This window comes from Uloborus diversus, chromosome 1, assembly GCF_026930045.1.
Source record: "Uloborus diversus isolate 005 chromosome 1, Udiv.v.3.1, whole genome shotgun sequence".
NCBI classification, from domain to species: domain Eukaryota; kingdom Metazoa; phylum Arthropoda; class Arachnida; order Araneae; family Uloboridae; genus Uloborus; species Uloborus diversus.
This window is the reverse complement of record NC_072731.1, coordinates 165,222,366-165,510,723: the sequence shown is the minus strand read 5'-3', so window position 1 is coordinate 165,510,723 and position 288,358 is coordinate 165,222,366. Positions and strand designations below refer to the sequence as shown.

General features: G+C 33.4%; 2 protein-coding genes across 2 annotated transcripts; both read right to left on the bottom strand.

The window, feature by feature from the left end:
* Positions 1-15,019: 15,019 nt before the first annotated feature.
* LOC129216864 (E3 ubiquitin-protein ligase makorin-1-like) lies at positions 15,020-15,577 on the bottom strand. Its single transcript, XM_054851082.1, has one exon. It carries the CDS (start codon positions 15,575-15,577, stop codon positions 15,020-15,022), a length of 558 nt encoding a protein of 185 aa, XP_054707057.1.
* A 73,701-nt stretch (positions 15,578-89,278) lies between these two features.
* On the bottom strand, positions 89,279-262,116 carry LOC129216854 (PDF receptor-like). The gene is made up of 11 exons (XM_054851071.1): positions 262,050-262,116; positions 261,047-261,160; positions 258,390-258,547; positions 256,609-256,712; positions 242,888-243,025; positions 225,852-226,030; positions 220,167-220,230; positions 219,004-219,073; positions 217,684-217,769; positions 209,564-209,768; positions 89,279-89,431 (listed from the first exon to the last, which is right to left on the bottom strand). Exons 1-11 carry the CDS (start codon positions 262,114-262,116, stop codon positions 89,279-89,281), a joined length of 1,338 nt encoding a protein of 445 aa, XP_054707046.1.
* Between the last annotated feature and the right edge of the window lie 26,242 nt (positions 262,117-288,358).

The following is a 288,358-nucleotide window of genomic DNA, read 5'->3' as shown; positions in this document are numbered from 1 at the left end:
TGAATAGTCCGATTCGAACAAACTATCTTTTGTTCGAAAGATCTCGGCGAGTACACCTCATTCCCATATTTCACTTTTTGATTTGAACTTTTTTTTTCAGTTTTGAGCAGTTCAAAAAAACTTAACATTAGCGCCTACGTGGAAATTCAAGGCAATTCCGAACTGTGAGGTTAATTTGCTTCAAACAAACTTTGTAGGAAAAAACTTTTGAAGAAAAACTTGTATTTAAAATATCTTTTTGATTTGAACCATTTTGCGTTTAATTTTGAACAGTTCATATCCCTTAACATTAGCGCCTATGGGGAAACTGAAAATCAATATAGATTCCGTACTTGAAGGCGGATTTACTTCAAACAAATTTTGTTGGAAACAGCTTTTGACGCCAAACTCCAGACTCCGACTCCGAGAATTGAGGGGCACCTGACTCCGACTCGAGTCCTGTGCCCGGTAATTAATCGGACTCCTACTCCCCGACTTCGACTCTGACTTCGTAGCTTTGGCAAAAATTTATACACGGAGGACTGATGACCGACTCCGATTTTTGGATATTCCACTTCGACTCCTTTATCCCAAAATGAGATTGACTCCGACTCTGACTCTGCAGCTATGGTTTATTTGTGAAATAATTATTGTTGATATGACTTGTTTTTATTTGCACGCTAAAATTTAATTTAGTCATTCAGTATTCGGCGAATAAACTCGAAGTCAGTTATGTTTCTACATAAAGATATGCGCAGACTATTTTTTTTGACATAGAAAAGTATTTTTTTAAGTTGACATTTTATTCTTTTTATTTATTTTGGTAATTGCATTATATTATTGGTATTTTAATAAGCCTATTAATTTTAATTATTATTTTTTCGTTTTGAAAGCTGTTAAAGAATTTTTTTTAACGGAAAAAACTGTATTAGCTGCTTTGTTTAAAAGGTGCTGCTTTATTTTTATTTATTTTTTTTTTTAAAGATGAGTGAGGAATATTTTATTCGTAGAAATCAGCTTAAAATATTTAAAAAATATTTTTGAAACAATTTGTGATTTTAGCTATTTTTGAGTTTATTGATCAGGTACTAGAAAGTAGTATGGGTATATGGAAAAGTAGGCTCGTTTAGTTCTAGACAGAACTTCTTGTTAATATGTAAGATTATCTTTCCGCATACCCTTGAAGAAAAGAAAGAGTTTTGAATTTAAAAAAATAATCAATTAAAATACGCACAATCAATTTTATTTAAAATAAATACAGTAAAACGTCCGTAAAATCGTTCTGAAAAAAGAAAGAATTAAAATACAATTAAATACCGTAACAAAAATGGCAACCCTTCCTAAAAATATCTCTTTCATTCTTTGGTTTTAGCAATTTTTTTAATCATTTTAATGGTGTATTACTCCTGTCCACGCGGCCAGTTCTGTAAAACGGTTTACACCTCAAGCGTAATGTTGTCGCAGTAAAAACAGCTGCATTTCTGAGGTTTGCTTTTTATTCTCATACCAAGTTAAATTACTATTTTATCTTTGGCAACGGAAGAAAGGGAGGGGGAAACTTGAATTCGTTTCTAAAAAAGGAAAGCTTTCGCAATCCAGGATTGTAGAGAGGTGGGTATTCCGCATTGCCAAAAATTATAACTTAGCATCAATTGCGGTCAACAAATTCAGACTTCATTTGTGCAAAAATAATTTTAAAAAAATGATGGAATATTGTTAAAGAATTTCAATAATGTTTACAATATGTAAAATACCTATTTATTTCAAAGGTAAGGAAATGAAAATGAAAAAATATATTTAATGTAAATTTATTTGATGATCTTTGACATAAAAATGTTTACGTTAGATATGACTTAAAGAACAGTCATTCATAATTACCGGATCTAATCGATTAAAATTAAATAGTAAAATAATAACGAACAAAGATCATCCAATGTGAGAGGCACTGCAACGTAAATGCATAAAAATTAATAAAGAGAATGTTTAAGTTAAAGAACAATCATTCATAATTACCGTATCTAATTGTTTAATGTTAATTTAAAAAATAACGCACAAATATCCAATCGAAAAAGAACTACCAAAAAAAAAATCTTTTTGAATTCATAAATTGAGATTTAGTTTGCAAAAAAAAAAAAAAAAAACACAAATAAATCAATAAATAAATAAATTAATTAAATTAAATTAAATTCAAAAAAATTGAAATAAAAAAATTAATCAATATAAACTGTATTTATTACGTGATGTGCAATCTACCAATCACAGCGTGAATTGATATAATGTCAAGGCCACGGTAAAGGGAGAACAACGAACAATCTTAATCGCGAAATTAAAAAAAAAACAAGAAGTTCCGTCTAGAACTATACGAGCCTACTTTCCCGTATACCCATACTACTTTCTAGTACCTGATCAACATTTTCCAAAATAGCTAAAATCGCAAATTGTTTCAAACATATTTTTTAAATATTTTAAGCTAATTTCTAGAAATAAAATATTCCTCACACATCTAAAAAAATTAGATGCGTAAAAAAAAAAAAAAAATAGCAACACCTTCTAAACAAAGCAGCTAATACACTTCTTTCCAATAAAAAAAAAAATTCTTTAACAGCTTTCAGAACGAAAAAAATTATGATTAAAATTAATAAGCTCATTAAAATAAATACATCATATCAAAAAAAAATCGTTTCTTTTTCCCCTGTTGCCGAAAATAATTTTTTAAATTAATACGAAATTTAATTTACCAAAATAAATAAAAACAAGAAAATGTCAACTTAAAAAAATACTTTTCATTGTCAAAAAAAAAAAAAAAAACAAAAACAAAAATCGTCTGCGCATATCTTTATGTAGAAATATAACTGATTTCGAGTTTATTCGCCGAAAACTGAATACCTAAATTAAAACTTTAGCATGAAAATAAAAACAAGTCTTATCAACAATAATTATTTCACAGTTAAAACCATAGCTGCGGGGTCGGAGTCAATCTCATTTTGGGATAAAGGAGTCGGAGACGAATATCCAAGAATCGGAGTCAGTCATTTGTACTCCGCGTATAAATTTTTGCCAAAGCTACGAAGTCGGGGAGTAGGAGTCCGATTAATTGTCGGGCACAGGAGTCGGATTCGGAGTCAGATGCCCCTAAATTCTCGGAGTCGGAGTCTGGAGTTTGGCGTCAGGAGCTATTTCCAACAAAATTTGTTTGAAATAAATCCCTTTTCAAGTACGGAATCTACATTGACCATAGGTGCTAATGTTAAGTTTTTTTGAACTGTTCAAAATTGAACAAAAAATAGTTCAAATCAAAAAGTGAAATATGGGAATGAGTGTCCTCGCCGAGATCTTTCGAACAAAAAAAAGTTTGTTCGAATCGGACTATTCATTCAAAAGTTATTAGGGGGGGGGGGGACAGACAGACAGACCGACAGACATTCTTCCCCATCTCAATACCCTACTTTCCAATTTTTAATTTTACGATATCATTTAATTATTTTATTTATTTCTGACTTTTTTTTTGTTTTTCGCGATGTTTTTAAGATGCATTAGGCCTTCTTTAATGCTTTTTTCTTCTTTTTCTGACTTTTACTGAGAAGTAGACTAACAAGAAGTTCCGTCTAGAACTATACGAGCCTACTTTCCCGTATACTCATACTATTTTCTAGTACCTGATCAACATTCTCAAAAATAGCTAAAATCGCAAATTGTTTCAAGCATATTTTTTTAATATTTTAAGCTAATTTCTTGGAATAAAATATTCCTTACACATCTAAAAAAAATTAGATGCGTAAAAAAAAAAATAGCAACACCTTTTAAACAAAGCAGCTAATACTTTTTTTTTCATTAAAAAAAAATTCTTTAACAACTTTCAGAACGAAAAAATAATAATTAAAATTAATAAACTCATTAAAATAAATACATCATATCAAAAAAAAAAAAAAAAAACTGTTTCTTTCTCCCCTGTTGCCAAAAATTTTTTTTTTTAATTAATACCAAACTAATTTACTAAAATAAATAAAAACAATAAAATGTCAACTTTAAAAAATACTTTTCTCTGTCAAAAAAAAAAAAAAAAAAAAGAATCGTCTGCGCATATCTTTATGTAGAAACATAACTGATTTCGAGTTTATTCGCCAAAAATTGAATACCTAAATTAAAACTTAAGCATGAAAATAAAAACAAGTCGTATCAACAATAATTATTTCAGTTAAAACCATAGCTGCGGTGTCGGAGTCAATCTCATTTTGGAATAAAGGAGTCGGAGACGAATATCCAAGAATCGGAGTCAGTCATTTGTACTCCGCTTATAAGTTTTTGCCAAAGCTACGAAGTCAGTGTCGAAGTCGGGGAGTCGGAGTCCAATTAATTTTTGGGCACAGGAGTCGGATTCGGAGTCAGGTGCCCCTAAATTCTCGGAGTCGGAGTCTGGAGTTTGGCGTCAGGAGCTATTTTCAACAAAATTTGTTTGAAATAAATCCGCCTTCAAGTACGGAATCTACATTGACTTTCAGTTTCCCCGTAGGCGCTAATGTTAAGTTTTTTTGAACTGTTCAAAATGGAACAAAAAATAGTTCAAATCAAAAAGTGAAATATGGGAATGAGGTGTCCTCGCCGAGATCTTTCGCGTAAAAAAAAAGTTTATTCGAATCGGACTATTCATTGGGGAGACAGACAGACCGACAGACATTTTTCCCCATCTCAATACCCTACTTTCCAATTTTTAATTTTTCGATATTTATTTTATTATTTTATTTATTTTTGAATTTTTTTTTTGTTTTCCGCGATATTTTTAAGATGCATTAAGCCTTCTTTCATTCTTTTTTCTTCTTTTTCTGACTTTTACTGGGAAAGTAGGCTAAAAAAGAAAGAAACCAAGATTGGATAAACCTAAAAGAATGAAGAGCTGTAAAGACTTCATTCTTGACATAGTAATTTATTTGATGCACTCCCTCTCGATCCCCCCCTCCCCCTTTTGGGGAACGGGGAAAGATTAAATGAAATTTTAATGCAGGAAAACTGAAAAATTGTCTCCAAAATGGTTATTGCTTCATTATTTCTTTGTTATTCATTATTCATATTCGAAATTCATATATTGGGGAAAATATTCTTTTGTGATTCCGATTTAAAATTTGTTTTACGGACGATAATGCGCACGAATAATGCAAAATATTGCTTGAGTTTACATGGTCCTAGAGGGGCATTTTGTTTCCAGTATTTAAAAGGTGTATTTGAAGCTTCTAATTGCAGCCTAGGCCAATCGAGAGAGAAACAGTGAAGCTCTGGTAACTCGACAGTCGGCACGCGGATAACTCAACGACCTCAGTAAGTCGACAATGATTTTTCAAGCGGTTAGCCCGAACCATTGAACTAATGCAGCGTTTCTTATTTCTTTTGATAAGTGGAACCCTTTTTATTGTCCACTTTTTTCGTGGAACCTCTGGTTTGTCTTCAATAGTGTAATTTGAATACAACATTCTGAAAAAAGTTTACTCGTAATAAAAACGGTAATTATTTTAAATGATAAGTTTTTAAAAACTAACTTCGAAAACCAACAAAAATATCTATAAACCTGTTTAAACAACTCAGTATCAAGCAAAATTTTAATGAGATGAGTGGTACTAATTTTAATATCTGCAGATGAACTTAATATTAGGCTTTACAGACGGAAGTTAAATTCTTATGGTTTAAGTATAGATTTAGGTAAATAGTTTAGGTTTTAGGACAGGTTTAGTAAGTCTGTTACTAATCTTCTTTTATTGTTGTTGACGCATTTAAGTTGAGCATACCGTTTTATACATACGTGCATCTAGTTACGGAAGATTAAGGCACTAATAGCGATTTCTGTGGAAATTGTGTGTGTGTGTGTTTGGGAGGTGGGGGTATTCATCTTTCAAACCACTGCAGGATTCAAATGACAGATGTGGGTATTGACGACCAAATGGGTTTTCAATCCACAATTAATTTGGATATTTTCTCTGTTAATGATTCGAAAAAGACTGATTCAAAGCTTCGCTCGCTCAAACCTTATTTTATTCGATTGTAAAAAACACTAGTTTAAAATAAAAACCATATACCTTTCGTGGAACCGCTGAAGGATCTCCGTGGAACCCCGGGGAAGGAGGGTGCGGAACACAATTTACGAAACACTGAACAAATGCACAAAGAGAAGAGGAAATGTCTGCTGAGTGCAACATCACGAGTCGATTTTCCCTAGCTGTATGACGGCGTGGTATAGTTACCAGGAAAACAGGGTGGATGTCCTTGAAGCAAAATTATCATTTGTACCATTTTTAATGGGCTTTTAGGTCTTATTTTGGAATAGATAGGATTAGCGAGACCGTGCCTCTTACTATTCGGTACTTTCTGGCAGATTCTACCTATTACGAATGATATAAATGATGTTTCGCTTCAAGATCATCCACCACCTATCCGTTGTCAAGTTTTAATCTGATTTGGTGAATCAGTTGTTCTCAAGGCATAAAAAGGGTTTACTAATCTAATATGGAACAACAACATGTTTTTTGAAAAATGGCTCTTTCTAGGCTCTCAATAAAGCTTTCTTCATAAGATTTTTAGGAATCTTTCCTTCTAAATCTGGAGTGCATAAATACTGAATGAGTGTGTCAAAAGAAAGGGGGGGGGGGCTCAATAACAGTTCAGAAACCTTGAAAGAAGAAACGAAAGAAAATATTTGCAAAAATTGTTCTATAAACTGAATGAATTCATGCAAAGCAAATTATTCTTTCCGTTGAGGAAATATTTATGACAGAGATATGATTTTTTATTCTGTTAGACTTGATAAATACAGTCAACTCTCGATGGCTCGAAGTGTCAAGGGACCGGCAAAAACTTTCGAGTAATCGGTAGTTCGATTTGTGGGAAGTTCCTTTCATAGCCATCTAACCAGGAAACCACAAAATCAAGGAAATTCGAAAAAAATCAAAATTGGTGGCATTTGGAAGAGCGTTGTAAAATATGTCTATGGCACAAATATTATGAGCCCTCGTGACCCCGTTATCAAAATGTGAGGTCCTAAAGTCTGCCGAAAATTTAAGTAAAGTCACCAAATTTAGCGAGTTTCGTTCATAAATGGAAGGTATGGCGCGAATTCAACACCTGCATCTGACAAGACATCTCATTACCATTTTTGGTCTTTACCAAAGTGCGTGAAAAACGTTTTAAGCAAATACTTTGCTCGGGGTAACTACCGGGAAAGAGGAGAAGGGGGGGGGGGTAGTGACACCATTAAAATTTTTAGGGGCTGCTTTTAGGGATATTTTTCCCTCGTCTGTGGGTTGCTTTTGTTTGTGGGGCCTTCCAGTTTTCCAGTTTCTAGGGGGGGGGGGGCATTATTTCTCTTGGAGGAAATTGGCACCCCACGATCAAACTCATCAAGTGGAAAGTTTATCCAGAGATAAGACAGCTTTAAAACAAGATTAAATTTAAGTTTTATCTTATTGATGATGAAAGCAGGCCCACAACTTAAGAGGGTCAGGAGGTGGCAGTTGACTCCCCTGATATTCAAAGAAAAAGTATTTACACGTATTAGCTAAAGTGTAGTATGGTTGGGGAGGAGGACGTGGGGGAACGCCGCCACCGTCATCCGAAATGTTTGGGTTTTTTATTGTAAAAACAATGCAAATATAATGTTAATTGATTTCAAACCGTCTTTCTCTCTCTCTTCCTTGGCGAGTCCCCTAGACTGTAAGATGTGTTCCACCAAACATTTTTGTGTATCTTTTCCATTTTTCTTTTTTTTTTGCTTTTTTGTCATCTTTTGTGCATCAGTTTTAGTGTACAAGCTTTCTTATTTGATTTCCTTTTAAAATTAAGCACGAAAAGAACGTTTCTCTCTATGGAATCCGAAAAGCGTTTCTTCAAATATCTCAAAAATTCATTTTTGAAGATACTGCACTTTAACTTCAAACGGCAGAATTGACCCTTTCCCCAGTAAAATTTGGAAGAGACGGGCCGGATAAAAATATATTTTTGCATTTTAATGCATTCTAAGTAAATTTTACATCAGTAATTATAGTGCTAATTACAACATTATTGATGTACTATATATTATGTATTTCTTATTATAAATCTTATAAGTATTAATCATAGGTATTTCTTTTAGTTTCTGTAAAAAGGTAATTTGTATACTTAAGGTTGTAACTGAAAAATGTTAATTAGCAGATGGGTGTTAAATATAAATAAGGTGTATAGTAAAATAAAAATTAAAGAAGCCTGTTGAAAGGGAAAACAATATATACTAGTAACTCTGACAAATATGATACTGAACAAAATAATGATTAAAAGATGGAAAATTGTGGCACTAGAAAAATTTCATCAATTTAAGTCTGGTACAGACACTGCAGCGGTCAAAATACTCCGAAAAGCAAAATTGAAAAGGTGTCTCAAATGGAACTGGTCGAGTTCGTAATAACCCAGACTTGTACCAGGCAAATTGTTTCATGTCCGAGTATTGTGGTGCACTAATCTGGAAAGGAATTAGCGATTGTAGTTTCATTGAAACAAAACCCGTAAAAGTTATTCCAGTATTTTAAAAAATGAATAAATAACGTGCAATATGTTGTGCATTTACGTTATGGCCACTTTTGCCTATAGTGAAAGGTTTTGTTCAGGCGACAGGAGGTGTTATAACGAACGTCGACTCTATTAATAGGTTTTAAGAATAGAAATATTCCCTCTATCCGTGATGTAATTTACAGTATCCATCATTTTGAAGTGCATAATATTGACACTTACTATCCGTTAGTTCCAATTTAGATTTTTTTTCCATTTTGAATGGAAAATTAAATACTTTTCCTTACACTGGTCAGACAATAAAACTTCATATATTGATTATGACTTTAAAAAAAATATATAAATAAAAGAACCAATATCGTAAACCATGACCATTTTATTTCAGCATCAATGACTATCCATTTTAATATCTATGTACAGTATGAGCTCAAATTAACCTGTTTTTTGTAACTTATTCATAGTCATTCTCCCAGATTATGAAGAACTACTTACAAGACATTTCCTTAATAATTTACTTAACGCACTTAAAATACAGTACTATTCCGAAATGTATTATTATCACGAATTAAACTCTAAAATTTACGTTCAATTTCGTTGTAAAGTCCTTATTCCTCTGAATAAAGTTATCTACTTTCCACTTCATAAGATTGATGGTGATTCTTTAATTTATCACGCACATGCAAAAGATGAATGGAAAACATCTTTCACAGACATTTCAGATGACCCAAAACTGAAATGAGATGCCTTGCAAGATGCAGACGATGAAATAGCGCGGTGTTTTAAATTTTTTGCCAAGTCTTTAAATTTTACGATTTTTCTTGAGGTTTTGGCAGACTTTAAAACCCCTATGCATCATAATTTTACATTTTTACGTAATGTAAATATGAAAACAAGAACTTGCCAAAATACTAATATCTTTACTTCTATTTGGTTCCACTGATGGAAGTTACCGTATCATTTCACATTGCAGAGTTTATTATTGTTTGTCGAAGAATATTCTGCGATAACCACAATGCATCACACATTTAAATTTCGAATAATTTTCAAAGGTTGAAACAACTCTGTTACAAATGCCACAATCCAATACTAAAATATCTCTACAGTACTTAAAAATTGAAAATTGCCATAACATGTAGCCATTCACGGATGAGATACCGCATGAAATATTTTTTAAAGCGTTGAGTGACTTTTCAGTCACTCTGTACAATTATTTTCACTTTGATGTGTAATATTTTGGTAAAATATAGTGTAACAATTGCCAAGAGGTGCACATGACTTTCATGGGAGAAATTACATTTTATTAATTTCGAATATTTAATTGTGTTTCGTGAATTCCTTTGTGGTTAACAACTTGCTAAATTATTTAGAACGACGTTGAAAACTGGTTCAAATCTATTTGATTCTATTTTATATAAAAGATCTCATTTATGAGAAAGGAAGAGCACAGATGTAAAAATTTTTGATCCCCGTCGTTTTGCAGCCTCTGTTTTCCCCGCGCAGGAAATTTCCTTTCTCCATTCTTCCCTAGTTCCCATTGTTTCGCCGACTTGAAAGCTCAAAATGTCTAAAAAGAGCGGTGAGGGCAGAGGTATTTCCTGTCGGCAAATTGGTTGAGACATAATTACGTTTCCAATGCGAAAGACCACACTCTAGCCGTCCTAACTCTAGCCCAGTTTTTGTAACTAATTTCAAAACCAGCTCGCGGCGGTGACACTGATGGGCAAAAACTCTTTAACTTGCAGGAATCCTAAACAAGTCGACCTTTGTGAAATTTTTTTCTTCCGAAATTATTTCGCTTTGACCATTTCTGGAAATTTTACTTTCAGACTTCTTAATCAATCAATCCATTCTTTTATGAAAAGAGCTCTTTAGATTTTAGAGCGGAGGTATTCAATTTATTTTTAAAAAGTGAATTTGTAAAATATAAATTAAGTTTAACACTGGGAGATTTTGTACCTGAATGTATTGCTTTGAAATAAAAATTGACCGAAAGTTATAAGTCTTTAAACGCTTTAGGCACTTTTAGAATCAGAAGATATCCGGAGGTGAATGGATTGAGTGAAATTTTTCCAAATTGAAGTCTTAAAATTAGTTTTAGTCAATCTTTGGCGGTGTTGGAGATGGTAAGGTGAACAGGTTTTTGAGTCTACAGACTGAATACATAGTCAATTTTAGGTTACATATTAGTTAGGTCAAAGACAATGCCCTTACAAATTAGTTTCAAAAAAACAATTTTAGACTTTCTTTGGTGATTTGTCACGTTGAGGAAACGAGAAATGTTTAAATAAAGTGATTTTTTGTAAAAGAATTTTCGCTTCTACACTAGCCGTTGTTTCTACATAAAAATATGGTAAAACCACAGCTAACCCAATTTTGAAAAAAAAAAAAAATGTGACTTATGCCTTTTTTGGAATAATCAATTCATGTAAGAATGAAAGAAGGGATAACGTGACACATTTTTCTTGGAGGGCGATGCAAAGATACTCCATCGACAGTCCTTGGCTGGCTAGCCCCCTGTACTGGTATCAAAGTGTTCTGATTTCATCTGTTATCTTTTTTTCATCCTCTTCATTTTTACTCTCTACTTCCCATGCGTGAAACGCGCTAAAGCACTTAGAAAAATTGAATTTCTGGTCAAATTGAGATACCACTGTCATTTCTAGCTACACATTTCGTCATTTAGGGTTACTCATTCCCAATATGTACCAGAGCAATTTGATAAGCCATTTAACTGCACTACGTTACAGCTTTGTAATAAAACATTGATATAAATTTTGTTTACTTTGCAACACAAACGTTTATTGTCACATAACATAAAAATATATCTGGAATAAAGTAATTTCTGAAGTATGTCTTTCAAATTCTTACGTTTTTGCATTTTTGTGAAATGTTAAAGGTTAATACTTAAGTTTTTATTTATTTATTTTTATTTGAGAAAAATTTTCAAACATTAAATAGTAAAACGGTTTTTTCCTGAGCATATTTATCATTATTTTGCAAACGTTTAAACCGTTTCATTAAAAGTCAAATAAATGGTTAATAATAACACTTCTTAACAGCTGGCAAGTGTCAATACATATTGAAGCACCGTGAATTCTTTCCAACAAACGGAATACAACTATACAAATAGAAAGAAAAAATCCATTGTAGTAAAGATTAAATTTGCAGCGAAGATTATCAATTTGTGTTTTAAAAGTTGAGTTTAGCAGATTTTTTTTTTGGTTCTAAACGTTATTATTATTTTAAACCTTAAACAGTATGTGTTTCTTCTTTTTTTTATATATCATTAATATTCAGAACAATTAAAAGCAAGAGCTGCCCTTAAGTAATGTCACACTTGTTTCTAACAAATTTGAACCCCCCCCCCCTCCCCACTCCCGCTTGTCACAAAGTACCGCACTTCACCTACTCCCCTTCCCTCCACTTGTCTCATGTCGCGCTGTTTTTCAGAAGTATATTATTGTTATAAAATGTCCGATAGCACACTTCTACCGAGAAGCTATCCCCTCCCCCATCGACAAAAATTGTCAATTTCACGAACCCCCTTCCCTCTTCAAAGCGTGATATCACTTGTGGACGACCACCAAGCAATGAGGAATGTTTTGGTATTGTCTTTCAATGCAAAAATTTTGAGCAAAGAATGGTCAAAATGTAATCAATAACATAACACAATAACAAAAACAAATGTGCAAAATATTGCAGATAAGTTTTTCGGAGTGACAAGGAGCCTTTTTCCAATATAAAAGATAATAAATAAAGATGAAAAGATGTCCAACAAACATTTTTGCCGGATAGCTTTACATTATAGTACATAGGCGATACATTGAGACGTTAGGGAAACTGGGTACTCTCCTTTGGAAATTTTTGGAAAGTATATGTTTGGGGAAAATACAGGAAGCGAGAGGGTTCGAGGGCGCACAACCTGAATTTTTTGGAATTGAGGGTCTAAAAACGCAATTCTAAGCTTTTTTTGGGCAGGAAAGGGGAAGGAGCACTAAATTCTGAAGCTCTAAAAGCGCAAATCCTAAAACGTTTTTAAACTATTTTTTCTTTCTATCTATCGAGACTATCTTTAGGAAGATCTGACTAGAGAGGGAAGAGGGTTACCACCTGGAAATTGCTTACAAGTGATGTACAAAAATCGCTATTTTAAGCAATGTTTGGCCAAGAAGATACGAAAAAATCACTCTCCCATTAATGCTTCTGAAACTGAAGTTCCAAAAGAATAAATTTTATTCATCTTGAACTCTTTGGTCTCTTGTTACAGGGGGGGGGGGTCAGTCAATTTGCTACCCTCAGAAGTTTCCACTCGGGACATGAGCCCCTAGATTTGTCCCTGCAATCAGAGAGCAAAAATTTGAGGGCATGACAAAAAAGAGGAAAAGCCTGTAAAAATGTTTTAATCTCAGAGGGGGAGGGGGGATTGAATTTTGAGGAGATTATTATTTTCAAAAGAACAAAACTAATTAGCAAGAAGGCTTTAAACCTCGTTAGTATTTTTTTCTTTAAGCGAGGATAATGAGCTGTCAAAGAGGATTTAGCTCTCTTAAGCCCTTCCCTTTTAACTTCGCCCGTGCCCTCCCCGTAAAATATTGTAGAAATTTTTAAAAATATATAAAATTTCAGAATTAAAATATTAATGTTTTTATAATTTCTTTTTTTTTTTTTTTTTTTGAATGGCAGGATTTTTTTTTCTTTTTGAAATATCTTTAGGCTTCAGTGTAAGGCAAGTGTTTCTAACTATATAATAATTTGGAAAGAGAAATGAATGCTCATTCATTATTTCAGAAAACCATGAAACTACGACCTTACCTAAAAAATCAAAATGTTTTTTTTACTCCACATAACATTGAGATAGAAGAGTATATATGCATATACAGGAAAAGTAACGAAATTATGAAAAATAATCAAATGACATTAATTTCGTTACTTTTCTTGTATATGCATGTATACTCTTCTATCTTAATATTATGTGGAGTAAAAAAAAAAATTCATTCTTTAGGTAATGTCGTAGTTTCATGGTTTTCTGAAATAATGAATGATCATTTATTTCTCTTAACAAATTATTATACAGATAGAAACACTTGCCTTACATTGAAGCCTAAAGATATTTAAAAAAAAAATCGTGCCATTCAAAAAAAAAAAAAAAGAAAGAAATTCACACAAAAATATAACTAATCCTATATCCTACAGCAAAAAAAAAAAAAAAAACACCTGGGTTTCACACAAAAAGATAATTTTTACTGCTGCAAAAAAAAGTTGAGATTCACAAAAAACCGAGAGTCATACGAAAACATAATTTTTCCTGCCACAGAAAAAAAATCTGAAATTCATAGAAAAATTAAATTTTGCCTCTTGCAAAAAAAAAAAAAAAACTAAAGATTTATACAAAAAAGGAAATGTTTAATGCTGCAAAAAAACTGATTTTTTTAAAGTATAATTTTTAATGCTGCAATAAAATTTAGATTCACACATAAATATAATTTTTTCTGTGTTAACTTATCTTTACTCTTGTATTGTAATGTCTGGAGTAAATGTACATTCTCATTCCTTAGGTAATGTCGTAGTTTCATGATTGGTTTGATGGTTTTCTGAAAAAAATGGTCATTCATTTCTCTTTTCTTTTTGCTAAAAATTATTAAATAATTATATAACATTTTGCCTTACTGCCAAAATCTTAAATTATTAGGTATTAGAAAAAAAGAACTGAAATTTATGCAGAAATATATTTTTTTCTGCTGCAAAAAAACTGAGATTGAAACAAAAATGTATGATTTTTCCTGCTACAATTAAAACTGAGATTCGTGCAAAAATATAATTTTTCCTGCTACAATAAAACTGAGAGTAATACAAAAAAGTAATTCTTCCTGCTGCAAAATATTTGGAATTGATTATTAAATTCTGTTTTGTACTTAAAAAAAAAACAATGCTATATTTACACTTAAAAATATATTTATTTTGTATTCAATATAATAATATTTTCGTCAAAGTATATATAAAACTACACAAAATAATTCCATGTAAATAGATAAACAGTATTATTTTTCCGTGAGAGACAACATTTTAACGATAGACAACCAATAATTCAGATTTTGAATTTCATTGTATTGCACAAAATACTTGGATCACATAGCGGTAGAAAATTCACCGTTCGATTATTATTTCGCCGAAAAATTACGTATTAATGTACGCACCTATAATAACTCTTAAATCAAATGCACCATATATGATTTTAAAAAGGAATTAAAAAATGACTACTAAAATAAAAATTAGTAAACATTACAGACCACAAAGCTAACATTTCAAAACTTTAAATCATAGATAAGCGAAATTCATACATACTTATTCAATAAAATATTTCCATGAACCCAATTTAGTTGATTAAATATACAGAAAAAAAGGAAACAATTTAGTGTTCAAAAAATAATAGCATAAAATAAGCTCAGTCACTGAGTGAAAATGTCGATATTTCGTAAAATCCAAACGATGCTTTAAGTTCTAACTCGAGACTGTAGACTGTTTAAAAATCTCCGTCTAAGCGTATAACAACACGGTTCCCGAACGGATCGTAGCGTACCAACCAAGTTGTGTTGGTGGATCCGAATAAGTTATTCCTATTTCTGCGATTAAATCTTACACTCGATGAATATCTTGCACCAGATGGCAGAACACTTGCTTCGTCATGGTCATAGAGACAGTTCTCACCTTCTGCACAGACACCGTAATGCTTGTAAACTTCGCAGTCGAGGCATTTCATCATGATTCTGTATTCCTCAATTAATTTCTCCTTTTCCAGCGGATCGGTGATGTGTCGAAGGCACGGAGCGACGACATCAGAATCCCTCCGGCACGTCGGGCAGCTCTTCTTGGGTCGACGAAGCTCGGGAGGCAGGTCGTCTTGGTTCACATTTCGCCAGGCTTCGATGCAGCTGAAGCAGAATGTGTGATTACAATTCTGCATAATTCCAAACTTTCTGTCCGTCTCTTTCTCTGAGACGTTTTCCAGACATATTCCGCATAAGGTATCATTTTCCTTCACTGCATCGCTTGCTTTACTTTTATTTGAAGAGTTTGCCATCTTTACTCCAACAACAGATGAAGCGCAGTAGAAACGTTAAAAATTTGCAAGGATCCAAACAACCGCAGAAAAAGCACTGAACAGTGTCAATCACTACAAAACTAGAAATAACGCTCGTAACTCTCCGAACCAGCTGTAGATTTAACGTACTTAGCACTTGCTCGCACTCCAACCAAATAAAATGTGCGCAAGTGGGGCAGACTCAATTCGGAATTCGAAGTACCGGGTTTCTACTACATTTAACATGTAGGGGCTTCTGGGGGAAGAGGTTTCCTTAAAAAGCCGGAGTTCAGAATGTTTTGACTGACGGGGCAGGCGTGCCGAAGAGCTTTATGATTGTTCTCTCTTTTGCTCTTATCAGTACAATTCAAGAACGTGGAGAGTGACCTCACAGATGGAATCATTCCAATCCAAGCCAAATACTACAAAATAGCTGATTATACTGCCTTTTGAGGGAACTTGTATTGATATTTTTTGTCTACTTTCCCGCCTTTTACTTCTTCGAACTGCGAGAAAAGCAAAGATGTACACTTGACCATTGGTAATGGAGACTCGGCTGTTAGATATTTCTTCCTCCTGAATCCCCTTCTCCTCTGTAGGTTTCTGAAGGATTACAATTAAATGGATATTGGGAAAATTCAAAAAATCAACATTGAAAATTAGATTTGAATTACCGTTGTCCATTGCATTTTTTTTTTTACGAATCAGCTTGTTTATTTATTATTTATTTTATTTTACTTATTTTTTGGTCTATGCAAATTTGCGCTTTTGTAGCGTTGCTGTATATTTCTTTTACTTCTTATCTCGCAAGCATTTATTTATTTCATAAGTATGATTTATTTTTGCGAATATATATTCAGTAGCGTCATTACCATTCTGGGGGGTCGATCTTCCCTGCGTGACACTCGAAGCTGATTTGAGAGTTTATCAAAAGTTTAATTACTTGGTTCTAGATTTTTCAAAAATGAATCTGAAATTATATTTAATCTTTCAGATTTCAAAGAAAACCGAGAACAGTATTGCGGGTAAGTGAGGAGGGGGGATAAAACAGATAAACCGTGAAAATGGTTGGTGCGGGGGACTTCCGGGTGCAATGTCATGCGGGAAGGGGCAGTTACATATGCTTCAGGGGCAAATTTTACGTAAAATGCATTATAATTCATACTTGTCTTTTAATTTAAACTTTCATTCCACCACAAAATTTAAAAGGATTTGCTCTTGGAAAATGAACGAACTTCATCTTTCTCTACATTGCATAAAATGAAGTATCCAAAAAACGTCTGTTTGTTTAAATGCACAAAACTTGCGAAATACCCAACCGATTTGAAAGTTGGTATTTTGGAGAGAAAATAACTTTCTTGCAAATTCAAATGCTTTCTTGCTAAGACGCGGTCTGTGCTGCTTGGGGGTGAGGGAGTAGATGACAGAACGAGTTAATTTAAGACATTAAAAAATATATATATATTTTTTAATTCTGAAAATTTATGTATTTTTAAAAATTTCTACAAAAAAAGGGCTCCCTCCATGTAATATTTTACGGGGAGGGCACGGGCGAAGTTAAAAGGGAGGGGCTTAAGAGAGCAAAGTCCACTTTGATAGCTCATTATCCTCGCTTAAAAAAAATACTAACGAGGTTTAAAGCCTTCTTGCTAATTATTTTTGTTCTTTTGAAAATAATAATCTCCTCAAATTTTAAGCCCCCTCCCCTTTGAGCGTTAAGAATTTTTCCAGGCTTTTCCTCTTTTCTGCCATGCCCTCTAATTTTTGCTCTCTGATTGCAGGGTCGAATCTTGGGGCCCATGTCCCGAGTGTAAACTTCTGAGGGTAGCAAACTGACCGACCCCCCCCCCCACACACACACAAAAGACCAAAGAGTTGAAGGTGACTAAACTTTATCCTTTTAGAACTTCAGTTTCAGAAGCATTAAGTAGAAAAGTCATTTTCTCGTCTCTTCTTGGTCAAACATTGCCTATAATAACGATTTTTGTACATCACTTGTAAGCAATTTCCAGGTGATAACCCTCTTCCCTCTCTAGTCAGATCTCCCTAAAGATAGTCTCGATAGATAGAAAGAAAAATAGTTTTAAAACTTTTTAGGATTTGTGCTTTTAGAGCTTCAGAGTTTAGCGCTCCTTCCCCTTTCCTGCTCAAAGATAGCTTAGAATTGCATTTTTAGACCCTCAATTCCAAAAAATTCAGGGGTGAGCCCTCGAACCCTCTCGCTTCCTGTATTTTCCCCAAACATAAACTTCCCAAAAATTTCCAAAGGAGAGTACCCAGTTTCCCTAACGTCTCAATATATCGCCTATATACTATAATGTAAAGCTATCCTGCAAAAATGTTTGTTAGACATCTTTTCTCTATATTTTATATCTTTTATGTTATAAAAAGGGCGCCTTGTAACTCCGAAAAACTTGTCTGCTATATTTTGCACATTTGTGCTTGTTACTGTGTTAATTTATTGATTACAATTTGAACTTTCATTGCTCAAAATTTTTACACTGAAAGACAATACCAAAACATTCCTCATTGCTTGGTGGTCGTCCACAAGTGATATCACGCTTTGAAGAGGGAAGGGGGTTCGTGAAATTGACATTTTTTTTCGATTGGGGAGGGAATAGCTACTCGTAGACGTGTGGTTTCGCACCTTTTATAATAAAGATGTGCTTCTGAAAAACATCGTGACATGAGACAAGTGGAGGGAAAGGGATTAGGTGAAGTGCGATACTTTGCGACAAGCGGGAGGGGGGAGGGAGTTTCGAATTTGTTAGAAACAAGTGTGACATTACTTAAGGGCAGCTCTTCCTTTTAATTGTTCCGAAAATTAATGAAATAAAAAAAAAGAAGAAACACATGAAGTTTAAGAGCCAGTTTTTATAAGAGTCAGGCAGGTCAGATACATGCAATTTTTGATTTCGCTAAAAATTTTGCAGTGACTTCTTTGAATGATTTCAGAAGACACTTATTTTTTCTTTTCTTCAAAAAAAAATTTTCGTTACTCACAAAAATTCTGAAAGTTGGTCCCAACTTAATGTTTTTCTCAAATCGACATTTTTTACTATTTAGTTATCTCTGCGCCTTGAGCATCAGCAGAAGAAATCTTTGTGATTACAACATTATATTTAGTGCCTCAAATAAAATATATCGTAAATTTTATGGCTGACCTTCAGTGGACCCTGTCAGGGATGACTAAAAAAGTGCCGAAAAAAGTGAAAATGTGTCATGTTTGAGGCAGCCTGGTTAAATGCACTGAGGTTCAGCCATAGTTTTTGCGAGCAATTTGTGTAGTGATGTATATACATTATTAAATTGTCTCATTAAATACATAATTAATGCTCACTGCTGCGAAAAAATAACAGTTTTGTCATCAAAATATGATAAAAAGTGTACTTTTAGAGGCCTGTATCTCAGTGCGAGGAGGGTCAGTATATAAACTTACTGTGTGTGTGTGTGTGCCTGCATTTCAAACTAGAGTAATTTTTTTTCACAATCAAGTGACAGAACTATGGGCAAATTCTTTTCAAGAACACAATACGTATTTCAACACAGTAAAATGAACTATTCAGTTTTCAATTCAATCGACATATCCGGGTTTTAACTTTCCTCCAGGGACTTCCAGATACTATTTAAAAAACTAATATGATCAAAAACTAACCATAAAAGAGTTATAGATTAGCAAATAGACTAATTATGCTTACTCGTATACTTTATAATATGATAACTGGGAGCAAAGTGAAATAATAATAATAATAAAAAAACGGTTATTATTGCGGTAAAAACATAAGTTATTGGTAACTCTTTTTTTGAAGGTATTTTAGGTATATTTTTAATTATTTTAACTAAGATAGCTTTTTTTCGTTTGTACTTTACATTATTGTTCGTTGACATTCGTTTAGGCTGCACATTATAGTGACAAAAATTATTTTCTCTGTACTGAACTACTATGGTAGCAAATAATTACTAAGTCAAGTTTTGTTATTTATGATAAAAGTACTATGATATTATAAAACAAGGGTATAGTTGCCTAACTGACTAGTGAAACAATAAAAAAAAATGCAAAACAAAGCATATGACTCGAGTACAACTAAGTGGGTGCGTCGTTAACTCTTATGCAATATCGTCATCTTGAAGTGCATTTTATGAGACTGCAGAACCATTGCCCATAGTTATGTCACTTGTTTGCGAAATCTACACTCTAGTTTGAAATGTTGGCAACAACTTCTGTACTAATCCTCAGCGCACTGAGATGCAAGTCCCTAAAAAGTACATTTTTTATCATATTTTGATGTTTTTCTTTCACTTTGCTGGTTATCATATTCTAAAGTATGCGAGTACGCATAATCAATCTATTTGCAAGCTTATGACTCTTTTATGGTAAATTTTTGATATACTAGTTTTTTAAATTGTATCTGGTAGTCCTTGGAGGAAAGTTTAAATCCGGATATTTTGAGTGAATTGAAAACTGAATTGTTCATTTTACAATTGTTCATATTTGAAATGCATATTGTGTTCTTGAAAAGAATTTGCCCATAGTTCTGTCACTTGTTTGTGAAAAATACACATACTCTAGTTTGAAATGCAGGCATCCAGTTCATCACTGACCCTCAGTGCACTGAGATAAAGGTTTATGAAAACTGCACTTTTTAGCATTTTTCGATACAAAAACTGCCATTTTTTGGCAGCTCATAGGGTGAGCCATGCAACTAATGAGCTATAATAATTCATATATATTCTTACACAAATTACGTGAAAAAACCATGGTTGAGCCTGAATGCAGGGAACCAGAGGGCCTCAAACATAGCACTTTTTCATTTTTTTCGACGAAGTTTGCCGACCCCTGAAAGGCTGTATTGAAGGTCAGTCACAAAATTTACGATATATTTCAATTTAGGTACTAAGTGTCATATTGTCAACACAAGAATTTTTTCGACTGATGCTTAATACACAGAAATAATCGCATTTTAAAAAAACGCTGATTTGGAAAAACCTCTGCGTCGGACTCCACTTTACGAATTTTTACAGGCCTCTAAAATTTTTTTGGAGTGAAAAGAAAAAAAGCGTGTCTTCTAAAATCTTTAAAAGGATTCACCATAAAAGTTTGAGAAAAATTAAAAATGCTGTATATCCGAACGCCCCATTTCTGCCCGGTTTTTATAAAAACTGGCTCTTTGGCGTCTCTAATTCATGGAAAAATTGTAGCCGTATTGCAGCAGCTTTTCGCGCGTTAGTTTCACTGCAGCACATATTGCAACTCTTCTTTCCCCCTGGAAAGTGTCAAGGATTATCTTCAACCACACCTGTCTTTTAGTTTGCACGAGTGACTTCTAATGCTCCCCATTCCTGGGCGTGTTCGACGGTCAGTTGTAGAAATGTGTAAAGAGAAGGGATGTGAAAAACATTGAAAACAGATACTAAACGCTTGGCATAATTATTCTAAACCAACATCGTGTTGCTATGCTTTTTCAACGCAGCTGTTAACGCTTGTGTGTGTGTATAATTTTTTTTTATCAACACTTAGACACACACTTACATACCACGATACACTCAATCATTTCGATTCATTACTTTAGACTCGTGTATATGTGCAAAGCGCGATTATTTTTTTTTTATTGGACATGGTTCACAGTTCTATTTCAGGACCTCCCTAGGTCCGACTAAGATTTTCGAAGACACTGGGCATGAAATATATTTTGTGCCGCCCCCCCCCCCTATTCCCGCTTATTCCATATAATGAAGCTATAAAATATTTAAATATTAACACAACCATGCTAAATTTGGTAATACATTATATCACAATGTATTATTATACATTTAAAAAGTAGAAGAGATATAGTATACGATAATTATATAAGATATGGTTAAACTTTGCCCGTGACAGCAAACCGTAAATATCAAAGTTATCTATGATATAAATTTTAATACTAAACATGGACTAAACTAAAGTGGTTTTAGGATTTGCAAAGAGATCAAGTTTTTAAGGGGAATTTTATTCAACAAATAAGAGAATTTTCCCTTGTCTTAACGTTTGCAAAAATACTAATGATATCATTATACTCTAGATTCTGAGTGAAATCAAATCTGAGTAAATTTTTAATTAGCATGATAACCCCGCATGCCTCTGAGGTAATCAGGCTCTGAGTATGTGGCATGTTTGTTTTTTGCTCCACAATATTAGTTACCTCTACAAGCGGTAGCCTTTTTCTTTCCTCTTCGTAAGCGCTCCACCTATGCCGATAAGTAGTTTATAATTTCAAATTTCTTTGAAATTTCCTCAGAAGAACCACTGAAATTGATTTCAATTCGAAAAATGGAAATTGGAAGGAAACCCCTTCATCTCTGTCCTTTCTAAATAGCTTAGTATGTTATGTTGCAACAAATAATTCCCTTAACTAATTCAGTTATGAAATTGCTAATGGCTTTTTTTAAACACTCGCCGAAATTTTGAGAAGTGAATATGAGCGGCACAGCGACATGTGAAGCAAAATTACCTTTTTTCTGGGTTTTTCTTAAAAATCTATCGATTAGTATTACTGTGTAGTTTGTATTCGTAGCCCGAGACATGAGGAACCCTTCGTATTAGGTACACCACCTTATTCCGCAATAAGGCTTAAAAAAAGGGCATAATCGGTGTCGCCTATGCGCCTGTTGATCTTTCCAGGACTAGTTCTTGGTGTGTGTGGGGGGGGGGGAGATGTCATTTAATCATATCCATAATATCTCGTAACAACGAATTTCAAGCGGCCACAAATCATGTTCGCTTTAACGGGAATTTTGCAGCAATTTAACAGCAATTACATTGTAACTAAAAAATCCTTTCGCTGAAACAAAAATTTCGTTGTAACGTAATCTCACTGTATACAGTGCTGTTGTCGAGAAAAAATATATTGAGGGATGCGCCATATAGAAAAGGTTAACATTACAATTTACTTTACAATCTAATCGATTTTTTTAGAGAAAGGGCATTTTTTTTTCAACATTGAGTTATCTGTGGTTTTACCATATTTCTATGCAGGGGCGGCAAATAGGGGGTGCGAGAGGGGGCGGTTGCACCCCCAAATTTTTCACTAAGAGTAATATAAAATGGTAAAATTCAATTTAGATAACTTAGAAAATCATTTGCCTGAATTTTCAGAACAGAAGAAACTGATGGAGGATAAGTGTTTGCCTTAACTAAAGAAGTAATCTCTTCATATGGGTTAAATATTTCAAAATTGAGTAATCTATGTTATGATGGTGCATCTTGTATGAGATACCCGTACAGTGTAGAGACTGTGCAATTTTTACGCGCAAATTCCATGTCATTTTACATAAATTTTTATGCTCATATTATAACTTAATGTTCAGCTAGTAAGTGTTCATTGACGCCATGTACTAGAAACACATTTTAGCAACTCGGTGTATCATATGCTTTCATGGAAACTTTTTGTAAAGATATGCTATTTTTGAAAAACATCTCACATCAAAAAATACTTTCACATCAACAAATGTATCTTGAGGCTCTTTACTTGACAATCTCTGAGTGACACAAGATGGTCTTCAAGAGTTATAAAAGCCCCCTGGAAGAATTACTGGAAAGCGACCTTTTCATTGATAAAAAATTTGATGTCATTTTAATATGTATGCCTTTGTCTGAATTTTTTGTTTACTATATTTATACTGCGGAGCGTTTTTTTGATAAATGCTACACTCTATCATAAAAATTTTAATTCACTAATCTAAATTCTTGGATTGACAATTAAAACTCTTAGTAATTTTCGCATTAATGCATACTTGAACCAGGTGTGGAACTTTGTGACAGAACTTTTCGTAACAGTTTTTAATGTATGCCAATGTGGAAGAGGTGACAAAACCCAGATGAAGTTTTAGTCAAAATATTAAATCAATATTTTGAATAAACTGATCAATTCAGTTTCTCAAGAAATTGAGACAGGATTTAATGAGATATATTTATTATTGGTCTTAACTTCAATATTATGTTGGTCGGTTATAGAAAGTGAAAAAGAAAATATTACACTTATAAGTAATAGCATGAGGGAAGAGGAATTGTTTTGTGAATTGTGACTATACTTTTTAATGACACAAAATAAATACTAACCTATTTAAAAAGCTTTCTTGGTTATTTTAAAGAGAGGAATGTAAAGGAAATGTGCTTTTTTGACATAACTTTCTTGCTTCCATTGTTTTTTGACTGTTTCAATCAGGTCAGTCATTTGAAAGATGACTTTCGTGATTAAATTGCAAAACCGACGTAAATAAAGCACAAATTTGCACGAAAATACAGCATATAGCTATTTCAAGGCTACAAAAATGGAGCCTCTTCATCGGTGTAAAAAACTACGCACACAACCACAAAGTTGTAGGAGAACTGAACGTCAACCAATTTTGACTTTCGTGTCTCAGGAGGTTAGATTATTGCCTTCGAAGCGCAATGAGGCAAAGCAAGACCTTCCTCTTTAGCTATACTGGCAATAAATTAAGTCATTGGATATTGATTAACTATAGTTACAAAATTTCTCGTTCTTCCCGACTCCAAAAATAGCAGATTAAGACTTTACTAAAAAATAAAAACTAGTACCGAGATATTTTGTGAGATAACTTATAACAAAATAAATTTAAAGCTTCGGTCGAAAAAATTTTAATTGTTCTTTACAAACCTAATTATTCTTAACATTAAAATCATCTAATTATTAGTTCTTGTTAACCAATATGTATTTTATACCGTACTGAGGAAATTCATGTTCAAGAAACTCGACCCCCCAAACGAAATGCTGAAATGCCGCCCCTGTTTCTATGTAAAGAAATCGACTAGTATAGCAGGGAAGTTAATCCTTGTACAATAAACCACTTGATTTAGGGGTCACATTTTTTGTTTAGTGCAGAAAGGGCATAAGTCCCGGACTTATGCTCTTTCTGCCCTAAACACGAATGAAGGAATAGTAAGACGCATTGTGACTGTATGGCAAGGCTATAGAAGAACTAGATTTTTTGGAGTAGCGAAATAAAAACAACTATTTTGACCTATCACTATTACGGTAATGGTAAGTTCGTCACTTAGGGTGGTTGGGGGGGGAGGGATTCGAAATCACAACCTGGGTAGAGATAAGGCAGAAAACTATCAGAATGAAACTCGCTAATTTCTTGGGGATTTTATTATTACTCTATGATCTATATCACCCCAAAAATCACGTGGTTTACAAATCCGTTCTGGGGAATTGTGAATGCTTCATACAATTTTTATTTTTGTAAGGAATTCGTTAAAAATTTGTGTGATACATCCTGATTGATGTAAAACTTTGAATATAAGTTCTAAAATAAGATATTTTTAAACACTTTTTTTAATTAATGATTTTCCTTGAAAACATCAAAAAACAGTCAAAATTACCCTAGTCAACCCTTACAATTTTCTATTGCTTTGTTTATTAAATTTGGGTCTCTGTGTCATATACATTCTGCATTTGTAAGTACAAACCAGTTAGAAATGACCTTAGACCATTGAGACAAGCTCTCCTGCTAAACACACGTGAGGTGGATGATCCCCCATTGAAAGGAGCTATTGCGTATTGTGGATGTCCTCGCTCTTTCATTTCTTTCTTTCAACATAGAATAAGTAGAAAGTGAATTCCTTATCGATTTCCCCACCGGGTGCAAAAAGGTGCTTTTCATGTTTTCCGAAAGATACTACATTCCACTCATCCGCAAGAAAGCTATAGAAAAAATGTTATCGCTTGTAAAACTGAATTATTTCTATACTAATCTCACAAGAGTAGAAAAAAATCCTTTCTTTTAAAATTTGTTGGTTTTTTATGAACTAAGTAATTTATAAATGAAGGATATATTTTCATATTCCTCATTTAAGATCATCGTAAAAATCCAAGGATACATTAATAATATATATTTACACCCTCAAAAAAGTCTGCTTATGAATATGCCTTTATGTTTCGACGACCTTCCAAACTAGAGACGGAATAATTCGAAAGTTTAGAGTGTCTTGTCCCACCATAATAGTTAAACATTTCGAGTTTTTATTTCTGGCTTCAATTTCATCCTCCCCCTCCTTATACACAACACCCACACCCACACACACACACACACACACACACACACATATATATATATATATATATATATATATATATATATATATATGTGTGTGTGTGTGTGTGTGTGTGTGAGTATATGATCCATTACGCACATAGGCGGCTGGTGCACCTAAAAAGGAGGGGGGCAAATGAAGTGTAGGAGTTAGGGGACGTGACCCCTGAAGCTTATATTATTGTAAAATTGGTCAATATTACTGGCTTTTAATATTACTAGTTTAATAACTTTTAAAAATGATATGGCATCCAAACCGGTACAAGTGGCCACCGTTGGCTTTTCTCTTCCATTATAAAGGTCCATTCTAATGGAATAAGACGAGAAAAGCTCATTTATTTGGAAGTTTTAGTTTTTGCTTTCGTGAAATAAATTAATGCACCCAAAAAAAAAAAAAAAAAACTTTTTTAAATCAATCATTCATTAAATACTCTTGATTGTTAACTCTGCAAACTTGCAAACTTTTACTTTTGGAAGTAAAACGGCAGTTGCCCCTCTTGCCCCCCCCCCCCCCCGTATGATCCGCCTATGGTTACGCATCGTCATAAGTAGCATAATAACTCCCCTTTATAGTGCACAGGCATTAAGATCTTTTTCTTTTTCATCAGACTTTTTTAGAGTTTTTAAAGTACGTTTTTTTAAACACAAGTGCCCCAAGATTTGCTCAAAATCTGTTTTCAAATATGTCACCAATCTATTCTCAAATGAGCTTTTAATCTTAGTTCAAATGAGTTTCCAACTTTTAACTAAGCAAATATCTAGAGCAGAACACATTTGGTGCATTTTCTTTATAACATAATAAAACTCGGATCATATTTTAATACACTTCCTGTACACCGGATCACATTCGAACCACATTTTAGTACACGTTCATGAAACTGAAACATATTTTTATTAACTGTATTGAATTACAGTAAGACTCCGATTTAACGATTTCCCCAATTTAACGATATACAGTGGCTAACAAAAGTGTTCCGTGGGCTCATCCGCGAATGGCATATGTTATGGCAATTTTCAATTTTTAAGTACTCTAGAGATATTTTAGTTTTGGATTGTGTTATTTGTAACAGAGTTGTTTCAACCTTTGAAAATTATTCGAAATTTAAATATGTGATGCATTGTGGTTAACGCAGAATATTCATCGACAAACAATAATAAACTCTGCAATGTGAGATGATACGGTAACTTCCACCAGTGGAACCAAATAGAAGTAAAGATATTAGTATTTTGGCAAGTTATCAACAATTTGTTTTCCTATTTACATTACAGAAGAATATAAAATTATGACGCATATGTAAATATGTTTCTAATAATAAATAGGTATTAAATCATTCAGTTCATTTTTCCTTTTAGGAAAAACAGTGTCGGTGAACCGGGAAAGTAATCCATTGGAATTTTTCAATGGGAGAGGGAAGGAAATTTTAGTGTAGGCGAAGAGGGGTAAATCAAAGTGTTAACTAGCGATGTATTCATCAGAATAAATTTTAATTAAAGGCGTTCATTCAAGACTTTTTTCAAACAAAGGTGTGACCAAGATCATTTTTTAGCATAATTTTAATCGTTATCATCTTATTGTTACCTGTTATTTCGTCCACTTAATTCATTAATATTTCATCTTGCTTTTAAAAAAACCATTTTTTTTTATTTCGTATTGTAGCATGATTTTGATATCTGTTAAAGGAATCCCCCCCCCCTCCCACGTCTCATAAAAAGTCGGTAAGCGAATTTTTAATGAGTTTTTTTTCTTTCTTTTTTGAAAAATTACAAATAAATGATGCATTTTTAAGTCTGAAATACGATGGATTAGTTTTCAGTTTTGTATTAGGTTGAGTAATGTTACATTTTTACTCGCAAAAAACACGAACTCATAATGGAAATTCCCGATTGAGTGTTATTTTTTAACCTAAACTAAGACATATTTAAAATAATTTTCTAACAAAAAAAACAAATTATTTCAAGTTTAGTGGAATCATTAACTCATTTAACATTTTACAGTCGACTCGCGATGTCTTATAACTCGAATCTTCCTTTATCTCGAAGTTTTCATTCGGTACCAAAATAATTTAGTGTTTCCAATACGAAGTTGTCAAGATTTTATGAGAGTTTCGTTTCCATTTTATGCATAAAAATGCAGCCAAAATAAGAAAAAATCGAATTTTATTTCTCATTTTAATACATTGCTTTGCATATCAGCCTGTATGAGAAGGATAACATATTCTTAATTGTGTTAATTAATGCTCATTCCATACAACTACACAATTACGTGATAAGTAGCCACTTGGTACTCTTTGCCACGGCTGTCGACCTAAAATTTCATTGCTGGCTAATCTTCGAGGCTTAATATTTTGGCAAAAATTGAGAAAAGTAGCCTTTATTTTCTCGATAGCTCAAATTATTTGCTTTTGGGAGGAAAAGATGTTTAAAAGCATTAGAAAATGAAATAAAGAGAATCAAATGGGGTCTGCGACATAAAAATTTAATGACATTTTGAGATGCGATACTGAAAATCCCTTCCCTTTTCGAACTATTATAGTTAAATTTAGTCTCTGTAAAGATATTCTTTCGTAGTACCAATTTATTAATTCCACCCAAGTTGTAAGTATTATGGTCTATCCGTTATGCACTATTCCTGAAAAAAGAAAATAAAAATTATTCTTACCAGGGAACCACAAGACTTCGGTATTCATGAAAAAAGTTCAAAATGGTCGCATTCGAAAAAGCATATTTAGAAACTTTTTTCACCCATGAACTGTGTTCTCTCGCCCCCTCGTTTTCGAGATAGGGGGTCTTAAAGTCTGCCGAAATCTCAAGAAAAATCGTCAGATTTAAAGACATGGCAAAAAATTTAAAACACCGCGCTATTTCATCGTCTGCATCTTGCAAGACATCTCATTTCCATTTTGGGTCATCTGAAATGCGAGTGAAAGATGTTTTCCATTCATCTTTTGCTTGTGCGTGTTAAATTAAAGAATCACTATCAATCTTAAGAAGTGGAAAGCAGGTAACTTTATTCAGAGTAACGTCACCTTTACAACGAAATTGAACGTAAATTTTAGAATTTAATTCGTGATAATAATACATTTCAGAATAGTACTGTATTTTACTTGCGTTAAGTGAATTATTAAGGAAATGTGTTGTAAATAGTACAGTGAAACCTCCCAATAGCGGACAGTCAAGGGACTAGAAGTTTTGTCCGTTATTGGGAGGTGTCCGCTATTAGGAGGAACTACTTAATTTACCTTTTTCAAAATGAGCTGTTGTTCCCTTTTTAGAACACAATCGAAACAATTGCGAAAGGTTTACTACATTTTACGTCAAGTGTAATTAATCTGTTTTTTCTTAATAAAGGTATACTGACAGCACACACTGGTCTTAAAAAGCATTTAATCAATTAAAGTAAACAGTTGAAACAGTTTGACATCTCTTTTTTGCATTACCAACGGCGGCGATTCCAGTGGAGCAGCCCCCTCCCCCCCCTACACACACACTTTGTATGGTTAATTTATTTATTTTATCTCGAGTATCACTATTGCATGATGCATGATTGACAGTTGGCAATATGACCTTGAATATGGGCAAATCTTTTTCATGTCTAAAAATTAAACACAACTCAACGAAACCACGGCGCCATAAAGCCGACTACTACCGGCGCCGGTCTGCTCAATTGCATCTCCTGAGAGCCCCAGTTAGAAAAAGCGCCCAATTTCCTCTTTTTTATCGTAACTTTTGAATAGTTATTGTGTACAAAATTCATTAAAATCTGAAGAAAAACGTACGTTAATTGTTAGACTGACATCAGTTTTCACTTATCTGCTTCAATACTGTCAAAACTAGCAGTTACAAAATTATGACTTTTATTTTCTTTTTCATTTTTTGCTGCCCACAAAAAGTACCATTCCTTTTAGTTCTTTTTTTTTCTGCCCCCAACTTTTAAGCCCCAATCGCTGCCTCTGCTCATTTAATTCCAATCCCCTTTTAATTCCAAGAAACAGTGATAAGGAAATGACGGGGGGGGAGGGGATATCAGTTGTGGAGGATGAAAAGCTTTGTAATGCAAGCAGTTACTAAGATATTCTGTGAAAAGAAAAAAAAAAAACCGGAAGTGCTACGATCGCAAGGGAAATTTTTTGTGAAATAACTGTCCGTTATTCGGAGCGTCCGTTATTCAGAGTGAATTACATGGAATAGCCTATATTGAGGGACTGGGACTTGCAAAAATGTCCGTTAATTAGAGGTGTCCGTTATTCGGGAGTGTCCGTTAAGGGAGGTTTCACTGTACTATTAAATCTGGGAGAATGACTATGAATAAGTACAAAAAACAGGTTAATTTGAACTCATACTGTATATAGATAATAAAATGGATAGTCATTGATGGGTCATTCCATGCGAAATGTGCAAATGAGCTGTGGCTGACATGTCACAGATTTCAATGAAAATTTTTATTTAGGTAAACCATGCATATCTATGAGGGAATGCAAAGTATGGAAGTTCAAAAACTGTTTGTTGCTTTGTTATTGAAATTAGAAGTTGATGCTTACGCTAAGCCTAAATTTTCAGAGTTTATTGCTGCCAGTTTGTGACTCAATAACTCCATAAGTTATAAACGTACACTTAAAAAATAAATATTTCCGCATTCTATAAACAAATCTCTATTGGGAAAGAGCAAAGTAAAATTTATTCGGATCTTTTTTTGAATCTGAAATTTTAACAAATATTGAAATTTTGCCAATTTACTTCAGATTTCAAAGCACTCTTCTAGCTCTTTTAATGAAAAAATAACAGTAAAAATGATTCAGATTGAAAAACTATCTATAACCAACTATCTGCTCTAGTTTAGTAATTGTTTATGAATTTCTTGATGACGAAATCGTACTATAAAAAATCGAAAATTTCCTAAAATTTCATTTTTTCCTCTATTTCAGATGTTTTTTGAAGATGAGGGAATGCTTTAAATTTACTCAAGTTTTTTTTACGTAACGTATTGAAGTGTCTTTTAGATGCTACTAAATTTTAATCATTGGTATCAGCGTATTTTTGTTGCTAGAGTAACTTGAACTAAGGGAAAATTTCATTAGTTAGTTCTTTTTATTTTAAGTTTAGCAAAACTAACCATTTCTTTCGTGTTTCATTTTCTCAAAAGCATGTTTATGAAATACTTGCTAAAATATACATTTTTTAAAAATCGAAATAAATGTTAGATATGCTTGCTTTTGCATCGTTTAGTCGTTTATCTAGTCTTGAATTCTCGTAATTTCACATAAGAGTCAATCCATACAGGTTCCATACAGTATAGACTACTCATTCATGTTCAAATATTTCTAAATTATAAAATTAAAATAATTATTTTGAAAAATACAATATGTTTTTTCAGTATAATGTATTATATAGGGCACAATATACGTAATTTAAGAAGGTGCAATGAAGTTTTCACACTTTTTATTTCTGTTTTAGTGTGTGAATTGACTAGCAAAATTGCTCAATTTCAAATACCTGTATCTTTTTTACAAACCAAATACAAAAAACAATATGTGTAACATGTATAGTACTTGAATGGAATATTCAATTGGCCAAGAAATTTATTTTTAATTCCATCCCCTTTTGGCTTACAGGGGTCTAAAAATGTCATTTTTGTCATTTTTCCGATTTTTGAGGAGCTGTAATCTATAAAGGGTACAAAAACACACAGCAACAGTTACAAATTCTTTTTAGCATGGTTCCAGTGAATAGTTTTTGCCGTATTTCATTTTGTGTTTCCGTCCCTACACGAGTTATCTCCCTTTGAAATGAGTAAAATTTTTACATTTGACACTGAACTTTAATCTGTTTCCGTTATTTTAATTATTAACTTGCAGCTACGTAACTCAGCATGTAAGACTATCAATTTATGCAATTTAACATCAAAGCGTTAAATTAACTGTCATAAAAGTAATTCAAACAGATTTTGGCCAAAATGCAAAGATCTAAAAGTCCCATTTTTGACTACGAAAATCACTTTTGATGACCTTTAAGAAATCAAAGGTCCAGTTAAGAGAAAAAATAAAAGTGGTTTTAAACATCTTTCATATCCAGTTTTTAGGGATATGGATTTCCAAAAAATTAAAAATGGTCGAGCGCACCCATCCGTCGAACCTGTATGGATTGACCCATAAAACACAAAGATAATGCTATTTTTCTGAATTTTATTTTACGTTTGGAAATCAAAAACCAATTTCGAGTTTCTTCAAGCAAATTGTAGAAACACAGCTCTATATTCTTGTAAAATTTTAAAGTTATCTGAATTTTCCCTCATTTGAAATTTTGTGTCTATGTGAAGGGAAAAATCAACGTTTTCCAAAATGTCACTAAGTTTAAAACTGATTTTGGAGACAAAGGAGTTAAAACACAACTTCAAAAATAAGGTATTTCTTTTATGATACTTAGCACGTTATTGGGTATTAAATTTCATCAAAGCTAATGCATTCCTTAAAGATTGAGATTAAGAAATAAAATGCTTAATTATGAGAAAATTGAAATATTTTCAGTTTTTGAAACTCGGTTAAAAGTTAACTATAATAACTTTGAAAATTTTACTGACATCAGATTAATTACCCTACTTTATAGATTGCAACAAGTATACAAGCCTTCAAAAATGCAACATTTAGCATTTATAAGAATGCTGTTCAATTCGACCAAGTTTCAATCGCATGTAACTATTCAAATAAAAAATTTTAAGCAAAAATATTTTAGGCATTTTTATATAGGCATAAAAGGAACCTGTATACCAAATTTCATAAAAATCTGTTACCATGCTGCCACCACCTTTTTGCGAATTTTGCTCATTTCGTATGGAATGACCCTGATGCTGAAATAAAATAGTCATGCTTTATGGTATGGCTATAACGTAAATGCACAACATATTGCACGTTATTTATTTGTTTTTTTAAAATACTGGAATAACTTTTACGCGTTTTGTTTTAATGAAACCACAATCGCTAATTCCTTTCCAGATCAGTGCACCACAATGCTCGGACATGAAACAATTTGCCTGGTACAAGTCTGGGTTATTACAAACTCGACCACCTCCGTTTGAAACGCCTTTGCAGCTTTCCTTTTCGGAGTAGTTTGACCGATGCAATATCTGTTCCAGACTTAAATTGATGAAATTTTTCTGGTGCCACAATTTTTTATCTTTTAATCACTATTTTGTTCAGTATCATATTTGTCAGAGTCAGAAATATATTTTTTTCCCTTTCAACAGGCTTCTTTAATTTTCATTTTACCATACAATTTATTTCTATTTAAGGGGTCTAAGGACCCTTAACCTTCAAAATTTTCAATTTTCTGGAAAAAACATATGTTATGCATAATTTAATTCTGAACAATTTGATTCCTTATTTATTACCATACGTAAAAAGCTTTTCAAGTTATCGTGAAAAAGCGTAAACTTTCCCCATAGAGATTTATGTTTACAGTAGTTGTTTAAGCCTCTTTTTCTCAAGTGCCGGTTTCTCGTTTTGCGCGGAGGGGAGCAAAGTATGGAAGTTCAAAAACTGTTTGTTGCTTTGTTTGTTGCTAAGTTTGCTTAGAAAGTTTCCTATGTATTTCCGCAAAACTTTTCATGCATGTTTGTCTGGTTTATTTTTTAAATCTGAACCTAAATTTTAACTAAAAATAAAAGTTAATATTAAAATGAAAAAAATATTTTCCCCCAAATTTTTTTAAAATTTTGATATTAATTTATAAAATTTTGAAAATAAATTAAATAATTTTTAAAAAATAAATAAATTTAGGTTCAGATCATAAAACTAAACCAGACAAGCATGCACAAAAAGTTTTACGGAAATATATAAGAAACTTTCTGAGATATATATCATGCGCTCAAAACGAGAAACCTGAGAAAACGCAACCTGAGAAAAAGAGGCTGAAACAGATGCTGTATGGGGAAAGTATACGCATTTTTTCGAAACTTGAAAAGTTTTTTGCGTATGGTAATAAATAAGGTATCAAATTGTTCAGAATTAAATTAGCCATAACATATATTTTTTCCAGAAAATCGAACATTTTGAAGGTTAAGGGTCCTTACACCCCTTAACATCCGTCTGCTAATTCAAATTTCTCAGAAGTTTTTTTTTTTTTATTTATATTATTTTAAGTATATAAATTAACTTTTTACAGAAACTAAAAGAAATACCCATATATAATAGTACTTATAAGAACTATAATAAGAAATATTTAACATATGGTAGATCAATAATGTTGTAATTAACACTTTAAGTACTGAAGTAAAATTTACTTAGAATGCATTTAAATGCAAAAATACACTTTTGTCCGACTCGTATCTTCAAAATTTTACTTCGGAAAGGGTCAATTCGGTCGTGGGAAGTTAAAGCGCAGTGTCTTCAGAAATGAATTTTAGAGATATTCGAAGAAACGCTTTTCGAATTCCAAAAAGAGAAACGTTCTTTTCGTGCTTAATTTTCAGAGGAAACTAAATAAGAAAGCTTGTACACTTAAAGCTGATGCACAAAAGATGACAAAAAAGCAAAAAAAAAAATGAAAAATGGAAAAGATACACAGTGCTATAGTTTGAAAAAGTGTTTGCTGGAACGCATTTTAGGTTTTAGGGGACTCGCCATTAAACAGAGAGAGAGAAAAGTGGTTTGGAATCAATTTACATTATATTTGCATTGTTTTTACAGTAAAAAAACCCAAACATTTCGGGTAACGGCGGCGGCGTTCCCCCGCGTCCTCCTCCCCAACCATACTACACTTTTGCAAGCACGTGTAAATACTTTTTCTTTGAATATCAGGAGGTTTTAGGGGACTCGCCATTAAAGAGAGAGAGAGAAAAGTGGTTTGAAATCAAATTACATTATATTTGCATTGTTTTTACAATAAAATGCCCCAAACATTTCGTGTGACGGCGACGGCGCACAGTGGTTCAAAAGACAAAAAAGCGGAAAAATTCAATAACTTTGAATATTCTCAAAAAATGCTTTAAAAAATTGTTAAAATTGTTGCTTGGTAATATTTATCTTCATGTTTGCTGATCGTATTCACTGATCGTAACCCCGATTTTACATCCCTTGAATCTACGTTTTCCCCACATTTTACGTTTTTTATCATCAGGTCTCAGTTTTTCCGTATACTAATAATATTAATTTAATCCGGATGGAAAGTTTGTAATTTATGATTTTCCCGCATTTTACGTTTTCCCTCGGCAGTTAAAAAAAGAGAAAAAATGTTTTAAAATTAAGAAAAGTGTTTCCCTCTGTGCATTTTTAAACATAATCCAATCTGTTGAAAGTTAATCCATGGAAACAGAAACGCTTCTGCTCCATCCGTAGCTGACCTTAAGGACTGAAGATGAAGAAGAAGAAGAGGAAACACAACTTGTCTCTTCTTTCAATACTGCATTTAAGAGCTTAATAATAGTGAAAGACTATTTTCTTTATCATAAAGACCAGGAAAAAACTTTGCAAAGTGTTCCAATCCTGGAAGATGCTGTATTTACTTTAGATTCAATGACTCATTATTACTGACTATTTTCAACCTAAACGCCCGGATTCGTTACTTAATGTGTTAGAATGATCTAAACTGGTGTGTACAAAAATGTTCTTTTCGTAAAGTATTGCATTTTTACATTTTATAAGCGTCATCGTAGCACCCGTTATTACTATTTTTGTTTCCTTATCTGATTTTTGCTTTTTATACATTTCTCGTATCTTACGTTTTCCCATATTTTATGTTTTTGGATTTGAATTGACGTTTTCTCACATTTTATGTATTTTATGTTTGATTCAGGCCGCTGAGAAACGTGAAATCGGGGTTTCTCTGTAGTTCAAATTCATTTCTGTTTTTAGTGAAAAATATAAATTTAATCAGTCGTATGCCACACGCAAGGTTTATTTATTGCAATTGATGCATTCGAACAATATTTTCTGGCATTGTTGACAAACTGGGAACAGCTTTATACTAGAATGATTTCTAAAAAGAAATCAGAAATTTCAAACGTTTAATGATTTTCTAATTTCTTTGTTTTATGAACAGAATGGGTATTTAACTTTTATATAGAATTTTGCATGAGTTTTAAAAATTCCTTTCTCATATATATCTTTTTTAAAGCCAAACGGGTCCGAAAATTGTTATTTTCAGGTTTACTACTGCATTGCATGTAGAATAATGCGCCAAATTAAGCCATAACAACGTAAATCTGTTTTAAAAAAATCCTCTGTATTTATTGATGAATGTTTCAAAAGCCCCAACTTTCGGAAACAGTAAACAAACGTTTTTAGGCTCTCCTGCTAAGTAGTAAAACTGTGACATACGTTAGTCTGGAGCATGTCAAATTTGATGACCAATTTCTTTGATAAAAAAGCAATTTACCCCCGTCATATCGTTACGAGTTATTTTCTAACTTACTAAATTGTATTCGTAAACAGCGAAGATCAAACAAAAACATCTGCCACGACTGCAGTCGCAGGTGGTCGCAGCTAAAATGTTGCTGTTTATTTACAGGAAGGATTAAACTATTGATATATGTAAACTTTAGCCCACCGGAAGCCGCCGATAAAAGTATATCCCACAATACTTTTCATTATATTTTTAAGAAAATAATGTTTTTTTATTTTAGGTAGTTTTCAATTTTGATGAATTTTTAATTTTTAACTACGATGTAATATGCATCCTATAAGTGTGAAAAACCAATCAGAAATTATTTTTATTAAATTTTAGTCCTCCATAGTGAACGAATGAATTAAAACTGAAGCATAAGTCGTATGTCCGAAAAAAGTAAAAACATAATTGTTCAACAATCTCGGCTTTTTTTGTAAAAACGAATTTTTTTTTTCAAAAAACTCTTATGGAGTAAGTTACTACAACTCAAGGGCTAAATAATTACGGCATGAAATATTTTTTATCTTAAAACTTAAAAATGGCTATTTTTTCCGCCCTTGAACCACTGTGCGGCGTTCCTCCGCGTCCTCCTTCCCAACCATACTGCACTTTTGCAAGTACGTATAAATACTTGTTCCTTGAATATCAGGTGGGTCAACTGCCACCTCCTGATCCCCTTTAGTTGTGGGTCTGCTTTCATCACCAATAATAAGATAAAACTTAAATTTAACCTTGTTTTAAAGCTGTCTTGTCTCTGAATAAACTTTCCACTTGATGAGTTTGATCGTGGGGTGCCTATTTCCTCCAAGAGAAATAATGCTCCCCCCCCCCAAATAACTAGAAGGCCCCACAAACAAAGGCAACCCAGGGAAAATATCCCTAAAAGCAACCCCTAAAGATTTCAATAGTGTCACCGCTGCCCCCCTCCTCTCTTTCCCGGTACTTATCCCCGAGTAAAGTAAATATTTTTCACGCACTTTCGTAAAGACCAAAAACGGCAATGAGATGTCTTGTCAGATGGAGATGTTGAATTCGCGACGTACCTGCCATTTCTGAACGAAACTGGCTAAATTTGGCGACTTTACTTAAAATTACGGCAGACTTTAGGACCTCACATTTCGATAACGGGGTCACGAGGGCTCATAATATTTCTGCCATAGACATATTTTACAACGCTCTTCCAAATGCCACCAATTTCTATTTTTTTTCGAATTTCCTTGATTGTGTGGTTTCCTGGTTAGATGGCTATGAAAGGAACTTCCCATAAATCGAACTACCGATTACTCGCAAGTTTTAGCCGGTCCCTTAACACTTCGAGCAATCGAGGGTTGACTGAATTAATCGAGTCTAATAGAATAACAAGAAGTTCTGTCTAGAACTAGACGAGCCTACTTTCCCGTATACCCATACTACTTTCTAGTACCTGATCAATGTTCTCAAAATAGCTAAAATCGCAAATTGTTTCAAACATATTTTTCCAATATTTTAAGCTACTTTCTAGGAATAAAATATTCCTCACTCATCTAAAAAAATTAGATGCGTAAAAAAAAGAAAAAAAAAACGAACAAATAAAATAGCAGCAACTTTTAAACAAAGCAGCTAATACACTTTTTTCCATTTAAAAAAAAATTCTTCAACAGCTTTCAAAACGAAAAAAAAATAATAAAAATTAATAAGCTCATTAAAATAAATACATCCTATCAAAAAAAAAAAAGAACAGTTTCTTTTTCCCCTGTTGCCAAAAATAATTTTTTAAATGAATTAATGCACTTATCAAGATAAATAAAAACAATAAAATGTCAACGTAAAAAAATACTTTTTATTGTCAAAAAAAAAAAAAAAAATCGTCTGCGCGTATCTTTATGTAGAAACATAAATGACTTCGAGTTTATTCACCGAAAACTGAATACCTAAATAAAAACTTTAGCGTTAAAATAAAAGCAAATCACATCAACAATAATTATTTCACAGTTAAAACCATAGCGTCGGAGTCGGAGTCAATCTAATTTTGGGATGAAGGAGTCGGAGTCTAATATCCAAGAATCGGAGTCAGTCATTTGTCCGTGTATAAATTTTTGCCAAAGCTAGGAAGTCATAGTCGAAGTCGGGGAGTCGGAGTCCGATTAATTGTCGGGCACAGGAGTCGGATTCGGATTCAGGTGCCCCTAACTTCTCGGACTCGGAGTCTGGAGTTCGGCGTCAAGAGCTATTTCCAACAAAATTTGTTTGAAGTAAATCCGCCTTCAAGTACGGAATCTACATTGACTTTCAGTTTCCCCGTAGGCGCTAATGTTAAGGGATTTGAACTGTTCAAAATTGAACAGAAAATTGTTCAAATCAAAAAGATATTTTATATACAAGTTTTTCATCAAAAGCTTTTTCCTACAAAGTTTGTTTGAAGCAAATTCGCCTCACAGTTCGGAATTGCCTTGAATTTCCCCGTAGGAGCTAATGTTAAGTTTTTTTGAACTGTTCAAAATTGAACAAAAAATAGTTCAAATCAAAAAGCGAAATATGGGAATGAGGTGTCCTTGCCGAGATCTTTCGAACAAAAAAAAGTTTGTTCGAATCGGACTATTCATTCAAAAGTTATTAGGGGGGGACAGACAGACAGACCGACAGACAGACAGACCGACAGACATTTTTCCCCATCTCAATACCCTACTTTCCAATTTTTAATTTTTCGATATTTATTTAATTATTTTATTTATTTTTGACTTTTTTTTGTTTTTCGGGACATTTTTAAGATGCATTAAGCCTTTTTTCATGCTTTTTTCTTCTTTTTCTGACTTTTACTGGGAAAGTAGGCTAAAAACTGATATCTCTGTTATAAATATTTCATCAACTGAAAGAATAATTTGCTTTGCATTAAATCATTCAGTTTATTGAACAATTTTTGCAAATTGCCTTTGTTTCTTCTTTCAAGGTTTCTGAACTGTTATTGAGCCCCCCCCCCCCTTTTTCGACACGCTCATTCAGTATTTACGCACTCCAGATTTAGAAGGAAAGATTCCTAAAAATCTTATGAAGAAAGCTTTATTACAGTGGCGTAGCTAGACCCGACTTTCGGGGGGGGGGGGTTACTTCTTATATATATATATATATATATATATATATATATATATATATATATATATATATATATATATATATATATATATATATAATATGTATATATATATATAATCGCTTGGAATTTTTTCCTTTTCTTCTTTTTTTTCTTTCTCTTCTCTCTTCTTTTTCTCTTTTTTTTGAGACTAACGTTTCAGGGGGGTTTTTGTCCCCAAAACCCCCCCCTTAGCTACGCCCCTGCTTTATTAAGAGCCTAAAAAGAACCATTTTTTAAAAAAACATGTGGTTGTTTCATATTAGATTAGTAAACCCCTTTTTATGCCTTGAGAACAACCGATTCACCAAATCAGATTAAAACTTGACAATGGATAGGTGGTGGATGACCTTGAAGCGAAACATCATTTATATCATTCGTAATAGGTAGAATCTGTCAGAAAGTATTGTGCGTTCATGAGGAGAAGAGACTTCGGAACGCCTTCCCGAAAGCAAAGCTAAGTTTAGCGCGGGGGTGATCGCTACTGCTTTCAATTGAGACAACCCTAAATTTGGCGGGCATTTAAATTTGTAAAAATGTCTTTGTGTTCTTTCCTTTCGTTTCTAGCTTCGCGTAATTGTCGTCTACGGGGAATCTATACTTTTTAAACTGAAAATTTCAGAACAAAAATATTGTATTTACAAAAAAAAGTAAGGTATTTTGTTTTCCGAATGAAACATTTCTATTAAGGATTGGCTTTCTGAATTTTGAACGATATCCTTTTAAACACTAACACGTCCTATATTCGAAATTGCAAGTGCGCTGATGAAAAAAAAAGGGGGGGGGTACAGGAAAACTTCATTGCCACACAGACTGTGGCATTGAAATGCTTAAGGGTTGCGATCGTTTTGAAGACTTAATATCTCTCTCCATCTCCCACTCCCTTTTCCTGAGGGGGGGGGGGGTGACTCAGTAGCTCTTACGGGTTGGGTCTTTTTGATGCATCTGTATGGATTGTACAAAATTTCAGATCATATAGAGCGGATATACAGTCAGTAGATCTACAGTAGCAGTTATTTTTGAAAAATCATGAAAACATTATTCGAACAAAAGTTGCCCCCCCCTCCCCCCCCCCCCCAAAAAAAACTTGGTTGAACCAAAGGCGGGGACTGGGCAATTGTTCCAGAAAGGATTTACATGTGAGAAATAAAAGTAAATGAGAAAATAATAAAAAATCAATCTGAAATATTTAAAGCAATTGACTATTAAAATCAAGGCTATTTCTATAAGTATTGCATGAATATTAATGTTTAGAAATATGTAATAATTTGCGATGCGTTATAAAAAGTGTCTTTGGTTTGAATACTGTTTTAAAATTATAGGTTCATCGGTTGGGTCCGGCTTAAGAGATGACGACTACCCCTTGGGCGAGTATTTTCAAGGTGGGGGGGGGGAGGTAACCAACTTCGTTTCTGGGGGGGGGAGGCATAAACGAAGTTAGTTATAACACTTCAGTACACAGTAGTCTAACGTAAACACGGATTGTCCATAAAGGACGTTACACTTCACCTTAGCCTCTCCCCTCGTCACATCTCACGCAATGTTCGATGAACATATTGCTATAACGAACGCTTTTATTTGGACCAAAATATGTGAAGTCATATTTCTTATAATCCCCTCCTTCCCCCTTGAGATTAACTGTCCGAAGTTCATGAACCCCGAACCCTCCCTCCCTACCCCTGTCAAGCGTGACATCATTTGTGAACGACTCCTTAGGTTTGCTCTAAGTCACCAAAATCGCAGTAACAATTGTTTTAAGGGAAAAGACCGGCTCCCCCCCTCCTTCCTGGATAGCTCTAGTCACAATTTGTTTATGATCATGTATGTTTTTAATAAAGAATCATACCGCACTCCGGCAAGGAAAGTGACACAATTCAAAATCTGGGAAAACCGTACCGGTTATTGATTTAAAATCTAAATTTAGTGCTTTTTCTCGACACAAAAACCGCAAAGTTAGCTCACCTAAATGGTGCGGGGGGGGGGGGGGGCGTAGAAACGATTTCATCAATAATAACACATCATTAAAATTTCATAATTTCGAAGAATATTTTTCGAGCTTAAAGTATGTATTATGTATCTATACTTCAAAAACTAATTAATAAACATCACATAATAAGTTGACTGCGAATATTGTAATGTTTGAGACTAAATCACTTAAAATTACTATTGCGTCAAACCTTAATTTTCTCCACTGCTGTTTTTTTTTTTTTTTTTCTTGTGGTTGAGTCAGTTTCCTTGCCAGTGTGGGATATGTTGAACAACTGAATAGGTTGACTATTGCAACGTTTCTTGATAAAAATAACGCATTTTACATTCAGAGCCAAGGACGGATCAAGAAACTATTCAAGGAGGGGGCGATTGATTTCACACCCTTACCCTTTTATAAATTCGCAAACCTCCTCCCCCCCCCTTTCCAAACACCATGAAAGATCGTCTCATTTCAGTTATTTTGGGAAGGGGAGGGACTTCCTTTTCTACAAAATTGCGGAGGAGTGTACCAAACCCCATCCCTTATCTTAACGCCATCAAAGGTGTCCCATTAAAGTTCCTCTTTTTTTTTGGGCGGGGGGACTTCAATTTTCCAAACTTTCCTGAGAAGAGCCCTTGAACCCTATAACCCTATTTAATATCATCTAAAATCTTCTAAAATTGAGTTTTTGGAACTTTGAAATACTTCCTATACAAAGTTCAGATCTCTATCAGTAATGTGTTAAGAATAAGATATGTGCTACACTTTCATTTTCCAGACAGCAAGAGCTTCGTCAAACTATTGAAGATAGGCTAAAACAATTTTCAACTTCAGTATCAAATACTTGCCGTGGAAGAGTTCTGCATCTCGACTCAAGGAAGGGGCGGTCGCCCCATCGCCCCTCCCTTGTGTCCGTCCTTGTTCGGATCTGTATTAGAATACGGACAACAAACTTTTGCCTATTTTATGATCCCCACACGTAACGCTGTTCCGTAAAAGTACTGGAAGAACTGAATAAAAAGCATGTATATTTTTTCGTATTTACAAAAATGAATAGGTTAAAACAGTAACATAAAACGTTGTTTCAGGCACTTATTCAATTATTCTGTAGATAACCATATTGGCATGTCAAAAGCTTTAATTTTTGTTTTGTTCCTTTTTTCATTTCTGAAGAATAAAAGCCATATTGGAAAAAAAAAATAGTACTAAAGTATTGAAATGTGTCACACAGAGTGCAACTTACCTACTGAGGCTTCCAAAATCGTTCGTAGGCTTTAAATGTGTATGGTTAAAAATGAAGTGCCTAGGAATCGAAATAGTATTTCAATACTTTTTCATACTGTCTCTACATGATTACATCAATTCAACATTTTTTTTTTTACAAAATATTGACTGTTTGAAATGGGCCAAAAATGAGGTGACAGAGAAATATTTTCAGAAAAATTCGGAATTAAAGTTATCGTCTGTCGTTTTCTTTCTTTCTTTCTTTCTTTTTTTTTTTTTTTTTTTTGTTATTTTTTCAATGCGGTGATAATTAAAAAATCTTTTGGCATTAATTTTTGCTTGTTCACTTTACAAATCTACTTATTATTTTAAAAATGACTCGTATTCGCAAAGTAACAACAAACACAATTCGGAAACGCATGAATTCTTCATTATATTCGAAGTAAAACAGTTCGAAATATTGCAAAAGTAGTTCATTTATCCCTAAGCACTGTGTAATATTTACTAAACGCTTTAAAGAAGAAAATTGGATCGAAAATAAGGTGAGAAATGGTTGACCAGCAAAGTTAACAATATGCGATTAGAGATTTATAATTAGAATACCTATGAAAAACCCACGTTTGAGAACTGTGAAAGTCAGCAGAATAGAAGGAAAAATTTTCCTTCCTATTTCACCTGCAACTGTTCACCGTGTTTTCAGAAAATGTTTACTTAGCGTGAAAAACAGAAAGTTCAGGATTTCCTTCGCAAAATCAATGATTAATTAACCCAAAACGTATAGAAATACACTGCAAATCTTAAAATACTTTTAAGTCGAACAATTGTCTTAGTAGCACACCTTTTTTTTCGGGAAAGAAGGTGGGAGGTAATTTCTTAGAAAATTATAGAACACTCGTCTTCTTACAGCGCGATAACGATGGCCAATTGCAACCTTTCTCAGTGTTGGTCTGAAGCCTCATCCCCAAAAGACGCATATAGAATCTTCCGATACCACGTGTTGGGAGCGTGGCCAAGTCTCAACTAGTGAAAAACGGACAATACCGAATAGTAAGAGGCACGGTCTCGCTAATCCTATCTATTTCAAAATAGAGTTGACCCTCTGTTTAACGACGCTCTATTTAACGACATTCTCTATTTAATGACGGCTTTTCCCTGTCCCAGATGGTTCACAATAGTGTTAAAAGTATTCTATTTAAGGAACCTTTCTATTTAAGGGCGATTTTTTCCGGTCCCTTGAAAGTCGCTAAACAGAGAGCCAAATGTAAAACCAAAACGCCTATTAAAAATGGTACAAATGATGATTTTGCTTCAAGGACATCCGGCATGTTTTCGTGGTAAGCCCGGCCTTTTCCACGCTGTTATACAGCGAGGGAAAATCGACTCGTGATTTTGCGCTCAGCAGACATTTCCTCTTCCCTTTGTGCATTTGTTGTGTTTCTTAAATTGTGTTCCGCGCTCCCCCAAGGCTCCACGGAGATCAGTCAGGGGTTCCAAGAAGGTTATCTGTTTTTTATTTTAAATTGGTGTTTTTTACAATCTATAAAGATAAGATTTGAGCGAGCGAAGCTTTGAATCAGTCTTTTTCGAATGATTAAAAGAGAAAATATAAAAATACATTGTGGATTGAAAACCCATTTGATCGTCAATACCCAAATCTGTTATTGGAATCCTGGAGTGGTTTGAAAGATGAATACCCCACCCCCTACACACATACACACAATTTCCACAGAAATCGCTATTAGTGCCTTTATCTTCTGTATGTAGATACACACCGTAAGAATTCAACTTCCGTCTGTAAAGCCTAATATTAATTTCATCTGCGGATATTTAAATTAAAACCACTCATCTCATTAAAAGTTTGCTTGATACCGAGTTGTTTAAATAGTATATAGATATTCTTGTTGGTTTTAGAAGGTAGTTTTTAAAGATTTATCATTTGAAATAATTATCGTTTTTATTACAAGTAAACCTTTTTCAGAATGTTGTATTCAAACTACACTATTAAAGACAAACCAGAAGTTCCACGATAAAAGTGGACAATAAAAAGGGTTCCTCTTATCAAAAGAAATAAGAAACGCTGCATTAGTTCAATGGTTCGGGCTAACCGCTTGAAAAATCATTGTCGACTTACTGAGGTCGTTGAGTTATCCGCCTGCCAACTATCGAGTTACCAGAGCTTCACTGTATCTCTCTCGATTGGCCTAGGCTGCAATTAGAAGCTTCAAATGCACCTTTCAAATACTGAAAACAAAATGCGCCTCTAGGACCATGTAAACTCAAGCAAATATTTTGCATTATTCGTGCGCATTATCGTCCGTAAAACAAATTGTAAATCGGAATCACAAAAGAATATTTTCCCCAATATATGAATTTCGAATATGAATAATGAATGACAAAGAAATAATGAAGCAATAACCATTTTGGCGACAATTTTTCCGCTTTCCTGTATTAAAATTTCATTTAATCTTTCCCCGCTCCCCAAAAGGGGGAGGGGGGATCGAGAGAGAGTGCTCCCATCAAATAAATTACTATGCCAAGAATGAAGTCCTTACAGCTCTTTATTCTTTTAGGTATATCCAATCTTGGTTTCTTCTTTTTAATTTTTAATTTCGCGATTAAGATTGCTCGTTGTTCTACCTTTACCGTGTCCTTGACATCATATAAATTCACGCTGTGATTGGTAGATTGCACAACACGTAATAAATACTGTTTATATTAATTAATTTTTATTTTACGTTTTTTAAATTTAATTTAATTTAATTAAATTAATTAAATAATTTATTTATTTATTTCTGATTTTATTTGCAAATTAAATCTAAATTTATGAATTCAAAAAGAAAGTTTTTTTTGTAATTCTTTTTCAATTGGCTATTTGTGCGTCATTATTTTATTATTAATATTAGTCAATTAGATAAGATAATTATGTATGATTATTCTTTAACTTAAAACGTTCTCTTTATTAATTTTTATGCATTTATTTTGCAGTGCCTGTCACATTGGATGATCTTTGTTCGTTATTATTTTAGTATTTAATTTTAACCGATTAGATCCGGTAAATAAGAATGACTATTCTTTAAGTCATATCTAACGTAAGCATTTTTTATGCCAAAGATCATCAAATAAATTCACATTAAATATCTTTTTTCCTTTTCATTTCCTCGCCTTTGAAATAAATAGGTTTTTTTCATATTATAAACATTATTGCAACTTTTTTAACAATATGTTTCCTTTGACATTACAATTGCGCACGTTTCTTACTGACAGATGATTTGTTTATTTTTTATTGCTTCATATATCATGGTAGTCATTTTAAAGTATTCCATCATTGTTTTTTTTAATTACACAAAGGTTTTGTTACACGAAACATTTATAGTGTTCCTAGGGTAATTTTTGACGCTGATTTCAAATATCCACTTAGAAGTTTTCCATCACCCACAGTTTTTGTGTAATCATAGGTTTTAAGTGATTTATTTTTCCCGTGTTCTCTTATGTTACGTAATAATAAAAACTCATAACTCAAAATAAAAATCTTGTCATAAAGACAAGAAATGTGGAGATAGATAGTCAGGTTTGCTGGTACTGCAGTGGTACCATAGTAGTCCGTCTTACTGGCATCCCATTTGCGTGATATAAACTACCTAAATAGAATAATATTCTTTCATTTTATATTTGAATGCAAACATAAAGAATTCATAGATTTTACTCTAAGGAAAATGCTTTAGTATACTGTAATAGTATTGACTCTGTAATGGATATGTTTGTATTTTAATATCAAACAGATGAGACTTGGTGGGATTTTTCAGTGGGAATAAAAGAAACATATCCTGCCATTTAAAAAAAAAGAAAGAAATTCACACAAAAATATAACCAATCCTAATGCAAAAAAAAAAACTGAGTTTTAAAGAAAAAGGTAATTTTTCCTGCTACAAAAAAAAAAAAAAAAAAAAAAAAAAAAAAAAAAAAAAAAAAAAAAAAAAAAAAAAAAAAAAAAAACTGAAATTCATACAAAAACAAAATTTTTCCTGCTACAAAAAAAAAAAAAAAAAAAAGATTCCTGCAAAAAAGGAAATTTTTAATGCTGCAAAAAAACTGATTTATTTTTTTAATTATAATTTTAACGCTGCAATAAAACTGAGATTCGCACAAAAATATAATTTTTTCTGTGTAAACTTATCTTTAGTCATTTATTGTAATGTCATCTGGATTAAATGTACATTCTCAATTGGGTAATGTCGTAGTTTAATGATTGGTTTGATTGTTTTCCGAAAAAAATGGTCATTCATTTCTCTTTCCTTTTTGCTCCAAATTACTATATAATTATATAACAGTCATTTTGCCTTAGTGCAAAAATCTCAAGTTATTAGATACAAAAAAAAAAGAAAGAAATTCATGCAGAAATATATTTTTTCTTGCTGCAAAAACACCGAGTTTGAAACAAAAATGAATGATTTTTTCGGCTGAAATTAAAACTGAAATTCATACCAAAATATAATTCTTCCTGCTGCAATAAAACTGAGAGTAATACACAAAGGTAATTCCTCCTGCTGCAAAATTTTTGATATTCATTATTAAATTCCGTTTTGTATTTCTAAAGAAAAAAAAACGATGCTATATTCACAATTTAAAAAATATATTTAATTTGTATTCAATATAATAATATTTTCGTCTATACATATCTAACAATATACAAAATAATTTCATGTCAATAGATAAACAGTATTATTTTTCCGTGTGCGACAACATTTTAACGATAGTCAACCAATAATTCAGATTTTGAATTTTATTGTATTGCACAAAATACTTGAATCACATAGCGGTAGAAAATTCATCATTCACCGCTCAAACATTATTTTGCCTAAAAATTACGTATTAATGTACGCACCTATAATAACTCTTAAATCAAATGCACCATATATGATTTTAAAAAGGAATTAAAAAATGACTACTAAAATAAAAATTAGTAAATATTACAGACCACAAAGCTGACCTTTCAAAACTTTTAAATCATAGATAAGCGAAATTCATACATACTTATTCAATAAAATATTTCCATGAACCCAATTTAATTCATTAAATATACAGAAAAAAAGAAACAATTTAGTGTTCAAAAAACAATAGCATAAAATAAGCTCAGTCACTGAGTGGAAATGTCGATACTTCGTAAAATCCAAACGATGCTTTAAGTTCTAACTCGAGACTGTAGACTGTTTAAAAGTCTCCGTCTAAACGTATAACAACACGGTTCCCGAACGGATCGTAGCGTACCAACCAAGTTGTGTTGGTGTGTCCGAATAAGTTATTCGTATTTCTGCGCGTCAATTAAACAACACAATTGTTTACTTTGAAATTTTCCCTATTCGTATGAGTAAATTTAATCACACGTTGTTGCTGCCTACAATAAAATATTTGACACACAAACCTACATCTGTAATATTCGTTTTTTTTTTTTTTTTACTTCGTCATAATTCGAATGTCTTATGTGCATATGCAATCAAACATTTTTACTCTTTTTGTCGTTAATGCATATAAATACATAAAAACGGCACATTTTAAAACAAATGCCTATTACTGCTTTTCCCACTTTATTTATTTATTTATTTATTTTGACTTAAATTTAAAAAAATTAACATCTTGTTCTTCACGAAAAAAAATCAGATGACCATTAGAAAACTTTCAAAGAAATAAATTACTGATCCTACTGGAAACTAATGAGAAAAGAACAAATCTTCATAAATCACATTAATTGATAAAGGCGATGCCTAATTAGAGAACATATTGAAGAACACATTGCGATTTATTGTACACTAGTGGTATCCGCACGGCTTTGCCCGTAATAGAAAAATTAAAAGGTCTTTTGGTTGGCCTCAGCGGCGTACGCAGACAAATCAGTTCGGGGGGGGGGGGGCTGAGCTCGAAAGTCTTTGAGCTGGGGGGGGGATACTTATGAACTGTAGCTAAGAAAAGTTCATGTATCGCTTTTCTGATATCAATACGAATGTAAGATTTCAATAATACATCATAAAAAAAAACCCTTGTTCTTTATTATAATTTTTATAATTAATTTTGAAAATTTCGGGGGGGGGGGGGAGCTGTAGCCCTATCAGCCCACCCCCTGGGTACGCCACTGAGCCTGTATATTTACAAATAATGTATGGCGAATTTTCTTGCCAATTGGCTTATACCCATGTTACGGTTCCACGTTATGATAATTTCGTATCTCGCCAATTGGCTTGTGCCCATGTTACGGTTCCACGTTATGATAATTTCGTAATTTACTCGTCCATCTTATAATAATTTTGTTCTTAAAATTGGAATAGAAAAAGAACCACATCGAGTTTTCGAAAAATCGCTTAGAGGTACACACGCCCATGCTACAAACTAACTTTGTGCCAAATTTCACGAAAATTGGCCAAATTATCCAGGCGCTATGCGCGTCACAGAGATCCAGACATCCTACAGACATCCAGACAGAGAGACTTTCAGCTTTATTATTAGTAAAGAAAAAGCAATGAATGTGTATATCATTTTATTTTTGAATAATAGATTTAATATATGTTTACTTCCTTATTGACAAAATCTGGAAATAGAAAGGGCGATCATTTTTTACGAACATTGTGACAAGTTTTCCCTATGTCGGTGAATAATTAAAAACAACGTGCGGGGGGGGGGGGGCTTCAAAATGCATATGACATAATTCTTGCTGATTCCTATGTAAAATAACCCCCTGAATCCAAATAGTTACATTATCAGCAAATGCAGTGAATATTGTTAGTTTTAAAAACACATATGGTTTCCAGATGCTCAAAAATTATTTAACTCTAGTTTGCACATCAAATCAATAATTTTAACTAAAAATTAAATTAATAACTTCAGTTAAAATCAATTTATAAATCTTCCTTTATATTAATTCGTTATGCTGTAAAAAGGTGTGGGTATTAAAACTGCTAAAACCAGTTTTCAAACTAGTTCTGTTTAAATTTTGTTATAACTAAAACAATATAAGTTTCAAGTAATTTTATCAACAAAAACCCCTTCTTTGTCAGGATTTATGTAATGTCTTTTTTCTTTTGAGTATACGAAAAACTAAGTTGATCAGCACTCAATGGTTAGTATAAATTGTCTAAATATTTTGCGTATTATCACCTTTTTTTTTGGTAGTGGACGACAGGTAATTTTCGTTCCGGCGCTGAAGCGATAGGAATAGAAAGGTTTTGAGCTCAAATTAGACAAAAAAAGAAAAGAATCCAGCTCTTTTTCTTGACACTGATAATGATGATTGGGGTGGTTTTTTGGTGAACCTGCGACCTCTAAAAATTCAAAGGTCAGAAAAGTCACCTATACTTTCACATTTTCAGTTGTAAACAGACTAACCTTATCTTCTAAAATGTTATTCAGAAATATTCTTAAGACTTTTGAAAAACTGTTTCTTTTGTAAATGGGGCATGGGGGGTCTTATCAATACCACCAAGGGAGAGGTAGCTTTGTTCAATAGTATTGCTTAGAGAATGAGCTGGGGAACGCTTCTAAAAGACAGATGCAAATGCATGAAGCTAATTGTAAAAACATTTCCAGGAAGCAACGTATAGTTTCAGAGTACAAAGGTTTTTGTAAGCAAGTTTTAAAAAAGTCGGGGTGTCATGTTTTCTTTTCTTTTAACTGTCTGAACTGTGACAAAAAGCTTTGATTCTGTGATATTTGCAAGTTCCTAAACTTTTCCAAAAATGTCAGATTAAATAAATGAAATCAAGAAAAGGAAAAAATGAGGAAAGCATAGCAATAAAAGTCAATTAATTGATTTTTACAGAAGCGATACACATTTTTTTTTTCGAATTTAAGCCGACATCCAATGTGCATGTATTGCATCGTAACGAGTTTAAAAGATATTCTACTTATGTTTAGGCTTGCTAGATTTCTATACTGTTCAACTGGGACACCGAAATCCCCCCCCCCCCTAGTGTTGCGAGTATTTAAAAGGATACCACACCTGGCTGGCTTTTAGGATATTTTACAGGGCAGTTCGTTCTCAATGCCATGAGCAAATGATCACTAATTATGAACATAAAACAATGGTAATAAGAAATGTCACAAGCAGAATAATTTTAAAAATTTTGCTCCTTGTATGTTAATATTTATAAGATATTATAGTGGGGAGAAACACTTTGGACGAAGAATAAAGAATTGAACAATATTCTTATTATATACTTTTCATTGGCAATAGCTTTTTTTTTTTGGAAAGTCTTTTTTTTTGTTTTAATCTTGTGGTAAAAATCCTCACAAGCTAATCCGATATTAATTTTTCAAGCCGATGTTACAAATGACAAAGTAATTATCCTAGATAACCATTTCCAGTTTCTTATTTTAAGACTTTTTTGGTCATCTGTAATCAAATTTATCTTTCTTCGGGAGACGGGGACGTCTGGCAAGCCTACTTATGTTTCATTTCATTTCGCCAACAAAACTTTTACTGATAAAGCGCCAGAAATGTCAACCCCGGTGAAATTGAGATCGTTCTACATTCGGGGGGAGGAAAGAGCGCATTTCATGCTTGGCGATAACTTTTCTCTTTTGCAACCCTGTTTTACGGTTGCTTAGCCGACCAATCAGCTTATTTCCTCTCCGGAGGATCCATCCCACCAATGACAAGACTTGGGAGGTGCGAGGCTCCGCCTCAGGTACTCCCCAGGAACGTGCATTTAGATTTTCGTCTCACTTCTAGAGATGGGCAAAACGGATCCGAAAGGGGATTCGGATCGATCCGGATCGATCACTTCTCGGATACGTATCCGAGAAACAGATCCGGATCCGGGTCCATAGCGCATGCGCAATACGCGCCGATCCGGATCAGAACACTTCTGGATCAGACACCTTGGTTGGATCAGACACATTTGTTGGATCAGACACCTGGATTAGACGCTTCCGAATCCATGGAGCATGCGCAGAGGGGTACCGATCCGGATACGTATCCAAGACGGATCCGATCCACAGAGCATGCGCAGAGGGGTACCGATCCGGATACGTATCCAGGACCCGGGTCCGATCCACAGAGCATGCGCAATGCACACCGATCCAGAACCAAACTTGGAGGGACTAGTTTCCCCGATTGTTTTGAAGTTTGAAAAGTGAAACTATGGAAGCTGGGGGAAAGGGGGAAAATGACACCGCGCGCATTCGAAATCAAAGAAGCAGAATCAGCGGTGCTGCAGGAGGGGCGAGGAAAGGGGAGAACTCGCAGATCGCAGATTGCGTAATTGTTGAATGGTGTTGTCTTGAGAAGTTTTTTCCTGCGTGACGCAATTCTTAGAGAGGGATCGCAGGAGAAAATTCGGAATCTTTTGAGATTTGCGGTTTGCTTCGCATTAGGGTATTCAAATTTTCGTGAGGCAAGCACAATTCATGTTTGGAATTTTGCAATTGGAGTATTTATCTTGGCTTGTTTTTATTCTATAAGAAGTAGGAACGTTTACTTTCCTTGCTCATATTAATTTTTAATTTTATTTAATTTTTCAACTAATAGTTACAACTAAGGCTGCCATAGCTTGGATTTTTAATAGAGATCTTTGGCTCTGCTTTCGCTTAAAAATCTTGGGCGTTGATCCCAGATTTTGAAATGTATCAAACCTATCAAACGTTATTTTTTTCCCGAAAGATAATTTTTTGGCTTAGCAATCTGGAATGGAATGGCGACCAAATAAATAAATCTTCTTAGCACTGAAAGTAATTTATGACTTACTGCACTATCTGTGTCAAGACACTGATAGAACTTTTTTTTTTCTTGTAGCACCATTTTTTTAAAGAAATTTTCCAATGAAATAGCATTTATGATATCAATTTTAGTTTCCATTATCATATTTTTCTCCTTTGGTTGAGTTCGTTGATCGACCGGTAGCTTACCGGTCGGGCTCGTCGAACGCAAACTTTGTCATTTTTAAGATCAATAATCGACCAACTAGCTACAACACTAGCAATTACCAAAAACGTGAATAAATTATAAGACTCATCCTAATAGTCTTTATTGCATGAAAATCTAGAGTTCTTATTACTCATTATGGATGAAAAAGCTATTTCTAAAGAAAGAAAAGTACTAGATGCCCAAGAGAAAAAATGTTTTTTTAGAAAGAGGCAAATACATTTTAGTTCACACAATAGAAAAACGTTAAGGCAAAATAAATAACCATTTTATTAAAACAAATATCTCATCTTTAAAAATTTTTTAATTGCATTTATACAAGTATTACAATCACAAGATTCAGTAACTTTGCATTTTAGTAAATTTGCAGTATTTTTCTGAATCCATAAGCTGTGCATCTTTTCAAAGAAAAAAGAAATAAGGTGTATTATGAAAGTTCAGCTTAGCTTTTTTTTTCATACAAGTCTACTGTAAAAAAAATAATAATAATAGTAGTCCTGAATAATTTCTTTTGTCAAAAAAGGAGCTGTACTTTCAAAACATGTTTTTTTTTTTTTTCAACCTTGTTTATAAAAAAAAAATAACAATAATTACTTCAGAAATTCACACCTTCTATCACAGTCCATTAAGAGTCATTCTATTTCAAGTGACCTAGTGTTCTCCACTCTACTCGATCATCTCCAATTTAATGAAATTCTATAGAGGTATAAGCCTTTGAATTTGAAACACACTTACGCAAATTTTCAGCTTCTGAAATCCAAATCCTGAAGATCTAGGATCTACCAAAAAGTGATATAAAATGGCGGATAAGCTTTTTGCGCCAAACGAATTTTCAGAAAATTTTATCGCACAGAAAACCGAAAGTTTTAAGAGCTCGAAGTACGTTTTGTTAATACATTCTAGCATTTTTGGACTTTGAGCTCATTAGATTTTGTTTAGCACGCATGTGAACTTTTTAAAAAAGTGCGGTGGTAGAATGTATTCTTCGATTTTAAGTTGTCATAAAATTGGAACAAAAACAATCATGTCGTAGATGGAATTCCACCTCGTGGGAATGTCTCGTTTCAAGTTCAATTGAGGTTGGTTTAGCGGTGATTGCATTTTGCTGAGTTTTGTGAGGGCTTAGCTACTTTAAATGAATGTTAAATTAATAAATTACCAATGTTTCAATACACGAAAACTGTAAATAATTTGCAATTTTTCAGTAATTTGCTATTTTTGTACATTAAAAGTTTTTTAATTTATTTATTTAATTTTCAAGTGCAAAGGTATTTTTTTGTTACGTATAGCTACCTTTGCTTGAAGTATGAAACAATGTCCTTCCCTGTACTCAGCTGGAATCCACTGGACAACGATGTAACATCCATTACGGCTAAATGTTGAGAATGTTTAAGGTTTAAAACAACTCACATGCCGCATTTCTAGTTCCACAACCGCTGCTGAAAATTTGCATATGTTAGTTCAAAGCTCTATAAAATTGCATCCAATTCGGAGATGGTCGAGTGGGGACGATTTGTAAAAATGGGTTAGTTGACGTGGAATGACGCGTACATAATTTTTATAGTCGTTTAGAGAAACCATGTAGGTAAACTAATTTTGCACCACATTATTCGTAATATATTCTACCTAAAATTTCAAAAAAAAAAAAAAAAAAAAAAAATGAAGTCCCAATACTGCACTCTTGACGTCTAGGATATACTGCAGTGTCAGAGACGTACAGGATCACGCCCCCCCCCCCCCCTTCCAACCAATAAAAGAAACTAATTTGATATCAACACCACACATTAACTTCAATTCTCCTCCCGTCCCCTCCACTCAACGGAGTCAGTAAATGTTTTGGTTGGTAAGTGGGTTTAATTTACAACAGTCTTAGTTGTTAGGATAAAATATCAAAAACAAATCTGAAACATCTAATAACAGAAGCTTACTGAATATATTCTTTCGCTCTTATAATAAATTTAAATGTGAAAATATTTGTTTAATGATTTTGAATGTGTGTGTGTATGTGACTAAACCAAAATGAATAGATCATTGCTTTGGAACAGGATATTTAATTTGATAGGGAAGCTAATATTTTAAATTATTTAAATTTTAATTTATTTTTAAATTTGTTTACGTACAGGTACTTAACACTGAAACTGAAACTCAATCACAAAGAGAAATTAGAATAGAAACAATATCAACACAACAAAGGTGTTATGCAATTCAGTAAATAATATAATTATTATTCAGTAAAACTTTAGATTCCTGAATAAAAAATACACTTCACCTATAAATAAAAGCAACACGGTAACATAAACTAGCATAGGAAGAATATAATTTTGAAGTAATTCAAAAAAAAATCGCCATCCCTTGCAAAGCAAAGCGCCGTCTTAAAACAAAAATGGAAATGTAGTGTTATAGAATTTACCGCCCCTAGCAAAGTGCCGCCCGGGACGAGTGCTCCCTTTGCCCCCCCCCCATGCTACGCCACTGTTGAGCACCATCCCGATTGGGGAGATTATGCCCCCCCCCCGCTTAAGTTTTCCCGTTTACAGGAAGGAGCCAAGCTGGCTGTTCGGCTGTAATTCATAAGTAAATATATGTGGGATCTCCCAGATCAGTTATTTCGAATTTTTCACGGGAGGGACAGGGGACAAAGAGAGCATTCGCCCAACTGTAAACACGCAAATTTTTCAGAAACGGGGTGTTATAGGGATAGGGGGAGGGGAATTGAAACCCTTTCCTGACCGGTTTGGGCTTTCCGTAAGGCATTTAAACAACAAATTTGCATTATGCTAAATTTAATTAATGAATAAACACCATTAAATTTTTAAATATGCATTAATATAACATAAATTTAAGTAAATTAATAGAACGATTGATAATTTATTTCTCTTTCGTGAAAAAATAGTGATGGCAAAGAAAAAAAGTCCAAAATTGTTAACACTCTAAACAATTATACTCCAGGAGTGGTTAGGCAGTCGCACACCCAGGAGTACGCAGCCCCCCCCCCCCTTCTCTACTGCCTACCTTCTCTCGCATTGACCCTGATATTCTAAAATGTACGCGCTGGTAATAACTTTGTGAGAAAAGGATAAAAACAAAAAGAGAGATACGTGCAAATCTTAAATTTTTAGAATTAAATTTCCTGTATCAGTGCAGATACTTCAAGTAAAAATAAAAATATAATTATTCCTGCCAAAAAATTTCCTTCTCTCCTTCCGCTCTTCTCTGGAGGCGGAGAGTTTTGAAGAAAAAATAATAAAAGCCATCCGTTTGCCACATAATAAAAGAGTTCTTAGTTCTGTGCTATGCACCGCAGGCAATACTCTTTTTGCCACACCAGAACGAGAGAAACGAATCTTCTGAAAGCAAACACTAGTAGCGGTTATCTCGCACTCCCCTCTTCCTCCCCTCCCTCCCATCGTGTTCCTTTCCCTCCATGCCCGCTCCAACCCGTTATCCATGTCCAATGTCCACTACTACAATGCAACGACTCCAGCAATTGGCTCTTCCGGATCTGTAGACACCTAGAACTTGTTAAATCTACTTTGATTGGCCCCTCCGGATCGATCCGGCGCGGATACGTATCCGGATCCGTTGCCAACAAAATTAAAGTTTCTACCAAGCGCGCAGCACTGTCATTGGTCCGTCCGGATCGGTTTTTCACTACTACGATACAACGATCCCAGCAATTGGCTCTTCCGGATCTGTAAGAACTACAAACTTATTACATCCTCTCTGATTGGTCCTTGCGGATCGATCCGGACCTGTTGCCATCCAAAAAATCTGTTTCGCCGATCTTCGATCCGGATCGATCCTCGGACCCGTTGCCACCCAAAAAATCTGCTCGGACCTGTGGATCGATCCGCGGACATGTCGTTGCCATCCAAAAAATCTGTCCGGATCTGCCGATCTTTTTCTCGGACCTGTGGATCGATCAATCTTTTCTCGGATACGTATCCGCGGATCCGTATCCGAGTCCGACGACACATCTCTACTCACTTCGAGTTTGTCCTTCCGCCCGACCACTTGTTTGTGGCGACCATAGAGTTCCTTCTCCCTTCCTCACCATCCGTTGTTTCTATTCCGAGAGAATCCTCTTTTTAATTTCGCGAAGCCGCTTGATCGTGCAACTTCGTATTTGGAATCAAATATTCCTCGATAGTTGTCGGTTTTGTAAGTGTAGTTCAGTGGCGCTTGGAATGTCTAATGGCAGGATTATTGGACAGATCCTCTTGTCTGACTGTTTACTCAAATGCTTTATATTTCGAATAGACTGCATTAACTACTATTCAGAAACTAATCATATGTTTAAAAAATAACTTTTTGTTTCATATTTTAAATTTTCGTCCAGGCAAGCGTTTTTAATCAGACAAAAAAAAAAAAAATAAGTAATACTATTACCCTTACCATAATAATAATTAATATTATTATTTTTGTTTTTATGAATTAGGTTAATAATGCCAAGGAGCGAAATTAGTTCACAAAGCTTTTCTGTTTTGCAACCTGATGAGTTGTCCTTTAATGATTTTTTTTTTTTTTTTTTTTTTTTTTTGTTTAAACGTATGTGTGATAGTGGAGGCGTAAAAAGTCTTACTATTAGGCATTTTTGGAATGGCGTTGTTTCCTCCAGCCAAAAAGACTACTTTTAGTCAGCGAAGTTGATAAAATGAGCAAAAAAAAAGAAAATAAATAAAATAAAATAAATAAATAAATAAATAACATTGACCCAGAAAATACTTTCATTTTCCCAACAGTTATTTTTTAATTAATTTTTTTTAATGTCCGAGTTTTCAAACAAGGCTTGGTTTTTATAACGTCACAAATGATGTACTTTAGCGCATTCCACTGTTTCCAGGTTATGATAATTCAGAAGCGAATTAAATATTGAGCTCTACGCTTGTTATCAACCATATCGTTGCCAGTACATGTGAGTAAAGAAGCGAATCAAACATTGCGCTCTGCGTTAATGGTAACAGTGAATGGCAGTTCATCATTTGTGATGTCATGCGCAGAAGCGTAAAAAATAAAATTGAGTCTTCGCATCGATTTAAATTTGTTTTCAAAAATTGCAAACTTTGTCAAATTATTTACAAAATGGTCAAATCCTGTGTTTTTAAGCATGTTTTTTCAGAAAAAAATACTTTTAAAATTTCGGAAACGACCCCATTAATCTAGTTGTTGTTGTCTTGTGGCAGCCAGGCTGGCAGTTTCGAGTGCTCTGCTTCACTTTTCCAACTGTACCGCAATTTGGTGTGAAGTCCGACTTCCACAGTACACACATGCCATAAAGACCTGTTTATAGGGTAGGCTAGAGCCCCTACATATACCAGGCCGAACTGTCTGCCATTTTGGATCAAAAGTCGGAGAAATATTACCAAACTAGATGTGTTTTTGCTTCCTTTCAGCTTCATTTTATGTTAGCGTAATACATTCATTTTTGTCCTGAATTGTTATTAGAACTACAGAGTGTTCTATTTTGAAAAAATAAACAAAACATCAAGAAATCGAAAACATTTCAATTGGTGAAATATTACATATATTATTATTATTCGGTTATTTGTATGTTTAATTAACTTGCTGATTAATTATGAAACTAGTATTACTTTACATTATTAATGATCTTAGTAGTATTAGTGTGTAACTATGTATTTTTATGTGCTGATACACATAACTTGAATTTCTAATTAACTACTTGAATTTCCAATAAAGTGAATTAGTCCTATTTTTGGCAGCATTGCGTTTTTGGATCTCAGCAATTAATTTATCAACTGATTAAAAATGTAACAGTTGTATAAAAAAAAAAGCATATTTCTTCAGACTAAATTACTTCCATAGCAATAAAAGTAGTACCGAGAATTTACATAACAATGTTTATTGCTTTCGCACTGCCGAGTTTTAGCTTCGGATTTCCAGCCAATCGTCAATAAAATTGATTTTTTATCTTGGGTTATTAATTTTGAAATTTAAAGAAACAAAATCCTTTCTATGAACTATTAGCACAGTACACTGTGGCACATTCACTTATTTTTATGATCTTAACATTCTTTCTTGCGTCTTTTAATAATTCACCCTGTGGCTCAAAAATAGACGGTCACTTTGATCCAAAATAGCTGATGCGTCGGCTCCCTAGTTATAGGGGCCTTAGGGTAGGCAACCATTCACACCACAACATCGGATTCACACAAAGAAAGGAAAAGGGCAAAAAAGAGAAAGTACATACATGCGCGAACCGGGATTCAAACCCAGAACCCCCAGAATTCAGTGGGGCCATGATCGGATACTCTCTATTCCCCCCCCTCCCAATGTGTCTGGTCTTATGTTGATAATTTGTATATTTTGTCCTTTTCTTTATCTTCTTTACTAATAATAAAGCAGAAAGTCTCTCTGTCCGGAGGATGTGTGGATGTCTGTGACGCGCATAGCGCCTAAACCGCTCGGCCGATTTTCATGAAATTTGGCACAAAGTTAGTATGTAGCATGGGGGTGTGCACCTCGAAGCGATTTTTCGAAAATTCGATGTGGTTCTTTTTTTATTCCAATTTTAAGGAAAAAAACTATCATAAATTACGAAATTATCCTAACGTGGAACCGTAACATGGGCACCAGCCAATTGGCGAGATACGAAATTATCATAACGTGGAACTGTAACGTCGGTAGAAGCCAATTGGCGAGAAAATTCACCATACATTATTTGTAAATATACAGGCGAACCAAAAGACCTTTAATTTTTCTATTACGGGCGAAGCCGTGCGGGTGCCACTAGTTATTATTACTAATAATAAAGCGGAAAGTCTCTCTGTCTGGATGTCTGTAGGATGTCTGTGACGCGCATAGCGCCTAGACCGTTCGGCCGATTTTCATGAAATCTGGCACAAAGTTAGTTTGTAGCATAGGGGTGTGCACCTCGAAGAGATTTTTCAAAAATTCGATGTGGTTCTTTTTTTATTTCAATTTTAAGAACACTTTCCGGAGTAAAATTATCATAAGATGGACAAAATTAACGAAATTATCATGACGTGGAATGGGAGAGCGAATGAACATAGCCAATTGGCGAGAAAATCGTCATCCATTACGAACCGAATGACCTTTTAATTTTCAACGACGAGCAAAGCTGTGCGAGTACCACTAGTTTAAAATAAAAACAGTCAAAAAATTTATTTTTAATTATTTGCTTACTTTCTTATCTTTCGTTCTCTGTTTCATATACGCTAGTCACGTGTCTTCCATATCAAATGTTTCAATTAAATTTTTCTTTGAAAAGCTTTTTGACCTAGCTAGAATAGAATTTCTTCAAATACAATCTAACAAATTTGACGCATATTATCTTGGTGTACAACAATTCGTTCATATGTGAAATACAAAGAAATTCTTAAAAAAAAAAAAATAAATAAATAAATAAATATATGTGTAAAACTTCTAAAGTTTCATTTTATGTTATGTCCTCTGTTAATAATTATGCTGTCTCCCTCTCAAATGAACCACTGAATGGTAATCATATTATCAAATAGGGTTGTTTGGTTGTTAGTTAAAACCACGGTTTTAACCAAGTAGTTTTTTAAAAAACATATGTGGTTTTTTTTTTGAAAATGTTTTTTTTTTTTTTTTTTGGAAAACTAAATCATTTCCCCCCCTAATGTTTCCATACATTTTACATATGTTTGGAAGATGAAAAACCTAATTAATGCGAAGTAACCAGCAAAGCTTAGAGGTAAATTAGAGATTAATAAACTTGAAAACTTTTTTTCTTAATGCAACGCAAGTTTGCTGAATAGGTTTTCTTTTCTTTCTTTTCCCCCTTAAATAAATGCAACTTTTCCTATTAGGTACATAAATATAACGTAGACCAACTATATTTTTCTAAAATTAGATGGAGAAAAAAAATCCAAGTAGTAGTTTGGTGCCCTTATTTGTTCATTTATCTTTCTTTAATTTCTCTCTTGCATTTCAAACTAGCCCTAAAAGCATATTTCAATCAAACATTTTTTTACCTAATTTACTTAATTACTTAAGATTCGTAGAGATACATCATGCATCATTTAAACAATCTGTGTAGTGTAAAAGAATCTAAACTCTGTAGAAAATTTAAGAGCCATTGTCTGTAAGGATCAGGCAGGTTGTGATTGTTGACTGACCATCTGTTTTTTGCACGGCCAAGAAAGTATCTGCGGGAAGAGGTCCCATTTAATCCAGCTAATCAGAGCGAACAATTTTAAGTGAAAATTAAATATAAAAATTTTCATTTAACACTGCAGAAACTTTTCGAGCTATCAAATGTGTATTTTTCATAAATTTTTCAACTGTAAATCTTCGATCACGCTTTGTCAACTTCGCCGGTTGACCTTTTCTTACCTTGTTTTCGGCCAGATTCTTTTCTTTAATGCATTTTATCAAGCACTTTACTACACTGTTAAAAAAAACCTGAAAGTTCAGGTAGTTTTCTGACTGATTTTAACAGAATATTTCCGTAATAGCTTCAAAACGTTTCCAAATTTTTGTAAGGAAAAAATTCCAAACAATTTTTTCCTTACAAAAACGGAAATATCACGAAAAAGAATAACGAAAACAGAATTTTTCCATTTTTAGGGTTGCCGCTGTGTTGTACTTTGTTAGTATTCTGATTAGCCTTCAAGTTATGATAAACGTCACTTTTTGATTATGCTTATTAAATCGCACTGTTACATGTTGTTAATTAAAAGCTTATTTAGAATAACATCTCACATGTCGCAGACAAAATAGAAAGCTTGCTATTTCCTGTCTGGAGAGTAATATATTCGTATGTCGAAATTGTTTTTACGCCTTTGGACTTCGTAGGTTTGGAAAAAATGTTCGCGCCATTTTCAGACAGGCCAGATGTGTTTTGATCCCCCTGGTGATTTGTTGTGGATTTTACTGAGTCAGTATTAGAATATTATTGCGGTGTATTATTTTGCTCAATACTTCGAACAATACTATTCGTTAGTCATATTATGTGTTCTAGCGGTGAGAAAAGTTTTGGGATCTCTTGTTATCCATTTAAAATAAAGGCTATTTATTGGATTACTTGTATCCAGATGCAATTTAGATACTTAAATTTAGCACCGCTGGTCACATGTAAGTATTGTTGAATATCTTTGTACATGTTAATATACAAATGTATTTTTCTGGTTAATATGCATTTGATAGGATTCCGATGGTAGCTGATTTAGAATTTATAGAACTATTATAAAGTTATTGTTTTTGCTCTAACGCATTGTATTCTTTTGAAAGTCATTAAAACATTAAGTGCCAACATTTCGTATCAACCGGAGATTATCGTGGTGTGCGAGCAAGACAGAAAAAATCACTCAGTTTTTTTTTTTTTTTTTGACTGATTGAAAGTAAACATTTTAAATCTCTAAATAAAACTATTTCTTGCTGTTATATTTTTTGCGAAAAGGCATAGTAGATTGTTAATCTTTGAAAATACGATTAAAATTTTGACAAGAATAAGTTTTCTTGACTACTTAGAAATATGGAAACATTCATTACTCCTTTCGGAATTTCATTTATAATAATAAATATAAATTACTTAATTTACTTTATTAGGATATCATCCAACCACTTATTTGAGATTATTGCAAGTTTCTTGTAAAAACATTTCGGGTAAAACGAACTGATTGATATGTTTAGCCTAAGTATAATGCTTATGCACTAAAAATCTATGTTGCTATTCCAATGAGTGAAAAATGCGGAAATCACCCCGGGGGGGGGGGGGGGTATACATCATCTGAGCCAAAAATTCTTCACGTGTATGTCAATGATTCTGCTTTTAAACACAGTAAATTGGTATACTCTCCAATCAGGTATATTATTCCATGATAAAGTCAGCTGGTTTTTAAAGGGGTATTTTATTTGACTCATTTTTCAAATAAAAATATTCTATGTTTTATATATGCTTTCCCATGCCACCCCAGACAATGTACGACGAAGAGAATATCGAACAGTATCAGCAGGGACAATTGGTGTTATATTCAAATCCATCAATTTTTCTGCTAGTACTATTTGATTTATTTGATTCATCTGAAGGTGTATGGTAGGAATATTTACGGCAACTTCGCTGCCGGTACTTTAAATAAATTAACTAATTTAGAGACATTTCAAACCAATTTACTGATACTGTGAGGAAAAAATTCAAATTTCGAATGGTGTTTGTGGTTTTTTACGAATACGAGCCATTTTGAAGTAATAAGCACAATATTAAGGAATAAACAAACAAAACGTTAAAGCTAAATGACTTTTAAGGGTCAACACAATGCAAAAATAATAAAAAAAACGACTTATGATAAGTTAGAATCATGAACTTATTCGAAAATATTTGAGTGTACGAAGACTTTTGTGGCGTATTATTTGTCTGTCTCTTCGTTTTTTGACCCATTTCAAAAAGAAAATTCGTCAATATTTTGAAAAAACTACAGGGTTTTATTTAGAACTAGCCGCCTTCGGCGACCAGCTGGTCCGCCTTTTTACGCCAGGGTTGCCGCCTTTGGCGGCTGCATAAGACAATTTAGCGACGGTATTAATAAATGTTTTTCTCTATATATCAATATTATCATCTGCCTTTTTACGCCAGTGTTGCCGCCTTCGGCGGCTGCTTAAATAAGTTTCGTGGCGGTATCAATCGATCTATATCTATATCATTATTAATTTAAATAAAATATTTTCTAGATCTATCTCCAGTTCCGTCGTTTGGAATATTTTTAAAGGAGGGGGAGGGGAGACACAAACTGCTTGCACTTCATGCAAATTTTGTCGAAAAATAACAAAAAACACTTCCACTTTTACTTGAAAGCATTGTTTTTTCAAAGTCATGGTGTGTGTGTGTGGGGGGGGGGGGGGGCATTGACACCCCGTTGAAGTTCCTTAAATAACGGGCATGTCTCTTTCTTGCTCTCCATCTACTATATCGACCTCTGCATTTGTCTATCTATCTATCTATCAAATCGCAGCGGCGCCCCCCCCCCCCCCCCCAACCCCCGTTGTTGTTCTTTAAATAACGGGGTCTGTCTATCTCTCACTGTACATCGACCTGTAGATTTATCTTTCTCTAGATCCATGGAAATTTACCTCTGATAGTAATTAACAATCTTTTTTTCAAAGAAAAAAGTATTAATTCGAGAACAAAATTAAAAAAAAAAAAAACATTTTTTGTACACTCAATATCTATCTATCTACCTATTCGATCCATCTCTAAATTTTCTCATCTATCTCTATTTATTTTGATATAACCTCCAATCTTGTTCCCTAACAAAAAGAAAATCACGCAAAAAAAGCGCGCTTACTTATTTATTAAAATGCACAAAAAATTGATGTCTTTGTGGTACCCGGAGTTTGCCTAAGTATAAAAATCATTGTTTTTATTGAAATTCGAAAAAAAAAAAAACTTTTATTCACATTATAGAACAAATTAATGTACCAAACCGCTAAAAGAAAAAGAGCTGAATTATATTACACAACAATGTATCAACTGAAACCAAATAAAAATAATTAATGAAACAAAAAATGCATTCAGTTTTTAATATTAATAATCAAAGATATTTATGATCAAAATCTTAGCTTTTGCAATGACGAAGTCACAGCATGGCCAACTTCAGAACATCGCTAATAAAAAAACACAAGAACTTAAAAGCACAGCTTGACATAATGCAAAGGAAATTCGTTCCTCCAATGACAATTTAGCGATTAAGATTCGATGCCTCACATCGAATCGAAATCCAAGTAGTGAAGTCAGAGGCATAAAAGATTGAAGAACGCTTTTTTTCGACCGATGCGTGGAGAGACTAAGGCTGCGTTCGGAAACGATCCACCGGTTACACCGCATGGTTAGTCCGGTGTGGTTATGACGTATTTGGAATTTCTCCAGGAATTCCGGTAGAACAGCTGTGTTTCCGAACGCTCGTGGTTAAACCGCGGTAATTCTAGTTCAGCAGCAAACGACACTCCAATCAACGCGTAACTTTCATAATAGGCAAGTCAAGTGCATTACGATCAGAACATGAAACACGACCGGATTGGCCAACACAGACTTTGTGACGTTTGTGATCTCGCTAACCGCTTCCAGACAGCGGTGCCACAGGTTGCTACCAAGTCGACCGCCAGAAAACAACCGCAGTGTTTCCGAACGCGGTTAAGTGACGTCACCGGTTCCACCGCAAGCGTTTCCGAACGCTTGCGGTTGCACCGAGGCGACCGATCCGCGTTTCCGAATGCACCCATAATGTGTTCAGCATTAAAAAATTGTTAGAAAAAAACTATTGCGTATTTTTAAGAACTTTTTTCTTCTGAAGAGGGCGAAATGTTTTTACTATTACCAACTTAAATTTTAGAAATGGGGCTTTGATACTTCTCGCAGGATGATATTAGAAAAAAGTAAAACCCGGGAAAAAATGCAAATTAAAGGTTTTTTCAAAAATTCGTTAAAAAAAAAAAAACAAAGATTGCTCTATCTTCAAATTTTTTTCATTCATCATATTTAAAATTAAATTTCCTACACTATAGTACAAAAAATATTTATGTAGTGCGATTGGTTCGGGGTCTGTGAGGTAAAACGTACTAAAAAGTGCAAAAAAAAAAAAAAAAAAAAAAAAAAAAAACCACATAAAACATTAAATAACTTTTTTTCTAATTAAAATATCAAAAACCGAAGCCCGAGGTGCACAACTTCAGCAAAAACTTAAAATTAAATTTCCGACACTATAGTACCAAAAATATTTGTCTGGCGCGATTGGTTCGGGGTCTGTGGGGTTAAAAGTACTAAAAAGTGCTAAAAATCACATAAAACATTAAATAACTTTTTTTCTAATTAAAATATCAAAAATCGAAGCCCGAGGTGCACAACTTCAGCAAAAACTACACCTGTATACCAAATTTCATCTTTCTAGGCCTTACCGTTTTCCCGGGATGCGCGCCACACACACACACACACACACACACACACACACATACACACACAAACATCTTATTTTATTATATGTATGGATAGATAGATGACATAGGAATGATGTGAAAAAATATTGGACTTCATATTCGAATTCAGTTTTGTGTTATTTCGATTTTACTAAAAAATTTCAAAGTGTACGAAGACTTTTGGGAGCCACTGTATCTTACTGTTGCTCTGAGGCGACGATATGGGGATTGTTTTTAGAAATTTTCAGCATTTAATTGCATTTCATATAAGTAGAGTCCATGTTCTATATGTAGCCCGTAGCTCGTGCAATGAAACGAAAAAAACAAATTTGGAGTACAGGGGTGCCCACAGGGGGGGGGGGGGATTATGGCGCAAGTTGCGCCATCAAAATGGGGGGGGGGATTTTTTGAATTTATTTATTTAAATTAATTTTTTATGTATTTATTTTTATTAATTCATTTATTTATTTATTTTAGTTTAAATTGTTTGTTTTATTTTATTCTGTTTATATTTTATTTCATTTATTTATTTAGTTTAGCGCAAAACTTTTCAAAAATAATAATAATAATAATAATAGTTATAAATAAATAAATAAATAAATATTTTTAAAAAGTAAATAAAATAAAAAAAGAGAGCTAAAAAATAAAATAAATAAAAAAGGGAAAGAGTTGAGAAAAATGGTGGGGGGGGGGGGGGGGGGATTTGCGTCATTGAACTTGGGGGGGGGGATGGGCACCCCTGTTGGAGTATTTCTAAAAAAGTGTTTTTTTGCAGCGATTGATACATCCGTTTGCCCTGGAATTTCCCAAATATCATGTGGATTTTGATTTCTATTCCTCAGGTTTCGAAACTCAACGCGTACATTCCTTATAAATATTCGTCAACAAGTCGATCTTTTCCCACTGTTAAAACGCGGTCGCGTTATCTCGAGGCAGATTCTGCTGGCATGTGCGACATCCACCCCTTTATCTCCTCATTTATTCTTCGTCAGCGTGTGGGGAAACGTTCTATTTTTGGAGGGGGCGAGTTTTTTCCATTCGCGGTTCACGACGCGAAGCAAATATCTTCCAGTGCACGTTGTTTTGTAAAGGAATGGCTGTTGAACCGGCAGTGTGAACCAACTCGATGCTGTGATAGTAAAGGAACTGAATAGGTAAGAATCAACATATCTTTCTGCATTCTTATTGCAAATTTAAAAGATAGTAAAAGAAATGTGAAGGGAATGTTCTGAATTTGATTATAGGCATGTTTTCCCGAGCCAAATGGCGTAACAGTTAACCCTAACGCGAATCGTAACGTCTGTATGTATTTAAACGATAGCAACGCTATTTTTTTAAAGTACTATACTTCTTTGAGAATACATTTTGTTTAGTTATTGCTAGTAAAATTTCAGGAATATATTGTATCATTATCTTTGCATCGTGTAAAAATAGTTTGTATGACTTTGCAAATGTTTTGCTTTACAGCGTGAAAAATATTTCTTTCCACGAAATTTCCTTACATTCTTGTACTTCGATTTATTTAACTTGAATCCAGTTTAAATTAGTTTGAGATTTTGTCGCCTTTAAAGGGTATTGCATATTTTTGAGAGGAAATTCTACACTTTACTGTCCCTTAAAATATATTGCATGCTTATACAAATAAATTTCTCTTTTTCCCTTTAAATTTAAAATAGTATTAAATTCTTTATGACATAACTTCTCTAATTGTAGTGGTTGTTTTTCTCAATTAGGATATGCCTAGCAAATGCAGTATTCCACTCTGTCGAGGAAATTATGACGCAAATACAAAAGTTACAGTCTTCAAATTTCCAGTTGATGAAACGCAAAAATCAATTTGGATTAATAAAATATCAAGGGAGAATTTTACGCCAACTAAAAACTCTCGAGTAAGTAAATTTTGTTGCATACTATGTGTAATATACGAGTGATTTTGAAAATAAGACTTTTTTAAAATAAAATCTTAAAATATTATTTTTAGCAAAAGTTAGGAAAAAAGGATTTGCTAATAAAGTGTATTAAAATTTTATTTGCTGTAAGCAGAGCTAAATATTAAATTTTCACCCAAAAAAAAAAAAAAAAGACATTAGTTTTTTTATCAGTCATTTATCATTGGCATGGACAGGAAAATCCATGCTAATTAAATTGGAACCTAAATGAAATTAAAGACCACAAAATATTTGCGCAGAAAATTTCTTTCAACGGTATTTGAACATACCAAAGTTACATGCAAATCAATAAAGTAAAAAATTTTTATTACAAAATTATAATGAAAATTGCTATTCATGTTTATTACATAGGAAAATTCCATGCTGGTGACGAATATGAGCTTAAATGAAATTATAAACCATACAAATAATGCAACACAAAATTCTTTCCTACGGCATTTAAAGATACCATAGTTATATGCAAATCAGTAGACTTAAAAATTTTAATTACAAATTTATCACTTTCCTTTGTGCTAAAAGTACTTTATATTTTTAAATTTTCTTTTTCACCTTTTTTTTATTCTTTCTCAAGGAAAAGTATAAAGCCTCTGTCATAAATATACTGGAATTCTTTTATTTTTTAGAGTTTTGCAGTATTATTTTATTTACTTATATAGGTATTTGGTTGATTTTTTAATTATAATCGACTTGACTAAGACATGTACTACTTCATGCATTACAAAAAATATTATTTCGGTGGTTTTCTCTAGCATTAACATCTGTCTTTTCATATTGCAGTTATTTCGCTTAAAACAAGCACCTTATGCAATTAAAGAACAAACTATTATTAAATCTCAAAAACATATTTTTTTTCCTGTAATATTTCAAAATAAGATGCAATTTTCAACAGTGATTTTTAAAATTGTGAAACCGATGTGTGACGTATGAGAACCAAAAGAGTGTAGTGAATTTTTTAGTAAATTCTAATTTAAATAAGAAATAAAAATTGTGTTAATATGAACTATTGACTTTGTCTGAAAAGATATACTAATGTTTTTGTTCTACTCATGCAGAATTCTATTGTGAGCTATGTAAATATTTTTAAAAACAATGTGTTAAATAATTCTTTTTTTTTTCACAAATGGTTATGTATTACTGATGTTTTGTACGAAATAAAAATGTAGTCTTGAATTTTTGTTTTTATTTTAACCTACAAAAAGTATCTATCATATTCACACGAAGAAAAATCAGAATGATTTTGCACTTTAAATCAAGAAGCTTTGAATCTTTCATTCCACTGTCTTCTAATTATTAAGAAAGATTCATGAAAACAAAAGTTTGATGTTGTATCATTTAAAATATTTTATAACATTATTTAAAGAGTTAAAGGGAAATACTTGTACAACTAATAAGCATCAAAATGTTTTAATTATTTTTACTTCTACCACAATAGTTTTTTTTTTTTTTTTTTTTGAAAACATTTAACATTGAAATATTTCCAAAATTAATTTGAGAATAGTTTTATGTAATTTAAGAAAGAAAACAAAACAGTGAAGTTATGTAGAAAAGTTACATCTAGCGCTCAATACTTCTCGCGAGTTTACTAACGTTCGCCCCTTGGTGATGACGTCACAGACCAGCCGTGCGGCCTTGACTCGAGACGGCAGTGATAGCACGCTGTCTGTTTGGGAGCGAGTGGCCACACATGTTGGATTGTGTTCGCCATTTTGAGAGAACTCATTGTATTTGGAAGCAATTATGATTGTTTGGATTTCAAAGGGAAATACACTATCAGGGGCGGATACAGAAAAATCTTTTGGAGGGGGCGCGGGAAATTGAATCGCCTCTCTCCCCCCCCCCCCCACCGCCTTCGATGTTTCACAACAAGGTTTTAATGACTTTATTTTAAATGTGCTTGTTTATTATTGTTTTTAGGATTCCTTCAGGTCAATGAATCTACTTCTGAGTATATGAATATTATGCACTAATATACTTTTAATGTGGACGGAAAACATCTTAAACGTTTCAAGCCATTTAAATACTAAACCCAATATAATGTCACCGAGATGCTTTACAATGAGTGACTTTACTTAGGAACATTGTCATGATGATTATAACACGAGGGCAAGGTTATTAAATAAACCCATACCTCACTTGAGGTTTTTTTTTTTTAAATTAATTTAAAAAGAAAATCATAACTTCATAACATATAAGTTTTACTGAAGAATCCAGAAACTATTTCTGTGTGAATTTCAAAACAATTGCTGATTTGTTTATAAAACCATGATACAGTTGAGATAACATATTGATACTGCATGCCTTTCCATTAAAAATCATGTTTTTTTTCTTCAAGAAACTACCATATGATTTCTTTCATTTTGCATTTTTATAAGCTGAAAAAGAAATATATTATTTCGCAAATAGGTACCTGGATCAAAATGATTCTTTTAGGTGCGCCTACACATTAAAAAAAAAAATGTTAATTATTGATTCCATCAAAGAAGAATTAGTGGACGAATCGCGATAATACGGTCCCTTGAATTCGCAGTGAGTTAAATGTATTCTGCAACTGTGGGCCTCTGACTCCAGGAATACTTCTTTAGCAAACAAAAATGCTTTTATTCAAAATATGGTGTATGTGTTTTGTGTTCTTTTTAATTAACTACGTAAAAAATGCAAAAGAAAAGTCAATTAAAAAGTAATAAAAAAAATAGTGAAATTAATTCATCCTTTTTTAATAAGTAATGTGTTTAGATCAAAGCATATGAATGCTTTGGTTTTTTCTCAAGTTTTCCATCCTAAAATTCAATTAAACATGATGGAAACATCACATGGAGTATATGCAAACATCTTTAATCAATTTTCAAAGCTTAGTTTCCTTACCAATTGAGTGCAAGGAAGATCTGTCGTGCTTCTCTTGTGCTTCGCTGAAAATGGGTAAGTGCAAACACGCTGCTGTTTGTTGCTATAATTTTCACATTACCTAAAATGCAATGTACTTTGAGCATTACTGATGAAAAAGAAAAGGAGTTAGGGTGAAAAGAAAGGTTAGAAAAAGTTTCTGGGTGAAGCTTGCAACAGCGTGGGGTACGCCGCAAATAAATTCAAAACACGACACTTAATTTGTGCTGTATGAAAAAAGGAGTTCATGAAATTCATGCAGAAAAGCTCTCATTTTAAAAATGAGCATAAAACTATTTTTGTCGGTTAATTCAGCGTTTATATAATAATTAGAGTTAATTATAGTCGTTTCTCAAATTTTTTAAAAATGAAAAATAACTACGCATTCTATTCTGCACTTTTAGCATAATTAATTACAAAAAAAAAAAAAAAAAAATCTTTAGCCTTTGAAGACTTTATCAAGAAGATATAAATTTAAAGAACTTCCTAATTTGACTGGAAGAAAAAATATCATTTAGTTTGTCTGAGACATTTTCTCAAAAGAGTATTTTTTGATAATTTTTAATTGACTTCTGATTTAGTGTTATCAATAACTGTACTGTTACATAGGAAAGAAACAGTTTAAATTATATTAATAAACCAACACACATTTGCAACACATAGAGATAAATGCAGAAGCAACTTAAATGCTTCGGAGCTTCGGTCTGGCCAAAGCTTCTTTCCATTTCTCGTTTTAATTACAAAGAGGAATACTTACTGGAGATTTAAAAAAATATATATTGGCAAAACGAAATACAATTACACGTGGAAAATTTGTAAACAAAAATAAAACAGCTGTTGCCAAATTCATTTCCTAACTTAACAAAGACAAAAGCTCTTCTTCTCCATACTAAACTTGTTCAAAGATGTGAGCAAGGCCTCCATGGCTACGGAGACCTTGACAGCTGTCAAGACCCTACGGAGCTACGGAAACCCTCGCCAACTCAACAAAGGTGGTTGTGGGTTCGTTTCCCACCTGTGCAGGGACCGATTAAAAACTGAGGCTCAAGGCCTCTTCTCTCTTCTATCACTCTAATAAGTCAATGCGAAATAATTTCAGAGTGTCGGTGGTCAGGGCACCGCCATCTTGACTTAAGAAGGCAGTGGTCAGGGTCCTTTTGGTACCCTTGCACATAGCTCTGCACAGGTGCACTGGGTGTTATTTTCTTTCCTTTGTGTTGTAAATTTTTCATTCGGAGTGTAAATTTTTCATTTCGTATTTTTTCGGAGGCAAAGCACTAATGGCTATCCAACGCCCCTATTTTTATCCGACTTTGGCTTCCAATAATTGTTAATAATAAGTGCAATATTTTTTTCTGTACAAGTTTTTAATTATTAAACAAGCTTAACTTTAAAAGTCTTAATTTATTTTGTTATTAAAAAATACGTTTCAGTATATTTTTCTTTTTGCTCAATTTGTAAATTAGCATGACCCTGCGGACACTAACAACGTTGCAAAGTAAGTTGCATTTGAGGAGGCTATAACCAAATGTATTGAATTTTGATCATTCTTTTATAATTTAGCCACCTCTGTAAGACATGGGACTACTTTCTAGTTGGTGACATTAACTCACATTTAAATTTCCTCGACTAAAATTTAAACCAAAGAGATATGCTAAATTCAGACAAAATTGAAATGAAAAGAAAAGTTTGTTTCAGTTGTGTATTATCACGTTGTTATTTGTCGGTACATTGAAAAGTTGGCTACTTAATGCAATGTTTTATTATAAATGAAGTTCGTATTCAAGATCTCACATAAGTTGTTGTTCCAAGGTACAGATTATATATACAAGGTGAATTTAGATTTTTCTGCACTCGTGTAGTGTATTTTATTAGTGAGGAGTAGAGAGATGCCATTTACACATAGTTATTTATTTACTACGGACAATACAATCACACTAACGTACACATAAATCTACATAAGAGCATTAGAGTTCTATTCTTTCGGCGCCTGGATCATCGAACTGTGAAATCGAAAAGCCGGTACCAACAGCCGTCTTGCTGCTAGCCGGTACTGCCTTCAGCTTGAAGCTAACAAGATGGTTCTATCACCTTTACAGCCTTACTGTCTTGATCAAAGCCGGTATCAACTTTCACCCCAATTGGTGAAGGCTGTCATTGCTCAATGCCACATAGTTTGTGAGCACTCACTGCATTTATAAAGTAAGTAATATATTTCATCGAAGAGGTTTATGATATGTAATCATATAAGCAGTTTATGAAACCATTAAAGAGGTAAGACTCTAAATGCTATTCTTTCTATCGATGTCAACTACACTTAATGTGGTTCAAATAATGATTTTTAGGCATGCATTCATGTTCCTAATTTAACACAGCATTTAGAAAAAGACAAAATACTGAGAAAACAAATTATGCATCAAATATGATAGTGCAGTGAAGGGCTACAAGACCAAACGGAGGCTTGTTAGCAATTAGTGCAGTATGATTTTCACAGTTCTCTTTACAGGGCTGCTTGTTGTCTACAAACGTTAAGAGCAAACGTAAACAAACAAATTCGTTAATAAATAAACTGATGCCATTTAAGTTTTTCTTGAGTTAAAAGATGGCGAAAGAAATAAAAACTTTTGCAACATTTTATTTTGTGTTCAAACTTAAACATATTCTTACTTAAATTTTAATTATTTTCCATGAAAATCTTTAAAATTTATAGATTTGCGGTGATGTATCCACACTCTCCCGAGTATTCGAAGAGCATTAGAGTTCTATTCTTTCGGCGCCTGGATCGAGGTTATAAACCATGGAGGAAAGAATAACAGGGATATTATCATGGGAATATTACAATCTCCCACGCTTAAATTACACAGTCTGCAAGATATGGTGGTGGTTGACGTATTCTTTCTGATCTTCGAATATGAAGATTTTGGAAAGTTCTGGCACGGTTTGAATCAGTAGAAACTGGATCAGGAGGTTTCGTCTCGATTCGAATTTCTGATGGCAAGGGGTCGAAATGATTTCCACTTGAGCTGGAACTCCTTGGATAAATTACTTCTTGAGTTGGAGCACTTTCGCACTTTCTCAAATGGTTGACGTGTCTATTTATAATCTGCACTTCATCGAGTTGTATCAGGTAGTGCAGTTTACCAGTCGTTGTTTAATGCTTCCAAATCTCCATAAGACCGCGACTGTCTTCCACGCTTAAGTTTCTGTGGTCTGGTATGGGAGGTGATAAGTACTTTGATTTGTTTTCCTTGTTTGGTGGACGTAATAGATCTAGTTTTATTCGAATTTGGGGTTCTAGATACAATTCTGATGGAGTCTTTCCAGATTGTAGAGGTGTTGCTCGATAGCGAAATAAAATTTCTCGTACCTTTTCCTGTATTGAAATATTTTCAATTGACATGGTTTTCAATTTTTGTTTAAGAGTTTTTACGTTTCTCTCCGAGAGGCCATTGGTTGCGGGATGACCTGGTGCTGTTGGTCTATGCTTAATTCCAAACTCCTTGCAAAATTCTGAAAATTCGCTACTTTTAAAAATACTTGCGTTATCGGAGACAAGTACTTGAGGTAGTTCATGAACACTAAAAATATCCTTTAACAAACGTATTGTAGAATCACTAGATGGAGTGCTTTTTTGAATCTTGATTTCAGACCATTTTGATTTTGCATCCATTACTATTAGAACATTATATCCTAAGAAAGGTCCAGCGTAGTCGATATGTATTCGTTCAAAATTAGACGAAGGCTCTTCCCAGTGACGATTCGATATTTTTCCAGGATTGTCCTTCACTTCTGCGCAACTTCTGCATTCTCGGACTAGATGCTCGATGTCTCCATCAATTTTCTTCCAATAGCAATATCTTCTTGCTAAATTTTTCATCTTGACAATACCCAAATGGTGATGGGATGGAGCTCTTTCAGGATATCTGCCCGAAGTTTCTCTGGAATGTAAACTCTGTCTTTTGAAAATTATGCCGTCTTGTAAAGAATATTCAGGATCATTACAGCTGCCTGATGAGAGTTCTTGTTTCAGTGCTGATAGTTCTGGGTCATTGTCTGTCTCTTTAGAAATTACCTCATATGTAATTGAAGAAGTAGAAATTTGATTCATAGTTTGCCAGTGAATAATATCGTCTTCTTGTAGAACGTTTGGATCTTTTAGCTTCAATGGTGCCCTTGAAAAGTAATCTACATTCTGGTTTTCTTCACTTCTTTTATGTTTGACTTTGTACTGGTACTCATTCAGGAATGCTGCATATCGAAGTAAGCGGAATGATGTCATTGAAGGGTATATGACTATCATGATGAAAAATTCTATATAAAGGACGGTTGTCAGTAATCAATGTAAATTCTCTTCCACAAATATAATTGTGAAATTTTTGAACTGCAAATTTAATAGCCAAAGCTTCTCTGTCCAATTGGCTGTAGTTCTGTTCTGCTGCTGTTAGAGATCTTGATGCAAATGACACTGGCTTCTCGGCCCCTTTTACCATGTGCGATAAAATTCTAGCTATGCCGGTTGGACTTGCATCGCATGCGACCGTGATAGGCAAATTTGGGTGATACGGCATTAAAACTCGGTCACTTCATTTTTCAATTTGATGAACGCGGCTTCACAATTAGCAGACCAGAGGAATTTTACATTTTTCTTTAGTAAATGTCTTAGCGGATAAGTAATAGATGAATAAATTTGGAATAGTAGGTAACCATACCTAAAAAGCGTTTTAATTCTTCCACATTTTTCAGTCGAGGTGTGTGAATTATTGCTTCAGTTTTCAGCGGACACTTTGAGATTTTGTTCTGCTCAATCACATATCCTAAATATGAAATCTTATTTTTGAAAAAATGACATTTTGAGCTATTTACATGCAAATTGTAGTTTTGTAAACGTTCTAAGCATGCAATCAACCGATCGCGACACTCGGAGAGAGTTTCTCCGTGGATTATTATGTCATCGAAATATGTTGCTATTACTTGAAGACCCATCAATATTTGATCCAAAATTCTATGGATTTCACTTGGAGCTGACTTGATACCGAAAGATAAACGATTGATTTGATAAGTTCCTTGAGTGTAGAAATTGTTTGAATTACTTTACTTTCATCGTCAACGACTACATGCAAATCAGCTTTGAAGAGATCGAGTGTACAAAAAATTTTAGAGTTTCTGAGACTACTTAATATTTCTTCTATTTTTGGTATTGGATAATGTGCATTTTTCAATTGAGGATTTACAGCCACTTTATAGTCCACACACAAGCGAACACCACCGTCGGACTTGGGTATAACAAGAAGTGGTGAACCCCAATCGCTACAATCCACTTTCGTTATTTTGTGATCGTGTTTTAGATTTTTAAGTTCCTCGTTAACTTTGTCGCGTAAGGCAAAACGGACATCGCAGGCTTTTAAAAATACAGGTTTTGAATTTTCTCGAAGTTTTAATGAGCAAGTATAGTCTGGAATTTTCCCAATTTTTTGTTCGAACACGGTAGGAAATTGATTTATGATGCTATTTACTACTTTTGAAACATCAATTATATTAACAGGAATTTCTTCAATTTTATTACTTTTATCAATATCGGATAAATTTATCTTCAAATGTCGAATCCATGTTCTTCCTAAGACTGGTGTAAACATATCTGGAACTATGTACAAAGTTTCTATACTAGTGATATTTTTATATTTCACACTAACTTTTACAAGACCCAATGATTCAAAAATACCATGAGTGTAAGATCGAAATTTCACCTCTGTAGGCTGCAATTCATTTGTTAAATTCAATAATTCGAAAGCTTGTTTAGTCAAAAATGTAAGTCCTGCACCTGAATCGACTTCAAATTTTTGTATTTTTCCTTCTATCTGTACGTTAACCCAAAAATTTTCTGAATCGCACGATATGTTAGATTTGAAAACATCAACAATTTGGGTATTACTCGAAAAGTTGCTTACTGTAGCTACATCTGTAACATATTCATCATTGTCTACACATTGAACTTCATTTGCTTTTTTATTTTTCAAAAGTGTTGATAAACAAACTCTTTGGACGTGCCCTCTTTTTTGACAAAGTTTCCAAAATAATTTTGAAACATCAGCACGACATTCACGGGAAAGGTGATTTGAACGTCCACATCGTAGGCATGTATTATGTATTCCAAGTTCACGGAAATTTAAATTTGAAGAAAACCTACGCCTAGAATTTGATCTATTTCGAGTTTCAGAGTAACTTCTCTGTTTACTATTTGAGCGATTCGATTTAAACTGATTTCGTGATCTCGAAATTTTGTGAACTTCTTCTGATTTTGCAGTTGAATTGTGTTTCGATAATTCCCGGTTGTCTATTTTCGAAGCTTCTAAAGCTAACGCTTGTTCCACAGCTACATCGAAAGTTAAATCTGGAACCATTAACAGTTTTTCTCGAATTATTTCATCTCTCAACTTTCTAATAAATTGTGCACGCAAAAACAAATTAGCAACTGAAATTTTAGTCAAAATTAAATTCACAAGTCCAAGTAAATTTGCGTAGTGCTGCTACATAATCAGAAACAGTTTCATTTTCGTTTTGAAAACGGCATAGAAATCTGTGCTGTTCGATAATAATGTTAGGTTTAGGACATAAATGTTTTTCAAGAACAATTATTATTTCATCATATGACAATTCGTTTGGAAGTTGAGGAGCGATTAACGAGCATAATAAATTATAGTGTTCAGATCCAATGCAATTGAGTACTATTTTGACACATTAACTGTTTATCTTCGAAAACGTTCTTGATTTGCAAATAATTTTCAAATCTGTGTTTATACTGTAAAAATGTCTCTGTGGATGCATTAAAACATTCGAAATTTGATAAAAATGTAATCGTACCTTTTCGTTGTGCTCAGGAACGTCTTTGTTTTCGTCTTTTTTCAAGATTTGAGTTCCACGATTCTATCATTACTAGCGGTTAGAACTTTTAATAATTCCGCAAATTGCTGAGCATCCATAATGTTTTAATCCTCGTCGCCAATTACTGTAGTGTATTTTATTAGTGAGGAGTAGAGAGATGCCATTTACACATAGTTATTTATTTACTACAGACAACACAATCACACTAACGTACACATAAAGCTACATCATCGAACTGTGAGATCGAAATCGAAACCAACACTAACTAGTTAGCCTCGAACTAAGAGCATTGGAGTTTTATTCTTTCGGCGCCTGGATCGAGGTTATAAACCATGGAGGAAAGAATAACAGGGATATTATCATGGGAATATTACAACTCGGAACAGCAATGAAAAATATACGAGTCTTAAATGATCAATTGTATGTTAAAAAAAAAACAACTCTTGCAGGTAAAATGAATTAAATTTATTATTAAAAAAATTAAGCAGGATACATATACATTTCTAGTGCACCAAGGAGCATGTATGTTTGCTTGAAGTCTTAAAAAAGCACAAACATGATTTGTGATTACACTTGAAGTGAAACATTATTTGGAGCTTATCTCAATGTTTAGATTTAAAAAGATGTAGTCATTTTTTAAAAATATCAAATATGACAACAGTGAGAAGGTAAAATATGAAATATTAACAGAAACTGAAAACAAACAAGAAGAATTTGCCTAAAAATTTTCAAAAATAAAATGAAAAAGAATTAAAGGTATTAATTGTAACAAAACAACCCCTACGTTTTTTTGCTCTGTCCAACACTCTTATTGTCCAGAACATAGGTGTTAAGATCGTGAGGAGCTCTTTTTCTTTTTGACAAATTTCCGAAGGTCGTATAATCATGGTCTCTAACCACTAATTGTTTTGCTCCAAAAGGAAGCCCTGCGCTTATTATTATTATTATTTTTTTTTTTTTTTGCCAGAAAGTCAAAACTTTCTTCGACCAACAGCAGTTGGTTGAAAGCTGATGGTAGTTTTTTGCGATCTTCGGGCAATCTTTAAGGCTGTGTTCATTTTGGCTCTTTTAATAGTACTGGTCTTCCCGACGGTATGTAAGCAGTTCAAAAACCCCGTGTCTGTTTTTACATTAACATTTTTTATAAATTTTCGAGCTGCTGGGATGAAGTTTTTTTGGGTCTTTTTTAATGCCTTCAAGGACTCTCGAAACAAATAAATTTAAACTTTCAACTTCTTCTGAGGAAAATGGTTCAACGTTTGATTGTACTATGCTAATAGAATTGTTGGGAGAGGAACCAATTTCCATCGGGAGATCAGTAGAATCTGTATCATCTGTAGCTTTTTTAAGCACAGCAGCACTAGTTTGGCACAATGGACTTTTCGGGGGAGCAGAATTTTTCATAAGTCCAAACCAATTTTCTGGGGTGGAAAACCCCCTCGGCTATATAAAACATGACTTCTTTCGCAGCTTTCGACACACAGTTGTAGGCAGTACAAATGTCAGTGTCCAAGTGCAGTAATACAGCTGACGAGTGTTTACACAGTTTTCCACTGCTTCCGGAAGAGCAAGAACACATCCCTTTTTCTATATCAGCACAATATGTTTCATTTTCCTTCTCTGTGACAATAAAGATTCCATACTCCTTCGAACGTGAATTTTTCTGTTTCTTTAACTTTATGAAGCAACATTTTTTAAGAGTACATTTGAAAACCTTCTGTTGCAGAAATCAATTAATCTTTTCTTGCAATACATTTCGTATTGTGTTATTATGTAATCAACAAGCTGTATTATATTAAATGCTATGACATGATTAAACAGACTTTCAGAAGACGAAAGACTACTTCCACGTAGTTGTTTGTGTTATTGCCTCTGGTTGGCAGGTTTTTTCCATAGAAATTTAACCACAACTTTTTCTGCTTCATTAGCTTAGTAATATACAAAATAAAGTTTGCCACATTGCAGTCTATTGCACGAGTAGGTTAAGGTTCTCCTTAGCAGTTTCTTCGTTATTGGAGTACATCAGTTTTTTGAAAGAGAAGTACAGTTCTTGTCTTTTTGTTTTATTTACATTATGATTTGCATCAACCAGCCATTTCCAGACAGCTTTTAGTACATGGAAGTGGCAGAGCAATGTAACTGAATTCGGAAAGATGTTTTTCAAACCTGAAAGTTCTTAGAGGTCATTGTTTGTCATAAAAATGTGAGGATATTCCTTTGAAAAAAATGCAATTTTAGGTAGGCTATCCTTGAAGCACTGCACAGCTTCAACGAAAACATTCTCCTTTTCAGTATCTGTTATTATGACCACCGATTGGTATTCCTCCAGCTGCACAAGGAGTAACAAAAAAGTAAATTCGATGTCGATCCTTGTCAACACCATCGGATGCATCTAACATGACCAATTCACTTGTTTGCAATAACTTTTCATGAGCTCTAAGCATTATCGGAGTACACAAGAAAATGAAATAATGCTCCCCATCAAGAGTGTGCTTAAACTTGGCAACGGCTCCGGTATTTTCCACATATTTGTTTAAGAATTCGTCTAAAGAGTCAAATATATTATTTCCTGTAGCATAATGTTCATATTCTTTCTTAAACTCACTCTCGTGTACACAGTATTATAAGATGGTGAATATTTGCTGTCTGCAACAATTTGATAATACTCTTCACTGTGTTCCAGCAGAAAATCTGTTTTGTGGCAATGGAGAGCAGATGAGGGGGATTGCCCTTGCCTAAATAGTTTTGAAAACTTCACTTGAATCTCAGGAGAAAGTTGGTTGGTTGGTTTGATTATTTTTTATGGCGCAAGAGCCCTTAAGGGCTGGCTATACTGCACCAAACGATTTTTTGGAATAAATTATATTGAGATAAATATAAAAGTAAGCGTGTTTTTAGGTGAAAGGTATAAACATGGGTAGTTTAAAATAAGTAATAAAAAACATGCAGATATTAAAAATATTTAAATAACGCATGAAATAATACGTTGACAAAAAACCTTGAATAACAAGAAAGAGACAAAATCACATTTTGACGGCACAAACATAAAATTAAAACGGAGAATCCAATCTCCTGGATGAAGGAGTATAAATTGCGATGGGGTGGGTCCCCAAGCAACGTCTTCAAAGAAGGGTTAAAATTATTAAAATATTTAAAACGTATTTGGTTAAAATTTAGGCAGTTACTTAAAATATGTAACACTGTCTGATTCACATTACTTGTAATGCAAGTTGGAGCTGGTTCGCGACATAAGAGGTATTTATGAGTGAACCTCGTATGACCAATGCGAAGTCGAGCTAATAATACTTGTTCTCTCCTGGTAAGTTGTAAAGATATGAAACCTTTAGCCGAGGGCTGGATGGAATGCAATTTATTTTGTGTTTCAAGATTCCACGTAGGCTGCCAATGCCTCTTAAGACATTCAGAAATGACGCTGTTAATGTCATCAAAAGGGACAATGTGATCAACCAGGATACTTGCGGCTCTGGCAGCTGAATCGGCTGCTTCATTGCCTGCAATTCCCACATGACCAGGGATCCAACAGAAGAGAACATGAATATGATTTTTTATAAGATTTTTGTATAAATGATATGACTGCAGGACTATAGGGTGGCTGTTATTATTGCAGTGAGTGATGGCTTCCACTGAACTCTTTGAGTCAGTGTATATCACCCATTTTTTGTAATTGGATTGAGCTATTGTTTGAAGAGATGTAGATATGGCTTTTATTTCTGAAGGAAATACAGAGCAAGATGGGTTTAATTTTTGTGCCGTAACGTGACCATCAACTATTGAAGAAAAGCTGACGTGATCGTTTGCTTTTGATCCGTCAGTAAAAATATCTTTATATTCCGAATATTTACATTTTGTATCCTAAAATATTTGCTGGTAAACTGTATTTGTGGTAGTCTCTTTAGGGAATTTAGCGGGGTCATTGATAGTAGATGTATTTACTTCACACCATGGTTCAATTAGTTCTATTGTATTGAGAGTATTGAAATTCGACAGCTGCAAATCTGAGAGCACATTGCGCATTCGGATCCCAAAAGTTGGGATTGCACAAGGACGATGAAGAAATAAGACAACATTGGATGAATTAAAAATATGAAGGTGTAAAGGGTGATCAGTATAAGTTCAAGGAAATTTGAGGCATCTATTGTTTAAAGATGGTTCATGAGCAAGAATATGGAGACTGTTGATAGGTGAGGTTCGGAAGGCGCCTGTGCAGATGCGCAGTGCCTGATTATGTACTGGATCGAGAGCTTTCAGATAGCTTTTCGCTGCAGACCCATAAATTTGGCATCCATAATCACGTTTTGAGCGCATCAGAGCCCTGTATATTCTTAATAGAGACTCTGTATCAGCACCCCCTAGAAGTGTTCGCTAAGACTTTAAGGATATTTAATTTCAGTGAACATTTTTTTTTTTAAACTCTTGTATATGCGGTATAAATTGAAGTTAATTATCGAGTGTGAGACCAAGCAATTTTCCTTGGTCTTTTACAGCTATTGGTTGACTGTGAAGGAGAAGACTTGGATCAGGGTGAAGCCCTCTTTTACGGCAGAAGTGGATACGGAAGGTTTTCTGAGCAGAGAAAGTGAAACCATTTTCCTCTGCCCATTGTGATACTTTATTTATAGCGATTTGAAGTTGTCTTTCAATGATACTCATGTTCGATGAAGAGAAAGAAATTTGAAAGTCATCAACAAACATGGTACCATTGACAGCGGGAGGCAGTTGTTCGATTAAGCTGTTATTTGCTATTACGAAAAGAGTTACGCTTAGAACACTTCCCTGGGGAACTCCTTCTTCTTGGATTAAGGTATCTGACAGAACGGACTTGACACGTACGAAAAAAGTTCGATCTCTAAGAAAATTAAAGAGAAAGATGGGTAGATTGTCTCGTAAACCATACTCGTGCAGGGTTTTGAGAATCCCATTTCTCCAGGTACGGTCGTATGCTTTTTCATTATCGAAAAATACGCTCACAAGATATTTTCGTTTGAGAAATGCTTCTCTTATTGATGTTTCGAGAAGCAGTAGGTTGTCTATGGTGCATCTGCCGCGCCTGAATCCGCTTTGATATGAAGATAGCAGATGGTGCGACTCCAAAATGTACATTAGCCTGGCGTTCACCATCCGCTCCATTACTTTACAAAGGCAGCTTGTGAGAGCTATAGGTCTATAGCTCTCAGGTTTATCAAATTGTTTGTTTGGTTTAAGAATAGGAATTACTATTGCTTGGCTCCAGGATTTGGGGAATTTGTGCTCAGAATAAATTCTATTAAATAGTCTCAGAATATTTTCTAATGAAGACCTTCTTAGGTTTTTTAACATGCTATTGTGTATTTCGTCAGGGCCAGGAGATGTGTTTTTTGATTTTTGTAAAGCAATATTTAGTTCTTGAAATGTAAATTTCGTGTTGTATTGATGAAAAATGTTGGAATTAAAATCTACAACTCTTTGTTCATTGCGTGATGTGATAGTTAAAAATTTTGAACAATAGTTATTTGCACTGGAGACTCCTGCCAAATGAGTCGCCAGGCAGTCAGCCACCTCTTTGTGATCCGATAAAAGTTGACCCTTTTTCTCCAGAATGGGAGCACACGACGTATTGTAGCTACGAGAAATTTTTTAAATTTTACCCCACATTGTCTTAGATGGGGTGGACGTCGTGATTGTGCTGACAAATGCCTGCCAATAGTCCCGCTGGCTTTTTCGACGAATCTTCCGAGCTTCAGCATGAGCTCGTTTAAGTGCAACAAGATTTTGTGTGTTTGGATAGCGACGAAATGTGTTCCATGCCTTTTTTTGTTTCTTATGAGCCCCCTGACAATCAAAGTTCCACCGAGGCTTAGGAAATTTGATCCTACCTTTAGTGGTCCTTGGAATTGCAACGTTCGCTGCCGTCAAGATAATGTCGGTTACTCGGCTTACCGCTACATCTATATCGATATTAGTCACGTCTTCCAATGTTATTTCTGCCAACTGGGTAAATGCTGCCCAATCAGCTCGATCAATGCGAAGTCGGGCTTGCTGATGCTGCTGATGGCCGCAGCGTACAGTAGAAGTTATTCTGATCGGAAAGTGGCCACTGTTGTAGAGACCAATCTCCACATGAAAATCCCAACGTGGCAGAAAAGAAGGTGAGCATATTACGAGATCGATGGCATGGAAAGACTGGGTAGGTAGATGAAAATAAGTGTTTTCACCGTTATTAAGAAAGCAAAGGTCATTGTCTTCAATAAAATTTTCTATTCTTAAATCTCTACTGTTGAAGTTTGGACTCCCCCAGAGAGGATTATGGCCACTGAAATCCCCCAAGATGACATATGGTGGAGGAAGTTCATCAACCAGTGTCTGCAACTCCACGCTTTTTAAGTCATAAGAAGGTAGGATATATACAGAAGAAACTGAACAGCGAGTGAAGGTGAACGCACGCAGCTACTGCTTGCAGGGATGTGTTGATATTGAGCTGGCTAGATGCATGATCATTAGAGATTAGCAATGCCACTCCTCCACAACGACGGTCTCCTGACAAGCAGTCCTTGTGGTATATGTCAAAACCTTTCAACCTCGGTCAATCAACTGGGGACAGAAATGTTTCTTGCAGACAGAATATGGCCGGTTGGTGATATTCGGCAAGATCTTTGATGTCTATGACATTATGAGAGTAACTCTGACAATTCCAAGAAAGAATGCTCAGGGCCATGAAGAGAAAAGGAAGGAGATACGGCCAGAAGAAGAGAAAGCAACTCAAGAGGGAGGATGGTTCGACCATCCTTCATCGTCGGATGGCGGAAGATCTTCAAAATCAACATCCTCGTCCTCCTCTTGGGGAGGAGGTTGTTGGAAATTTTCAATTTGGGACTTGGTTCATTTTACTTTCTTTGCTAGAAAGTAAAAAGTTCTCTTTTTTAAAATAATAAAATTTTGGAGGCCTCTGCTTTAGAGGCTACCTCAATTTTTGCACGCGTTTGAATGTTTTTCTTTTTTTCCAGTTTTCTTTTGTTCTTGATCATTTGGTTTGTTCGAAATTAATGTAGATGAGTAACTTGTACTTTGTACTCGGGATTTGTGTACTTTGTATTTTAATTTCGTTACTATTTTTTTGTGGAGGCTTAGGAGTATTGAGCTGTTTTTTTTTTTTTTGATTTAGGGGAGTTAGTTGATTTAGTGCTGCTTATTGTTATAATTTGAGCATCTGTTTGTGTGCTGGTGGAATTGTATACTTTTTTACTGCTGCAGCATATGAATGTCCAGCTGTAGTCGTACGGGACTTGACAATTCTTCATGCGTCTGGGTGTGATATAGTCTGAGTGGTTTTGATTACTTGAATTTCTTTTTCGGATAGCCATTTAGAGCATTTTCTAGAGTAAGACGAGTGGTCTCCTTTGCAGTTGACACATTTATATTCATTTTTGCATTCATTGCTGTTGTGGACGTGCTCATCGCACCTGGCACAATTTTCTGTACCACGGCATGACAGCTTGGAATGCCCAAAGCGCTGGCACTTAAAGCACCGTATCGGGTTAGGAATATATGATCTAACAGGACAGGAGAGATAACCAGCTTTGACACGTAAAGGGAGGACAGGCGTACTAAAAGTCAGAATGACATGTTTAGTATTCTGCATTTCGCCATTGCGTTTGCGAGTGATCCTCTTCACTCCACTTAAGTGTTGGTCCTTCATTTCTTCTAGAATTTCCTTCTCTGGTGTAAATAGAAGGTCTGGCTCCAAAATGATTCCCCGAGAAAAGTTTAATGTTGAATGTGGCAAGACTGTACAAAGATATGGACCTAATTGTTTGATAGCTAAAGTAAGTTGAACTTGTTTTGGATGTTTTATTTCAACTAATAGTTCGCCAGTGCGTAGTTTTTTTACTGATTGGAACTCGCCGATAAGATTTATTCAATGCTTTGTTAATTACGAATGGGGATACGCAGTAAATGTAAAGTTTTCGTTCCTTTTGATAATAAAAAATTTTACAGATATAAACGATTCATTCTGACGCTCCCCACGTGGGGGGAGAGGTATTTTTTATGTTATCACCCAAAAATTAATCTGAGAACTGAGAGGAAAAAATGGGGTCTAGCCCCTGTGTAGCCCCCCTGCACAGGGGTAAGGCTGCGTACGACAGGGTTCGCCTGCTATCCCTGAAGCCTCCCGTTTGAGGCACCGACTACCCCCGGTACCACGCAGCCATCGGCACGGTAGAGACACCTTGGCTTAGGGGATTTTGTCCGAATTTGGCAAGTGTGATGAGGGAAGGAAGGGAACAAAAAGTCCCTTCCCGCCGATATTCTGTTTGAGCAACTGGGGGTTCACTACTCCTCCCAAGAGCTCGCCCCGAAACTCACCACACCGCAAGCCCCCCCCCCCCACCACGACAAGGTAAACGGACACGGGGGGGGGGATTTTCAGACTCCTCCTCTTTTCTTTCTGTAACATAACGCTTTTTTGGTCAAATTTCAGATGCCGCAAACACATTTGAGAAACCGCGCTTCGGTAAGGTACTTTGAAGCCACGTGTTGAATAATGTCAAACACATGACACGTCCTTACCCTTCCTACCCCAAACTTCCTTTGACTAGTGTTCTTCTAAATTTTTGCGCATCCTTTGGCCAGGGTGTTGTCGCCAGCTGCAAAAAACCACCAAAGAGGTCTGTTGTTTCATTTTGTTTGGGCAACATCCGGGTCGCTATAAATTGAATCGAATTGGAGAAACAAACACTGCAAAACTCGAAACAGAAACCTGGAAGCGCCGAGAAACGAGATAAGAAAGAAAGGGGCAGAAATTTAGATCCCCATCTGACTTCTGTTCACTTATTAACACGAGAGTCGTAAAAAAGGGGGAGGGGGAGTTGTCCATCTAGTTGCAGTATCTCAAAGTTGCCCCTTAGTTTCCCCCTAAATAGCAACAAATACACTTAAAGGACTTTCAAGCTGGGGAGTCCGGCGACACGGCTATGTATGGTTGACATTGCAATAGGGAGGGTCGCTAGGGAGAAGGTGTCGCCTTTCTAGCATCCTCCACTGAACTTAGTGTGCGCAGAGAGCAGAGCAATGGTTTGTCATTGGAGTTTACTTTCCGACTTTCCGTTCACTATACACATCGCCTATTTTGTTTTTTTTTTTTAGTTCATTTTTTTTTCGATGTTCATTTTGTTTTATTTGATATGAATTAAACATGGTAAATTATGTATTATGCAAATGTTTCAAGTCTTCAAAGCAAAAATAATTTCACCAAAATAATGAATTTCATCTTGACAATTATCGAGATGGTTCGATTTTCAAATATTGAGGGGGTCCGGTCCTCAAATATTGGGGGGGGGGGGGGGTCCGGACCCCTTGGATCCCCCCGGCCGCGACGCCCATGTGTGGGACCGTGGTAATGATACCCACAGCTTAAAGTTATCACGTGATACTGATAACTCTTCAACGATAATTTCTAAAAGGTTAATTTTATCTGCTGCACATAAAACGCTTGATCCTTTAAGCATAGCCTGTCCGGTTACTTTACTGCCAAAACTTTTGCTGCAGAGATTATGGGAATGCAAATTAACCCGTAGGGACTCGCGGGGTTACTGCGTTACCCCACGCTTTTACAAACATTCGGTTCTACAGGAAACGGAACACGTGTGCATTCGTTTCTTATCAGTAGCTGAGTTTATTCCCCTTGCCTACATTCCTGTGTGGTTTCTAGGAATTTCGTTCATTTTTCTGTCCCCCAGAAGCTTTCTGTTGCTACTGGGGTAACGGAATCCCCCCCCCCCCCCGCGAGTTGTTTCGTTAGTCCTGGGAACCAGTTATTGAGTGGGGCTGTTCTTTTCAGTTCTCATTCGTGATTTTCCATTTGCGTTCCTGGTCAGTTGTGTGCTTGTTCCTGCGGAATTCTGTTGATTTTGGAAGTACTTAGTCGACATTGAAGCTTGAAACTGAAAAATGGCGACTCCATATGAAAAAGAAATGGAACGCTTACGGACACTTCTAGCTGAAGTTGAAACAGATGAAGAGTCGAATGATGACGGTGACAACGAGCCGGACATTTCAGAAGAAAACTTTTCGGACCATGAAATTTTCAGTGAGCATGATACGGAATCAGAGGAAGATGGAGATTCAGAAAATGAAGAATTGAGTAATTCGGAATGGTTTTTAGCAAAAGATGACGTAAAATGGAAGAAAACCAAATTTCGGCAGAATGTTCGAGTTAGAAGCCATAATATTGTGTCCCACTTACCTGGAACAAAAGGACCTACAAAGACTATTAGTACACCTATTGATAGTTGGGAGTTATTTATTGACAATATTATGATTCAGGTAATCGTCGAATGTACAAACATATACATTGAAAAATGCGCTCCAAACTTTTCACGTGAAAGAGATGCACGCAAAACTGATCCTTTAGAAATCCGTGCATTACTTGGGCTATTGTATATGTGTGGATTGCACAAATCTTCCAGACTGAATGTTAGAGACTTGTGGGCGACCGATGGAACAGGAATCTCTATTTTCCGCACAACAATGTCTTATAATCGCTTTTTATTTCTACTTCGCTGCATGAGATTCGACAATATAAATAACAGACAGCAGAGACAGTTATTCGACAAACTTGCTGCTATAAGGGACATTTTTCAATTTTTTGTGACGAACTGTCAGAAGCATTACACTATAGGCGAATACGTCACTATAGATGAAAAATTAGAACCTTTTCGTGGTCGTTGTGGATTTCGCCAATATATGCCAAAAAAACCAGCAAAATACGGCATAAAAATACATGCGTTAGCTGATGCACGAACATTTTATACCAGTGATATGGAAGTTTACGTTGGATCCCAACCAGATGGCCCCTATAAAGTTTCTAACTCACCAGGGGATATTGTAAAAAGATTAATGAGACCCTGGTACAAATCTGGCCGAAACCTCACTACCGATAACTGGTATACCAGTTATGATCTAGCGAAAGATCTACTTTGCGAAAAAATCACTTTGGTTGGGACACTTAGAAAAAATAAGAGACAGATTCCTCCAGAATTTAAAAGTTGCAAAGGAAGAGAGACTTATTCTTCAATGTTTGGTTTCCAAGAAGATGCGACATTAGTTTCATATGTTCCGAAGAAAGGTAAATGTGTAATTTTGTTATCAACTTTTCACAATGATGATAGAATAGATGATGAAACTGCGGAATGTAAAAAGCCAGAAATAATAACATTTTATAATTGTACAAAAGGAGCTGTCGATGTGGTTGATGAGCTGGCAGCAAATTATTCCACTGCTCGCAAGACAAACAGATGGCCACTGGTCATCTTTTACAGCTTACTAAACGTTTCTGTAATTAATGCCAGAATTGTCTTGCTTTCAAACAAAAATCCACCGATTCAGTACAAAAATAGAAGACGATTCATCAAGGACTTGGCCTTTTCTCTGATTAGTGACCACACTAAAAAAAGGTCCAATAATTTAAATTTAAATCATGAACTTCGGGCGGAAATTAAGGATCGTGTCTCGGATATTGAAGAACCCCCTAGAAAGAAGCCTAGAAGTGGGAGGTGTTTAATATGCCCTAGGAATAGGGATAAGAAAACATCCGGAACCTGCAACTTGTGCTCAAAATTTGTGTGCAAAAATCATTTAAATTCTGTTTGTGATAGTTGTTTCATCCAAAAAGAGGTGTAAAGAAAATAGGTATGTAAATTTAAAAAGAAAATAAATTATTGTTATTTTCTTTTGTGTGTGATAAAAGTTAAAAATAGAGGAAATAGTGTTGAACTCAATATATTATTTATTTAAATGTAAAATGTTACTTAAAATTCATATACTTTTAATTAGTTAAAGTTTTCTTCCTAAAAATATATGGTTCAGATGAAAAAACTACTTTTTGCTGCGTAGAAGAAGGATAAAAGAGGCTGGGGTAACTCCGTCACCCCCGCGAGTCGTAACGTCTGTTCGGGAGGCGCGAGTCCCACCGGGTTAACACGGGATCAAGAAGTAGATAAGAATACTAAAGAAGAATTCTTGAAATGGTTGAAAAATGTGGAGACTTTGAAAGAGAGAGAATTGAAGATAACTAGATGGTTGCAATGCGAATACATAATTGATAGTTTGCATTTGTTTTGTGACGTTAGTAAGTCTGCCTATTTAGCTGTTGTTTTTATAAAAATTTGTTTGAATGATTCAGTAGCTGCTCATTTGCTATGAGCTAAATCTCGGATTGCGCTTTGTGGAAAGAACGAGACGACTATAGCAATATTAGAGCTTCTTGGAGCCACAATTTTAGCACGTCTTTCTGTAGAAGTTCAACAAGAATTCAAAAATGAGAAAATTGTGTGTTGGACGGATTCTACTACAGTTCTTTCATGGTTGAGAAGAGAAGGGCCATGGGTGGTGTTTGTACAAAACCGAGTGCAGGAAATTAGATCCTTGACTCCTTTGAATGCATGGCGGTTCGTACCAGGATCACTAAATCCAGCAAATCTTCCGAGTAGAGGCTGCTATGCCCGTCAACTTCTTTCGTCAGAATGGTGGGAAGGTCCGCAATGGTTGTATTTCCCATCGGAATAATGGCCTAAAGACGAATTTTGTGCTGATGAAGAAGAGATTCTAAGTTAAAGAAAGAGAGGCGTTGTATCATGTATGGTCAACGTGCAATGTATAGATAACATTGTAAGTGACCGATTTTCAAGTTATACGAAGACAAACAATCAGAACAATTGGATGGATCTATAGATTTTATCACAATATTTTCAGTCAAAATGAGAGAAAAGAAGAGCTGACAACTGATGAATGCAACAGAGAAGAAATTGCACTTAATAGACAAATACAGTGGTGAACATAATTATAAACTCAAAATTTTTTTATTTTGATTTAATTATAGCTTAACTCAATTTAACTTTTTTTCACAAAGGTAAAGATGAATGGTTAAAAGAATAGTTCTAAAAGTAGTACAAATCATTAGTTAAATTAAAAAGTTAATGAAATTAGAGAATTTGAAAATTTAATATCATTACGTAATTTTATCATTACGTGAAACCTGAACAAAAGCAAAAACTCAAAAGTAAAAATTCCAGGATTAGAGCAAAAACTCAAAAGTAAAAATTCCAGGATTAGAACAAAATTTTCTTCGAAAACGTTGATTTAAAGCCATAGAATGAATAAATATTGCCATCAGTGATTGATAAATATTTTGTTTTTCAAAATTAATGAGAAACATTTAAATGCACTGCTGAACAAAATTATAAACTCAAGACCTTTTACATTTCTTCAATCATAATTTAAACCAGTTTAATTATATTTTTTATTTAATAAAACAAATAACGCAATTTAAATGCTCAACTTTAATATATGAATAAACTTTAAGGGCTCTTGTGTATAACGTTCTAAAAATACACCGCCAGCCCAGTCATTTCCAGCTGAGGACTGCAGTTTCGTGCTTATTAGCACTCATCAGCCCGGCATAGGAAAGTGACTGAGCTGGAGATGGAAAACCTCTTAAGGAAGCCTGGCGGTGTATTTCACGTATTTCTGCTTTAGCCCTGGCTAATGGGCGGTAATTTACTGAATATAACGTTCTAAGTTTTGGATTTTATCATCATTAACTTCTTTTCTGAAGAATAAAATAAAAACAATCTTGTCATCAGCTATTGCTTATTTTCTTTATAATTATGTCAAACGAAAAAATGCCACTGAAAAAATAAAAATAAATAAATAAAATAAAAAAAGAAAATTAATTTAATTCTGAAATTTTGAATTCAAATTATGTTTTTCGCAATCACGAACTGCGACAGGACCCTACTCATTGGAGTTATTGTTTCTAGAAACGGCTCCTGTCCCCCCCAAGCCTGCCCCTCCTCCTGGGCGGTTACGTGTGCATAGTTGTGTGTAGGCTTGTGTGTGTGCGTAGACCTGTGTGTATGCACGTAGGTATGTGTGAGTGTATGTGTGTGTGAGCGTGCGTGTGTGTAGGACATGGACGCCTCCGACCAGGAGAAGCGGATAGCTCAGAACCGGAGCACCCGCGCCGCCTGCAGAGGCCGGTGGCGGTGGTGCTAGTGTGCCTGGTTGGTTGGTTGATTTGATTTTTTTGGCGCAAGAGCCCTTGAGGGCTATACTGCGCCAAACGATATTTTATTATGTGCTATTTATTTTTTTATTAAAGAATATAGTAAATAGAAGAATATTTTGAAGGAGAAAGCATAAAACTTCAAGTGCCAATATTAAAAAAGTGCATCCGATAAAAACATTTAAACAATTTGAAAATAAAGACAAAATGGGCGAAAAAATATCTTGAAAAACAAAGGAAGGACGAAATCACATAATGACCAGACAAGCACTAAATTAAAAAGGAGAATCCAATCTCCTGGAGGAAGGAGTACAAATTGCGATGAGGTGGCTCCCCCAGCAACTCCTTCAAAGATGGGTTAAAATTATTAAAATATTTATAGCGACTTAGATTAAAATTTGGGCAGTTGCATAAAATGTGCAACACAGTCTGATTTACATCACATGTAATGCATGTTGGAACTGGTTCGTGACATAAGAGATATTTGTGGGTGAATCTGGTATGTCCAATGCGAAGTCGAGCTAATAAGACTTGTTCTCTCCTAGTGATATTTAATGATCCGAAACCTCTAGTGGAGGGCTGGATTGAATGTAATTTATTTTCGATTTCTGAATTCCACGTCCCCTGCCAATACGTGTTGAGGCTTACAACGATGGCGTTTTTGATATCATCGAAAGGGACACTATTATCGACCAGGATACTTGCAGCTCTGGCAGCTGAATCGGCTGCCTCATTGCCTGCAATACCCACATGACCAGGGATCCAGCAAAAGGTAATTTCAAAATTATTTTGCATAAGGTTTTTGTATAAAAGATATGACTGGATGACTATAGGATGGCTATTATTATTGCAGTGAGTGATGGCTTCCACTGAACTCTTGGAGTCAGTGAATATCACCCACTTTTTGTAGACGGATTGGGTTATTGATTGTAGCGATGAAAAAATAGCTTTTATTTCTGCAGTAAATACCGAGCAAGATGTGTTTAGTTTTTCTGCCGTAACTTGATCATTAATTATTGTTGAAAAGCCGACGTGATTGTTTGCTTTTGATCCGTCAGTAAAAATGTGTTTGTAACCAGAATACTTGCTTTTGATCTCATTAAAGACTTGTTGATAAACTGTATCTGCAGTAGTTTGTTTTGGGAATTCTGATAAATCATTAATGATAGAAGGTATGACTTCGCACCATAGTTCAATTAGGTTTATTGTGTTGAGGGTTTTAAAATCTGGTAGCTGCAGGTATGAGAGTACCCGACGCATTCGGATCCCAAATGTTGGGGTCATCGAAGGCCGGTTTAGAAATAAAGCAGCATTACATGGGTTAAAAATATGGAGATGTAGTGGGTGATTAGTGCAAGGTTTTATTTTGAAGTAAAAATTTAAAGAAAGTTTGAGGCGTCTATTGTTTAGAGATTGTTCGTGTGCAAGGATATGAAGACTGTTGATAGGCGAAGTTCGAAAGGCTCCTGTGCAGATGCGTAGTGCCTGATTATGTATTGGATCCAGACTTTTCAGATAGGTTTTAGCAGCGGAACCATAAATTTGACATCCATAATCAAGTTTTGAGCGTATCAGAGCCCTGTATATTCTTAGCAGAGACTCAGTATTAGCACCCCAAGAAGTGTTCGCTAAGACTTTAAGGATATTTAATTTTAATGAACATTTCTTTTTTAACTCTTGTATATGCGGTATAAATTTTAGTTTATTGTCAAGTGTGAGACCAAGGAATTTTCCTTGATCTTTTACAGCTATTGGTTGATTATTGAGGAGGAGATTTGGGTCAGGGTGAAGGCCTCTTTTACGGCAGAAGTGGATACAGAATGTTTTTTGAGCAGAGAAAGTGAAGCCATTTTCTTCCGCCCATTGGGTTACTTTATTGATTGCAATTTGAAGTTGTCTTTCAACGATACTCATGCTCGTTGATGAGAAAGAAATTTGAAAATCATCCACGAACATGGTACCATTTACAGCGGGAGGCAATTGGCCAATCAAGCTATTGATTGCTATAATGAATAGAGTTACGCTTAGTACACTTCCCTGGGGTACTCCTTCTTCTTGAATGAAGGTATCCGACAGAACAGACTTGACGCGTACACGAAAAGAACGATGTTTCAGAAAATTGGAGAGAAAGATGGGTAAATTACCTCGCAACCCATACTCGTGCAGGGTTTTGAGGATCCCATACCTCCAGGTACGGTCGTATGCTTTTTCAATATCGAAAAATACGCTCACAAGATGTTTTTGTTTAAGAAATGCTTCTCTTACTGATGTTTCGAGAAGAATTAGATTGTCTATTGTGCATCTGCCACGCCTAAATCCACTTTGAAATGAAGATATGAGATGGTGTGACTCCAGAATGTGCATCAGTCTGGCGTTTACCATCCGTTCCATGAGTTTACATAGGCAACTAGTGAGAGCTATAGGTCTATAGCTCTCAGGTTTATCAGATTGTTTATTTGGTTTAAGGATAGGGATAACTATTGCTTGACTCCAGGATTTTGGGAATCTATGTTCGGAATAAATTCTATTAAAAAGCTGCAGAATATTTTCTAATGAAGACCTGCTTATATTTTTTAACATGCTATTGTGTATTTCGTCAGAGCCAGGTGATATGTTTCTTGATTTTTGTAAAGCAATATTTAGTTCATGAAAGGTAAATTTTGTGTTGTATTGATGAATAATGTTTGAATTAAAATCAAGAACTCTTCGTTCTTTATGAGATTTAATAGCTAAAAACTTAGAACAGTAATTATTTGCGCTGGAGACTTCAGCCAAGTGAGTCGCCAGGCAGTCAGCTACCTCTTTGTGATCAGATAAAAGTTGACCATTTTTCTCCAGAATTGGAGCACAAGATATGCTATAGTTTCCAGCGATTTTTTTTATTTTACCCCATACAGTCTTGGACGGGGTGGACGTCGTGATTGTGCTGACATAGGCCTGCCACGAGTCCCGCTGGCTTTTCCGTCGAATCCTACGAGCTTCAGCACGAGCTCGTTTAAGTGTCACAAGTTTTTGTGTGGTCGGGTATCGACGAAATGTGTTCCATGCTTTTTTTTGGTTTCTTCTGAGCTTCTTGGCAAGCAGAGTTCCACCATGGCTTAGGATATTTGATCCTGCCTTTAGAGGTTCTTGGTACAGCAGCGTTCGCTGCGTTTAAGATGATGTCGGTTACTCACTTTACCGCTACATCAATATCATTGTCAGTCACGTCTTCCGATGTTATTTCTGCCAAATGGGTAAATGCTGCCCAATCAGCTCGATCAATGCGAAGACGGCCTTGCTGATGCTGCTGATAGCTGCAGCGTCCAGTATATGTTATTTTGATTGGAAAGTGGCCACTGGTGTAGAGACCACCCTGCACCTGGAAATCCCAAAGTGGCAGAAAGGAAGGTGAGGATATTGCAAGATCGATGGCATGGTAGGTTTGCGTAGGAAGGTGGAAATAGGTATTTTCACCGTCGTTAAGAACACATAGATCGTTGTCTTCAATAAAGTTTTCAATAATTAGACCTCTGCTGTTAGTCTGAGCTCCCCCAGAGAGGATTATGGCCATTAAAATCCCCCAAGATGACAAATGGAGGAGGAAGTTGATTAACCAATGTCTGCAACTCCACGCTTCTCAAGTCGTAAGAAGGTGGAATATATATAGAGCAAACTCTGAACAGCGAGTGAAGGTGAACGCGCGCAGCTACTGCTTGCAGGGATGTGTTGGTATTGAGCTGGCTAGATGCATAATCATTGTTGATTAGCAATGCCACTCCTCCACAACGACGGTCGCCTGACAAGCAGTCCTTGCGGTATATGTCAAAACCTTTCAACCTCGGTCTGTCAACAGGGGACAGAAATGTTTCTTGCAGACAGAATATGGCCGGTTGGTGATATTCGACAAGATCTTTGATGTCCGTGACATTATGCGAGTAACTCTGACAATTCCAAGAAAGAATGCTCAGGGCCATGAAGAGAAAAGAAAGGGGAAACGGCCAGAAGAAGAAAAAGTAACTCAAGAAGGAGGATGGTCCGTCCACCCTTCATCGTCGGATGGCGGAAGATCTTCAAAATCGACATCCTCGTCCTCCTCTTGGGGAGGAGGTTGTTGAAGTTTTTCGATTTGGGACTTAGTTAATTTTACTTTCTTACTAGAAAGTAAAAAGTCCTCTTTTTTAAAATTATAAAATTTTGGGGGCCTCTGTTTAGAGGCTACCCCAATTTTTGCGCGCGTTTGAATAAATTTCTTTTTTTCTACAGTTTTGTTTTGTTTTTGATCAGTTGGTTTGTTCGAAATTAATTTAGTTGAGTAACTTGTACTTGGGATTTGTGTACTTTGTACTTGAATTTCATTATTATTTTTTTGTGGAGGCTTAGGAGTATTGAGCTGTTTATTTTTTGATTTAGGAGAGTTATTTGATTTAGTGCTGGTTATTGTAATGATTTGAGGATCTGTTTGTGTACCGGTGGAATTGAATACTTTTCTTACTGCTGCAGCATATGAAAGTCCAGATAGAGGTGTACGAGACTGAACTATTTTTCGTGCGTCTGGGTATGATATATTCTGAGTAGTTTTGATAACCTGTATTTCTTTTTCGGAGAGCCATTTAGGGCATTTTCTAGAGTAGGACGGGTGATCTCCTTTGCAGTTGACACATTTGAATTCCTTTGAGCATTCATTGCTATCGTGGCCGGCCTCAGCACATCTGGCACAAGTTTCTGTGCCACGGCATGACAGCTTGGAATGCCCAAAGCGCTGGCACTTAAAGCACCGTAGCGGGTTAGGAATGTATGGTCTAACAGGGCATGAGAGATATCCAGCTTTGACACGTGAAGGGAGGATAGGCGTACTAAAGGTCAGAATGACATGTTTCGTATTCTGCATCACGCCATTGCGTTTAATAGTGATCCTTTTCACTTCACTTACGTGTTAGTCCTTCATTTCATCTAGGATTTCCTTCTCTGGTGTGAATAGAAGGTCTGGCTCTGAAATTACTCCCCGAGAAAAGTTTAATGTAGAGTGAGCTGTAACAGTGCAAAGATAAGGACCTAATTGTTTAATAGCTAGTATGAGTTGAACTTGTTTATTATCTTTTATTTCTACCAAAAGCTCGCCTGTTCGTGTTTTTTTTACTGATTTAAATTCGCCGATTAGATTTACAAGAGCTTTGTTGATTAGAAAAGGAGATACAGCAGTAAATGTAAGGTTTTCATTTCTTTTGATAACGAAAAATTTTGCGGAGTTATACGATTCATTCTGACGCTCCCCACAAGGGGGAGAGGTATTTTTTATGTTTTCATCCATGGATTAACCTGGGAACTGAGGGGAAAAACTGGGGTCTAGCCCCTGTTTAGTCCCCCTGCACAGGGGTAAGGCTTTTACACTAGGGTTCGCCTGCTATCCCTGACGTCAACCTTTTGAGGCACCGACTACCCCCGGTACCACGCAGCCACGGGCACGGACGGTAGAGACACCTTGGCTTAGGGGGTTCTGTCCGAATTTGGTAAGTGTGATGAGGGAAGGAAGGGGAAAAAAATGCCCTTCCCGCCGATATTCTGTTTGAGCAACTGGGGGTCACTACTCCTCCCAAGAGCTCGCCCCGAACTCACCACACCGCAAGCCCCCCCACCACGACAAGGTAAACGGACACGGGGGGGGGGTCTCATTTCTGTGCAGTGAGTAATGTATATTAATTAGTTTTTTTTAAAGCATAATTTTTACCTGTATTATTTTCTGTTTCAATAGCATCTAAAACAGAAAGTCCTGGCCCAAATGGAAAATTTAAAAAAAATGGAGGTTTAGTGATTACATTTTCATTATATTAGCAGTATAGGTTTTATCAAAATAAAAATAATAAGTGAACCTCATATAAAAATCAATAATGACATATTAGGCTCATGTTACTCATTTCAACATCACACATTATGAAATTACAACTCCTCTAGCTCTCTTTCTTACAAAATCATCAATGATATCATATTTCAAACTCCTTGCCCAATCAGATTCCATATCCAGAATGCTGAGATTGTTCATCATTTTCTTGGTTTATCATTGATCGATTAGCACTTTTTATTTTTTCATCAAACTGAAACTTCTCTTTCCTTGACTAACAGATACAGGGATGCAGCAGAACAACCTGATTCCTATTATTGTTCGGGAACAAACTTATCTAGTTTAGTCTTCCTTAGAACATTCAGAAGTTGTTAGGGTTGAAGAGATTTTTCTCCTAAGTTGTCTTATGGATTGATTTCAAGTGTTTCATTTTATTGAAAATTTCAATGTCTATGTCCATCTGGCACAAACTCAAACATTGCTTTTCAATTACATCTTCTTCCTCAATATACATCCGAAGACATTGAGAGCGGTTACTGATTTTTCTAGAAAATTCCAACCTTAGACTATGACCCCCTAAGACTGAGTCAAGAAACTTGTAGATAAGAATGATTCTGAAATTTTCCTCTTCATGTTATACTGGATGTTCCGGTACACATCTTGTTGATGAAGCATCTCTGGTTTCGTAATAGAAAAGTTTTCTTTTCTTCATTCCTTGAACAGTTTCAAATTCTACTGTTTCAGCCATGTTTGTTGCAACTAGCTTAGCCTCAGTGTAGAGATTAATCCATTTGTCTCGCAGAACTTTTAGTTCCTTTATTAGACCACTGATGTTCTTTGTCTCTATATCAAGTGTTGCTGATCAGGCTTGTAACACTTTATATTTGTTATCAATTGTAACAAGCATTTTAAGCCATATTGTTGACAGCATGATGCACTCAAAGGATCTTATTTATTTCATTAGCCCTTTCAAATTTGTTTTGCATTCTGCTGTTAAATTTAGCTCCTTACAGTCATTCATGGCATGAATACTGAGTGGCCAATCACAAAAAGTCAAGCACTATCTACTCCAGCCGACCATCTCGTTTGGGAAATAATATGCAGGGAACAGCCTATTCGTTTTTTCTAAGTATACCTATCTTTCAGGCAGGGTTGATAAAAATCAATTTTTTTTTAAATCAAAAAATCGGATTTTTTTTTATTTAAATAGATTTTTTTTAGTTTAAGATTAATGAAGTATATTTAATACTAACAATTTAAATTGTTCAAGTTACATGTCTAAATCAGATTCTTTTTTTATATATTAATTGAAAAATATATATAAAAAAGAATAGTTAATAAATTAGTAGAAAATAATCCCTTACAATGTACGGATTTTTCCTTGTTTTAATTATTTGTATTGTATAAAGAATGCTTCTTGTTAATTTAGATGTTTTACTCCTTCAACCACAGAATTGTTGGAGAGATGGAGACCAATGATAGCGAGATGGAAGTAGATCACAATAGTTTTTATTTTTCATGAAAATTTTACAACTATTTCTCTATTCAGGAGTTAAATTCAATGATTTGTAAATGAAAATAAGTTGGACTGCTTTTTCGTTTCCAAGCCTGTTGCGAAGTTTCAACTGTACTAACCCATATGTAGAGAAAATCCTCTCTATCGAAGCAGTTGATGCCCTCGCTGTTAACAGTTGGTTCAAGGCCTGGTTTAAGTAACCAATTTCTCCATTCTTCTTACAAAAGAAAGAATGGCTTTTCCACCAATCGAGTGGGGAAATCTTATTCAGAACATCTTTACTAAAAAGAAATTCGTAAAAAGGATCCGACTTTCCTAAAAATTTCATCAGAACAGATATATATGATTTCTGGAGAATATTTCGCATTTGCAAATCTAAAAGATTCTTTTCTTTCTGCATCTGTGCGGTACTTAGATGAAATAATCTTCAAGCGAGTGAAAAACAATTGTAAGCGTCAAGATGAGCTATCGTTAAATTTTTTCAGTACTACATCAATATCAAGATTTTTAGTGCGAGATTTCTCAAAAGCAAGAAGGGTTAAATCTGACATCCTTTGGTTGACACATTGACAAGCATTGCGGGCGATTAATTCTTGTGAATCATCATTCTCCACACTCACAAGTTGCCGTACTACAGCCGAAGGTTTTTGCAGTAGCCAGCAAACTATAAGTGTCCTCAAATGCTATTCTCTGCTGAAAGATTTCATTAAAAACGTTTACATCTTCCTTTGTCGCTTTTTGTTATTTTAAAAAATTATTTACAACGGAAATTTCTTCTTCGGAAGGTATTTCTATGCCTAATAGAGGTTTTATGTCCTTTAATGAAATAATATCTTTATCATCAATACTGTTGAGTGCTAGCAAGAAAGATCGTTGTTGTTGAGAAACATTCTTTTCATTTCATTTAAAATGAAATCAAGCACTTCAAAGAATAATATTTTAAATTTGTTTTCTGTAGCATCATCAGTTGATGATTCTCCTATTTTTTCATACACTACATAATCGTGAAGTGTTGGATTTATTTCGAGGTGCCTTTTGTTTTCATTTTCGCTGCTGACTGGGCTGAATTCTTCCTCAATCTTGCTCTTAATGTCTACATAAGTTTCGTCATTCCTGTAACTTTCTAAAGTGTTCATCAGAGAATTTGTTACAGTATAAGAGTCTTTTAAGCTTGCTTCATGTGACTGAAAAATCTTATCCGCTGGCTGAATAGTCTCCAACATTTTTTTTTCATAATTATCATACAAAATATAAGCTCTTCGGACCGGATCATAGTGATAAGTCCTAGAGCTTCAACGATATAATCGCAGTCAATATCCTTGCTTCTCGATACTTCCTCTAATGTCTGTATTATTAGTTTGTAATTAGATACCACCAATTTTATGGTATCTAGATGCCTACCCCATCTTTTCTCCAAAAGGCGGCATAACGATTGACCCTGATAAAACTTGGAGATACTTCCTCTTTTCAGAAATTTATGCTGCATAGAGCATGTGTCGAAATAATACGATATTTCTTGATATATCTTTAACTGCTTTCATTAGTACTAAGTGCAACCTATGATTAGAGCAATGAACATACGGAATTGTTCGGTTCAATTCCTTTTGAATCAATGTTTGCTCTCCATTTTTATCACCGCTCATCACTGCCGCTTCATCGTAACACTGGCTCAAAATATGAGAAGTATCCAATCCACAATTAGTAATAGTTTTCAGCATCAAGTTAACAAATGATTTTGCATCACAATTGGTACATATCTTAATTGTTAATATTGATTCTTCAATGTGACCGTCTTTAACATAGCGAACCCCTATGGCAACATTTTCTTTGTTATTTTTATCTTTAGTGCCATCCTCTAAAATACTAAACCATGGAACATCAGCATTTCGAACATCATTAGCGACACTTTCGGTCACAAGTTCAGCCATTATACGAGGGGGGACCCAAAAGTAAGCGGATTTTTGTTCTAAAATATTTATATATTAGTTTACTCACCAAATTTCTTTTGTTTCCTTTAAAGTATTTACCCTTAGATGCAATACACTTGTTAATTCCTTTTTCCACTGTTAGGAGCTTCCCTGAAACTCTCTAACTTTGACCATGTCCCCCCCCGTGTCCGTTTACCTTGTCGTGGTGGGGGGGCTTGCGGTGTGGTGAGTTCGGGGCGAGCTCTTGGGAGCAGTAGTGAACCCCCAGTTGCTCAAACAGAATATCGGCGGGAGGGGATTTTTTTCCCTTCCTTCCCTCATCACACTTACCAAATGCGGACGAAAACCCCTAAGCCAAGGTGTGTCAACCGTGCCTATGGCTGCGTGGTACCGGGGGTAGTCGGTGCCTCAAACGGGAGGCTTCAGGGATAGCAGGCGAACCCTGTCGTACGCAGCCTTACCTCTGTGTAGGGGGGCTACACAGGGGCTAGACCCCACTTTTCCCCCTAGTTCTCTGGTTTTTTATGGATATAAACACAAAGAACACTTCTCCCCCTTGTGGGGAGCGTCAGACTGAATCGCTTACATCTGCAAAATTCTTTATTATCAAAAGGAACGAAAATCTAACATTCACCGCTGTATCCCCATTCTTAATTAACAAGGCATTAATAAATCTTATCGGCGAGTTCCAATCAGTAAAAAAGCTACGCACTGGCGAACTATTAGTTGAAATCAAACATCCTAAACAAGTTCAACCTATTCTAGCTATCAAACAACTAGGCTCATATCTATGTACAGTTACAGCTCACTCAACTCTAAACTTTTCTCGGGGAGTTATTTCAGAGCCAGACCTTCTATTTACATCCGAGAAGGAAATTCTAGAAGAAATGAAAGACCAACACGTAAGTGGAGTGAAGAGGATCACTATTAAACGCAATGGCGAAATGCAGAATACTAAACATATCATTCTGACTTTTAGTACGCCTGTCCTCCCTTCACGTGTCAAAGCTGGTTATCTCTCCTGCCCTGTTAGACCATATATTCCTAACCCGCTACGGTGCTTTAAGTGCCAGCGCTTTGGGCATTCCAGACTGTCATGCCGTGGTGCAGAAACTTGTGCCAGGTGCGCTGAGTCCGGCCACGACAGCAATGAATGCAAAAAGGAATATAAATGTGTCAACTGCAAAGGAGATCACCCGTCCTACTCTAGAAAATGTCCAAACTGGCTCTCCGAAAAGGAAATACAAGTAATTAAAACCACTCAGAACATATCATATCCAGATGCCAGAAAAATTGTCCAGTCTCGTACGCCTTCAGCCGGACTTTCATATGCTGCAGCAGTAAGAAAAGTATTCAATTCTACCAGCACACAAACAGATCCTCAAATGATTAATACAATAACCAGCACTAAATCAACTAACTCTCCTAAATCCAAAAATAAACAACTCAATACCCCTAAGCCTCCACAAAAAAATAGTAATGAAACTAAAATATTAAGTACACAAATCCCGAGTACAAGTTATCCATCTACAATAATTTCAAAAAAACCAACTGATCAAAAACAAAACAAAACTGTGGAAAAAAGGAAAATTATTCAAACGCGCGCAAAAATTGGGGTAGCCTCTAAACAGAGGCCCCCAAAATTTTATAATTTTAAAAAAGAGGACTTTTTACTTTCTAGCAATTAAGTAAAATTAACCAAGTCCCAAATTGAAAAACTTACACAACCTCCTCCCCAAGAGGAGGACGAGGATGTCGAATTCGAAGATCTTCCGCCATCCGACGATGAAGGATGGACGGACCATCCTCCTTCATGAGCTGCTCCCTCTTCTTTCGGCCGTTTCTCCTTCCTCTTTTCTCAATGGCCCTGAGCATTCTTTCTTGGAATTGTCAGAGTTACTCGCATAATGTCACGGACATCAAAGATCTTGTCGAATATCACCAACCGGCCATATTCTGTCTGCAAGAAACATTTCTGTCCCCTGTTGATAGACCGAGGTTGAAAGGATTTGACATATACCGCAAGGACTGCTTGTCAGGCGACCGTCGTTGTGGAGGAGTGGCATTGCTAATCAACAATGATTATGCATCTAGCCAGCTCAATACCAACACATCCCTGCAAGCAGTAGCTGCGCGCGTTCACCTTCACTCGCTGTTCACAGTTTGCTCTATATATATTCCACCTTCTTACGACTTGAGAAGCGTGGAGTTGCAGACATTGGTTGATCAACTTCCTCCCCCATTTATCATCTTGGGGGATTTTAATGGCCATAATCCTCTCTGGGGAAGCCCAGCCTCCAACAGCAGAGGTTTAATTATTGAAAACTTGATAGAAGACAATGATCTATGTGTTCTTAACGACGGTGAAAATACCTATTTCCACCTTCCTACGCAAACCTACCATGCCATCGATCTTGCAATATCCTCACCTTCCTTTCTGCCACTTTGGGATTTCCAGGTGCAGGGTGGTCTCTACACCAGTGGCCACTTTCCAATCAAAATAACTTATACTGGACGCTGCAGCTACCAGCAGCACCAGCAAGCTCGACTTCGCATTGATCGAGCTGATTGGACAGCATTTACCCAGTTGGCAGAAATTAAATCAGAAGACGTGACTGATATTGATATCGATGTAGCGGTAAAGCGAGTAACCGACATTATCTTAAACGCAGCCAACGCTGCTATACCAAAAACCACTAAAGGCAGGATCAAGTTTCCTAAGCCTTGGTGGAACCTTGATTGTCAGGAGGCTCATAAGAAACAAAAAAAGGCATGGAACACATTTCGTCGTTATCCAACCACACAAAATCTCGTGGCACTTAAACGAGCTCGTGCTGAAGCTCGAAGGATTCGACGGAAGAGCCAGCGGGACTCGTGGCAGACCTATGTCAGCACAATTACGACGTCCACCCCATCAAAGACCGTATGGGGTAAAATAAAAAAAATCGTTGGCAACTACAATACATCTTGTGCACCCATTCTGGAGAATAATGGTCGTATTTTATCCGATTACAAAGAGGTGGCTGACTGCATGGGGACTTATTTGACACAAGTCTCCAGTGCAAATAACTATTGCTCAAAATTTTTAACCATCAAATCACGCAAAGAACAAAAAGTTCTAGATTTTAATTCAAACATTTTTAACCAATACAACACAAAATTCACCCTTCATGAACTAAATACTGCCTTACAAAAATCAAAAAACACATCACCAGGTCCAGATCAAATTCATAATAGCATGTTAAAAAATCTAAGCAGGTCTTCATTAGAAAATATTCTGCAGCTTTTTAACAGAATTTATTCTGAACATAGATTCCCAAAATCCTGGAGTCAAGCAATAGTTATCCCTATCCTTAAACCAAATAAACAATCTGATAAACCTGAGAGCTATAGACCTATAGCTCTCACTAGTTGCCTATGTAAAGTCATGGAACGGATGGTAAACGCCAGACTGATGCACATTCTGGAGTCACACCATCTCATATCCTCATATCAAAGTGGGTTTAGGCGTGGCAGATGCACAATAGACAATCTAATGCTTCTCGAAACATCAGTAAGAGAAGCATTTCTTAAACGAAAACATCTTGTGAGCGTATTTTTCGATATTGAAAAAGCATACGACCGTACCTGGAGGTATGGGATCCTCAAAACCCTTCATGAGTATGGGTTGCGAGGTAATTTACCCATCTTTCTGTCCAATTTTCTGAAACATCGTTCTTTTCGCGTACGCGTCAAGTCTGTTCTGTCGGATACCTTCATTCAAGAAGAAGGAGTACCCCAGGGAAGTGTACTAAGCGTAACTCTATTCATTATAGCAATCAATAGCTTAATTGACCAATTGCCTCCCGCCGTAAAAGGTACCATGTTCGTGGATGATTTTCAAATTTCTTTCTCATCAACGAACATGAGTATCATTGAAAGACAACTTCAAATTGCAATCAATAAAGTAACCCAATGGGCGGAAGAAAATGGCTTCACTTTCTCTGCTCAAAAAACATTCTGTATCCACTTCTGCCGTAAAAGAGGGCCTCACCCTGATCCAAATCTTCTCCTCAATAATCAACCAATAGCTGTAAAAGATCAAGGAAAATTCCTTGGTCTCACCCTTGATAATAAACTAAAATTTATACCATATATACAAGAGTTAAAAAAGAAATGTTCATTAAAAATAAATATCCTTAAAGTCTTAGCGAACACTTCTTGGGGTGCTGAAACAGAGTCTCTGTTAAGAATATACAGGGCTCTGATACGCTCAAAACTTGATTATGGATGTCAAATTTATGGCTCTGCTGCAAAAACCTATCTGAAAAGTCTGGATCCAATACATAATCAGGCACTGCGCATCAGCACAGGAGCATTTCGAACTTCGCCTATCAACAGTCTTTATATCCTTGCACACGAACAATCTCTAAACAATAGACGCCTCAAACTTTCTTTAAATTTTTACTTCAAAACAAAACCCTGCACCAATCACCCACTACATCTCCATATTTTTAATCCATCTAATGTTGTTTTATTTCCACACCGGCCTTCGATGACCCCAACATTTGGGATCCGAATGCGTCGGGTACTCTCAGACCTGCAACTATCAGATTTCAAAACCGTTAACACAATAAAACTAATTGAACCATGGTGCAAAGTCATACCTTCCATAATCAATGATTTCTCAAAATTCCCAAAACAAACTACCGCTAATACAGTTTATCAACAAGTCTTTCATGAAATCAAAAACAAGTATTCTGGATATAAACACATTTTCACTGACGGATCAAAAGCAACCGATCACGTCGGCTTTTCCACAATAATTAATGATCAAGTTACGGCAGAAAAATTAAACACATCTTGCTCGGTATTTACTGCAGAAATAAAAGCTATATTTTCATCTCTAGAATCAATAGCCCAATCTGTTCATAGAAAGTGGGTGATATTCACTGACTCAAAGAGTTCAGTGGAAGCCATCACTCATTGCGATAATAATAGCCATCCTATAGTCATCCAGTCATATCTTTTATACAAAAACCTTATACAAAATAATTTTCAAGTTACCTTTTGTTGGATCCCTGGTGATGTGGGCATTGCAGGCAATGAAGCAGCCGATTCAGCTGCCAGAGCTGCAAGTATCCTGGTTGATAATAGTGTCCCTTTCAATGATATTAAAAACGCCATCGTTGTAAGCCTCAACACGTATTGGCAGGGGACGTGGAATTCAGAAATCCATAATAAATTGCATTCGATCCAGCCCTCCACTAGAGGTTTTAAATCATTAAATATCACCAGGAGAGAACAAGTCTTATTAGCTCGACTTCGCATTGGACATACCAGATTCACCCACAAATATCTCTTATGTCATGAACCAGCTCCAACATGCATTACATGTGATGTAAATCAGACAGTGTTGCACATTTTATGCAACTGCCCAAATTTTAATCTAATTCGTTATAAATATTTTAATAATTTTAACCCATCTTTGAAGGAGTTGCTGGGAGAGCCACCCCATCGCAATTTGTACTCCTTCCTCCAGGAGATTGGATTCTCCTTTTTAATTTAGTGTCTGTCTGGTCATTATGTGATTTCGTCTTTCCTTTGTTTTTCACGATATTTTTTCGTCCATTTTGTCTTTATCTTCAAATTGTTTAAATATTTTTATCGGCTGCACTTTTTTAATATTGGCACTTGAAGTTATATGCTTTCTCCTTCAAAATATGCTTCTATTTACTATAATCTTTAATAAAAGATAGCATATAATAAAATATCGTTTGGCGCAGTATAGCCCTCAAGGGCTCTTGCGCCATAAAAATCAACTCAACCAACCAACCAACTTTGACCATGTCCAGTACCCGTTGCGAAGTAGTTTTTACAGCCTCTACATCATCAAAACGCTTTATTTTCAAGTTTTTTTTCATCCTCGAGAACAGAAAAAGATCACAGGGGGCTAGGTCTGACGAATACGGGGGTCGAAGTAACAATAGAGAATTTTATCGAAGACAATGATCTTTGCATTCTTAACAACAGCAAAAACACTTATTTTCATCTTCCTACCCAGACTTACCACGCCATCGATCTCGTTATATGTTCACCTTCTTTTCTGCCACTTTGGGATTTCCAGGTGGAGGGTGATCTCTACACCAGTGGCCATTTTCCGATCTAGATAACCTCTACTGCACGCTGCGGCCATCAGCAGCATCAGCAAGCCCGACTTCGCATTGATCGAGCTGATTGGGCAGCATTTACCCAGTTGGCAGAAACTAAATCTAAAGACGTGATTGATATTGATATCGATGTAGCCGTAAGCCGAGTAACCGACATAATATTGACGGCAGCGAACGTTGCAATTCCAAGAACCACTATAGGTAGGATCAAATTCCCTAAGCCTTGGTGGAACTTCGATTGTCAGGAGGCTCATAAGGCACAAAGAAAAGCATGGAGCACTTTTCGTCGGTATCCGACCACACAAAATCTTGTGGCACTTAAACGAGCTCGTGCTGAAGCTCGGAGGATTCGACGAAAAAGCCAGCGGGACTCGTGGCAGGCTTATGTCAGCACAATCACGACGTCCACCCCATCTAAGACAGTGTGGGGTAAATTCAAAAAAAAATTTCTGGCAACTACAACACGTGTTGTGCTCCCATTCTGGAGAAAAATGGTCAACTTTTGTCGGATCACAAAGAGGTGGCTAACTGCCTGGCGACTCATTTAGCAGAAGTCTCCAGTGCAAATAATTACTGCAAAAAATTTTTAACTATCAAATCACGCAAAGAACAAAGAGTTCTAGATTTTAATTCAAACATTTTTCATCAATACAACACAAAATTTACATTTCAAGAATTAGATATTGCTTTAAAAAATAAAAAAACACATCACCTGGCCCTGACGAAATACACAATAGCATGTTAAAAAATATAAGCAGGTCTTCATTAGAAAATATTCTGCAGCTTTTTAATAGAATTTATTCCGAACATAGATTCCCAAAATCCTGGAGTCAAGCAACAGTTATCCCTATCCTTACACCAAATAAACAATCTGATAAACCTGAGAGCTATAGACCTATAGCTCTCACTAGTTGCCTATGTAAACTCATGGAACGAATGGTAAACGCCAGACTGATGCACATTCTGGAGTCACACCATCTCATATCCTCATATCAAAGTGGATTTAGGCGTGGCAGATGCACAATAGACAATCTAATGCTTCTCGAAACATCAGTAAGAGAGGCATTTCTTAAACGAAAACATCTTGTGAGCGTATTTTTCGATATTGAAAAAGCATACGACCGTACGTGGAGGTATGGAATCCTCAAAACCCTGCACGAGTATGGGTTGCGAGGTAATTTACCCATCTTTCTGTCCAATTTTCTGAAACATCGTTCTTTTCATGTACGCGTCAAGTCTGTTCTGTCGGATACCTTCATTCAAGAAGAAGGAGTTCCCCCAGGGAACTGTACTAAGCGCAACTCTTTTTGTAATAGCAATTAACAACTTAATCGAACAACTGCCTCCCGCTGTCAAGGGTACAATGTTCGTTGATGACTTTCAAATTTCTTTCTCTTCATCGAGCATGAGTATCATTGAAAGACAACTTCAAATCGCTATAAATAAAGTATCACAATGGGCAGAGGAAAATGGCTTCACTTTCTCTGCTCAAAACACCTTCTGCATCCACTTCTGCCGTAAAAGAGGGCTTCAGCCTGATCCAAGTCTTCTCCTTAACAATCAACCAATAGCTGTAAAAGACCAAGGAAAATTCCTTGGTCTCACACTTGATAATAAACTTAAATTTATACCGCATATACAAGAGCTAAAAAAGAAATGTTTACTGAAATTAAATATTTTTCAAGTCTTAGCGAACACTTCTTGGGGTGCTGATACAGAGTCTCTGTTAAGAATATACAGGGCTCTTATACGCTCAAAACTTGATTATGGATGCCAAATTTATGGCTCCGCGGCAAAAACCTACCTGAAAAGTCTGGATCCAATACATAATCAGGCACTGCGCATCTGCACAGGAGCATTCCGAACATCACCTATCAACAGTCTCCATATTCTTGCTCATGAACATTCTTTAAACAATAGACGCCTCAAACTTTCCTTGAACTTCTACTTCAAAACAAAACCTTACACTGATCACCCTTTACACCTTCATATTTTTAATCCATCTAATGTTGTCTTATTTCTTCATCGTCCTTCTGCAACCCCAACGTTTGGGATCCGAATGTGCCAGGTGCTCTTAGATTTGCAGCTGTCAGATTTAAATACTCTTAATAAAATAGAACTAATTGAACCATGGTGCGAAGTAAATATATCAACCATCAATGACCTGGCTAAATTCCCTAAAGAGACTAACTCTAATGCTGCTTACCAGCAAATATTTTCTGATACAAAATGTAAATATTCTGATTACCATGTCATTTTCACTGACGGATCAAAAGGAAACGAACACGGTGGCTTTTCTACAATAGTGGATGGTCACGTTACGGCAGAAAAATTAAACCCATCTTGCTCTGTATTTACTTCAGAAATAAAAGCCATATCTACATCTCTCCAATCCAATTACAAAAAATGGGTGATATACACTGACTCAAAGAGTTCAGTGGAAGCCATCACTCACTGCAACAATAACAGCCACCCTATTGTCCTTCAGTCATATCATTTATACAAAAATCTTATAAAAAACCAATTTTATGTTCTCTTCTGTTGGGTCCCTGGTCATGTGGGAATTGCAGGCAATGAAGCAGCCGATTCAGCTGCCAGAGCCGCAAGTATCCTGGTTGATGACACTGTCCCTTTTGACGACATTAAAAACGTAATTTCTGAATGTCTTAACACGCATTGGCAGCGGTCCTGGAATCTTGAAACACAAATAAATTACATTCCATCCAGCCCTCGGCTAAAGGTTTCACATCTTTACAACTTACCAGGAGACAACAAGTATTACTAGCTCGACTTCGCATTGGTCACACAAGGTTCACTCACAAATACCTCTTATGTCGCGAACCAGCTCCAACGTGCATTACATGTAATGTGAATCAGACAGTGTTACATATTTTAAGTAACTGCCCTAATTTTAACCAAACACGTTTTAAATATTTTAATAATTTTAACCCCTCTTTGAAGGAGTTGCTGGGGGACCCACCCCATTGCAATTTGTACTCCTTCCTCCAGGAGATTGGATTCTCCCCTTTAATTTATTTTTATTTTGTGTTTTATCCAACATATTATTTCATACGTTATTTAAATGTTTTTAATGTCTACTTTTTTTTATTACTTATTTTAAACTACCTATGTTTATAGCTCTCACCTGAAAACACGCTTACTCCTATACTTATCTATATATTTTATCCCAAAAAAACGTTTGGCGCAGTATAGCCCTGAAGGGCTCTTGCGCCATAAAAAATAAACAAACCAACCAACGGGGGTCGAAGAACGACTGGCCACCCCTGAGAGGCCAATTAGCGGTTAATAGTAAAGGTTGTGTGTACGGGAGCGTTATCATTGTGAAGGAATCATCCTTCCAATCGCCCTAGCGAGCTCCAACTCACTCTTGTTTCTTCTAAATTTTCGTCAATCGTAAAACGACCACTCTGGTTGATTTTTTCAACGTTTTCATCATTTCGAGACGTTGAAGGGCGCTCAGAGCGAGCATGATATTCAACAGTCATGCAACCGTGTTTAAAGCGCCCAAACCACTCGAAAACCTATGTAGGGCTCATAGCATCGGTCTTGAAAGCTTGTTGACACATTTGGTAAGCTAATCCGTTGCCGACTTTTCAAGCAGGAGAAGCACATTTTCAAGTTTAGTTTGTTCTTTTAAATCTGCCATGTAATGAGTTCGCAGGCGGAAAGAAACAGCACCTGAGAAAAACAACCCTACGATAAGACGGTATCAATTATACTGACGCCACTTGCACAGCTGGTTTGTGAAGTTCTCTTCTTGAGCCATCTAGCTGGAGAACACTCCAGCTGCGTGCCAGCTTTTGTTTTCATAATTTCTGTGCAAAATTATGAAAACGAAACAATGCTTTCAAGCTTTTTTTGTGAGATTTCAAATGCCGGTATTAATACCGGTATTCCGGTATCACTTTTTAACAATACAGAATACCGGTATTGAGTTTTTGGTCCGGTATTGTAACTCCTACTTAGACCCAATAGTAGCTTGTGCTCAGTTTGGACGCTTACAAGTTTGCCGTAAGTAAAATAATTGAACTTTTCTAGTCCGAATATGATGGCCAATAGTTCTTTTTCGATTTGCCCGCCCCCCGTGTCCGTTTACCTTGTCGTGGTGTGGGGGGGGGGGGCTTGCGTTATGATGAGTTCGGGGCGAGCTCTTGGGAGGAGTAGTGAACCCCCAGTTGCTCAAACAGAATATCGGCGGGAAGGGAGTTTTGTTCCCTTCCTTCCCTCATCACACTTACCAAATTCGGACAAAACCCCCTAAGCTAAGGTGTGTCAACCGTGCCGATGGCTGCGTGGTACCAGGGGTAATCGGTAGCTCAAACGGGAGCCTTCAGGGATAGCAGGCGAACCCTGTCGTACGCAGCCTTACCTCTGTGTAGGGGGCTACACAGGAGCTAGACCCCACTTTTCCCCCCTAGTTCTCTAGTTAATTTATGGATGTAAACACAAAGAACACTTCTCCCCCTTGTGGGGAGCGTCAGACTGAATCGCTTACATCTGCAAAATTCTTTATTATCAAAAGGAACGAAAATCTAACATTCACCGCTGTATCCCCATTCTTAATTAACAAGGCATTAATAAATCTTATCGGCGAGTTCCAATCAGTAAAAAAGCTACGCACTGGCGAACTATTAGTTGAAATCAAACATCCTAAACAAGTTCAACCTATTCTAGCTATCAAACAACTAGGCTCATATCTATGTACAGTTACAGCTCACTCAACTCTAAACTTTTCTCGGGGAGTTATTTCAGAGCCAGACCTTCTATTTACATCCGAGAAGGAAATTCTAGAAGAAATGAAAGACCAACACGTAAGTGGAGTGAAGAGGATCACTATTAAACGCAATGGCGAAATGCAGAATACTAAACATATCATTCTGACTTTTAGTACGCCTGTCCTCCCTTCACGTGTCAAAGCTGGTTATCTCTCCTGCCCTGTTAGACCATATATTCCTAACCCGCTACGGTGCTTTAAGTGCCAGCGCTTTGGGCATTCCAGACTGTCATGCCGTGGTGCAGAAACTTGTGCCAGGTGCGCTGAGTCCGGCCACGACAGCAATGAATGCAAAAAGGAATATAAATGTGTCAACTGCAAAGGAGATCACCCGTCAGTAGGGAAATAATGAGAGTTCTGCAACAGGAGGCGGTGTTGCGGTGTTAACACCGCCTCCCCCTCCCACTCTTCCTCCCACCGCCTCCTCCACTTCCTCCCCACCCCCTCCCGACCTTGGGGTTGACCCTCCCCACGACCGGGGCCGCCGCGAGAACCCGTAGAAGGTGACGAGGGTTTTTCCCGCGTTTTAGATATTTTTCCCGCGTTTTCGGACTTAGAATATTTTGAACTTGTTGTCATGGTATCCACAAAGTTTTTACTTTTTGGATGGCAACACTTGTTTGAGTTTCGGTTTTGGAATGGCAACACTTGTTGTCATGACAACCAGAGTTTTTAGTTTTCGGTTGGCAACACTTGTTGCTATGTTTTAACTTATGCTATGTTTAACGTCGGTGGCGCCATCTATTGAGAGGTTGATTTTTCTTATTTCTGCGAATTTAATTATTTTTATTTTTACAGAGTGTCGCTGCTGGGAATCGAACACCAAAAGGTCTTAGTAGCTGTCAGATTTAGACACGCGCAAACTGACCAAGCTACTAAGACCTGAGTGTAAGCACGTTAATTATCATCTCAATATAATTTTCACATGTGCTAAATGCTCGTGGCGTCATCTATTGAGACTTTGAAGATTTTCCGTGATTTTTTGGACTTGGAAATTTTTTTTTTTTTTTAAATCTTCGTTTTTAGGGAATGGCAAAATGTCGCAACGCGTTTTCGCCTACCCGCGATTTCGCTCGTGAAAGGTTATGGAGCTATTTTTCGCAAAATTAATTTTTTTGTTTTAAGTTGATGGTCGAAGTTTTGTTTTTAGGGAATGGCAATATGTCACAGTTGTTTGTATAGCTACATGTGTTACTTTTTGACATATCATCCAAAAAGTTACTACTTTTAGGATGGCAATATATATTTTTTTTTTATTTACAAAGATACTGGACTTAGTCGAATTTTCCTTGAGTTGGAACTTTAATTAGTGAAGTTTCATAAAAATAAATTTTAGTTTTAAGTTGATGGTCCCACCAAAACCAACCCGGTGTATTAAATCAATACACCCCATCAACTTTTTTTTTTTTTTTTAATTAGTCTGCCGATGCATAACAATTCACCTAATTTAGAATACGAATAAGTTACCAAAGAATATGCCGAAACAAAATTTCCTGAAATAAAATTTTCCGAAATAAAATTTTCTGAAATAAACTTTTCTGAAATAAAATTTTCTGAAAGATTTTCACTTCTACAGTCCGTTTAAAATATACTCACAAACAGACGACTTCTTCTTCACGCTGTTGACTTCACACACACACACACACACACACACACACACACACTTATTCCTCTTCATGGTTTTTCTTACTTCTCTTCCCGTTGTCAACTTCTCATTCACATTATCTCTCTTAATAATTCTGAAATAAAATTTCTAACAACGTGCAATTGTAGTGCGCGTGAACATATGTGAGAATATCAAACACTCACATTCAATTCATCACACACATTAATTTATGTACAATACTATGTAAGGTTATCAAACATTCAATTTAAGACACTATAATATAAATACATTTGGGACTTTTGGCGGATCATAATTAAGAGTTTCAAGCAATTCACTCATTAAATAATCATTTCCTGACACCTGGAGATTTCATTCAGGGCGTCATAGACCGAGGGGTTTTTTGATGCCCAGGTATCAGTCCCCTTCCTCGGCTCGACCAGGAAATCATAAATCACAAAACATGCATTCATTCAATCACTCACGCATGCATTCATGCATTCACTCATTCATTCATTCACTCATACAAACATATTAAATACAATGATATATACAACATTATATTCAAAAATATATACACAAGCAAAAAGTGGCCAAAAATAAAAAGCTGCATCTGAAAAGTAAAGGAATTAAAACATAATGAAAAATCAGCTGCCAATGCTAAAAGGAAAAAAAATCATTAATCACAAGAATACACTAAGGTACCTTTTAAAAAATAAAAATAAAAAAAAAAATAAAATAAATTAAATCAAAAATAAAAAAAAATTAAATCAAAAATTTAAAAAAAAATAAATCAAAAATTTAAAAAAAAAATCAAAAAATAAAATAAATCAAAAATAAAATAAATCAAAATAAAAAGAAAAAAAAATAAAATTAACGTTTAAGTTGAAAAATCATTAAGTTAAATGGCCATAAGAGAAAAAAAAGAGCTCATCCTCTCTCTCATTCACTTAATATTCTTCAAATTTCTTCAATTTATATTGCATTTTCTTCAAATATTATGTACATCTATTGGTTTTCCTATTGTTTTTTAAATCTTCAAAATGCGTCATTTTCTTCTCCTAGTAGTTTGCATTTTTTTTTTTTTTTTTTCATTCTTCACAAAATTTCAGTATTCTTCAAATTATATACTTATGATGAATATTTACAGATAGATATATACAATGATACACTAACTCAGGGGTTTGGAATTGAACGATGGCCATATGCAAGTGAATTCACTCCGTCGGGTAGTAGATATCGCTTATCATCGTACGGGGAGAGAGCTGTCTTATTCACCCTCTGCGTGAATATTCGGTGATTCTCGCTCCCTATTCTCGACGCTTCCTCTCTTGTACTCGTCACGCTTTTCAGGCATTCTAAATAGTCGGCGTGTTTTATTCGATGCTTCACAACATGTCTTGCAACACCCTTTGCGGTCTTTTTTTCTTCTTCTGCTGACCTGATTGAATACATTTTTGCTCTAAGACCGACAAATTCTTCAATAATGGTCCCATTCATCTCGTCTTTAAAGCATCCTATTTTTTTTTATTTGCTTCGCTAAAAAGCGGGTGAGTCTTCGGGTAGTCTGAGGTGTCGTAGAGGTGTAGATGCTGACTCATTTCAGCGTATAGGTCCGGGCATTCAATCAAATACAAAAAAGAATCTGTATCCGTGTACAAAAGCTCAGCCCTCTCCCCATACACCTGTACAATATGCTGATAATGAAATTCAAACATTAATTTTTTACTTAACTCCAGAATTACAAAGCCGACATACAAAGGACGGTTGAGTAGAATATTCGTCTTCACCCTCTCTACCCCTACCATGTGAAAATTATATTGAGATGATAATTAACGTGCTTACACTCAGGTCTTAGTAGCTTGGTCAGTTTGCGCGTGTCTAAATCTGACAGCTACTAAGACCTTTTGGTGTTCGATTCCCAGCAGCGACACTCTGTAAAAATAAAAATAATTAAATTCGCAGAAATATTCAAAGTCCGGAAATATCTCAATAGATGGCGCCACCGACGTTAAACATAGCATAAGTTAAAACATAGCAACAAGTGTTGCCAACCGAAAACTAAAAACTCTGGTTGTCATGACAACAAGTGTTGCCATTCCAAAACCGAAACTCAAACAAGTGTTGCCATCCAAAAAGTAAAAACTTTGTGGATACCATGACAACAAGTTCAAAATATTCTAAGTCCGAAAACGCGGGAAAAATATCTAAAACGCGGGAAAAACCCTCGTCACCTTCTACGGGTTCTCGCGGCGGCCCCGGTCGTGGGGAGGGTCAACCCCAAGGTCGGGAGGGGGTGGGGAGGAAGTGGAGGAGGCGGTGGGAGGAAGAGTGGGAGGGGGAGGCGGTGTTAACACCGCAACACCGCCTCCTGTTGCAGAACTCTCATTATTTCCCTACTCTGGGGGTTCTGGGTTTGAATCCCGGTTCGCGCATGTATGTACTTTCTCTTTTTTGCCCTTTTCCTTTCTTTGTGTGAATCCGATGTTGTGGTGTGAATGGTTGCCTACCCTAAGGCCCCTATAACTAGGGAGCCGACGCATCAGCTATTTTGGATCAAAGTGACCGTCTATTTTTGAGCCACAGGGTGAATTATTAAAAGGCGCAAGAAAGAATGTTAAGATCATAAAAATAAGTGAATGTGCCACAGTGTACTGTGCTAATAGTTCATAGAAAGGATTTTGTTTCTTTAAATTTCAAAATTATAACCCAAGATAAAAAATCAATTTTATTGACGATTGGCTGGAAATCCGAAGCTAAAACTCGGCAGTGCGAAAGCAGTAAACATTGTTATGTAAATTCTCGGTACTACTTTTATTGCTATGGAAGTAATTTAGTCTGAAGAAATATGCTTTTTTTTTATACAACTGTTACATTTTTTAATCAGTTGATAAATTAATTGCTAAGATCCAAAAACGCAATGCTGCCAAAAATAGGACTAATTCACTTTATTGGAAATTCAAGTAGTTAATTAGAAATTCAAGTTATGTGTATCAGCACATAAAAATACATAGTTACACACTAATACTACTAAGATCATTAATAATGTAAAGTAATACTAGTTTCATAATTAATCAGCAAGTTAATTAAACATACAAATAACCGAATAATAATAATATATGTAATATTTCACCAATTGAAATGTTTTCGATTTCTTGATGTTTTGTTGGTTTGTTTATTTTTTCAAAATAGAACACTAGTTCTAATAACAATTCAGGGCAAAAATGAATGTATTACGCTAACATAAAATGAAGCTGAAAGGAAGCAAAAACACATCTAGTTTGGTAATATTTCTCCGACTTTTGATCCAAAATGGCAGACAGTTCGGCCTGGTGTATGTAGGGGCTCTAGCCTACCCTATAAACAGGTCTTTATGGCATGTGTGTACTGTGGAAGTCGGACTTCACACCAAATTACAGTACAGTTGGAAAAGTGAAGCAGAGCACTCGAAATTGCCAGCCTGGCTGCCACAAGACAACAACAACTAGATTAATGGGGTCGTTTCCGAAATTTTAAAAGTATTTTTTTTTCTGAAAAAACATGCTTAAAAACACAGGATTTGACCATTTTGTAAATAATTTGACAAAGTTTGCAATTTTTGAAAACAAATTTAAATCGATGCGTAGACTCAATTTTATTTTTTACGCTTCTGCGCATGACATCACAAATGATGAACTGCCATTCACTGTTACCATTAACGCAGAGCGCAATGTTTGATTCGCTTCTTTACTCACATGTAATGGCAACGATATGGTTGATAACAAGCGTAGAGCTCAATATTTAATTCGCTTCTGAATTATCATAACCTGGAAACAGTGGAATGCGCTAAAGTACATCATTTGTGACGTTATAAAAACCAAGCCTTGTTTGAAAACTCGGACATTAAAAAAAATTAATTAAAAAATAACTGTTGGGAAAATGAAAGTATTTTCTGGGTCAATGTTATTTATTTATTTTATTTTATTTATTTTCTTTTTTTGCTCATTTTATCAACTTCGCTGACTAAAAGTACTCTTTTTGGCTGGAGGAAACAACGCCATTCCAAAAATGCCTAATAGTAAGACATTTTTACGCCTCCACTATCACACATACGTTTAAACAAAAAAAAATCATTAAAAGACAACTCCTCAGGTTGCAAAACAGAAAAGCTTTGTGAACTAATTTCGCTCCTTGGCATTATTAACCTAATTCATAAAAACAAAAATTATATTATTAATTATTATTATGGTAAGGGTAATAGTATTACTTATTTTTTATATTTTTGTCTGATTAAAAACGCTTGCCTGGACGAAAATTTAAAATATGAAACAAAAAGTTATTCTATAGCTCTCACTAGTTGCCTATGTAAACTCATGGAACGGATGGTAAACGCCAGACTGATGCACATTCTGGAGTCACACCATCTCATATCCTCATATCAAAGTGGATTTAGGCGTGGCAGATGCACAATAGACAATCTAATTCTTCTCGAAACATCAGTAAGAGAAGCATTTCTTAAACGAAAACATCTTGTGAGCGTATTTTTCGATATTGAAAAAGCATACGACCGTACCTGGAGGTATGGGATCCTCAAAACCCTGCACGAGTATGGGTTGCGAGGTAATTCACCCATCTTTCTCTCCAATTTTCTGAAACATCGTTCTTTTCGTGTACGCGTCAAGTCTGTTCTGTCGGATACCTTCATTCAAGAAGAAGGAGTACCCCAGGGAAGTGTACTAAGCGTAACTCTATTCATTATAGCAATCAATAGCTTGATTGGCCAATTGCCTCCCGCTGTAAAAGGTACCATGTTCGTGGATGATTTTCAAATTTCTTTCTCATCAACGAGCATGAGTATCGTTGAAAGACAACTTCAAATTGCAATCAATAAAGTAACCCAATGGGCGGAAGAAAATGGCTTCACTTTCTCTGCTCAAAAAACATTCTGTATCCACTTCTGCCGAAAAAGAGGCCTTCACCCTGACCCTAATCTCCTCCTCAATAATCAACCAATAGCTGTAAAAGATCAAGGAAAATTCCTTGGTCTCACACTTGACAATAAACTAAAATTTATACCGCATATACAAGAGTTAAAAAAGAAATGTTCATTAAAATTAAATATCCTTAAAGTCTTAGCGAACACTTCTTGGGGTGCTAATACTGAGTCTCTGCTAAGAATATACAGGGCTTTGATACGCTCAAAACTTGATTACGGATGTCAAATTTATGGTTCCGCTGCTAAAACCTATCTGAAAAGTCTGGATCCAATACATAATCAGGCACTACGCATCTGCACAGGAGCCTTTCGAACTTCGCCTATCAACAGTCTTCATATCCTTGCACACGAACAATCTCTAAACAATAGACGCCTCAAACTTTCTTTAAATTTTTACTTCAAAATAAAACCTTGCACTAATCACCCACTATATCTCCATATTTTTAACCCATGTAATGCTGCTTTATTTCTAAACCGGCCTTCGATGACCCCAACATTTGGGATCCGAATGCGTCGGGTACTCTCAGACCTGCAGCTACCAGATTTTAAAACCGTCAACACAATAAACCTAATTGAACCATGGTGCGAAGTCATATCTTCTATAATTAATGATTTATCAGAATTCCCAAAACAAACTACTGCAGATACAGTTTATCAACAAGTCTTTAATGAGATCAAAAGCAAGTATTCTGGTTACAAACACATTTTTACTGACGGATCAAAAGCAAACAATCACGTCGGCTTTTCAACAATAATTAATGAACAAGTTACGGCAGAAAAACTAAACACATCTTGCTCGGTATTTACTGCAGAAATAAAAGCTATTTTTTCATCGCTACAATCAATAACCCAATCCGTCTACAAAAAGTGGGTGATATTCACTGACTCCAAGAGTTCAGTGGAAGCCATCACTCACTGCAATAATAATAGCAGCGTTGGCTGCGTTTAAGATGATGTCGGTTACTCGCTTTACCGCTACATCGATATCAATATCAGTCACGTCTTCTGATTTAATTTCTGCCAACTGGGTAAATGCTGCCCAATCAGCTCGATCAATGCGAAGTCGAGCTTGCTGATGCTGCTGATGGCCGCAGCGTCCAGTAGAGGTTATCCTGATCGGAAAGTGGCCACTGGAGTAGAGCCCACCCTCCACCTGAAAATCCCAACGTGGCAGAAAAGAAGGTGAGCATATTACGAGATCGATGGCATGGTAAGATTGGGTAGAAAGATGAAAATAAGTGTTTTCACCGTTATTAAGGATGCAAAGATCATTGTCTTCAATAAAATTTTCTATTGTTAAACCTCTACTGTTGAAGTCTGGACTCCCCCAGAGAGTATTATGGCCATTGAAATCCCCCAAGATGACAAATGGGGGAGGAAGTTGATCAACCAGTGTCTGCAACGCCACGCTTCTTAAGTCATAGGAAGGTGGGATATATACAGAACAAACTGTGAACAGCGAGTGATGGTGAACGCGCGCAGCTACTGCTTGCAGGGATGTGTTGATATTGAGCTGGCTAGATGCATAATCATTGTTGATTAGCAATGCTACTCCTCCACAACGACGGTCTCCTGACAAGCAGTCCTTGCGGTACATGTCAAAACCTTTCAACCTCGGTCTATCAGCAGGGGACAGAAATGTTTCTTGCAGACAAAATATGGCCGGTTGGTAATATTCGACAAGATCCTTGATGTCCATGACATTATGCGAGTAACTCTGACAAGTCCAAGAAAGAATGCTCAGGGCCATTGAGAAAAGAGGAAGGAGAAACGGCCGGAAGAAGAGGGAGCAGCTCATGAAGGAGGATGATCCGTCCATCCTTCATCGTCGGATGGCGGAAGGTCTTCGAATTCGACATCCTCGTCCTCCTCTTGCGGAGGAGGTTGTTGAAGTTTCTCAATTTGGGACTTGGTTAATTTTACTTCCTTGCTAGAAAGTAAAAAATCTTCTTTTTTAAAATTATAAAATTTTGGGGGCCTCTGTTTAGAGACTACCCCAATTTTTGCGCGCGTTTGAATAATTTTCTTTTTTTCCACAGTTTTGTTTTCTTTTTGATCAGTTGGTTTTTTTGAAATTATTGTAGATGGGTAACTTGTACTCGGGATTTGTGTACTTAATATTTTAGTTTCGTTACTATTTTTTTGTGGAGGCTTAGGGGTATTGAGTTGTTTATTTTTTGATTTAGGGGAGTTATATGATTTAGTGCTGGTAATTGTATTAATAATTTGAGGATCTGTTTGTGTGCTAGTAGAATTGAATACTTTTCTTACTGCTGCAGCATATGAAAGTCCGGCTGAAGGCGTACGAGACTGAACAATTTTTCTGGCATCTGGATATGATATGTTCTGAGTGGTTTTAATTACTTGTATTTCCTTTTCGGAGAGCCAGTTTGGACATTTTCTGGAGTAGGACGGGTAATCTCCTTTATAGTTGACACATTTATATTCCTTTTTGCATTCATTGCTGTCGTGGCCGGACTCAGCACACCTGGCACAAGTTTCTGCACCACAGCATGACAGTCTGGAATGCCCAAAGCGCTGGCACTTAAAGCACCGTAACGGGTTAGGAATATATGGTCTAACAGGGCAGGAGAGATAACCAGCTTTGACACGTGAAGGGAGGATAGGCGTACTAAAAGTCAGAATGATATGTTTAGTATTCTGCATTTCGCCATTGCGTTTAATAGTGATCCTCTTCACTCCACTTACGTGTTGGTCTTTCATTTCTTCTTGAATTTCCTTCTCTGATGTAAATAGAAGGTCTGGCTCTGAAATAACTCCCCGAGAAAAGTTTAGAGTTGAGTGAGCTGTAACTGTACATAGATATGAGCCTAGTTGTTTGATAGCTAAAATAGGTTGAACTTGTTTAGGATGTTTGATTTCAACTAATAGTTCGCCAGTGCGTTGCTTTTTTACTGATTGGAACTCGCTGGTAAGATTTATTAATGCCTTGTTAATTAAGAATGGGGATACAGCGGTGAATGTTAGATTTTCGTTCCTTTTGATAATAAAGAATTTTGCAGATGTAAGCGATTCAGTCTGACGCTCCCCACAAGGGGGAGAAGTGTTCTTTGTGTTTATATCCATAAAAAAACCAGAGAACTAGGGGGAAAAGTGGGGTCTAGCCCCTGTGTAGCCCTTCTACACAGAGGTAAGGCTGCGTACGACAGGGTTCGCCTGCTATCCCTGAAGCCTCCCGTTTGAGGCACCGACTACCCCCGGTACCACGCAGCCATAGGCACGGTTGACACACCTTGGCTTAGGGGTTTTCGTCCGCATTTGGTAAGTGTGATGAGGGAAGGAAGGGAAAAAAATCCACACCCGCCGATATTCTGTTTGAGCAACTGGGGGTTCACTACTCCTCCCAAGAGCTCGCCCCGAACTCACCACACCGCAAGCCCCCCCACCACGACAAGGTAAACGGACACGGGGGGGAGGGGCCATAAATTTGATCAAGTTTTGAGCGTATCAGAGTCCTGTATATTCTTTACAGAGACTCTGTATCAGCACCCCAAGAAGTGTTCGCTAAGACTTTACGGATATTTAATTTCAATGAACATTTCTTTTTTAACTCTTGTATATGCGGTATAAATTTAAGTTGATTATCAAGTGTGAGACGGAGGAATTTTCCTTGATCTTTTACAGCTATTGGTTGATTATTGGGGAGAAGATTTGGATCAGGATGAAGCCCTCTTTTATGGCAGAAGTGGATACAGAATGTTTTTTGAGCAGAGAAAGTGAACCCATTTTCTTCCGCCCATTGGGTTACTTTATTGATTGCAATTTGAAGTTGTCTTTCAACGATACTCATGCTCGTTGATGAGAAAGAAATTTGAAAATCATCCACGAACATGGTACCTTTTACAGCGGGAGGCAATTGGTCAATTAAGCTATTGATTGCTATAATGAATCGAGTTACGCTTAGTACACTTCCCTGGGGTACTCCTTCTTCCTGAATGAAGGTATCCGACAGAACAGACTTGACGCGTACACGAAAAGAACGATGTTTCAGAAAATTGGAGAGAAAGATGGGTAAATTACCTCGCAACCCATACTCGTGCAGGGTTTTGAGAATCCCATACCTCCAGGTACGGTCGTATGCGTTTTCAATATCGAAAAATACGCTCACAAGAAGTTTTCGTTTAAGAAATGCTTCTCTTACTGATGTTTCGAGAAGCATTAGATTGTCTATTGTGCATCTGCCACGCCTAAATCCACTTTGATAAGAAGATATGAGATGGTGTGACTCCAGAATGTGCATCAGTCTGGCGTTTACCATCCGTTCCATGACTTTATATAGGCAACTAGTGAGAGCTATAGGTCTATAGCTCTCAGGTTTATCAGATTGTTTATTTGGTTTAAGGATAGGGATAACTATTGCTTGACTCCAAGATTTTGGGAATCTATGTTCGGAATAAATTCTATTAAAAAGCTGCAGAATATTTTCTAATTAAGGCCTGCTTAGATTTTTTAACATGCTATTGTGTACTTCGTCGGAGCCAGGTGATGTGTTTTTTGATTTTTGTAAAGCAATATTTAGTTTATGAAAGGTAAATTTTGTGTTGTATTGATCAATAATGTTTGAATTAAAATCAAGAAATCTTTGTTCTTTATGTGATTTGATAGCTAAAAACTTAGAACAGTAGTTGCTTGCGCTGGAGACTTCAGCCAAGTGAGTCGCCAGGCAGTCAGCCACCTCTTTGTGATCAGATAAAAGTTGACCATTTTTCTCCAGAATGGGAGCACAAGATATGCTATAGTTTCCAGCGATTTTTTTTATTTTACCCCATACAGTCTTGGATGAGGTGGACGTCGTGATTGTGCTGACATAGGCCTGTCACGAGTCCCGCTGGCTTTTCCGTCGAATCCTGCGAGCTTCAGCACGAGCTCGTTTAAGTGTCACAAGATTTTGTGTGGTCGGGTATCGACGAAATGTGTTCCATGCTTTTTTTTTTGTTTCTTCTGAGCTTCTTGGCATGCAGAGTTCTACCACGGCTTAGGATATATGATCCTGCCTTTAGAGGTTCTTGGTATAGCAGCGTTCGCTGCGTTTAAGATAATGTCGGTTACTCGCTTTACCGCTACATGAATATCAATGTCAGTCACGTCTTCTGATGTTATTTCTGCCAAATGGGTAAATGCTGCCCAATCAGCTCGATCAATGAGAAGACGGCCTTGCTGATGCTGCTGATAGCTGCAGCGTCCAGTATGTGTTATTTTGATTGGAAAGTGGCCACTGGTGTAGAGACCACCATGCACCAAACAAACCATTCAGAAATGAAACTGAATTAATTCGAGGTTTTGGTAGTGCTAAAGAGCCATTTCTTGCTTGTGAAGAAGATTTGAAAGCAAATAGCAAATTAATGGAAAAGTTCAGAAAACGTGATCAAGAGTTTGAACGTGCTCTTTAAAATGCTCATGCTGAAGTTCTTTTTGAAGAAGACGAGCCTTTTGAACAAAATGATATTGGTGTTGACGTTGATGCAAACGGTCAAGATTTGATGAATGATAAACTATTCGACAATGCAATCAATGCGCTAAATTTTAAGCAACAAGAACTTTTTGAATTTATCACAAACAGTATTAACGCTCAACTGCAAGGCTCTGATGAAAGATTCAAAATATTTCTCACTGGCAATGCAGGATGAGGTAAAACATTTGCAATGAAAGCAGTTCAAAATCAAATTGTTCGATTGTATGGAAATAATCAGAATTGCGTAAAAATTTGTGCCCTCACTGGTGTTGCTGCTGTACTTATCAGTGGAGCAACACTTCATAATACATTTAAGCTGCCAGTTAAAAAAGATGGACGAGTAAGTGGCTGCTCACTTCTCACTGGATTTGTGCTGCAGCAAATGAAAAATGCCTGGAAAAATGCGAAAGTTCTCATTATTGATGAAATTTCGATGGTGTCTTATCAAATGCTGACAATGATAGAGTCAAGATGTCGCCAATTGAAAAATGAAGAAAACAAACTCTTTGGGAGACTTAATGTTTTATTGTGCGGCGATTTGCTTCAACTTCCACCGATTAAAGGAAATCAAGTCTTTGATCAACCGTGCAATATGCAAGCTCAATTACACATTTGGCGCCAATTCAAACTATGCGAACTAGATGAAAATATGCGACAAAAGGATGATCAGACCTTCATCAATATTCTCAACTCTCTTCGCATTGGAGAGCTGACTTTAAATGAAGTGACTGTGCCTCAACGGCCAATGATGAGCAACGTAAACATTAATGAAGATTTTGAACTTGGAAAGGCTATTCGTATCTATCCAACACGAGAACTTGTGCAAAAGCACAATGATTTGGTTCTTAATGAATTTAAAAAGAAAGGAAAAGAAATGTTCAAGATCACAGCACAAGATCAAATAATAAATAGTCCAAATTTGACTCGTGAGCAAATTCAGGAAAAAAATTTCAGTGACATCAATAAAACAGGTGGACTTCCTGCGAGTTTGACAGTTTTTATTGGGGCCAAAGTTATGCTCAAGTCGAATGTCGATGTTAAATCAAAACTCGTAAATGGTGCTATAGGCTACATAACTGAAATAATTTGGCCTTTGTTCAGACGTGGCCAACTCTATGCTGAAGACATTCCAAGAGTAAAAATTAACTAACTGTTTTCTCAATGACAAAAGAGTTTCAAGCAAAAGGAGGCGCAAAAGCTGAAAGATTTATGCTGCCTCTTGTTCTTTCATGGGCATGCACAGGCCATAAAATGCAAGGAAGTACTCTCAGCTCTGCCGTTGCTTACCTTTCAAATATGTGGAACTGCAAAGGTTTGGCTTACGTAATTTTAAGTCCTGTACAGTCATTGACAGGACTACGGCTAGAAGCTTTGAATCCGACTGAAATTGTTGGAAGTAAACCTTGCAACATTAAAGCAAAAGAAGAAATGGAACGAATGAAAATAGTTAACAATCAAAATAGATGTTAAGTTCAAAAATGAATCGATTACTGCAGAAAGGTCGCAAGTCCAACTGATGCAACTTTTCAGGAATCAATAAAAAGTGATTATTTCATTCAGAAATGAACTAAATTCTACGAAAATTTTTGTGACTAATTTATCAACAAGTAGGATCATTATCAGACCTTAAATTACGTTTCACTTCGCCACTGAATTTAATTTAATTTTTTTTTCAAATTTGGACTTGCGCCCTTTCTGCAATCAACATCCTGAAAAACTAGTTTAGAGTGATAGAAATGTAAATAAAATGAAACAGATTTGTTTCAATCTGATTGAATAGTAATATAAAAAATTGACAAAAATAATTAGTGAAGTCCGTATTCATAAATTTAATACCTTAAGAAAACACATCGTGTATTTTCCTCTTTCTTCTAGCGAAATAATAAGTCTGGTGTAAAAAAAAGAGAAAAAAGTTAACTTCAAATCGATTTTTAAAACGAAAAAACTTTGAAATAAAATATAAAAAAACTTTTAAATCTAAAGACTTCTTCATTAGCTTGATTCGCACTAAAAATTATGAAATAAAATAAGTATTTAATTTCTTCATTACAATGCTCAAAAATTACAGTTCATCTTAGTATACTTAAATTTACGTTAATGCTAAAGCAGCCAAGAAAATAAGTAATTGATTTCTTTGTTACAATTCTCAAAAATTTCAGTTCATCTTAATATACTTATATTTACGTTAATGCTAAAGCAGCTAGTCAAGTTTAAATTAAAAATTTGATGGAAGAAAATGGCGGTATATTGTTACGTTAATGCTAAAGCAGCTAGTCAAGTTTAAATTAAAAATTTGATGGAAGAAAATGGCGGTATATTGTTCAGTACGAGCAGCTTTTACTATACCGCCTTTTTCTTCTATCAAATTTTTAATTTAAACTTGACTAGCTGCTTTAGCATTAATGTAAATATAAATATATTAAGATGAACTGAAATTTTTGAGAATTATAACAAAGAAATCAATTACTTATTTTCTTGGCTGCTTTAGCATTAACGTAAATTTAAGTATACTAAGATGAACTGTAATTTTTGAGCATTATAATGAAGAAATTAAATACTTATTTTATTTCATACTTTTTAGTGCGAATCAAGCTAATGAAAAAGTCTTTAGATTTAAAAGTTTTTTTTATATTTTATTGTAATGTCAACAGCAAAATAATTATGTCAGAACAGTTTAGTTATTGTGATGGAATTGTGAATGGAATGAGTAAAAGCGGGAAGAGTACGTTACGCGAGGTGTTAAATGAGAATTGCTAAAATCGCCATTTCGGAAATTCATACTTGGTTTCTACTTGTGCTTTAGCTTGTTCTAGCTGCACTTTTTATTTTCTTTATTTTAGTGATCTGCAGATGAGGCTCATATTTCTTTTAAATGGGGCCTTCAAAACGTAAAAGTGAAGATAGTTCCCATCAAAACCCAAAAGATAAGTCCCTTAAAAAATGAATTTTTATGGGTAAGAAACCTGTCTATAAAAGAGAAACTAAAGTTATCCTTTGAGAATAGAGCCAAGGAGGCTAAAATTGTACTCTCTCATATAAATAGCCAAATTTGATAAGTGTAAACAAAAAAAAAAAAAAAAATCCACGAAGCTATTGAAAAACAAAAAAGAGGACACCGTACAGATAACGCGTAGCCAAAATGTTGTCATATGCACTAAAGGTATTGGTACGGCTAGCAACCTTAGCAATCTAAAGAAGTTTAATGAAGCAGAGGTTAGTTCACGCCTCATTGAAGAACCAATAACGACCAAATATGTAATAAAAGGTGTGAGCTTAGACACCTGTTCAGACTACCTAGCAAGAAAATTAAAAGAGGAACAAATAAACGTATTAAGTTAAATACGTTTTACCAAACGGGAGCCCACAGCACCGACCACGACAATCCTCCTAAAAGAATTGAGTAAAACGGTCACCGATTACATTTACGCAGGACGCATTTGGTATAGATTAGAAAACTACAAAGATAATTCATAAATTTGTTGTAGATTGTCTGCGATATGGACATATAAAGTAATACTGTTAAAGCGAAACAAGTTGCCCCAAATGTGGGGAATCACGAATATTGTAAAGCTACCCCTAAATGCCTCCATCGTGGAGAAAATCATGTCAGTTTGCCCCGTTATCAGGAATTAGCAAAAAAAAAACCTGTCACATATCGTACCTGAACTGTAACTGGCATCGCAATGAATGAGGAAATCCATTAAGTGTAACTGCAACGGTTATCATTCCGTTCCATTCCATAATGTAAATAATTGAGTGTATGCTGTCGGTGGCTGGTAAAGGGCAGTAACTGCAGATTTTCCATTTCTTGGCATTTTTGTCATCCATTGAACGTTAGCTTTATTGTACAAGCTCCCTATTGTTAGCAATGGATCTAAGATGCGTTTCTTCAACTGTCTCGAAAACTCATTTCTGCAGATACTGCCTCTTACTTGCCCACGGCAGCATGCGTGTATTGTGATGTTCTTACAGATGTTATTAAAGTGCATGTCCTGTTATATCTATGCCTACCCGCTCATTAAGATCACCCAGATAATAAATACAGGACAAATCCAGCTACCGAAAAAGGAAAACCTTGGGTTAAGGTGGCTGCCGGAGGACTGTCGGCCCCAAATGAAAATAAAACACAGATATTGCTTGCAGCGGAGATTTCGAGAATCCGAACACTCGAAACAAATATTACGCAGAAGAATTAAGAGATAAAAAAGTTAACGGTAACTCTATCCAAAGCGATTGAGGAACTACCTAAAACCTAAATAACCTAAAAGAACAATTCAAAAGTAACTGCTAACTAATGTTTTTAAACATTAATACTTGAGATAAGCCAAATCAAAACAAAGGTTGCTGTTATTGAAGAGAAGCCATACGGCTATCTCCTCAGCCCACTTCCTTTCGACATTAATCATAACTGCAATAATAGAGAGCCCGATCCCGATATTGTTATAACAGATGAATTCTAAGAGCCATTATTTTGAAATTCAGACAAAAAACGGAAATTTTGGCAGTGACCATTTTTGATTTTCCTAATTTTTTTATATCTCAAAGTAGGCCATAAGAAGTAAACATTCTGAAATTTTTAGCTTTCCAAAAAAATTTTTTCGCTCGTTAAAAATTCCCAAAGTTTGACGTTTTGCAGCGCTTTTTGGAAAAATTCTAAAAGTCGCATTTCAGTGCGCTTTAGCTCTTTACAGAAACACCACCCCACGGTTACGTTTATATTTATTGGTTGTACTGTATCTAGTGATGACGACTTCATAGTTATTTTGGTTGGGGGTTGTTGCTTTCTTCAGATAAGGGGTCGCAAAGTATGGATTTTATCCGTTTTCGCGCAAGTTGAACCTGCGTTATTTCCCCCAAAAAGCCACCCCCCGAAAAAAATGTAACATATACTGAAAGTTTATACTATGAAGAGAGTAAATGACACAAAATTTGTTTGAGGTTTAATTTTTTTTAGGAGAAAAATGCCCTGATATTTTTCAAATTATCAAAAATTGTGCTTTTTTGATCACAATTAACTCAAAACAGCATCACTAGGGAAAAAAACCTTTTATATATTATGGTACCTGGCTATGTGTAAAACATCATGAAAAAGAAAGCAGCATGGGATCTCTTCTTGTTTTCCAGAAAATAATTTTTTTGTAGCTCATTTTATGCGTTTTCTCGTACGTAAAACATGTGTCCAGTATGCAGATTAGATCTTCTAAAACTTTAAGGATGTAGTAAGAATGTATATATGTGTGTATAGAGAAAGAAAAAGACTAGTAATACTTTATTTTTCTGATTTTTACAAATTGATGGTATTTTAATTGCAGGTAATTCAGAAAACGATAAATCCATATCATATATATATATATATATATCGTATCAATCCCAAAATAATTCTTTCTTATTTATGTCCGTAGCAATGGAAGAAATATCATGAACAATATCTGTTTCACTTTCCTCTAAATGCCTTTTTTCTATGTCATCTTCAAATACCTCTAAAAGGCTGTCGGTTCTTGATAAATCAGTATTATCCGCTTTTTTTTTTCCTTTGTACATCGGTTAAAAGCAGCTTCAATTTGACTTTTTGTCAGATATTCGTTCGGTTGGAATATTTTTATGTCTTCAATCATCTCTATTCTCATTGCATGTTCTGCAACAAAAGAGAAAACAAAGAAGAAAACATTTTGGAAATCTCATGTGAGGTGTGGGCTCTCCCAACTCGTAAAAGTACACAATTTTCATTGAAACAAATAGAATTTCTTTATGAAAAGTTCCTTTAAGGTAAAAAACCGGCATAAAACAGACGCCCGACCAAGTAGAACGTGCAATGAGAACAGAGATGATTGAAGACGATAAAAATATCCCAACCGAACGAATATCTGACAAAAAGTCAAATTCAAACTGTTTTTAGCTGATATCCCAAGCAAGAAAAAGCGAATAATACTGATTTATCAAGAACTGACAGCCTTTTAGAGGTATTTGAAGATGACATAGAAAAAAGGCATTTAGAGGAAAGTGAAACAGATATTGTTCATGATATTTCTTCCATTGCTACGGACATAAATAAGAAAGAATTATTTTGGGATTGATACGATAAATCTATATATATATATATATATATATATATATATATATATATATATATATATATATATATTACTGACATAGAAAATAGACATTTAGAGGAAAGTGAAGCAGCTATTGTTCATGATATATATATATATATATATATATATATATATATATCATGATATATATATATATATACATGATATGGATTTATCGTTTTCTGAATTACCTGCAATTAAAATACCATCAATTTGTAAAAATCAGAAAAATAAAGTATTACTAGTCTTTTTCTTTCTCTATACACACATATATACATTCTTACTACATCCTTTAAGTTTTAGAGATCTAATCTGCATACTGGACACATGTTTTACGTACGAGAAAACGCATAAAATGAGCTACAAAAAAATTATTTTCTGGAAAACAAGAAGAGATCCCATGCTGCTTTCTTTTTCATGATGTTTTACACATAGCCAGGTACCATAATATATAAAAGGTTTTTTTTCCTAGTGATGCTGTTTTGAGTTAATTGCGATCAAAAAAGCACAATTTTTGAAAATTTGAAAAATATCAGGGCATTTTTCTCCTAAAAAAAATTAAACCTCAAACAAATTTTGTGCCATTTACTCTCTTCATAGTATAAACTTTCAGTATATGTTACATTTTTTTCGGGGGGTGGCTTTTTGGGGGAAATAACGCAGGTTCAACTTGCGCGAAAACGGATAAAATCCATACTTTGCGACCCCTTATCTGAAGAAAGCAACAACCCCCAACCAAAATAACTATGAAGTCATCATCACTAGATACAGTACAACCAATAAATACAAACATAACCGTGGGGTGGTGTTTCTGTAAAGAGCTAAAGCGCACTGAAACGCGACTTTTAGAATTTTTCTAAAAAGCGCTGCAAAACGTCAAACTTTGGGAATTTTTAACGAGCGAAAAAAATTTTTTGGAAGGCTAAAAATTTCAGAATGTTCACTTCTCATGACCTACTTTGACATATAAAAAAATTATAAAAATCAAAAATGGTCACTGCCACACCTTGTCTGAACTTCAAAATAATGGCTCCTAATTCCTGTTCTGATGTTTCGCCTGGTGTCGGTTATTGTCTTTTTTGGAACATTCGCGGTCTCCTTTGCCAATTTGGATTTGCTTAAATTTTTCATTGCTTGGTCTAACCCAATTATTATCTGTATCCAAGAAATCTGGCTACCAGTAGGTACCTTTTATTTCTAATTATGTATTTTATGGTGTGGAAAACAATTTCCCACACAAGGGAGGAGGTATGTGCACGTATGTACGAAAAGACATTTCCTCGCACCTGTGATATAATTCTTCATCTACACACTGTCAAAAATGAAACGCTCAATTTTGACGATTCGGCAATCCTCGAGCACTATTTCGTTATTTTCGACGATCCTTTCGTCACCGAATCACGTGATATTTGACGAAACCAGAAATCTCAAATTTTTCACGAAATTATTTCGTCCCGATTTCGTCACATTGCAGTGCATTCTGGGAGTTTTCGTTTCAATCTTGTACTTGCCCGTTAAATTATCTTATCTCAATTATTCTAAAGGATTCATAAAAAAGGTTAGTATTTATTGAAATTTGTATGTGCAATGTGCCTTCTTTTATGTATTGTTATATTTTTGAATAGTGTTGTGTTTATAGTTGCATTTAAAACACATTAAAATTGAAAACGAACGGTTCTATTAGGTTTAGAATTCTGTGTGTTAACTTTGAGTCACCTCCACGTTAGGCTTAGCTAGCGTTGTTTTTTTTTTATTTAAAAGAAAATGTTGGTTCGTTGACATTTGTTTCCAAAAGCGTACTGCCTTTATTTCGTTAAAAAAATTACAAACATGACTAAAGAGTTTGTACGAATTTAAACTTACAAAAAAAAAAAAAAAAAAAAAACCTCCATTGTAGCTTTAACTAACAGATAATAAATACAGCTCTTTTATAAAAGGCATAAAACTTGGAAGCTTTTAATTTCAACATGGAATATATTACATGGTTATGTGTTCTCATTCTTCTCCATGAATTTTACAAAAATAATTCTGTTAAACGAAGTGTATTTTTTAGTTTAATAGTTCAAATTTGTTTCATTCTGCATTTTTATTTTCTTAAACAAATACTGTATACCAATCCCCCAATATGCTTACCAGCTTACCCCACGTTGTTTATATAATCTCTTTCCCTGCGGCAGATGTTTCTAGCAATAAGTGCTTATGTTCTTATTTGTGCAGCCTTTTTTTTTTACTTGCATAAAACATGAAGTAAAGTAAATATCAATTTGATAAAATCATTTTAAGATAGAGAAAATATTAATTTCCATAAAGAACTCTATCTTTGTGTTTTATATTTCAGCAGAATATTTTCAATATTTTTTCATTTTTTTCGCAAATTAAAATAAATTATTGAAGTGAAGTTTTAATGTTTAACCTCGATTTAAAAAGAAAAAAAGAAAAGATAGTATAGCATGTTTGAAAATTGTAATAACAATAATAAGCATTTTTTGTTGTTTATTTTCCCACTTCATGCACTAAATTTATAAGTTTTTCTATGTCAATTTGTGTTACATGATTTGTCATAATCATGAATTTTTCCATCTTACTAATATTATATATGCGAAAGTTTGTCTGTATGGATGGATGTATGGATGTTTGTTATGGATGTTTGTTACTCTTTCACGCAAAAACTACTGAACGGATTTTGATGAAACTTTACAATAATATAGCTTATGCATCAGAATAACACATAGGGTAGTTTTCGTCCCGTTATGGGGGGCAAAACCCCCTTAGGGGGGCAATAAAACACAATTTTTGTATAAATTCTCTAATATTGGGATGAAAAAATACTTGCACATATTTACATTATATGTCCATCGAAAGCTCTGATTTTTCTGCTGAAGATGGCACCTGTTCGAAATTTCTAAGTAGAATAAAAAACGAGTTATGAGCTTTTTAGATCCATGTTCGAAGGCTTTCCTCAACTCAATACAGTATTTAGTGTATCATCTCAACTCCCTGTCGATAGCGACAATTGTTGTATTGTTGACTTTCTTTGCTTTTCGTGATTGTTCAAGGCTTTTCTCAAGTCAAATCTTGAAGTAAGATTTTTGCACAAGATTGGCAAATAATACATGATTTGGCTGATGATTTTCCATTTAAACGGAACTTTAAAGTAATTAATGGTTTTTATTATTATTTATGCTAATTGAACACTTACTCATTATCCAAACAACCAGCAGATCGCCAAAATTTTTGCAGAAAGATTTCCGTAGCTGATGCATTTGGCAGTTTTTTCAACGTTGCTGTTTTTGAAGCCGAAGACTACGTCATAATGTTTCTCAGCTTTCACCATGTAAAGAAAATATCGCCAATCAAAGAATTTTCAAAAGACTTTTTTTACTGTGTTAAATAATCCAGCAACTAAATTAGGCAAATCCATAAACAGCACAAAAACTTTCATTAATTTTCCTTTTTGCACAATTTCAAACAATCACCAAATTTTATTACTTATTTTGGTAACATTTCGGATGAAACTGTTTAGCGCCATTTTATGGTGACCAAAAATATCTCAGCATCTGGCGACGATATCTCTGTAACGAAAATTAATATCATATCGTTTTACAAAGTAAGGAAAGAATGGGGGAGCATCATCGAAGGTACCCCGAAACGACTTTCGCAAATTCGGTAAAATCGCACCAAGAGCCACAATGATTGAAATTTCCCGAAATAACTAAAGCAAGTATAAGGGGATTACGAGCGCAGCTACTTTTTTTTAATCACTTCGTACTTCATTAGCCATACAGAGAAGGTTTTCGACTCCATGTTAAAAAAAAAAGTATCAACAGATTAATCTTTTTAAACATGAGAAGATTAATTTCATGTTTTTTAAATTTGTATATGCTTAAATATAGTGCTTTCGTTTCTTAATCAATACTAATTTGTTTTTATACTGATTGCTATTTTAGTTTTATGGGTAAGGAAGAAACTCGATTTTTAATCACGTCAAAAAGATGTGTTTTAAATTCTTTCACTTAAAACAGAAAACAAAAGCAAGTAACGATTTTTTCTAATAATTATTACTGACCCAGGCAACGCCGGGTATTTTTGCTAGTTATACATAGTTTCTACAGCTAAAATAAATGCAGCATTAATTTTATTGCCATATTTGCCGCCTCAAGATATTGTCAACAAAAAGTGAGAAATCCCGGTCTACATTAAATCAGACTAAAAAGCATTTTATAGATGAACTTCCAATAAATCGAAATCTTTCAGTTGGAGTTGTGATTTTGCTGCAGATAAAATAAAATGTCTGAAAATTTACCCGAACTTCAATTGAAAAATTGAAAGGATAATGAAAATATATAAAAAATTAAAAGGATAATGAAAATATATGTTAGGCTTTATATATGTAACAAGCTTTGCTCACCACACTAGTCCCTATTTTCATTATATACCTTTGAAAAAAAATCCATTGATATAGCTTGACCACGAAGAGAAGGCGGATGACCTTGAAGCGAAACCTCATTTTGTATCATTTGTAATAGGTAGAATCAACCAGAAAACACCTAAAAGTGAGAGTCGTTTTCATTGATCCTATCTATCACAAAATAATTACAATCAAACGATAATAATGATGTGTTTGCTTCAAGGTCAACCGCCTTCTCTTCGCGGTGAAGCTTTATCAGTCAATTAGTTCTCAAGACACAAACAAACAAGAAAATGCACTTTGTTATTGGATTTCCCCTATCTTTGGCAGCTCTTCTCCCTTGGCGTTTTTTTTTTTATTTATTTACTGCGTGAAAATTGAATATTTTGAAAACAAAATATGCTTAGTTATAAGTTGATACTCCCTTCGTCTCCGTCCCAAACTAGTAAGTAGAGCTACGTTTGAATATTTTTGTACTAGTGATTGATTCTGATGATTTTATGATTTTGTTCGAATATTTTTTAAAGATTTCAAGGTACTATACTATCAATTAACAACTTTACTTGGCAAGCATTCTCTCTTAAAATCATTACCAGCTGAGTTAAAAAAATCCGAAGTACACACGCCCTTAAGCTACGCCCCATTTTGTAAGTACTCTACCACCAGTGTAGCAGAAAAATCAGTTTTTTTTTCTACTAAATCCCTATCCATCAGCTAGAAGGTAGCTTTATGTAATTACTAGTTAACTTATGAAATGGAGCGTGGCTTCGAGTGTTGGAGCCCTGGGTTTTTGACTCTAATTTGATAGTAGTTAAGGAGGTAAAGCTCGGTAAGTAAATGTTGTTTACTGATAACGTAGCACAATAAAATCTCTGAAAAAAATGCAAATAAAATCATAATCACCAGTTTCAGTACTACTTAATTCATAAGTACTTTATTGGAACTAATTTGGGTAGGGGGGGGGAGTACTTCAGAAAACATTCGTGAAGAAAACGGGACACGAAAATCGGAAAAGAAACGGTGTATTTTGGCAATGGGTTAAAAAAAAAATAAAAAAAAAAAAATAAATCACAGATCAACAATTTTCGCACTTTTGATTTTTTTATATCTCAAAAAAATTAAAAATTCACGACTTGATGAGCAAAAGAATTAACTCGTTTAATGGCTAAATAATGCTGATTCTCGATAAATTGAAGAAACTCTAATTCTAGAATATTATTAATTAAAATTAATTTCAGAAACTAACTGAGAGTCTAGCTGCCAAAATAAAAATTTTGTTCATCCGCTGTAAAAATAACTCATTCTTGCAATCTGCTTGAAAAAAAGCTGTCAGCATCGAAATAATCATATATTTTGAAAAATATGAAAATTAAATCAGATGCTTTTCAAAGTCACAAGCGAATCGTAGCTTTTTAACTTAAGAAAAAAAAAAAACTCAGATTTTGAAAGAAATCGTGAAAACATGTTTTATTTCAGAAATAAACTGCTGAATTTAATCGTAAAACTTTCCTCGAAATAGAAAAAAGATCCATGTGCATGAGGGCATACACCCATGGACTTAAACCTTTACTTATTATGTATATATTCTCTTTTTAAAACTTTTTTAGGATGGATCCAACATCACGGAGATAATCGGAACAAGGACAGACGAAGACTTTTTCATAATTATAACAATATTCTAAATGTTCGTATATTATACATTGATTTCATGTTACACATGTTTGGAAATAAAAATAAAAACTTAGGGGTAAAAAGCAAAGGTATATTTTATAATTATTTAACAAACATTACACTAAATTAATTTTACCAAAAGATTTATTTCACATCTGCATTTTTTTAAGATTTATATTTTCAAATACCTTTTGCAATTTTGGCAGAGAATTGTTTTCAAAGTATGAAGTATGAATTGCATGCAATAATAAAGCTCCTGTTTTAAACATAAATTTGGCCAAATAAACATTCTCCATACAAGCAAAATTAATAAAACAAATAATTAATTGCAAAAAGAAAAAGGTAAGCTTTTTCTTAAGATTATCTAATTTTAGAACAAATATGTACTAACTTAAAAGTTGTCCATTTTGTTGTACTTTTTCTTTGAAATTTGTGGTATAAGTTAGATAAAAATCTTTTTTTTTTTTTTCTGGAATTTTTTCATGCGATGCAATGAAGAAGAAACTTCTCAACAATTTTCTCCCGAGCATATATCGATCTAACTGTGCATAAAAGGGGCACATGATTTTTTTTTCCAGAACCCAATGTCTGCTGAGGAAGTAGCACTTTTATATTCCCAGTAGGGGGAGGGCGATGTAGGAATTTCCACATCGTGATGCATCGCCATCCTTACATCGCGATGTAGCGATGTAGTTCAAACAGTTTTTAATATTCTTTCCGCTCTAGGGGCACCCCCCTCCCCAATTAGGGGAATTTTCCTTACAAAAATCCAGGCTTTTGTCAGATCTTTTTCTAATTCGGCACATAAATTCTTTAATCACCTGGGGTAGTAGCCCATATGAATACTACCGCATGGGAAACTATCCTATGTGGATTTCCAGCATCAAAGCATATCTGGGCCGAATCTGGAAAAGATCCAACGAAAACTGGATTTTTATAAGGAAAACTCCTATAAGGTTTGCCACACATAGCGGGACGAAAACTACACTATGAGAATTCCGAAACATCAAAAGACAAATGTACCAAATTTGGAACAGATCAGACAAAAACTGGGTTCTTATAAGACCCCCCCCCACACACACACACGTGGTTTCAAACTCCATAGCGGGACGAAAACGGGAATTCCCGAGTTTCAAAGGACATCTGTGACAATTTTGGAAAAGACATAATAAAACTGGTTTTTTGTAAGAAAACCCCTCATTTGGTGGTTGTCCCCCATAGCGGGGCGAAAACTACCCTATGAGAATTCCTGAGCATCAATGAACGAAACTCTATGCCAAATTTTGGAAAGATCCGACAAAAAATGAATTTTTTTTCAAGGAAAACCCCCATCGGGGTTGCCCCCCCCATACATTGACGAAAGCTAACCTCCGTGAATTCCTGAGCATCAAACCTCTATGGCAAATTTAGAAAAGATCGGACAAAAACTTTTTTTTTATATAAGGAGAACCCCCAATGCGGGGCTGCTCCCCCCCTCATGGAGGGTTAAAAACTACCATTTGTGAATTCCCGAGCATCAGAGGACCTCTGTTCCAAATTTGGAAAAGATATGATAAAAATTGTTTTTTTATAAGAACCCCTCCCGTATGGGGGTTGCCCCCCATAGCGGAAAGAAAACCACCCTTTGAGAATTCCTGAGCATCAAATAACGAAACCCTGCCAAATTCGGAAAGATCCAACAAAAACTGGATTTTTTGTAGGAAAACTACCATAGGGGTTGCCCCCCCCCCCCATAGAAGGCCGAAAACTACCCTGCGTGAATCCCCGTGCATCAAATAGTCTATGTGTCAAATTTTGGAAAGATCCGACAAAAATTGGATTTTTTCAAGGACCCCCCCCCCTTCCTCCCCTTATAAAGTGATGAAAACTACCCTGCGTGATTCTTGAGCATCTAAGAACCTCTGCGGCAAATTTAAAAAAGATGGGACAAAAACTTTTTTTTTAATACGGAGAACCCCCAATGCAGGGTTGTCTGTCCCCCCCCCCGCCCCCCCACATAGAGGGACATAAACGACCTTGTGTGAATTCCTGAGCCTCCAATAACGTACCTCTGTTCCAAATTTGGAAAATATCCGACAAAAATTAGATTGTTTAAAGGAAAACCCCCATTATGGGGGGTTTAATTAGATACCATGGGGAGTTTAATCTGCATTGATTTGTTTTACCTTTTTTAAGAAGTTGTTTGTTTGCATTTTTACATAAGTAAAAATTTGCTTGACATATTTTATGTGCCTCTTTTTTTAACAATTGCTTGTCTTTTTTATGGGGGGGGGAGGGGGCTGCAGGCCCGTTGTTTCAATTTTTTCCCAAATATGACAAAGAGTCTGTACTCAATTAAAATTTTACAGAAAACGAACTAAAACAACGGCCAGTCATGTGTAAAAACATGAATGTTCAAAAATCAAGACAGGAGGGGGGGGGGCAATTGACCCCCTGACCCCGTAAATGACGGGCCTGTGAAAGTGACTATACGCAATAAAGTGGGAAACTACGGTGGTAAGATTTTGAAGTTAGGATTTGATCACACGCACACAAATCTTATAAAATACAGTCGAACCTCGTTATAACGAACTTAAAGGGACCATTAAAATCGATTATTATAAAACGTGGTTCGCTTTATCCAAAAAACAATAAACAATAAGACAAGGATTGCCAAAAAGTTCAATTCAGCAGTTATTTGTTTTAAGCGTGTTCGAATTAACGAGGTTCGAATGTATTCTCAAAAAAAAAAAAAACTAATGTGCTCAAAAAAAAAAAGGGAAATAAATTTTCTTAAAAATGTACGAAATTAACGTCCTCATATATGACGAAATTAATTTGACGAAACTAATGCTCTCAAAACTACGGAAATAATTGTTAATTTGACGAAATTAGAATGAAGAAATATTTCGTTACATTTGACGAAATTCGCATCCTCAAACCACTAACAAAAGCAGTTTCTTCAATTTGACGAAATGTTCGCTCGGAGCATATCCCTGGAAGTGGTTTCGTCAAAAACGAAGAAAATTTCGTCAAATTTGAAAGTCCATTTCTGAGAGTGTACATACGTACATACAGACGTCACGAGAAAACTCGTTGTAATTAACTCGCGGATCGTCAAAATGGATATTTCGGGTGTCTGTACGTTCCTAGGCACATATCCACGTGTGGTCAGGTTGAAAAAAAAACTCAACATTCATTTGGTGGTGAGCAAAATGGAAGATTTTTGGGTGAAAATTTTTTCGCGAATACAATACTTCCTTTTTTTTTTGTAAAAGGAAGTAAAAAAGTTACTTCAACAACCAACTTTTACTGAGAAAACTTTTTTTGATTTCGTCTTTGGAAAACAAGATTACTTATTCTGTAACGTAAAAATAAGTAACATAGAACTTTAAAATATGTATTACATTTGACAAATTATGAAAGATATTTTATGGAACAATTGGTTTTAGAAGAAGCGTCATGCTTAGCACATCTTATTTTACATTGGTATTTATGTGATAAAAAATACACATAATCGTTGATCATCAGCTTTTGGATAAAATCTTTAAGGGACACCGTCATTTTAAAAATTTCCGCGCATTACATTCTTATACAGTGCTATTTGTGCTAAAAATATTACCGATAAACTATTAGCAGCAGTGAAGCGCAACAAGTGATTATTTGCAGCTAAAGCCATAAATTTGTCTTTTGAGTCAGTCCTAAAATACATTTTAATCAATTCATGCTAAAGAAATACTTAAAACTATGTGTCTCACAAATATAAAAGCTCTTTTTACTTCCTTTTTCAAAAAAGGAAGTATTGTATTAGCGAAAAAAAATTTCACTCAAAAATCGGCCTTAATTTCCATTTTTCTCACCCCCGAATGAATGTTGAGTTTTCTTTTCGACCCGACCACACGTGGATATATGTCTAGAAACTTACAGACACCCGAAATATCCATTTTAACGACCCTCGAGTTAATTACAACTTATTTTCTCATGACGTCTGTATGTACGTACGTATGTGCGTATGTGTGTATGTGTGTATGTATCTCGCATAACTCAAAAACGGTATGCCCTAGAAAGTTGAAATTTGGTACGTAGACTCCTAGTGGGGCTTAGTTGTGCACCTTCAACTTTGGTTGCATTCGGATGTTCTTAAGGGGGTCTTTTGCCCCTTTTTGGGGGAAATCATTATTAATTTCGATGTAAACTCAAGTGGTGTTATAATTTGTCGGACACTTGGCAATATATCGCCAGTCATTAGGTCGCCAAGTTTTGTCGCCAACTTGGTGACAAATTTGGCGATTTTTTTAATTTTAAATTTGATTTTAATTTGGCAACTTTTGGTGATATTTAGAGAGTAAACAATTGAATCACATTAAAACTGCTAATAATGAGAAAATTACATTAAATTGGAGTAAAAGGAAGTCATGTGATGCACACATCAGCTCGTTTTTCATACTACACCGTTTTTTTAGCCTATTTTCCCGGTAAAAGTCAGAGAAAGAAGAAAAAAGAATAAAAGAAGGTTTAATAAACCTAAAAAATATCGCGAAAAACAAATAAAAAGTCAAAAATAAATAAAATAATTAAATAAACATCGAAAAATGAAAAATTGGAATGTAGGATATTGAGGTGGGGAAAATGTGTCTGTCGGTTCGTCTGTCTGTGTCGCCCTCCCCTCCAATAATTTTTGAGTGAATCGTCCGATTTAAACAGACGTTTTTTACTTCCTTTTACAAAAAAGGAAGTATTGTACTCGCGAAAAAATTTTCACTCAAAAATCAGCCTTAATTTCCATTTTTCTCACCCCCGAACGAATGTTGAGTTTGTTTTTTCGACCCGACCAGACGTGGATAAGTGCCTAAGAACCTACAGACACCCGAAATATTCATTTTGACGACCCCAGAATTAATTACAACGAATTTTCTCGTGACGTCTGTATGTATGTGCGTATGTGTGTATGTATGTCGCATAACTCAAGAACGTAATGTCCTAGAAAGTTGAAATTTGGTACGTAGACTCCAGGTGGGATCTAGTTGTGCACCTTCCCTTTTGGTTGCATTCGGATGTTCCTAAGGAGGTCTTTTGCCCCTTTGGGGGGGGGGAGGGGAATCATCGTTAATTTCGATGTAAACTCAAGTGGTATTATAATTTGTCGGACACTTGGCGATATATCGCCAGTCTTTTGGTCCCCAAGTTTTGTCTCCAACTTGGCGACAGATTTGGCGGTTTTTTTTTTTTTAATTTGGTTTCAATTTGGACACTGTTGGTGATATTTAGAGAGTAAACAATTGAATCACATTAAAACAGCGAATAATGAAGAAATGATTTGGAGTAAAAGGAAGAAATTGGAGTAAAAGGAAATCATGTGATGTACACATCAGCTCGTTTTATTCGAAGAAAGATTTCTCGTTAAATTTTGAACAGTTCAAAAAAACTTAATATTAACGCCTACGTGGAAATTCAAGTTAAATGTAAATTCCGAACTTAAATGCGAATTCGATATTGGTACACGGGAAAGTAGACTCGTTTAGTTCTGGACTGAACTTCTTGTTTTTGGTGAAATTGCCAATGTGCAAGTTTGGTGAGTGTCTTCTGCTAGCTTAAGAAAATTGCAAACGGAGAAGAGTCAAACTCATGGTATACTGGATAATTTGAAATATCATTTAAAATTAATTTTAAAATCGAGTGAAACAGACAGAATTTAACATTGAGAAGAATTAGAGTTTATTTGAACACAAAAAGTGTTAACTCGTAAGCATATATTTATTGCTAGTAATTTTAGAAGAGGAAGAGCATGTGAACATTACAGTTATATTTATAAGGGCAGTCAAACACTTTCAAAAGAAAAAAAAAGTTTCATTTGTGTTGAATTCTTTAGAATCCCCTCATAATAAAACAATTTACAATTCTCTAAGTTTGAAGCGAAAAGTTTAGCACTTGGAAATAGATCTATTTACATCATAATGACCTCATGTTTTGAGTTTTCCTGGTAGATGCTATAGGATTTTAACAAAGAGCACTTTATATGTTAATTCAATCTTTGCCGACCCTTACTTCTTTGTTGGGGGACATTCCTTGCTTTAAAAGCTAAATTTTTAGTTGAAAGGACACATCTGTACATGCTAAGTAAACTTATAATATTTCATCACGAACTTATAACTCGAAATTTTACCTGTATTAAAACAAATAAAATAAAGAAAAATAGGAATAATATTTCTTGTGATTTTGTTCAAAACTGTATTAAAGTGAAGGCATGGAGCGCAGAACTATCGATAAACATATTTAGTTTAAAGACTTAATTACATTTAATGTTACGTTTGCAACGGGACCTTAGTTTGTAATAAATACCTTCATAAAATAAATAACTGATAATATATTTTTTTTAGTATTAACGTCCTTATTACAGAAAGAATATTAATAAGGATGGTACTTCAAATAACTCCATGCAGACCAACAAAGCCAGCCTATGTAGCATAGCAAAAAGGGTTTTTGATCGTGATTTTATCGTCACCATAAGCGTTATCAACAAGTAGTTTCTTACCAGAAGGAAAAAGTGTAGCCACAGTTATTACAAAAGAGTCTCGTAAAAGTTGATTGATCTTATATTGCAGTAAATTTTGTTTCTTCATGGCTACATGTAGCTTACTGGTGTAATAAAAGATAGTTAATGGCTCTAGAAATCCTAATTTATGCAGTTGACGAATTCAAAAAGAAAAAAAATTCTCTGTGTACCTTCATATTTTCCTGTGATTTGATAAATCCAGAAAAGTAGACTGTAGCCCGATAAGAACAATGTTAGCATTATTAGGACTCCGGTGTTTTTTATTAAGAACTCGAACGACTGGGTGGAGGATATGATTTGTGCCACTTATGCTCACGAACTGTTCTCACAAGTGACCAAATTACTCAAAATAACCGCTTATTAGTGCCCCGAATGTGACGATTTAACTTTCTCTTTTGCATTGAAGTAGATATGGACTTTTTGATAATGTGTGAAGTTTATGAAATGAGGGAGTGAGAAGCAAAGGAATATGAGTGCCAAATTAAAAAAAATCGAAACAACCCGTATAAATTATAGGAGAACCGCTACTTCGCGCTGGTTCAAGGGATAGTAGGAGAATGTGGGACAAAGTGAAATGGTTAAGATGACTGAGTTTTTTTAAAATGAACAAATCTGAAATTTGTTTTGAAAGCTACAGTAGATAAAGAAAGAACATTGTATTTTATAATAAAACTTGCGTTGGAACAGTATTATTTTTGGCAGAAAATTTAAATCTTAAAAAAAAAAGGTGGAAAAATTTTACTTTTTTATGGGAACAAGGTGAAAAATGAAAAGTTTTTCTAATGAAATATTTCCTATTCGAATATAAAACATATTTTTGATCAAAAGAATCAGTAAATAAAAGGTTGAGTTAATAACTGAAAAGATGATGAAACAATAAACGAATAATTAAATGAATAAACCAATTAATTTTTGAAGAAAAATAAATGACCGGGTAAAAGAATGAATGAATAAGAAGATAAGTGAATGAATAAACAACTGAATTACTAAGTCAAGGAATGTAAATGAACTAGCTAATAAATGAAAACGTAAATGATTAATATAAATGATTGAGTGAGTAAATGAAATATACTATTTCACTTTGCCCCATCAACTTTCCCCCGTATGTACTTGACTAATTGTACAATTTCTTTAAAACTTTAATAAGCTTAATATTAACTAAATTACAAATTGCATTGAATGTTAGGAGGTTTTAATAAATATTTAAATTGTTAAGAACAAGAACTTAATCACTTAATAGTAAAAAAAAAAAATTCTTGACTTACAACAAACTATGGCAATATGAGTATCAATATTTTAAAACTGTCTGTATTTCCAAATGCTTTAATCTTTGGCGGTATTTTTTTCCTGACTGGAATAGACTACATATGGTACTACATAATAAGAATAATACCAGATTGATCGAGCTAAAACCAGATTAAATATTTCACCATTTCACTTTGTCCCGTGTTCTCTTACTAGTAAGCCTGATATATTCTGCTATACAGCATGGTTTAAAAAAAAATCAACGGAAGTCTACCTACGATCTGAACTTCAAATGTGTTTTTCTCGAATTGTTAAAACGTCCACTTACATCCCTTTGCTTCTTACTGCCACAAAAGCTACAGCATTGAAAAAGATGTTCCGTGTAACAACGAAACACGTGTCTGCAGTCATTCGCAATTTTTGTGCATCAAAACGTTGGGAATTCATTTATTTAATTTTCACGCACAAAGGTATTTATTCCTTACTTTAAGTAACCGTTTAAATTTTTTTCAGCTGACTTTTCATTAAAAGTTAATAATAATAATGAAAAAAACCCTTTAAAAGAAGGTTTAATTTATGTAAAACTATCACAATAAATTTATATGAAAGTAAATACTAAGGAAGAAAAAGCTGGGGATTGAGTTCTGGAAATGTGCAAATTTCGAAGCACTACCCCCTACGCAGAACCTCCAAGTAGCGCAGTGATCACGACTCATTTGATTAGTTTTAATTCCGAGAATAAAAGAGTTAAATACAGTAAGACTGCTTTTGAAGGATTTGAGTCTTTCATTTTCTCTTTTGTCAGTGTATCTTTGATACTGTACTATATGTATTGGGTGTTTCACGTTCAAAAATCTTACTTTGTGTATTTTCAAGGAAATCGGAAAATGAGTTAATATTATTCAGGTTTAACTTTATTGTTTTCGGTTCTTCTTAATGTGGTCGTGATGTTTTTAAAACAAAGTTAATCATTTTGTCACAGGAGAATTTTTTTTGACCCTTTAGTTTTCAAGAAACTAATTGGTCACATTAACTGAGTCAGAAAGGGTTTGTTAATAATCTTCAAAAATTAAAATTATCGCATTAACTGAGATAGTAAAGATGTATTTTGAATCTTTAAAACTCAATTTTGTCTCACCGAATTACAAAGAGCTTATTCTGAATCTTCCAGAATCAAATTTGCCCATTTGAGTTAGGAAGGAAATTCTGTGATAAACAGCGTATGAATTATCCAGAATAAAGAAATAAAATATAAAGCTCAATTTCGCTCGAAAGTTTAGTGCGTAGAACTTTGTGCGGATTTAAACACTTCAGAGAACGATTGATATGTGCACAGATATTACCAATGAAGATTTAAAAAATGAAATTGAAGAAAAATCTATTGGTTATGACTTTTTCAGCTTATTAATAGGGAGTGGTGCTGATAAAGATTCAATGAAATCACTGTATAGATTTTGAAGTATCGGAAACTAAAATAATGATGCCAATAAAGAAAGAGAGATAGAGAGTTCAAAAATGCTTCAGAAGTGCATTCATACATTTCTTTTTATTCCGGTATTCTTGTGGGAAAAATGATTTGAGACGAAGTAGACATGGGCGCCCATATGCAAAGTTGCCAGGGGGGAGGGGGCTCAAATATTTTCTCCGTGGAAACCGATTTCAGGACAGATTAGAGTCATTAAAATTTGACATTTTTAATAATTTATTCATTTCTGGATGGAGAAGAAATGTTTTTACATTTTTGCAAAGAAAAAAGTAATAAAAGCAAGGTAGTTCTAATTTCAAAGAGGGGGACTCGAGCCCCCCTCCCTTGCCCCCTATATGGGCACCCTTGGAAGTAGGATGATTGTACGACAAATAGAATAACATACCAAAGAAGCTTCCCGGTTTCTTTGGCGGCCATTAAGAACCTTGGCCTATTGAAATTGTGAAATTTTGGATTAAGGTATAGAAACTCATAACAATGTTAAGCATCAAATCTAACTTTGCCCAGAATGGCCGACCGAATTTTCTGAGGATCTACAGCAATTGAGAACAAATTCGAATTTAATCTACAAAACCTTAGCCAAATATTTCTCTGCAGGTGTGGAATTGAAACATTAGTCTAATTTGTACTCTAACAATCAAGTAATAATCTAGCAATTCACCGGAAGAACAGAATTTACTAGCTATGACTGATATATCCAATGCCAAAGGACCAGAACCAATTTTCCACAAGATTAGCGACCATCAGAACTTTTCCCAATTAGTTAGTGAATTTAGTAAGATCGAAGACTGTTATACAACCCGTTTACAATGCAATTTATTTTGCTACCAACAATACAAACTATTTCGGTCTTTTTCTTGAAACTGGCCTTATTTAATAATAAATTTTGAATGAAGAAAGCAATTAAAATAAAGTCGAAGAGAAAATTAGTTGAAATTTTCAGGGTACAAAAAAGGAAAGTATAAAATAATAACAAACAAAAATTCTTTTCTTTGATACACATATTTCCTTAATTAATGAGCATAACTTAAAGAAATAAAATGTATTAAAAAGAGCGATGCATAGCTCATAAAACTTTTCATTACAGTTCAATTAAAAATACCTAAAAATAAATTACCTGTGAAGATTGGGATTTTCTTTTCAAAGTATAAATTTTTTCACAAGTTAAATTTTCAAACTTCTTACTGAAAGCACGTTCGTTTACTATATCCAGTATAGCTGCTGAACGAAGAACAATTTATTTTCCCTCGCTACAACTACTTCAATTAAAAAAATATCCAGCAATTTTTGTCAGATACACGATTTTTTAGCATTTTAAATTTTATGCTTGAAATCAATTTATTTTTGCTTTCGGGAAAATTTGAAGTCCTTCAAACCACGATATAATACAATGATTTACTAACATGTATCGAATTTTGTTGAAAAACGTTTTTGACGAAGAAAATGGAAAACACGATGAAAAAAAGATAGCTTTTTCATTGTTATCTGAGGAGATTTTCTTAAACAATTCAAAACTTTTAACATTAATAATTGCGCAAAAAAAGTCACACCTTTTTATCTAAAAAAAGAAAAAAAAAAAAAAAAAACAAACGAACAATCTTAGCACCAAAAAAGTGAGTATACTGCACAGATTCTGAATATAGTTATAGCTTTTCGTTTCCAAAATAAAGGGAGACCATAATCATTAAAAATGGAAAAGCAATTTCTTACTGTCTGAATAGTGGAGGAAGTTATTGACACACTGACTGAATTAAAGTAAAGTGGGAAAAAACTGCGGACCAAAAATTTTTATATAAAGTACTGACATGTGAAATCTTTCATTTCGCCATAAATTTTAAGTTACTCTTATTAAACTGTATGTTTGACAATAATTAAAAAGAAAATGAAGTGAATTTTTCTCTTGAACGGTTTGATAGCCACTTTGGATGACAATATCTTTTCGAAAATAGATACATAAGCTCTGCAACTGTAACCTATTCAAAGCAAGTTTTTTTTTTACAATATAATCACGAAGTAAGAACCTTGAATTATTTTTGTTCAGTTTGTTGAGACAATCTAAAATCCAGAGAAATTTTTCCCCACCGCGCTTTTGCACGGGTCTACCCGCGTACTATAAAAAATACAATGAGCTCAAATTCATAAAAATAAATGAGTATATTAACAGCCAATTGTACTTAAAGCTCCAAAAGTTTCAGGGTTCCAGGTTGACAAATTTTTTTGCAAACTTTGGCTAAAGATGGTAATTTGTCACAAAAAGCTCCTCCGTCATTTTGGGTCATTTTTTTGGGAGATACTAGATCCTCAAGATATGGATCTCGGAAGCTGAAAATTTGCATAGGTTAGTTTCAAATGCATCTCTACACCTCTATGAAATTTCATCCAAAGCGGAGATGGTCGAGTGGGGACTACTAGGTCACTTGACATGGAATGACTCTATTATTTGCATATTGACTGTAGTAGAAACCAAAACGTTCATAGAAATATTTCTAGAATACTTATTCTAACCTCCCGACAACAGCTGCTTTTACACATTAGGGGAAACCCAGGCAACGCGAATTCCTTAAGCTTTCCTTGATTATTGTCGTTTAGTTATTACTTTGGAAATTGAAACAACTGTGTATAATCATTCTTCATTTAATAAGCTTACGTAATGCAGTAATAGTTGTCCTTAATATTAATTACACTATTAGATATAAGGCCAGTTTTCAACAATGGCATAAATATCCACTTTGCCCAACACCCCGGGTAAAGTGGATTGGTACCAGGGCAAAGCGAATACCAACATTATTTGCCATAAAACTAAACATTAAAAATAAAATAACCATCAAAAACTAAAGGAACATATCCGAAAAACATTTTTTTGTTACAATGCTAATTATTGTAGCTATTACAAACAAAGAAATTGAATTTAAAAATAAAATAAACGTCTAAAATTAAAGGAGCATATTAAAAAACATTTTTTTGCTACAATACTAATTATTGTATTTATTACAAACAAAGAAATAGAACTTAAAATGAAAACAAGCATCAAAAATTAAAGGCTCATATTAAAAAAAAATACAATACTAATTATTATAACAAACAGAGAAATTAAACTGAAAAAAGTCAATATCCAAAATTTAGGAGCATATTAAGAAAAAAAAAACATTTTTCTGCTACAATACTAATCATTGCAGTTATCACAATGAAAATCATTACTATTTTCGAATGCTGAAATCTTTTTATAACACCACTGAGTACAAATACACATTGTATCCGTTGGCCGATCTTCTTCTTCAATGAACATTTCCTCACAGAAAATGCACCTTACATCATCAAATTTCTTTACTCCCTTCTTCTTATCATTCTCTTATGCAGTTCTATGTTTTGTGCCAGAGGTCTTTTTGGTAGTGGTCTTTTTAAAAGTCTTTTGAGAAGCTTTAGTCGAAACATCATCTAGTTACTTCATGACAGTCTTTTTTGATTTTTCAAATTTTTGTTTCTGATTGTCCTTTACCGGAGTACTTGTCAGGAGTGTAGAACTCTGTAGCTTTAGCTTACGTGTTGTTATTGCTTTAGCAGGCTGAGAAATAGGCCGTAAAACTGAAGGACTGTAGTAGTTCTTAGCACATATAGGTTTGGGTGAAGCGGAGGGAATATCATTTCATTGGACATATTCTGTTGTTTCAGATCCCATGGGAGTGTAAAGACGGTCTGCAATGGTAGCATTGTCTTGAGATCTTAAAATTGAAGAACTTCCAGGTTCGGATGAAGTTACTTGTCATGACCGGGCATAGTGAATATGGTATCCACTTTGCCCAATCCGCTTTGCCCTTCAGGTACATTTTTCAGGTTACTAAAAACTACTAAAAATTCAGAGCATCTAAACTCGTCGTCTACGGATAGTTGAAAGCTTCATAATCGTACATCAAACCCTAGTCATTACTAAGAACATGTCACAAATAGTATTAAAGTTATAGATGAAACACTAAACTCTGTAAACTAATATTGTTTCCCCCAAAACATACTTTGTTCGGTCACTGGCGTCGCGTGACGCGAACTCGTCCCGACGTGTATGCCGCTCACGGAGCGGCAACAGGCGACCGTTGCTATGACTACACGGCTGCCGACCAACTAATTATTTCGGAGTTATAGGCAAAATTCGCTTTGCCCGGGGTATCCACTTTAGCCGGGTTTCCCCTACAGACTAAAGCAGGAATAACCTCCCATATTTGTAAATGACGCAGACTGGTAGCATTACCATTTCCACAATAGGAAATAATAACACCAGCAGCAATGCAGAATTTAAAAAAAAATGTGGTTCACGGCTAATTTCTTCAAAAACGTGGGCCTAAACTAGAAAATACGAGAATTTGAGAAGTGTCCCTAATAATTTGACCGCCCACTGCATATGCATGTGTGGTCGGGACGAAAAAACCCCCCTCAACATTCATTCGGGGGTGAGAAAAATGGAAATTAAGGCTGATTTTTGAGTGAAATGATTTTTACGAATACAATAGTACTTCCTTTACTATGTAAAAGGAAGTAAAAAGAGACCTACAAAGTCCAATGCTGAATTATGGTGACGATGTTCTAAAATTAGCTTTCTATTCCTTATTTTAGGAAAAAACTGCTAAAATGTATCCATCAAATTATAAAACAGAAGAAATCTAAAGTTACTATATGGGAACTATTTTGGAACGTCGGTTTGAAGTTATTTAAATCCTATTAATCATTTAAAGTAAGTAACATTTTACTCATTTATCAGGCATTTTATTTTCCATTTATTATGGATTTCTCAGTTCTATAGAAGTTTATTAAGTAATATTTAGTAAATAGAGAGAAAGTAAGACATTATAAGCCCTGGTTTAGGACGGTAACTTGCTGCTTAATACCCAAGCTTTGCCTTCAATTTACGAGTTGAACCGCACCATGTCTGCGGACTTTAGCTAGTTAAATTTACTTTAACTGCCAGAACTCTCAGCTTCAATGAGAGGACCCCTCTATTCCAGACTGATGAGTCCAAAATAAAGACAGAGTTTCAGTCTCTGTAGCTTCACGTTAAGCTGAACTATGTTATTTATCTACTATGGATACATTCTACATTAAAATTCCAATGTGTTTTTATGGACATTTGTTTCCCTAAACGTACTTTTTTACTCTGTTAGAACTGATAGCATAGCCAAATTATTCTTAGAATTATAAAGTTGAACTTACATTTATTATTCTAACGTAGTTACAGTAAAGCAAGCAATAAATATCCTTCGATAAAAATTAATTGCATATTATAACTTAAACGCTATGAACTTCAACGTTAAATATGTTACATATTTATGTTTCTTTCTTCTTGGTTATCATCTTTAACATTATAATTCTGTAAAAAGAGGTGAATTATTTAATTTAATAATTGTTTTTTTTATATTATTTTAAAACTGAATTTGCGTTTTTATTTCGTACAGATAAAATAATTCCCCCATCTAAATAATGATGATTTTCTTCCGGTATTTCTTTGTGTACTATTTCCTGCTATATAAAAATTTATATAAAGTTCGTGATGTGACAGAACAAAAATGGGGACTTTTTAAATGTATACAAACCATTTATTTTTGGTTTAAAATTTCGAAAGTGCAATAGTTTCTTTAAAGAACTTATTTTTCAACTCATTCCTCATGTAGCTCAAAGTTGCCTTAAGTGTCAGAGTTTGAGTCAGGTTAAAATTTCATTTTAAATTATTTTAATAATAATCATGTCTTAATTTTGGATAACTACACAACACTTTAGGAGCTTCTCTTTTGTTTTTGCCAATAGATTCAACAAAACCCTATTAAAACATGAGTAGGATAGTTAAAAGTAGAGAAATGTGAATAACTGTAATGAGTTTTATTAATGGAAAGATAAAACTTCCGTATCTTATATTTTAGGATTCTTCTTTTTTTAAGGTTCTGAACTGATAAAGATAAAAATATCATGCTACGTTTTATCTTTAATTATTATTGTCTTCATTTTTTCCATACATAGATTTGCGCATTTTCAAAAAAAAAAAAAAAAAAGGTTCATTTTTTGGTACAACCAAGATGGCGACGCGGTTACGGCGAAAGTTTCAAAAAATTATCTTCGTGTTTTATCGTGTTATTCTTACATCCATAATTTAACTACAAACGTTTTTTTAAGACTTAGAAGCAAAGTTACATTCAATAGCTTAATGAATTAAACCGATCCGTATTCACCAGAAAAAATTATATTGTATTTCAAATTTTGTCATTTAACTTTAGGATTAAGTTGAAAATATGTCAAAAGCAACTATGCTCTGGTCAAAAAAACACAATTAATACGGCAATCTTGGTCAGCTTATTATTTTTCAAAAAATATTCACCTATTGCCCTTTGATTGGAGAGCGATTCTCATTTCTTTTCAAGTGTATTTATTTTAAAAACCGCAATTCCAAATCTCAGTAAAGTATTTTTATGCCATTTGGAAAGATACCATACAAAGAGGAAAAAAAGTCAAAGGATATTTCAGTGTTTACAGAAGTGGAACAGAATACTACATTTCGTGATTCTCTCACAAACAAGTCATCGAACTCTATTCTGCAATGTTTTCTTGCGGTTGCTTAAAATAGTCATCAACATCTTGTAGTTGCTTAAAATAGCAGTCAACATTTAATGGTTGCTTAAAATAGTCATCAACAGTTTTCTAATAAGGGCCGTTCCACGGAAAGCAGACATTGTGTCCGGCACGTGACAGCTATGTATTTCATTTTAAAACGTGAAATAAATATTTCATTGCTTCGAAATAACACATGTTTGCGTAAACATTACAGTTTTTTAACATTACTTTAAAAATAAAATGTAGATTTGTCACGTTTGGGACAAAACGACTAATTTTCTGTGGAATGACCCACTATTTGTTTATTTTTGATTTAACTGAAAGGAAGGTATACATTTAAGAAAATATATGAATAGGTTCAGAGGATATTTTCAAGAATTTAGAAGTTTAAAACGGATATCCAAAAGTGTGTCCCACACGTGAGAGAACGTACACACGTAAAAATAGCAATAAAAATAGCTTCTGTACAATAAAAAAGAGGAACCTTTAGCAAATAACGCAAGTAAAATACTTATAATCTAAAAATAAATACCTTTGTGCTGAGGAGTAACAGGAAAAAAAAACATTTTGTAGCACAAAGATACAGATTACTGCAAACAGTGTTTCGGGGTTTAAAGGAACTCCTTTTTTAATGCAAAGATGGATATAAAGGTTTTACTACATCTCGTCACATCCAAAAGCTCACTATGTTGCATTGAAAAGGGTGCTCCTTGATACCCCAAAACACTAGGTCTGCAGTAATCTGTATATTTGTGCAACAAGACATTGTTCTTTTTCTTGCTACTTAAACTAGATTTGGGAAAACCTAACCTGGCAGCGCTTTGATTTGAATCTGCGCAGTCTTCACAGTTCTTTCAGGTTAAGTTTTTCCTAACCATGGGTTAGCTAATTTTTAACTTAAAATACTAAATAATTTTTATGGGGAAAAATAAAGAAACATTTAGTCTAATTTCTTCCACACGATACTGTGCTTTACGGGTGATTGAACTTCTCAAGCATTTTCTCCATGCAGCTAGCAGAACTTGCGTTCTGTAGTTTTTTTTTACATATGTGTTTATTTTTTAATGGTGCCAACTAAAGCAGTCTAATAAATTATTAAAAGTATCTTCTTGCTTACCAGGCTACCAACGATCCGGTTTTCCCCTGAGATCTTGGGATTTCAAACGATACTTCGGGCTTTTGAAATTATTGCGATTTTCTTGGGTTTCAGGGTTTATTTATCAAAAAGATATATTATTAAATATTTGAATAGCAAAAAATAATATTTTTACTCAAATACTCGTATTTTTTCGGCTAAGCGATCTAGAGTGAAGGTGTTGTGACTAAATAAAATCATTGCGTTTGAAGAAGTGGAAAACCTTTCCCAATCTAGTCTGGGAAAAAATTATCCCTTTCTGTTATCTGTTTTATGTATCAAGTCAAGGAATTAATAAATTTTTTGTTTTTCTTACAGTAGACAATTTTTATTTAATTCGTTTTTTGAAGTTGTAACAAAGGGAATTGGGGGATAATTTTTATTCAATTTGTTTTTAGAAATTGCTACAAAGGGAATTGGGGGATTATTTATTATTAAGTTTTTTACATTATAATTTTTAAAGTTAATAACCTAACAGCAGCAATAGTAGAAATTACAAGAAAAAAAAAAGACCCATGTCTTAAAGATACGCAATCGAACCCGACTAAGGGAACAAAGGGTAAGAAACAAGTTAGGTGTTGATTACTACTATAGTCTTATTAAGTAAGATTAATCTTTTATAATTTAAATTTTTTCTATTAGTTTCATATAATAGCAATAAATTAAATTTACTTTTCTTGTATATCAAACTAAAATGCTTACCGTAAATTACTCACGCTATTAGTTTGTTGTCCATCACAGGTTAAAACGGAAACTATTAAAATAAAATGAAAGGTCCCCAACTACAGTTCGTTTTATCAACGCACGACTACGGTATTTGAATTGAATTATAAAGTTATTAATGTGAAAGTGACAGAGGATTTTTCGATAGAACTAAAAAAATAGGAATATCTAACCTATCAAGTTACTGGTTTTACTCAATAGGACGATGATATCAAACGGCACCTATCTTGTTTCTTACCTTTTGCCGTGGTAGGGTTTCAGTTTTTTAACCTTTTATCTTTTTTGTCTGTTTGTGTTTCGTTGCCTTGAAAATAAAATGAAGCAGTTTGCGTAAGACAAACATTGCGTTCAATGATGAAAAAGAAACATTTTAAGAAATTTTTGCGAAACAGCTTTATTTATAGAAAAAGCATGTAAAAGCACGTTCTTTCCTAGAATAGAATATAGATACATCTATTTAGTTTCAGGTTGTTTCAGATGGAGAATATAGAGATATACCACAACATACTTGTTTTCGCACTTCGCGTACGCTTATGTATGGTTTGACTTTTCCAAACAGGGGAAATTAACAAAATTAAGTATAAATTTAAAAAGTATAAGTCAGCATCCAGCATTCATTTGAATTTTGACATCTGGAATTCAAATTATGTTTTTAGCAATCACGAATCGCGACAGGGCAATTCCAGCTGAGTTTTTTGCTTCTACAAATGGAATGGGTTGGAAATGGCAAAGAAATTTGCACCTGTCATATTATGACTGGTGATTTTCTAGAATAGGTAATACGAGGCGGATCCATAAAAAAGAAATTTTGATTAGGTTGCGGTACTAAATATAAAGATTTTATGGCCAATATAATCCAGTACACTTATGATAAAGATTATTTACAGTGCATAACGTTGTTTATTTTTTATTTCTCTTCAATAATTGATGATAGGGATTAGTAATATGGAAATTTTGTCCTTTGCTGAAACTTTGCTTTTTTAAGTTAATCTATGTTAAAGGTATTCTTGAGAAAACGTAATTTTACACCCCACCCTTTTTAAAAAAGCAAAGCATGCGTAAGTTAAGCCTTAAGTGAACTCAAACGATTTGCAACCATGGCAACAAAAATTGTCCTCTTAATAAATATTAAGACAACGAGGTAACTCATTCTCGTCGTCTTGGCAATCATATAAATCAGAATAACATCAACTTCGGTCAAGTGAGGATAATAAGCAATTCGTTATTGCTCAATAAAACAGATTTTAGATGCTTATGAATTTTGGCGGGGAAAACCAACTACGTGACTATACATTTCATTCAAAATTTTAAAACCTGAATAAATGTTCTATTCAGTCAACAGCAATATCATTAAATCAAACAATTCTCCGACTAATAAATATTTTAACATATCACGTTTGCGTCTTTTGGAAATGAAGCTTACATTTTCGTAAAGTTCATTAATACTTGATTCATGTCACTACCTGGCTGCCAGGCCCTTACTCCTTTATTTAAATTATGTAATTATAGCTTGAAACTATTATAGTTGCCTATTACAGATACAATTATAGTTATAATTGTATCTGTCTTTATCTATTCTCAGTCATCTTACAGTTGTTTTAAACGTGGGAATTTTTACACTTCGTCTGTGTTGCAGCTACTTTTCTAAAACTTCAGTTTATTGATTTTTTTTCCTGAATAATAGCTTAAATTTGAAATTTGAAAAATAGCTTAGTTAAGCTCACAGAATAATATTTTAACTTGAAGTAATCTATTTTAAATCATCTCCTTGCTTTCACATGAATTTTGTCAGAATGAAATTTTTGTATCATGAACTATTTTATTTAAAGGAATTACCCGTCTCAGCTGTGCCTATGGAAAATGTTAAAATAAATTACGCAAATGGGCCATTCCAGCGTTACGTGTGTGACTTTTTGACACCCTTTTGTTGCATATAACAATAAAAACCAATACGATATATTAAAAATATTTCTCAGCAGTTTCTACTGGATTAACAGATGATATGTAAGGCTTTAGGTGGCAGTTTTATTTTCGTAGGACAATTTAAATTTTTTTAAATAAAATTTTAAAGACAGCGTTACGTGTGTGACTCAGAAAATCTAAAAATTAGCTATAGCTCATAATATTTTGCAATTTCCTGTGACGTTTTAAATGGTAAATGAACAGTATTTTTTGTGCATGTGTTTAGGTATACAGAGTAAGTATTTCACAAATGTATTTTTACTAAAGCTCGTACAACAGCAGCAAAAAATATTTCAATAGCGTAACGTGTGTGACATTGGAGCGTTATGTGTGTGACCGCGTGCAACAATTTAAGGGAATTTCCAAATAAAAATCCACAGTTTATGTCGGATCTTTGCCAAATTGCGCACAGAGGTTCTTTGGTGCTCAGGAACTGATATGGGGATCCCCCTGGGGTTTGCCCCCCCCCACGGAGGTTTTCAACATTCAAGTTAAGTTTACGTCGGATCTTTGTCAAATTAGACAGAGGTCCGTCCTTTGATGCTCAAGAATACACATAAAGGTACCTTCGCCCCCTACGGGGGATCGACCCCTAAGAAGGGCTTTCCAGAAAACCCGTTAAACGGGATAGTGAGGCCTATCAATAACAATAATAACCTTTTTTTTTAATTTTGAAAAAAAAAAGACAAAGCCGTCTGAAGTAAAATTTTGAGGCATAAAATTGCTCTTTTCTACACATTTACGGCAAACCTAACGCTATTTTGTCTTTTATTTGCGCCACTTGACATATTATCATTTTCGAGGTAGACCGTGCAGCGCCGGGTAACGCAGCTAGTAAATACTTAAATTGAAAGGATAATTTCAAAAAATAAAGAATGAAGATGAAATTAATTTTTATTTGTATACGAATCATATAGTAAATGTCAAGCTTATAAACTATCACGAACTTTTAACCTATACGTGTGGTTTAAAAAATTTATAATGTTTTAGATCGTCTGTAGAATTAACTCACTTTTTCTCAAAAATCAAAAATTAATAAAAAATGTAATTGCAATTTAAGGTACATAGAACATTTTACTTTTGATCTTAAAGTATGCATATTTCGAACACTTAGTTTAAATTCCTCTTTGGGTATGAAAACAACAATTCTTAATTTATTTTGTTTTTTATTTATTTTTTGTATTTGATCAATATCATTATTTTTTAACACTCATTGAGTCTTGGATTCAGTGCCAGTGCACAATATTTTTAGTTGAATTATGCAAAGTATGTAAAAACCCAATTCGTAATGAAAACCATTCAGGAGCGTTACGTGTGTGACACATTTCAAAAAGCCTAGTTAGAAATTTTCTGTCGAGTGTTTGAGGATAAAAGTCTGGTTAAATATTACGCTGGAAGTTAATTTATGATATGAGATATATTTTTCTTCTAGTCCCCCAATCTAGTTAGAAATTTTCTGTCGAATGTTTGAGGATAAAAGTCTGGTTAAATATTATGCAGGAAGTTAATTTATGATATGAGATATATTTTTCTTCTATTCCCCCAATTTGATCTCGGAGAAAAACTTTTGTTCTTTTGCATTACACGCGTGATCAACAAAAAGTGACCTGCATATTTTGGGGTGTTAAAAACTTATCAAAAGTATTTATTAAAAAAAAACACTCATAATTATAGTAAAGCATCTGTGTTCATGATATTTGATAGTTTTTTCAAAAAAAAAAAAAAATGATTATTGAATTCAAAAATGGGATCTTACATTTATTTCACTAACAATACTTGTTTTTTTTACTTTGACTGAATGTTATCAACTGAGGCTAAAGTCTGATATAAAAATATTTCTGATATAAAAATATTTTAAGCACAAAATTGATGCTGGAATTGAAAAGAAGATATTTCTTTGTCAAAAAATATAAGATTTGTTTCGATATTATGTGAAATTTTTTTCTGGTGTATCAGGACCACTTTTCGTAGAATTGCCCAAATACATTGTTGCTGTATATCATCCAGCTTCGCAAGAGATTTGGTACTAATCAAAAAAGTAATGCCTAATGGACTGGGTTTAAAAAAAACTAAACATTCTAAAGATCTAGACTCGAGCTTTAGAATGGTTAACAATTAAAGCTGCCAAACAATTCGTTCACGTTTTAATTAAAAACGGCTGAATATCTATTTTTAATGGGGTGGACCTTGAAAAATCGAGCTGAAGAAACTGATAATTTTTCATTTTAATGAACTTGGATTATTCAAACAAATTTTATCGCATTCGAAAAAAAAAGTTATCTATTGATCTGCAAATGTTACTAAATGCTACTTTTTCTTTTGTGAAATAGTGGGGAGCTACTATGTAGAAACTTTGTCTTAAACTGGAAAAAAATCCCAATCAAGCATTGTTCGAATACATATAACTTTCCTACAGTTAATAGAAACATTGACCCAAAATCAGGCTCATTGGAAGCATTTTGATACTGTGATAGGAGAGTTCCCCACGTAGGGAAAAAGTAAAGAACGATTTCGGGTTCATTTTCGATCTACTCTTTACGCAGTTAGAAAAGAATTAATTCAACACCTCCTAAAGGTAGATCAACAGGTCGCCATGAAAATCATCTCTTTACGAATTCTCTGATTTTCCGCTTTTCTGCCTGCTTAATCGACCTGGTCGTTTGGTCGCACTTTCAGCAATAGATCCCCCAGACATCCGTAGGGTTATTTTCATACTCTGTTTGTTTTGATAAAATGTGTGCACAAGATTTTTGGTTAACGCGAAACTATCAATTGTTGACCAAAGGATTAAAATCGAGAGTAAATACTGCAATATGTGGGTTTAATGAAAAAATAATTAACTAAAACGCCTCTTACTAATTAATTCATGTAAATAAGTGAATAAAATCGTATTTTCATATATAAAAAGCTGTTTCTTTTCTCTGTATCTCAATTGCATTTCGATTGCGCGGAAAATATAGCTAACTACCTTTCCAAAACCCAACATTTCCACTGAATAGATGCTGTGGGACATAAGTGATAGCTTTTGCCTCTTTTCGCTTTTTAGTTATGCTTTTTTTCGCGAATATTTATTAAAAGGAGAGCCTGATAATCAATATACCGTTAGAAGAAAACGCATTTGGTTTCGTAAAACAATCAGTGGCAATTTCGTAACACGAAGTATAGCTAACAAATCAATAAACTCTCAAAGTAAAATGCGACGCATCTTATGAAAGAGAACCCTTATATCTTTCTTTGCGAAAAAGTACTTAGGATTTCAAAAGTAAACACGTTTTAATATGTACTAGGTTTGCACGGTCTACCTAGAAAATAAAAGTTGTGTTGAGTATGCAAGCGACGAGTGTTCAACAATCAGGCTTGAAAAAAAAAAAAATACATTAACATTTTGCGGCAGATTTCGGGAAAATAACCAAAAAGGAAACGTTTTAAATCCCCGGATTACAGGAAATGCCTCAAAACAAAAGCCAGATTTTATTTGTTAATATTCGATCCAAAAAAAAAAAAAAAAAAAAATGGCAACAGAAATTTCTTCTCAACGATTTTCTTCACGCTACAAACTTTAATAAAAACATTGTTCTTGAAAGTTGAGAGATGAAGCACTGCATATCAATTTGAATGGAAGAAAGCCTTCGAAAACTAGGGATTTTATGTCAATATCTAAGTGTCATAATTAACAGTTTTTAATTGATATCTCCGCTAATTATTATCGCAGATTTTGTTTAATAACCAAACATAAAGGCGGGAAAATTATGAATCTCTCGATACCTGGTTCGATGGTCAGTTCACTGGCATTTGGGAGAAGTAACTCGGACATAGATACATACATACGCCCAGTTTTTAATTATGTAAGATTGTTAGTAAATAAGTTCAATAGTTCTTAACGTAATGATATTTTTGGATGATATATTCAAAGGGCATGAATTAGTATTTGGTGAATAAAGTATTCTGCTTAGCTGTTAGGCAGGAAGAAAGAAAACAAAGAAAGAAAAAAGAAACGAATACACAAAAATTATTTTTAAATTCGTAAAGGTTTTGGTAAAAAATTATACTGCATCTATTTTTATTGTCCTAAAAATATATGCTCTGAACTTTAAAAATCAAATTAGAGTAAGTCGGGGTATCTTGCCCCTTCAGATAAGTTGCCCAGTAACTGTATTTTGCGGTTTCAGAGATAGGACGCGCCCTTGTCGAATTTTTTTAGAGTATTTGTGTATAAAGAAGCTTTATGCATACACTACAGCCGTTTTTAATGAATTTTTAGGGGTAATTACAGCGTTATAGCAAAGAGAAAAATAAAAACGACACTTTTTAACGCTTGATCTAAGTTAGTACTTTTAAGAACTTTTGTTAAAATAACTAGAGTTCCAATATTCTATTAAATTATCTGTTTATACAGTAAGAGAACATCTTAAAGAAGACCCTTGTCATTGATTGCAGCAAAATTGACTTGCTATTTAAACAAGAGGTGGTGGGGCGATTACCCTTGACGAAAAGGCAATTTTCCCCACCTGATTACAGACTGTTTGCCGCACTGATGAATCGACAGGGTAATGTGCCCCACATTGAATATTATTTACCTGCGTTGATATAAATCTGAGAATTACCATTTCTTTTATTTTTTTGTCAGATCACTATCGTGTCTGCATTAGGAAGTTTATATTTTTAAATGAAAAAAAAAAGAAATATTTGAAGATATTTAGTCACAACATTTAAAAAAAAAAAAAAAGCTTACAAAATGTTTGAAAACTGAGACAAATATTTTTCTGACTTGGAGAATTATTTTCTGGTGTTTACATTTTTTTTCTGTTCTATGAAACACAACATTAGGCCTATTTAATTGCTTAAAATGTTGCTTCAAATCATCGGTGTTCCCCAACCTGTGAGACGCAACCCCTGTCAGGATCGGATACAAGGGAAGAGTCATGGGGACATGATCCCCCCCCCCCCCTTAAACTGTCGACAATATTATCCTTCCACATTGTGTTCAAACACTTAATGAATAAAATGTAACGACTTCAGTAATAATTATTTTAGTGATTATTTAAAATACTACTTCTTTTCATTGTTGTAATATTAATTACTTTCGTTTTTTCTCCATCAACTAACTTATGTCTGACCGATTTAAAACTTTTTATTGACACCCTTCTATTCCATAAATTTTTTGCATCTAAAACCGTAGGCTAGTTTGCGGGGAACCAGTAGGTCGCAACATTATTCTTACTTTTCAGATGTATGAACAGTAATGCTTCAAAGTTTACAGTATAGACGGGACCGAGAGAGTAGCGTGTAATTTGAATTTAGGTAAGTTGGATACAGTACTTCCAATTCATTTATCACCGTTATATTGAACAAATGTTAGTAACGTAAATTTAAAAATTACGAATGATGGCAATATTTGGCATCATTGCGCGTAAATACACGTCACGAGATCAGATTAATCGTTGCATCATCTGTTCATTTATAATTGTCATAGTTATTTAGCAAGGAGCATAAAAATATAAGACACGCTTACAAAAATCTGGTAGCTACCGATGCTTGGGGTTCGAACGAATGATATATAAACGTTTGATATCTGGTTAATAAATACTACTGGTAGCTAATTGACAACATATTAAAATTGGTATTATTTGTGTATTCAAGCACAATGAAGTCGCTAAAGCATTCATAGAATGCATTCTATCTTTGCCATGTGATAAAAATTAAGAGCCCTCGTAACTCCGAGTTAATGTGATTCGGGATAGTATACGTCGGTGTATTTCTGTTCACTCAGTTTAAAAACTTTTACAGAAAAAATGGCATCATTTTCATTTTCCTTTGCGTCGATGCTAGTTTTATTTCTAAAAGTATATTGTTTAAATTTTTTTCTAAGAAGTTGTCATTTTTTTTATTTTATCAACAGCTAATTATATTATGTAATTTTTTGCAACTTAATGAAATTTGATTTTGTATAGCTCGCGTTTAACACAAATGCATAGTAAAATTTTAAAATCTAGAACTGAGTAAAATAATTTTAAAAATGTCGAAATATGTAAAAGAGTCACAGTAGTTTTTTTTTCTAATTTCTAAATTTATTATATGTTACAAACATTATAACGCATGAATAAAATTCATTAAGAATTTTGTTTTGGAGTAAATAAGCAATTACTACGTTGCTCGTATTACGATTCTTAGGTTCTTATTGATTTGCATTAATTAAGTTAACTGTTAATACTTTTTGCTTGTTATACGAAGTTTTGTAATGTTACCTCAAATTGGTCATTTAACCTGATGTAGTGGGGCGATTGTCTGACTGTCAAGGTAATATGCCCCAAAGTAGCAATTTTGTTTTTCTGCAATAAAAAATGTAATTCGTAGTTTTTGATCATAGTAAATTTTATACATTATCTGGACCTATTTAAAAAGATACCGGATGTATTATTTTTTATTTTTCGTCATTGTACTTTTTTTAAATAAAGTTTCTGCTTAGATGGGGCAAGATTGTCGGAATTACTCTATATTAAATTATTCAAATATCATTTTAATATTCAAATGGTGATAAACTTCATAATGATTAAACTAAATTTTTTTCTAATGTTAGTGAATAAACTAGTAAAATGATTGGAAAAGTTCAAAAAAAAAAAATATATATATATATATATATATGTATTAATAAGGTGGTAAGGATTAAAAAATATTTCCGGCGTTTCTGTCTATTGCATTGCCACATGTTACAAGAAAGATAACACTTTCGAAACAAATTTTAAAGTCAAAAAACGTTTTCTTTTTCCATTTTGTTGACACTAAGAAAAAAATGTCTCTCATTTAAAATTTATTTTATCCCTTCAATTATTTTTATTATATTTAGAAAAATGTGCAATCATTCTATTATAATTAACAATGCTACAATAATTAGCGAGGTATTCCAGAGCTTTATTTAATTGGCCTTGTTGATGAGCTTGAACCGTATAAATTTTTAAAATTAATAATTTGGAAATATTTGTTAGCAAATTTAATTAATTATAAACGCTTCAGAAATACATTATGTAATAAGCGTTCAGCCGTTGAAACTTCTGTAACTAATGAAACGTTGTTATCTTCTATTGAAAACACGCGTTTCTACACTTAGTTAAAAGCTTGGACATTTTAATTGGAAAATAAAACTACCCGTATTTATTATTTGTGAACAGGGCTGATAAATTGTTGAAGAATTTTGTGACTAATTGTTTAGCTTCAATGCTCAATCAGGAATGCATTAAGAAAATGTAGTCTTGGTATTGAGTTTGAAATGATAAATTATACTAATTATGTCAAAGTATGTGGAAATAGAATGTTCAGAAAGAAGTTCCTTAAATATTGATATAAGTCAATTGTAAGTCTTATCTACGTCCTTAAAGTGGACGTAGACAAGTTGATTACAGATGGAGATGTTAATCAACCACCAGATGGTAAAAGAATTATTTTTACCTTGAAATGCTTTAAATTGCAATGGATCTTCAACTGCACAAATGACGCGTATATCAATATTTAAAATCGTAGTCATTGAGATTAAGGTATTGGAGACAAGTTTGATGACTTATTGTGACTGGATTTGAATTAATCAATTAAAAACGTAGGGTATGTTTTAAGTTTCTCAAAAACAGAAAGACAAAGAAACTCGGTTAGGTTTTGACACATACATGCGTTAAAATAAATGAAAGACGTTTTTCAAATATTATTATTTTTTAAATCTCACGTGTCACTGAATTGCAGATTAAAAATAAATTTTTAATAAAATTTCGTAGTTATGCTCATGGGTATTTATTTTTTCCTTTAATAAGGGAAACAGAAAACTCATAAAATTAGAAAAAACAGATTGCTTGTAATTATGAAAATTCAAGCTGAAAATTTAAATATATATAGATATATATATACACTGCTTAAAAAAAATTGGGGGAGCAAACAAAATTCAAAGAGACCGCCGCGCGATAGTTGCATGGCCATAAAATGGAGAATTCATGTACAACAAAATGTAATACAGGAAGTAATGTAGAGAAAACAATTGCATGAGAACTTTAGTTCTGTGGAACACTAAAAAGAACATGGATGTGTAATTTAGTTAAAACTTTGTGCTCCCCCTTTTTTTTAACAGTGTATATTTCAATCATTCTGTGGTTTTTTAGCTGTTAAAAATAAGTGCACGTTGACTGCTATAATATTGGATAGTGGTTTGGAAAGGTGAGTCGCAAAAATATCCTTACTAAGAGGGAAAACCCTTGAAGCCTGTAAGAGAAGAAAAATCGCTGTTCATTTGAGCAGGGGTATCACAAACATATTAAAAAAAATAAGATAGTATTACTTGAAACTCATAAAATTCTCAATTTTACAGTGCTTTGAAATCAGAAGTTCTTGAACCGTATTACCAAATAAATGTTTTTATTATTCACTATAAAACTTTTCCTTCGCATGATCTTAATAACATTTTTAATAGTTCTAGAGCTATAAGTCTAAAAGTACATGAGTGCCAGACCAACGTCACAGTATAAAGGCCCAAATTCCTTTTGCGTAAGCACATCTCAGCAGGTAAGAAAGATTCGCTATTAGTTAAGCTGTGTCACGCTGGCTTTGGCAGGAAACAAGTAGCAAAAGTGCGTAAAATTGCTGCAAAAACTCAACATCATACATTCATTCCATGTCACGTGACCTAGTAGTCCCCATCCAACCATCTCCGATTCGGAGGACGTTTTAGAGAGGTGCAGACATGCCTTTGAAACTCTTTGCAAAGTTTTGGCTTCCAAGTAACAAATCATAAGGTCCTAGGATACCTCAAAAAGAAAAAAAAAGTGGGCTCGAAAATGGTCTCTAATGGCGGAGGGGAGGGGTTCCGTGCTAAGCATGACAATTCGTTTCACAAAGCTGAGACGCCATTTTGGAGTCCTTTTTTTTATTGACCCTAGATCCTCAAGATGTGGCTCTTGGAAGTTGAACATTTGTATAGGTTAATTTCAAAGGCATGTTTGCACGTCTATAAAATTTCGTTGAAATCGGTGATGGTCGGGTGGAGAAGACGAGGTCACTTGACGAACTTTTGCCACCTGTTTGCCCTAGTTTCCTGCCAAAGCTAGCGCGAATCAGCTTAAATAATAGCTGTGATGTGCTTACGCGGAAAAAATTACGGGTCTTTATAATATGACGTAGGTCTGTCACTCAGCTCCTTGCTCTATTACACTTTCTAACGGCTGTACTTATGAACTTTTTCATAACCCTTATTTTTAGACTTTGATGTCCATAAACGCAGGGGTAAGAAAATTAATAAAGAACCTAACTTTTTTATTCGAATATCTCATGATATTCCAGAGAATTAAAATATCTTTCTTCGTATCTTGAAAAATATTTTCTTAAAGACTTATCCTGGAAATCCCTTAAATTCTTCATAGTATACTCCTTAAGTGATAAGCAGAGTAAATGTCCCAAAAATAATCTTCAACTTTAAAAATTTTTCCTATTTTCACATTGAGCTTTTTTGAAAAGACATTTTTAAAAAGTAGAATTTTTAAAATTTGTAATCCAAAACATTTTAGGTTGACTTATCTTGCGATTAAATTAAAAAATCTTTACTACGATCATCTTATACTAATAATTTACTCACTAATCATATAAAACCTTCTTTCAGTTTTGATATTCTGCTTGGTCGAATTTTTTAAAATTATAATACGTTCTATAAAAATGTTTTGGGATAATGTTTAATGTTTCTGCAATAATGGTGATGTTCTTCAAATTGTTCATAAAGTGTACAATGTATCATTAAAAGATATCTTAAAATTGTTAAAAACAGTGTTTTACGCAAGCAATTTGATGGTTTAAAGTATTAAATTTTTTCCCATTTTTCATTTCAGTGAAAAAAAAAAAGCAGATTTTAGTTTCTTTATCTAAAAGACTTAGGGCACATACATTTTAAAAAGCACTTTTACGTTTAATATTTTAGAAGCTTCTGCGGAATAGAAATGGAGAGTTTATAACTTTTTAAAATTCTTTCTCCATAATATAATAGTAAAAATGTGCTTATGCTAGCAGATATTACCTCCCCTATTAAAGAACTTCAAGATTTATATATTATAGCACCTATTGGCAATGCAGTTAATAACTTTTCAATTATCTGTAAAAAAATATATTATCTTATTCCTAAATGACAAAATGGAAAATTCTTCTACTTACAAAACAACTTCTACTTCGGACAGTATCATTATTAAAAAGGTTTTTGCTCACAGGGGGGGGGGGAGGGGGGCAAGAAAATCAAAGTGAAAAATTAAGGAAATGATTTATAATGAATTAATAATTATAAAATAATTTATTTAAGTCTCATGTAATTTTAAAGTTCTATACAGTTTCAGAGTGTCTTACAGTTCGTCTGGAAAATTTCTGGTTGTGAGTTTTTAATAGCTATTAAATACTTGTGAGTTTTAAAAGGAAAAATATTGGGCACACGCAACAGACAATTGACGAATTTATAATTTAACTAATAATTTTATCGCTTTGCAAAGAGATGTGTAAGTTTTCTTGCTAATAGCTGTATTTTACACCTACAGTAATTACGCGTATAGTTATGCTCCCCGTGTTTTTCCTTTTAAGGTTTAAAAGTATTTTGATAACCATTCAAAAGTCATAATCTGAAATTTTAAAGATAATCTGTAAAAAATTCTAAAACAACATGAGGCTTTAAATTTGCATGAAGCTTGGAGAAATCATTTTATACTTTTCAGTTGATTTCAAAATTGTGGGTCTGAAATGTTTCAATCGAATTTATACTTCAACCAGACAATGACTGAGACTGTTAAATTGACGATGATGGAGTTCGGTACATTTGTTCAGTCGATAAAATTAGTTTGAACAGTAAACCGCACGATAAATAACATTGTAACCCTAACTATGCTAATCATGGCATTGTACAGACTATTTTTCTAGGGTTATCAAATAACAGGAAAAAATGGCAGTAGAAAGTGACTTTTTTTTTTGAATTCGTCAATCATATAAATTAGGCTTTCTAGAACAATATACAACTTTTTTTTACTCTAGTGAACTGCAAGCAGCGATGAAGAAGCAAAACTTTCTGTAAAGCAAGATGAGGTAATTTTGATAAGAATTTTGGAAAACCTGCTGCTACATGATTGTTTGTTGATAATAAATTGCTTGTTGATAGCTTTGTATCATCAGTTAGGCTTTCTGATGAAGAAACAAATCACGAACTATCAAATTTCAACTTTCTTACATAGAGAAATGAGAATTTGGCCTTATTGGTCCGGTGGTCGTACTTGACGCCACCACCTAAACGTATCTGTAACTAATTTGGAATATAAATAGTTTTACAATGTAAAAGTCATATGAGTTTATGGATATTTAAAATATACTTTGTTTTCAGCTTTTCATCTCTTAAGAGAAGAAATGACTTTTCACTGTTAAGAAATTGTTTTTGCATAACATGTTATAAACGGTTGAACATTGATCTCAAGTGATATGGTAAGCTAAAATGATAAGCGTACATTTATCTTTTAGTCAATCATAAAAATTTATTTACAATACTAATTGTTTCTATTTACCTTTAAATTTTGTGTTTTCAAAATAATTTCTTACACCAATTTTATCTCTGATTTCTAGATGTGAATTCTAAAAAAATAGCATCTGACTCTAGGTGTTTGACGAAAGCAAAAAATTCAAACAAGATCATTTTTTTCTGCTTTGAACTGTTTTCAGACAAAGGAATATATTAAAACAGATTCCGCGCCTGCGCAACCTCTGGAGGGGGTAATATTTTCGCGGTCCATTCACGAAACCATTATATTGATGGCAACCTTCCTTACTTACATTTCGAACACATATTTTCAAAGCAGTTTTTTTTTAAAGAATTGAGAATTTCGAAGAAAATTTTTCTTAACCGTCTAAAATTTGTTATACCGGTTTATTTTATTGCAGTGTAGAATTAGAAAGTGTTGAAAGAATAATGTAAATAGTTTGGAATTCAAACTTGTTAATCGGTTTAAATCATTTTATTTGAATGGGATCCTAACCGTTTTCAAACGTATTATTTATTTCCTCATAATTATCAAAAATAAAGTTGCTAAAATAAGAATAGGAAAATTAATTTCAAAGAACTACTAGAAAGAAAGCTACGTTTTTCAGTGTATAAAATAAACATAAAAATATGCAGGTTCGGGAGAATAAAGGATTCTGTTTAGAGTAAAAGAGTAGTATCGATATCTTTTTCAATCTCGGTAAAATGGAACCTTTTCATTCTTTCAAGTGCATTAAATTAACGAATTTCTCAGTAGAATATTGTTTTAAAGAAAAAAATAAGAGTCAACATTGCTAAAATAAATTCCTCGTTTCTTCTCTTAAAAAAAGATAAAAAAAATACGCCTCATTGTTTCAAGTTTTTTTGTCGAACGATACTTTTAAAATGATTATTATAAAATATTTCTTAACAATCCAATGCAAACAAAATCGGTATCAAAGTTATGAGATTATCTTTTACTTGCACAGTAATATAAATTTTCTAATACTAACTTCGTTTAGACCGCTTAAAGTTAGACTGCAACAAGCAACAATTTATAAACCAAGAAAGAACCAAATGTTATGCGGTTCTTTACTGGTTTATGGTTTTCTCATTAATTTTTCGGTTTACTGATTATTTTTACTTTTTAAACTCTTTGCTGCTCTGTCTCGTTGCCGATGTCAGACATATTTTCAGCCACAAGCTCAACTCTTCTGCATTGAAAAAGAGGATCCTTGTAATCTCAAAACACGTGTCTGCAGTTCCCTGCAAATTTGTGCAATTTAACGTTTTGATATTTTCTTTCACTTTTTACCAATGTAGTCAGCTTTGGGATGTATTAAATGTGTGTGTCCTGAAAAAGTGCAGTCAATATGCATAATTCTGAAGATTTTACAACAAGAGCTAGTAAAGGGTGTTTTTTTAGAGGTATAGATCTTTAGGTTCAAATAAAACACCGTTAAATGATATAAATCGTCATGAATTTGGCTTTATTCGAAAGATGTTACTTTGCCCTTTTTATTTCAATGTGATTTCTGGTATATAGCCACTTCGGCTGGCTTGGAGAGCGTCTAATCGAGAAGTCCAATTTTCTATCACTTTTTGCAGCAATGGGGGCCGTATGTGAGTGATATGTGGCGAATGTTCTTGTCCAAGGCGTCACTCGTCTGTGGCTTATCGGTGTAGACATGAGACTTCACACAGCCCCACAAAAAAAGTCCAGCGTAGTTACATCACATGATCTCGCAGGCCAATTAAAGGGTCCATTAAGCGAAATTATTCGTTCACCGAAAGTTTCTTTCAAGAAATCAATTGTGACACACGCTGTGTGGCGTGTTGCACCGTCCTGTTGTCTATTCATGATGAAATGGCAAACCAAACTAAACACAAAACAAGTGACAACTATAAAAATGGCCCACAGATCAAACAGTGTTCGCGACTTAAAGTTCTATACCTCTAAAAAAAAAAAAAAACACCCTACAAATAAGTGAAGCGCTCCCGTATGATGTTGTAGCATATGTTGTAGCTAACTTTAAGTACTAGCCTTAGGTATGGAGATGTTATGATCTGATTTTTGAGAAGTCTATACATTACCCCAGTCGACTCATATATTGGTCTTTAGATCACTTACATTGTGACAGGGTAAGTAGCTATAACACAATAAGAAGAGAAGACCACCAGTCTACGTTACTACGAATCTTTGTTGTTATGAACACGAAACTCCTTTGTACATTTAAAGCTACTTTCTTTTATACTTAATATTTAGCATTTATCAAACGAATGCTTAAATTATGAGATTATGTGCTTTAAATTAGTTTATTACACGGAGACATTAGCTTTAACGAGTGATACAAGCCACATTACTTAAAGTAATAGTTCCCGAATTTAATTCAACTTAAAATATCTTCTTAGCTTTTCCATGAAAAATTACAAGTAACTCTTCTTTCTTATCTAACATAACCCTAACGTTTTTAAAAAGAATTTGGATTAAACTTAACTGATACAACAATAATTACAAATTGAAGAACAGATAGTTGAAATAAAAGTCATGTTGGCAAGTTACACTCTCACGTCTTTACTTCCTTGTACGAAGTAAAGTACACCGAATTTCTCTCCGCTGTTAGTAGTTCGATGCTTTTTGTGGGAGAGTAGGTTCATCTAGTTTAAAAAGAAATTATTCTATTTTTTGGTTATTAAAATAACAAAAATATGTACAGCTGTCCACAAAAGCTTCATTTGCAATTCGTTTAGGTCATATTTTTTAATATTTAAAAGCAGCAACTGTTTTCACGGACTTTGCATAACAGTATGACGTAAAGAAAAACTAAAAATTTTCAATCAATTTCGGAAAGCAGACGAAATAATAGCAGTCAAGAAAAAATCAGGACTAACAAGTTCAGAAATTGTGTGTGTGTGTGTGTGTGTGTGTGTGTGTACTCAGGATACAACAACAATAATAATATCTATTGATTACTTTTTTCTAACTTCCAGGCTTCGTATTCTAAAAGTGCAAAAAATGATTTTCACATTTTTTTTACTAATGTTTAATCTCGTTTTAAACAGACTGAGTTCAAACTATTTCCTTTTATAGGAATATTTCAATAAGCGCACGTTCTTCTAGAATTTTATTATTGATTGAGATGATGGTTTGGCATTTTAAGTTTTTATTTTTCGTCCTACATTTATCGCTTTTCGCAGTGAGGTAATATTCGAAAGAAACTTTTGTATACATTATGTATATTTTTTAAATAAAGTTTTAGCGATCAGGTAGAGAGCTTTACAGTCAACTATACTCGTTTGAAGGATAAAAGTTTCAACTTACTCAGCAAAAGCAAATAAATCTTTTTTCCGTATTGCAAAATTTTAGAAACATAAAATCAGTAATTGTACACCAAATGCAAAAGGCAGTTTACGTTTGAAAAAAATTGATTTTTAAATATCTGTCTTTCCTATCTTTTTTTTGTCTTATTTTCAAACGAATGGAATAAATTTTCTGCTATTTTCAACAAACATTTTTCCGTTACTTATTTGTATCTTTTTGCATTTAAAGAAGATTTAAAGTTTTTTTTTTTTTTTCTGAAATGTTTTTTGGTTGCTTTATTTTTTTACTGTACCAAAAACAAATAAATAAATAAATGTTCACTTGAACACACAAAAGAAAAAAATATTCGAATTTATTGTGACAAGAAGGATGCTTTCATTGAGATACTGACAAAAAATATGTAACACTTCAACAATATTTTACTGACTTTTAAATAATAATGTAAACTTCTAACAGCGAAATTTATACCAACAACATTTGACATTCAAGTTTACGCTGCCTTTCACTTAACCTCCTATGTTTGCTATGATGAAATAGTGGTTTCTTGGTAACTAACTCCTTGTTAATTAATGTTCCTAGATTTTTCCAGATAACAAAAATTTGAATACACATTATTTTTTTTTTAAATTTTTATTTGGTAAGGAAATTATTGATATTAAAGCATTTTAATGTGCAAAGATGTTTTACAATAATTCTCGGTCTTTTTGGGAAATATTTTTTTTTATTCTCGTCCCCGAAAGCATGAAAATAGGATATTTATGTTGAAAGAATGGATATTATGATTGTATTGATTATCAGAATGGCATAAATAATTAATCATCAATTGATTAATCGCAGCAGGTATAGTTTATTAACCAAAAAGTACATTTTTTAAAAAAAAATCGTACAGACACAAAATTAAGTTGTATGTTACACGGGTTTAAACTACTGATTCTTTGGATTTTAAATTAACGTAACCAGCATATAAATATGAGACTTTCAGTTCCAGTTTTTACATAATATAAGTTTTCCTTATTAAACTGAAATGAAATTTTGAATTGAAATCAAATGTAGTATTTAAAAACAAAGCGGCTTTGTTTTCATCCATAAAACTCATGGATTAAAACAAAATTTCTCTATTTATTTCAAGGATTGAATTCTTCTTTGAAAACTTATAATTGTATTTAATTATTTACTTAAAATACAAATAATCGTCTTCAGCATTAAAATTTCACTACTTAAATTGGATTTAAATAAAACTTCGAATGAGCAACGCAATGAAATGCAAAGTAAGATTTTCTGCTTTTTAATAAAATAAAATAAATGTTGTCAAAGTAACATGTTCATTAAAAATAACACAGCAAAATACGGTGAGTTTTTCAAGTTTTATATTGAAATATTGTTAAAATGTAAGATATTGGATTGGTATAAATGTTTTTTAAATATCAACTCGTTCAATAACAGTGTCCGTGAATAATTAATTGTTTTCTTTTTTTATTGTCAATGAATAAAAGTAGAAATTTGTCAGATTAACTGACAAAATCATACATGAAATACACCGCCAGCTCAGTCAATTCCAGTCAAGGACTGCAGTTTCGTGCTTATTTGCACTCATCAGCCCAGCATAGGAGTGACTGAGCTGGAGGTGGAAAACCTCTTAAGGAAGCCTAGCGTGCCAAACAAACTGGTAGCTAATACGGAATTAGCACTGACCAGCCACTGGCCATTCTGCCTTAGCCCTGGCTATAGGACGGTAACTTACTGAATGTGACAAAATCATAGTAAGGATGAATAATAAAAAAAAATAGTTTAAGATTTTAAACAAAAGTTTTAAAATACAAATAAAGAGATGAATGCATTATTCGTGTTATTGATTTAGTACTGCACATTAATGCATGCTTACAATTCTGTTAAACACAAAAGTAATAGCTGCTTGTTTCAAAATGTTACTTTCGTTTCACTGGCATTTTCCCCGAATTCACTAAACAAGCATTCAGATTACAGATCTGAGATAAATAGAAACATCGACAATAAAGTGTTAAATATTAACTACTCTGAAATAATTTTATTTTAAAATTTTGGCCAAATCTATCGATATTGTTGAAGAAAATTAAATAGATAAATAAATAAGGAACTGGCCATGTAATAAATGCGTGTTTACACGGAAAAGTTACAGTAAATGCTTTATGAAACACCAAAAACGGCAAAAATATATCCTGTTAAAATAATCCTAGAAGAAAAAACGAACAAGAACTCACTGTAAAAAAGTAAAAACTCAGGGAATGCAATATTTTAGGTTACGATGCGTTCGGGGGAAAAAACGTGAGTTTGAATGCTACCAGTAGGGATGCAACTATGGGCCAGGGGAAAAAATTTCCCTTCCTCTTCTTTCCAACTGAGATTTTTTCAAACATTTCATTTGAAAGAGGAGTTGTATGGGTACCACTGCTGAAATTCTCAAACTTCTAAATACACGAAATGTTCATTGAAAACATCGAAAAGTGGCCCCTGTAGTATTATTTTCTGCAACGCCATATTTTTCATAAACGTTAAGTTTTCCCTTCTCATATATTTCTTATTCTAAAACTCTGTGTACTTGACGAAAGCAAAAAAAAAAAAAAAAAAAAAATCAGACGAGACCATCTCTCTCTCTCTCTCTCTCTCTTTTTTTTTTGAATTCAGTGGATTTTTTTTTATTGTAACTAATCACAATCTGTCTACTACTCTAAAAAACGCAGCTTCACGTTTACTGCTTCATTAACGTGGTTTAAGTTCAGGTTTCCCGTAATATCTCTCATAAATAGCTCTCCGTACAGTAGAATAATTTCATTTGGTATTTAGACTTATTTGAGTATGAAAAAAAACTCCATTATGCTGCAAAAAATAGAACAGTTCCATAAGAATTCTAAAATAGATGCTCATTTTACTTCATGTGCGGCTCCTTACCAAAACTAAGTTTAAATGTCTTTGAGGAAGACATCGATTTCGGTAGATACTGCTGTCTCATGTACTATGAATAATTTTTAGTGTTTCGATCCCCTCTTCCTAGACTAGACACTCTCTTTCTCTACGTTTGTCTTCTTTTTCATATATTTTTCAATCATAAAATAAACCACCGCCGAATATAAATATATTTGGTTCAAAACAAACACTACAACATAAATAAATTTTTCAATCTCAAAGCCAGAAGAGAGCTGTTCATAAAATCACTCAAAATATTCCAATGCTCCACTGCCGATTTTCTGCTCATAGTTTAGGATTGTCCTCTGCTAGAACTATTAATAATATTTTTCCTTTCGTTATCTTTGTTCTTGGAAGTATATTATTCTTTAGAAACCTCCCACTCTCTAGTAAATAACCATTCTAGGGTTTTAGTTTCTGTGTTAGCTAGAAAACATTTTTAAAATTGTGTTTTGTTCGTGTTTTTTATTCTCTCGCTTTGTTTCTTTTTTTGTTATTGTTGTCTCTATAATCTCATTGGTTAACTGTAATCCGACATTTTTGGCATAAATGGCGTATTCTTTTATTCTTGTAATGCTCGCTCTCTGCTTGGTTTCTTTCAGTTAAGCTACAGCATTGTTTTCTTTATCATGTTCATTTTATTTTCTACCAAACACTGACACTTTCACTTTGCCGTACCTCATCAAAATGTAAAAAAATTGTAAAATGTAAAAAACGTGAAAAATATTTTCTCTTAATAACATTTCAAAAAAGAAGGAAACAAATAGCATTATAGGGGAATTTGTAGTTAAAATATAAATAGCTGGCAAAGGGAAATGGTAGAATATTTACTCTGTTTTTAGCGCCACGAATTTTTAAAATATTTTAAGACGTAGTAACAAAAGTAGGCTATTTTAGTCAAGGGAAAATTACTTCTGAAGATCAAAGCATAAAATAATACCTGCGATTTTCAAAAATTGACACTCATATTTTAATATTTTATCACAGGTTAAAATATGATTTTTTTTTAATATAAAATGATAAAGTTTTTGTTTTGAGCCTTTCAAATATTAATTGAGATATTCGGTGCATTATTTATTTGTTTCATATTAATCTTTATTTGTTTAATGTTTTGTACAATTATTATTCACGTGCATGCGGTGCAAAGGATATGGAACAAAGCAAAATAGTTAATTTCCATTTACTTATTCAATCATTTATTAAATCATTTACGTATTCATTTATTTATTATTGCCTTTACATTACATTTATTATTCACTTATTTATACATTCATTCACTTATCCTCGTACTCAGTCGATATTTTACTCACTCATTTTTTTCTCACACAATAATTTGTTAATTTATTCGTTTACTGTTTCACTATCTTTCATATTTTCGTTCAACCTTTTATTTACTCATAGTTTGATTCAAAACATTTTGATACTCAAATAGAAAATATTTCATTAGAAAAATATTTTGTTTTTCTCTTTGTTTTTGTTTCTTTTGTTGTTTGTTTTGAAAAAAAAAGTTCAAAAATTATACTTTTTTTTTGAAATGGCAAAAAAAAAAAAAAAATTCAATGCGAGTTTCATTGTTAAAAAAAATGTTTTTTTTTTTAATGCTCTGTGGCTTTCCAAACGAATTTCTCATTTGTTAATTTCAAAAAATAGGTAAGTTATCTTATTTTTTCCCTTTGATCCGCATTCTCCCACAACTTTTTCCATAATGATGTTATGAAATGCTTTGTATGTCCACTTTACCTACAAACCCACGCATAACTTCGAATATAACAGCCAATCATGTATAACATGATTGGGGTAACTGAATGAAACCATAATTATTTTGGGAAACTTTTCTATTAATATATTGAAAAAACAAGATTGCGTATTGCTTTCGTTTCGCCCGGTACCATATATTTACTTAAAGTCTCCCCAATCTGTTGCCGTTGTGATTGGTGGATATAAGTCATGTGATCCATTGTTTGCTTCATGATAGGTAGATAGCAATGCATTATTTCAGTTCTTCTGCAATAATCGGAAATCATCGCCTTTATTATCGAACAAAAGAAAGTGAATTTGAAAATGTTAATTGAATATATTTACTCCTATATAACGAAAAATCAAAAGAACTATAAAAACTATCTACAAAAAGAGCTAAATGGGTAACAAAATGTGCAAGTTAAAATAAACAGAAATTTCGTGAATTCTGAAGTTCACTACCTGTATACATAAGCATGTTGACAATTGCTATTTTTATTAGATTCTTATTATTTTACTAGTGGCACCCGCACGTAATAGAAAAATTAAAAGGTCTTTTGATTCGCCTGTATATTTACAAATAATGTATGGCGAATTTTCTCGCCAATTGGCTTGTACCCACACGTTACAGTTCCACGTTATGATAATTTCGTATCTCGCTAATTGGCTTGTGCCCATGTTACGGTTCCACGTTATGATAATTTCGTAATTTATCATAGGTTTTTTCTTAAAATTGGAATAGAAAAAGAACCACATCGAATTTTCGAAAAATCGCTTCGAGTTGCACACTCCCATGCTACAAACTAACTTTGTGCCAAATTTTATGAAACGGTCTAGGCGCTATGCGCGTCACAGACATCCTCCGGACAGAGAGACTTTCAGCTTTATTATTAGTAACGATTAGAAATTATATTAAAAAAAAATGTTTCGATAATTGAGATTTTGCCATGGTTTGCAAGATTTAGGCGATAATTGGTCTATTTTTTTGTGAATCAGCAAACACGAAAAACGCTAGTTCCAAGTTTTACGTACATAAAAATTTGGTTTCAGTTGGAAAAAAAAACGTGCTTTCAAAGGTCTTTGCTGAACAGTTATTCGAAAAGTTCCGCTTAAAAATGAAGATCCGCCAAATAAATGTAAATTTGGCCATCAAAACCTTTAAATGCTCCGGGGAATTATAGTAATGAAATGTCTTTCTAAAATTTTCTTATAATTTCGTACCAAAGGCTACTCGATTTTTTTTCTTTTTTGCTATCTAAATGTAGAGATTGCAAAATATGCAACTTTTATTTTTGAATTAAAAAACAAAAAATTAATAAAAAAAGTCTTTGTTATAAAATTGATGAAAGTTATTAAAACTACCTAACTGATGCGATTAAAAAAAAAAAAAAACGCTAAGCCTTGTTAAATGAAAAATGCTGATTGTAAAATTTAACATTAATTTGGCACGTCCCAAAAGTTATAATGGTTCCCCTAAAAATTTCACTGATCTTTTATGATTTGCAAGTCAATAAAATTGGTCATTAAATTACATTAAAAGTTTAGTTATTATAACAATTAAATTAAATTACATAAAAACCGTTCCACAGTCTCTTAAATCACCGCAAGATATCGTATTTGAACTCTAGAATCGCGAATTGAACAAAAAGTTTGAATTTGTCAGAAAAAAGTTTATTTTTTATTATTTCTTTTCTGCTTTTTAAACCCAAAAAACTAAGAATGTTTTTTTAGAATCTTCAAATTTTCTCAGCATTATCTTTCTTTCTTTCCTTTTTTTTTTGAAAAAAAAAAATGTTAGTTTAATAGTGAAATACTGCCCATTAGACATAAAACAATATCATGAAATAAATTGGTCGTTTCATGTTCCTTTACGTAATAGGAAGAAATAACTTGTAAAGCAAGGTTGAATGAACCGTATGAGGTATTAGGGGATTAGATTTCCTCCCCCAATCACTAGGGCATTGAGACGATTTCGAGGAAAAACTATCAAAGCGATCTTTCTCATTCCCAATTTCTCTAGTAAAATTGCTCAATTGAGTTTTCAATAATCCTGAAACACGTTTGCACGAAAATCTTCGACCCTCTCTAGACTTTGCAAAATTGTTTACTTTAACTGCGAATGCGCACTCTAACAAATTAAACCTAATATGACATCAAATTAAATTTGAAATGAAAAATTATTCATGGGGGGGGGGCCTTTACTTTAAAAAACTGTTTACACAATTTTCATTGCTGATTTGATTTCGTTTTTTTTTCACATTGAACTTTCAAAATTGTATTATATGTTATGTGTTTATGATTTTAAAAGTCAAAGAAAATATCCCTTCGTCGGTTTTTAAAAATAAATATGATGTTTTATGTCGGTTTTTCAAGCTCTAAAGTCAAACTTTTAATGCGTTATTTTTCAAAATATTCAAGTTTAAGTTCAGTTCTTTCTTTTGACATTATTCTTTTAGCATTTGAAGTTTTCCAGTTCTTCTAATTTTGTAATTAGAGTAATATTTAGAGAGGATGCAGCAGATTTAAATAGTTTTAGATGGAAAACAAAATTAAAACAAAAATTCAATACGTTTTGTGCGTCATAATTTTTTTTTATTTTATTTTCAAAATACCACGATTTAAATACAGTTCGTTTAATATAGTGACACTTTTGTACACTCACAAAACTTCAAAAATATGTGATTAAAATTTGATAATGTGCAACGTTTTACAGTATATATCACAACGATCACATGCTCAAACCACATGCTTAGTAATTTTGTCACAAAGAAATCGACGTAAAGATATGCAATTAGTGACACTTAATTGACAAAGAAGACAAAACATTTCCTCAGTAGTATTTAACACTTTGTTACCAAGGAATTTTTTCACTTCAATTCTCGTCAAGTTTTCAGACACAAATGATGGTAATAACAGCTATGCTTTAATGACAACACATACTTTTATATTTACTATAGTTTAAAATATTAAGTGTCTTTAGAGTAATTTTTCAAAATATTTCGACGGGCGTAAGAAAAACGAGTTTCATATTACAAAAAATATAGTCACATGGACAAAACCAAACATATCCAACTATCGTAAACAACTTTGGTACACTGTGCCGTTTTCATAAATTAACGATTTATGAAATCTGCACATTGCCACATCACATTAAGTTGTAATTCAAAAAATTATACTTAACTAGGCTTCAAGAAATTGCTGCTGGCATGGGGACATTTACCATCTCGGACATTTACCATTTTTATGCATATTTTTATTAAGTGTACTGAATTCATGAAGCTCTAATCTTTCATCATAAAAAAGAGGATTTTTATTTATTTAGAAGACAGTTTTTGTAAAAATGTACTGTGTTAATAATCAAGACTAATGCTGTTTGAGGATAGAACAACATTTTTGAAAGTATTTTTTTTAGAAAAAAATAAATAGTAAAATCGCAAAAAAGAACCGACTTGTAAAGAAGATAGCTTGGATTATCCATAGGACTTTTTCCGTATTTTAAGAGCTTTCTCAATCTAAAAAAGGCACATGCTTAGAAATTATTCCGAAAAAATGTTGTCCGGGAATTGCCCCAAGTGACTAGACTGCATTGGCAATCTGTCTCTGTCTGTGATATTCACATCGAAAAATGATAACTGTAATTATTTAATGTATGTTGGCATGGTTGCATTTTATGAAAATTTTATGAACAACAGTTATTTAAAGTTAGTATCGATTGCGCATGCAGAATTTTCTGAAATTAGTAAGAACAATGAAATAGTTCAAATTAGGGTTAGTTGGGGTAAGTGGGTCACCCCCCCCCCAAACTGAAATATGCATATAGTTTTCTATACTTTTTTTTACACTGAACATGTAATAGTTCATCACAATGATTGGCTTCGCATACGTTTGGGTCTCGTGGAATTTTTTTCTAGGTCATAGAACTTAGTAAAAAAAAAAAAAAAAATCTGAATTTTTTGAAAGTTCAAGCAACATTTTTCAAAAAAGTGTTTCCCGGTTAGTTTTCGTTATTTTTTTACTATTATAAAGCCTTCATGTATAGTTTAGCTTAAAGTGCATACTTCAACAAAAAATTTTGAATAGAAGGAGAGGGATCCCAATTATCCCATAAATTTCCGCTATAAGGGGTAAGTGGGTCCCCCATAATAGTGAAGATTGGACAGAGACATGGGCTATCAAATTTGATATAGATTTATTACATATTGCTGAGTATAATTTGTTTAGATAAGATAAAGTAGACAAAAGAGGTGGTGGGGTTTTATTTTATGTTTGAGACAATTTCATTTGCAATGAATTGGTCAGAAATAGTAAATCTACTAATATTGATATGGTTTGGCTGGAGTTGATGAACAATAAAGGCAAAAAATTGCGCTTTGGAAAAATTTATAGGCCACCTAATTCAAGCCAGGGACAAGATGAACAGATGTTTCGTATTATTTGTGACATTTCCAGTAAGGAATACGTCATCATAATGGGGAATTTAAAATTTCCGGGCATTGATTGGAATAATTTTTATCCTAGTAATGGCAGAGAAGAGGAATTTTTAAAAGTAATTGGTGATTGTTTCTTAGCTCAAGTTGTAACTCAGGGGACTCAAGAGGAGGCGATTTTGGATCTAGTTTTCTGTGACATAGGAAGTTCTGTTTAGGGGTTGTGTGTAGGGGATCATATTGGAGATAGTGATCATAACAGCATTAGGTTCTGGATTGAATTTGAAGTGTACGAAGTTGAAAATTTTATGCTTGTGTCCAATTTTAGAAACACTGATTTTATTGCACTTAGGCAGAGCTTGAAAGAGGTTTTTTCCTCAGGATTGTAAAATAGCGACGTAGATCAGCAGTGGAAGGAGTTCAAGGAAAAACTGGCAAAAACGGTTGGGGATTATGTTCCATTTATGAGAAAAGGTGTTAGTTCTAAAATTAGCCCATGTGGTTCTCCAGGGAGATTAAAGAAGCTCTAAATTATAAGCAAGCGACTTTTAGTCAGTTTAAGGAAACTGGTCAGATTGCAGATACGCTCCAGTATTGTAAGGCAAGACGAAATTTTAAGTATTTGCTATGGACTCGGAAAAGGGAATCGGAGCTAAGGCTAGCAGATAACATTGTTGGGAATCCTAAAATATTTTTTGCTTACGCTAATTCTGGGAAAGTTCGAAATAGTCAAATTAGGCGAATGGTTGATGAGCATGGAATTTTAATCCAAAACGATAGGGATATTGCAAATGTTCTTAACTTTTTTTTCCAGTGTGTTTAACGACAACTGTATCTCAACAGTTGACATTAGCAAGACACAAGCTTTTATGCAGCTTGAGGATTTTGTGTTTTTCAGGGAGGAGGTTCTATTTCATTTGAAAAAAAATTAAAGCAACTAAAGTTCCGGGACCAGATAATATTTGTCCAAAAATTTTAGTTGAATGTGCAGAGGAATTAGTGGAGGTTATTTTTAATATTTTCAGTACTTCTTATAACTCAGTGGACAGTGAAAGAGGACTGGAAACTGGCAAGCACAACTCCGCTCTTCAAGAAAGGGTCGAAAGGTTATGCTGGGAATTATAGACCTGTAAGTTTGATTTCAGTGGTTTGTAAGATTTTCGAAACTTTGATCAAAATTAATATTATGAATTTCTTAGAGACTAATAGCCTATTGACTAGTTTGCAGTATGGGTTCAGGAAAGGTAAATCGTGTGCTACTAATTTATTGCATTTCTACGACAAGGTTACCTTGGCTTTAGATAACAAAAAGTGTGTGGATGTTTTTTATATTGATTTTCAAAAAGCTTTTGATAAAAAGCTGCATGTTGCTCTTCTCAGCAAATTAGCTGATATAGGAATAGGAGGAAAAACTTTACTTTGGGTTAGAAACTGGCTGCCTGGAAGGAAACAAAGAGTAGTTGTGAGGGTAAATCATTCTAAATTGAGTGATGTTTTAAGCGGGGCTCCACAGGGTTCAGTTTTAGGGCCTCTCTTGTTTATTATTTTTATGAATGACATCGGTGAGAATATTTCTGGAAGTATGAATTGTTTTGCTGATGATGTAAAAGTTATGGGGATTGTAGAAAGAGAAGAACAGATAAAACAGCTTCAAGACGATATAGATTATATTAATAAGTGGTTGGATAGGTGGGGTATGGCAGTTAATGTAAGGAAATGTCAAGTGCTACACTTAGGTCCTGGAAATAGGCGTGCGAGTTATCGTTTACAGAGTTCAATCATTAGTCAGGCAGAAAATGTTTTTGATCTGGGTATCTTAATAAATCAGGACTTCAAGTTTAGTCAACTCAACAGTGCAGCATTGCAAGTAGCAAAGCCAATAGAATGCTTGGGTTTATCAGTAGATCTGTTTCAAACAAATATAAGAAGGTTCTTCTGCCTTTATATCGGAGTTTAGTAAGATCCCATTTGGAGTATGCTGTGTAGTTTTGATCGCCTTATCTGAGGAAAGATATTTGTGTATTGAAAAGGGTTCAAAGAAGGGTAACTACTAGTAAGGGGACTTTCAGATTTAGATTATGATACCAGTCTTAATAGACTTAACATGTATAGTCTGGAGCAAAGAAGGATCAGAGGGACATGATTCAGTTCTGTAAATTTATCAAAATGAATGATGTTAATAGATTTAATTTTTGCACTGAAAGCAGGACGTGGGGCCATTGTTTTAAGTTATTAAAATCTCAGGCTTGCCAGGAAATAAGGAAACATTACTACTTTAGTAGGGTTGTGGGCACACGGAACAGCTTACCGGAAGAGGTGGTAATGAGCAAGCGGGTGGATAGCTTTAAGAGAGGGCCTTTGGTCTTCATTGAAAACTAATAAATTGACTAGGACCAGCATAGCTGGGCCAAGAGCGTGTTGCTGGTCGTCACATTTGTATTTGAATTTGATTTGAAAATCTAAAGCAACTCTGATGAAATATTTGTATGTGTGAAATACGAGACAACTATGATGACCTAAGAGGAATTGATAGTTCAGCAACAAAAACTGCCAAAGCTGGTGATTATGTAATTGTTAAACTTAAATCAAAGTAAACCCTAAAGTAATATGTAGGTCTAATGTTGGAAGTTTGATACAAATTAAAAAAAAAAAAAAGCTGTTGCAAGAAGGAATAGAAATGGTGAGTTTTTATTGACCTCGTGCAGAGGATGGTATAATTGTTATTGAGAATGAAGTGATAATGGGTCATCCTCTTAGTCTTTCACATAGACGCAGGGGTGCCCACAGGGGGGGGGGAGGATTAGGGAGCAAGTTACGCGATGAAAATTTTTTGAGGGATTTTTTTTTTTTTTTTTGTAAACGAAATTTTTGGAGGAAACAAAAATATTTAAATTTATTCAATAACAAATAGTAAGATGCAAGAATAATACATTTTGGATGCACTCCTTCCAAAATTTAGTAGCATTGAAAAAGAGATTTTTTAATGAAGACAGAATGGCGTCAAATAATTTGTTGCAAAAAATGGTCAACAGGTTTAATTTCATTTTAATTTGTCACGAACTTTTCCGGAACTTGAACAGATCTGTACAATGAATACGTGTGACAGCGATGAAAAAGAGGAGGCCAAAAATGGATAAAGTAAAATCTTTTATCTTTTTTTTTTTTGTAAGAATCTTGACCATTATGCTCCAGCCTTTCCTTTTTCATTAACCAGAAAAAAAATCAATAAGAAGTCACCTTAAAGTTTTAAAATAATACATTTTTTAACCATTGTCTGGCTAATATTAATACGTCTTCTTTACAAAAGAGTTTGAGCTTGTGTAGAATTTCACATATCATTTCACTCCCATGCTTTATTATTTTTAAAATAACAAGTTTTTTTTTCCAATTTACTATTCGATGATTTTTACCAAACTTTCAATAATGTTTGATTCCAATGATGGAAGTAGAGCAGATTGATCTAAGAATATCTTTTTTCCCAAACTATTTCTACTTTCTTCTATATCTAGCACATAAAAGTTTCTTGACAGTTCTCGAACTTGTGTGCTTAATAGATGAATCATTTTGACCATTTCCGGAAATATCAAGTTCTGTGTTTATGTGTGTGACCGATTTTTGGTGGTTACTTGAATGCATGTTTAGGACTTCAGTTTTGAAAAGTTTTCATCAGAACTTTTTCTTATCATCATTAAAGATCGTCATAAATTTTGCTTTTAAGGCTCGATTTCAAAACAATTTCTGCGGCAGAGCCGTGAATTTCTTTCTTCAATCCCATTATCGAAAATCATCTACAATGGAGTTTCTGGAAGCTCAGTTTCATAAAACTGCCTGTGGACGCCACCTGAGTCTATCATCTCCTTAATATTCCCGAAGATCGCCTAAAACTGCCTTTTTAAAAATACAATCTCGAAAAATTTCTGATGAAGGTCCCCAGCCGCCCCTCCTGCTCTTCGCAGTTCCCGCAAACATCCTAAAAATAGTCTTATAATTCGTTTCTAGGGCTTAAACTCTGAAACATGTCAGAAGAAAAGCTTCCGAGATCTCTTCTCCCCGCTCCTTCACAACATCATCGAAGGTCTGTTAAAATTGCGTTTTAATAGAATCAATTTCAATAAACTGCCAAGAGTGGCATTCAATTGCCATTTTAGCACATAAACGCTCAAAATATCACCCCCCCCTAACACGATTGAACATTGAAGACAATCTACAATTGCTTTTTTGAACTTCTGATTTCGAACAACTGCCACGGAAGAGCCATGGAACTTTAAATCTGCTTAACATTAAAAGAGATCGTCTAAAACTGCGTTTATAGAACTACAATTTCAAAATAGTTCTAAGGAAGGACCCATGAACTTTCTTCTCCCTATCCTTACGGAAGATTGTATAAACATAGCGATTTGAGTTTTGATTTTGAAAAATTGCAGCAAAGGGCCATCGAGACCGAGCATTGCAGATGACCGTCAGAAATTACGTGATCCAAGTTCCGTGGGAAAGTCTCCGAAAACTTACCCTCTTAACATCATCGAAGGTCGGCGAAACTTGTGTTTTAGGAGCTTAAGTTTTGAAACATTGACTGCCATCTAACGCTGCCAAAGATTGCCTACAATCACGTTTTTAATACTTTAATTTCAAAAAAGTTTCAAACATAGCCGAAGACAATCCGCAGTTGCGTATTTTAGAGGCCTCAATTTCGCAAAATTGCCGTGGGAGGCACAAAAAAGGATTGCACTAGCCCCTCTGCTTTACATTACCAAATATCTTCTAAAACAGCGTTGTTAGAACTACAATTTCAAAAAAGTTCCGCCCCCCCCCCCGCAAACATTGTCTAAAACTGCGTTTTTGATGTTTCAATTTTGAAAAGTTGCAGCAAGAAGGACACGAAAACTTTCCTCTCTCTAACATTACTAAAGATGGCCTAAACTGCATTTTTAGAACTACAATTTCGAAAAAAATTCAAGGCCACAGCCACTGAACTCTCTTTTCCTAACATAATCGAAGCAATCTGCAATTTCATTTCTAGAGCTTCAATTTCGAAAAATTTCCGCAAGAGAGCCACCAAGCTTCCTCTCTCTCTAAACATTATCGAAAATCGTTTGAAAGTACAATTTCGAAACTTTTCTGGGGACGACAACCCTGAGAAACTTTTCTTTCTGAGTTTATATAAAACTTATCGCCAGGGTTCTTATCGCTTAGATCTAGTAAGACTCCTCCAAAGCAAAAGCTGAATCCACTCTATCTCTCTATTTTAAAATATATTAGGAAAAAAGTCGGGATGAGCACTTGCTAAAACACATACCTTCCCTCTTAGTTTTTTGCTCTATGTCTTTCTCTACCTTGAGAAATTTAATATTATCATTATCTTAACTAAGTTTTTTACATAACTTAAAAATTTCGCCGAGACAGGCAGCAAATATAACGATTCTGATAGCCGCAACACTCAAAAAGGTTCCGAGCAAACGGCAAAACTTCGTGAGATCCTAAATTTATTGATTGCTTGTACTAGTATTTGCAGTCGTGAATGTGAGCAGTTCGTCTTCGCATTTTTTGTAACTTTGTTTTCCTCAAGCAACTCCAATTCTTGAATTTCTTTCAGATATTATTTTAATTAATTCAGAAAATTATGTGAATTTAACTGAAAATTTGAGACTCCAAAAAATGTTATGCTTAACCTAATTTAAAAATAAAAGAGTTAGGAAAATGGGGGGGGGGATTGCGCCATTGAGCTTGGGGGGATGAGCACCCCTGAATAGACGCAGGTATTAAGTATTTCCAATTTCTTTTTCGGCTTACAGCTTTGGCTAAATTATCAAAGTAGATCTTAATCAACTGCATTACGTTTATTCAACACACCTTTATGGGCATTCTTCAAAAAGTGTAACTTTTCTGTCACATGCTATTTACCGAAAAAACTTTAAGAAACAATTCATTTAACAATGCATTTTAATTTTATCAAAAATATATATATTTAAATCTGTCAACATTTTTTTAAGAATAATTTTATTTTAAATCTGTCAACATTTTTTTAAGAATAATTTTTTTAAGTATATTTTTGGTTCACAACATGTGAATTCTCACCTCGGTGGCATGTCACACACCTTGTGTGACTGTTTATGTTGCTTAATAACTTGTTTAATTAAAAGTATTAAATAACTTATTTTTTTATTATTCATTTCACAAGTGTCTCAAATACTAATTGTTTAAGTATATTTAATTTTTTAATATTGGGTTTTTGTTTGTTTTAGTAGGATAAGGAGTCATGCCACACCATATTCTCACCTCCGTTACCTAAACACAAAATGCCATCTCTCATTACACGTGGCAGTAATAACACGAAATTTTATTTTTCATGATACAAGGGAGCCCCCTTGTTCATTTTCAGCTATAAAAAAGATGCGAGATTTTTGTCGAGAAAGAAGAGGATGGATTTTGCTAAAGCAAAATCCAAGTGTGATTATTCTGACTTCTCACCTCCGTGAACTTGAATTTCAGGGATGTAAATTGATGTAAAAAAAAAGAAGTGAACATGTTTTCAAATGCTTAACATGTGCCGATTGTAGCAACGAAGAAACAAAATATTTCCCTGAAAAATATATCCATTAGGCCTATATTAATGGAAAATTCCTCACCTCCGTGACAGACCTTATAAATGTCATTATTTCTGAGGTAAAAATAACGGATGGAGGGGAAATACATCAATTTTAGGCACCAAAATTATAAATCGCCATATTCTCACATTTTCTAAATACTATTTTTAGCACACATTTGAGCTAAGAGGATAACTGCTAACTAAGTGGTACTTTAATTTGGAGAGCTTAATATTAGATTCCCACTAATAATGAATATAGCTCATTGTTTGCACAACTAACAAAATTACTACTTTGGTATTAAATTGACCTCGATGTTAAAACATTTAAAGTTTTTTCTTTTCTTTTTATTTCCGTGAACAAGGCATTGTTTTATATTTTTTATTTACGAGTAAAATAATTGGAATTTAGTTGGGTCATTGTTTATGGTTTTTTCTAGAATGTAACGCTTTCATTTAGGAATGAAAAAAAAAGAAAGCAAAAGGTTTCCAAACTGAAAAAATATTTGCGTTCAAAAGTTAGTTTTATGGAGAATGACCCTTATATGTAAAAATAAAATATATGCCTATAGGCTTTCAATAAATTTCACAAAGAAAACTGTTTTGTTTTTTGTTTTAAAATTTTCTGTGATACAGATTTAAAAGACAGTAAATCTCTCACAAATGGATACATTAAAAAAAAAAAAAAATCATACTAAAAATGAACATACTTTATCAAGCAAAACTCCTTTTCCCCTTTTTAAGTTACGCATGATTCAAATTGAAAAAAAGGAGGGGGGGGGGGAGGTAACTTACCCTTTATTATGGCGTAACGGGAACACCCATATGATTTTTTTTAAATATTATCATTAAGAGCATTTAAAGCACTATTTGAGAAAATAATGGTGTTTATTAATAATGTCGAAGAAAAAATAAGACAATAAGTTTCAATTTTTTTCTTCAAAACTTTTGTATAAGGTTTCAAAAAGGAACTGTTCTCAAAAGGGGTTCCATTTACCCCAATCAACGATTGGATGCGCACACTATTGGATGGATTAGACAACTAAAACGGTACTAAAATGTTAAAATTAATTTGACATAATTTATGCAATACAAAGTTATCCAAGGAACAGTGTTTAGCAACCGCTTTCTTTAAGTACTTCTATAGTGGGAAAAAGGTTTTGCATAACTATCAAAAATGCTTTACTAAAAAAAAAAATAAAAAAAAAAATACCATGCTTTTCTGCAAAAACGAAATTGTACTTTTTAGCATTTTACAGTACACAGTTTTTGTTGCAAAATATATCTTTTCATGTTTTGATTTCACGAAAGATACCTGACATAACACACGGATGAATAGTGAAACATACAAAAAAAAAAAAAAAAAAAAAAAGTATTTTCAGAAAACAGAAATATTTTCATTGAAGTAAAGAAAATAGCTTCTGTTACTGAAATCACGTAAATATCTGGTGAACTATAGAAATACTATTTTTGTTCATATAAAAATTCAAAAGTGGGATTTCTTTCCAAGATTTTACATTCACTTTTTACAATCGGTGTTTGCATTTTTCTAAATAGAATCATATTTTAAGGCTTTCCCGCATTAGATCTCAATATTTATGGCAGCAATGGATTAGTTTTGAATGCTAAAAGGTACATAGAATTTCCATCCTTCTTCCTTTAATTCCCAGTAGACACATGTCCTTACGGTTGGGTAGACAAAAGTCTTTGTAAAGCTCTGTGGTAGGGAACCAGATTTCGCTCCCTTAATAATCTACTCTATTTTTCAGGTTAACTATATTCAAATTTTGTTCTTTATTGGTGTTTTCAAAAGTTTTGTTATCTGAGAAAACTTCAAGATCTGAATACATATAGTTTAGCAAATTTAAATCTTTAACGGCTATAATGTACTTTGTGACGTAGGTGTTCAACATAAATATTTTCCTCTTTATAGGTATAAACATTATTATTTTGCTCCTTGGAAATAAAGTAAAGCTATAGGTATGCATTGGTAAAGGTTGCCATCAATAAACCACATAACACTTTTGACTTTTTTAGGAAGTAGTTCAGACTCAAACTTTATATAGACGATAGGACTAATTGCTCAGTATATTTCTCCTTTTACAAAAAATTTTGCTTTCATGTTAAATATATTCAATAAAGAATAAAAATTAAAAAGAATTATTTTAGCATGTGGTTCATTCATGGGAACCAGTTGCTATGGATGGACCATTGAGTTTCCATCGATGAACCACTTTCTCAAATAAGAAAATCAAACCATAAAATTTAAATAGTTATTACAGAAGATAAACAAACACTACAAATTATAGCAAATTATTCAAAAAGAGAAAAATGTTTCTTTTTTTTTTAATTTATTTTTTTATCACAGGAGAAACATTAAACCCGCTCAGGACTCATACAACACAGCTGTTTTCATCAAACCTCGTTCACCACTTGATATTTTCTAACACGTGACTTACTCTTATTAGCTAAATTTTCATGGTGCCTTTTTTAAACAAATGGGAGTCCTGTTTTATCGTAGTTCAAAACTTTTGATCCGCAAAGATTTTACTTGACGACAAGGATTTTGCTATAGCACGTTGCATGTCCTCAGTTATCCACTGGCTTTATTTCACTTATTTTGGTATTTTTCTCGAACAATAAACGTACTTTAAACGGTATTAAAATTTACTTCAACAAATACTGAATCGACTATACAATTTTTCAAGTTGAAAATATAATAACCGAGAAGAGTTTCTAAAACTTATTTTAAAAACATTTTTTCATCATTGTCACACTTATTTAAAAATATTGATCAATTATTAAAGATAATTGAGCTGAAACTTTAATATCATTTGTAAGATTCCAGAAATCACTTTGGTAGCTGGTTTATTCATAGAAACACCTAGCGATTCAATGATAGCAACTGCGTCACTTTGAATGTTATCATATTTGTCACCGCTGTGACGATTCATGAAAAAAATTTAAATATGGGAATTGCACTTGAAAATGCACTCTTTCAAGTCAATGTTCCCATTTAGTTGTGCAGTAATATTCAAAGCATGTAAAAACAAAATGTAAATGTCAATCATTAGTAAGTTAACAGTAGAAATCTTTTTTGGACGTTTAACAATATGATGTATTGATTCGAGCTCCTTGACGATTCTGCATTGGACACTTTTGAGCCAAAAGAAGACTCTAAAACCAATTTCGTGTCTGAGAAAACTCTGGTGGGGAAAATATCTTCGAAGTCCAGTCATGGAACCGGTTCATTGACGGCAGTTTTCTCCTATAAAAAGCAAAAACGTTTACCACCCATGTCAGAAATGGCTTTTGATTGCTCATTTAGCATTTTTTTGAAATTTCGTGTGATAATGTACAAGTGCTTAGTCAGTTGCATAAACCCTTACATTTTGAATCCTCGTTTGAAGCCCCAAAAAGAAAAAAAAATCTTTTATATTTATACAGAAATATGAATCTTTGTAGAAGAAACATGTTTTTTAAGGCTCATTCTTCTATCTGATCTCAGTATCAACTTAGGATGCTGCTTTGCGTAAATTCGTTTAAATACTCATATACAGCATTTAAGTTCTTTAACTTTATGGTTTTTAAATGTTAATAAATTACCAAAATAACCAAATATAATCTACCAAAATAAAACGTATTTTAAAAATAATGAGTAACAAAACATTTTGAATCATGCTTGCAATAAGAAAAATAGTCGCGTTGTGTAGTAAATAAAACTTATTCAATCAAGCAAGCCCCAAGTCTCTCTGATATATATATATATTTTTGACTAATTTAGAATTCTCAAATCATATTCTTAGAATTGAAAGCCCATATCCATTTAAGTGAATCGGTGTAAAATTTTGGGAATCAGAACCAGTATTATTACTTAGACCAGTGCCTTCCAACCGACGGCCCTCGGGCCACATCCGGCCCTTGAAGCTGACTCATGTGGTCTATCGATTTGTTCAACGTTACGGATCTGAAAACCGTGATTGGGGACAATGTTATAAATTTTGAGCCAAATAATCAGAAACTGATTTCTGATTATACGCATTAAATAAAATAAGCATCAAGTAATTAGTAACTACGATAATTGATTCGTAATTTTCTTTACTCTTCCCTACTTTCCCATGTTATTTTAAAAAAATTTAATTTTTTGAAATTTTATATGTATATCCAGGAGAATGATTTTAATATGTGGTGCAACCCTCGAGAAAAAAGGTTGGGCACCACTGATTTAGATGATTGTTATGAGAGAAAGTCCAAGTGCTTTCTCAGGAAATTAATTTAAATTTCCTTTACCCTTCGTAATAATTTGAATGTCAAAGTTTTCGTTTTAAAAAAGAAACATTCTTGCTACTTATTAATCCTGCTAAACTCTTTCGGTGGCTTAGTTTTCACCAATATTTCGCGAAATTGATTGCTTTATTTCTAAATAAAATTGTAAAACAATGGAAAATTTGATTAAAATATAATTATTCATTTCATATTTTGAAAGTTTAATAAAGTTTCTTTGTTTGAAAGAAACTATTTTACTATTCCCTGCCTATAGTAAATCACAGAACTTTGTAGATAAATATAGTTTGCTTGAATAAACACTTTTTTATTTCCTACAGCATTCGCCACTTTTGACAAACCTTTAAATGAAGTTTATTTTCAGTTGTACCTAAACTGTTTCGGTTGAAAAAACTTATTTTAAAGTAACCTCTATTAGAAATAAACAGAAAAATAACAGAAATAGAAAACACATATTGAAAACCTTTAATAACAATTTAGGCAAAACAGCACAATAATATAGAAAAATGAAATTTATGACTGTACGAAGAAAAATGCAATCAAAAAGCTAAAAACTTTAAAAGTCTTTTCGTAAATCTAGTTTTTTGGAAAGTATTCAAGGTGATTACTTGTGAAGCGCGAATTTTCTCTTGGGTGAGATGGAGGGGGGGGGGGATCATAATGGTCCTTCAATTTATATATGTACTACTATACTAGAATTGACACTATAACTATAAAAATGGTTTGAGGACTTTATTCCCTTACTATGTCCTTAAAATCGTTCTCTCGAACTACCATTGTCAATAGTAATTTTAATTTTCTTTAGATGCATATCTTCATACTTTTTCTAATGACGTTGGAACAACAATCTTACGAGGAAGGCTTTTTTTTAAGTGATCAAAAACTGAATAAGTTCAACTTGCCAAGGAAGGGAGAAATCGCAATAATGAAACTTCCGTCAAGGTCTCTCTAAATGACGCTAGCACGATCGCAAAGTTCCGTTTAAGAAAAAACACCATCAAAATAAAAGACTCGCTGATATATGAAATAAATGCAAATAGAGACCTTACCTAAACTATCATCCGCCTTAGAACTGGTCACTTTAGAGGCATGCTGATCCAAAGAGACGGTAATAGAACCTACCGTCCCTGCAGTAACTGTGATGATGTCCCACTTACACCAAATCATATTTTTGAGTGACCTGCCATTTTACGATCTCTGGCCCGGCTTGGGGAGTTCTCTCCAAAAGACATCAGTCTGTACTCCGGCAACATCAAGGAGCTGGCCGACCGTGTTTTGCAGACACACGGATTTATATAGTTCTTCCTATGTACTCGACACCACCACCATTACTGAATAAGTAGTCCTTACAGTGATCATTTTTTACTGGTACGCTGTCAAGATTGGCAATGGTTTTGTTTCCCAGTAAGACGTCACAAAAAATTGAGTAGAGTAGAGCAAAATCTCTCTTTAAAAACCCTCCTCAAATGCAGATTTCCAGCGGACACTTTTAGTAGTTGTCATGTACACTTTTTGAAGATAAATTTCACTGATAAGCATTATGTGTAGTCATTATTTTGGTAGAAAAATAAATTAAAACTCGAGACTTAAATAATTAAAATTCGGGAAGTCAAACTTTGAAGCTAAGTAGGCGATTAGTTGAGAAAATAAACTGATTTCAGAATTGTTTTGTAAGAGTAATTTTTTCTTACAATAATAAGCATTTTTAGGTTTTACTACAAAATGAATTAGTTTTTAAGATCCGTTTATTCTTTCCCTTCACCTTTCCTTTTAGTTTTTCCCCTTGTTATTGTCTGCGCTACACTATTCACAAATTATTGACGCTTCAAAAACAGTTAAAAATATTTTTGATTGGCTTTAAGAACATAACAGTGTGGTTAATCATATAAAACTATTGGCATTTAAGTTACTTTTAGAAAGGCAGCCAATGTCATTCTAAGAGTTATACAATGTAACAGAATGAATTGTAAGGTTTTTTGTGACATTGCTGGCAAATTTTCCTCTGGAAATACATTGGTTTATTAAATCTTCTAACAAAAACTACTTGTTTCAGAAAGACTGATCAGTAATTGAACCACAAACGAATCAAAATTAATCAAAAATGATTAAATTGGGATCATGATATAGGGGAAATCCGGGCAACGCGAATTCCTTAAGCTTTTCTTGATTATTGTCGTTTAGTTATTACTTTGGAAATTGAAACAACTGTGTATAATCATTCTTCATTTAATAAGTTTACCGAATGCAGTAATAGTTGTCCTTAATATTAATTACACTATTAGATATAAGGCCAGTTTTCAACAATGGCATAAATATCCACTTTGCCCAACACCCCGGGTAAAGTGGATTCAGTACCAGGGCAAAGCGAATACCAACATTATTTGCCATAAAACTAAACATTAAAAATAACATAACCATCAAAAACTAAAGGAACATATCCGAAAAACATTTTTTTGTTTTAATGCTAATTATTGTAGCTATTATAAACAAAGAAATTGAATTTAAAAATAAAATAAACGTCTAAAATTAAAGGAGCATATTAAAAAACATTTTTTGCTACAATACTAATTATTGTATTTATTACAAACAAAGAAATAGAACTTAAAAGGAAAACAAGCATCGAAAATTAAAGGCTCATATTAAAAAAAAAAATACAATACTAATTATTATAACAAACCGAGAAATTAAACTGAAAAAAGTCAATATCCAAAATTTAGGAGAATATTAAAAAAAAAAAAAAAGATTGATCTTGAGATCTTAAAATTGAAGAACTTCCAGGTTCGGATGAAGTTACTTGTCATGACCGGGCATAGTGAATATGGTATCCACTTTGTCCTTCAGGTACATTTTTCAGGTTATTAAAAACTACTAAAAATTCAGAGCATCTAAACTCGTCGTCTACGGATAGTTGAAAGCTTCATAATCGTACACCAAACCCTAGTCATTACTAAGAACATGTCACAAATAGTATTAAAGTTATAGATGAAACACTAAACTCTGTAAACTAATATTGTTTCCCCCAAAACATACTTTGTTCGGTCACTGGCGTCGCGTGACGCGAACTCGTCCCGACGTGTATGCCGCTCACGGAGCGGCAACAGGCGACCGTTGCTATGACTACACGGCTGCCGACCAACTAATTATTTCGGAGTTATAGGCAAAATTCGCTTTTCCCGGGGTATCCACTTTAGCCGGGTTTCCCCTACTTTTTAAAGGTTTGTGTAAGGACAAAAGGAAAAAAAAATAGGAATTCCAGTTCAAAGGAAATTTAACCAAAGTTGGCCAATGTTCCAAAGGTAGAGCACGTCCTTAAAGTAGAATTAATTTCATTTTTTATTACAAAATGGCGTAACTGTTTCTGCAGTGCAAATGCCTGGATTTGAAGAGATAACCTTGACCGGTCGCTATAATATGCGACGGTTTCAGTTTTGAGGAGGAGTAGTTCTAATTTCCAGGTTAAAATAGGCTTTAAAATACTTGTGTTCTAATTCTTCTTCCATTTGAATCTTACAGCGTTGACGAAATTGTCTTGCTTAGTAGAGCTCTAATGAATGAAAATTTATCTTTGTGAAAATAAAATGTTCATGTGGGACATTTTGTTTAAAAGATAAAATGTTTTCTTAGGATAGAACATTGTGCGCACCAGAGGCTCCCGCGAGTAGAAAAATTCTCAGTTTGTCGAATGAAACTCTGAATTTTGTGCGTATTCTCGAAAAAATATGAGCGTACACACATATCTGCATTCAATGATACGAAGCATTAGGTATAATTAAAAAAACAAAACAAACAAATAAAAAAACAAAACAAACAAATACACAATTTTGCAACTGTCTCCAGCGTTGCCCAGTATTCAGGGAAAACTTATCAAATAAGGTCATTTTTAGGAGGTCACAGTGACCTCTCTTGACCTCTCATCATTGCATCTCTAGCTGGCACAAAATTAAAATCAGTTCTCATCAGATACTCATAAAAGTCCTAATGCTTTTAAAGACATAATGAAAAACATTTAACTTTTTTTTAAATATATTGGAAAACCAACAAATAAAAAGTTATTGTTCAACAGTATATAACATACGTACAGCTGCATTAAAATAGAAGAAAATATATTTTAAAAACCGTGTTTATAGAGACACCCTTTTTGCGGGCAAATATTTCAGTCTTGCTCAAGACGGGTTGAATGTTAGAAAAATAAAATTTTATGTTTATCATAACATAGTAGAATCAATACGTTGATCACTTGAAGTGCATGATGTAGAAATGAGGTAAAAGTATTCATAAGGTAAAAGCTGATAAGGTAAAAACTGATTTATGTAACTTACGTTTGTTTTGCAACTCTCACCAGTCTTCTCACCAGTTTTGTTTTTATATTAAGTTATCATTTAAAAAAGAAATTGAAGATTCAAACTTGCAAGTACACGTAATAGTCTCGAACTGTCAGTAAAGTATAGTTACAAAAATCTCATTTGCAGTGAAATGTTCCTTCGCGCAATAGAAAATTACTTAAATTCTAATCGGTAAAAATATTTATCATTAATAACTTCATTTGTAGTTCACATAGCTCACGTTTAAAAATATCATATAAAATAATTTTTGGAGTTGGTTTGAGACATTTCGTAGCCATGGAGTTGATCAATCTTGTCCTCTGTGAAACTCAACAGCTGCTACATTAGCGCAATAATCAGCGGTTTCAAGTCCAATGACAAGAGCAACCTCTCCTGCTACGTTCTCCTGATGCTATACTTTGCTACTTTGTTCTCTAGAACACAGCTTGCCATCATTTCTGGACACTTCTTTTTCTTCTGTCAATCCACGCATTTTTGGAGTAGTAACAACATCTACAGGATAAATCTAAATGTAAATTACAAACAAAACGACTAATGGATCCAATTAAATGACCAACTTTTAAACAATAACAATTTTCAAAGAACGAAATACCCGCTACGAGCATATATCAACACCTCAACTACAACATCCAGATAATATAGTTTCACTCTAATAACATATCACCTACCTAGAAATAGAATTATAGGCCTATGGTATCTAATAAAGGGAAACTGCAGAATCTGGGTGTCGTAATTAAGATGTAGATATCTAATTTTGCCCGGCCTGGGTTGGTAACTCATAAATAAATAAAATAACTTGTTTTAAATAATAACACAACTTTTAGACACGTTTAAAAGGGCCAGCTTTAAATAATAATTGTTTCTTGAGCCAATTAAGTGTGGTAGATTTAAGAAAAAAACAAAACTAGTCAATTTCAAAAAGGGGAAGGTTGCCGTCAATGAACAACATATTATATTCAGTAAATTACCGCCCATTAGCCAGGGCTAAAGCAGAAATACATGAAATACACCGCCAACTCAGTCATTTCCAGCCGAGGACTGCAGTTTCGTGCTTATTAGCACTCATCAGCACTGCATAGGAAAATGACTGAGCTGGAGATGGCAAACCTCTTAAGGAAGCCAAGAGTGCCAAACAAACTAGTAGCTAATGTAGAATCAGCACAGACCGGACAAGTGACCGAAACAATGGTTCGGTTCAACTCGAAGATTGATGGCAAGGCATAGTATATTCAGTAAATTACTGCCCATTAGCCAGGGCTAAAGCAGAAATACATGAAATACCCCGCCAACTCAGTCATTTCCAGCCGAGGACTGCAGTTTCGTGCTTATTAGCACTCATCAGCTGATGAGTGCTAATAAGCCTGAAACTCAAAACAAGTTGGCGATATTTCATGAACAACATATTAGTTTTCGATTTTTTAGAAAGGAAATCCAACTCAAATTCCACGTTAATTACAGGAACAATTTCTCAGTATGTATTTCTCTTTTAATAATAATATTCACTTTTATGATAAATATACACAATAAAGAATGAAAATCAAAAATTAATATTTTAGCATGTGGTCCATTCATGTCTAGCGGTTGCTATGGATGGACCACAATCTCAAATTAAAAAATCAATGCGTAACTTACAAATATTTACAAAAGGTGATCAATAAACACTATAAATAACAATAAGTTATCGAAAAATATATTTATTTTCTAAAATGTATAGTTTTGGATAAGAGTAACATAAAAAACCCCAGCACTCTCACATCACACAGCTGTTGTCATCACACCTCGTTCACCACTTGATCTTTTCCCAACCTGTGCAACACTGTTCTTAGCTAATATCTTTTCAACATCTTTTGAATTGTTGAGAATTTCGGTAAATCGATTTTGAAAATTTTCGTCTGACGCAAGATTGTACTTGCTCTCAACAATGTCAGAGAACATTTTTAATCATTTTATTACTGAAACCAGAAGCTTAAGCCTTATACTACCAGAGACTATAGTATTATCAGACTTTTTGTCTTAATCAAATCTGTGGGACATGTTATTTTTCTCAGCCTCTTGAAAAGCCAATTCCCCCAATTTTTTGGAAGTAATTTCAAAAGCTTCTTCTCTAGTTTCAAAATATGATTCACTAATCATATTCCTATTTCGGGGGGCTTATATCCTAAATTTTTAATAAGTGACTAAGATAAAAACAAACCGGTTTTTCTCTTCCATGCGACTGTTTAAAGTTGCTTTCATTACTCTATATTGTCCGCAGACTTCGTTAAGGTCCATGCCGCCATTTCTGTAAGCTACTGTAGCACGTTACATGCTCTCACTTGTCCACTGGCTATTTTCACTTTTTTGGAACAGCAAAAGCATTTGAAACTGCATTATTATGTTGAAAACCTTTAATCAATTTTATAAAAAATTGCCTTGAAATTATAATAACGTATAGGAGTTTCCATGAATTACTGAGATTATTTTTTTCACTGTCAGATTTATTTTAAAACAAGTGCGCAATTTTCAAAAGTAACTGAGCTGAAGTTACAGCAATATTTGAGATTTTCCATGAATGAAACACTTTGTCAGTGGTCCATTCATGGAAACACCAAGTGGTCCAGTGATAGCAACTGCGTCATTTTGAATATTCTAATAAGTGTTACTGCTGTGAGGAATCATGATGAAACATGAAGTATGGGGACTTGTACTTGAAAAGGCACTCTTTTAATTCAATGTTCAGGTTTCGATGATCAGTGATATTCAAAGCATGTTATAACTAAAGTGAAATCTCAATAATTAGCAGGATAATGGTAGAAATCTTTTCTGAGCGATTAACAATATGATTACATAATTTTAGCTACTTGACGACTCTGCAGCAGACTGTTTTCAGACAAAGGGAGATACTAAAACAGATTACGCGTCTGCACAAACTCTGGTACGGGAAATATCTTCGCGGTCTAGTCATGGAACCGGTTCATTGACGGCAACCTTCCCCTAACTGCTCATAAAAACAAATAACAGTGTAGATGTATGCTTTATCAGGCGAAAATAGCGCAGAAGTTTAGAGACAAAAGTTATGACATTTTAACGCAACTCTTTTTGTACAGTTTTGCAATTCAGTTTTTAAGTTTTATAGATTTTCCCTTTTTATGGTTAAAGTTAGTCATCAGGCAATCATTTGTAATTAAAATTTAACTTTTGTCTTGATAATAATTTGTTTGCCGTCTTTCTATCAGGTGCGGATCCAGCTTTGGAGGACATTATGTTTTTTAAATCACGTTAGGGAATCTGTCAGATAGACCATCTTTCTTCTTGTAACCTTTGAAAAATAGTTTTCAAACGGTGGTAAATTGGAAAAACGGTTGGTCATATAGACGCAAACTGTCAAATGTAGAAAAAAATTTTTGTTTCTCTCGAAGAACACTGGGAGTAAGGAGGTGCGTCAGAGTGTTGACAATGCGTTGGCGGTGGTTCTGGAGGTAGTCAAGTTCAGTAGTTATTCAGAAATTATCAGAAAAAAATGCCAAAGGAGATGTATGGGGATAGAGTTTTGGAAAGGCTGAACCATATTTACCTGACAGCATTTAAAGCATGGGATTTTTTTTTTTTTTGGTCAAAGTACTTGAGGCCTTAACAATGACAGACGAAACTTAGCTGAAAGGCAGTGAAAAGAGGGGCTGTGTAAGTTTCCATCCATATTTGGTGAATTGATCTGCTCTCTCATTACCAGGTGTATCACACTGGCTAGATATTCACAGGAAGGTGATCTTCCAGTTATCAGTGATGAGTTCCTCAAATTTGATTTAGTAGATTCGACTCGCTCGAATTCACCATTTCAAAAAGAGCAAAGACAGAGAATGGCTGACTGAGCCAACAATGAAGACGCTTTTTGAGTTGAGAAGTACAGATGAATAGGTGCCTGTTTATTTGCCTCAATATCAGCCTCAGGATTTATGACATTAATGCCAACCAGGCAAGAGCCTTCAAATACATTTTCACAAAAAAAAAAAAGAAAAAATCTTTTGGGTATTTCAATTATTTTAAGTGCATAAGCAAGAAGAAAAGAATGAAAAGCTTTATTTTTTTCCTCCTGGGCATTAATTGAGAGATTCAAAATGTAATTTCAATAGTAGGAAAAAATATTGCATTAAGGAAAAAAAGTTGGAGAAGAAGTATTTGTTTATTTGATATTTAGTCGTGAAGTCTTCAGTCTTACCATAGGATGAATTGTGTGTTTCAAATATTTTTCTGGCAGGCACAAGCTGCTGGCTAGAAATGGAAAATGGCATCTTCACTCAAGTATACATGTATAACTTCACAAGTTGGGAGAGAGGATAAAGGGGGTATTTTATAAGCGTCACACATATTCAGGCACAAACAGTAGCTTTGAGACACTCCCTCGAGAACTATTCGAAATTGATGTCTCCAGAACGTAGTTGTTGTGTTGGCTGTCTTTTAGCATTTAAAAGGAAGATGGATTTCCTGAATCTTCGCTGACATGCTATAATTTGGAGGTATTTTTCTCATTGCAACAACTAACTTTGCTGCTGCTTGTTTTTCTTACCCAAAAGCTTTCTTCTTATTGGAGTTCAGTAAGGAATTTCAAATTAAAAACCTTTTTTTACTGTAACAGCTTGTGTTTGTCTAACTTTTGAAAATTTTAATTCGATAGGGGAAGAAGCGCCAATGATATGTTAAGGACACTCTCCAAGGATTTTTTTAAAAATTATTAATGATATATGTGGCTTTAAAGGTATTAAGTTCCTTAAAAAAGAAAAGAAGCAAAATAATAATAATAATAATAATGGGGGAGTTGTAATGATTATTTCTTTATGATGAAATTTGCTCGATAAAACTTAACGAAGTTATATCGTTTGTGTTTATTCAAATTGCTTTTACCAGCGTACATATGTGTACTGTACATATTTTATACACTTAATGATTATTTTGAGTACTCACCTTGTTTTGTATAGCAGCAAACACTTGGAGTCTTTTTGGATATTTTATAAAATTTCCAGTGCTTTCTAACAGTTTCTTGCACCTGAAATTACATTAATATTGAGATATCTGATTGAAAACGGAAACCAAGAATCTTTTAAATATACAGTGAAACCCCTCTATTACGGACACTAACGGGACAAACTTTTTTGTCCGTAAGAGAGGGGTGTCCGCTTTACAGAGGTTTTTTTAATTTAATTAACTTTAGTTATTTGTTTATGTTTTTTGAAATCTTAAATGAAATATGTGTGAATTCTACTCTTTCATATGCATAGATTTTTTCTAATTTACTAGTTTTTACCAACATATACATAATAAAAAAATTATTTTATCAGGTTAAATTCAAATATTACAGTTTTGCACACTCAAAGAGATTTAAATAACAGGTTCGCATAAAAATTACATACCTAATTTGTACTTTTAAAAAATTGTTCGATTGATGTCTGTTGATATGTTGTGATCGATGAAAGTCTTTCATTTTCGAAATGTATCTTAAGTTCTTGTACCAAGTCTAGTCCTTTAGGATCGTTGTGTTTAATTGAAAATTCCCCGAGTCCATCTAATACGCTTAAAGCTTCGTTAACATTTTTAATTGTTTTAACGTCTTCTTTTACGGACAGTTCATCTTCATCGTCATCCTCAACTGTATGATCTTCGTTAATTTCGCGCACTATGCTTGCAATTTCTGTTTCGCTTTCTTCAGTGAAAACTTGGTCGTCGATGGGAGCATAGTCTTCAGCGGTCACATTTGTGAACCCTGCTTGTTGCATTAACGACTGCAAATCGGATCCATCATTGTCACAATCAACTTTGTTGTCAATTTCCTCTGTGGCAGATCCTTTTTTGAATCCAACGCGATTAAAGCAACTTACTATTGTTTCTTTTTTAACTTCCTTCCATGCGTGCTTAACCCAGCTGATTGCATCTAACACATCAATTGTTTTGGATAATTCGCTACTTGTTTTAGTTTCTTCCATTTTATTGATTAAATGCTTCATAACTAGTTGTCTGTATTGAATTTTAAATGCTTGAATTATCCCAGCATCCATAGGTTGGCATTTCGATGTTGTGTTTGCTGGCAAGAAGACTATTTCTATATTTTTCAAGTGAAAGTCTTTGGGATGGGAGGGCGCGTTGTCCATAAAAATAACAATATGCCTTTTTTTTCTCCCCAACTTCTTATCAAAAGTTACAAGCCAATCAGACATGACACTGGTTGTCATCCACGCTCTTCTATTTGAATACCAGTCTACAGGTAATTTTTTTATATCCAGTCCTTTAAAACACCGAGGTCTGGCTGCTTTTCCGATGACAACTGGTTTTAATTTTGTACCATCCATGCTGGCACCCAACAAAACTGTTTAGCGTTCTTTGGAGATTTTGCCACCAGAGCAGTTTTCTTTCCGTAAAGTTAAGGTTTTATCTGGCAGAGCTCTATAAAACAAACCGGTCTCATCAATGTTATAAATGTCACATGGCTCGTAATTTTCAATCAAACTAGGCACTTTCTCAAATCATTTCTCGCAAACGTCAGCATCCATGGATTCACCACATATTTTTTTAAAAACGATATCATGTCTCGTTCGAAAACGATCTAACCATCCATTGGAAGCTTTGAAATTTTCTATACCCATTTCAGTAGCTGCTTCTTTCGCCTTTTCTTGTAAAATAGGGCCAGAAATCGGAATATTTTTGCTTCTTGCAGACACAAACCATTTAAACACAATTTCATCCACTGCAAGGGCATTACTTTTAGGAAAATCTTTTTTCTTCTCTTGGTTTCCATTTATGAACCATTCTTTCTTAAACTTCTGTTTTCCTTTTAATATACAGCAAATTTGTGTGCGTCCCACACCAAACTTTTCAGCAATTATCCGTATTCCAATTTTATTTTTTTCTGCGAAATCTATAACTTCAATTTTTTCTTTCAGAGAAAGAGTACGACGCTGACGATGAGTATTCAGAGCCATTTCAATGAGAACGATGAAACAACTGAATGCTTTTACCCTTAAGTTTACTTTATGATATTGCATTGGCTTTACTTTTACTCTCTATAAAATATTTTTGTTAGATGGCGCGTCAACTCGGCTCCACTTAGACACAACACGCCTGCTTGTTAGTCATCTGAAAAGGAACAAGGCAACGGGGGAGGGTGGGGGTATACAGACAGAAACTTGCAGAATAATCATTTTCTCTTTTCTTTTCTTTTATTTTTGACGATTTGATGATGTTTTTTGGAATGAAAAATGCATTTCGGTGTCAAGCTGAAAATTTTTTGCTACGCAGTAGATGCAAAGTAAAATTGCAAAGAAATATTTTTTTTATCTCCGTATAAGCTGGTCGACTTTGCATTAAATGAAGCCTTTCAATGGAGTAGCTATTTAATTCTCAAGTTTTAAATACTATCCGCAAAAAAGGATATATCAATGTAAATGACTTCGAAAAGGGTGTCCGTGTCCGTATTTGAGGGTGTCCGTACGAGAGAGGTTCCTTATACATTAGGTTTAATGTCTCTCTGCCGGGGAATTAAAAACTGTCCGCATAAGAGGGGTGTCCACATTAAAGGGGTGTCCGTTAGGAGGGGTTTCACTGTATATATTTGATATTTAATGTTTAGTACAATGAGTGATCCCCTTTTTTAACTTGAAGCGATATAATAGAAAAAAAAAACTCCCTACTTTTCAAATTTGAATACAATTTGTAATTCAAATTAATTTTATACACAACAAATATGTTTAAGTCAGAGAAATAATTCATCCAGGACAGATGATTTTTCTTAACAAAAATAGTGTGTAATAAATCATAGCCTAAGATGACAACCATGAAATATAACTAATGCGCATCTCCCCTCCCCCCCCCCAAAAAAAAGGATGTAAAAAAAAATAACATGCACGACAAATATTGTACTTCAGCCAGCATTGTGCTTAAGTTCTCTCAAGTATGCGTTACATTTGTGAAATTATGAATTTCTTTTAGGAAATACAGAGAATTTAACATTTTTGTGTAGATTTAAAGCAGCTTTCTGATCAGGTAAAAGGCTTTGGTGTAAAATTTTGATTCAGATATCGTTTTAATATAATTTAGCTATTAAATATTTGTGCTTGTTTGTTTGTGCTCGCTTATTTTAGCTGTGCAATATTTATTTCAAGTTTGTAAAATAAGCATAACGTAAAATTTTTGCGACAACTTATAACAGTAGAAATTGACAGACACATACAACGTATGAATATTGTTTAATTTCAAATGCGACCGTTTTTTAAAAGTAAAATTATAGGGTAGACCGGGGCACGTTTACGTGGATAGTTTTCAATGAATTTTCTAATTTTTTTGTTTTGACTTAGGAAATTTTAGACATTGCGGTTTTATGAAGCAGTTAATGGAGTCAAAATTGGTACATTGAGTTGTTTCTCAGTTTGTATTTTTAACCGTTAAAATTTATTTTTGAGTTCAAGTCGGTTGCACGTTTACGCATATTTATTTTGACCCCTAACGTGCTTCTGTCAGTGTTTTGAACATACTGTCTTACCATCGTTAAAATAAAGCAAATTTATTACGGACTGAATAATGTATAAAGTTAAAGCTGAAGGGGCATGAAGACAACACTATATGATTATAAGATATAAGATACGAATGTGCTACTTAATTAAAATTAAATGGTAATTTTCAGAATTAAATAGCCGAAAAATACTAAAAAAAGTTTGAGACAGTTTGGAGCGAAAAAAATGTCAGGGGCACGTTTACGTTAGACACAGTAAGAACGTGCATAAAGGTGCTCCAACGTCAACGCCTAAACTTGCCCCGTCGGCAAGTTTGGATTTGTTTTTAACGTGCAAAATGGTTTAATAACATTTCAGTTCATACAAATACAATTCTCAAAAAAGGATAAAATTCTGTTAATTTTTATATATCACGGGACGCGGGAAAATCCCGCCCCGCCAAGGAAACCAAACGTCAGCAGCCAACAGAAGCAAATCCACCGCCAAAAGACGAAAGAAAATAAAAACGACCAAGAACAAGATTACACGACAGAACAAGTTGGGGGTTTTTGGGTTTTTCACCCCTCTGTATCTCATCCCCATGAAGACCCCCGGAGTTGATTTTTAATACACTCAATCTCTAGTGGCCCTTGACGCCGTAAACCAAAATAAAATCCCCTGGACCATCAGGGGGAGGAGGTATTAAAGTTATAAAATCGCTGTTCAAACAAGTTTTCGCTTTGTTTGACAGGGCTACAGCCCAGACGAAAAATGGAATCAAGCTGAAATTTCGCACATACATTCCTTGTGCCCTACTGATGTGCCTTTTGTGCCATTTGACCCCCCTCCCCTTCCCCACCCGTTTTTACCAACCAAATTGTACCTTCCCGGGGTTCTATCACAGCCCCCCGGGGGCCTGCGGTAATGATTTTTTGTATGCAAATTCTTGGGGGGCCATTGAGTACATATACAAAAATTCAACCCCCAGGGACATCATGGGCATGAGTAATTGAAGTTTGAAAATCACTAATTTTACCTAAATTCTTATGTACTTATTCTCAGCTTATAGGGTTTGTTTCTCTCGGACTGCAATTGCAAGGTTAGAACAGATCTAACAGTTATTCCAAAGTTGTCTTAGGAAATGAAATTCAATCAAGACTAAAACATATCCAACAGTTGCAACTAGACGTTAAATCGCGGATATCACAAATTTGCCACAGCGACTGCGCATGCGCGCAGACTTAGCTCATTGGGCTTTCTGTTTTCAGATTCTATGTTTTTTTATACTTAAGCAGAGAAACAAATTAATTAATGAGATTAGAATGCTGTCCTCCCCCCCCCCCCCAAAGTTTTGCCGACACGAAATTTCCTTCCCCCTGTTTTTCAGTTTTGATATATTTATGGAGAGAAGAAATTTTAAATGTCGGCGCGGAACTGGGGTTAAACCATTACAATATTTTACGTGACAAATTATATGAAACTGTACGCATATGAATACGGCACCTATAGCTTTTTAATTGAAAGCGAAAAATATCACTTTTTTTATTGGTTTGCTTATTTTCTAAATTAATGGATTTTTCACAAAAAACATATTGAATTGAAAATATATGAAATACGTGTGTGGATATCCGTGCTTTGCAGTGATTTGTTAGCTGAAAATTTTTTTGCAATTAATTTAAGCAAGACTTTTAATGAGCTTAGTCCGCGCGCAACATGCGCATTCGCTATGGCAAGTTTGGGATATCCGTGATTTGACATCGAGTAAAGTTGTATTGATCTTCTGACACATTCAAATTTAAAATATTTAATGGCTTAGGTTTTTTTTTTTTGCTTGGTGATAACATGCGTTATTTCGTTTTTTAAATGAACTTTTAAACAAAACTAGGTATTAAACACGACAAAGATTTCTATCAAGAAAAAGATAAATCACCAAACAATTAAAATTATCCCATAAAACGTAAAATAATCCACGATTTAAGAAAAAATGTAATTAAACAAAAAGTGAAAAGTTAGATTAAAATAGCACTCAAGCTGTAAAACATTTAAAGAAACCTTCATGAAAATGTTGAATAATCTGTCAAATAAAGAAACTATAATAGAATTTATTGCGAAGTTGTAAAATACTCGAAAACAATATAATTTAAAATACAGTATTTTATTATTCAAGAAGTTTTCTTTGCAACAGAGAGGATACAAGGATTGCAATAAAATTTAAACCGCCCAATTCTCGCAAAATGAACATAGAATCTTAATAGTCAGAAAATAATTTGACGTAAAATTAGGCTAGCCATTATTGTTACTTAAAAACACAAAACAGCGTTGTTTCAATTGAAAATTTTCTGACTTGAAGTTCTCAATTCTAAAAATACAGACAAAGTAATTATATCAATGCAAAAAGATGTGATATCTCATCAAAAACAACCCTGTTGTAAAAATTTCCCCGCCAAGAGAACCTTTAACTTTTCCGCACAAAAAAAAAAAAAAAAACCTGCATCCTAAACCCAAAACCCCTCAGCCATAAAAAGTTATGGTATCTAGTTTGCCCGCCAAGTATCTGCCAAACTATCATCCTCCCTCTTCTCCTTTTCCATCACAGCTACTTCCATTAGAACCTCCTCTCACCTTCAACTCCTCAGAAATATGGATAGATCTTTTAAATTGTTTATCTTGTTTGGCGGGAAGCTTTTCAAAATGAAGTGGTTGCTTGGTGGGCAAATAGCTTCCCGCCAAACAAGATAAACAATTTAAAAGATCTATCCATATTTCTGAGGAGTTGAAGGTGGGAGGAGGTTCTAATGGAAGTAGCTGTGATGAAAAAGGAGAAGAGGGAGGATGATAATTTGGTAGATACTTGGCGGGCTAACTAGATACCATAACTTTTTATGGCTGAGGGTTTTTGGGTTTAGGATGCAGGTTTTCTTTTTTGTGCGGAAAAGTTAAAGGTTTTCTTGGCGGGGAAATTTTTACAACAGGGTTGTTTTTGATGAGATTTGTTCTTTCTTAACTAAGTATTATTTATTCACAATGAGATTCAAAACATTCATTCTGAAATTGTTTTTGGAAAATCAGGAAAGAGGAGAAAAATTGTCTCTCAGAAATGAACTGTTAACTATTTTAAAGAAAAAAAAAAGAAACAAACAAACTGACGCAAGAATTGGTAACATTAAAAGTAATGATTATGATCATTAATCGGCCAGAGTCGATTTATCTGCCAATTATCAACAGCCAATTAATCGGTAATCGGTAATCGACCATTGCTTATCGGTGCGTCCTTATTTTAAACCTTTAGCTTTGTTCGGAAATGACATCGAAAATTAGCAAAGGTCACGTAAACGTTTACTCTTCCATGTGTGACGTCAGTGTAAATGAGCAAAAAGAACCGAAAGCACAGTCAGTCGCATTCAATGTTGCATTGAAGAATTACAATTAGTGAAAGACGTTTTCTTTCGCATTAAGAACAGGAGAAAAAATCGCAAAGTATTTCACTTCTGAAATATGTTCCTTTTGTGTGAACTCAATGACTAAACAATTATCCACTATTGCTGACTGTTTTCAGCCAAAACCCAAGCCGTCGCAACTAAATGTGTAAAAGTGATCTCAAAAAGATATCTATAGTAATTATCGTTTCGTAATATATATATATATATATATATATATATATATATATATATAATACCTTTTGAAAAAGTCATCTTTACTGCCTGAATTTTTTGCCCTTCTTTTCCTTTTTTACTTTCTATATTCCCCGTATTTTACGTTTCTTAAACTCAGTCCTTTGAGAAATGTAAAAACGGGGTTTCACTTTAATCGACTTTTTATTGTCAAATATCAGAAGGCGGGTATTTATCAACGTAACTGTTTGTATACCAAAGCACATTATAATAAAATAACTGTTTTAGGCATTTAAATTGCTGTAAAACTTGTTATTATTTACTTTCATTTTACATCCACATGTCTACTTCTCTAAATAAATAAGTGTGAAATAAAAAAAAAATGTAATGAGGTAGTATATTTAATTTCTTTCCAAGGTAGGTTATTCTGTTTTCTTTTAACGCATTCCTAACTTCAAAATTGAATTTTCAAATATTTGTTTGACGTTTTACGTAACTTCAAATGCATTGGATATTAATAATGTGTCGCTGAGAAGAAAATTAGAAAACTTTGACGATTGAAAAAATATAAATTGTTACAGGTTGAAGTTCTACATTCCTTGCAGATATATCTTTACTTGGAATTTTACAAACAAAAGAAGGTGAAAATATTCTAGATAAAAAGTTATTTTTAACGCTTTTTAATTAAAGGAGTGAAAGAATTTTCCTATAAGGCATTTTCTTTAATCGTCGGGGTTTTTCAGGGTCAATTCATTTCAAATAAACATTCAGCCTATATTTCGTTCTGATTGTTATCGTATTATGATCGCTGGTTTCGGTCATTAAGTGTAAGCTATCGGCCACTGTGTAGCCCACAGTAAAAGGTTCTGCTAAAATTGAATATTTTTGGCATTTCTTTTGGACATTGAGAATTCCAGACTATTGAATTTCTGAACCAATTCCAAATTGGAAAATCCTCTGTTGAAATATAATTTCCAATTTTGTTTCAAAGTCTTAATTCTCGTCACGCGCCCATAATCAGGTAAAAAACCGTTTCAAATGAATCCCTCGAGTACTCGAGTACATATGAAAATCTTTTCAATGAACTTCCCATACATACATTTTGTACGTGAAGCCACGCCATTACAATCTGTAATGCCGTGGAAAGGCAAAGGCCAGTATCTGCATCAATGAATTTTTGAGATTTTTGGAGAATACGTTTTGGATTCCCCACTAACAATAAGAAAATGTTGAAATTTGACGCTTTGTTGTGCGTTTTTTGCAGGGTAAACAAAGTAAACAAGCTTGTACAGTACAATAAAGCTTAAGTACATTACTTGACAAACACGTGGGAAAATGAAAAATGAAAACTGCAGTGTGTACTTGAATATTGCTATTCCATGATTTTTGCCAACTCAATGAAAAAAATTATACAGTGGAATTCTGATTTTACGTTCTCTGTCGGATCAAAGTGATAAAAACGTTCCAAGCGGGAAAACGTAAAATCAGGGCCATGTTAAAAATATAAGCGTACTGTTTAAAAGTTGATTCTTTTCCAATCAAGAAGTGGGTTGAAAGTGTAATCTGTTTAAATTAGGGTTGGCCAGATTGGATCCAATTGGGTTGAACACGATGGGTTTTTTTTGAAAAAAACCATTTAAAAAAACCAATTATTTAGCCCACTCTTTGGTTTTTTTTAAATTTTCCCAAGAAGTTTTTTTTAAAAAATAATTAATTTAAATACTTTCACAATTTAAACTTTTTTATTTGTTCTTCACCACAGCCAATAGAAATAAACAATGAATTTTGAACTTTAATAGTATTTCTTCACTCTTAACAGCATTAAAAAATACTTCAAAGATTTTAAATAAATGTATTTAACTTTTTTCTTTAACTGATCAATAAATAACTCAAATTATCTTGACTAAGTCCTGTCACGTCTGATTTTCTCAATATTTGTAGATTGTAGGAAACTACTCTAGCCGAAAGGCTTTCATGTGAAATATTTTCTCGAAACCAACAGGTCGCACATCTCGAATAAACAAGTATATTTTTTAGAAATTAACAGGTTTTACGAACGGCCGAACAGAAAACGAAATAAGATGTACAGTATTTTCATTATCTTACAAAAAAATTTAATATTTCTTACTGTGTACACAGAAATAGAAAAACAGGCAACATGAAATTCACAGAAATGTCTTGATTAAGCTGGAATTCAGTAAAAAGGGATTTAAACTACTTGAGATTCTACAATAGTTTTGCATAACATAATGAAATACACACTAAAGTAAAATGCAAAAAAAAAAAAAAAAAAAGTAGTACTTAATTACAAACAAACAATAAATTTTATCGCTCGAGAAGTAACTTTGCCTTAACTGTTGGTAATCATGGAAACTAAAAAATCTGAAACTTCACCATTCTTGGGTTTCGTCGTCTTTTTACTTTTCTTCAAAAACGCTGAATGTTCCAGCTTTTTCTACCCGAAGACAATTTTTTTTTGCTTTGTCCATATACTTACGCAACAATGTGCTACAAGTACCCCACATTGTCTCCAAGAAAAGACAAAAAAAAAAAAAAAAAAAAAACACATTTCTTTTAAAAAAACCCAGCTTTTTTGCTCATTTTCTTCTTAGTTGCGCGTATAAATGAAAATAGTTTCAGAGTTTTTATGTTTAAGATCGCTGGATTGGTCGTGGGGTCCCCCTAGATCATTTCTTCGTCTTCATCATTATGATCGAAGCAGGTAGTAAACCTGATATTGAAGAAATCCGTGTTGCGATGCGACGGTACATGCGTCACCAACTTCTGTAAAAGTTTCAAGCTGTGAGTGTCAGCAACTCTAGTCCTCAACTGTCATGAAGGAAAGTTAGGCGATCAGAGGAAATAACTCTCGCAGAAAAAGGAAAATTAGACTGAAGAAAAAGAATTTAAGAGATGCTATAAAACAAATTTTTCTTAAAAAAATATAAATCTGAAAAAAAAAAAGGGTTTGCGTGGTGTTGTAGATGAAAAATTGTTTTGATCTGTATGTGGAAAAGCACATTAAGTGGGCTTTCTGAAGAAAGGTAACGTAAAATCCGGAACATTTTAACACTATTATTATAGAGTCTTTTTCGAGGACAGCATAAAATGACGTTTAAAGCGAAAAAACGTATGAAACGGATTACGTAAATTCGGAGTTCCACTGTACCTATTTTTTTTCAAAAACAAAATAAAAAAGATAGTTATAACTAAAAAAAAAAATAATGATTTATTTATTAAATAAAACCAAAACATAAAAATAGTAAAGATCAGGAATAGAACTAAAAGAAGTACGAAATAAAATCTAAAGAAAAAAAAATGTTTTGAACAAGTTTCTGTAACAATCTTTCTTACAATACTTACTTCTTTATTCAAAAAGCAGTATAAAAGGGATATGAAAAAGCCGTGACACGCTGATATAGCATGAAATGTGTATGACCACAACGCAAATTGTAAAGGAGTGCCATCAATGGGTCCCGGTACGATATCCATTATGTTTGTGATTCCCAGCAGTGGTAAAAGCAATAAGGCTGCTCTCACAGCTTTTCTGAAATAATTCGAAAAAGATAATATTCATTACAAGCAAGACAATGCCTGCACAACGATAAAAAAACAGATGATTTATTTACTTATACACTTACAGATGATTTATTTACTTACAGAAGCTCTCACAGCTTTTCTGAAATAATTCGAAAAAGATAATATTCATTACAAGCAAGACAATGCCTGCACAACGATAAAAAAACAGATGATTTATTTACTTATATGAGTTATGAATATAAAAATAAGTTATGTACTTGTGAATATCCACGTTTTCTTAAATGTGATGTAGAGTAAGTTGAGAAATGGAAAGTGTTTTCTGAATTCGGATCACTTTCTAGACCGAATAATCCTTTTAATAGAGTATTCTTTACTTTTCATTATTATTTTGGTTACATATTGTAACCACAGAGAAACAGTTGGACACTTTACTATTGCTCTGAGGTGACGATAGGTCGGTTGGTTTGTTGACGACTAAATTTCGAGGGGTCGCTGTAATACGTACCTGGATTTTTATACTGTATATAAGATTGAGGTTTATTTATTTGAAGGATTTGAAGCCAATAGAATGTGTTTCGAAAAAATGTAAAAATGGAATGGCAGCAGATAAAAACTTCTACGATTTCATGTTTCAGTACCTCAATAGTTTGGCGGAGAACGAGAAAAAGAATTCCATGAAGTGGAAACTGATCATGTAAAAATGGTTTTAAACTGTTCTTACAATAAACTACCTCATGTGGTCCGGCGAGCTATTATGCACTGTAAAAAAAAAAAAAAAAAAAAAAAAAAATCCGGAACGTGACTATTTCCATGGAACGTTTCGGGATTTCACAAGTTTTTATCCAATTCCTGTTAAAACCAAGTTTTTTTTGTCAAAAAGTTTCCTAAATTGCCACAATTCGCACGAATGCAGACTTCTCACTGTGGTCAAAAATAATTTTAGCTTGGAGTTCAAAGTTTAACATTAATTAAGTACAGTTATTAAGTGAATCGGCTTCAATTTGACGATGGCCGCTCAGAGCGACTAATTTTCCAATGGGAGCAAACAAGTCTCTGTACTCCATAGCTTTGCAAGAATTGCAGGCGAGTTAGAATCTTGATACTTACTCGCAATTCCGTCTTAGCTTTGACCATGGTTGCAATAATGCCGTTGGAACTTTCTTTGTTAATCAGGAGGGTGTCAAGCTGTTATTAAGTTTTCTCTAAATGTTCCAGAGACACGACTGTCTTTAATTGGGAAGATTTTGGAATTCTCCAGCAAAGATTCCAGGATAATTTCAGGAAAGTTACTGAGTTTTAGGGAGAAATATTCCTATTTTTTTAAAGATATGTAGGTCGCAGAAATTAGGCATATCAGCTGCCCATTATTTCCCAGGTATGTTTCTGAATTGTTTTTACAGTGTGCGTGTCTTATTAAGGCCGATCATGAACTGCTCTCAAAGACATTTAGAGACATAACTTAAAGTGGATTCCTAACTACTAGGACATTGTCGAAATAAGTGCTTAATAGATCAATAACATGACATTATGGCTGCTGCATCGGTCCATACCGAGTGAGAGAGAGAGCTTTAACATCATCCTACGAAAGAATGGCTGTGCATCTTTCAGGAGATTGTATTGAACCGTTCATTTTAAGGAGTCGGTTATTTGGACTTATTCGTTCATGAACGACAAATCCCAACCGTACAGTCACGTCCCACAGTGGTTCAAAACGACAAAAAAGCGGAAAAAATTCAATAACTTTGAATATTCTCAAAAAATGCTTCGGAAAATTGTTAAAATTGTTGCATGGTAATATTTATCTTCATGCTTGCCGATCGTATATACTGAGAAACTCCGATTTTACGTCCCTCGAATCTACGTTCTCTCCACATTTTACGTTTTTTATCATCAGGTCCCAGTTTTTCCGTACACGAATAATATTAATTTAACACGGATGAAAAGTTTGTTATTTATGAATTTCCCGCATTTTACGTTTTTCCTCGGTAGTTAAAAAAAAGTGAAAAAATGTTTTAAAATCAAGAAAATTCCCTCTGTGCATTTTTAAACATAATCCACTCTGTTGAAAGTTAATCCATGAAAACAGAAACGCTTCGGCTCTGTCCGTATCTAATTTTATGTACTGAAGATGAACAAAAAGAAGAGGAAACACAACTTGTCTCTTCTTTCAATACTGCATTTAAGAGCTTAATAATAGTGAAAGACTATTTTCTTTATCATAAAGACCAAGAAAAAACTTTGCAAAATGTTCCAATCCTGGAAGATGCTGTATTTACTTTGGATTCAATGACTCATAATTACTGACTATTTTCAACCTAAACGCTCGGATTCGTTACTTAATGTGTTAGAATGATCTAAACTGGTGTGTGCAAAAATGTTCTTTTCGTAAAATATCTTATTTTTACATTTTATAAGTGTCACCGTAGCAACCTTTATTACTATTTTTGTTTCCTTATCTGATTTTTGCTTTTTATACATTTCCTGTATTTAACGTTTTCCCATGTTTTATGTTTTTGGACTTGAATTGACGTTTTTCCACATTTTTTGTATTTTATGTTTGATTCAGGCCTCTGAGAACGTGAAATCGGGGTTTCTCTGTAGTTCAAATTCATTTCTGTGTTTTTAGTGAAAAATATAAATTAAATCAGTCGTATACAACATACAAAGCTTATTTATTGCAATTGATACCCTCGAACAATATTTTCTGGCAATGTTGACAAACTGAGAACAACTGTATACTAGAATGATTTCGAAAAAGAAATCAGAAATTTCAAACGTTTAATGATTTTCTAATTTCATTGTTTTATGAAAAGAATGGTTATTTAACTTTTTATATAGATTTCTGTATGAGTTTTAAAAATTTCTTTCTCATATGTATCTTTTTTAAAGCCAAACAGTTCCGAAATTTGTTATTTTCAGGTTACTACTGCATTGCATGTAGAATAATGCGCCGCATTAATCCATAACAACGTAAATCTGTTTAAAAAAAAAATCCTCTATATTTATAGATGAATGTTTCAAAAGCCCCAACTTTCGGAAACAGTAAACAAACGTTTTTAGGCTCTCCTGCAAAGTAGTGAAACCGTGACATACGTTAGTCTGGAGCATGTCAAATTTGATGACCAACTATTGATGTATGTAAATTTTAACCCACCGGAAACCGCGATAAAAGTATATTCCACAACACTCTTCATTATATTTTTAAAAAAATAATGTTTTTTTATTTCATGTAGTTTTTAATTTTGATAAATTTTTAATTTTTAACTACGATGTAATATGCATCCTATAAGTGTGAAAAACTAATCAGAAATGACTTTTATTAAATTTTAGTCCTCCTTATTGATTGAATGAATTAAAACTGAAGTATACGTCGTACGTCCGAAAAAAATAAAAACGCAATTGTTCAACAATCTCTCAAAAAATTCTTTTGGAGTAAGTTACTACAACTCAAGGGCTAAGTAATTACGGCATGAAATATTTTTTATCTTAAAACTTAAAAATGGCTATTTTTTCCGCCCCTGAACCACTGTGCGCCCGCAAAAGGTACAAATTATTATTTTTTTGAATAAAAGAATTTTTTTAGATCGTTTATAGTTCTTATCGTGATACAAAATGGTTCCTTACGTCAGGATACATAAGAATTTTATGCCAAATTTTAATTTTTCGAGAATTAAGCAAAAATGTATGCCATATATCATGATTCATTTATACATTGAGCAAAAGACAGGCAGTTAAATTAATTTTAATCATTTTAATGATATTTTTATATCATTGTACTATTTCACAAAATAATTTTTTTTATAGTTTTAAATCAAATGATTCGGACATAAAAGTGCAAATCTGCTTCAATCTATAACCTATCTCAAAGGTTTAAAAAAAAAAAATCAGACTTTTCTCTACGTATTTTATTTCTATGAATACGCCCCCTGTTCTACTTCATATACTAGAATGGCTTCACTAAAGTTATCATCAAATGAACTTTGAAAGGAGCGCAAATAAACGAGCATCAGCAAACCAGGTTGCATTCACACAGTCGGTGCTAAATTATATGTGGGAGTAAATGTCATTCAATAAATTCTCGTTAGGGGAGAGACAATTTTAATTAAAGATTTGGGAAATCTCTCTAAAATACCAAACTTAGGATATTGAAATATAATAAGATATTTCCTTCCTTGATATTGAACGGCTAAACTATCAGGCTTTTGGTATGACAGTAATTAAGGCGAAATAATTAAAAATGAGTGATGAAAAAAGAAATTCAGTAATGTTGCTTCAAAAATGCTTCTAGGTAAAGGTTAAGCATTTTTTAATCTTATGGGAATTTCTCTGTGGGACGTTAAGCTACCATTACAATTTATCTTATGTTATGACAAAGCATTGAATTTTTTAAATAAGTATTGCTTTTATAACATATTTGGGGTTAAGTTAATTCTTTTATTAGTTCCGTGGATTAATAATATGTTGTCCATTTTTTTTAAATTTTGTTTCATGCGATACTATTAATGTTGTGTACTTATAAGTTTTAACCTGGTAAAACTAAAAAGTACATTAAAAAACAAGCATCAATATAATTTTTAAGCATATTTGTTAAAGAAAACATCCGTTTGTGCAAGTAAGTGCTTCATAGTTTTCTAGCTTTTATGACATTGATAAAATATTGAATCTTACAGACCGGTTTTTTAAGATCATTTAAAAATAGAAACAAATTTATTAGCAAAAGACATATTCTCACTGCGAGAATATCATATTTTGAACACAAACTTAATCAAGAGATTCGTGTGACTTTCTTTTTTTTTCATTTGCATGCGTAGCTGTTGTGCAAAAAATTACTGAAAATGATGATGAAAGAGCAGCCCTTTTTTATTTTAGTTTTATATAAGTTATTTTAAAAGTAAGATTACAGAAAAAAATAAGTCATTCAGCGTTAAATGCGTTTGTGGTGACTCTTTTTCTGCTATTAGATGGCGTATACCCATTTTAAGACAGCAAAAATCGCTCCATAAGAAACACATTATAGCGGAAAGAGGGTGCAATGTGTCAGGCAATGTTCAATTATTTAAGAATAATTTCTTTCACTTTCGATTCCAAGAAAGTTTAAATAAGGGTTTCAGAAGTTTTAACCCTTTAGAAACTTAAAGCTTTCATTCTAATTATTTACAAAATGCGCCCCCAGAAGATAATTAAATTGTCTCAATGTGCGCACTTGTGTAACATCACGCTGAATTAAACCAACACTAAACAATATTATTAATATGACATACAAGTTGAAATGTAACTGAGAAGGTGTTAAAGCCTTTTTTTGCGTCAATTCAAATCTTTTGTTTGACTCTCAGAGTGCTTAGCTAACTCTACATCGAATTTCTCATACAGGTAAGCTTAACCGCAAGCGAGTTCAGAATATTTAACTTCTTTGGGGTGGAGGGTCTGAACAGTCTATTTACGTTCATAAAATACCGTATTAGGAACTTAAAAGGCACCGTTCAGGTGCTGATTTCGACCCTCCCCACGTCCCGCCCTCGCTGCATAGCCGACTACATTCAACTTCGTTACTCTCTGGCTGTAAATCGGTTTTCATTACGAAAAGAGTGTGCATGTACGGAAGCAAATTCACGTATGAATCCGTTTGATCATCTACGACTTCTCAAAATCAAAGATCAAAAGAAGGGGGAAAGGGGGGGGGAGGTATTGATGGAGCCAAAGACTACTTTATGATATTAAATTAACTAATTTATATTTTATACTAGTTTTTAAAAACGGAATTTTTTTTATTAACTTTAATATGTAAAAGTCTGCATGACGGGTTGCATTCGCATACTCAAATCATTTTGTAAATAGTTTCTTTAGTTTTAAGTACTGTAAGAATAGGTTATTATAAAATTTTTTTTAAGTTCTGCTTCCTTTTAATAATAATTGCTTCTTCTTTTTCTGAAGTACAGTGATAATAGAGTTAATGATCTTATTTATTTTATTTTTTATTTACTGAATGTTAATACTTATTCATGATTAAAGGCTACTTGCAGTTTTGATTTAGTAAATTCAGGTCTTAACTTCGAACTCAATGTCCTAAACAGTAAACTTTCTTTGTTATGGAGAAAAATATTTAATATTATGAGAGTTTCTTTGTAGGTTAAATACTCTGTTTTTAGAAACTGTTTCTCTTAAAGTAAAAAAAAAAAATTTCATATTCGTTGTTGAAACATTTAGAGGTACATCAAGTAATCTAAATACTCAAAGAAAAAATCACTTCTGTTAAGGTTTTTTAGTAACATGAGGCAATTTCTTCCTGATAACATTTAAACCAGGGGAAAACCTTGTATTCTGTGCAATAAACCAACATAATGACGTTACCGCTGGTGAGAAAAGTAAAAAATCAATAATCAAATCAAAACATCGAAAACCCACTCTAATACATTTCTACAGTATTGTGGCAATTAATTGGGAAATGTTATTTTTTTCACTTTATTATACGTAAGCGAACGAATAAGCACTCAAATTCAGCTCAGAATTCAAATGGCAGTTATTGTCAAACTAGAAGCTGTTTGTACGCATCAGGTAAGTAGCAGGCATATAAATTCTTCCACCAAGTGGCTAAACGTTGGCAGTGTTAGTTGCTCGATTGTTGTAGGAGAAATTAGGGTCATGGATATCACCCTGAAACACGTGCTAAAGTGATTGCATTTAAAGAACACACTTCTAAAACGTTAGAAGAAATAGGCAAAATATGTGGAGTGAGTAAATCAAGTGTCGGGAGGATATGACAGAGGTTTAAGACAACAGGAAATGCTGGAACCAACCGTATTGGAAAATGCGGCCGAAACAGATCAAAATCGGCTCGTGGAGACAAAAGTTTACATCGAATAAGTGTTATGAATCCTCGATTAACTAGTTCTGATCTGTCCAAGTGCATGGTGGCAGCTGGTGTTAACATTGCACATTTCAACAGTGAAAATACAGGCTTTTAGACCGCGGGCGGAGAGCACGTCTACTGTAGAAGAAGCTGCTTCTCACGCCTCGCATTAAGAAAAAAAGGTTAGAATGAGCATGGAAATACAGAACATGGACTGAGAAGGATTTAGAAGAGGTTTTGTTTTCTGACGAAACACATTTTGTGGTTCAGGAATTAAGATACAGATTCTTGAAAAGGAGCAAAGGAGAAAATCTTCGTCTGCACCACATTAATCAAGCACCCAAGTATCCGATCAAAAAGATGTTGTGGGGTTATTTCTGCGCTTCAGGGATAGAATCCCTTGTTCCCGTAGAAGGAATGATGAACAGTGTCAGCTACGAATCGATATTGACACAAAATGTGCTTCGAACTATGTCTAAACTTTGTAGATGGCGTTTTTCAACAAGACGGCGCGCGATGCCACACATAGAAGCGAATTGTCAATTTCTGCTCTAAAAACAAACTTACTGTACTGGATTGGCCGGGAAACTTACCAGACTTAAATCCGATTGAAAATTTTTGGGCTATTGTTAAAAAACGTCTTCATAAGCTTGACAGTACTATGATAGAAAAGCTAATTTCGTCTGTTATTGACATATGGTATAAAGACGTTTAAATTAAATTTATATATGCCAGTCTAGTACATCTTATGCCAAAACAAGCCTGAGATGTTATTAAGTCTCGAGGAGGTCATATTAATTATTAGTTTCAAATGTATTCAATAAAAACTTAAGTGGAACTGATTTTTTGAAGAAAAACGCATTTCCCAATTAATTGCCACAATCCTGTATTCTTAATTTAAATTATCGAAACAAATATTATTGTTTCACACGGTATAGACGGAGCAATATGTTTTCTTTTCTTTCCTTCTCTCATTTTCTTTTCTCTTTCATTTTTACGACCCCCTGTGCCATCAAATCTTCAGGTTTACTAGCTGAATTTTCTCTACCAGTCTATTACACAGTGGAATACTTACCTTATTTGTTGAAGCTCACTTGGAGTATTAACTTTCACTTTCACAAGTACGATGAATACAATATTTAATAATATCATAAAATTGATCTGTAAAAATGAAAAAAAGACATTTTTTAAAAAATCCATCCTCAAAATATATCAAATATTTAAGTCATTAAGTTTAGAGAAGTCCGATAAAATCAACGCACTCTTTTTGTGCAAAGCTCATAAAAATTTCAAGATTATACTCAAGAAAAAAAAAGAAAAAAAAAACTCAAAATGATTGCACCATCTTCATTCATGTATTATTTGAGCAGATCCTTCTGAACTACTAATATCACTACATATCTAGCGCTGCAGTGGGACATTGAAAAACGTCCGTAGCTTGCTAGAAAAAGGATTTTGTGGAATGGCTAAAGCTTCGTTAAGTCAATCAAGAGCCATAGTGAACATTTAAGGAACTTATATATGGCGGGAAAACTCTGCCATTATAAAGTTTTTTTTCCTCTATTATAGCGCTAGCGCAACTTGTGTTGAGCAGTACTGCTTCACAGTGATATAGGTGTCGAGACAGAATAATTATTAAAAAAAAGAGCTTTTAGCAGACGACAGTATAGTTTTAAACTAGTTTAAAAGCATCTTTACTTGATAGTTACTTGGAAGTCAACAGAGCACTATTACAGATATTTTTGTAGTTTGACTGCATTTGCTACACGCCGGTCGCCAAAAAAAAAAGTTTCTAATGGAATTTTTCGTTGTACGATTTTCCCAGTTCACAACTGGTTTTGGCGGTTTTGACATATCGATAAGTTAAGAAATGTTTCCATAAAACTTGTAATTTCTTGCCGAATTTGTTAACCGAAATGGTTTAAATCTCACCTTGTTGCCAACACGGGTAACGATAGTGTTAATGGTATAGTTTGCTTTTTTTATAATGTTTGTAACTGTTTCCAAGAAAATAGACTGCTGTATAAATAGAATGACTGTAGTTTCATCGTTTGAGATCAACTTTTTTACCACTGTTATCTCAATGAACCTTCAATGTGTTATATTTCACTGAGATATTCGGTCGATATCAGATGGTGTTCCCTGACATATATTTCTTAAGTATGCATTAGGGGTTTCCAAATTTTCTTTAATAAGGATAATATGCGTACATATGACAAAACTAAATGTAAAATATTATTTTTGTCAAAAATTAAACTACTGCAGAGCTTATCAAAACTGACTGATTAGTTGCTGAATCATTCATTCAAAATATCTTTTAAGGGAAATAGTTAAAGCAATTAACTGCTTAGTTAAATACTTAGATTGATATAAATATGTAATGAAGTATACTTACTGCAATAATGCACATTCTTGGCCCCTCAAGTACCCAAAAATAAGGACTTAAAGCGTAACCCCACCAGCAACTAGAAAACAAAGATATTTTTTCATTTTTAGGTAATTATCACGCATAATTCAGTACATATGCACTTAACACATGCATATAACATTTGGACATCTTCCAATTAATAAGCCAATATGTAAATGGAATTTAGTGGCCTCAGTCTCTGCCTATAGCACCAAAACATATCGCATGAAAAACCTTGTCACAAATAGTTTTGCGTACTTGAGTATATTTTTGCAAGCAGGCCATTTTATGCACTGAGTAGATATGGAAGCTAAAGATTCTTTTATGAAAGTCAGATGGAAAAAAAAAAGAAAAGGAAAACAGACAAATATTACGTTTCACTTTTTTTCCCTCATCTAAGCTTTAAAACAAGAAAAATATTATTTTGTTCAATACTATAAAATCCCTAACTATTTTACTTAGGCTGTAAGTAGTACAGATTCTCAAAGTAATACTTTGAATTGAAAACAAAAATGCTTTTTAGAATGGTATTTTTTTCTTAATGTGATAAGAAATATTGAATATTTGAGTATAACTAGAATAATTTACGTTGTTTTTAAAGTTTTATGCTTTTCTTTTTCAGCCGTTAGATTGGTAAGCGTTTGTTGTTAACTTCATTCGAAAATTTACTTATTTTATCAACATATTTATAGGCACTATTTTTTTTCCTTTGCTGTTACAATAAAAAACATACTATTACATGCAAATAAGTAAAATGAAGATTTCCGTTACTAAATAAATGTCCCAAAAATAACATATTTTTTCCTCTAGAATACTTTAAAATACTATACATACAAGATACAAGTATAAAGGAACCAATGTTATCTTTGGGTATATACTAATAAAATATGTTGCGCTCATTCGGAATAATAATTTCTAAAATAAAAAAATACCCATGTAAAGAAGCTCCAAGTTGTATAAACACAAACTTCAATATTATCCCATCCATAGTTTGAAAATAACATTCCCCCAAGACAATATTGCTCAGAGAAATGCTACTCATACGGAAAAATATAATTTTAAAATCAGAGCCATGAAATAATCGTAAATGTTAACTATGACCAAAAATGCAATATGATAAAGTGATTAAATAAATGCATATAATCACTTACATGGTTTTGGGATATTTTGACGCCATAACAGATGACCACAATGCCACCAAGATAATTGGTAGTCCTAAAAATGGTTTGAAATTAGAATCGCTAGAAATCATTAAAAGCCAAGAACAACAGTCAAAGGCAATTTAATTTTTCAACACGTTTAAATGTAAAAATCAGGTTTTAATAGTTATGTTTTTGGTTTTTATGTATAATTCTATATGAAGTTGGAATTTTTCATATTAATAGAAATCAAAATTTCAAATAAATTTTCACTTTTCGATTGAAACAAACTAAAACTTTTGTATAAAAATGTATAAGATACAATACATTAAATATATTGCAAAAGAATCAAAATCAGGAATGAATAACACTGTCACTATATTGAAGCATATGATTTGAGTGTAAAAACATTGATACTGATAGTACTCGGGACAGATATTTGCATAAAAAATGCTGCAAATAAGAAGGCATTAAAATATTTCTACGTTACTGATAAATACAATTTAAGAAACCATTTCAATTTTCATTTATAGAAGTAAAATATTTAAATTATCAGCCTTTTATAAACACTTTATGAGAAAGAAAAAACTATTTTTTCGTTGCTCACAATATTCCAGTTTGTAAAAACCAGCATTCGAAGGACTATTTTTTTTTCTTACATTGAACATTGACTTTGCGATTTTCCCAAAGAGAAAAACTTATAAATTCATGTTTATTATATTGTACGTGGCATTATACCGCATTATGCCGTGGCAATATACCGTGGCATTATAACAATGGCTACAATCGTGAAAATTATTTTAAAAAATGTATTTATGGATATAACACATTAACGATTTTTGACGAAATAATTTTTTGCAAACAGACTCGAAAGTATTCTTATATTCTTAAGAAGGAAAAAAAAGAATATTAACGTAACAAAGCAATAGTTCATTCCAGGTAAGGAAGGTTTAGAATTCTAAAATGAATTCAGAGGTGAAGCCTAAACAAGATTCTACGACTTTTTAAAGAAAAAATGAAGAGCGCAAAAGTAAAAAATATTCGTTTCTGACGAAAAGCTCTTGCTTAAGATTTCTATTATGTGTTTCCATGTAAACTAATCATATTTGCCAGCAAAACCGTACATTTGTTTTCGTTTGAAAGGTTTTTCATTGCTAAGAATTTTTCTCCAACTTAATGCTTTTAGAATGCAGATTTTAAGTGATCTTCAAAGATTTTCTTTATGAAGATCCTTTTTTTCTCTACAGAAAGCATCTTTTGCGCTAAAACAAGATTATCATCAATACATGCATCAAAATACCTATAATAAAGGATAAACAAAAGCAAAGTTTCAGTATTAGGGTTACTTGAAAGGTCTGTAGAATTTAACATAGGTAAATTTTCGCTACGTATTGTTAACGTGTGGTCATGTGCTTGAAGTGCGGAAGAGATCACACAAAAAACCGGTATCTAGGCTTTTTTGTATCTCACAATATCATTAAAACCTGATTCGATGTATGTGAAGTGAGCGTATTAAAAGTGATCAGACAAACAAAACTAATTAGAGAACTTCTGTTTATGAAGTCGAGTTAAACTATACACAGTCGAGGTAACGCGAAACATATGCCGCGCTAAAGGTAAGGTTCGGTAGACTTTACTTAAAGACTTTATACTTTATGAGCTCGAAATAAACTATGATCCAGCCGAGGTAGCGCAAACACTTATGTTGCACTACAGGTAAATGTTTGGTATACCATATCCCTGAAATATGGTAGTAATATTATTTATTTTTGTGTGTATAATTATCATCGTTATAATCACAATAAAAGGTTATTAACAATTCGATAACGAAGAACTAACTGAAAAAAAAAAAAAAAAAAAAAAGCTTAAGACGGTGGAACAGGATTTCCTGTACTTCGAATGCTGGGTTTCTAAACTTAACAGCAGTTTTTACAATCTCTAATATTAAATAAGAAGAAAGTTGAACGATTTTTGTGTTGTACTATAGATTCAATGCATACTATTCGTCTATCAAGAAATCAGTAAATAAATTGTTACTTTACTAAATCATACACGCACAGGAAAAACAACAGCACTATATTTGGGAACTTGATATTGCTGTCCTTAAAACTCATCAATAAAGTGAAACAAATGATAGTTAGCTAAAAATTATTTTTACCTTCAAGTTTCATCATTATACCCCTATCTTTGATATGAAATCATGCATAGTTATTGATTACCAATTACATATCACATGGCTATACTTTAGAGCCAATGTAAAAGTGACTAATGGAAGGCTTGTAACTAACAGGTTATATGTTTCATTAAATCCAAACTTTTCTGTATATGAATGAAAAGTTTGGATTTAGAAAAAATTATTTATGTTATTATTATTTTTGAAAGAAATTTTTATGAATAAAAAGTCGTAAAAACGTGAAGAAGTAAGGTCCTCAGATTTTGCTCGATAAGTGTCAAAAATAACAAAATTTTTTAAAATGTGATAGCAAAAGATGATTTTTAGGCAATTGCTGGACGTCAGCACTGTAGTACCAAGATTACAAAATATGGGAAATGTGCTGAAAATTTTACAGCTTACAAGAAATTATTGTTTCAAAGAAGAAAAAAAGTTTAAAATAACTGCAAACTTTGATGTGCATTATTTTCTCAAAAATAATAAATAAATTATTACTTTTCTTATAAAACAAACATATAATCATAATAATCCACTAGAAAAGGGTCTTATTAAAAAAAATGTTGTTCACGATCAAAATGTGCAAAATTTTCTGGTGCAAGCCTAATGTCTCTTACATCAAAATATGAACCTTTATATGGAAGTATTGTAAATGCAATTTTAGAATCATGTCAACGACCGTCTCACTTCCAGGAGAACCCATAGTACCTGCAACCTTGAAAATTAGTACACATCTACTTCGGGTCCTAATTTTTCGTACCTCGAAGCGTTTTTGTTTTAATTTTTTTTTTTTTTTTTGTAACCAATCGTACAAATCATCTATAAAGGGGAAGAGAGATTTCCCATCCCACGTTAACATTCTATGTCAGCTAAAAAAAATATTTTTTCTATATGAACTGAAGTGTGTTCCAAGGTTCTCAATTTATTAGAACAGGAGATATAAGGGTTTATTTCAGCAGAAGACCTAACCGAAATTCAATTCAAGTCCCTAGCTTAAGCGCAAAATGATACTAGAGACCACGAATCTGAAAACGACTTCTTCAGTTTTTCTATGCTCAAGTGTAACACTTCCAGCTATGAAATTTGGTACAAGTTAGTTGGAACTCTAAGGATTAGGTGTTCTTCAAAGCGTTTTTTTAATTTAAATTTTGTTTAAGCGGATTTTCATCAAGTTCTTTTTTCCCTTTGGGATCTGGTTTTAATACTGTAAAATGAAATATTTAGTTAAATTATATCTTTTAAGGGGGGGGGGGGAGGGCCGTTGGATATTCATTTTGCTCTAATTGTAACGCGTATTTAAATGTCATTCTTCCTAACAGAGGATTTACAAAACCAATACGGTTGCACAGCTACCGGGATTGATGGACGTTAGCAAGCAAACTGTGGAACCCCCATTTGTCTAAATATTAAAACTATAGTTGAAATTTGTACTTTTATTCATAATTACGATTGTATCTTTTTTCTGATAAATGTGTATCTTAATTTCAGCAAAATATTTTTTTTGCCCTATTTTAAAAGTTATAAATGGCTTTCCTTTATATTTCAGTATAAGTGTTGTAACTATATTTTAGGGTTTCGTTTGTGAAATTCATAATTTGTGGCACATGAGTTGAGTAGGTTTACTGGTTATGTATTTGACCATAATGCTTCAATTGTACGAAGAGTTTTAGAATTTGAATGCAATGTAGCACTTCTGATTTAAGGGAAAAATGAATAAGTACTTAGTTGAGGTTGGTTTAAAAGTTTTTAACGTCGAGAAATCGTCTTTACATAACAAAATATTTTTAAAACATTTTTCAGTGCAAAATTTGCTGGTTGAATATTACCAATTTAAATGTTTCCATAGTGTTTTTGTGAACTAAAGAGTTCTGTGTAAAATTTAATTTCTGTTTCTGGACACATGGGGTAATTACGTTTAAATATATATGAAACATTTAAGACATCTAATTAGAAAATTAATTGTTGTAGAATATTTTAGTAACGTTTAATACATGCATATATAATTGTACTAATAAAAGGTTTAAGATTGTTTTGAAATTACTAGGTTTGTTTCGGAAAGCGTTATTTCCTTATATTTTAAAATTGCATTACAACAACTGAAACGAATTATAACTCCTTCAAGTGGTGAAATTCCTAAGTTTGAAAATTACTGATTAGTCATATAAACGCAAATGAATCAGCAATTGAAAGTTCACTTTTAGGAAACATGTAAGAGGAGACATTGACAGATTCTTGTGCTTGTAAAAGATAATTGAATTATATTACTGTAAGTAGATTACTCTAGATAATATTCATTAATGAATATTCATGAAGCTAAAATTCCCAGATGAATTGTCAGAACTTTTCCCATGTTTCAGATTAGTTTCAAACCAAACTTGAACACAATCAGTTGGATTTTAAGAATGAAAGTTCCAAATGTTTAACAATATATGTATAATAACGTATCACACTTTTAAATTGCATTTAATATCTAATCAAAGCATTGGAAATATCATTGCTTTGTCCATTTCTTTCTCAAAAGAACCTAATAAAGCTGGACATCCGGCTTCAAGATAGATATCATCAATGTTGAAATTTCTGAGTTGCAAAATTCCTAATTATTGGAAATGCTAAACTGAATTTGTACGAAGAACAGCAAGTTTCTTTTTTTATCAATCAAGAAGATTGCGTATTGTCCTTCCTTTGACCTCAGAGGTCGTAAAGGCAAAATCTACTTTCTGATTGATTGGCCCAGACAGTCAAATGACCCTTTTGCTTGAATATCTATTAAAAAATAATCAAACAAGCGCGATATACATCATGTCCGAAAAGTCCTTGACACATTTAAAAAAAATCATAGAAAAATGAATAGTCGTGTGAATATGCGGTTTGTCCCATAATACAAGCTTATGAACTTTTTATATCATCGCAAAATAAAAAAAAATAATCATAAAAAAATGTGTTTATATTGTCTGTTTTCGAAATCCGCGACTTATAGCTGCAAATGGTTTCAATTGAGAAGGGGTGATGGTTTAAGGAACCGTACTTTCCGGACGCATTCAGTTTTTGCTTGCTCGTTACTTCCTTCTTGCTATCACTCCTGTTTTGATAAAATCAGAAGCCTGACGCATGCGCAAATCCAAGTAAGGTTTCGCGTTAAAACATCGGACAGTAGGTAACCGTCAGAGTAAGAAAAACAAACGTCATGTGAAGTGTTCAATCAGTTTATTAAACTGAAAGCCGTACCTTTCATTGCCAGAGTTCAATGCCTTTATCATTAGTTACTCGAACCACGTCTAAACAGTACTCATGTCATCTCATGTCCACAAGAATCTTTCACTGGTTCACGATTTCCTTTTTTTTTTTGTTAATTTCTCTCAAAATGTGTTGCATTGCTAGCATTGATGATATGAAGGAATGAATATGAAACCTGTAGCACAAACTGCTCCACAGTCCATGCTGGTATATTTTTTAAAAGCTCCAAGCGGCTTTCGGATATCCTGTATTACGTAATTGAAAGAGACAATTAAGAGGAGTTTAAAACTCACCCCATCCAACAGTATAAAAGTAGATAAATTTGATGTCTTTTGGAAACACGACAACCACACTCGTGTGCAAATGACATCCTTCTAAAAACATCCAAGTGAAGACTGAAGTTCTTGTATACTCAATCAAAATGTAGAAGACTTCACATAGAATAGGCTGTTGAAGTAAAATTGTCAATAAACTGAAAAACAAATTGCTTAATAAATTCAATTCAAATAAAAATGCAAAAAAAAAAAAAAAAAAAAAAGGATTTATAAACTTGCTTTAAACGGAAAACTGTAGGTATATAGTCTAACTCTAAAAAGTGAACTTCCGGAAGAAACATGAAATGAAAAAGGTTTTTTAAATTGACATTTTGAGAAATTTGCGTTTGAAAAAATAATTTGTACGGACATTTTAATACATTCCAGCCTTGTTAATATTTAAATTGATTTACTTCTAATCTACATAGAAACGTGAAATTGGTGTCGTTAAAACTCTTAACTTAAATATTTCGAATGTATAAAAACTGAGAAAATATGTTTTTAAAGGTTAAGGTATAAACTCCCCTTAAACACGGAACTTCCAGATTGTTGACAATATAGCAGCTGAAGATTGGAAACTCTGTTTAGAACATGTCTTCTTTATTGAGAATCCACCAAAGTTGTCCTATCAGTACGTCGTTTTTGAAAGTCACTTGAATATTATTATAGTACTTATTAATAACAGTGATTGACCTTTTTATTTCATCTACAATAATGAACTTAACTACGTTATTAAGTTACACTAATCACTTGTTTTATAACGTGATACCTTAAAAGGCTTGCTTAATTACATATTCTTAAATTGGACCACCGCTACCGGTCCGACAAAGGAAACTTTTTTTAGGTTCAATAAAGGAAAACACGCCATTTTTTATTCTTTTGTTCATTCTTTGTCAACAAGTTTCCCTTATCGTGCATGTAAATGCATTGCTGTAATCCCCATTAAATAAAAGAAATTTTCTCAGTTCACAAATTTTAGTATTATTCTACAAGATACAAGTTATCAAAGTAAAATCGAACACGTTTTCAATACAAATCACATTGTAACTCAAGCTATGCAGATCGAAACGTGACGAAACTTCCTCCTCAAAGGTTTCAGACATAAATCTTTGTATTTCCGCGGCAGAGTGTAGCACAGAACTCTTGCCTAAATTTTAAGCCCCTAAATTTTAAGTGCAATTTAAGCAGTAATCCAAAATAAGTGGTCTTTCCCTATTTCAGGATTGTAATAGTGTGAAACCAACCCAAGAGCTCTTTTAATTTCCCTAGTTTTTTTATTTCTTGTTTCCCATCTTTCAAAATACAATCAAGCACCATTTTGACTGAATGTGAATGAATATTTTTTTATCTGTTGAAAATAATACGTTTGTGCACAATATAAATATTTACCGGCCGTTATCAGCTGTCAAGTATTTTTGGCTGACAAAGCTCAGGAAGCTTGAAGTAATTACGTATAAAACGCATTAAAATTTTAAATCTAAAATTTAGAATATAAATTCCTAACCATATGAACTACAGAAAAATGCAATAAAAATTGTAATTTTTGGATCCTGTACAGCCTTAATTATTTCTTCATTGGGGGTGAAATCAAAGTTTCTCTTAAGTGAAATTTAATGCTCGGAAATTATTTCAATTTCCCTTTGAAGCATTTCATTTCCCGAACATAGCGAAGTGTTCTCGAGTGATGGATGGTTTTGTTAGAGAAAGGTTGCAAAATGAAATTCGTTTGCGAATTGCAAAATGAAATTCGTTACCATCGTCTGTTGTTGGTTCAAACGTGGCCCAGAAAGATCCGCTTAGCTTTATTTGGGCAGGGAACTCAACCACTCTTCAAAATGAAGGAGGATTGTGAAGATGCGTTTTACTGCCTTACAGTTAATTGAAGTTTCACGTAAACAAGTTATTAAATGGATGACTTCAAATTCCTAATGTAATTATTGAACCCGATAAAATTACAAGAGCAGATGCAAATTTTAGTTCACCGTCTGAACTGTGACTTAACTACTCCCAATCCACAATTTGTTCAAAAATTATATTAGCTTAAAAAGTATTATTTTGTTGATTTTCAATAACGAATTATTACTATTTTTTTTGGTGTGCTAAATAGGATTGAAACGCTTGTTTCCTAAAAATAAAATGCGTGGCTAGTGCAAACAATTGCCAATGTGAATTAAATGCTTACAGTTTTTTACTGATAAAGTATGAGCTGCACAATTCGGGTCAGTTAGGAGAAAAGTATGCATGGGGTTAATGGGCGCAGACTATTTTAACACATTTGCTTTAATTCTTGAAACTAAACAGTTGAAATGTGAAGATGAAGTATCATTTAGAATAGATTATAAGATTTTTTCTTATTTCCAAACAATTATGTTGAAGTCATGGTTGTTTGAAACTGTTACCATGAAAAAAAAATGAGGTTTAGTGATCACACAGTTTTTTCTCAAGCTACTCTATAAACACGAAGCAACTAGTTTCAATCAGTATACCTTGTCAGGTGGGAGGCTGCTGAAAACATTTAATTAAGAAATTTATTTTTCCTAGCTGTTTTTAATGAGCAATTTATGTATCTCTATTAACCCCATAAAAACTCTACTCTGGGGTGAATGGAAGCCTCTAAATTTTTCATTCTTCCTTTTTTAGAAGATTAAATTTTTTAAGTTTTAATAACCGTTGGACATAATTTAATTTTCAGTTGGATTTTTCCTTTAAAATAAGCTTAGACTGCATTTAGAGGATTCAGCAGGTCGAATGCGGTACCCACTGGTCACAGATTAAGTATTGCTGGTGCAAAAATTCTTAAGCTTCTTAAAAGGATCTTGTATAGTGCGGTTATCTACATGTATCAACCTTATGTGGAAATAAATGGGATGCATTCATTTACACTGCAGTCTCTGAAACAATAGACAACATGCAGGTGTAAAATGAAACATCAGGCTTGTCATTTCGATTTTTTCAGGATGAAGGCAAAGAGTACATGTTCCATGTAAATTGTAACAAAAACAGCAAAAAACTCATTAAAGGTCGCACAATCTCTTTTACCGAAATAGGAGTTTTCGCGTGTCTGCTGCTTATGAGAGTATACACTGTTCTCATTCGATTAAATGGTTGGAGAGATTACGCGGCTAATAACACTAGTCAACGCCAAAAATGCATCCCGCTTAAAAATAGCTATTTCCGAAGACTTTTTCCTCGCTAAACACGAAAGTTCAGATTAGCTCTAGTTTTCAAGCTACAGAACTAACTAGGGTAGTAAAATCTCAGTAATGCTCTTTTTTCCTCCCAGACAGAAGCACCCCCTTTGGGACCGATTGTCTTCTGAACTTCGACCCCTGTTTGGAATAGAAAATCTCACTATGTAAAACTGAAATGGATTCAGGAAATTTCGATTCTGTGAAGAGAAATGGCCAAAATGAGCTTTTAGTAGTTCCATCCACTTCTACTCAAACCCCATGATCATTCTGCTAGGAATAATGAAAAACTTTGAAAGCAGTGAACAAAGACGATTTTCTAATACCTTAGAAGGAAATTTCCAAGATATATTGAAGGTAAGAAAGTTAAGGAGAGAATTTTTAACGGTCCTTCTAGTACATGCAATTATAAAAAATCACTGTTTTTGAAAAAAAGATAAAAAATGAAAGGGAAGGGAAAAAAAACCACCTAGGAAGCCTTTAAGGTTATATTACAAGTATTTCTAAGCAGTAGAGAAGACAAGAACTAAAAACAGTCGGTTAAAACATCCCTACGGAAGTTCTGAGACCAATAATGAGTATTATGTCTCTGAAACTTTTTTTTCCTCTTCCTCCAGGATATTTTGCGTAAAAACTCAAGCTATGAGCGAGGGGCATACGGAAAGATTTCGCCAAGATATCTTTACAATGTAACGAAGATATCAGGGTCATTGGACTGAGATAATAATGGTCACTAAATGCTGCTGAACTATTAGAAGAGGTAGTTCTTTGACGTACAAAAAGCTATCGAAAATGAATCATTTACAGCAATAGGTCAAAAGCAACCACTGCTTCCCTAAAAATAAACATTGTTTAAGAATGCAGGACCTGTTAATAACATTTATTGCACTGGATTTTTTTCCCCATTTAATCTTACCTTCAAATCAATGTGTGGTTGCTGTGCATTTTTCTCCAGTGGGCTTTTTTGTATCTTGAAAACAAGAGTTAATAGAAAAAATCCACTACCATATTGGTTTTTCTAAACCCAAAATTAGTAGGAATTGACAATTTAAAACCAGGATGCAGACGAAAAGGTTTTTTTTTTTTTTTGACTAGTGTTAGTTACTTAGTATTGCAAAACCAAAAAATAAACAAATTTAACGTTAAACGAGCTACAAAAATACTTAATGTAGTTTTTGTATTTTTTTTGACCTTTCTTCTTTAGTTGCTTTTTTTTCTCTTAAATTAGAACTTCTGCGATTTTTCTGAAAATTGTGCATTTTTTGATTTATTAATGATTGGGTTAAACTATATATTCCCATTATAATAACAGTTGTAAGCAAATACCTTACAATAATGTCATTTTGAAGGTATTTATTGTTGCTAACAATTTAGTTGTAGTTATTATTATGTGCAATCTCTCATATCCATGCACACAATCTCTCCGACCCTGTTAGGACAGATTGCGCAAGCAGGGTCTCTTGAGTTGTGTTACAACTGTTGCATTACATTAAAGCGTGACAGCAAAATATCATGGAACATGCAAAAACAACAAATGATGTTAAAATTTTCGCGAATATTTTAGCATAACATCGATAACTAAAGTTTTTTTACTATTCTGTTTGTGCGCAAACTCTTTAAGCTTTACTTTTTGTCATTAGCATTATAGACATCTCGTTTTCACTAATGTGGAAGTCATAGAACACCTGTAGTAGCACTTGTTCTGCTGAAAATTTGAATAGAGTAGTCTACTGCTGCAAAAATATCCGGGACAGTTCTGAAGTAAAAGTCCGAAGTGATGTCATCAGCGGAGGAGTTAAGTCAAAGGATGGCCCCACTAGGTAACGCTGACACTTTAGGAGCATTGACAATTTATGACTTTTCTGGATTAAACCGATGCAACTATGATCTGCTTTTAAAATTCTCGGAAAATGCGAAACCTCATATGTCGTCCATTTTGACCGTAAGAGGCGCTGAACCCAATCCTGTGTATCCACCAATCAATGGCAACGTTTCAAAGTTTGTTTGTTTTGGAATGGACATCGCACATTTTGACCGCAAGAGGCGCTGAACCTAATCCTGTGTATCCACCAATCAATAGCAACATTAATGGGAAAGAGGGATTGCCTTTAGAGCCCTCTTTGTTGTCATGAATTTCAGCGGTTGTCATGCCCTATGATAATTTAGTACGGTCATGGTCAAAGTTATAAAGACGTAAGCAATAGTAAATGACTCAGTTTCAAAGATGAAGCAATCACTTCAGATCTACTGTCCCAGGGATTCTTGCAGCACTAGGTTGCTATATTCAAAATATCAACAAAACATGCACTAACTACAGTTTTGATACAACTTTCACATCGTTAGGAACGGTTTTTACAATGTCGCGAATCCTATTCGGCCGCAAACATGTTAAATATGGAAGAACACTTAAAAATAAGGTAAAATTCTTGCTATTTACGACTTAAAATATAAACGCTATGCTACTGGCAGGTATGCAAGTGGGAGCTCGAATCTAGTAAACAAGCGACTCCCTTCATAAAATAAATTCGTTACCGTTGCCACACACTCGTTGGCTAAACTTTTCAGTTAAAAGTCAAAATATATGCAAATTCAACTGGAATAAGCAAAAATATAAGTCCTCCACAACACAAAGCTGGTAACTATATTGAAGCACTGTGATACTTGGTGCAATGTATCACTTTTGCATTACATGTAAAAAAAAAAAAATAACTGTATAATTAGTTTCAACCCTCGTGTAAACAATATTTTTTATTTGGTTAAATTGTTCCATTTTGTACTCAAATTTTGTATTAACACTAATGTTTTCCCATGTGATAACAAATTTTAAATCTTAAGTTTTTTAGGATACAAATTTTGATTTTCTGACGTTTTGTATTTGTTTCTCCTATAACAAAATTTTACGTAACTTTTACTATCGAAAAATCGTTGCAATATTTTAAAAAAGATAAAGAATATTAGTTTATAGGCTATATTTGTGAAATGATGAAACGATTTGCACTCAGCCAGAAAATAATCTAATAACAGCAACTTATAATGATATACTATTACCCTAAACAACATCGAAAAATATAACTTCCATTGAGTAAATTTACACCAACTAGATTAATTTAAGGAACTTATGTCATTAAATCTTCCACCGAAGACAGTATGTAACTACAGTAAAACTAGAGATTTAAAATTTGGGAAGACTTCGAAGCGTTTAAGTAGATAAGCGCGATTTCGACATCAAAGATTCGAAGACTTGGAATTTTTTTTGAATTCTTTGACGCCTTTCGTAGTGTAGGTGTTCAATCGGTTAGCCTTTTCGAAGTAGATTTATATTCGGCGTTAACTAAATAGCTGCAGTATATATATATATATATTTTTTTAAATGTGCATGAGAAGATGTCAACTATGAAATAAAAGTTCTGAATTCAGAAAAGGTGTATGATTTATAGTTTGCTTCTTAAAAAACGATTCGTAAATCAATAGAAATATACACTGTTAAAAATTCAAGGAACTTTTATCTTAAGTATTATTATTAAATGGAGTGTTTACAGTACAGAAAAAAGTTACAGTAAATTGTACCGAAAAAAAAAAAAAATGCAGCGCCAATTGATACATTACGTGACTTACAATGCGAAGCAGATAACACCATATTTCCCCTCACTCGATGTGTCCCAACTCGTATGGATGGCAACAAAGCCGCCTGCCCCTGCGAAGGTCCCGAGATCAAACCTGCTGCTCGCATTTTTCGTTTTTTAATTCTCGTTTATTTTACCATAAAATTTCAGAATTTTTTAAAAGTGTACATAGAAATAAAGTAAAAGAGCGAAGATATTGCTATTGAAAAAGACAAAAATTATCAATACCAAGTAATACTGATCAGTATAATTATTTATATGAGTAACTTAAATGAATAAGCGGTTCTTCTCTGTAATAAGCGTGTTTTCAATCATGGTAATTATTTTCATTTCATTTGCTGCAGCTATATTTGGTAACAAAGCGTCTCAATAACATTATTAAACAAGATTATAAATCGATAACAAGATTATTTTCCTTTGAAATTGAAACAAATAATCCACCAGTTAATCTAATTAAGTTATATTATATTAAAAAGATTTTACAGAAGAATCAATAGAGAAAATATATTTGGTAACAGTGATAGAAGCTTTTTAAAGACCGCGGAACAAATTTATAAATATAATGTTGGTATTTTTATGCATGAGTTAGTAATAAATGGTTTGAATTTGGAAATAGTAACAATCCGTGAAATGGTTCACAATTACCCCACTAGAAACCGTGAAAATATTTTACCTATAAGTGCAAAAACAAATATATTGTTATTGGCATTAACTCTTATGGACCAAGATTATGGAACACCTTACCCAACTGTTTTAAAAACCATAAATGGTAGAAGTTTTTTAAAAAGAAATGGCTAAAAATTTTATACTCAACTGTACTGCAGTTAATTTAGGATAAAGTAGCATATTTGTAATAGTATCCCCTGATTTTGTTATAAATTTCTACATACTTGTTTGCATTTCTTGTGTTCTGTTTATGTGTTCTTCGTATGATTATGCATTTATTTTTTTTCATTATTATCTTATGCTATAAACTGGCCCTAAATTAAGTTCTTTTTCTGAGGAGTGGTGGGAGATAGCCAGGCTATTGTTATAGCCTTTACTCCCCTCTATCAGAGATTTTAAATCTTTAATTAAAAAAAATTATCCTGCAATTAAGGAAGCAAGCCATTACATGCAACGTTCCATTGAAATAATCATCTAAATATATACAACACATTATTAGCCCCATTAAAATGTGAAATAAATACATCAAGTCATAAATATTAAAAGTTCCACGAAAAGTAGGCAGTGTAATTGTACGTAGTCCCTTAAAGAGAAGCAAAAGGAAGGCATGAATTGCAAATGGATCTTGAAAATCTAGCAAATTAAATTATTTTACCTTACAATGATGACCAGTGAATAAGGGATGTTTAACTGCCTCACTCACATCCCAGAAAACAACCTGTTCAAGCGACTTTTGGAGAAATCTAATTAAAACTCCTGCCAATTTCAAAGTGATAAAAACGAGTACCTTTAAATAGCACAAATATTATGTCTTAGCGCATTAAAACTGAACGGTTGTATTTCTGGAAAATTGTTTAAAACATTATAAAGATTTTTTTTTAAAAAAGTAAAAAAAAAAGTAATATTCTTGGAATACATTTCAGATTTCCGGGAAAGAATGGCTAATGGAATTATCTATTCTCTGCAGTACTTAAATATTTACATACCACTTTTTCCAGGTAATTATATACAAGATCTCAGTATTATAATTACTTTGTAGTTTTAGTTTATGTTTCTAGAAGAAGTATTCATAAAATTTTGCTGGACATAAAATGTTATTACATGGCTTATTATTTCTTTTATCCTTAGAGATTATACGGCATTTCCCTGCGGAGAGCTTATGTTCAAGAAAGGAATTTAAAATAGTTTAAAACATTTTCTTTTTGTAAGTTAGAAAAACAAAAATTCATTATGCTCCGATGACTGTCGAGGAATGAATGCAAACATCTTTCATTTAGCGGAAACTTTTTTATTGTTGTTTTTTAGTGTTTGTTTTGATTTAAACTTTTTATTTTAACCACACTAAAACAAAAATTTTTAAAATGGCAAGATTTGTTAGTATTTCTGGCACGAAAGCATTTTTATGAAGCCATTTTAGTTCAAAAAGTTTGCTTGATTGATTTCGAAATAACTTACGGTTCCTTTGAAAGTTAACTTTAAAAGTTTTTATTAAGTAAACCGAGAGCTTCGGGCTCTTACTAAATAACATCTAGAAGAATATTTATGAACACTTACTTCAATGGACTATGATCTTATTCTCCTCTTAATAGACACGTCATGTATTATACTAGGGTTTATAAAGACTTGCACTGATAAAGAATACTCATCAAAGATAACTTTTTCAGATTTAATCAAAAATAGTTATCTATTTTTATCCTTATCTTAAAAAAGGTTTTTTTTTTGCATTGGTAATACGTTTGCCTCTTTCGTATTTCTGAGAAGAATATTACTAATTACGACTTAGTGTCTTTATTTGATATCATACCAGAAAAACTTGATGAGATAAGAATCAAAGTGAAAAGAAAAAAAAAATGAATTTTGACATTTTGAATTCAAATTATATTTTTCGCAATCACGAGTGTGTGAGTGCGTGTGTATGTAGGCATGTGTTTGTGTGTGTGTGTGGGGGGGTGTATGTATGTGTAGGCATGTGTGTTTGTTTGTGTGCAGACATGAGTGTGTGGGTAGTTGTGTGTATGTGTAGGTGTGTGTATGTTTGCACGTGTGTGTGTAAGTGTTTGTGCGTGTGTGTGTAGGTGTATGTATGCGTGTGTGTAAGTGCGTGCATCTATGCGTGTAAGTGTAGGATATTGACGCAACCCGGAGATGGTAGGCGTGCGTGCTTGTGTGTGTGTGTGTGCGGGTAGTTGTGTATGTGAGAGGGGTATGTGTAGCTGTGTGTGTATGTGTAAGTGTTTGGATGTATGCGTGTGTGTATGTGTAAGTGTTTGGATGTATGCGTGTGTGTATGTGTTTGTGTGTGTAGGTGTATGTGTAAGTGTAGGCAAGTAAGTGACGCAATCTGGAGAGGGTTTTCGCTAGAGGAGCAGCATCGTGAGGCGGCCGGCCGACGGTGGTGCTGCTGCAGTGAGAGGGGGGGGGATAAAATCATAGGAATTCAAAACTGTCAAGTGAGAACAATAAGCAATCGTGATAGTTAAAAAAAAGAAAGACTATATATATATATATATATATATATATATATATATATATATATATATATATATATATATATATATATATATAAATAATTTGAAGTCTCACTCGTAAGTGGACAAAAAACATATAAGAATAATAACAATATAAATTGAAAAACTATGCGAAGTTGAACAATATGAACTTTAGAATTTGCAGTAATCGCTACGTTATCAAAGAGCTAGAGCAGTTGGCATATTATATTATTTTGCAGATTTCTGTAGAGGTCGGTAACGTACATGTCATAGTGATTTTGGATTCATATTAGCAAGTATTAACTTGCCAGATTGAACGTGATAATTTTTTTAAATAAAAATTGACGAGTTTTTTTCAAATGCTGACATGTACAAGTCCAACCTCCCCAGCTCTGACCTGCAAAAAAAGAGAAAACATTCAACTCACCCATTCTGATAGAAGAAGAAAAACTCCAAGAAATCAGTCTTCCATTTAAACAAAATCCAGTTTCATTTCAGTTCCGACAGTTGACCGAAGGCTCAGCATCCAAGAAACGCCTAACTTGCATAAGGTTTTAGGCGTATCCTATCATTCATGCCTTCAGTGAACCTGTTGCCAGTTCAGTCAACTGTCGGAACTGGAATGAAACTGGATTTTGTTAAATGGATGACTGATTTCTTGGAGTTTTTGTTCTTCTATCAGAATGGGTGAGTTGACTGCTTTCTCTTTTTTTGCAGGTCAGAGCTGGGGGGGGGGGTTGGACTTGTACATGTCAGCATTTGAAAAAACTCGTCAATTTTTATTAAAAAAAAATTATCACGTTCAATCTGGCAAGTTAATACTTGTTAATATGAATGCAAATGCACTATGACATGTACGTTACCGACCTCTATAGTAACCTACAAATTAATATATTATGCCAACTGCTCCAGCTCTTTGATAACGTAGCAGTTACTACCCATTCTAAAGTTCATATCGTTCAACTTCTATAGTTCATATTGTTCAACTTCGCATAGTTTTTTCAATTTATATTGTTATTACCCTTATATGTTTCTTGTTGTTTTTGTTTCATACACTTGCTAGTGTGCCACTTACGAGTGAGACTTTAAATAATATATATAATATACATTTAACACTTTAGCTGCATTTGCGCTGTCTAAATGTAGAATATTTTATTTTAAGTTCTAAGAATTATATATATATATATATATATATATATATATATATATATATATATATATATATATATATATATATATATATATATATATATATATATATATATATATATATATATATATAAGGTAGGTGCGGGTAATAAGGCCTACCTAAGGGAGATTTGGAATAAAATGGAAAGAAAAGGATCCGAATCAGCAAATTGCAAATTTAATTAAAGTACCATTCAATTACTACACGAAAATAACAAAAAACGGCCTTTCTTGCCGAAAACAAAGATAAAAGTAATTATTTAAAAAACCTTGTAATTAGGCCTTATTATACTACGGTAGGGTAATAAGGCCTAATATTTTAACACTCATAAATAATCAAAATAAGCTATTAACATTGGTAATTGAGATCATTTGTAATATCCTTAAGCATTACTCATGCTAAAAAACTTCAAAATAACGAAAAAAAAAAAAAAATAACAGCCGTCTGGGCACTCAAAAATATCTTCGTCATTGGCTGTCAAACCGCGTATTGCTCATGATACTACCTGTTGCATTTTGAACAAGGCCTCATGTCAATCATTTTATCCTCCTCACAAGCGTGACAGTACCAACTAGCATCGTTTTTTTGGTATTTTTTTTATCGTCTTTCTTTGAGGGTTGACGTCATTTTTTGCTTTTTTCTCTTTTCTATATTCTTCAAACAGTTCTTTGGTGACTTTAATTGCTCGATAATTAATAGATTTTCTTCTTAAAATTGATGTTTTTTTAGTATTTTTCACTGGAGTACGCATAAGCTCCTGAAATGCGTTTTTTTTTTTAGTTGAGCTAGTGGTACATTGTCCTCTTCATCTGGTACATTGTCCTCTACATCGTCCGAACTAGAACCGTTAACCATGCCGTACGTCGTTCCAGGAGGTTTTTTTGGGGTACTAATAATTATTTCATCTTGTGCTGTCGATGTGGAAGGCCGTTGGGTTATTGGCGTGAGGGAGGTGCGAGGTTGCGAATTTTTTTCTTGAAATTTGTCAGCTTCGGGAACTGGAATTTCTGTTAATACAGACGGAGCAAAAGCTGTTTCTGAAATAGCCTGTGGATTCAATGGATACAAACCAGTGGCTTTAAAGCCGCTTGTAATGTTACTATGTGTCATGCATTTAGACCAGACATTTGAAAGAATAACATTAAACCGTGCCTTGGTGAGCTTTTTGTCTGGGTTTTGTTCCATAAATGATAAAACTTTTGCATCCCAGTGGTGTTCAAATGATCGATAGACGGCTTTATCAAGAAGTTGGAGTTCATGAGTGGTGTTCGAAGGTAAACAGTATAATGATATATCGAGAGAATCGGCGACTTCAACGATTGTCAAGTCTAGGTGAGAAGCCGCTCCATCAAATATTAAAAGGGACTTTCCTGCACTTTTAAATCTAGATAGGTGCTTTAGAAATTCTGTAAAAAGTTCATTAGTCATATAACCCTTTGTAGATTTTTCTACCAAAGAACCCGGTGACAAATTGTCATATAATTCTGCCTTCAACCGTTTGCCTTTAAATATTATCATTGTACCAAGTGCATTTACACATCCAGCTATTGTGACACTTTCGGCGTGTTCCGAAGACTGTAAATGCACTCTTTTAGTCCCCTTCTTTGCCAAAACAATCTGCTGGTGGTGAATTGTGAGACGGCAGCCTTTCTCAGTATATTCTTTCAGAATGACTTCTCAAGTCCAGATTATCATAAATTTCATTCAGTCTGTTAAAGTGATCATTAACGATAAATTTGTTAAGCTTTTGAGCTCTGGCCGGGTTCATAAATTGAGCTTTTCGTCTAGATATTTCCGGGTGTCTTTTCATAAATGCTTTAAACCAATCTTTACCAGCAACTTTAGAAAGTTCATTAAAATTATGCTTTATGTTATTAAGCTCACAAAATTTATAAACCAAGCGTCGGAGAATACGTGGTGTCACAGGCAACCCTACTTCAGCAAACCTCAAAATTCTGATGACAAGATCAGCTTCCTGGTCATCACTGAGAATAGATTTTCTACCAAGTGTTTTTTTCAAACTTCCGGTCTGGAGATGGTTTCTAATGGTTCTCCTGGGAACATTATACCTCACAGCTGCTTTATATGAGCTCAGCATACCTCTTCTTACTGCTTGGACAGCCGACACTAAGTCATTATCAGACCGCAGTGCTCGTTTGGGGGGCATCGTGATGTAGGCACTAAAATAAGAATGAACCAAGTCGTAAACAGCCGCAATTACTAACGAACACTCATACCATGTTGAGAAAGGTTCAAAATAAGATGCACAGCTGAAAAACTACGTTACAAAAAAAAGGAGTATAATAAGGTCTACGGTCAACTTTCGCAGGCCTTATTAGCCGCTGACGTCGAATTTAAAAAAATACAAAAAAGCACAATAATTCGATCATATTATTTCACTCAGACATGAAATATCGATAGAAGCATTCAAGACAGATAACTGTAGCGCAAAACTATGCATAAAAGTATGATATTACAAAAATTACTTACATTTCAATCTGACGATTTTTTATTATTCGTGTCTTACAAGCGTTCCGTGAAAATGAATCTGGGCTCGCTGGTCAAAACAACTGAGCATGGCGTTGCGACCAGTTTGAGGTGCCATCTGGGAGTGTAAACTATCTACGATAGCGTTTTTGAGCGGCTATAACCATTTTAAATTTTATTTTCGCTGTTTAGGCCTTATTACCCGACAGGCCTTATTACCCGCACCTACCTTATATATATATATATATTAGGGTGGTCCTTATTTATATGGGAAATTTTTTTTTTTTCGGAATTCAACAAGTGACGCCCCCTAGTTTTGTGACACTATAATAAAAAGTAACGTGTGCAAAATTTGAACTCGATCGGTCAATAATAACACGTGACCCTAGGCCGTTAAACTTTAACACTTTTGATAATTTTCTCACAAATCTTCGAAATTTTACTTCAGACTCAGTACATCTTTTCTCCTAGGTTTGCAAAATATTTTTACAGTGAGGTAGCCCTAAAATTACTCTTTATAATTACTTTATATCATCTAAAGATTTTACGTTGAATAAGAATGAAATAATGCTTTAGAAACTTTCCTTAATCGTACGCCGCTTTTCTCAATGTATCTCTACAGTGTGTATTTTTTTCCGATAGTCTTGGACTGTCTGTAAAATAAATTGTTTTTTTGACTCATACTCAGTAAATTAGTTGCGAAATTCTTCGATTAATTGTGCTCCTCTTTCAGTTGTATCATTCACAATTTTCAGTATTTTAACGATCTTTCTTCCTTTTAAAGAGTTTCCTTCATTTTGCCTTGAATAAGGATCAAATAGAAAAAAATCTTTTAGTATTTGTAACTTATCAAACAGTTTTATTGACTCGTAATTGATTCTATGAAGAGGAAGATCTTTACCAAGAAAGTATTCAAAATCATCTACAGTTATCTGAAATTTGTTAAACAGTCATCAGGCACGTCTTCCTTATCACAAGCATTTTTTGGACTAGTGTTTTCCTATCTTCAAAGTTAATTCCTTCATCCAATACGGACAAAGCTACTAGTTTATCCCCTAAATACCATAAGTGATTTATAAGTTTTCCAATCACTCCTTCTGCTGCATGTTTGTCGTCATTTTGTACGCTGCTAGTTTTTCAGACATATTATATTATTCAAAGGAGCCTCGATTGGGTTGCTGCAAAAAACCTTACCTTCATACTGCATTTAATTATAAAACAGCTTTGTAAAACAGCATTGAAGGGCTTTCTTTTCATGTAAGGTTAATTTTAATTGTTTCGTAATATAAAAATTTTCAAACAAAAATTCCTTTTGCCACCTATGTGGCTCAGGGATAAGCTCCAAGTTGCCGAAAACATATGCTTGTAGGACGAAATTAACCAGGAAATATTATTACAAGTTATGAGAATTATCTGTTATCTTACTCAATTCCGCTTTTTACAAACAATAAATAATATTTCATCAACTTCGTCTTTTAGAATTTAAGTGGTATGTGTACTTGATTGAAATATTATACGTTTTGAATGATGGAAATCTTTCCACAAAATTTTGAAGCGCTTAAATAATTGAATATCTGACCTAGAACTAAGAAAGGCAAGAATTTCTTTAAGGACACACTCTGCAGTACGATTTCAAGTGCATGATGATGGCAATCCTAATGTAATATATCATCGTTCAGTTTTTGCTCTAAAAAATTGCATGCACAATTCATTGGTATTGCAAGTCGTTGTATCAAACACTATAGCTAGAACAGTTAGTAATAAAGAGCTATCATATATCACAAGCAACTGAAGAAATATCTAAGGCATTCCGAGTAGCTGTTCAATATTAGGACCTGAAGCTATCAGGGTAATACTGTCGGCGTTCTTTTTCCAGTTACATCTGGATGTAGCTTTGTATCCCAGTGAATAACTACAAAATTTAAATTCATGAAATTTAATTTTACCTCTCGAAGATTTTCTTTTGCTCTCTTAAGGAATGTACCATTGATCACTAGGTCATTTGGATTCAAATTTACTGCATCTATATAGGCTGTAAATAAATGAACAACATCTTTATCCCTAGTATGGCATTTGTCTAACAGTGATGAAAGGCGAGCAGATATCAATAGCTGTCAAGCTTTTTTGCATTGAGATAAACCAACTGTTGAAAACAAAAGATCAACAGTTTAGGATAGATATCCATTTCGGTTGCTAAATCTTGTGAATTGTAATAATTTGATGATAATAAAGGACTATGTACTGAAGTAGAAGAAAATTAATTTAAAGGATAGATTTCTACATTGTTCTGATCTGGATATTTTTTTTTAAAATTTATATTTTAGCTATGGAAAATACAGTATATTTTTATGTTAGGAGTAATCGAGGATTTTTCGAAATTTATATTTTAAAAATTAAAAATTGTATCAGCATTTAGGTATGCTTATAACTAAGGAACAGTGAATTAAAATATAATTGCAATTACTTATATTTATAGCATTGAAACCTTGCGACTCTATTTGCCACACCTATTACATACACAGGGAATTTTGTAAATCAACATCCCCAAAGCCTGGAGGAGGCAATTTGTTGCTGTCAAAGATCATTCATTAATGGCCTAGGCCATTCATTAATGGCCTATAGAATTCCTTGTGTCCATCTTGGAGGAAAGAAACGTTCCCCTGCTACTTGGTTCGGACAAGCGCAGAAGAGCGGTACGCTTGACCCAAGGCCATTGGTGTACATGTACCCTCTGTAACATGTTAAATTTTACAGAATGAAGGTGAGAGAATGGTCGGTCTGGAAGTAGCAGCACCTATTAAGGTTCAAAATTACTTTAAATATAGAACGATAGAATTATTTTCACATAAAAATGAGAAAATCCGCAATTTTTTCTTCGAAACTCAAAAAATGGGACCCTAGGGGCACGTGTTAATATTCATGGAATGACTTAAAATTTTGCAAGGATCATTTAAATGTATAATGGAACAAATTGAGGGGGCGTCGCGTAAAATATCTGCAACTTCAAAAATAAGGACCACCCTAATATATATATATATATATATATATATATATATATATATATATATATATATATATATATATATATATATATATATATATATATATATTATATATATATATATATATATATCTTAAATAGTTAAAAAAAATGTTTTATCACTACAAGCCCTGATAAACATTTAGTGCTTTTTTGTCATTGTCCCCCAGTAATATTCATTAATTTAGCTTAATGTTAAGAAGCCAAAGCTATTTCCACTCAAAATTTAACTCTGAGCTTAAAACATATAATCTAAAAAATTAATTGGTAATTGTATTCCCATTTAGTGAAAAATCGGTAATACTTACAATATTTTCAATACTATAAGGATACGATTTGTTTGATACAGCATTGTCAATTGATTCTCTGAAGAGCCATTGATCTGTGTACAGGAAGAGACGGATGGACACTTGAGCAAACATGGCGAAAAACAAATTTTTGTGAACTCTTGTGCGCTTGTTCTTCAATGATCTAAAATAAATAGTTAAAATGAACTGATTTGATTCCTGGCATAAGAGGAGCAGCTATTAAATATTAACAGGAATGAATTTGCACAATATTCAAGCTAGTGCATTTATAGGCTTTTCAAATGCATTGAATACAGCTTTAGATTCAACTTGGTTTGTGTCTTATTTGGATTCTAAATACCTGCTATCCTAAAGATATAAAGTATTAAAGCACAAATTTACCGTGCTCGTACCAAGGTAATTTTTAAGTACCTTGAAAACTGAAGATTTCTATTGAAAACGGAGACAGCTTCGCTTTTTGCTGGTTTTATGCTTGACATTGAAATACAGGAAGTAAAATTTTCCTTCTGTGCGAAGGGCATCATAAACTAAGATAAGAGCATTACCTTAGTTTATGATGCCCTATCCGTGAGTTATTTAACAAGCTTTGTGTACATTATGGTATAGTAAATTGACAACAAATTAAAACAAAAATGTAGTCATTTACTTGGGTTTGTGTAACATACCAAGGTAGCTCTTACGTGCATCGCAAATTGAACATCTCCGTGCAAGAAGGTGCTCCACTCTTTTGATGTTTTGTATTCTGCACAGTAAAGAAGAAAAATAGTTTGTGATGCTCTACCTCAATTAATTAAAAAATATATATGTGCCTTCTAACATTGAGGGTTATTGCTTGGCAAGAATTAAAAGAGATATTGCCAAGTTGGAAACATTTTTGGCAACTTATGTTTCGCACCAAATTGGCAAGAAATTGTCAAATGTCAACAAGCTTGGTAATATTTTGCGACTCTTAAACCTAATATCTAACTGGAGATCTTTCTAGAAATTTCTATTTTTCATAGTGGTTTTCCATCCCAAACAATGAGTAGGACTTACTTTGATTTGCAGGGTCAGTTAGCTGGGAATGAGTAGCGAACAGTGTTTTTGCAGTTATAGTGAAAACCAATAGTGCAGTGATATTGTTTTTAAGTTTTTTGTATTTAGAAGTAAATACATATGTGTTTAAGCGATTAAACTAGATTTAACGGATATTGTAGCAACTTTACGTATCTCTTATTAATTTTTAAAAAAAATAAATTTGCTGCTTTTTTAAGAAGTGATCATTTGCCAAAACGCCTCAAGCTAAGTCAGACTTGTAACAGTGTAAAAAGAATAGTGCTTTAACAGGCTATATTTCAGGAGAAAAAATATACAGTTCCAGTTCAACAGACTCTGAAGTACTCAATAGTTTAACTCTCTTACTTTGTTTACTCTAGTAGAATTACAAGTGAAATCAGTATACCTCTTGAGGTTTTACTGATATTTTGTCCGTACTATAGTTTGTCGTCTTTATAAATATATTTATTGCTGAAAAATATTTACTGATATTGACCAGGTTTATATACCAGAAACTGAAGAAGAACACTTCCTATTTTGGTACTCAACATATTTATATTATTTAGAAAACAAAATGTTTTTTATCACAGCACCCTAATTCGCTTCTTGCCAGAACTAAATATTATTTGAATTAATGTGTACAAACCGAAATTAATTTAGAGCATTAGATCAATTTAGAGCAAGAACGGGGCAGCTCCATTACACACCTATTATAATTCATTGAAATGTCACGAAAATTGATTTTATGCAAGCAAATTCTGATGTAGTACAAAATAGGAAGACAAAGTCTTTAAAAGTGAATTTCTAAAACCTTTAAACTTATAATTTAGGACAAATATTTTTGAGTGACACAAAGTAATGTAATATTGATTTAACTTTTCAAGATTTTAAAAGTTCATGCACGAGGCTAAACGACATAGGTGCTAACTATTGTATACTGAATTCGAAGTCAAATAGATACGATTCAAAACAAAAAAAAGTCTTCTCTCTTTATCCTCTTTTTAAAAGCTTGTATAGTATTGTAGTGACACTCTACATGTGTTTGTCAACCTAAGACATATCGGATTAGTAAACAAAAGTAACAATTCTGCAATCCATTATGTGTATTTACTCAGTTATATTATTGAAAGAAATAGAAATGGTGTTCTGACATATAAGAGAAAAAACATCAAACATAATTATTGCTCTTCCAAAGAAGAGATTAATTCCATTTTCTCAAATTGATTTGTTTGCCCACATTTTTTCCCTCGAACTTGCTCTTAGCTATTGATTTGCTTTTGTAAGTAAGAAAATACGTTCTTTTGAAAATAGCTACCATTGGGTGTAGATTTCAATATTTGCAGGAACAGTTCCTATCACTCACAAGTAGGGTATTTACATTGACCCACAAATTAAGAAGCTTATGAAGGATCAAAAATTTCAAGCTAGTTTTGAAGTGATTTAGGAATAACAGCAGGGCTTGATTTTTAAAATGCTATGACACAATTCGTAGTAAATAAATATATATATATACAGTAAACTACCGATTATCGGCGGTCGATTTATCGGCGGCTCGGATATTATCCGCAGGTCTATTCGCTATTTTTTTGTGTGGTTTTCGCTTATTCGCGGTAACTATGCCACCCTAATCCGCGGATAATCAGGAGTTTACGTATATATATATATATATAATATATATATATATATATATATATATATTATATATATATAAAATATTTTATAACGGCGTGCGTGACTTTTTCCTCACGCAATCTTTTTGAAGTTAACGATATAAGACACGTTTAAATGGATCTAAAGTTTTCCTAAAAAATATCAATACTTGCTAAAATTGTTGAACATTTTAGACCACCATTATTTTACAATGGTCTTCTGTGGAAAACCGATATGTTACCGATCAAACCTTTGTTGACCAAGCCATTATTTCAACAAAGATGATACAATTACTAATACTCCATATTTAGCCAAAATATTGACAAAAAAAAAAAAAAAAATGTTTAGCCCAATCGTAATGAATAACAAACTGAAAAAAAAAAGGTTTTGTAAATCAGATATTAATGGAGTATAACTAATTACTTTTATACTTGAGTAATTGCATAAAATATGCCAGTTATTGAATTTGGTTAAAGTATGTTAAACTCATAAAAATTTTTGAACATTGAAAATATCTCTAAATTTTATTTACAAGCCTAAATTGTCCCCTGTAATTTTTGCAGCGAGGTGCTAAATTTTATACATCTATTTCTTTTTTATCAATGTTTTTTAGGGTGCATTATTTTGGCTACATTAAGCCAAATACTGGCCGTTTATTCCGTGAAAGTGATTCATTTCGAGAATTTATTGAAGTGAAGAGTATCGTTGTTGCGAAAAGGAAAATTGTTATTTTTTCTTCTCCTTTCCGCATTATAGTTTCAATCTTTTATTGCGCACTTCGAATTTTCATCATAGACTTAATTTTCATACATGAATGTTAATTAGCATTTCTAAGCACTCCTAAAAAATTAAAATTATTGGCATGATTAGCAACTAGAAGTACTATAATTGAATTCGGCGCACTTAAATGTTGCGCCGAAAATTAATTTTCCCAGTATTAGTGCTCGGACTTTCTTTTTTATTCTATTCTATAGAATTCTTTATAGATAAAAAACTAAACAGAAGATTCCACACTTCATAGGATTTCTGTGAATATTTTATAAAGTTTAATTGAAGCACAGAGTGTTAAAATGAACCGCATAATTAAATTACAATGCCAAAACATTTCGCGCTTAGGAAGAAAATGAATTAAAATAGATTATATGACGCAATTCAACGCACTGGAAAATAGAAAACAAGGGACATTCCAAGAGAATCTTGAGAAAAAAAGAGTTGAACATTCCGTACTGAAAAATATTGCAAAACATTCTGTGGGATAACTATTTCCTTAACGCTTCAGCTGATGAATTATTACTATTTTTTGACCAAGCAAAAAAGTTTTATTTGTGATTTTTCTTACTACTAAATCAACGGTGCTAAAATCAAACAAAATTTTCTCCGAAAAAATTCAGTTCTCGGAAAGAAGGAGAAAAATGGTGGATTAAATGTTGGAGAAGAAGGAATTCTTTACTTTTTTTTTTTTTCATTTGGCATCATGAAATGAACTCTTTTTTTTCTTGTCTAGTTTTATATATAAAAATCTTAAACTCAGAAACTCTGTAGTTGTAAAACCATGATTTTTATGCCTTTTTTTATTCCATTATTATCATTTTTAAAATGATTTATTTATTACTAGATTGTTAATGATATTTTTAAACTGAATGGCAAGTTTTAAGCGGGAGAAGGAGACACAAAATTAGCAATTAAACATACGAATGGCTATGTTTGTTTTAAATTTTGATTTTTTTTTTATCCAGAGAATCTGCACAATGAGCAAACCATTTTTGGCGAAAGTTTCCAACTTTTATTTTATTGTGCTTTATTGCCCAAACATTTACGGCGGTGGTAAAAATTATGTGGACAAGGGAAAAATCTCCTAATCATTGCTAGAGTGGGTTGAAAAATTAATTAAATTTTATAGATTTTAATATAATAAAAATAATACTGTTTTTCTTCCTTTTTTTCTACAATATCTGACGAAGTCAGGAACAGCTTCAAATAAAAAATAGTCTATAGGCAGACTTTTTGAGGGTTCAGGTGCTAATCGATTTCAGCAACAAAATCTTCAAGAAAGTAGATCAATTCAGCGGGTTTTCTTGTATTTTGTCTGTGGCTGATATAATTCAAGAACTTATGTAAAGATTCAATCAAATGTTTTTGTTCAGATGCACTTCAAAATGGAGGATGTTTTATTTTTATAACTAATTTGGACACAAAAGAAAAAGTTTTCTCGTAAATTGTGACGCTATATCTCAAGAAGTAATGCGAGGATTCAAACTAAATTGGATTTTCCCGTGAACTTAAATGAAAACAAGTGCTGGATCACGGATGAATACCTTCGAGCATGAAAATAAATGAATGAATTACCATTGTGCGTGGTGCATTAAAACGTTGGTAATTCATTCATTTAATTAAAGTCATGGATCTTTTTTGGTGGCAATAGATCCAAGGAGGAAGGGCAGAAAGATGAATTAAATTTTAAAATATTTGCTTAAAATCTCTTCAAGAGCTTGGTGTTGTTCATTTAACTTAACCAATTATTCAAAATTTTATGGGCAAATTTACAGTAGCATGTTCGTTATCAATTTTCAAAAACCAGGGGCCTAAAAATTGCATTGAAATGAAAAAAAACCCAGAAAAAAAATTTCACTATCAGATGTCGTTAAAAATGTCATTAAAACTTAAAAAAACTGTCAAATAAATAAAACATTCATGAAATAACATTGTTCTTGTTCCGTTAAAATTTAAAATAGTTCACCAACTAAATTAAACGGCATTAAAAGATACATTATTTATCGCCAATCGACTTCCAGTTCCAATCTTTAGTCCTGCTTAATTCCATGTTTTGTTTCAAAATTAAACGTTTAATTTTGAATTTCAACAACATCGTTTACACTGAGATAGCAAAAAAAAAAAAAAAAAAGTTCCACAAAAAATACAAGCAACCTATTCTTCAAAATACCTTCTTGATTAATGCCGCATGCTACAGTAATGTGCATATAAATGCACCCAACATTATCCGTTAGAAATGTTGTAAGAGCCAAAAATTTTCAAAAATTTTTTCAACAGTTCGGCTTTAGTTATTTAAGAAAAATAATGTATAAACTTTTTTATTTCTGAAGTAACTTGCTTTATTATTTTCTTTAGGATGTCGCTCTGAATAACATTTTTTAAAGGGAAATGTAATACGATAAAAGCAACAACATTTCTGAAAAAAAAAAATGTTTAAATAAATATTTAATAAAGAAAATAAAAACTTACTACCAAATGGCACTACCTTGAGGATCACTGATCTGAAAATAATCCTAAATTCAGGTCAGTTCTCGTTAAATATGAGAATGTAAAGCAGTTTGATTGCATAAGCTTGAGGTCGACCGCAACGGGGGTCAAAGGCTACTAGTTAGGTTCCAAAAATGCAATGGCGTTTCCTCCGGAATTAATCTTTCTTTTTTTTTTAAACCACTATTATATATATTTTTCGATAAATTTTTGATATATTTGGCAATTTGTTTTAGCTTCAAAATATTTCAAATTAATTTTCAAATGCATCATTTTTTAATTAATGTTTGAAATAACAGTTAATTTTGTACCAGAAAAGTTTTTTTTCTTTATTTTTTGTCAATAAACTGCGATTGCAAATATTTTCGCAATAAATATCAACTTCAAATGCAAGAACGAGACAATAAAAATTTGTCTTTAGTATTATTCACTCGAAAGTAAATGCAAGCAATTGGGATACACTGCAATTAAAAAAAAACAGGAAGACAGAAAGATGGAAAGAAAAGTGAATTATAAAGAAAACGCCGGAACCTAACTAGCAACTTTGGACCCCCGTTGAAGCCAAGCTAATGCCTATGCAGTCAAACCGCTTTGCCTGGACTCATATCTAGTGATATTTGACTTTAGAGCAGGAATCAGTAAATGGAGGGAGCAAGTCCAATCATTGGCTTAGCAAAAGTTGACCCAAAGACCCCAAGTCATGTGACTCAACAACGACGAATGGTTGGCACGTTTTGCGTGAAACATGCGAAAGAAACCTGATTTCTTACAATGCTTTGCTTTGAAATTTATCCTGAGACTTGGGGTGTTGGCCTTACGAATGAAAGCCTTTACTTCCTCCATTTTATCTCTTCTCAATGGATTTTACCTAAGTCCAGCATTTAGTTTAGATCCGCGAACCTCAAGGTCATGTGGCTCGATAGTGAGCTGTCGCCTTTTTCTAAATTTTAAGCGCAAAACTTGTAACAAAGCTAATAATGTGTTGAACAAAATAATCTACGTTACTTGCCTAGGTATCTAAATTGCTTATCCCTTGGCCTATGGCTGCTATTGGCGCATATTTGCGTCTAACAAAAAATATTGCTATACCAATGAGCGCATACGTGAGTTCGTCGCAAGCTATAGTAAGATGCAAACTATATAAGCAAGTATTAAAACTTTATTATTGGTGAATAAATAAAATGTAACTAAAACATTAAAATATTTGGATCCGTTTTGGAATGGACAAAGTAATAGTAAGTTTATTGCAGACCATTTTATAATGTGTGAATACTTAAACCCACACGATTCATTTTTCGCGAAATGTATTCAGTCTACCGCAATCGCAACAGAACTAGAAACTCTTCAGTCTAAAACAGTTAAAAAAGCAGTCAAAGGATTAATGACACCTCCTTCCACGTTTTTACAGAAATAATTTTCTTATCATGTCTTTAAATAGATGTAGTAAAGCAACTTTTTGCTTTTTAAACTACACAATTTTCAAATTGTCATAATCCTCATAAACGCGTCGCCATTTAAACATTGCTTACGAATTAAATAGGAACTCTTTTACGCTTTGAAAAGAAAGTTTCGAGCTCAAGCAGTTTCTAATTGCGTCCTCACTTTTCATCTTATTATATTTTGACGACGGTAAACTTGATTGTCATATTTTATTCGCGGATCTTTTAAAGAACATATTTGCTAGATTTCAGAAACAAATTTGCTAACCTCTCACTGGATATAAAATGGCATGATGTACCTTTTAATGTTTTATGCATGGCAAGATTTTGCGTTTTTCTTTTTGTTTGTTTATTGAGCGATTTATCGTTACGTTTATTTGATTTGTAACGGATTTTAAAAAAATTTCTAGGGCATCAATTAAGTTTTAAGGACACATTACGATGATAAAAGACAAGCAAGTTTTTTTTTTTTTATTATTATTACCCCATTGATAATATCATCTTCCAAAAAGCCTCTCAGCCGGATTAGGTAAAGATCTGACGTAAAATATAGATTTTTATAAGGACACAGAGCATATGTTCATTTAAATTGAATTGGAATTTTTGCATAAACAAGAAAATTTTTTGTGTTAATACATGAACACTAAAATATATTCTTTTCTTTTTTCTATTACCAAATCCAAAAGGAAGGTTTCTACTGTACCGCAGATGTGCACAAGAAAAAAAATCGGTTCGAAAGAAAACTTCGAAGATTCGATTTGGTGGTGTGGGGGAAGGGGAGTTGTGTTAAGCACAATTATCTCTTAAATATCTCAATTATGCTTTAAATTTTGCTCCACGAATTTAATTTTGACATCAATTGAAAAGCCTTATAAAACGGCATACTGAAGATTTTTAAAAATAATTTCTAAGCTAATTGAAAAATATGTAATCACTGTTTAAAGAGTAGGAAAACATAGGCTCTGAAGTTACTATTTTTTTCTTTTGTTTAGTGACGGTTATATGGCTTTTTATTTATTTGTTTTGTTCACATTGGTGCTTTTTATTGCATTTTTGAAGGAGAAACAAAAAGAGTCTTCAAAAGTGGTGGTTCTCGACCTTTTTCCCTTTGTGAACCCATTCCGGAATTCTAAAGAAATTGGCAAAGCTCTTAGAATGTAGTAAATCAGTTCCAGGTAAGAAACCAATCGAACACATTTTTATATTTTGCAAAACAACAGATTTAAAAGAAACTCAGACAAAAAAAAAAAAGCCTCCTAATGGAACAACTGTGCAACAAAAGGGTTCCGTGTCTGGTTCCATGTCAAAGCAGTTCAAGTTCTACATTTACCGTCTTTCTGTATGTATCTTTCCGTTTTCAGAAAGTTTATGATATTGAAAATTAGTTTTAGTATGCTGCTTGTAATGATTTCACCAAATTTGCCTTAATAAAATTTCTGATTAAACACTATTGGGGGAAACTAAAACGATCGTATTTATTCATATGCAGCCATTGAGCCCAAAAGTTAGTTTTTTATTTTTTTTAAACATGACCGTAGTTTTATCATGCACAATTAAAATGAAGAAAACTTGCATCTTTCAAGGAAAAATTCAGTTCACTTAATTTATGAAATATTTGAGATAAGTATGCAAACATTTGAATTCAAAAATATCAAATATATGCCGACAAATGAAATCAATAAAAAGCAAAACAAAGAAAAAGAAAGAAATGCTTAAACTTTAGACTCTAACTCAAACAAGCTAACACGCGTCTTAACACTTTCACAAGGATTTCTGTTTCAAATTAAGTTGCTTAATTTGAAAACGAACAACTGACTCTTTATGCATTTCTCCAGACTGCCTGATTTTGCCCATCTATCTCTGTTGACACTAAACTAAATTGACTTACCCGTCCGAAATTACATGTTAGAGAAGAACTTTTCTAAACTATTGTAGCGTATAATAAAGAACAAAATAAATGAAAAAAGATGTACTACTCTAGAAAGGGCGCCTATATGCAAAATTTTAAGGGGGGGGGGGGGTCAAAAATTTTCCCCATGGTATAGCAGAATGTTTTCCCCCCATTGAAACCGAGTTCAATCCAGATTAGAGATAGTAAAAATTGTCATTTTTAATAACTTATTCATTAATGGCTGGAAGAGAATTTTTTATAAATTTTTTCAAAGAAAAAAGCACTAAAAGCAAGGAAGTCATCATTTCTAAGAGGAGAGGGGGAAGTCTGAGCTCCTACTTGCACCCCTACATGGGCTTCCTTATACTCTAGCGTTTCTACAAAGGACTGCCGTTGCGACTATGAGTCAACGTTACTTTTGCTCCTTCACAAGTTATTAAGTGGTTAATTTAAAGCAAATGAAATTATATTCAAATGTCATACATTTACTAATTTCAACTGTGAGATAAAAAACGAAAGGAATATGCTATATTTAACTTATAATTAATGTTGTCGTTTTCTACCTTGTCTCATCTCTAGTTTTGACAGCGTGCACCGCGTAAATGATCGAAGAGCGAAATGATAACGTATCTCCCACACACAATATTTTTAAGGTGAAAAAACAACGTAAATAAAGCACAAATATTCGAGAAAATACAGCATATAGCTATTTCAAGTTTACAATGGAGCCTCTTCATCAGTGCAAAAAGCTCACCAACACAACCAGAAGTTTCGAGAGAACATAATATTTGTTGTTATTAATGAATACCATTTCTAAGCAATCACGAATTTCTTCTTATTCTCGTTGACGTTGGTCTGATTTTTCAGATCACCATAACGAGGAGAATAAGTCTAGCTCAATATTTTTAATATGTATTTAGAGAGATTAGTTTTCGTCGTCATGTTAACAAATCGTCTGCGTTTATTCAAGGCTTAATTCAAGCAGATTTTACATTAAACAACTTTTTTTTGTGTGCGCAAAATCATGATATTTCATGAAAAACACCTACATAGATAAACTTTTAATAGCAAAATTTCATCTAAATACAAATATCCAGATTACAAATTCCCACCATTGAAGATTGATGAGAAAGAAACACCATATCGATATACGCTTTAAATAACAGGCTAACTCTAACTTAAAAGGCTTGAAGAAAACTACATTGCTTTTAAATTTAAAAATATAAATACTGCGTTGCATAAAACGTAATTTCAAATAACAATTCAACTAAATTTTTAAATCAATTACAAAAGTGGTTATGAGTTTTTTTTTTCAGTTGTCAATTAAAAAAAAACGTTTTTTTTTTCCTGGATTATGTTTGAAAGACTTCTTCCCACATTTCTACCCTTTGAAATACAAATCTTTAAATTTGGAGAGACAGTGTTTTTTAATATTTTGTGTTAAAAAAAATGTTTTGAAAATTGATTTATTTTAATATCTCTTCATAGCGATGTTACTAATTCCATAATTGTTGATGTGTATATTTTTATAAATCTTATATTGAGGTAGAAAGGAGCAAAAGGGTATAAAAAGACTCTTTGAGGTTTTGCGTGAAAGAAGGTCAAACCATCGTTAGGCGTTTACTAGATTGTTTTTCTTTTTTAAATCATGCTCTAGAGTAGCACTTACAGGGTGGTCCAAAAACACAACAGAAAGTAAGTGATCGCTGTGGGATAAAGACAACATTCAAGACCATGAAACATATTAATTGAATAGAAATATGAATGTCTTTTAGCATAAAAGGTTCTTGAAATATCTACCATCCCCGATTATAAAATATGATTGAAATGCCTGCGGTCTCTGACTCCAATGTTTTAAATCCGGTTCCGTAAATATGTGAACATACAAAACAGGCGCCATTGGGGTACGGAAAGTTCTTATTTCAGTGCAGTTTAACCTCTGCATCTGCAAAAGGCCACGATGTGTTTTGAATTTCTAGTGAATTCGAATCTATAGAAATCCTTCTAATTAACTGGAAGACCTGATATTGACCGAAGTGAGATTGATGCACTGGAGCGTGGCATGACATACTTTCGAAACCGGCTTTATAACGTTGGAGTCAGAGACGGCAGGCATTTCAACCATATTGTATAGTTAATGTCATTCGTATCTTTATTCAATAAATTCGGTTTCGTGTTATTTTTTGTCTACAACAAAAACTTACTTTCCATCATGTTTTTGACCACCCTTAATAAGGTTTGCTAAACCTAGTGGCACAACTGCCCATGGGGGCCAAGGCCTACTGTGGCCATCTCAGTCTCAGAGACCGAGGGCCCTGGGGTGCAAGGCAGATGTTTGGGTTGGGTGGTTAACCGAACGCGGAACCCCCATGGTTTAGTTCCGAAGCACGCTTAGGAATGCACGCTTGGTACTCATTTTACAGACCCACTGAAGGGGTTAAAGGTGACCGTGCCCAACCCGGCTAATGAACTCGGGTCTGCGGCACGGAAGTAGGAAACGCTATCACTGAGCCACGGGGCTTCGTATCAGGGCTACTATTATCCTTTATTGCTTTTAAAAGATAAGTGTTTCCCTACAACTGGTACTAGTTGTCTCCAAATTTTTTATGTTATCACTTTCACCTCTTTGTTTTTAGAGCTTCATGTAAGCAAGCTGCCAATTACACACAAGCAGAGTAATTTTCTTTACTTTGACATAATTAGATAAATTCTACTAAAACTAAAACTTTTACAATGCAATTAGTCTTTGGTGATAAGTTTATCCTAGAAAGCGTGGTTGGCTAATTTATTCTATTCACTCTAGCGTCTTCAATGCTTCAATGTATCTTACTCGTGAGCCAACAATAAGCTCAGCTGCCTTTCAAAAGGCTCCGAGCTTGAAACCTTGAACTGCAGTTTGCACTTTGAGAAGAAAGAAGATGGACGAAGCGATTGTGTTCGATGTGTTATCTGATTTCCGGTTTGCCGTTTTCCTCTTTCTACCCCACTGAACTTGTAAATGCAAAGCAATGGTTCCTCAATATCATCTTAAAGTTCTTGGAAAAGTCTTATCTGTATATATAAAAAAGAATGTTTGTCTGTATGTCATCCATGAACTCAAAAACTACCCGGCAGATTTGGCTGAAACTTTCACCGTTTGTTATTTTTGGTACTGGGAATGTTTATAGACCAGTTCGAAAAAAATCCGATCGATAGTTCCTTTTTTTATTCCAATTTAAGTCACAATCCATTGGATAAATACGAATAAAATTATCGGCTGCAGAAATTAATTCGCGTGAAAGATCTCATTGATAAGAAGTTAATTGTTGCCATTTTTCTTGAGTTTGAACAAATAAATTCTTTCTTTATTGTTTTATGGCTTTTCATGCAACGGGGGGATTTAAAACTTTTTCTATTTGATATTTTTAGCGATTGATTGATCTTGCAAACTGCGTGAGTACAAAATTTGAGTATAGTCACGGCTTCACTTGATACCGGGACTGATTATTATGAAAATTGCTATATATATGTATTTTTTCACGGAGAAGGTGCATAATATGCTCATTGAAGCCACTCGCCACCAGGTGGCACTGCAGAGTAGCAACTTCTGCCCCGTTCAACCGATTGTCATGAAAATCAGTATAATGATGTATTTTTTTTTTTTTTGTTGGCGTAGCAACGCGCGTCGGGTACAACTAGTGTAAAATAAAATCAACGTCGGATGGAAAAACTATGATAAAAGCTGTGCTGCTGTAAATTAAATGATGAATTAAAATCTTTCAAAATATTATGATCAAAAATATTTTGAAATTATGAATATAATTAATAAAATGTATTTAAATATATTTGTTCCTTATCAGAAATATGCATGTATTCTGAATTTAAAGGTGCTCTGCTACAATTTCTTATTTTGAAAAAACTTTGCGAAAATTTTTTTTTTATCAGGACATTAAAACTTACATTGAATACTCCTTACTCGTTGCTTATTATCAGGGTTTATATTTTAATAAGGTTTTCTGAACATTTTAAAACATCTTAAATTTGAAAAAAATATTGGAGTATATTTATTGTTATAGGGATAATCACTCTTTGAAGAAGATAAGAAATTTTTACAATTGACAACCTGGAAGTTTCAGGATATTTATAACTTCTATATTTGGATATTAACATTCCTCTCAAAATAAATTGCAATGAATGAAACAATAGTTAAACTTCCGTTCAATCAATGGTCCCAAGGCGAAATTCACATAAGCTAGTAATTATTTTTTTTTGCTGGGACATAAAAAACAAATAGAAACTGAGAGTTACAGAGTGCCCAACAGCGCAGATAGAGAGAAATCTTAGAGTGAGATAATGCCGTCATGTTGTCAAAGTTCGTTGACCATTTATTAGAGAGGTAGAATAGTGGTTATATAAAGCACAATATTAAACTTTTTTAAATGAGAAGAGCGCTGTTATAGAAGTTATTGATAAAACATGTGGAAAAATACTCACCCAAAGTTGACGAAGATAAAAATCGAAATAATCAGGAAAACTAAAGATATGGTAAGTCCTGTCATTTCTATGACTCTGGTATCCTTAGCAATCTGCATTTTTCTCTGAAAAAGAAAAGAATAATAACAAACATTTAAATTGCAAAAAAAAAACATTTTTGATGAAAAAGTACTGGAACGTACACATTAATTTGAAAAATAAATAAATAAATAAATAAAAAAAACAACCCTCAGGTATTTGGAAAATAATGCTGCGATCACTAATAAATGATGCGAAAAAGTTATTTATAAGCTAAAAAACATCCTTGTTACCCTCGTTCTTATTATTTTCTATTACCTACATTTTTATTTCCTCTAACAAAGCTACTTAGATAATTTTTTCTGCGTTTATTTTCTACTTGTACAAAACTCGCGTCTACTACAAAAAAAAAAAAAAAAAAAAAAATGTTATACTTTACAATTAAATGAATTTTTTGTGACATAATCGTGTTTGAAGCTAAGTACAAACTGTCAATGAAGTGTATTTTATACCAACAGTTAAGTGTGAATAAGTTTATTGTAAAAAAAAAGAAAACAATGCACAATTAGCAAATTTTCACGACGAATGGTTTTTTTAAGCAGTAAATAAATTGAAATAATTTTTCAAAACTAATTGTGTTATTATTCAAGTATATTGTCACTGAAATGTTATTGATAAAAATTGATTATTAGCGAAATAGTGCCTGTAAAAGAACATTCCAATTTACGATTCTGGAAGAAAAGATATTGAATATTTCTGTAAAATCACTCATAGAAAACTGTTGTATTAGAACAAAATATCACAAAAACGTATTCACAGTTGAGTTGAAATTAATTAGGAAACGGATAAGTAAATTTAATTAAAACAATGTTTTCCAGTTTTTGGCAGAAAACACGGATTAACTTTTTTCGGGAGGATCAACTAGAAATAAAAGTTTTTTTAAATATCCATGGTTTTCAATGAATATATTCAAGGTTTGTGTTCATTTATACAAAATTCATAGCGAGGTCTTGCTCATCCTAGTAATTTTCTGTGTTTAGGAAAGTGAGATCAGGAATGTTCAAAACAATGATACATTTGTTCGTACTGCGCAATTTTTGGATAAATGATTGGCAATTTCTAAATATTTTAATCCTTAGTATAAATATGTGATTTAATTAGCCTTTAGTTCGTTCTTTTTTTAAATGTAAATCAACTCTTTTATTGCCTGAAAAAGATGAAAGCATTACGAGTAATATTATTACAAAGCAGTGTACCTGTATTCATATTTACTAATGTGTGTGCAAAAGTTGTATTGTTATACTTACAAGTAAGGTAAAAAACGTAACGGTTACTGATACAAACTTGGGGGAAAGGTTAAAGCGGATAGGTCTCTGAAAATACACATATTTAACGTTCCTAAAAATATCTCAGATTGGAAAAAAATCTTCACGTGTCAATCATTCCCATTCAGTCACCCCGGTTCCCTAATATACGTGTTTTCAACGTAATAAGGTAACTTTTTTTTGTTTTGTACGAGGGCCCATTCACGTCTGTGTGAAACGCTATCTTCATCACATTTCTCGACTTTTTGTTTTATGGAGTTAATCAACTTGCAAGTGAAGCATTCAACTTGCTCTGATCATTTCAAAAGGGTCCTTGTTATTGTCTTGTGCGTTTGATTTTGAAATAATAATATTTATTTTATTCATGCAAATCATTAATTCACTGTACTAAACCTTACAACAGAGGGGCTTAGTTTTGTTGAGAGAAAGGAAACCTACCTGGACATCAGTTTCTGTGCTTGTATAGAGCTTATCCATTAGCAGTTTAATTTCTTTCGTGAAACAATTTGTGTAGTTACTCCAGCCATTGTCACTGTCCCTGTCTGGGTAACGGCCTTTCCAACGCCCCTCTGGATCACATTGGCGACTGGCAAATTCTATTAGAGAAAAATTAATTTCACATTAATTTTGTAATAAATTTCAAGTCATTCGTTCAATGAATATGCAATGGGTTCCTAAATTAAATACTGTATTTGTTATTCGAACATATTAAGCAATAAATGTTTAATTCGAAATGGATTATAAAAAATCAAAATACAGTCGAACTCTGAAGTCATCGGGACAGAAACTTTTATACGTTAAATCGAGTTTTTTTTTTTTTTTGTATATCGGGGAGTGAAAAAAATTGCACTTACCTTATCTATAAGCCCTAATAAGCAACTGCGCATAAATATCCAAAAGAAGAAAGTGTATACTTTTTGTTCAGCCTCCCACGATTTATTACACACTAGTTAATTTGAAATTTTAAAGTACTGAGTAATAGTTTTTTGACAATTTCCTTGATACTTAACTCGAAATAGTTCTCTTTCGACTTTATGGAGAGAAGAAAACACTGTGCCATTGACAACCTGCTGCATGAAGCATGAGAAACGTTTTTAGTTTCCAGGCCATGTAAGGCATTTGAAAAAGTAACAGTTTTAATGGGAATTTTACTATCGCTTTCTGCATCAGAATCGCTATTCATTGGTAGCCCGCTCGCCCGTCAAAAATTGCAGATTCTAATAAAAGTGTTTTTCTGCTTCGGACAAAATGGATATGTTATTTGGAAAACAATCCAATGTTTCCTTACTCAAATTAACAAAAAAAAAAAAAAAAAAAAATTTGACTGTTCAAATGATTCATTAATTCGGGGTTATTATTCGTTAATTAGGGGTTTTTGCTTTCATTTTAGTCGGGAAAAAATAAAAATGGCGAAATTCGTTAAAAAAAGGTTTGTTAATCGGGATCAGACTGTATAATCATCTGATTTAGCAAATAATGATTTGAGCTAAAAAAAAAAAAAGTCTTTCAGAGTACGTTCTTGCGTAGCTAATGCATGACTTCAAGGAATTTCATAAAATATAACTAAAATTCTTGCATGTACGATTTACAATGTGTTTTTAACCACTACTCATAACAAGTTTTCTTTATTTGATCCAATGATTGTTGATTTATATCCAAACCGGCAAAAACATAACAGATTGTGTATAATATGACACATTAAGCTCCTATAGCCTACGCATACACCATTATGGATCAAAAACGTCCTGTACTCTACAAAAGAAAGCGAACGGTTAGATTGCAAGAATGAGTTGTCCTGCCGTGGTGAACAGTATAAATGGAGCAACGAAATGAGTTTGTTTCTTTAGATTTCAAAATCAAGAAGAAATAACTAGAGAAAAGTAAATATTTTTATAAATGAAATGTAAGAAATCTGGGGATATAAATCCTTAGTGGGAAATAAGTAAAAATTAAGTAAACTTTCGATAGGGGAGACGGGGTTAATTGTGCAGGGAAAAATTGTGACATCGGACTGAGGAGGTAGGTTACAGCACCTGTTGCGTCATTTGAGCGAACAGGTTGGCTTGTTGAGTATGCTTTGTATAGGGGTGATTGTGATTTCATCAAAAAATACCTGAAAGTTTCAAAGCGAGAACGGGTGGGGGGGGGGGGGGGTATCTTTCGCCCCTATTACTTAAGTGCACCTTTGCCATAGTATTAAATAGTTCTGAGTCAAAACATTGTGTGTACATTTGATTAAATTTTTAATGGGTTACAAAGTTACTTTTGAGCTGGTGTTATACAAATTATCTTGACATTTGTCCACCTTAAGGGATAGGTGTCCATCTTAAGGCTCTTGCAGGTATATTTGATGAATATTGTATAATTTTTAAAAAATTGCTGAGATAGAGATAAAAGCATAACAAAAAGAAAACACAATTCCGGTATTTTCGGACATAAAAATACCGGAAATACGTCCAAAAATACCAGAAATTCGGTAAAATACCGGAACACAATCACCCCTGTTTGTATGTATGGAAGTATAATGTTAGGCTGTATTCCAGACAAAAAAAATTATCATGTTGTCTGTTGCAAAATTATTTTTATGACCTGCGTTGGAACTGTTATTGGTGCTAAGGATACTGAGGTATGTAAACTTTCTTAACATTATTTAAATACTTATATTTTGAGCTGTTATTCTCTGTATTCATTTGTTTGTCATGACAACACTTTGGAAACTAATTAATCAAGTTCAAAATGGCACCATTCAAAGTGACGAAGTCAAAGAGGCTCGTTGCCGTACAGTGTCCCTACTTGGCTCAGCATTATTTTTAATGCGTTTTTTTTTTACAATACAGAAAAAACGGTGTGAAATTATAAGAGGCGTACTGAAAGAGTTGAAGCTAATAAATGAAATATAGATAATAAATAATAGTGAAATTTCATTTTTGCTTTACCAACGCTAGTTTTGTCATAAATTTAACATCCAAATTAAAGGTTTTTTTTTTAGCAGAAGACCGTACCTCAATTATTTTTGGTCAAAATGACTTTAAAGTTGGATGTAATAAACATGCATCTGAACGAATCATTTTGGTTAAGAGCAACAACGTTCTTACTTGTGATATCAAGTCCTTTTTCAGGAGGACATGGAAGTTGAACAATCGAATTACTCATAGCACTTGGCCAGCATAAGAATCCATCCCATACTGGTTTGCAGTACACCTCTGAACCTGAAAGAAAAGTTAAGATTTTAACTATCAAAGCACTGTCCAACTTAACTAAATGTTCTTTTGATATGATACTTAAAAGCAAAAATACATTTCCAAGTACTAAAAGGCTACTTAAAAGCGACAAGTTCTCAGTCGTTTTGCCAATACAAGGGGAACTACAACTAGGTATTTGACATCACCCCATATCAATTCCTTTTTCTAAAGTTTTGCAAATATTCTCTGAAGTTGTTATGAAGAACATAAAAATGTCTCGTTTTTGAACAATATGCTATTTGCCAAAACCTATTTCTGCTATATAATGTACTTGATGCCTATTATAACACATCATTCTCTTCGTGGATAGGATAAAAATCTCTAACACAACGCAAAGCGAAAAAATACTGGGTATTGATGTCGTCAAAGTCAAACAATATAGTATTTACAAGCTGTGTTTTTATATGATCACCACAGAATGTATTCACTAACACTAGAACTAGTAGGTATCTATTTCAACATTTAAATTTTTTTAAGTTCTATTTGTGAAAAGTATGTCGTCGAAATGTTTGAGATATGTTTTTCGAACCTTCTTTTTTGCTTTCAAATCCTTCTTATTGTCTGAAAACGAAGTGTTACACTACAGTTGATTCGCTTATTTTGATAAATACCACCGTGTGATAGGGACAATTTCAGTTGTTTCAATTAATAAGTGCGAAACGGTAATGTAACAGCCTAGGTTTTTTCACGTTGAAGTACGATTATTGACGATACCCTCATTTTACGCACTCATTTGGTTAAACCTCCTGAAACACAACACAAACTTTTAGAAACTCACCCTTATTTTACGCACTTACTTGGTAAAACCTCGTTAAACCCAAGGCCAACTTTTGAAACTTACCCTTATTCTACGTACTCTCTTTATGCAGTATTCTAAGAATACAGTTGCGCATTAAAAAGGATGATGCACGATTCAGAGCCATTTATAAACCCAAATGCTTTTCATCTGTATTGAATTAATAGCATAAAGGACAATATTAAATTTTAAAACACTTTGAGTAAATCTGCTGTTTGCAAAGTCATACAAATTATCGTTCACATTTTGATTTGCGCAAAAAGAGTTTTTTGAACATTTCTTTTTAACTCTGAAAAGAGAAGAAAAACTAATATACCAGCACATTTTGAAATGTTATTCCTCTTATTGGCTATGTTATTAGGTTTAGTAAGCTACGGTATCCAGCAAACAAGAAGGAGTAGTAATTATGCATATAATCAGTGTCAACTACTCGATGAAAAAAAAAAAAAAATCTGTGCACAGGTGTATATATATCGCTCATTTGGAAAAAGAGTTCCACAATACGAAGAAATGAAATTTTACAGGAGAAGCGTTTGAAGTTGAACTCTTCAGGCAATTTACATTAAGAAAAGTAAGTTTGTTGTGCTCTGCAGTGGTTAATATTAGAACAAAAAATCTGTCATTATTTTATCTGTCAAAGAAGATAACGTCATTTGAAGCCCTTTAAGCGAAAAAAAAGAAAGAAAATTAAAAAATATCGTATTGTGGCATTCTTCTCCCAAACGAGTGACATGTATGAGTTCTTATGCCAGAAACCTGTAAGACATGTTTTATGTTTAAATGTGTCAGCCTTTGAAAAAAAAATTCTGCAGTTACGTATGAAGTATGTTAGAAGAATTTACAGTTATAAGCCTAATATTTAAATTGAAAGCAATTATTTCCAATCTTTCACAACTAGTTTACATTACCCTTCAACTGAACGGTATCTTTTGCGTTACAATAACTCTCATTTTGCTATAGCACAACGGCTGATAAATATTAGACTCAATAGAACCTTGTAATTCAAAGTGAAATATTCTTTTGGAAAATATAGAATGTTAGTACTTCCACAAATGGAAAGTCAATTTATCACTCTATTCATCTGGAGATACTTCTTCAAGTTGAAAAAATCATTATAAAATAACCAAATTAGCTAATTGATGTTAAACTTATTCAGAGATTTTCAGAAAACGAATTTATTTTTAGTTAAATAAATTAAAATCATACTGTCAACTAATAAGTAATACCAAACATTTATTTAATGCACAAGAATATTTACGTATAATAAGGAAAATACCCGGCAAAAAAGTATCCCTCTTAGAAAAAATTTAAAAGAATATTTCATCAAAATGGGTATTGAATAAGTTATTTCCTGCATTCATAATGGTGACATAAAAATATTTTCACTAACGAGACTTTCTTGAAAAGATTTAGCTTTCCTAATTAAATAACTTTTAAACACGTCATTAAAAAATTCCGTTTATTTGACCTTTTTTTTTTGAGCGAGACGGATATGATGAAAAACGATCACTTTTTGAAATAATTTTATGCAGCAAAAAAAAAAATAAAAAAATTTTTTTTCAAATAAAAATAACTGTCGGGTTCAGTTATGAGAAAACCCTACTTGACGTGACAGAAAATTTTCTTTCGCGGCAACCACTTTAGTCTATCTTTGAGAACGTTTCATAAAAAATTTATGAATTGAACGATCGAAGTGTTAATATAAATCTGATAAACTGATTTTAGACCATAAGATATAATTTTGAAATATACAATATAATTTTGAAATAATGCATTCTAAGAAATACATTCTAAGAAACAGTTTGGTTTTGATTAAAAAGTTCGGATAAAAAAAAAAAAAATCAATTTTGAAGTTGATGTACATTAAATTATGGTATCACCAAACTCGTATTTCAAAGGTAATTATTTAAAAGAACGGTATCAGTTTTTCAATTAATCATCAATATACAGTCATTTATACAGTCATCATTTATACAGTCATCAGACACGTTTTCCTATTCAGCAAGCATTTTTTTGACGTAGTCTTTTCCTATCTTCAAAGTTAATTCCTTCATCCAATACGGACAAAGCTACTAGTTTATCCCCTAATTACCATAAGTGATTTATGAATTTTTCAATCACTGCTTCTGCTGCATGTTTGTCATCATTTTGTACGCTGCAGGTTTTTTAGACACTAGACTTTATATTAATTTAAAAGGCCTGGAATGGATTGCTGCGAAAAACTATATCTTCATACAACATTTAACTGTAAAACAGCATTTAAGGGCAATCTCTTCATGTAAGGTCAATTTAAATTGTTTCCTAAATATATAAATATTCAAACAATAAATTCCTTTTGCCACCCATCTGGTTCACAGATAAGCTACAGGTTGCAGAAAACATATCCCTGTAGGAGGGAGGACTTCACCAAGAAATTTTATTACACGTTATGAGAATTCTCTGTAATATTTCTTAATTCCGCTTTCTATGAACAATAACATGTCATCAAATTCTTCTTTTAGAATTTAAGTGGTATGTGTAATTTTTGAATTTTGAAGCGCTTAAATAATGGAATATTGAGTGTAGAACTAAGAAAGGCAAGAACTTCTTTAAAGACACTCTACAGTACGATTTAAAGTGCATGATGATAGCAATACAAATGCAATATGTCACCGTTCAGCTTTTGATCTAAAAAATTAAAGGCACAATTTATACGGCCGGTATTGTAAGCCGCTGTATGTACTACAGCTTGAACAGTTAGCAATAAAGAGCAATCATCTAAGATATCATATACACTGAAGAAATATCTCAGAAATTCTGAGTAGCTGTTCAACAATGGAACCTGAAGCTATCATGGTAAGCCTATCGGCGTTTTTTTCCAGTTAGATCTGGATGTAGCTTTGTATCCCAGGAAATAACTAAAAAATCTAAATTTAAATTCATGAAATCTAATTTTACCTCTCGAAGATTTTCTCTTGCCCTCTTAAGGGATGTACAATTGATCATAAGGTTATTTGGATTTAAATTTACTGCATCTACATAGGCTGTTAATAAATGAGCAGCATCTTTGTCCATAATATGACATTTGTCTAACATCGATGAAATGCCAGCAGATCTCAATAGTTGTCAAGCTGTTTTGCGTTGTGGTAGACCGGATATAAAAAAAAGGTTCAACAGGTTAGGATAGATACCCATTTCGGAATCTAAATCTTGTGAATTGCAAGAGGAATTTGATGATAATAAAGGACTATCTACTGAAATAGAAACAGTTTAAATGATAGATTTTTACATTATTTCGATCTGGAATTCTTTTTTATTTATATTTTAGATATTATTTATTTTTATGGTGGGGTAAACGAGGATTTTTCAAAATTTAAATTATAAGAATGCATAAACTTTTAAGTATATAACTAAAGAATAACGAATTAAAATATAATTGTCATTACTTATATTTATAGCATGGAAACCTAGTGACCCTATTCGCCACACCTATTACATACACAGAAAATTTTCTAAATCAACACCCCCAAAGCCTGAAGGAGACAATTTGTTGTTCTCAAAAATCATTCATTAATGGCCTAGGCCATTCATTAATAGCCTTTAGAATTCCTTGTGTCCATCTTGGTGGAAAGAAATGTTCACCTGCCACTTGGTTTGAAACGAGCGCGAATAGCGGTATGCCTGTCCCAAGGCCATTGGTGTACATTAGGGTGGTCTTTATTTATATGGGAATTTTTTTTTCCAAATTCAACAAGTGACGCCCCCTAGTTTTCTGACACTAAAATAAAAAGTAATCGGAGCAAAATTTGAACTCGATCGGTCAATAATAACACGTGCCCCTAGAACGTTGAACTTTAACACTTTTGATAAATTTCCCACAAATCTTCGAGTTTTTACTTCAGACCTCGCACATCGTTTCTCCTATGTTTGCAAAATATTTTTACAGTGAGGTAGCACTAAAATTAATCTTCATAACTACTATATATCATCTAAAGATTTTCCGTTGAATAAGAATGAAATAATGCTTTAGAAACTTCACTTAATCGTACACTTTTCTCAATGTATCTCGATAGTGCGTATTTTTTCCGTTAGTCTTGGACGATCTGTAAAATAAATTGTTTTTGTGACTCATATTCGGTAAATTAGTTGCGAAATTCTTCGATTAATATTGTGCTACTCTTTCAGTTGTATCATTCACAATTTTCAGTATTTTAACGATCTTTCTTCCCTTTAAAGAGTTTCCTTCATTTTGCCGTAAATCAGGATCAAATAGAAAAAAATATTTTAGTATTTGCAGCTTATCAAACAGTTTTATTGACTTTTAATTGATTCTATGAAGAGGAAGATTTTTACCAAGAAATTATTCCAAATCATCTACAGTTATCTGAAATTTGTTAAACAGGTCATCAGACACGTCTTCCTTATCACAAGCATATTTTGAACTAGTGTTTTCCTATCTTCAAAGTTAATTCCTTCATCCAATGCGGACAAAGCTACTAGTTTATCCCCTAAATACCATAAGTGATTCATAAATTTTCCAATCACTGCTTCTGCTGCATGTTTGTCGTCATTTTGCACGCTGCTAGTTTTTCAGACAATATTATATTATTCAAAGGAGCCTCGATTGGGTTGCTGCGAAAAACCATATCTTCATACAGCATTTAATTGTAAAACAGCATTGAAGGGCTTTCTTTTCATGTAAGGTCAATTTAAATTGTTTCCTAAATATAAAAATTTTCAAACAAAAATTCCTTTTGCCACCTATGTGGCTCAGGGATAAGCTCCTGGTTGCCGAAAACATATCCCTGTAGGAGGAAATTCACTAGGAAATATTATTACAAGTTATGAGAATTATCTGTAATCTTTCTCGATTCCGCTGCTTACGAACAATAAATAGTATGTTATCAACTTCGGCTTTTAGAATTTAAGTGTTATGTGTACTTGATTGAAATGTTATAAGTTCTGAATAATGGAGATCTTTCCACAAAATTTTGAAGCGCTTAAATAATTGAATATCTGATCTAGAACTAAGAAATGCAAGAACTTCTTTAAGGACACACTCTACAGTACGATTTCAGGTGCATGATGATGGCAATCCTAATGTAATATATCACCGTTCAGTTTTTGCTCTAAAAAATTGCATGTACAATTCATTGGTATTGCAAGTCGTTGTACCAAACACTACAGCTAGAACAGTTAGTAATAAAGAGCTATCATATAAGATATTATAAGCAACTGAAGAAATATCTAAGAAATTCGGTGTAGCTGTGCAATAGTAGGACCTGAAACTATCACGGTAATCCTGTTGGCATTCTTTTTCTAGTTGCATCTGGATTTTCTTTGTATCCTAGTGAATAACTACAAAATCAAAATTTAAATTCGTGAAATTTAATTTTACCTCTCGAAGATTTTCTCTTGCTCTCTTAAGGAATGTACCATTGATCACTAGGTCATTTGGATTCAAATTTATTGCATCTATATAGGCTGTAAATAAATGAACAACATCTTTATCCCTAATATGGCATTTGTCTAACAGTGATGAAAGGCGAGCAGATATCAATAGTTGTCATGCTTTTTTGCATTGAGGTAGACCAGCTGTAGGAAACAAAAGTTCAACAGTTTAGGATAGATATCCATTTCGGTTTCTAAATCTTGTGAATTGCAAGAATTTGATGATAATAAAGGACTATGTACTGAAGTAGAATAAAAATAATTTAAAGTATAGATTTCTACATTGTTCTGATCTGGATATTTTTTTAAAATTTATCTTTTAGCTATGGAAAATACAGTATATTTTTATGTTAGTAGTAATCGAGGATTTTTCGAAATTTATATTTTAAAAATTAAAAATTGTATAAGCATTTAGGTAAGTTTATAACTAAAGAACAGCGAATTAAAATATAATTGCAATTACTTATATTTATAGCATTGAAACCTTGCGACTCTATTTGCCACACCTATTACATATACAGGGAATTTCGTAAATCAACACCCCCAAAGCCTGGAGGAGGCAATTTGTTGCTGTCAAAGATCATTCATTAATGGCCTATAGAATCCCTTGTGGCCATTTTGGTGGGAAGAAACGTTCCCCTGCTGCTTGGTTCGAACAAGCGCAGATTGCTGAAGAGCGGTACGCTTGACCCAAGGCCATCGGTGTACATGTACCAGCTGTAACATGTTAAATTTTACAGAATGAAGGTGACAGAATGGTCAGTCTGGAAGTAGCAGCACCTGTTGAGGTTCAAAATTACTATAAATATAAAACGTTAGAATTATTTTTACATAAAAATGAAAAAAATCCTCAATTTTTTCTTCGAAACTCAAAAAAGGGGACCCTAGGGGCACGGGTTAATATTCATGGATTGACTTAAAATTTTGCATGGATCATTTATTTGTATAATGGAACAAATTGAGGGGGCGTCGCGTAAAATGTCTGCAACTTCAAAAATAAGGACCACCCTAGTGTATATATATATATATATATATATATATATATATATATATATATATATATATATATATATATATATATATATATATATATATATATATATATATATATATATATATATATATATTGAAGTTACAGCTACCCGTGAGCCCCTCAGTGTCCGTGCCCCAAGGGCCCCCTTTGAGTTTGAAAAAAACGGATTTTCTCATTTTTATGTAAAAATATTCTTACGTTTCATATTTAAAGTAATTTTGAACCTCAATAGATGTTGCTACTTCCAGAGGAACCATTCTTTCACTTTCATTCTGTAAAATTTTACATATTACCGATATTACATGTACACCAAAGGCTTGGGACAGTCATAATACTATTCGCGCTCGTTTCAAACCAAGCGGTAGGGAAACATTTCTTTCCACCATGATGGACACTAGAGATTCTAAAGGCCACTAATTAATGGCCTAGGCCATTAATGAATGATCTTTGACAACAACAAATTGCCTCCTCCAGGCTTTGGGAGTGTTGATTTAGAAAATTTTCTGTGTATGTAATAGGTGTGGAAAATAGGGTCGCTAGGTTTCAATGCTATAAATATAAGTAATGGCAATTATATTTTAACTAGCAAAAATACCCGGCGTTGCCTGGGTCAGTAAAAATTATGAGAAACATTCGTTACTTGCCCTACTTTTCTGTTTTAAGCGAAAGAATTTAAAACAAACATTTTTGACGTGATTAAAAATCGAGCTTCTTCCTTACTCATTAAACTAAAATAGCAATAAGTATAAAGAACAAAATAGTATTCAATTAGAAACGAAAGCACGACATTTAAGCATATACAAATTTCAAGAATTTCCGAAATATGAAATTCAACTTTACATGTTTAAAAAGATTTATCTGTTAGTACTTTTTTTTAAATCTAAAACCTTCTCTGTATGGCTATTGATGTACGAACTGTTTTTAAAAATGTAGCCGCCCGTGTTCCTCTTACACTTGCTTTAGTTATTTTGGGAAATTTCAATTTTTGTGAACACTTGGTGCGGTTTAAAATCTTGCCAAATTTGCGAGAATCATTTTGGGACACTTTCGATAATACTCCCCCTCCTTACTAATTTTCATTATAGAAACATTGTTGAAAGATGCTGAGATACTTTTGGTCAAAAAAAATGGCGCTAAACGGTTTCATCCGAAATGTTTCCAAAATAAGTAGTAAAATTTGGCGATTGTTTGAAATCGTGCAAAAAGAAAAATTAATGGAAGTTTTTGTGCGGTTTATGGATTTGCCTAATTTAGTTGTTGAATTATTTTACACAGTATTTTTTTTAAGTATCTTTGATTGGCGATATTTTGTTTATATGGTGAAAGCTGAGAAACATTATTACGTAGTCTTTGGGCTCAAAAACAGCGACACTGGAGAAAACTGCCAAATGCATCAGCTACTGAAATCTTTCTGAAAACATTCTGTCGATATTTCTGCTGGTTGGTTGGATATAGTGAGCAAGTGTCCAATCAGCATAAATAATAATAATAAACCATTAATTACATAAGTTCCGTTTAAAAGAAAAATGATCAGTCAAATCCATTTATTTTTAGCCAATCTTGTGGAAAAACGTTACTTTAAGATTTGTCTTGAGAAAAGCCTCAAAAAGTCAGACGAAACACAAAAAATATTCAACAATACAACAATTCTTGGGAGTTGAGATGACACACTAAATAATGACTTGGGTTGATGAAAGCCTTCGAACAGGGAAAAAAAAAGCTCATAACTCGTTTTTTATACTACTTAGAAACTTTGAACAGATGCTATCTTCAGCAGAAAAATTGGCGCTTTTGATGGACATATAATGTTAATATGTGCACGTTTTTTTCACCCCCATATTGGGGCATTTATGCGAAAATTGGGACTAAAATTGGAATAAAAAGGGAACTATCAATCGGATTTTTTTCGAACTGGTCTATAAACCTTCCCAGTACCAAACTGAACAAACGGTGAAATTTTCAGCCAAATATGCCGGGTAGTTTCTGAGATCTTAGGGAACAAATTTACCAAACTCCATTTTTATATATATAGATTCGCAGTTCTTCAGTTATAAATATACTTAGATGTTTATGCATTCTTAAAATATAAATTTTGAAAAATCTTCGATTACTCTACCATAAAAATATACTCTATTTTCCATATCTAAAATATAAATGTAAAAGAATTCCAGATCGGAATAATGTAAAAATCTATACTTTAAAATGTCTTCTTTTTCAGTACATAGTCCTTTATTATCATCAAATTCTGCTTGCAGTTCATAAGGTTTAAAAACGGAAATGGGTATCTATCCTAACATGTTGAAACTTTTTTCTATATCTAGTCTACAACAACGCAAAAAAGCTTAACAACTATTGATATCTGCTCGCATTTCATCAATGTTAGACAAGTGCCATATTAGGGACAAAGATGCTGTTCATGTATTAACATTCTATGTAGATGCAGTAAATTTAAATCCAAATGACTTTATGATCAATCGTACATCCCTTAAGAGAGCAAGAGAAAGTCTTCGAGAGGTAAAATCAGATTTCATGAATTCAAATTTTTTAGTTATTCACTGGGATACAAAGCTACATCCAGATGTAACTGAAAAAAAAAACATCGATAGGCTTACCGTGATAGCTTCAGGTCCCAATGTTGAACAGCTACTCAGAATTCCTAAGATATTTCTTCAGTTGTATCATAGATAATTGCTCTTTATTGCTAACTGTTCAAGCTGTAGTGTCAAGCTGTACTAACGACTCACAATACCGGCCGTAGAAGTTGTGCATGTAATTTTTTTTTTAGAGCAAAAGATGAACGGTGATATATTACATTTGGATTGCCATCATCATGCACATGAAATCGTACTGCAGAGTGTCTTTAAAGAAGTTCTTGCCCTTCTTAGTTCTAGACTCGATATTCCATTATTTAAGCCCTTCGAAATTTTGTAGAAAGATCTCCATCATTCAGAACTTATAACATTTCAACCAAGTACACATGCCACTTAAATTCTAAAAGACGAAGTTGATGACATATTATTGTTCGTAGAAAGCGGAATTGAGAAATATTACAGAGAATTCTCATAACTTGTAATAATATTTCTTGGTGAAGTCGTCTCTCCTACAGGGATATGTTTTCGGCAACCTGGAGCTTATCTCTGAGCCAGATAGGTGGCAAAAGGAATTTATTGTTTGAAAATGTATATATTTAGGAAACAATTCCTATTGACTTTACATGAAGAGAATGCCCGTAAATGCTGTTTTACATATAATGTTGTATGAAAATATTTTTTTTTCGCAGCAACCCGCTCTAGGCCCTTTAACATAATGTGTCTAAAAAACTAGCAGTGTACAAAATTGTGACAATCATGCAGCAGAAACAGTGATTGGAAAATTCACAAATCACACTTATAGTACTTAGGGGATGACTGCCGGTATTGGATGAAAAAATTAACTTTGAAGATAGGAAAAAACTACTCGAAAAAAAATGCTTGCTGAAAAGGAAGACGTGACTGATGACTGTATAAAAAAATTCAGATAACAGTAGATGGTTTAGAATACTTTCTTAGTAAAGATCTTCCTCTTTATAGAATCAATTACAAGTCAATAAAACTGTTTGATAAGTTACAAATACCAAAAGATGTTTTCCTGTTTATCCTGATCCATGGCAAAATGAAGGAGGCTATTTAAAGGGAAGAAATATCATTAAAATGCTGAAAGTTGTGAATGATACAACTGAAAGAGGAGCACAATTAATCGAAGAATTTCCCAATCAATTTACCAAAAATGAGTCACAAAAGCAATTTAGTACAGACAGTCCAAGACTATCGGGGAAAAAATGCACACGATTAAGATACATTGAGAAAAGCGTACGATTAAGGTAAAGTTTCTAAAGCATTATTTAATTCTTATTCAATGTAAAATCTTTAGATGATATGAAGCAATTAAAAAGATTAATTTTAGTGCTACCTCACTGTAAAAATATTTTGCAAACCTAGGAGAAACGATGTACAGGGTCTGAAGTAAAAACTCTAAGATTTGTGGGAAAATCATCAAAAGTGTTTAAGTTCAGCGCCCTAGGGGCACGTGTTATTATTGACCGATCGAGGTCAAATTTTGCACCTATCACTTTTTATTATAGTGTCACAAAACTAGGAGGCGTCACTTGTTGAATTCCGAAAAAATATTTTTCCCATATAAATAAGGACCACCTAATATATATATATATATATATATATATATATATATATATATATATATATATATATATATATATATATATATATATATATATATATATATATATATATATATATATATATAGGGAACATAGTATGATTTACTAAGATCGCTTCAAGAAAAAATATCTGAAGAAAATCTAAAGGTGAGGTAACCAGTTGTACCTCTTGGACAAACATTAAGAGCAATGAGCCATTTTATGTTTCTGTGGTTCCAACTTCTTGGTTTTCGCAGGTAGGGAAAAAAATCTAATCACTCTCTTCTTTATCTGATAACATTTAAAAAAATAACTGCTAATCTAAATCTAACTATAACAAACCATTCTATGAATATTCAAGTAAATGTATGGCAATGTTTAATTTTTTTATTAAATTAAAAATTCTTTATTTGCGAATTAGCTCTTAAGTATCTATGGGACACTTGTGAATACAACATCTAGGAGTCCAAGTGAACAGTTCCCTTACCCGCTCTCCGTGTAAAATATTGTAAGAGTTAAAAAATGTGTAAATATTTATAATTATTATTTTCCTACAATCAGTTTGTAAATTTAACGTCAATGCTTATTAATATTAATAAGCATAAATAAATAAATATTTAATATTTTTATTTTTTAAATTTTTTGTTACTAAATATTTAATCCATAATTTAATGTTATATAATACTTACAGGAAAAAAAAGGACACAACACAACCACAAAGGAAAACACAACATATTTTCATTTAATTAAAAACTGAAGTTCAAAATCATTTTAAAACACATTATCAAACTATGTATAAAGCTTAAAAGCAACATATATAAAGAGTAACCCTTACATAAATAAAAAAAAAGTTCTTTGTATTATGGGTCGTTCCACGTCAAATCAACCACAAAAATGGGATTTTAACACCCACCGTCTCGGAATTTGATCAAACTTGGTATACTTCATCCCTTTATGGTTACAAGCAACCCCCTAATTTTTTTTCTTTCAGTATCAATGCGTTTTGATTTTACAGCCTTTTGAAATTTGGCGATTTTACATTTTTTGTCATTTTCCAGACACTCAAACTGAGATGTTGTTGTTCACAAAAAAAAATTATTTCTTGGTAAGTAATGCTATAATCTTTTTGAAAATTTTTACACAAAATAGGAAGACTTTGAACATGTTGATAAAAAATATTTCAATAATCTTAGTTTGCACAAATTTTTTTTAAAAAATTAGAAAATTGAAAATTTTGAATTTTTTTTTCAAAAAAAGATGTTGGCAAAAAACTGATTTCCAACAAAAGGGTCAGTTTTAAAAATCATGATTTTTTTAAAAAATGATCATGAATATGTACTCTAACTTATCCAATGAAAAACATTAGGGGACTTTAAGGGATTCTGCCCCCCCCCCCCATTCTGGAAAAAAAGCATAAAACATCATACAATCTCTTCCATATTCTTAAAAACAGAATTGTTAACAATTATGACAAAAATTCAAATATAATGTGTTGAATATGGAATTCAAATATAAAAAAAATATACTTAAGCTTCTATTTTATTTGAAATAGTTTAAAATTTGTCAAATCAACCACAAAAATGGGATTTCAACACCTACCATCTAGATTTTGATGAAACTTGGTATACTTCCTTTTTTTGTGGTTAAAAGCAACCCCCTGGTTTCTTTTGTTTCAATCTCAATGTATTTTAATTTAATGAATTTTTGAAATTTTTCGATTTTGCATTTTTTTGTCATTTTCAAAGACACTAACTGAGCTGTTGTTAATGGGGGGGAAAATGTTTCTCAGCAACTAATGATATTACCTTCTTGAAAATTTTCATAAAAAATGTTAAGACTTTAAATATTTTTATAAAAAATATTATAATAATTTTAGTTTATACAAAGAATTTTTTAAAAATCAGAAAGTTAAACATTTTGATTTTTTTTTGGTCAAAAAAAAACCATTGTTGAAATTCTAAATTCTTAACATCAGGGTCAGTTTTAAAAATCATGATTTAAAGAAAAAATGATCATGAGTATGTGCTTTAACTTTTCCTATGAAAAAAGTTATGGGTCTTTTAGGGATTCTGTCCCCTCCGCCCTAGAAACAACAAATGCATCATAGAGAAAAGTTTTTCTATGTCTTTGAAACAAGAGTTCCCAGCAATTATTTAAAAAATTTAAATATGAAGTGTGTTAAATATTGAACTCAAACATATAAATTTAATATTCAAGCTATTTTTTTATTTGAAATAGTTAAAAATTATTACAATTATATTAAATATAGACACTCTGAAAATAAGATATCATGAAATTCAAAAGTTGCAAACAACATCTGCATATGGATTACTGCATTTTAGTCTAGACAAGTTAAAATAAAAGTAAAGTCTTAACACCAATTCATAATCATGCAATTTCTAGTACTTTCAGGATCCAGCCCCCCCCCCCCCCTACGTTTGAGAAAAATTGCTATCGTGGAACTGCTTTTCCATTATAGTTTTACTGCTGTACAATGACAAATTCATCCTTTTAATTTCTTGAAATTACATTTAACACCCCTTAAAAAATAATGGCCTGATTGTTTAGTAATAATATGACTAAATAAAGTAAATTACCTTTCCCCCTCCCCTCAAAGCAAATGAAGAAATAAATTAGTATTTATGCACCTCTCGTATTCAATGGATTTTTATATTTTTTAATGACAATTGGAAAACAAATTATTATTTGCATGGAATTTTTTTTTGTCCAGATTCCCCCCCCCCCCCAGTTTAATGACATAACTCGCAACTTTTCCTCAACTTACTGGGGTTCCAAAATTTTGTATCACTTATGCTTATTAATGCTTAACATTCACATTATAAAAATTAATTCCAGTAAATGAATTTTCTATTATTTTTGTTTTCTTTCTTTTTAAAAACAATAATAGATTTGAATATCTTGTGAGGAATAAATACATAATTGTTGAAAAGAGATAAAAGCTTCTTGTTAGTGAGGTCTGCTAAAAAAAAACAAGTCCTGCTCACACTTGTTTAGAAAACAAGTAATGGTGCCTTCTTTCTCTACACCCCTCCCATGGAGTACATTTTATCCTACCCTATCAGAATTGCACTAACAGCACAGAGTGGTTGCTGACTCCCCTGGATAAAAGATAGAATTCTCAGAAAGAACTTTTCTAAAATTTTGAGAAAAGGTTAATATGAAAGAATGAATTGAACTAGAATAACAATTAGATGTTGATTTATAGGAGTTCTAGCAAAATGTGTGTCAAGCTAGAAAGCTTTTCAACCATTGAAGTTAGCATTGGGCAGACCCTAAGAAAAATAAATGTCGAGTTACCTGGATTATCAGTGTGTCCAGTTACTGAAGTTTCACTGTATTTAAACTGGAATATAGATAAGGTTTATAAATCATTTGTAGAAAATAAAAAGTGGCTTAAAAGAACATACTGCCCTTGATAAAACTAATGCAGCAGTTGAAAGAGGGATCAAGAAAAAGAAAGTGTATTTTAAATAAAAAGTAGTTACCAATCTCACAGTCATAATATAAACAACTAACTATAAACGTAAACCATACAGCTTGCTGATCAGCTGTCATCTAATACCAGCTGTTCCTTTTTGGGGGCTAGTAAAGCAACCAAAGTTAGGGAGGTGACAGGCAAATATATTAAAAAGAAAACAAAACATCTAAAAAAATTACTAGTGAAGTGTAAAATAAAAATACCTGTCATTTGTACAAATGCCAGGTTATTAGGATCCATTTATGATCATAGAAACACTCAAGATAACAAAACACACTTTTAGGGTCAAATGAGATCATGGGCGCCCATATGCAAAGTCGCAAGGGGGGCTCAAATATTTTCCCGTGGTTTAGCTGGATATTTTCCCTGTAGAAAACAATTTCAGGACAGATTAGAGTCATTAAAATTAGACATTTTTAATAACTTATTCATTAAAAGGGGTGGAGAAGAAATATTTTTACATTTGTGCAAAGAAAAAAGTACTAAAAGCAAGGAAGTTCTAATTTGAAAAGGGGGGCCCCCCCCCTTCGAAGCCCCCCCTTGCCTCCCTATATGGGCGTCCTTGAATGAGATTGTTGCAAAGCCTTAATTATAAACATTTTGGGCAATGGTAACCATTTTAAACTCATACCCAATAAATTGCTATGTTAAACCAAATCCAAGTTTCAGTTTGATATTGCATTCGATTAATGAATCAAGTTAAAAGCTCTGAGCTGGTATTTATAGGATTTTTAATACTTTGTATAAACTGCCTAATTATAAATTAGAATTAAATAAAAAGTTTGGCTCTCCTCTGATATGCCCCCCTCTTGGCGAGATTTTAATTTTTCGCTCGATACGAAAATCGCCAATAAGGCGATAACTTGGCAACCCTGGTTTTGCAACTTGAACGCTGGAAAGTAGTTTCTCGAAGTTTGTCTTTTTGCACGTGTATGTGTGGTAGGAGGTAGGTGCTCATATGTTTCGCTCTTAGGGAGATTTTAAGTTGAATACTCTAAAATAAAGTTTCAATTCAAACTTTATTTTAGAGTATTCTTTTTCTTGTTGTTTTTTAATGTTAATTTAGTTGAATTTTCTATTTTAATTATGAGTTCGGTTTGTGATGTTGTCCAAATGTATCAATTGAAATTTTTGAATGAATCTTCTTTTTCTTTTTCGTCAGGTCGTCCAACGTTTGGACGTACCGGAGTCCTAAATAGATTTTTTATATTTAAACTAATTGAAAATAAAGAGGTTTTTTTAGAATTTTTAAGGGAAATTGGTTTACTTAAGAATGAAATGTTATGTTCTAGATGTAATTCTGTTATGAAAATTAAAAAAACTAAAAAATGTTCAGATGGGTTAATTTTTTTTTGTAGAAAGGTTATTGGGGGTGTTGTTTGTGGAAAAGAAGCAACGATCAGGAGTGGGTCATGGTTTAGTTCTAGCAAGTTGAAAATAGAGGAGATTTTTTTGATAACATATGAGATTTTAATTGGGACCAAAACTGCTGATATTGAAAGTCAATATTTTTTTTCATCACAAACTTTAGCCGATTGGCGAAATTATATTAATGAAGAAATATTAAATTACATTGAATTAAAATCCGAACAAATATTCCTAAGAGCGGAACATATGTGCACTGCCTCACGTGAGGAAGTAAAAGAAAAGTAAAAAAGGTAAGTGAACATATTTTGAATTATTGTGTTTTTAGTGTGTTTCTGGTAGTTTGTATTTTGGTCTGGTTGGCATTTTTGTAGCACAAAAATGGTGTTAATTTCACATAAAATCTGTGACTTTATTGTATACTGAACGGAGGAGATCTGTGACTTATATCCGACTGTGATGTATATTAAAAGTCGGAGGGATAACGGACCGAGCGGCAGCGAGGTCCTGGCGAGCCCGAGGTCTCATAGTACTTTCGTAATGAGACCTCGGTCTCATTACGAAAGTACTATGAGACCGAGGGCTCGTATCCCGGAGAAACAACGGAAAAAAATTAATGCATTAATTTCATTAAATAATTAATGACATAATTTGAATTTTTCCTGTTGGCGCTAAAAAAGCATCGCTAAGAACGATGTATGACATATGACGTCATACATAGTTTTCTTGGCGACGCTTTTTTGGCGCCAACAGGAAAAAGTCGCCAAGAGGGGGGTATATCAGATTTGTTCCAAAAGTTTTAATTTCTATAATACCCTAAGTTTAACAATAACTTTTAGCATGCATAAATTGTTGTAGGAAACTTTCGAATTTTGCGATATCTTATTTTTATTGTTTATCATTAATTAATTTAATTAATTATTTACAATTCAAAAAATCTTGAGTATTTAAATGTTTACATTTAAGTTCAAACACCAATGTATTTCAATATTGAAATTTTCTTTAATGCAATTATTAACTTAGCTTGTAATATTGTGATCAACTTTTTTTCATTAATCAAAATAAGGGGCAGGGGGCAGAATCCCTCAAAGTCCCCTAAAGATTTTCATTTTATATGTTAGAACACATGTTAATGATCATTAAAAAAAATATATAAATTATTTTAATTTAGACCCTCATGCCAAAATTTTAAAATTTTGACTATCATTTTTTTATTGAAAAAATTAAAAAATTTCAGTTTGTTAATTTTTTTTAATTGCTGAATATAAATTTAGATTTTTGACATATTTTTTTCTGAAATACTTGAAATCTTAATATTTAATATAAAAATTTTCCAAATTTTTTTATCTTTAGTTATTGAGAAATAATTTTTTTTGCAAACAGCTGCTGTTCATTCTCAGAGAACTGTAAATGACAACTAACGCAAAATCGCAAAACTTTGAAGGGCCAAAAAATAAAAACTATTTTATTAGAGAAGAAATACTTTAGGAGGTTACTTAGAACTATGAAAAGTAGAGGTATACAAAGTTTCATTGGAATCTGAGATGGTGGGTGTTGGGGTGTGGTTGAACTGACATGGAATGACCCTTATGTAGGCATTTAAGTTTTTGTCTAGTCTATTCAGTGATCAAAACAGGCTACAAGACTTCAGAATTTGACAGTGTGCAGTTATATATTCGGGAAAAATATTTTCTTAGTGAAACAATAACTGTACAATTGAAACTGACGCAGTTGTTGCAGCAGTTGACGGTTACAAACCCTTCAACGTATTTGTTATTTAGGTATGTGTTTCAAATTGAAGAATTTTCCTTTACATTATGATGCTCTTGTCCCTATAGTATATATATATATATATATATATATATATATATATATATATATATATATATATATATATATATATATATATATATATATATATATATAATATAAGGTTGGTCCTTATTTATATGGGGGAAAAATCAGAATTCAACAAGTGACGCTCCCTAGTTTTGTGACATTATAATAGAAAGTAATCCGTGCAAAATTTGAGCTCGGTCGGTCAATAATAGCACGTGCTCCTAGGACGTTGAACTTTAACACTTTTGATTAATTTTCTCACAAATCTTCGAATTTTTACTTCAGACCTTGTATATTGTTTCTCCCAGGTTTGCAAAGTTTTTTTACAGTGAGGCAGCACTAAAATTAATCTTTTTAATTGCTTCATATCATCTAAAGATTTTACATTGAATAAGAATGAAGTACTGCTTTCTTAATTTTATCTTAATCGTACGCTTTTCTCAATGTATGTCAATCGTGTCCATTTTTTCCCGCAGTCTTGGATATTCTGTAAAATAAATTGATTTTGTAATTCATATTTGGTAAATTGATTGTGAAATTCTTCGATTAATTGTGCTCCTCTTTCAGTTGTATCATTCACAACTTTCAGCATTTTAACGATATTTCTTCCCTTTAAATAGCTTTCTTCATTTTGCCCTGAATCAGGATCAAATAGGAAAACATATTTTGGTGTTTGTAACTTATTAAACAGTTTTATTGACTTGTAATTGATTCTATAAAGAGGAAGATCTTTACTAAAAATTTTTCTAAATCATCTAATGTTATCTTAAATTGCTTATACTGTGATCAGACACGTCTTCCTATCGGCAAACATTTTTTGGAGTAGTCTTTTCTTATCTTCAAAGTTAATTCCTTCATCCAATATGGACAAAGCTACTAATTCATCCCCTAAAAACCATAAGTGATTTATGAATTTTCCAACCACTGCTTCTGCTGCAAGTTTGTACGCTGCTAGTTTTTTAGACACATTATATTATTTAAAGGAACCTAGATTGCGATGCTGAGAAAAACAATACCTTCATACAGCATTTAACTGAAAAACAATATTTACGGGCTATCTCTTTATTTAAGGTCAATTTCAATTGTTTTCTAAATATATAAATTTCCGAACAATAAATTCCTTTTGCCACCCATCTGGCTCAGGGATAAGCTCCAGGTTGTCGAAAACAAGGACTTCAACAGGAAATATTATTACAAGTTCTGAGAATTCTCTGTAATCTTTCTCAATTCGGCTTTTTACGAACAATAATATGTCATCAGCTTCGTCTTTTAGAATTTAAGTGATACTGGTACTTGATTGAAATTTTATAAGTTCTTAATGATGGATATCTTTCCACAAAATTTTGAAGCCCTTAAGTAAGGGAATATGGGATCTAGTACTAAGAAAGGCAAGAACTTTTTTAAAGACACACTCTGCAGTACGATTTCAAGTGCATGATGATGATAATCCAAATGTAATATAACACCGTTCAGTTTTTGCTGTAAAAAATTACACGCACAATTTATACGGCTGGTATTGCAAGCCGTTGTATTAAACACTGCAGCTTGAACAGTTAGCAATAAAGAGCAGTCATCAAAGATATTATACACAACTGAAGAAATATCTCAGGTATTCCGAATAGCTGTTCAACATTGGGATCTGAAGCTATCACGGTAAGCGGTAAGCCTCTCGGCGTTTTTCTTTTTTTTTCAGTTGCATTTGGCTGTAGCTTTGTATCCCAGTTAATAACTAAAAATCCAAATTTAAATTCATAAAATTTGATTTCACTTCTCGAAGATTTCCTCTTGCTCTCTTAAGGGATTTACGATTGATAACAAGGTCATTTTGATTTAAATTTACTGCATCTACATAGGCAGTTAATAAATAAACAGTATCTTTGTCCCTTATATGGCATTTGTCTAGCAGTAATAAAAGGCAAGCAGATATCAATAAATGTCAAGCTTTTTTGCGTTGTGCTGGACCAGATACAGAAACAAGGTTCAACAGGTTTGGATAGATACCCATTTCCGTTTCTAAATCTTGGGAATTCCAAGAAGAATTTGATGATAATAAAGGACTATGTACTGAAATAGAAGAAAATTAATTTAAAGAAAAGATTTTTGCATTATTCCGGTCTGGTATTTTTTAAAATTTATATTTAAGGTATTTAAAAAACAGTATATTTTTATGTTAGAGTAATCGAGGATTTTTCAAAATTTATATTTTAAGAATTAAAAATTGCGTAAACATTTAAATATATTTATAACTAAAGAACGGCGAATTAAAATGTAATGGACATTACTTATATTTATAGCATTGAAACCTAGTGACGCTATTTGCCACACCTATTACATACACAGTAAATTTTGTAAATCAACACCCCTAAAGCCTGGATGATGCAATTTGTTATGTCAAAAATCATTAATGGCCTTTATAATCCTTTGTGTCCTTCTTGGTGGAAAAGAAATGTTCCTCTGCCGCTTGGTTTGAAACAAGCGCAGAATAGCGGTGTGCCTGACCCAAGGCCATTGGTGTACATGTACCCGCTGTAACATGTAAAATTTTACAGAATGAAAGTGAGAGAATGCTCGGTCTGGAAGTCGCAACATCTATTGAGGTTCAAAATTACTTTAAATATGAAACGTAAGAATATTTTTACATAAAAAATGAGCATATTTTTTCTTTGAAACTCAGAAACGAGGACCCTAGGGGCACGGGTTAATATTCATGAGTTGACTTAAAATTTTGCATGGATCATTTATTTGTATAATGGAACTAATTGAGGGGGGCGTCGCGTAAAATATCTACAACTTCAAAATAAGGACCGCCCTAATATATATATATATATATATATATATATATATATATATATATATATATATATATATATACACATATATATAAGCGAAATTTTTGGTCATGGATTCGGAAAACTGAAGTACAAGGACCGTTTGTATGTGTATGTAAAAACTAAGAAGCGAAACGCACTGTTGGTAAAACAAAATGCAACACCATAAAGGAGTTTTCAACATTGATATTAGAAAATGTAAGGAGCATTTATTAGTGGAAAAATCCCACATGAATAGAGGTTTAAGTATCCTGTTGTGCTAAAACACCTCTAACGTAAAAGTAAGAGATGATGCAGTCAAGCGTTGAGGCTTTGCAGTCTCGTACGACGCCCCGAGTTATTTCGTATTACAGTTACTGCAAACGCACTTCGGCTCTTTTATCCCAAAATCAGTCCGACTCCGAATCCGCAAGCATTAGCAGAGTTGCGGACTTAGGGAAAATGACCAACATCGACTATTCTGTTTTTTTTTTTTTTTTTTTTTTTTCACTCTAAGACTTTATTTATTCTATTTTTGGCAATTGCAAATAAAGTGAAATTCTGTTTTAACCAACTGCCCCTTACTACCAAATACGTATCGCATTTGCCTCAAAAAGTGATCTTCCGTTAACGCCCGCATTGCCTTCTGGTACAGAGGACAGCGTTACCAAGCGGCAATCTGACAAACGCGTTCCTATGGCGATGGATCCAAACAATTCTAATCAAATTGTTGATTGGTTAGTTTCAAAATTTAAACTTAGAAATTAACCAACTGTTTTATTTGCTATTAATTTCTGATGCCTTCGATAAATGGCAGAAGCTTCCGTACCAAAATTTACTTATCCCCGTTCCCTCGATTAGGGTTCATTTTTGCTCTTTGTTAAAAACGAGAAAGCGACAGACATTTAATACTAAGGAGGCATAGTTTTTAACATAATTAGCTGTGCAGAAGACTTTTTTTTTTCAATAATGAAATTTTTTTCCGAAAAGGGACATTTTATTATCTTTTTATTTTTTAAGTGCATTAACTTATTCTTTTCATTGTTTTGGTGCAACGAAGAAAAATAAAATCGCAGGCGCTTAGGTTTATCCGGAAGAAAGAGCAAAATATTTCTTTTGTTGATATATATTTCATGTATTGAGCTTACTATTTTTATTTATTTTTAAAATTATTATTATTATTATAATTATTATTATTATCATTATTTATTTATTTTTTTATTTTTTTGAGATGATTTTTTGGATGAAGATTTTTTTTCAATGGAAAAAATATACTAGCCGCTTTGTTAAAAAGGTGCTACAAGTTTACCTGATCTTTTAGTTTATTTTTTACGCATCTATTTCATAAGATGAGCGAGGAATATTTTGTTTCTAGAGAACGTCTTAGAATGTAAAAAAAAAGCATGTTTGACATAATTTGCAGTCTGAGCGATTAGATACTATGAAGTCGATATTGGTATACGTTAAATTACCCTCGCTTAGTTCTGGGAGAAACTTCTTGTTTTATTCCAGTTCTTTTACTTTTAATTTAAAAAAAAATTGTTCACAACTTTTCTTAACGCCAACGACTGGAAATAGTTTACTATTTATTGCACGAAGAATGGATGGAGGTAGAAATGGATCAATGATATTCATCGAATGCAGATTGGTAGGATAATATTGACAATGCAGGTCCATTAAGGTTCAACATACTTAAGGGTAGCGTGAGTTAATTTAGGCAGCGAAACAGCTCTTAAACATGCATTAATGTACCAGTACTTTGTTATGAAAATTCTAGAAAACCAAGTACAGAGAATTCTTAGGAATCTTACGAAATTAAATGCATTTTCGTTTAAGTTTAAAACAGCTGCTTTGTATAAAATAGGGTTGAGCTCACATCTTACGCTTACCAATTTGCGATTTTGTGTTTATTTTTTAATAAACAGTAGGTTTTTCTATTGGCTATTTTTATGTAATGATTTGCGTTTATCCATTTGACTTGATTACTTGATATTTGCTTTATGTTTCTTATTAGTGTTGGTATTGTTCAGATTTTGTTCTCTCTTTCAGTTTTGTATGATGAGTTGCTTTGTATGCTTATGTTAGTTTAAAACGAGCTGATGTGTGCCTCACATGACTTCCTTTTACTCCAATTTATTGTCATTTTTCCATTATTGGTAATTTTAATGTAATTCAATAGTTTACTCTCTAAATATCATCAACAGCGGCCAAATTGAAACCCGATTAAAAAAAAAAACGATCAAATTTGTCGCCAAGTTGACGACAAAACTTGGCGACCCAAAGATTGGCGATATATCGCCAAGTAGTGTCCGCCAAATTGTAACACCACTTGAGTTTACATCAAAATTAACGATGATTTCCCCCAAAAAGGGGCAAAGCCCCCCATTAAAATACCCGAATGCAACCAAAAGGGAGGTGCACAACTAGACCCCACTAGGAGTCTACGTACCAAATTTCAACTTTCTAGGACATACCATTCTTGTGTTATGCGATATACATACGCACATCCGCACATACATACATACGTACATACAGACGTCACGAGAAAATTCGTTGTAACTAACTCGGGAATCGTGAAAATGGATATTTTGCGTGTCCATACATTCTTAGGCACTTATTCACGTGCGGTCGAGTCGAAAAAAAAAATTGAACATTCATTCGGGGGTGAGCAAAATGAAAAAGTAAGGTCGATTTTTGAGTGAAAATTTTTTCCCGAATACAATACTTCCTTTTTTTGTAAAAGGAAGTAAAAAACAAAAGAACACAACGTTGTAAGATGTACGAAGAAAAAGACTAAAGGCAGTAGCGTCACTACGGGAATGAGGCGAGAGGGACGGTTCACCCCGCGGAATACTTTCTGATGGGTGCCACCCAAAATGGATTTAACAGTTAAGGAAAAACGCAAATATTTCAATTCAGAAAAATATCCTCAATATATCTTAAATTTTATTTAATCTGTGAAATTTGAACGTATGTATGAAGTACATTATTACGTGAAGAGAGTGGCTATATATATCCCGAGACTAAATTACTCATAAACGACGTTCATAAATTACACTGAACTCATAAAAGCGAAAAAAAAGTAAATACTGCTGTTTACTTGTCCATAGCAGCATAGTTTAAATGCAGTAATTGTGTTTGGAAAAACATATATTTTTCTAGAAGTAGATTAAATTCATTTCCCTTTAGTTAAATACCGTTGTTGTATGGCAGTTAAATTTATGATCGTTGAGACTGATTAGGTTTACACGTTATAAAAGCTTAATGTATTTTCATTTAAATATTAGACAATTTCCCTGAAATACATTGAAGAAGTAGTTGTTTCACTAAATTAAATTTCGAAATGATCTATAAAATATTTGACTTGGTTTTCATTTTTAGTCTCGAAAATGTAAACATTAGATTAAATTCATTAACAATCAAAGCTGCCGCAAGAAGCAAAATGAAATTGAATTTATAAGGGAAATGAATATATTAATGTAATTATTACTGGAACTACTGATGACTCTCAATTTGAAAATAAATTGTTTAATGACAGACCTACTTATAAACTTGGCACTGATGTAAACAAACGTAATAGACAAAATAATAAAACTGAATTATTTTCCCTGTTTCCACTTTGCGGAAATTTATGTAACAATATAATACTAGAGTATTATAGTTAATTACTAGAGAATAATTGATTAGCATAGAAAATAAATAACTACAGAAATGTCCGACATCATTTAATCTCACGAACATTTTTAATTACCTTCTAAAAGTACAAAAGTCATGCGTGTTATTTACTTTGAATAGGAACAAAAAAAAAAGTTTTTTAGTTTTATATTTAGAGTTTAATCTTTTTACTTTTTTTCCATACTAAGTAAATTAAAACGGAGGAAAAAATACTTAACATAGGAATTTTTAAAAGAGAAAGCGAAAAGCTACAAAGCATAAAAATAAATATAAGAGTCGCTTTGTTTTCACGTATAGATTTATTTTATTCCACATGCATGTATTGCTTACAACTTTCACTACAAATATGTGTGGTATTAGCATTAAATGCATTGTTCAGTTGCTACGTAATGCTCCGCCTTCTAACTGTACTTTTATTCCTTAAAATAATGTACCGAATTTCCATTATTTTAACTTTCTTTTACGAAGTAAAGAAAGTAAACATTTGTTAGCATTTCGCAATAAAATTAAATCATATATTTATATTTTAATTCTCCTTCATCAATTTTCTTGCCATATCCGTGCATAAACAATAAGTACGAGTACATGGGCATCTCAAAACTCCCATGTTCACCTTCCCGAATCTTTTTGACTTTTTTTGCCGTAACTGAATTATGTTTTTTATTTTTATTTTATTCTTATTTCTTTTTTTAAATTTAAATGTTCACTTGTAGCCAGTGGCTGGTAGCCATTTAATTTATTAGATGTTTTTTTATTATAGTAATCACTTAAATCTACGGCTTTGGTTTTACAGTAAAAACATTGAATCATTCTTAAGTCACGATACTGAAAGTTAGGATTACATATGTAAAATTTCTGGAAATTTGGAGCCAGTGCAAAAAGTTTGTTTTGAGGGGGTTTTCTCGAAAAAATTGAAAAGCATAGGAACATTGAAAATGTTAATTTTCAATGTGTTAAATTTTATGAATGATCTGAAGATTATTGGCTGGGAGCGGAGTTGGAGCTGAAGCATCAAAATATTTCTCGGTCCTGGTTCCCTGATGGTTAGTATTAAGTAGAAAGTTAAATGTTATTGTGTAATACCATTGTCTAGTTTGTGATCTTATTTTTGTTTGGAGTCAGTCGAATGTTTTAAAGGAGGTTTTTACTTATTTTGGAGGGCACATTAGCCTTTGTTTTAAGTAGTTTTTGTATCAAGTCGTCTGAGGGGGCAGATTCTTCAATCTAATGCTATAAGGAGAAAATTTCACCCCAACTGGATAATGTATGTAACACGCTTACAAATACCTTTTTACAGCTTTTTCCCACACAATTATAAAAGTTTCAAAGTCACGAAAAATTTCCGTTTTTAGGCTTCAACTGAAAATATTTTTCGATCAAATCTTTTGACATTTTTAGTAACTACAATATATAAAAAAAGGAATGTTTTTAAATGCAGTTTATCCTTGCTTTCACCTTAAAATATAACATTATACTCTACAGTCCTGGAACTGTTTACATCATGAAAAATGTCATCCTCATATATATATCAAATAGTGAATGATCGAGTAACGCTGAAGTCATCAACAATGAAACTTGCGCCACGGCATGATAATTTGATAATCTTTTCGGTAATATTTCACATTCGATGAAATGCTTTATTTTGACAGGGCTGAACTGGATACGGTAACGTAACTATTTTACTGGTAAGACAGTCATTTTAAGAGAATGAAGAAAAATGTGAATTGTGAATCGTGACTGCTTTAGCACAAGAAGAAATGCGAAGATTCCGCCAAAACTTGGTACACAAGAGAACATTAATGGAAGTGGGGATTAAAACATGCATAATAATTATTTAATCAGCAGTGAATTTAATCCACGAAAGGCTTTCCAATAAGGTAAATCTCGATATCAAGTCTGAGATATGTTACAAATAGCCTTTTTCGCGAATGCAGTCCAATGTCCGGCTCAATCTTCGTTTTAGGAATCAGCGAATAAAAACACATATGTATTTTGATACTCTCAGGCTTTTCGACTTAGGAATTCACCCTATAGCTAGGTGCTTTTCAGCTATCTATTAAATATGATTCGAACATCAATAACTCTGACCTAGGACGAATTTATTTCTGCTTAGGAGCCGTCCATTACTCACGTGAGGCTCGAAAGGGGGGAAAATCAAGCAACTGAATCCTCTCAATAACAGTCTAGAGATTCACAATGTTCGTCCTTCCCGCATCCTGACGCGACGATCGCGAGAGATTCTGTGCGTAGTGCGCGAAATTGACGAGGCCGAGTGGTTCAATGAAACCGATGTGGATCTCGACAGTTGCGTAACTATGGGGTCTAGCGCCCCTGGCGAACAAAAGAAAATGCGCCCTCCCCAGGTCGCCCACATGGGAAGTCTCCAAAAAGTCACCGGAGGTCATTGTGACCTCTAAAAATAATTTTTTTTTGTGGAACATTTTGATTAGTTAATTTGACAAATATGAGGCAGCATTGTAATTTTTTTTTCATATTTTCTTTTTTAGGCTTGTTTTCAATGATGCT

Bases quoted from the DNA above. Each gene is read 5' to 3' on its own strand.
- LOC129216864 (XM_054851082.1), bottom strand. From the start codon at position 15,577: ATGGCAAACTCTTCAAATAAAAGTAAAGCAAGCGATGCAGTGAAGGAA.
- LOC129216854 (XM_054851071.1), bottom strand. From the start codon at position 262,116: ATGGCTCTGAATCGTGCATCATCCTTTTTAATGCGCAACTGTATTCTT. The intron at 261,161-262,049 runs GTACGTAGAATA...CTTTTCTTTCAG, and splicing joins TAGAATACTGCATAAAGAGA to GTTCAGAGGTGTACTGCAAA. The intron at 219,074-220,166 runs GTAAGTGATTAT...TTTGTTTTCTAG, and splicing joins TCAAAATATCCCAAAACCAT to TTGCTGGTGGGGTTACGCTT.